The 236,143-nt window shown below is 39.2% G+C and overlaps 1 protein-coding gene and 1 pseudogene across 1 annotated transcript; both read right to left on the bottom strand.

Moving 5' to 3' along the window:
* Positions 1-64,772: 64,772 nt before the first annotated feature.
* LOC135329901 (tigger transposable element-derived protein 1-like) lies at positions 64,773-66,679 on the bottom strand (annotated as a pseudogene).
* Positions 66,680-117,625: 50,946 nt separating this feature from the next.
* On the bottom strand, positions 117,626-228,351 carry GABRB3 (gamma-aminobutyric acid type A receptor subunit beta3). The gene is made up of 9 exons (XM_064501840.1): positions 228,171-228,351; positions 227,905-227,996; positions 227,665-227,732; positions 150,728-150,948; positions 145,178-145,260; positions 143,900-144,037; positions 137,238-137,390; positions 132,472-132,716; positions 117,626-121,618 (listed from the first exon to the last, which is right to left on the bottom strand). Exons 1-9 carry the CDS (start codon positions 228,248-228,250, stop codon positions 121,268-121,270), a joined length of 1,431 nt encoding a protein of 476 aa, XP_064357910.1. The 5' UTR covers positions 228,251-228,351; the 3' UTR covers positions 117,626-121,267.
* Positions 228,352-236,143: the final 7,792 nt, after the last annotated feature.

Here is a 236,143-nt window from a genome sequence, read left to right as displayed (position 1 = left end):
TCTGAAATAAGCAGTAGTACTAACTCCTTAAAACCATCCTTGTACAAAATATGTCTTAAGTATACTCCATTCACTGGATTTTACAATGGACTCCTCCATAGTTATTACATTAGACTGAAGCAGCTTCATTATTTTTGTGAAAATTACACTTGCTGGGAGGGCATGTGAAAACAGAAGGCATTTAATGAAGGATCTCTAGCAACCTCAGAACAACAGACTTTTTGTCTGCTTTAGATCACATTGCACTATCTCCTTTATCCAGTTTCCGTTTGCATCAGGGATATACGCCAGCCTGAAGAGTGACCTACTTTCCCTGCAATATTTGCTTCACTTTTAATTATAGCAATTATACAGTCCTGATCACTGGCACAGTCCCCAGAATGTTGACTTTTTTCTTAATGTTATTGTTATATAGATTACACAGATTCTTTGCCAGCATGTTGCCCTCTAATTATCCAGCTTAGGATGTTGCCTATGCTACAGACAACTAGTAGAGCTTTGTGTTGGACATCTTTGAAGATTTCTCAGGAGGCTGCTATGAAGCAATCATTGTGCAGAGACTCTCTCGAGGGACCGGTATAGGGCTGTGTGTTGCTTCTAAACACCTTCTTCTTTCGTTCAGTGTTCTTCCCTCACTTTGAGCATGGCGTTTTTAATGAACTGTAGTGTATAACAAACATAGCACCATGGAAACCAGCAAGCGGTTGGCACGTCTCTCAGCCTACTTATCACAGAATGATTTCATTACTGGTTTTAGATGCAATAGGAAGTTTTTTCATGAAGTTATTTTCTCTCTTTTTATTAACTAGTTCAGTAACAGATTCCTGTCTTTTTATTAACTCATTTAACCTGAGAACTAATCTATACTACTTATATTAATAACCAACAACAGAACAGTTTGTATGTGGTTGAAGAGATTAGGAAAGTGAACTAAGCTGAGTGTGGTAAAGCATAGTATATAACAGCAGAGAAGAAAGGCATAATGTCCTTCTGCTGAGTAAATTGACCCAACATTTCCTGGTTTCAGATTAATGAATATTTGGGCTTTGAAAAGCAGATGGTAGTAAAGGTTATTTTTGCCAAAAACATACTAAAGAAGGAAAATATTCTTGCGTTACATAGCACAGATATTCTATCACAGGGGTCATATCATGACTTGATTCATGGGAAACTGTTTCAGGAAATTCTCTCTGGTAGAAACTGCCTTTGTTACTGCTTCAGAGCCCTTCCTTGTTCCCAGGTCTGAGTGCTCACCTCAGCTCTGTTGGTATTGGGGAGTCACATTGAAAAGAATGAACCAGGCCTTTTGCCCAGAGCACTGGATGAGAACTGTGCCATGTGCTGAACTGGACAACTGGAGACCAGCTGGCAAACCTGGACAGAAAGGGTACAGCTAGACAGAGTCTGATTTCTTGAGAGACCTTTTCTGATTGCCCTTGTCTAATGGAGACTCTAAATATTTGTGTGAAAATTCTCCGTCTCCTACTTCAACAATATTACTGGTCAAGAAAGAGTTAATTGAAGATCTTTTAATATCCCCAAATGTAATTGAAAGATGTAGTAAAAGTATTATTGAAGCCACATCAGAATCGCTGGTACATCTACACAAAAAATTTACTTCCCCAGTTCACCCCTGAGTGAACAGATCCCATAATCGTTCATTTTGCAGAAATGTTAATTTGCTTTTGGGAACTCTCTTTTGGAATGACTGGATGCATTCCTGTTAATAAAAACAATTAAAAACAAAACCCTGGGTTTCTTTCTGAGGAAAGTTCAGTCCAGGGACTACTCTCAATGGGCAGCATGAATGAGACAGGCCCAAGCTTGGTCCCTCTGCCCAGCACACTTCAACACTAGCATAGCAATTTTTGCACCTCCAAATACCCACCAGACCTCATACCTTGCCCCAGGACTTACCCACAGCTTCGTGCTATTAAAAAAATCATCCTGGAGGACTGAAACACAGCCCACATCGTTTCAGAAATTTCGATCTGAAATAAACTACACCAAAAAAATAACTGTCTGATCACTAAAAGGATACCACTTGCAGCCAAGGTGAGACTCAGGGTTATGTGCTTTATAATGAGACCTGGCTCGTGCTCTTTGCAGAGGACTCCAAGCTACTGTGCTCTAAGCCAGTTCATGCCACTTGGCCTGGGAGCTGAAGATAATTTCCTGGAGGAAATGAATTTTGTAGTGTAGATGTAGCCAGCAAGGAGCCCCAGTTGCAAGGCTGCCCCTGTGTCAGCTTTAATTCTTATGCAAGATGTGGAGTTGGTGTTTGTATAATGCTATTCTTGTACTGGTCAACCCCTGGGATACATCTCAGGTGCACCGAAATATCCTGCCTGGGGAAGGCAGTGGCCCACGACTGCCAGGTCATGTAGAGCTTGTTACTTCTGACAAAACCCTTCAGGTGCTTCCTTAAGGGACATCTGTTCCCTCCCTCACCCCGTGCCTACCAGTGTCCAGGCTTTTACATACAGATGAAAAGGGAAGTTTGGGTTAGTACCAGCTGTCTTATCAAACCATCTGGTCTTATGATTTGCCTGGACTCTGCTCACTCTCCGTTCCTTTGATCTTAATTTACTTCTAAAGCTACAAATGCATGCGTACCTCTCTCCATGTACATGCCATGCGGCATGTTTCAACTCATCATTGGAAGGGCACAGCCAGTCCCTTGGTTTTTAAGTAACAATGTTATATAATAAACATTCAAATCCTATGAACATGACAGGAGGCTCCTGACAGATATAATTATATTCCACAAGGCATGAAGTTCTCATTGTGTTCTGTTCATGAATTTTTTTAAGCTGAAAAGGCAGTTTTTTTGGTTGATTTCATGCATTTAAAAACCAAGAAGGTGTATTCCTTTGGGGTGCTGTGAAAGCTTGACCATCTATGCAGACATAAATTGGGCTTGGGGGTTAACAGGGGATTGAGAGGACATGGGTTGCTGTAAATAAGGCAAAGCAAACACCTGTGTAAAATAATACTTTTCTTCACAAGGTGATGTGCTTAGGTAGTGTCACAACACACATTTATAAAAAAGTGGGGATTAAACACTGTTTCTATGAAAATTTCTGTTTCTATTCCAAGCTTTCTTGCTAGAAAGGAAAACAGAGTCTTTATGGAATCAGGCCCCACTTTTACCACTACACATGAGCTAATTGTAAAAATACAGAGGAGAAGTGTATTGGCAGAGCAAAAGCTTTTCCCAATGTTAAATATTAAAATGTGTCATAAAACTAAATGATTAAATCTGTGGCTATATGCACAAATTTGGTCTTGTTTAATTAGTGTCTGTGTGTTGATCTTCCTTTCGATTTAATGCTGATTTCCTTTTCCTTACTTAACCTGTTTATGAGTTATTAAAGCACCACTGAAATAAATAACTCTCAAGACAGCGCAAATGTCTTATTTCAGTTTTATTAATCCAGTTTAAATTTAGTCCATATTTGAAATACTACAGTGCTCATTTTGGACTAGGCTTCTGTATCTAACTGAGATAGGCCAGTCTCTCCTTTATTTATAGATGTGATTTCATTCGCTACTGAAATAAAGTTATTTTAGACAAGTACTTGTAGCCAGACATACTTGACAACATTATTTCAGATGGGGACATTTCAAAGAGATCCTATTAAATAAAAGCCACAGGAAAGGTTGTGGTGCTCTCAATCTGAGCTATGGTTCAGACTCTTTCATTCCAAGAAAGCACTTTTGTGGCAGATTTTGTTATTTCTGCCCCTTGGTAGGGAGTTTAACTATTGCCAGAGTCCCTACTCACTGTCTGCTTTACTCTTATGATCTCAAGTGGGTTTGATGTGTCTTAAGTTCTCATCACTGGAAACAAAAGCAACTTTTTTCAAAACACAACATTATTTATTGAGAGGCCCAAGAGTTCTGGCAGAAGTGGGGAAACAAGAAAAGAATGAGAATGGCAATGGAGTCCAGAGCACAGCCTGCTTCTGCTGGGAGTGCTGGGCCAATACAACTGAGCATACGGTCAACTTGGGTCACAATCCCCTCCAAGAAAAAAACAGCTCTTGATTGACATGACACTATAGAACAGTATAGATTCTTAAGCTGGGGAGGGGGGGTCTCGGAGGAAAAATCGTATCAACTGAAAATTTTTTGAGTGAGCCAGCCCTAAGAGCTGCTCTCTATGCATCTGTCAAATTTAGTTTCAGCAAAAGAAAATGATAATTCAGAGAGGCTTGTAACATCTCTTTTCTTCCTCATGTCCTCTGAAGTTTTACTGGATTCCCCAAAAGGAAAGAAATTATGGTAAAGGAGAAAGAGAGGGTCATTTTCCAAATTTACATAGATAATGTGTTCCAGTCCACATATTTCTTAGCTCTGGCCTGATTTGTAACTGCTATACTATAGCAAGTGCTCTGTAGGCTATTGGGAGCTCTTGAGCCCTATTAGCTCCTCATTGAAAACTATCCTCAAGTGAGCTTTCAGACCTGTATCGAAGATGAACTTCCTCGCAAAAGATTTCCATTTCCAGGAAGTAGTAAGTCCCATTTGACATTTATTATCCTGCTATTCTTGCTGCATGGAAGAGCTGAAGAAAAGAGAAGTTAAGAGATTTGTCAGGGATGGTGGTGGCCAGGGCAAGTCTCCCAAGTCCTAGTGTTTCTAAGACAGCAAAGCACATGTCCAAAAGCAGAATGTATCCACGCTGCCTACCTACTGCATGTGGTGATTTCTTCCAGTCAATAACTATTGGCACAAGATTGCCGAATGGAACCCAGTTTTTATAAGCCCACTTTTCTTAAAGCTTCAGTGTTGGCAGATGGTTTGAAAATCTACAGATATATGAAACTAAAAAGAATATCTAATGGTGTGGGTTGCTGTAAAACTTTTATTACAAGTTTGAGATGGTAGCATTACTCATTAGTGACACTTCATAGGCCAGTAGAAGGAAAACTTCTACAGCCCTTCACAGCATTACATTATCTGTCTGCCCTAAGAGGCCTGATAAGGCCCAATTTTTATCATTCTTTTCTCTTGACCATTCTTTCAATATTCTAGAACTCTTACTTATCACAGGTTAGGGATGGCCACCACCTCACTGTGAAGTTACTTTTGAAAATGGTGAAAGCAAAGGCCATTGTTTGGGAAATAAAGGTGTTCCTGCTGCTTTAGATGGGAACATACACTGTGGTGCATGGAAATCTTGGCTAAAAACAATAGCTTCTCTCTTTTTGAACAGAATTTGAAATAACTCATAGAAAGTACCTTTTTATGTGTGGCTTTCTTCTCCTTATTCAAATTAATGGTAGGTTTATTGAGACTGGTCAGCTTTGACATTCTTCAGATGTCCCCATCACCTCTCATAGTACATAAGGGGACGATATAACTGTTCAGGGAAAATGTTACCAACTTAAAAGCTTTGCATTGCAGACATTGCAAATGGAGGGAACTTCTCTCCAGCACAGTGATAAATATTAAGATTAAATTAAAAAGGCAGACTTATAGTCTCAGTTCACATGTCCAGCAGCCCCACAACACTTTACTGAATTTGCTCTCATCACCAACTGAGTTTATAGATGAAGAAGCTACACAGCTCCATATTTATAGGTCAGAGCTGTAGGTTTATTTAGTGACATTATGAATACTATAAATCAAGTTGTGTCATAAACTATGAAGGAGACCTATGGTATAACTGTAAAAACAGAGAGAATTTATTGCCACATTGCTAAAAAAATCTTTTATATTAGTTTTTTCTCTCACCTAGAATGGATTCATTGACAGGACAGGAGAAATGCTGTTAACATCCTCAGATGAAGCAGTGCCTTCTGTAGCCCACCAAGAGTGACGAGATGAACCACGGGTATGATCCCTTATGACAGTTCCCATTTTTTCCTGTCCGTCTAGTATACTTGCCCTGGAAATAAACAGGAGAATTCCAACCATTTTTGTTAAAGGATATAGAAGGAAAACACAGTCAAAAGACCAGAAGCTTCAAGTACTCGCGTACTGTGGCCTAACCTTTTTGGAACAGTTCCTTGCAAGTTCCTTAGCAGCTGACTAAGAGCTCCTGTTTTAGAGAATTAAATTTTGCTCCTGCACTTTGCAAGTTCACCTATCAGCTGTGACAAAAGGGACAGTTTAATAAGGATCTTCCCCTGTCTGTGAAGTGTGTGTACTTGTACACTCTGAGCCACGGAATCACCAACAGTAACTTGTATTACTTGATCTGAAGGAAGCCTTAACAGGCCTAAATGCTCTGACTGATGTCTTCCTTTCCAGATATATGAGTTTCTGGAGAAAGGTGAAAAGCTGAATTCCAAGGTATCTCCTGCAAACTCCTTTTCTCCTTAGCAGAGAAGAACTCCCTGCAACAATGCAGTAAGTGCCTGAAGGAGAAAGACTGGCGTTTGCTGTAGCTTTTTCACTTGCAACAGCCTTTGGCAAGTTGACATAAGCAAGTATAAGGCATGCATCTGGCCAGGGTTTTTTTGTCAGTGGTAAAATGATACCATAATTACCTTGATTATAATTTGCACTGTCTAGACTTCTGGGCAGCTTGCATTGCTAGAGACCCTTTGAATTCAGTAAGGCCCTTAACCCTGTTTTCGTGCTTGGCTTCCTGTGTCAGCATTCCCTGTTGGTAACAGGCATGAAATGTTAACAGGAACAGCAGTATGGTACTTAACACATCATCATCCCCAAACCTTCCTATCACCTCATGAGCCTTCACAACCAGTTATGTAGTACCATAGTTGTGTTTTCCTGACAACTGTTTAAAAGTGAGCCCCTTGGGAATCCTATCATTATTTTGCAGCAGTGTTATTGTATGCTTTTTTTTTTTTTTTTTTTTTTTTAAATACTGAGCCTGGTTCTATTTTTTCAGTATTCCCTTTATAGCAGAGGGCTTAGTTGTCACAGGCAAGGTAGTGCTTACCTCACCCTAGAGAGTAATAGTTGTAGTTAGAAGTCTACCTTACCTAGAGAGGATAAAAAACTGGAACTTTGCTTCTGTGTTATTCATCCAAAAGCCAATTCTTTTTGGCGAGATTGAACACTATATTTTTGCATAGTAACTGCTGCAGCCATGATTAGTTTCAGAGTGCATCAAGGTTTGGGAACACTTAAACACTAGTTATTTTTATTGAATGGCAAAATCTAGTTGAAGGATTTCATGCTAACCAGTCACACTGGAATCATGAGACAGTGTTGTTTTCAAAAGAAAACTCAAAGTTAGTCAAGTTTAGCTAAATGTGTGCAAGCAGGATGTGTTTTATCTTTGTTTAAATAATCAATGTATTGAACATTAAATATGAGGTACAGAATACCCTCTAAGAAAGGGAGTCTTCTGTTTCAGAAGTGGAACACACATTTCAAAGCTAATTATGTGTTATTTACCAAAACGTATCTTGATTTTTAAGTCAGGTCTGGCTAAAGATGAAATTTGGTTAACATGAAATACAACTTTACAAAAGAGCTGCTGTACGGTTATAGCAGAGTTTTATTTAAGGTACTCAGCACTTTTGAAACGTCCTTGAACATTTTTGCAAGCCATGTCAGCACTGAACCAAAAATATACCAAAAGCTATTGTAATGCTTCATTCTTTATTCTTAATATATTCTTGCATTCCTTGGGCATAGAGCTGTAGGATGTTGAATATCTACGTAACTGAATGTGAACGTGAAGGTGCAAACAGAAAGGATAAAATACAATGTTCAGGATGACACAAGGAGAAACTCCAGAATATTAAGCAAAGTAGGAGGCAAGCTGGATCACAATTCTATCAGTTAATTCTCCTAAACCGTAGAATTTTCTCTGAAGTGGACTTGGGAGGAGAATGCATTACTGAAGGCATTTAAAGCTACACTGGACTGTGTATATCAATGCTATAGCTTCTCAAAGGCAGCTGACTAAGCAACCTAGATATTTCTGTTCTATGCAAACTATCAATTTACACTGAAGCAACCACCTGAGTATTAGACCTCTGAAATCAAAACTGGAAGATATTTCTGGCAGTAATTGAAAGCTATTACATGCCCTGTACTGCTCAGCTGATAGTGGGACCAATAGCACTGATGAGCTCCATAAACAATCTGAGCAATGGCAAGGAATGCGTAGTTACTGAGTTAGCAGATGATGCCAGACTGGGGGTGGGGGGGGGAGAGTTTGATGTGCTGGAGGGTAGAGCTGCCATTCACAGGAACCTTGATGTTCTGGAAGAATGGGCTGAAAGAAACTTTATGACATTTACAAATTAAAATACAAAGTCCTGCACCTGAGACAGAAAAAATCCATGCAATAGTGCAGGCTGAAGACAAGACACTGGGGAGCAGCTCTGCAGGAAAAACCCATCGGGTGCCTGAATACAGCAAGCTGAACAGGAATCTGCAAAGCTCCCTGGCGGCGATGAAGGCTATCACAAACTGGCCTGTTTCAGCAAGAGTATAGCCAGCAAGTCAAGGTAAGTGATTATTCCCTTCTATTTGGCATTTCTGAGGCTGTGTCTGGGATACTGTGTCCAGTCTTTGGCTCCCCAATACAGGAATGGTATCAGCAAACAGAAGAGAGTCTGTGGAGGGCTACCACCATGGCTAGGGGGCTGGAGCACCCGAGGTATGGGGGGAGGCTGAGGGACCTGGGATTGTTCAGCCTATAAAAGCGAAGGCTAAAGGAGGGTTCTAATTCCTTTCTTTTACTATGTAAAGGGAGCTTTTAAGCAGAGAGACAGATGCTTTCCAGAGGTGCACAGCAAAAGGAGAAGAGGCAGCAGCTGGGAGCTACAGAACCAAGAAACACATTGGATATAGAGGAAAAAAATCTTCCCCTGAGAGTGGTACTGAACCAGGTTGTCTCAGGGTGTCATGGAACAGCTTGGAGATTTTCAGCTCTTTATGGGCTGAAGGCCCTGAGCCCCCTCATCTTACTTTGAAGCCAGTCATGCTTTGAGAAAGGGGTTGGACTACGTGGTGTCCTGAAGTCTGTCCCAACCTAAATTGTTCTGATTCTAACAAAACCAAGGTGACAAATAGTGTTATTACTAGATGAATTGAGGATCCTCTCATAGTCATTAGCAGAAACTACAGAAGCTTTTGTGAAAGTTCTGGAAGACTTAGAAAGGAGACAAGAGGAGAAATTATAAATGTATATCAAATAATGATAGCCTAAGGAATATGAATATGGATATTTTGTCCTCTTGGTCTCATAACAAGAACAAGGACACTCAATGAAATCAGGATGTGGCAAACCCCAAACTGACAGAAGCAGAGTTTTTTATGCATTACAAATTATTAGATAGAACGGTGAAGTCACAGTTTTAAAAGACCAATACACGCATTTGGAGACTTATAAAGAAAAGCAGAATAAGTAGAATTTTAGTAGTTAATGGTGTGAGAAAGGGCAGATTAGAAGATAGACTAAAATCAACTTTTTGCTTTTAAAGAAATTCTAACCATTTGCAACTTTCACGAGGTCTGTAACAGGACAATATAGGCCCCATCTGTCTGCTGTGGAACTTTTTTGCAACAGTAAATCCCAGACAGAAATTCAGGTTTTAGGAAATCCAAAGCAATCCCATCCAAAGCAATGGAAAATTTAGCACAAGTTTTTATAATACAAGATCATGCTTTTCCTGCAAAAAGAGATGAAATTCAAATCTGTGGAAAGTACAGAACACTAAAAGTATTAAAAAAGACGTCGTCAAGTGACAAAGAAGTTTTATTTTCTCACTTGTTAACAGCCGTGTTTGGAAATTTTCATTTTTCCATTAAAGAATTGATTAATTTGTAAGGATTGAAACCTCTCTGTTTCTCTTAAGAGGTGTAGAGGCCATAAATCTTTGCTAGGAAATAGGAACACAGGTGTTGCCAAATTACATCAAAATGTAATTTGTACTACTTGCAGATGTGGCCAGCACTGACATTTGATGCCATTGTCAGCATGTACTTTGCCTTTCTCACAGTGAATAGAATAACTTATCCTCTGATAAGCAGTTTGGCTGACTGCCTCCAAGCTCCGGGTTTTGGGATTATCAGCGTCCCGGTCCTCGGTTGTGGTTTCCTGGCCATTGGCTGACAGGACATGGGGATAAGACCTGCATGTTCACTGCCTTCCAGGTTTCTTGAACTCCAGTTTTTGTTCGGCAGAAGCCTGGGTGTGTGGACATGCAAGAAGGTATGATACACTCCCCTCGCATGCCCCATCTGCATGACGACTCCCCACCAAGCGTGAGGCCCCATGGAACACGTTTGCCTTGGAGGTAAGACCAGCTAATTGCTCCTTCCTCCAATACAAAAATAGTGTAATTATTATTTCGCTTAGCTGAGAATTTAAACACAGCAAATTTAGGTATGTATTTACATCTGAAAATAAGATGTGTGGAATTTTAATTTATACTAAGGCCAGTCAGACAATTGACATACCATTACATACATGGATATTTCTTCATTTTTTGTGCAAAGAGCTGCCTGAAAGAAGTAGCAAAACATTAACAAGTAATTTAGTTAAAAATTACAGGCTTATAAAAGCTGACAGGCCAACGTGCTAGGTTCCTGGTATAACTGAACAAGAAGGCAGAGTGTTTTGTCCTGGTGATTTGCTGCTACTACAAATGGCAAACTAAAAAACCTGAAGTCAGGTAGGCATTAGACCAAAGCATTGCTGTTTGTAACTGACCTCATGATGACATACTACAAACACCTCACTGAAGATGATGATGCTTTCAAATACTCTATCATTATCTATTTAGTGTCATCAGTTAAATGAACGGCCTTGGTATCCTTAGCCTGCTTTTCCTTCAGATTATATAAAAAATGAACATCTAAGGAGCAGTGAATATCCAAGCTGGTATAAAAACTACGAGATTTAAAACTCATGAGGATCCTGCAATAAACTGCTTGCAAGATTTCTGATGCTTCTTGTGGCCTCAGATCTCTGAACTGCTATGCCTGAAATAGCTAAATTAAAAAATGATAACCTTCTATATGATTCTGCATAAAAAAAAAAAGAAAAGAAAAAAAGCTAGAATTCAAAACCCCTCAAGACTCTCACACTAAAACACATTCAAACCTTTTCCTCTGAGGTTTAAGACATACCGCACTGGTTTAATTAGCTATCTAACAGCAATTTCCACACTTTAGGAAACAGAGCATTTCACAAGAAACAGATATGAAGTTTGTGTATATATTTATGAAATATTGCAAACTTGTCTGGAAAATAATCTATGTGATCTCCCATCTCACCTACAAATGGTATCTGTTCCATTGTACTACAGCCTTGAAACCACTTCCTTTAAATTTGCCAGGTACTTCACCCAAATGAGTATGTCTTTTCATAACTGGTGATTCATTCAAGATATTTCCCATACATAGTGATTTAAAACTATCAATTTTAAGGAAAAATAAAGCATTAAATCAAGGACAACAAATTTTCTCTGACTTTTATAGTAGTTTTTCTCCTAGTTCTGAAGTCTTTGTTTAAGAAAATGACTCTGTAGTAGCTATGTTAGTTGTATTGAAAGACAATACAATATATCAGTTAATTCTATAGCAATTTCTTCAGCTTTGCTGCTTAATGATCATGCAGAATTCTTTCAATTTCTTTTGCCCACCAACTTTTACTATAGTCTACATTTGTTTTATTTCTGTCATGTCCTCATTTGACTCTTATCAATATGATTTTATCATTTACCTTTGATTCATATCAGCTTGTGAGCCTTTTGGTAATCTTTAAGATGCCAAAGTTCCCAGTTTTTGCTGAAGATTCCCTTACTTTTACAGTCCCTGTAAAAGGGATGAGCATTCCCTGGAGAGAGATGTTTCGGGCAATTGGAAGGCTCAACATTAGGACATGTAAATGTTTAAATTATGGCTTGCAGATCAATGACAAGAAATAGGACATCTATTTCTGGTAACATAGTAGATTTATAGTTATGAGTCAAGGCTAATGCAAGGTGAACTCTTCCCTTTATGATCACTGCCACAAATGCATTAGCTCATCTGTGAATTTAAAAATCGACCTCCAGACAGTTAGCTGGCAATTTGGCACCTTGCTTTGATTGTATACAATTTAACAAAAGAACATCCAGCACTAATTCAACAGTAATATTGTTTCTGCCTTTCAGGAATGATTTATTCATTTGGATATAATGTCCAAATTGCATTTTCTTAAGGAGAGAGGGGTCTACTTTGTTTGTTTGCAGTTTATTGTATTACCTCTCAAGGACATGACAAAAGGAAAATTGTTGCTGCTGCTTATTGTGTTGAATGTAAGTATGCCTTGAATGATAGTCCTGTATACAGAAAATCCAGGTGCATGGGCAGGTGAGTGGGCAGTAGTTGCACCGTGCTTCCCTCTTATACTTTACAGCCTACCTTATTTAGAAGTTACTCTCCTGCCTATAATCTGTAAAACAGATAGGCATTTTGATGACCAGCACTGCAAACCCTGGGAGAGTCACCATTTTGTGCTGCCTTGTCCTTGCAGTTGTAGCATGAGCACCTCAGCACTTCTCAGAGACCGCTGAGTGAGGGGCTTCACCTTGTCAAGGCTGACCTCCTTTTGGTCACTTACCCACGGTCCTCACTGAGTGGGCACAAAATGCAGGGGATGGGAGTACCGAGGCAGGAACAGCAGGGCTGGAAGATCACTGTGCCTCCTGCCCTGGTAAACCAGGTGCCAGTCCTTGCACCTGGGAAGGGTGAGCTTTTTTGCTTTGGATTTACTGAGCAGAGGGGCAGTGAACAATTTTGGCAGTGGGAGCTATGAGGAGCTTTCATTCCCAGAAAGCCAGTCTTCTGGGACAGCTTTGCACAGCATGCTCCCAGGGTAGGACTACTCTGCATTTCTGCACTGGTAGCAGCCCTCCTCCTTCTGCTCTGCCCAACCACTATATTGCTCCTGACATGGGTAAGATCACAGTGAAGGGGTGGCAAAAATTTCAATGTTGGCTGTGTCATCCGGTGAGCACCCACTTCTGAGGTGAGCTCAGCAAGCCCACCTTAGAGCTTGTGCTGTTGTAGCTTCACTGCTGTTGTTTACCAGCAAGGAAGGCTTGGGTTTGTCCAAACTCTTCTGTAATCGACTGTCCCAACTACACTCAGCCGATCCTGCAAGGATGGCTCAACATTTCTGTACAGCAGATCCTGTTCTTACTCTCACCTTACAGGAAAAGTCTTTCCGTTCCTCACTACTGCCCGCAAGTGTGATGTAACGTATGACTATTATTACTGTGTACAATGTTTTTATTGTCAGGGCATAACTAAGAATTTAGACTGTGGATCATTACATTTATCTTGCCACATTATCTGAAAATATGCTTATTGTTATTTTTAACTCATGTAGTGTAACCATTTAGTTGTTGGAGATCCCACATCACTGACATTTTAGATGAGTTTTCTCCTTAGTTATTAACTCTCTTCTTGGCTTGTTCTTTCTGGCTGGGATTTTCACTGGATTTAGCCTCTTGCTGCTTAGATCCTGCAGAAATCCCTGTCTATATGGTTAATGGCACTAGGACTGTCATGGATTCTTGTCATGTTTTTTAGTAATCTAGCATTTCTAAAGGGTATTCCCCCAAGAAGATTGTTACCTGCCCTATGAAGGAGGTCGTGCAGGTGAGGGTCTAAGACATAAGCATCGCAGTAGCTGTGGATCTCACATCTACTGACCGAGTGTTCAGTCCTCATAGCATTGCCTGTTGTGCCTGCATAACCATCCAGACCTGAAATGACCAGTTGTGCCTGCAGGTATTCTTCATGAGAAAGGATATCTTACTGGATTTAGTCCTGTACTTCTGTTGCCAGGTCAGAAAGATAAGTAGCCCTACCAGTGAAAAAAACAGGTTAGCATTTCTACCTGGCTCTAACAAATCAGCTGTCAGTGCTGGATGATATAAGGTGGTCAAGCAGGCATATTTTAGTTCATCCACAGGCAGTGTTAAGTTTTCCAGAATAATAGCAAATAGTGCTCCAGAGGTCTGCTAGGGCTATCACTGTGACACATGACTTTAGAGCCCAGGCTATTCATAAATATGTCAGCTAGATATTTTTATGCTCATTGGGTAAGCCTTGATCAGTCAAAGAGGGAAGTCCACAGACTTCAGCATGATATGGCTGATGTCTCCTGTTCTAGTGTCTCACGAAGCCAAGGTGTTCAAGCAATCCAGTATTTACCATGTGAGCAGTCTGAAGCTTTCCTTCCACTGACTTCCACAGACATCAGTGGCATGTCTGAGACCACTGGTGTTTCATCTGGGGTTGTGAAGCATTTGACAGGAGGCTATCTGGCTAGACAAAGTTTAGCTACCCACTCAGCTGGGCAACTCAACAAAGACCTGTAGACTGGTGGTGCAAAGTGTTTGGCTGGAAGAGTGATAAGATGTCACTGCTCATACACCTGCTTGAATGTTGTATGTTAAATGATGCTCTTATTACTATGAAAGCTAAACACTGTATGAATTTTAGTCTGGAGCAGACTGATATTTCTGCTGTTTTTGCAGGGCTGACACAGGTAAGTACATGTGAAAGGGAGCTGCACCCAGGACAGCAAGGAAAAAAAGGGACCTATCATCACTTTGCCAGGGTAAATATGATAACACAGAGTAATGTGATTCATTTACATTTACTCTTTGCCTGCTGTTATGCTTGTTATTATTAGTAGCTGCAGTCTGAATTTCTTATTGAGTATATCTTGTTCATTTATACACCAGTGGATTTTCAACTAATGCTGGCACCATACGAAGAATACAAAAGGAGCACAAGGTTCACTTCTAATGAGCAATAAAGCCTCTCAGTGTGATGCTGCCTGTCCTAGAATTGCACTGCTGTTGTGCATATTCTTTTTCTCCAGTGGCTACATGTGAATATAGAAAACAAGAATGTTTTGGCCCAGGAGCTTTTTTGCTCCAGTGGTGCATTGACAAGTTCCTTTCTCAGCCAATGCTATTTATGTGGTAATGTCGGGGAGAGTCCAATAATGATAGTGATAATGTTTCATATGAATCAGCTGTAAGACATATTCAAACCACAGATAATGATACCAACAAATACAATCATAGTCAAATTTTCAGAGAATGGCCATTGTAATTTTGTTTGATTAATGCAGGGCTTTCTCTTTCCCTCTCTTTCTCTCACTAAATTTCGGTCTTCATTTGCCTGGGCTGGAAATCCACGGGGAATTTCAGTTCTGATGATAAGTAGCACCTGGGATCCTTCTCTTTCCTCTCTCTTCTTCCTGCCCCTTCTCAGGATATCATCTCTTGCTCAATAACCTTCCAGTATTCAAAGCCTTCCCCTCCCCACAATGTGCATAATAAATCTGCACTGCTCAAAACTTGGCTGGGGGCATGTGAAAGAGCTGTCAGATAGGGGAGGAAAGAAAGTCTGTGGCTCACCTTGAACCTGCCCCTTCTCCGTTGCAGAGTCTCAGCTCCAGCTCTGAAGAGGAGGTCGTGTCAAGGCCTGGTGACACTGGACTACACGGAAAAACAGGGTGCAGAGTGGTAGACTTGGGACACTGTCACTGTTACAGTAAATCACATACTGTTATTGCAATATGACGAGCCACAATACTATCTGCTGCCTGCTGGCTGACATAGCTGATTGCCATTCGAGCAAGCCTTTTGATTTCTGTTATCTCTCCTCATTGACCGGTCAAATTCAGAGGCACTGATGCAACACTCATTTGACCAAGTGGTTATCTGAATTCCTACTACTGCCTGATCTGATGGAAGTGCATCTTTTAAGTCTTACCTGTAAATTTAAATCCATGAGGGAACAATTTTCTTGCATTTAATCTTCTTTTGCAGTCAAACTCAAGTAACCCAATGGTATCTTACTAGTATACCTTCTTTTCTATATCTTTTTATTTCCACCTAAGAAACAAGTGGTCCCCCAATCATAAAATTTAAGATCCACAGATGTATTTATTCCCTGACTTCAGCAGATGTGATGCTTCTAACGATTAAACAAGAACAGATCTTCAGTCTCCACCAACTTTAAATGTTTCAACCTTATAAGGATGTGTGAGGTAGGGAAATGCAACTGTCCACTGAGCAGAGATGGGGAACATAAGACCCAAAAGACCGAGTGATTTTCACAAGGTCAAACAGAAATTTCTGGTAGAGTTTAACCTCAGAAGGCCTCAAAATGGAGCTACTGCCATTTCCAAGGTTATCATTCTTTCCTTTCAGAAACAGATGCCTCCCAGACTCTCAAGATAATTATGAAATTGGTTTATTTTTCTTTGAAAATGACATAAATTGTTTTCGTTCAAAGTCTCTCAGAATGAAGAAAGTGAGAGATTTGGAATTGTTCTCTACAAAAGGGAAAACAATTTTTCCATGCTTTCAAGAAAAGAACATACGTCTACCATGGGCTTGTTAGGCTGTCTGGTGCTGGTCCAAATGGTAACAAAAAATAAATAGTCCTGCAGGCAAAGGCTGAGAAAAAAATTACTTTGTCTAAGAATCTTATAAACTATTTACATTCCTTCCTCCATAAAAAATCCTTCTAAATCATTACACAAGAGAAGATGGGGAACTGAGATGCAAAAGCTTTGCAGCAGAAGAGCATTTTTGACACCCTACTATTAGCAACAAGTGGATAATGGACAAATAGCATCAGAAGACTCTACAATTATTTTGGAATTAGTATTGTATGGGAAAGTGCGGAAGAATGTCAAGGAGATAGACGATGGAAGCTAGCCAGACCGTTCCATGGGAAAAGGAGCATCAACAGGGCATGTTGACCAAAAGTCATGTAGTTGAGCCTGTGCCAGGGTGGCGCTGCACCTGGGCTTTGAATCGAAAATAACAATGAGCTCAACATGCTTACTGCGCATGTGTATGGTACATAAAAACTTCAGCTAGTGCCCCCCCCCCCCCCGCAGCATTCCTTACCCTGGACTGACGCTCAGCGGTGCCAGGGATCCCCTGCTCCATTATTGCCTCGATCGGGAAAATGCCGGGGAACCCCCATTCAGACGCAGAGGTAATAAATGCTCCATATCGACCCTCATATGCCTTGTGTTTGTGTATCCGTCCCTGCTGGGAGTCCAGGCGGTGCCCCCGCCTCACCTTTACAAGTATCTTGTTTGCTTCTTCCAGTATTTGAAAGCTAAGAGCAGTATGAAAGAAAAAAAAAGCTACAATATTTCCATCTTTACTTTTGCTGCAGATGTCTTTTCATTCCCATCATTGCGAGGCTTGTATTAGCAATGCCACTTTTGTACATACAGCATGAATTGCACATTTAAGTATTTTTCCCTTCCTGGAATAACCTTGTATGACAAGAGGGTTAGAGAGGAGAGGATACAAAAAATCAAAATGGAAATTCATCTACCCTTAAAGGAAGCAAGGACCATTTGAAAGGACATTGAACCCTCCATAACAGAAATTAGATTAATCATAAAACAATAGCATTAAACTATTGTGAGAATAGCTCTTGTACCAGGGTCAAAGACAGCATCTCTATTCTGTCCACCTCCTGAAGTGAAGCTTTCCCCTGGTCTGTTTGGTCTCTTCCTTGAACAGGTCTTGGGACTTCTATCTGAAATTACACTGAGCTTCTTCCCAGCTTTTGACCTTCAGGATAACAACTATGGCCTTTTGGCCTCAAAACTCATCTCAAAAGCATGATAGGAGTAAGGGCAGTAGACAGAACTCTATTTTTCAGGTAAAGGGAAAATATGAGGGTGAAATTCCAGACCTGACTTTGGACTTGAATTTCAAGTATGTGTTCCTCAGGCTTATTATTCTTTATGTGCTCTGAAACCCAAATTAGTGAAAAATTCCCTTCTCTGGAGCTTGTTGGAGAAGACCCTGTGCTGATTTCAGGCATATCACTCTAAATTATGCTCCTGAATAGCGTCAAGGTCTACTAGTCCTCTAGGATAACTCCACTTTACAGACATCCACTGTATGCCAATGATAATCTGGATTTTGTAGAATACAGCTTTCGAGTTAAAAGCTGACTGTGATGTTGAAAGCATTTCTCCTTTGCAAATTCAGTTCAATTTTGCCTACTTGGCATGGATTTTAAATTTCCAGCATTCAAGCTTTTATCAGAACTGCAATCAAGTTTTTTTAACCAGAAAGGAATTTAGTATACTATAAAAGTTAGTTACTCTTTTCTTAAAGCAGGGCCAAAGATGGCACTGTCATTCCTACTCAGGTAAAACTCCTGCTGAAATCAAAGTTTTACTTATGTAAAGACTACTGTGTATGCTAAGGCTCTGGCAAAATGGCAGCATTACTAGGCTGCTGCTCTAAAAGGTGATCTGTGTGAAAGCGAATTAAAGATCAAGCCCCCATCTTGTGCGGGATGCAAGAAGGCTGAGTAGAATAATGCTCTTCTCCCCATGTTTCACTTTTTATTGTAAGGTAACTCATCAAAGAGCATTTTGTTATTAAATCATTTGACTCTCATTTCACTGGGGACTGCATTAATTTAGAAATTGTTGCTGCTGCGTTTTTGGATTTGCCCAGCTGCTACCAGGTCTTTGGTTTGAAAAACCTCTGGCAGGAATGACACCACTGTGTTGTTTTCATTAACAGCACTAGGTAGGCAAAGCTAAACTTTGTGTTTTGAGGACAATATCTGGAGAACACTCTTTTCACTCTCTCCCATGTATCTGAAGGTAAATGTTCCTTAATGTTCCTGCTATGAGTCTACTCTGAAAATAGCAAGTCTGAAAATCTTGGTGGTCTCTTCAGGCACAATACATTTGGTAAGCTCACCACTATTTGTAAGTAATGTTTTTGACAAAGAGCTGCACTGCAGTAATAGAAGCAGAATCTATTTCATGAAGCACAAGGCTGTCATAATGAGTGTTTTTTTTTTTTTTTAATGAGTGGTATCACTGTGCTGCTTGGATCAAGACTCTCACACTAGAAGTCTTGCTGTACAAACAGGACAAGAATGCAGTGTAGTTAAACCACTTGTTATACGGGGTAGAGAAATGCCATGTCGTATTTCCTAATTTTGGTAGGTAAATTCACCATCCTCCAATAGTTTCATTTTCTTGCCTTCCATCTATAGATGTGGTTACAATACATAGGTGAACATAACTGTTATCAGAAAATATATATAAGTATTATTGCCCTTTAATCTCAGCAGCTGCACTACTATAAAATCAAATGTCTGTCTAATCAAATGAAACTAATTAAATGGTAGCTCTTAAAATCATATTGATTCAGCACTAAAATCCCACCATTTTTACAACAATATAATGCTAAACTTAACTTTTTATATAACTATAGGAAAAAAGGTGCTTCCAAGAGCTATAATTAAGTCAAAATAGTAATACAACTAAAGCCTTTTTTTCTCTTTCAGGAGATGGCCAGATGTGCAAGGATAGATGGAGAAGAGCATTTTATTCTCTTTCAGGAAATTCCAGACCTAGAGTTTAGGTTCCCTCTATTATTTGGAAAAAGGTTCCTTTTAAAGCGTGTTTAGATGCAGACTGACACTTCCACATCATTCTAGGAAGTTTTAAGGCCTGTTTTTTCCGGTAATGAAACGCAGCTTCACTCAGATTGAATCAGTCCTTTCTTGGGAAGTAACTGGTGAGAGATACTACCAGCTAACAGGGCATGGGGCTTGATGTACCAATACTTCACTTTAGTCCCCTCACATTATAACAAACCCAAGACATGTTCTGGCTCCAGCACAAGTTTGCTGCTTTGACAGGTAAGCACTGCAGAAGTTAAATCAGCAGAAGGGTTTTTCAAGCTTCTTTGAAACCATGTATTGTTACTTTAAAAATTGAGTCAGTAGATAGGGAAACTTTTGGGTAGAGGACCAGTTTGCTAGCTTGTGTAAACAGGGAAGCTCTGCCAATGACAGTGCAATAAAGAATATGAAGATATCTCATCCAGGGTGTCAGTAGAGCACAAACAAGACACTGTATAGCCTGATGGATAGATTCTTCCTCATTCTAATAAAGTTTTCCTTCATTTTAAAGGAAAGCGACTCTATGGCTCTTTACCTTGACTGGCCTCATGACATGTTTCTGAAGAAGATACATTTTGAAATAGCAAAAAATGAAGGGAAACATCAAAGTACAAATCCCCAGAACTTTTAGCTTTATGAATATGAATATAATTAATATATAAATATGATGTATTTATGAGAACATGAGAACCCTACATGTTCAATGTTCAGGCTCCTTAATTGCTGAATATTAAATAAATAAGTGGCCAGTCTCAGGCTGTCTCTTGCAGCAATAGTGGGATCATAGTTCGGTTAGGAGCAGCCGAATCCGGTAGCCTGATAGAGATGAGGCTGCAGCAGCCCAGGTCCAGCCAGTCGTGAGGCTGTCCCCGTAGGCACAGCACACATATGCACAACACACATGTGCACACGACCAGCCACACTGACAAAAAATACAAAACAAAAACACAAGTAGGACTGATGGTCCTGTTCCCCTCTCTGGCTGATCAGTATGAAGGTCTGTCAGTGGGAAATATAAAAATACACATAAAAAATGGATTCCTCCCAGTAGCTGGCCTTAGACACCCAATCCACCCAGTACTGGCCCCTGGATCCTCTCGTCTCCAGTGGCCTCATGCCCAGGCACACATGCACCAATGGGTGTCTCAGTCAGCCCCGACCCCTTGGTCTCCCCCATCACCAGCTGGACCTCTGGGTCCCCCTGGTGCCACCTCACAGACCCTCTGCTCCCTCCAGCACCCGGAGCTGTGCCGACACCTGGCTCCAGCCTCTTGCCCCACACCCGGCCGGCCCAGCTCGAGGTCTGCTGGCGACTGCATGCCAATGGCAGCCGCACAGCACACACATGCTCCGGTTGCTCCTGGCTGTGATTGTGGTGCCCCCCAGGGCCGGCACGCAGACCCCCCACGCACATGGACGAGACCCCCTCACCCAGGAAAACTGTCAGAAATGGGGTTAATGAGCAGAAGGGACGGAGGCACCGATCAGGCGCAGGGCATGGCCGGGCCGGCGTGCTGCCAGGCCATCCCCCCCTCCCTCTGCTTCCGCACACTCGTTCCTCCCAGGCCCCCTCGTTCCCTCCTTTCCCGCCTGCGGTCTCCCCTGACACATCCCCTAATGCCCCCGGCACAGCCTCGACGTCCCCTCGGGGCCACGCACCTGCCAGTGGCGCCCCCCATCTGCACGGCACCCAGGGAGCCTCTGCCACGGCTGGCGCAGGGCAGGGGGGTCTCCCCCGGCCCTGGGCCTGGGGGCTCCTGGGATGCCCCAGGGGGCTGGGGCAGGGGCTCCGCTGGCTCTCGCGGGGGGATGGGGGCTCCCTACCTGCCCTCGGCCTCCCTGTGCCTTCATTTTTATGTAGATGAGCCTTTTATCACACAACCTGACAAGCCGTTTGAGCAGACCCCGTAGATGGTGGAGGCATGTCATGCCGAGGTCTGTTCTAGGAGGTCCTCAAGGGGTTGCATGTCTCATCAGGCTGCTCTGTCTGGAAGTGGGCAAGCAGTAACCTGAGGGCTGAGATACCTACGGGGACTGGGGAATGTTTTGTGCATGCCAGCCATGCATAGATATTTGAGTCAGACCCCTAGAAGGCATCTAAGGTTTCCATGGGGGATCTAGACTGCCTTGGGATCCATCTGGGCATGGAAATGGGGAGAGCTCCTCCAGACCCAGGCACTGCCTGGGAATAGGGTGGGCTGTCAAAGTGGGAGAATAATGCTCCAAATGAAGGCAGTAAAAACATTAAAAGTAAGCTTTTTTTTTTTTTTTTTTTTTTTTTTTTTTTTTTGTATAACCAAAAGAAAAGACAAGTCTTTGGCTTTGTGAAAGCCTGCAATCAGAAGGCAGGTTTTGATAACCTTTCAGTATTGATTAATCAGTTACCATGTTCATTTGCAATAAAGCCCACGGCTTGTTTAGGAAGTGGCAGCTCTGCAGCTTACAAGTGCCCAAAATACCATACCACTATCAGGGCTAATTTAACACTGATTAGATCAATAGGGTTCCTAGGGCTAGTAGTAAATGAGAAACATGCCTCATTACATGCTACTCTGGTGCTCTGCAGGAAAGGGGAAAATCATGAAGTAGGGTGAGAGAAAAGAGAGCTGGAAATTGTGGCATCCTCAAAATCAGGCAGACACTTTTCACTCGCTCCAGGGATTCACCTGAAGTGGCACTGTTCTGAAACAGTGAGACAAAACTGGGAGAGGTTCCTTCCTATCCCCAACTTATTTAGGTATGCCCCTAGACTAGAATTTTCTTTTTTAGGCTGTACAGGTCATGCTTGCTCACTCTCCCTCACTCCCTCTCTCTCCCTCTGTATTTATTTAAAATCTGCAAACATACAAAATCTGACTTTTCCCTACAAAGATAAGTCTTTAGGCCATAATCTTCAGTAGTTCCAACATAAGCAAAGCTGTTTTATATGTAACTGCTTCAGGATATAGTCCAGTAAATATTGCCTCCTGATATGAAGCTTTACAGTTAGATCCAAAAAAGCACCTTGGGCTGTGGCAGGGCTCATGAATTGTTGTGGACTCCAGCCGACTGAACTGCACACGAAAGGTGCCTGTGCCACGCAATGGGGGGAAGCTGAGGTGTCAAAAGAAATGCAGACAGCAAGCTTTCTGCAGCAGTCCTACTATCAGCATGCTCAGTGGGCAGTAGTCAGCAGAAAACACTACAGAAGAAAGTGAAATCCTATTCCTCTCTGGGGCTTAGGCATCTTTTCCAGCCCTACATGCAAAGCACAGACCTGCTGAAGGCAGTAACTGTGTGCTTTCTCTCAAAGAACCAAATGAGGTAAAGGGAGAGTATGTGGCTGATTCCCTCTGTTTTTTTACAGCGGAAAAAGGGCAGAACCTCCTTTCATATAACAGTTAAATAATTGAATGAGAAATCTATATAGCAAACTAATAGGGTGCTCAGCAAGAAAGTGGGAGCCATCGATTGCCTTTTCTCCCAGCAGAATGGCCTAACAGTGACCATGTCGCATTCCTGCACATTCCTTCCTCCTCTACAGTCCTGATTTTTTCCTTTCAAGTGGCACCGTTACTGTAAGACAGATGGGGAATGGTTCTTCCTTCTGTCTCCATCTCTAGTATCATCCAAGAATAGTCCATGTGGGTCTAACCCCTTGTCGCAGTCACTAGGCTCTATGACAGCACACTAGCATTGGCTCTTTCTCTGGAGTATGTTTTTCAGACCATGTAAGCTGCTATTGCAATACCTTTATTCTTGCACCCAAGTAGGATGGTGTTCGCTTTGTGATAAAAATAATAATAGTGATAATAAAAATAATAAATAGATTTGTATATGAAAGGAATACAGTGCAGAGTAACTTCTGTATCTTGATTGGACCCAAGTATGGACTAGGCATTAAGCTGTTCAGACTTGTCAATGCAAGGGCATCTCTGGGACAAACCAAATTAAAACGTAAGTGCTCAAATAACTTTGAAGGCTAAAAGTAGATTGAATTCCAGTACTCTCTAGGTTAGATGAGCAAAGATGACCAGAATCACAGTTTTGGTCCTTCTGGTCTTTAACAGAGGATGCGGGAACTTTCTGCACAGGTCCAAGTGTACCTGCGCAAGATGAGTTGACTGCAAACAGTGGAAGGGGTCCATATGGCTACAGTATTCCTTTCTGGGTTGCAGATCCATATCCAGCCTGTCATTGCAGTGACGAAGAGAAAACTTCAGATGGCTGCTGAGTGATTTATTTGGTAAATGCTTGTTTATACATTCCTATCGGGCCCATACATCATAGACAGCCATATTTCATGGCAGGATGAAAGACACTGTGTGTCATCATCTTAGCCAGGCACTCATTTTCTCCTTTTGGAGAAAGAATGAAAAGATCTGAAGTCAAAAGTATGGCTGACGGTCCTTCCCAGAAGCACTACTCCTTTCTATAGTAAAAATGTATGTAACTCTTGTAAGAACTTTTCTGCCTGAGAGAGCTAGCTGAAAATGCATTCGGATCGCAATTTGTTTTCTTTGTTAAACACTCATATGCAGTATGGCAATTACAGGCAATATAATAGCATATTTTTGTACCCTGTTAGAGATGCTCTGTTTTACAATTTTCTATCCATCGCATTTAACTTCCCAGCAATGAGGATGCTGGCCCCAAGATTGGACTTGGTGACCTCAGAGGCCCTTTCTAGCGAGACAGATCTACCAGGCTGTGAATAGACAGGACAAAAGGGCTTTGCCTCCCCCATTAACTCTTGTCTCACCATTCCTCCCAGAAGCTGTGGAGCTATACTGGAGGCTGTGATGGCTCTTCCCATAGCCACTTCATGCCAAGGCAGACCCATATTCTCCGTGACTCTGGTGCAGAGCCCCACACCAGCAACAGGGAAGTTGCACTAAGCTATATTATGCTTGGAGTGGTGGGCTGCTACATGACAGTGTGCACTCCCAGTGGTGCTGCCCTGGCCAGGGGTGAGCTTAAGGTATCATTCCTCACATATGACCCCTGCCTAAGAAGGGTCTCAGACTCCACATCCCCATCAGACTGTGTCTGTGCCTGTTTTTCAAGTCCTTCCTCCTAACAGCAGCTTTTAGGCCATAAACATGAATATGGCTTAGAAGAGCAGAGTCCTACAGAACTTTTGGGGCCTTCTGAACACTGCAGCCATTGCACAGTATCCTAAAAGAGAAAAGATGCCTTGCAGAAGTCAACATCAAATTGAATTCAGTGATGTATTTGAGAGGATGAGGCCTCATTTTCTTGGTAATTTCCATGGGAGTTGACTTTCAATCATATAACACAGTCTAAGTCCAATCCAAAGAAAATGAGCTCAAATAAAAAATGAACAGAGCTCAGCTAAAACTAGAATCAATAGAATAGAGAACTTAATGACCTGTTCAGATTAGTATCATGTAATTGAGCCCAAATGATATTTGAGCAGAAATAAAACTGGCCCTACCATTTGTTAATAATTATTCATATCCCAGTAACAAGGCTACAGAAGCGTTTCCTTAAATGCATCTCGCATGTTAGCATTAGTACCTTACTCTGAGCAACAGCAAAGATGGGTAGCTGCTGAGCTCCAGCCAAGAGAGAAAAATCAAACCCAGACTTTATTTAATAGCACATTCAATGGAAGTAGCTACATAAATAACAAAAAAACAGACAAACAAATCCCAAAAGTAAGGAGAACTTAATTCAGTAGCAACATGGTTTAGGGGTTTCCAATCTCTTTTCTTTTGGAGGGTTGCACAACAATGACATATCCAGTCCAGCAGCTTGTGGGCCCCCATTTTTGAGTCACAATATTCATACAGCATATGCATATGTAACATTAAATGAAGGTGCATTGCAGTTATATGGCAGAGTTTTCATGCTTTCAGTCTGAAAATAATTTAATATATAGGTTTTAAAGGACTCACTATAGCTTTATTGTAGCTAGCCAGTAATGCAAAATACTTTCAAGCATTCTATCAAGTCACAAGATGGTGTTTCCCCATTTAGTCAACTGATTTTTAATGAAACTAACAAAATAATAATACATGCAATACAAAATACCAGGTAGGAGTTTTTTGAAAAAGCTCATTTTTTCAAGAATACCTATACATCTGCCTGAGATGATGAAATCTTGCTCGTTTCTCTCTCTGGAGGTTAGGAAGATGACACTGGATCTGTAAGGGGAAGAATTACTTAAACTGCAGTAGAGTGGTGTTTGTTTGTTTGTTTTATCTTTTTTGAGCCCTGAACATGTTTGTTTATTTAGTTAGGATGAAACTGAAGCTCTCAGAGATTGATGAGCCTTTGGATTGATTTCAAGGGGAGATATAAAAGGTTTCCATTTTTCCTTTGCTTACATTGCCTCCTTCTTTTTTGCAGTTCTCAGCACTTGAGCCTAATCAGGCTGCACTACAGGCTGTGGCTATTTCCAAACCCTCTGTTTCCTTTGGCTGGGGGCCTTTGAGATCTTAGAGCTAGTAAATATGGAAACACAGACAGAGGGTTGGTGGAATTAAAGCTTTCAGTGTCTGGACAAAAAGTTTCTGAGTTTTTAATTCTGCAGTCTCTTTGTGCCACTGGTTGGGCTTTCTTTGCCCTTTGGAAGAATAATCAAAGTTTTAGTATGTGGGGTGATGCTAAAAAGTAATGAAGATATAACCCCATAGCTGGAAGTTCCTGTTCCTCTGCTGAGATGTAATGGCTGACCATGCTGACCTTCAATGTCCATTGCCAGATAAAGTAAAATGGAGTATTTAAATCAACAACAGTCTTAATGAGACAGTTAGTGGAATATCATTTTTCAGCCATCTGTGACATGCAAGTTTTTGCATTTTGAATCATATTAAAACTGCATGGTAAGTAAACTCAGTGTTGTGAGACTGGCTAAATCAGCAGTGGAGGAAGCAAATTATTTTACTTCACAGTGCTACAGACCAGAAACATAGTTAGTTACCACATCTCAACTGAAGAAAAAGAAGCGTCTTGCTAAGGAAGACAACTTTTTCAAAAGCAGCAACTGAATTGCTTGTGCTTATGCAAAGATACCTGCACCAGGTCATCAATATTTTCATTACCCTGTAGAGCTCAACAATCAATCATTACATGTCATTATGTGTGCAACACAGTATCTCTCTTTTAATCAGTATTTCAAGGCCTTCTTTTTTCTGTTTGTCATATAGATTAAATATAATTAAAAGTTAATGCTGCAGAAACTAGATGACTGGAGTTGCTTAAAACAGTTATGTCATTAACACTGGTATTCCTTTTCTTCAGCTGAGCTTTAAGAAATATAGTATACGAAGGATTGTTCAAAGGACATAAAGTTATTTAACAGAACTAGTTTTATCAAGTCAATTTTCTATTACTTTCAGTAGGCTAGAATTTTATACAATGTTCATTCCAAAAGTCTTCACATTTCTGTAAATATTCTGACTTGAACAATGAGGTTAAGAAATTTTTATTAATTATTTGAACTTTTCTCCATTTAGAAGAAACTTTATTTATCTGTGCTTCATTGTATTATCCAGGATTTACAATTTTATATCATATGGACATCCAACAAGAATGTTAGCCAGCATAATTCTCAAATACAGTCCTGTGTCTGTTATGAAACACTTCTTTGTTAATGGTACCAGCTGAAAAAATAATAATACAAAAGTACTGAAGAACCTCAATTTCCAAAGCTTAGAGGAAGCTACCAGGAGAATGTCTGCTTTGATTTTTCTCTGAGTGACAAGGTGGAAATGAATGAGAAACTATATGTGGCATGCAATTTGGCTAAGTGAGACTGTGAAATGAGGGGGGTCACTATTCCCAGGAAAGAAGGTGTGGGGTCAGCAAAAAGTGTTAGAGATTCAGAGAATTGACCAGTAGATAACGTACTTGAAAAGATTATCTGAGCTGTTTGGGAGTTCAGGTCCAGTTCCTTGGGACCAAAGACATCAAAATTTGGCAGAACAAAAAAAAATCTAAAATTTTCATTGTGGGTCACACCGCTGTATGTGACATGACTCATAGTACATGTGCTAGACAAATCTTCTTTTGATTTGAGTTGGTAGTAATATTTTTTGTTCTGTCTTTATTTTAAGCACAATCATGCTGAGTCCCTTTCTGGCATTTCCTGAGTATTTCCAGCTCCTCTCTTGACTGCTGTCTTTGAGGAAGGCTTTTCTTTTTCCCATCTTCTCCAAAGGCAGCTAAAATGGCTCATTGTTCCAAGCTAGCTAGCATCGGACTGGAGAAAAAGGTTCCGTTTTGCATTATACATCAAGAGTCTGTCATGGGTTTTTGTTCCAGGAGCTTCTGATGAGTAAACGCCAGGGTCAATCGTTTTGTGATTACGGTTGTCTCTAGGTTTTAGGTTAAATAACTACATTTAAATTTTTCTGTAGTATGAGGTTATAGGACAGTTCCTACACTGGACTTTTTTTTTTTTTTTTTTTTTTTTACAAAATCATTCAGTATTTATTTGTCATACTGGAGCTAACAATCCTCCTTGAAAACATTTTATTCACTATGTTACATTTCTGCAAATAATGTCTTTAAGTGAATCAATACTTGCTGTTGGAAAAAAAATCATTTTTGAAGATTTTCCAGCTACAGCTATTTCCACCTTTCTTTAGACACTTTAGACATCTGCAAAACCATCTGGAAACAAAAGAAACAGGTGTTTTGTGACTAGAGTTCTCCCAAATGACCACCATATAACTGAACCAACTTTTTATACCATGTAACCTACACCCTTTGCAAAAGCACTGTAGTGGTCCTAACTTGAAAACTATAGTACATCAAAGCGTTAGTGATCCGCACAGGCCTGTGCTTTGCTGCACATATTCCTTGGCTGCTGGATTAACTTGGCCAGCTAATGGTAATGGAGAAGCCTGTATACGGTTTCCACTAGGCACCTAGCGATTACACCACCTGCATGTCCTTGTCTGATCTTGAAGGGAAGCAGCATGCTTTCATATAAACATCCTCTTGCTTGACAGTAGAAATGATGAATAGAGTTGTTTACTTCTAAGAAAATCCTATAAAAGCTCTAAAGATGACAATGCTGGCAAACCTCAGCATGGACAAGATCTGCACAGTGTGCCATGCCCTGACTAGAGGTCTACTGCACAACTCAGAGTTCACAGCATCCGAAGGGATTTAAGATATCTATGCTATCTCCTTTTTCCTTCCTGTTTTATCTCCAATAAAAGGTATTTTAACCAATACCTTAAGGAGTTTGACTGCCTTTTGTACTAGAATCAATAATGAACACTTGCACTGGTGCATTACAAGCACACGCTGCTGTCAAGCAAAAAAGCCTTCCGGAGTAGTAGCTTATGTAAACTGGTATAATTTTCAACTTCAGGTTCTTTGTGGGAACCTTGAATGCATAGTGTCATTCACAAAATAAGCAACCACAATGGCTTTGCACATTCCAGACATCTGGAAAAGGTGTCTGGATTAACATTATTTGGGTTATAATGCTGCTGGTGATATTGTTTTGCTGTATTAAAGTTAATTTGTAGCAGAAAGAAAAGCACTGTACTGCTCCAAGTCTTCCTATTTTGCTAGGAAGAGTAAACATAAACCAATTGTCACATAGATTGAAAATCCCTGGCCACTAGGACATCAGTCTTTGGTTTCACCTGGTGAATTTGAGACAGACAGTCTGATCTCCGTAAATCTGGTTTACGAAACTTTTCTACGTTTTGTATGTTTCCTACGTAAGATCCCTTTTCCAGGTGCTGGATATAAATGCTGGACCTGATATCATGGTCCAACTTAAATCACTGGAAATGTTGTTAACCAGGATGGAGCTCATCTTAGGAGCCTAAAATATGTACCACTGATTACCAAGATTCATGGATCTTCTATCTAGCTTGGGGAGGTGTTTGCACCAATCATAGTATCTGTCAGGCTAATAATCCCCTGAAAACAGGGGAATAAATGGACACGCCGTGGACTGACAGAAGACCTGTGCCTCAGTATCCCACAAACCAGAGGCACCAGAAAGTTTGCCCTAAGTAGAAAAATCTCAGTGTATATGAAAAAATCTTGTAAAGAACCAGGAAAACATTAAAAAGGACATGGGGAAGTACTGAAGATGCTCGGGCTTTGATTCTGGAGTCCATTTCTTTGCGCAAATAGCTTAAATATGTGCTTAGACAGTGGGACTGCTGAATGCACTGATGTGCTCTGCTCCTTTGTGGCCTGAATGAGATTCCAGTTGCAACATGAAATGACAGCATTTTTGTTTGAGTGTTTGTCACTTGACACGAATTAATGTTTGAAAACACCAAGTGAGCTCTGCAGAACTGCATTTCTGCCCTCCAAGGGTCCATCCCCCAGATTCAGCCAAGAGGGAAGAGTCTCACTCTCGGTGCTTCTGTTTCTCCTGAAAAATGCGAGGATGTGCTTCTGCTTTCCTGATATATCAGGGCTTGATTGATTGTTGTTTTTGTGGCTTTCGCTTCCTGCAGCCTTCTCTCAGTGCCAGAGAGTAGCTATGAATCAAGACATCAGTCTATTGTGCTGAACAAAATGGAGGCATTTTTCCCCAGAATTTTCATTTTCCTCTGCCTAAACCATCAAGGAAGCAGTCTGCCTATTCAAACAGCAAAACATAAGGTTATGGATCAGAAACCCTCTTAACTTTGTCTGACAGCCCTCAGCATGGTGGGTTGTGGTCTATGGCTGGGACGCTTGGGCATTGTCACATTGCAAACAGTAAATGTGATGGAAAGTTGGCTTAACCAGGATGGATTTTAAAAAAGCCTCAGCAGTGGCTTGTATTTGTCTATAAGGCAGGAGGAAAGATTTTTATACAAATCATTTACCATAGGCATAAATTAATGTCTAGTGCTCTTGTCAGAGAGAGGAAACAAATTTGCATGAAGCACTTTGATGTATTTGTTAACTGACCCCTTTCCTACTTCCTTTAATTAGAATTTCAGATCTGGTAAAATGTAGCATTTGTTTCTGATTGCTACTTACCAAAAGAGGAGGGAGACAATCATTTTAGAACAAGCTTTCACACCTGGTCCACATATAGCTAAATACTCTACATTTATTTCATAGCCACTTTGCAGAATGGATTTAAAAAAAAAGATAAATTACTGCAGCATATTTTGACTTTTCAAAACAGCTAACACCGATTTCCATAGTGAGATGGAAATGGAATGAGAGAAATGTAGGTCTAATTTATTTCTCATTCTGTTTTTCTTCTCAAATTGTTTCTCTAAAGATTTCGTGTTACCTTTATACCATTAAGAAAATGAACAGGAAATTAAGATTCATATATATATTACCTTCTTCTCTAGACAAAGTAATATAGAGTGAAAAGCCATGAGAAGGGCATGGACTCAGCATTGTTGCTGTCTGTCTCAGTGAGAAAGTGGGCAGAACAAATATTAATGCTGATAGGTGTCCTCCCTTTGTGCTAAAGGGTCATGCTAACTTAAAACTGACTTAGGCCTACTGCACAAGATCTCCATGTGGGCCATCATGTCTTGAAAGAGCATCAGTGGCTGCGACTGAGGCACACCTACCACCCATCCGTCCTGCAGCCCCCTTGGACTTCCCCCCCTGCAATAAAACCATTCACTTTTGTGGACCATTTCATCTGATTATTGCTATTTGTAGCCACAGGCTACTTCCAAATGTAATTATTAGCCTGAGATCTGTTATTCTTAATAAATGACTGCTGCTTCAATCTCTCATTGTTTCCTTGTCCCCCTGGGCTCTGCTTAGTGACAGCTGAAACCCAGCCCTCTTGGAAGAGGCAGAGAGAGGCTCAGGATGCCTCAGCAGAGTGTATTCAAAACCACTACCCCCACACTACCTATCACGCACAAACACTTAGCACAGCAGGGTCTTTGAAGGCAGCAGACAACTCAATGCAAAAAGGACAGCTGTGAAATCTCTCTCCCACCCAGTGAAGAAGAGTCAGAGGCAAAGTCAGTATGGGTGGGACCAAACACTCAAGGAAAAACAGAGATGCAGGCTGTAATCAGCATCAGCCCAAACTATCTTACTGCCTCTTGTGGGTAAGTCAGCCAGGAAAGGGCTAAGGACCACCTGTCTTGCAGATGGCCCAGGAGGAGATATCAAGACATCAAAACAATGAGAGAAGTGAGGGGAGAGGCTGCTATCTCACAATGTTCAGAGGTTTTTCTTTATTTTCTGCAGTTTTTGAGCTCTGTGTTTGCATGAAGCACTTTGAGGCAACTTAAAATGAGCCTGAAATGGAGGAAGGTTGAGTTCTACCTCTTGGCTGGACTATCCAGAAATCCCACCAATGTACTCTCTCCCTTATCAATTCCCTAACTTATGATGGCAGTTTAACGTGGAGGAAGAAAAGAAGGAAAAGGGGTTTTGTGAATGTGTTTGGGTCACCTAATAGACAAAAGAGTGCTGTGAGACTTTTAGCTAATCAGAAGTACAAAATCCTCTTGACTACACACATTTGAGAAATCTGAGAAATCCAGCTTTCCAGCACCAGCTTTCTGTTGTACTGTGTCGTATCGGGGTAAATGGGTCTCACAGACTTCTGAGAACCTTTTCTTGAACTTTTCACCAATGTGGTTCCTCTCCACCTGAGGCATCTCCTGGACCTCCCGCTGGATGTTGCTTACATTACATCATCTTGCAACAAATATTATCAGAGTCTCATCAGAATACTTTTTTAGAATGAACAAATCTATACCAGGTATTGCAATATTTACCAGGAACAATGGCTCAGATCTCTGCAAGACTTCCTATCTGCTTTACTTCAAACTCTGAATGTCAGAAGATGCACAGTAACATAAGGACCTTTTCAGGGAATATGCAGCATCCTGTAAATTTTCTTCAGAGTCTTTTCCCTCTTATTTATGGGTATGCATTTGTGAGGAAACACACAGATACTCCAGATATCCTTCAGCATACAGAGGGAAAGAGCAGAGGGAAGGGAAAGAATTCATTTTACCTCCAAGTCAAGCTCCCCCAGCTTTTGGCAATTGACTGAGGAGCCAATATAAGAAGCATATTCACCCAGGCTTAGTGGAGGGGTGAGTTAGCTCACAAGCCCTGAATATCCTCTGAAGGAGCTAATTTCTTTTCATTGACTATACTAGGAGCCTGGGATCCTCACTGACAAGGCAGAATTAGATGCCTAAAGGTAAGTGGGATGTGCAATCTGAGCCAAGAGGCCTGAGGACAGAAGCTCTATTATAGGCTCAGGGAAGGAAAAATATTGTGTGAGGCTCTTGTAAAGATTTAAACTGCCCTTATAAATGGATTTGAAGATTAGGATATTAGACTCTAGAGATAGATGTTCTTCTGTCTGAACCAGCTGTCAGTCTGATATGGCTTTTATGCATCTCTGACCCCCTTATATCCCAGGCCCTGGAAACTGCAATGCCTAGGACTCAAGTGATGTGCATACACTGCAGTTTTGATTGTTTCAGGCTTGTGGAAAGAAGATTAGGTCCTGAAATTTGATCCACTATTATTTGAAGATAAAAGAATTTGGGGATCTTTTAGATTTTCTGGAAATCTCTCACTACCAAATGTTCCCAGGAAAATTTTGCCAGAATCATTAACAAATGATTGTTTTAGAGATGCTGATAAACTGAACCCATGGAAATGTAGATGGCTGTAATATCATAATATATGAATAACCTTTCCTGCATTTTAAGAGCATTAGGAATATTTTGAATAAAACACACCCCTATCATAGTGATGTTGTGATCCCTATCATCGTACACACATTCACAAATACAATCCTTTTTTTTCCCCTGTATTATGTACAGAGTTCTCTTTTCAAAGAGGTTTACAATGAGACTTTTTAATCCAAATTGCAGCTTTACCAAAATTTTCGTTACACTTTCATAACCATGTGTGACATGATGCCGACTGATGAATCAATTATTCAGTGAATATTTAGCACAACACTTAAATGAATGTGATGTACTGGCTTGAGACCCTATTTTAAGAACTCTTATTAATGACTGCTGGAAGTATCTCAAGGGATGTTGTAGTCCTGGCGAATATATACTACAACTAAAGGAGCTGGAGCAGCAAGGCATTATATTCCTTAATTTCCTTGTAAGATGTTGGAGAAATAAAATCAGTTCAAAGGGTCCTTCCTTTGCTAGCTTGTGATAAGAAGTTCTTAGCAAAAAGGCAAATAGCCCCACAGAAACATCTTTACAGAAAATCTAGAAAAATATTAGATGAGAGGTTCCACTTTTCTGCTGTGCCACCTTTCCTTTCTTTCCTTTCCTCATTCATTCTATGGGCTATTTCATAAAAGCATTGCAATTAGATATTGCAAAGGCTTATTCGGTCACCTCGTCCAAGGCCTTGCTAATGCTGTATCCCCTGCATTAAGACATTTCATAGAGCATGCAAGTTTTGTTCACTCCAGCTGTCCCAGAAAGCAGATCTTCCACCATTTCCCATAAGAAGCCATGCCACAATCTAATAGACATACAGCTTAGCTTTTCTGGCTCTAATTTCATCCCTTTGCTTCTAGCTATGACCGTCCACCACTTTACAGAATTCCTTTTTTCAGTTACTGTCTATATTCTGCCAGTTCAAAACACAAATAGTGTTGATTTCTACTTGTCTAAGGCTTCTTGTATTTAGGACAAGATTTTGTGAATGGGTCCTATTGAGGTAGGATTATTCTAATGTTAAGATAATGGATTATCTTAACAGTAAAATAATTAAAACAATGGGATCTGTTAAGATAGGATCTATCTTGGAGAATGGGAGCTCATATCTTCATAAATACTGAGTATGACTTTAGGCATTGCTTGGATTTCAGCACTTTAGTGAACTCAGCAGTCAGCCTTTGGATATTAATTACTTGTAGGCAGCCACATCACTTTCAGCTTTCCCTCAATCGTATCTCAAGGGACTATCACTACGAAAGTGGACATCAGAGGCAAATCTCCCACTAACTGGAATAGGATGGGATGAGGACTGCTTGTCTTTCTTTCAGGAAAGAGTTTCTTTATCCATCCCAAGCTTCTAGCTCTCTGTGGAAGGGAGTGCTCCAAATCAAAATTATTACATAAACACATTTGGGAAAGAGTTGATCATAATTTCTCTCCTGACTTACTTGCTTTTTTTCTCTTCATAACTGATACTAACCATCTGATAGATACCATTCACAATTTGAAGACTGGTATAAAAAGCCACTTTCCATTCATTTGTCTAGCTGCAACTAGCCAGCCCCTACTCTACATTTTTTAGTACACTTCTGATGAGTTTTATTTTCCTAGACTTCACAGGTATCTTCTGCCTGTGAGGGTGTTTCACCACAATCCACAAGGAAGAGTGCCTAAGGATGTGGCATATGAAGGCACTTAAGAATACTTCAGAAAGATACATTAAGATCAATATAATAGATTTTCCCATATTTTTATTACTTTGTGAAAAGAAAGAGTACAAATTTAGCAAACTATTTTCTTTGTAAAAATTGTGATATTTGAACACTCAGTATTAAAAATACAGAACTGTAAAATTAAGAGGGAACTTTTAATCCAAATACATTTTGACCGCTGTGAAAATCACTATCTGAACAAGCTCTTCTGGGGTGGAGGGCAGGCTGGATGAGGATGAGAGAGGAACTGAACAGCTGGCCAGAAGACAGCTGTGAAATTCTCAGCATTGAATATTTTCAAATAAACACATCAATTCCATAACTTGAATGCTATCAAAACATAATTTAAAGAAATGTTATTGAAGAATTCAACTTTTAAGGTGCCTCTCTCCTAGAAAGAGAGATGCAAGAAAGCTATTTAGAAACAATCTCAATAGTTCAGCTCGAAATCCCTCATCTGCAGACATCTGGAGTGCAAACAGATAATTTTTAGAAAGTCAGGAATTTCTAGTAAATATACTCTTCAGTTTGAAAGGTGATAACAGCAACTGTAAATGAAGATGTAGGGATGAAATCCCATCTGCAGCCCATAGCACTATTCTTTTAAAAGTCACTAGTATCTAAATGGAAAAAAGACTATTTTTCTCCATGACTGGAGGTAGTGTCCTCCAAGATTCCAAAGAATGACACCAATCAAGAAAGATAAAAAAGATTTCTTAAAAAAAAGTGGTCTGCCAATATTTGATCAAGCCCTGTAAAATTTTGTCTCTCTCCTTTTTGCTGTCTGGAAAAGGAAACAACCATTTGTTTTCTCTAGCACTGCACTACCCAACACATCTTTTACTGGCCATTGGCCTTCTGGTGAAATAGTGCATGAACCCCCCGCTATTAACTTAAAAGGTGTCCAGTATGATCATGGTCTTGTCTGTATCATGACGATAGCTTTTGTCTGCATAGCGTGAGGCACAATTTCCCATAGCTGTTTGGCTTTCAGCACTACATCTGGCCGGGGTCGGCAGTGCACCTGAGGACGAACGAGAACAAAGCAGCACTATGAAGCTTTCGGTAAAGAGCAGCCTCATCATCATCATTTCAGCTGCTTTGGTTCTGGCACTCTGATTTCCCTCCTGGTCACAGGCTGTGAACCTCGATGGAATATTTTTAATACAACCTGCACTTCTCAGCAATCCTCCTGCCACATCTGCTGGGCCTCTGCAGTTCTATGGCTTGTCAGAATGATGGATATATTAAATAGCTTGTTAACTACGTGCCTGATATTACACAAATAAAGAACTGGGAGAGCACAATTTCCCAGGAAGCTGCCTGGGATGACATTATTAGCTCCACATTATTATGTGCAAGCAACAAGTACTTGTTGCTTAATAAAGCAGGGCAAAATATTAACAACTGTTGCAAGAAGAGGGTATTGCTTGCAATAAGAAACAAGAAGCTGTTGATGGGCTGTGTAATAGAATTACAAATCAGTAGAGAAAAACTAGCACTGTCTCTGACAGGTTAGTGTTAGATGAGATAATTATGACCAAATAAATACCACAACAATAAAAATTCACAAGGGAGGGCAGTTTGAGACAGTGGCAGGCTGCAGTGCAGAACTAATGAGCAAATTGTTGCTAAAATTCAACTCTCTTTAGCTGCAAATTGGAGATTAGTTTGCTCTGTTATAAGGCAACAGCTATTAAAAATCTCACAGACTTACAGATATATTGCAATGCAGAGACTGTGAAATGAAATTTTGTTGTCAGATTTGTACTGTAACAGTTATGCATGAGACTTCTGCATAATAATTGAGAGTCTGAGACTATTACTGATTAAAAATCATTTATACTGCATTCAAAGTTATATCCTGATTTACAAAACCGATTAAGATGTGCTTGCTCATTTTGTTTCTCCCTCTCTTCTCCCCTTTCTCCTTCCAGACACATTCCAATCAATGGACAAATATTGCTTATTCCACTCACAAAAGTATCCAATTGCATTTTTAGGGAACTGTAAAGATCACATTAAAGCACTGACCTTTGAAATCCACTCATTATTGGACTGGAATGTTTATGTTCGTTTGTTATTAGCAGTTTAGAAGCTTTTCAGAAATATTGAACACGCATCACGGCGAGTGAGTCAGCTACATAGGATCTGCCAAATGAAGAAGGAATGTATCTCAACACCATATTGACTTGTCAAGTCTATGCCTTATGTACCAGACAGGCAGAATCTCAGCATAATTTAGACTGGGAGGGACCTCTGGAGGTCACCTGGTCCCGCTCCTGCTCAGAGCAGGGGTGGCCTCCACATTCCGGCAGGCATTGCAGTCAGTAGAGTTATTTGCAGGAGCTCCCTTTCTGCTCCAGTAGTATTAAGTCCACCTTGATGCCACCTCCTTATTTCAAACCTTTTTGGATATGATGCCCACAACTATTTTGAACCCATTTTCTACTCCATTCCTCTGCCTTTCTAAAGGTGTATTTCCTTTAGGCTCTGTTGAGATAGGAAATAATATCGGAAAGTGTTTATCACATCTTAAAACCTCTGTAAAGTGTCATAGGATATCATGGTGTCATCCAACAAACCAGTAATAATCAAGATAATGACTTCTTTTGTATCTGTCAAATTTACTTTGTCAAGAACTCAATTTTTAAAGACATAGCAAATGGAATGTTTGTCTTGACTTTCTGTCAAAAGCATAAGATTTCAAGTGGTTATGAATTTCTTTTATTATCATTATTTTCACTCATTTATGTAATCAATCTGCAAAAATGTTAGATATGCAAAAGCACTTTGTGACATGTTGTCAATTTATAACTAGATTCATATTGCTAAAATAGTGACTTACACTGTGTCTGCTGTAACTCTCACATTGCCATGTCTCGCTAATGCTTGCATTTAACAGCATTAGCTTAATAGCATTGCCTGCTGATTCAGGACTTGCCTTTTTTCTCTTTGAAATATTTTGTTTACACCAGTTTTTACCAAAATATTTGAAATATTGTGAAAAAATAATTTCCATTTTTTTTCCTCTTAAGAAAGACTTTAGTTTAAGTATCTAGCTTTTTCATAATCCATTGAGGGGGTGGCTGGGTATCCCTAAGCTAATGCAGTTTTCTGGAGCATTTAATTGGAGTAGTGTGTTTGCAGAAATAGCTCTTTGGCTTCTCGAGTGTAATTTCGCTGAACTCTGTGAGTTCGTTCCTATATAATTGAGAAAAGAATACGATCCGCAATATATACACATAGAAAATAAGATTGAAATGCGACTAAGATAGATTGTTCACTACTCATATATGCTGGCAGTCTTCACAGCATTATCTGAAAAGCTTGAAGAAAAATTTTACAAAAGAGGTAGTATAAACATTTTGTAGCCCAGAAAGATGATTTTGTACAAAAGCAGGATACAATAACATCCACCTAATAATTAAACTTTCATCATTGTAGAAAATACTGAGAAAAAACTTCAAACATATATAAGCAATGGCTTATTCTAGCAGATGAAAGCGGATTTTGCAGTTTTCATATATCTGATCAGCCATAAAGCATCTTACATAACAGGATGTAGGTGCATTTTATTCTTTCCTCTTCTGTGATTAGACACAGGATCATCTCATTATACAGCTGAATGAAACCAGAAGAGGCTCTTCACTTTGTTACACAACTCAGTTGGAACCTTTTTTTTCCCCCTCTTTCTTCCAAACGTACATGTAAACACTATAAGAGACTGGGATAACTTCTCTGCTAAACAGCAATAATCAGCAGTTCTCACACAAGAAATATTGTATATGGGTCAACTACGTACTCGGTGACTTTGCAAGTTTTTGCTCATGAGCACTGTTAGACTAGTACACGCTACCTATTCAAAGTCCTTCAGGAAATATGCTGTAGGCAAACACGTTCAGGATGACAAACTGAATGTTCTCCTGGTCTCTTCTGGCCTTAAAATGTTTATTTTGATTTCTGCATTACTCAGGAATTATGTTCGTCACACTCTTCAAGCTGCATTACTTTTGCTGTGTGGTTAGCCACATTAGTGACCTTGGCTCCCTTCTTCAAAGAAGTTTAGGTGTCGGCTTCTAGGCAGGCTTCAACCAATGGCTGACTGTGATAACAATGAGATACCTGCATAGAAGCTGGGTGATATGCTTGCTGGTACCTAATTTGGTGAGGCACTGAAATTGGAGGTTCATTGGTGGGAAATGGAGGAATGAATGGAGAGATTATCCCAAACAACGTATTTCTTTGCTTTCTTTAGTCAACAAGCTCTATCTATACTAGTAAATTAATCGGTGCCAGAGAACATTGCCAAGCACTGGAACTAGACTCTCTGTATTGACAGTTTTTTAACATGGTCCCTGACACAGTTTGTGCCCACAGCATTTACTGCCAAACAATTCCTGGGCACTGTTCAAGCTACAGCATAGCCAAGGGACCATTCCTGAAGGGCAGTTTGCATGCAACCACTATATTTGGGGAGGTAAGAGAGCTTAATAGTGTGCACTTGGGCTCTTTTGTGCCATTTGGTCTCAGTTCCTCAGGGTGGTCCCTAGCATATTTAATTTATTAGTATAGACACAGTCCAAATGAATTGTAATCAATGGTTTGGATAGCATGAGTCCTTTTCCTTAGCCCAGCTTCTTGATCAGCTAGCCAAAACTGAGTAAGAGCTTTTAGGTTATATTTACACCATTGCTTTTTAAACTACTTAACTAATGCTTTTCTTTAAAGCAAAAACAATTTTGTCTTATACCAAGAGAATGGTACAAGTCATGCAGTGCTTAGTTCATAAACAGATCCGAAGAATCCTAGTTTAACACTATTATTTAAAAATGAGGAATGACCAAAGCTAGACTGCTAATGCATCTTTCATAGTGTTGAGAAATTACTCACTGTAAGATCCCCCTGGATTTCAGTGAAGCTAATAAGGGAACAGTTATATGTGAATATGAGAATTTTTGACTCTTAATATTCTTATTAAATGCTCATACAGCCCTGCATATTATTTGAGTATGACCCAGTGCTAAACTATAAATTAAATGGGCATTTTAATTAATAAGATTTGATTCTTTTGAAATATATAAATGTAGCATTATATAACCTCTAAAAACAAACCAGTACTCTTTCCAAGAGACTAAGAATTAGCTCCATTCATTCATGATCATGATCAAAGGCAGCAATGTCCAATCTGCCAAGAAACTAAATGAAAACCGATAAAAACAGAGACAGGATTTGTCTTTAGAAGATCGGAATGTTGCTAGAGCATTATTAGATGCAAATTTAAAGCCCAGCACTCTATACATATAACCAGGTTTTCATTTAAATTTTTTTGTTTGCTGTATCTCTAGAAGAGCCTCCACCACTTACTTATTTGTTAAGCTAAGCTTTTTCTTTAGTATTCCACATTCTTTTGTAACTGAATGTGTTGAGCACCATCAGTCAATATTGACTCCTTTACCGTTTATTGTGTTTACGAAAGCTGCTCTGGAAGTTGTCTCATGCTGTAGCAAGAAAAGCAGCTTCAGCCTGTAAATAACTCACTAGTTCACGTTTAAGACTTACATACTAATACACTATCAATTATGGTTCAGGATTGCATCTTATACTGCTCTCCAGTACAAAAAATAATTTATCAGCTTGTATATCCACCTCTGGAATCTCAGCCCAGATAGGATCTGCAGTATATTCACTTGCCTTATAACTCACTTGTAAACCAGACAATGTCTTTGTCCAGCAGAAAGGGCTGAGTGTACACTAAAGGCACTGCAAAGATCCTCTGTGTAGTATTACATGCCAATTTTGTCATAGATGAGAAGGAACAAAAGATAGCACAAGATCTCTTTAGCTACTGACTGTACAATAGTAGCTTGTTGATCTCTCGTCTTTACAATGCCCCAAATACTTGGGTAGTATAAATTTACTCCCCCTTTCTCATAAGTTTCTGGACTGCTCTTTGCCTGTAGCTGGAACAGCTAAACTTTCCAAGAGCTGTTAATTAGTGTGTAGGGCCCCATATCATGTCCCACAAGCTGGTCTTTATGAGTGGCTAAAGCACTCCATTTAGTTGCTCGAGTCCTTGCCTGCTCCTGTACTCTCCCGTACCACTCCCCCAAGGCCTTCAGTCTGGATTTTTGTCTGGGTTTAGGTTTCTTTGGAAGCATTCTTCTGCATCACACAAACCAGGTATCTGTAGAAATTTGAAATTTTCAATCTAGAGTGTGTATGTAACATCAGTTGCTGTGACTGCATACTCCCAGTGAAGGAAAATCCCCTTCATCCATGGAATAGCTTCTTCAGTCCATTAAAGCTGCTTCCTTTTTTTCTTGCCACGGTTTGGGTTATGACTCCTCCCACTCCTCTTGTTTCTTGTTTCTTAAGGGTTTGGGGTGAGTGGTTATTGACTAATGAAGGATTAAGCATCTTCAGGAAGTACGCTGGTTCCTTTAAGGATTTCTTTTTATATACATATTGTAACATTCGGTTTTCTGACAAGGAGACATGCTGGAAAAGCAAGGCATATAGTATAAATTTTAACTGTTGTAGAGGTAGTGCCCCAGCCCTGAGTGGATGGTTGGACTAGTCCTGCTGTAGGGATTAACACGTGCTCACATCTTTGCAGGATCCTGGAGAAGCAATATTGTGCTTGCATTAAAAAATGTCTCTTGATATTATATTATAGATTTGACTCTTAGCTTTGTAACTCTGTGTTTTCCTACTTCAGTTATATCAATGTAAGTAAGAGCAGGGGCAGACTTAACGAGTGGAATTTTTTCAGTGTTTCTTAAACCTTAACCTTTCTCCTTCCTCTCCCCAGCACCCTTCTGTAAAGACTGCATAGCTTCTATCAGGAATGGGATCTTTTACATCCAGTCTCTCTACTGTCATTATCATCAAAAGCCTTTGCCATATTTCATAGGAAATGCCTGAAAATTATGGAAGAAGTTGTACCTGTTGGGCTTATAAGTCATTACTGTACACAATCTTATGTGGTACAATTGTGCCACCCCAAAATAATTTTGTTCAATTTAGAAAATGCCCTTGTAAGTAACAAATCAGGTAATCAGAAAGTCACTTTTATGCACAATTGTTAAAGCAGGTTGGGTTTAAAACTAATAATTCACCCATAAAATGTTTCCTGATACACCAGGAACGTTCTCAGGCCTCTTGGCAATACAGTGCAGTAGTTGGCTGAATAAAGCTCTGCTTCATTTCCTTCAACCAAGAGAACTGCAGCAGAACCTTATTTAAGTATCAGGATCAGTCAGAAACCAAGCGTGCTTGATGTTCTTTCCATTCCCATGAACAAAGGTTCATGCAGCAGCATTAAGATGCAATCAATGTCAGAAAAACCTTCTTCACCTCCATTCAAAATAAAATCTACACTCTGAATTTCAGCAGTTTCCATTGGATCAGTTTTCTTTCCTGGAGTTTAGTTGCAAGAGACAAAGAAAATGGGTTTTCTGATTTTAAACAAATTTAAATCTAAAACAAGAATCATACCTGACTGAATAGCTGTCTTCCAACATTAATGATAATGCTACAAAAATTTTCTCATATCTTAAAAGTAACAGAGCTGAATTCTTATGTACCATAGGATATTGTTACAAAGTAGTCCAGTATACATGGTATACATAGGTTGTAAGTGTCCAGAGACCCTTATAGTGTTCTCTACTACTAGAGAAATGTTAAATATCCAGTATTAAATTATTATTTTTAAATTTAAATTGAAATTTCCTTTTCTGCTGGTAAATAAGAGTCTCTTCCCTGAGTCAAGGAGCAATGATCCCTCTTTAGAATCAGCAAGACAGGAAAAGGGGATAATGGCATAAGGCCATTTTGCTTTAAAGATTCTGAGAGTTTTTTTAGTAACTGAGGGTTTTTTTAGTAACTGGCCTGTGTATCTAGAAAGAAGTTCAGCTTATTTGTACGCAGATGTCACATGTTTATCTCCCTTTTCTTGTGATGCCATATGGATTCCCTTATGAATATTGTGACTGCTGACACAGTCTGAGGGACTGAGATACAAAACAGATGACTACTGGAAAGCAGAAAATATTTGTAACTAATTTTGTGAATCTCTGGCAGAGTGTGCAAATGTAAAATCCCCTCTTCTCTCCTTCACTTTCTATAAACAATATAAATGAACAGCAACTATAAGGTTTATGGGAGGCAAGTTTATTCAGTTTACCACAGTATTGCTATATGGACAGCACCCTGTAGAAATAAATTACTGTAGACAGTGAATGCTGAATTTCAAAAGGCTAACAATACAATTTCATCAAATAGTGTACCTTGTATTTCTGGTGTTTGAACCTTTAGATTTTACTGATAAAACTGTCTTCCATGAAGGCCATGGGGTTCTGCCAAGTTTCTTTTCTTTCTTTCCTTTCTAAACAAGGAAAATGGTTGATTAATTCGATTGATAATTGTTATCTCAGACAAGCAAGGATAGCAGATACATATAAGAATGCAAGCAGATCCAACAGCTCAAACCAAACATCACAAGCAAGTAAGTAAAAAGCAAGCAAGCAGGTAAGTAAAAAAGGCTGTTCTCTTGATTAGGAAGAATGGTGTAAAGAAATGAAGATCAACTTGGCCTTTGAACTGTTGGTCTTGGAGACAGACAGGAAGAGACTAGAGGTCATCACAGAGAACGGGCCTTTGCCAATGCCAGCCTGCTCCTCCCTGGCAGAATGGGTAGTCTAGGCATTGCAGAAGTAAAGTTGATCGGTAAACCCTAAGCAAGGATATGTGCTTCAACCTTTTGGGCACATCAGAAAGAGGCTTTGCCCATAGCTGGTATGTGAATGATCAGAAAGTTGATATACAGAAATAAAAGACTTTCTTTTCACTCATCTGTGGCCAGCTACTTCTCCTCATTGATGATCTATAGGATATGAGATGTTACTTGTGAATTACTGCCTTTTTCTAAAACCAGACGATCACCGAATTAGTAAATTCGTGCAGGCAGTTCCAAAGGACAAGGATTCTGCCAGCTCCCCCAAAAGATGCTTGAAATGCAATGGTTTTCTCATGTCAGATCCTACTACACTCATGAACTTTGCCCCTGCTTTTGGCAGATGTGATCTCTTCCAGTGAGATGCATTGGAAAAGACAGCGTCAGGTAGATGTAGTAAAGCCTGAGGGCAGAAGAAAAGACAAATAGGAGAAGAGATGGTAGGCAGAACTCCACTGATGCACTGAAATCAATAGCACACTAAAGGGAAAACATGCATCCAGTGCAGTTTTTAATTGTAAGAAACTGCAACTATGCTTATTATCAAGATTAAAATGTTGTATAAGAATGATTGGTGCTGTAAAAACCCACAATAAGCTTGCTACAGTATTTTGGGCTACTAGTGAATAATGCTATAATAAATTTATCAGGCAAATTAGGAGACCCGAAGAAAACAGCTTTAAAAGATTAATGAGTTCAGTAACACAGAGAGTAAAAAAGTGTAAAAAATATTCACACTTGATATTGAGGCAGTATTAATTATGTAAGTGCTTTTCTTTCCACTGTGGGAGATTAGTATTCGAATGGATTTTATTCTAGATAGAATGTATTTACAGGGTTTTGAGTCTTTCACTGACTAGAACTGTGTGCTGACATGCTCCAAAAAAAGCAAGGTTTCAGTATAGTGCGCTTTGTCTTTTTTCTACAGTTACCTGGGAATAACTGAATTTTACAATCTGTTGCAAAGCTTATCATTTTGCTTTGTGTTTATAGAAAAAGAGAGGGTTTTTTTCTCCTGAGCATTTTAGAAGACAGTGTATTTGAATGATGTTCCTGCTTTTGTGTGTGCTGTGTCTTTGATCTGCCCAGAATAATAAATAATCTGCACCTTTTTAAACAAGGGTTCATACAGATACGGAATAAACGGTAAGTTGGTGTCTGAAGACAGGGAAGAAAACAGAACACAAGTTATGTTTTGGGATCAAGATGCGCTGGAAAAGCCCTCTGCTCAGCAGCCCTGGGAAGTGGCACGTGTGTCTTTCATAAACAACAGCTTTGTTCTGCAGCTGCCAAGAGTGCTGGTACAGAGGAAGGGGCCTGTGGGGCAGGGGAGCAGGGCCCCCTCCCATGGCAGTTGCTGCCTCCTTCTCATAGCTTCAGGGTGCCTGAGCCTCTTCTCAGGGGGAGTCTCTGTCTTCTTTTCTCTTCCATTCCACCCCTTGGGTCCAGCTGTCTCCATTCATTGTCCTGGGCAATGTAGCATCCCACCTCTGGGGCAGCAGCGCGCCGCTTTCCTTACACTGCCTAGAGATGGATCTGCAAGTGGGACATCAATTGCAGCTCATTCTCCATCTTGGTCAAAACCTGAAGGGCAACAGCTATGTGTCTGTCCTTACTACAGAGATGACTGTCCTTACTGCAAAGATCAGCTTATGAAGTTCCCATTGAAGAAGAGAATGAGATTTAAGCCAACAGTGATTTTACAGATTCAGAACACGCTCAGAGGTGATAGTGGAAGTCTGAACCGTTGCAGGAGAGAGGCCATGAAAGAGACGTAATGGAACAAAGATGCCCATTCTGCAGGAGGGTCAGATTGTGTGGAGATGACATTAGAAAGACAATTACTGGATCCAGCCTCTGAAGCAAGCTGTGTAATTTTAATCAGATGGGGCAAGAATGGAAAGGGAAAGATGTCATGCAGTTAACAAAAGAAAAAGAGAACTATTAAAAAAAGACCTTAGGAAAAAAATCTATGGTAGAACAGAATTATAATTGAACTGGGTCACAAAAGACTGAAAATGAAAAACTTGAAAAAGACATCTTTGCTGGCCTTTCCATGAGGGATGGCCACAAAGACGATAGGAATGAACCATACTTGAAAGAACTTCTGCTACCAGATGGAAAACTTTAAAAAATAATTTAGAGCTGTTTGATATGCTCTATCTTAGAATTTGAGGATTGTTGTTTATATAACGTGCAGTTTAACAGTAGGGTATTCTTGCAGAGTTCATCTCACGGATTATCACTTATCCTCACCTGAAATGGTACTGAAACAGCATAACAATGAACACAGTCTGAAGAACTTAATAGATGTGAAGCCTTCCTCTCAATTTCAGCACAATGCACTCACCTGTCTACCTATTTCCCCATTTATCCCACATATGCTTCCCACTTCCAGCAGCAGGTTTAGAAGCAGTCTTTGACCATAGCGTTGCTCGGTAACAGAGGTACCTAAGCTACTTCAGAGTGATCTGGTATGCCTACACCATCCATTCACCACAGTGCCAGCCAGATATATTAGGGTCGGTTCTGGAAGCAAAGTGTTTGTGCTTCCAGATAGTTTGATACTGCTGTGGACTTGGATCCTGAAGCTAGCTCACTTGGGGATTTGCAAGGTGCAATGCCTGTGCACAGCAGCAGGCATAGGGTCTGCTGCTCCTTTGAACACTGGTATCTTCACATCAGGCTGTAATCACTAGGGAGGAGTCTGTGGTCATCTAACCCAAAGAAACAAAATTATGACCTAACTAAAAAAAAATCTGGCCAAATTTGAAATGCCTAAACTCTAGATGTCTATAGTGCAAGTAACTTTATTATAAGTGGGAAAAAAAAGACTCCTGGAGAAAGTGAAATCAGCTCTACTTCATACAGTAAGGATGAGATGAATTGTCTTGTGGAGGAAGCATACTTCTCCATAGTGATCATAAAAGGAGAATAGGGAAAACAGGCTAGATGTAGATGAACTTTCATATGCTTGAGTCAGGACAGATGACTTATGAACAGGCTTGCTCCATGTTCAATGAGGAAAAAAGAGGCATCTCCAGAGGCAATTCTCCCCGCTTATCTTAGAAAGGCATTTCTCCTTTCTATAGAGCAAAACAGAGACCCAGTAACTGGTTTGGAATGAATGCACAAATTTAGTTAAAATTAGACAAGATGAATCCTGAAGAAGGTGCATACCTTCTTCTGTCAGATAGTGTATTCTTGTGTTTTTCTCAGGATTGTTTCATTTTTAAATTTGGTTCTTCAAACTAACGGTTTTGTACTCCATGGCCAATAAGCAAGCTTTAGTAAATAGGAAGTGATTGTTACTTATTGTGGATGCCTACATGGCTATAAGTATGATGACTTAGCTTTGCTTTTCATTCCCTACTTCATTTCTTCTTATTCATCCCTACTTCAGAATGTACTTCTGAAAAACAGTGAGCAGTATAACCATAACCTCCATCATAAATATTCTTCATGTGAGAAAAGACAGTGGAGTGCTCTAATGCTGCAAGATAGGTGGCGATAGTGGGCAGAGATTTACACCCTTGTCTCTAATGCAGTCTGACAGGATAAAAAGCCAGTATCATTTTGGAGATGTATATCCATGTGTTCCATGAAGCAGAAAAGAATAGACCTTTCATCTGCTGCACCTTGACTGCTTTGTAACCAAAGACCAAGTTGTCAGAACAAACTTCGTTTGTTCAAAATTGTCAAAAATTTTTGACAAGTTGGAGGGATTTCAGAGAACGAGGGCTAGAAAGGGCGCTAGAAAGGGCTAAAGAGTTAAGTGTAGTGTGATAGAGCAATGCAGAGAAGACAAAAGCAGAAATCTAAGAGGGAAAGGAGTTGTAAGCTGTGTTATAGATCCATCTGGTCCAGCATTGAGTGTCTTATCAAGCATGCATTTTCCTGGGGCACTCTTTTCCTAAAAATTAGCATGAACAGACTGTAAAAAGAAAGCAATAAATGCTTTTATAGATACAGACAATACAAATCCCCATTTGGGCTATAAGCTGCTACGCTATAAGCTACTTTCTGATATGATTTCTTCCGTCGTTGAGGTAGCTGGTTTTATGGCTTTCTTGTTTACTCCAGTGGAATGACTCTGCTTTCTGTCCACTATTTGCTTTGTTTCTCCAGTCTGTATACCTATATGACACACCTATCAGCTGCTAACCAACTTTTGCTTGCTTGCTCAGCAATAAGTAGAGCATCTCCTTCTTTTAATATCAGTATAGCTGTAAGGGTGAGGTAGGGGCACTGCCTGTACTCCCAGCAGGGACGGATACACAAACACAAGGCGTATGATGGTTGATATGGAGCATTTATTACCTCTGTGTCTGAACAGGGGTTCCCCGGCATTTTCCCGACCGAGGCAATAATGGAGCAGGGGATCCCTGGCACCGCTGAGCGTCAGTCCAGGGTAAGGAACACTGCGATGGGGACACTAGATGAAGTTTTTATGTACCATACACATGCGCAGTAAGCATGTCGAGCTCGTTGTTATTCTTGATTCAAAGCCCAGGTGCAGCGCCACCCTGGCACAGGCTCAGCTACATGACTTTTAGTTAATGTGCCCTGTTGATGCTCCTTTTCCCATGGAACGGTCTGACTAGCTTCCATCGTCTAGCTCCTCGACATTCTTCTGCACTTTCCCATACAATAGCTAAAACCATACTTTTCTCCCTAAGGCATAAATATGAATTATAAAGGGAAGGGTGAATCTTTTCGGGTGTTTCCTGCAGGCAGACTGAGGCAGCAGGTCTTCCTCCAATGAATGACAACTCTGGAAGAGAAATGAGAGTCAAGTTTCTAAGGGCAGTCTCTTGCATGTTCGTATAGAACATAAATATTTCCCGAACAGGACTGGTGCAAAATACTAGAAGGAAGCCAGAAACACGTACTTTGCATGATAGCAGTCTTAAGTCTTTGACCTTTTCTCCATACAGCAAATACAATGTCTATATAAGCATTTAAGACTTAAGTGTCTTGGAAGCGATGCATAGACATAAAAAATTATTATTGGTAGAAAAAATAAACCAAAATCATTATAATACATTTCTTTATATATATGTATATGTCACATGTCACATGGTTTATGGTAAGCTGTGAAATGAAGTCACATAAAACGTATGACCAGAAAGCCATTTTAAAAGAATGGCTAATGCAGAATTGACAAATTGCGCCAGTAAGAACAAGAAAAAAAAAATGTTACAGAAAGTGATATCATACCAACATGTACACATAGATGTTGGTGAATGTAATGTACCATAAGCATAGAAGACTGGGATAGAATTCATCTTGTTTAACTTAAGGGGGCTAATTTTGAGCTATTTTTGTTCCTATTACTGCTGTTGGAGATTGAGTAAATATGTTGGAGACTGAGTAAATATAAGCAATGGAATATAAAGGATGATTCATATGATCAAAAATTAGTGGCTATTTTAGGCTGCAATGAGTTGCTCTCTAAACTTCATTAACTGATATTGACTAGATCTCCACTGAATAAAGTGAAGCCAAGCCTACTTACTCACATGTAGGCATCTGTAGCCACCTAGGTTAAGGTGAAATGAATACAATTCCTGATTAATTTGAGGGATATTCTGCATTACTATTGTGGAATGAATCCAAAATAAATGAAAGAGAAACTAAAAGGCTGCCAATGTGAATTTATGAAGAGAGGATGAGAAAATAAAAATATGAAAAAAAATGCTTGAAATTAACTATACTAGTAGAAAGGAAGTATTCCCCTCAGCTTAACACCTCTGGAATGCCAACTCTGTTTTACCAGTCAAGGTTATTTCAATGGAGATATGATTATAAGACTAGCTTGGCCATCAATTTTTATATTTTTATGCATTTATATAATGTACACAATTTTATTTTTTATAATTATAATTACATAATTGTATATGTCTTCTTTGTCATTGGCTGTATTTTATTAAAATTGAAGCAATCCCACAGGTTCATAAATCTCAGGAATTATTCTTCTTTTTGAGTTTCTTATTCTGTATCCCAACACTTTAAGACCTTATGCATTTTTGTAGCTTTTCAGAGAGGAAATAGAATCTTTGATGGCTTGATAAAGTTAAATTAATCATAATTATGCCATTAGACTGCAGAGTAGACATGAATCATGAAGGTAACTTATCTTCTAAAGATACTGTTTGCTTGATATAGCTTGAAGTTTCAAAAACCAAATTCAAATCTCCTCAGATGACTGGCTGATGACCAATATTTTTCCTGTAAATTCTGAAGATGATAGAGGTTAAAAATGTGTGTCCTTTGTATCATGCCAAAAAAAAAAAGAAAAAATAAGGGAAAATGTAGTCAAGAATCTGGAGGGAATATCTATTCCTTTGAAAGGTGTTAAGAGGAAGAACACTGGCCATGATTCCATTTTGTGTGTTTTGTATACTAGGGATACTCACAGACACACACAGGCACACACAAACATACACAGAGCAGGAGGTTATTCTGCTGATGGAAAGTGTAACTGAATGGGTTCAAAACTGCATGTTTTATTCCCCAGAAAATTATGGCAACTAGAAGCCTTGCACAGGAGAAAGAGATGAGGAATATTCCCTCCAAAATGCAGTTCAAGCTTCATCTCTGTGCAGCAATATATTTAAGAACTGAAACTACCAAAAAACTAGCGTGATTCTACAATATGGTGGTGAGGACTATTGAGGGGGAGCTTGTCCAATATTCCACCTAAATCACTTCCACTTTAGTTTGATTTATCCACCTACATCACTTCCATATTTTACACTGAGGTCAAAAAAGAAAAAGAAAAAGAAAAAACAGCTCCTGACTGAAGGCTCAAAAATGTGGTGGTCCCAGTCAAATGTACAAACATGCTTTCATGTATAGTAGAGCATTTTTGACAGAAAGGCTGGGTACTGTTGGTAGCACAACTGCCACCTTTCAGCTCAGTCTACAGTAAGATCAGTAAGGGAGTTTTGCCTGGGAAATGGGGATTTGAATTCTGTGAGGCTCAAAGGTCTTTGAAGCCACATACCCCATATCCTTGGTCATTTCACCAATAGGTTCACTGTTAGATAAAGGATCACATAATTTTGAAAACAGTTTTACAGCTCTGTATTTCTGTTTTGTGCCATCCTCACTACTATTGGAGTGTATTACGTATGTATATCAGACTGAGTATCTTGGGATGCTTCAAAAAAGGTCAGAGTGTGGATCTGCCCTTGGAGACCTCAGCAGCCCTCAGTATTACAAGCTGTGTCTACATCAGGAAACAGTGTGAGCCAATATGAGCTGATCTGTACAGTGAAACAGGAGATGCAGAGGACTGGATATCCTGACTTTGTATGTGTTCTTCTTTAGAGTAGCTCTGCCCTGAACCCATGGACTGAATGCCCATTAGCAGCTGAAAAGCATTTGGTGCATTTTGGGAATACATGTCTCCGTTTAATTTCATTTGAAAGGAAACCACCCTGGGTGCTATGAGACTGCTCCATGAAGCATAGCAAGAGGGGACAGCCAGAAGATTAGCTTCAGAAGTGCATTCCTATCTGAACTAAAATGCTAATGTAGATACACCACAGAGGAGTGTTACACAGATAGCACTTAGGCATTTACAGATGCCTGAGAGTTTAGGTAGAAGTTTGTAGATCATGCTTTTAAATTTAGACAGCTAAATGTTGTCAGGGTTTGTTTTAGGTACCTCAGTACTTCTGCAGAGCAAGGACTTAGCCTTCCTGCGCCTTCCGTTCTCAATCGTAAGGTGTGAATGATGGCACAGCTCCCTGTTCAAGGGAGATCATAAAGATGAGGAGAAAGACTATGAAGTACTCTAGATCTTATAGTGATGAAAAACAAAGTTAGATGATCCTTTGTAACAGTACAGAAAACTCTTCATTAAATGATTTTAAAAGACTGTCCAATAAAACATGCCAGTACTAACAAATGAGAAAGACAGATCAAAGTGTAAATTACCAGGGAGAAGCAACACACAGGGAAGCAGAGGAAGATTCACAGTGCCGAAGAGCTCAAGAAATAACAGTAATTCCCATCAGTAGTATGAGCAACACGAAGGAAGAGCTTTGGGCAGTGCATGCAGGTGAGGCCATATTACAGCTCTTCTTTGCATGCTGAGGTGACTGTATTATTAGTAACTGTGACAGTGTTATATATGCATATTGAAAATTCCCCACAGAGAAAGATGTGAGGCCATAATGCATGACACTGTTTACTTAGACATTGAAAGAAGTGTGGTTTTTGTTGAAAAGACTAAAAAATTTAGCAAGGCCTAATTTGTGGAAAATCAATTTCAAATTCACCTTCTCCCAAATAGCAGATTAATTTTATCAGAATCAGAAGTTTACTGTCTGGCTTTAGATAACAATTCCAATAGACTGAACAGCTTATGTAGAAGTTAGTGACTGAGATTCATACCCAGAAATCACTTCGCAGATTCTGTGCATAATGAGACAGTGAAGAGAGTTCCCTTGCAGATAATAAATCAACAATAAGCAAGATGTAATTTCTTGATCTCAGGGTTGCATTCCCAGATCTTACAAGTCAAAAACTTAATTTGGTTGGAGTTATTTCTTTCACTGAAGTATTTTTAAAAGCAATGTGCCCTTCACCCAGAGAATAAAGTAGATAACCTCTCTGTTAATTTAAATTTACAATACTCATTTGCTAGGCTATGACTTGTTTTCATTTTTCTAGACAATCAGCTACTGTTCAGCAGCCCATGCACTTGAACTACAGATTGTATCTGCATGAAACTCATAATTCAAACCACAACAGCATACAAGAGTCCATTTGGAAAATGATGCACATCAGTAAGAGATTCATTTCTCTGCATGAATTTTTGGCAATCCTCTATTCTTCATAATTTGTACTGCAACCGCTCTCCTTTACTAGCACTACAGGTGTACCTGTATGTGTTCATTTTTAACTATAGGTGATTGAGGAATGAAGTATTTCCCTCAATGCTGTCACCTATTCCATCTCTGTCAGATTTCCTTGTGCTTGACTCACAGATTCTTCAGTTTGAGTCAATCTGACTATAGTATTAATGAGAAGACCAAGCATCATCAATCCTAGATTGTGAAAAGATCATCAGGCTGCCATTTGGATAAGAAATGAGTATTATGAGCTACAACCAAATGTGACCAAACCAAGTACCATATCTTCACAGCACATAACCTATGTGAAATAAATGCAAAACCACATAATTTTTTCAAGAGTGAGACTTCATTATCAGAAAACATGTCATCCCTGCCTGGTCTCCTTAAATAACCCTATTTCAAGTTTTTGAGCAGGCCAATTTAGTCACACTTCTTCAGAGCTTTTACTCAGAAATTCCATGTTTGAAAACAATTATCATGCCTGAGAAAGAACTTTGCCTACTGTTTTACTCCAGGGAAAAATAATTGAAATAAATAGGAAAGGAAGTAAATAATCTTTACAACTGACTCCTAGCAAATTACTCATGTGCTGTTATAGAGGCTAACAAAATAAAATTCAAAAGATACACCAGCATGCAAAGGGTTATTCAGTTATTCACAAACACTGAGCTTAGGATGCTCCACTGTTGTTCAGCATTTCCATATTTCTAGAGGCTCCAGCAGAGCTTCAGCTCCAGCTTCAGGATGGCGAGAGAAAAATGCAAGTCACTTCATTCTCTGAAAGTCTTCTAACCAAAATGTAGGCTGCTATTTAGACTTCTTTTGGTACAGTTATTGTGAGTACTTGCAGTAAGGCTGTAAATATCTCTTCATGTATCCTCATTGCAGAAATGTAGAACTATGCAGATCTACCAGTATAAAAGTTCGTTATAATTGGATATGCATTAGCTAATGTGAATTGGCACCTAAAGTAAATGCTCTCACAGTTAAACTGACTAGCTGTAGGCACCTGAAAATAAAAAACATCATAAGTTATGGATAGATTGTCTTCCTACCTATCCCCACTACTCCCTGTTTGAAGTTTTCATTCTTTTAATTCCCTTCTCTCTCGAAAGAACAGATGTTCCAGGTAACTGCATTGATATAAGTAGGAGCAGGAAACCAACAAGAAGAAAGCTGATCTTCAGAGAAATGCAGGATAGTTGCAGAGTAGGACAAGGGTAATTTAGACCTGCAGTCAAACCAAGCTTTTTTCAAAACTTATTTGGATATTTCATTCTAAAGCAGAAACACCATCAAATCATGTAAAATTTGCATGTTCTTTTTACATCTTATAAATCTAGCTTTTCTCATGGAGGAGAGGAAGTGGTAATCTTAGCAGTAAACAACTTTGACGGAAATAATGCACTGGAATGCACTTAAAAACAGTCACAGCTGTTTTGGTAGGGTAAAGAAACAACTACACTTAAATTGTTGAACCCAAATGTTTCTAATTCCTTAAAAGCATTTTAAGTAGCCACGCTTGAAGCTAAATTACAGATCACAGGAAAGAAGACTTGAGGGAAGCACCAGGGCATTCATCTGGCTACATGTAGCTTGAAGAAGCCCTGCTAATTAGCTTTGCAGCATGGTGGCACTCTGCTGCAGCCACATTGCTTTGGGGACCTGAGCTAGCATCTCTGCACAGCACTGCACCTTTTCTCAGAGTGGCTCAAGAACTTCTGATGTGTTGCAGCATAGATATTACTTTCCATAAGGCTGTAGCTATGATTCCTGATCGAGCTTAGAAGTGCTGACAGCCATGGAGGGTGGGATTTAGTTTGCTAAATGGAGGATGCCATTCTATCTGCCTTATCCTTTCTGGCCTCCAGAAGGCCACTTTAGACACCCTAATGTACCTGAGACAGCTGTGCCAGATTGCCAGACCTAACACAGGAGATCCTCTGCTTTTGGAAGTGGCAGCGGGAGGCCGGGTGGGTTATCCTGTGGCACCTAGGAGGCATTAAATACCTATGACTGGAATCCTTCCCAAAGTGTCAGTCTTTCAGAGTAGTGATTTGCTTTGAGATATATCTAAGAACTAGCAGGGGAATTGGAGAAATACAAGAACTGTTAGGGTGCACATTTTATCTTGCAACTTTGTATTTCTGCCATTATCATAATTCTGAGAAATGACAATTTTTAAGAACATGTTATTTTGTCCTTCTAAACTTGTCTTCTTAACAACAAGACAGGTTTTATTTTAAATTATTTGGGAACAGAAAAACAGCATTGATAAAGACAGACTTAAAATGATTTGTATTTTCTTTCCCCACCCCTCCTTCATTAATCTTGTACTATTTTCTTCATAGTTACAAATAACAGTGGAAGATATGAGAAATCTCATTGTGTATTTTGGCCTGTGGCCCAATGTACAAAACACGCTTGAATGAGGCACTGAACTTGGGTTTTCCACTTCATAATTATTGCTCTATTTACTTGGCTATGGTAAGAAAGGGGATCTGTAGCACCTGCCATAGACAGCAGTGTGTCTTGCCCAGTTCTTAGAAGACTGCTTGTAGCTGCCTGCTCTAAGGGAGAAATTGGGTCTCTGGACTTTGCATGAACAGAGCTTAGTAATTCTTGAGTAGGATCTGAACTGTGTGGTAGGGTAGATGTTTAAGCACACATTTGTGCTTGAAGACTTTCATTAGGTGTACCAGTTTGAGGTACTCAGCTCCTCCCATGTACTCAGGCAGGAAAATTAGCCCATAACGCAGCCTGATAGAAGGAGCCTGAGCAGTAAAGCTAATGTGCAGTTGTACCTTCCTTTCATATACGTTTGTTCTTTACTGGACTGGCTCCAATCCTCAACAAGGGTCGGCCTTGTTCCTGTTAAAGTGAGTGAAAGTTTTCCCACTGAAATCAATATAATGAGAATCAGAGTCATTCTCATTAAGTACAATTCCCATAGGTTTAAGAGTCCATCACTTTGTACCAACTGGTTATCAGTCAATAAAAGAAATGGACCTCATTATGGAAAAAATAACATTGTGCTTTGCATTTTTGAAGCGTGGTTTAAATATGAACCAATTAACTTCAAAGTTTTTACCTTGTGCATTAACAAATCTTGATGATGACATGCTAGTGCTAGTTATGAGTCTTGCTAACCTAGTCTCCGTGCCTTAGAGTTAAGTCCATAAAAAGGTTGTAAAAGAATCAAAATTCTAGAATCATGGTTTTTAAGTGAGCATGAATCATTTATACAAAGAAAAATAATGAAAGGATTTAACTTAGAAAGGTATTTGCTTTTATGTACCTTGATGTTGAAGCACCAGAAAGTTTATATGCTACTAAGAGAAATAAAGGGAATAGGACTGTTTCTGAGGACATAAAAGAAGCTTTTTCTTTTTCCTTTATGGCTACCAGAAATTTGGTGACCAATATTTTGTAATACAAGAAAGTTGTATCCAGATTGTACATTGTTCCTATTTGTTGTTTAAATTGTATTTTATGTTTAAAATGTCTTGCCTGCTGCTTTTAAGGTTGAATCTTAAGTATTCTTTCGTGCATGTCCCCAAAATGTCATAGACTTCTTTAATGTAGATTGAGCATCCATTGTCACTCCTTGCATTTCTCAACATTTTGGAAGATGGAATAGCAAGTAATAACTTCAGTGAATTGAGAACAGCAAAGTGTAAGAACTGAGCACAAACAGATGCTTTTGAAAAACTAACTTGAGCCAAGACTTCCGCTAGCTCTTTTCAATAATTAAGCCCTAATGCTATAGCTGATCACCAATGTGAGAAGGTTCCTGATGACTGGAAAAAGTCAAATGTCACACTGATCCTCAAGAAGAGCAAGGAGGATCTGGGAAACTGCAGGTCAGTAAGCTTCACCTCAGTCCCTGGGAAGGTGATGGAGCAAATCCTCCTGGAAACCATTTCCAAGTGCATGAAGGGCAAGAATGTGATCAGGAAGCACCAGCAAGGATTTACTAATGACAAACCATGCCTGAACAACCCATTTGCTCTCTGTAAGGTGGACAATGGGAGAACTTTGGTTAAAATGTACGTTGATTGTGGTAAGGCCTTTGACATAATTTCCTATAGTATTCTTATAGCCAAATTTATGAGTCTATGCTTTGGACTATAACATGTGAGATGTATTGTGAGATGTGGACTCAAACATGTGAGATTAGATAGACAAATATGTGTGAGATCAGTGGGCTTTATGGTAGGGGGAAAACTGGATCGCTGAGCTTGAAGGATTGTGATCACCCCTACAAAACCCAACTGGTCATTTGCTATCAGTGCTGTCTCTCAGGAATCAATACTGGTCCAGTGCTCTTTTAAGTGTTAGCAAGTCTGTGGATGGCACTGAACTGGAGGGATGATCAACACGTGCGAGGTCAGGGCTGCTATTCAGAGGGATGTTAACCTGCTGGAGAAATAAGCTGACAGGAACATCATGAAGTTTAGCAAAGGGGCGTGCAAAGTCCTGCACCTGGGGAGGAACAACCCTGCTAACTGGTACAGGCTGGGGCCAGCTGGCTAGAAGGCAGTTTTGCAGAAAAGTGCTTGAGGGTCCTGATGGGCAACAAGTTGACCATGAGCCAGTAGTGTGCAGAGACGAAGGCTAATCTCATACTGGAATGCATTAGCAAGATCATAGCCAGCAAGCTGGAACAAGTGGTTGGTCATCCCCCATTCAGCACTTGTGAGACTGCATCTGGAGTATTGTGTCCAGTTTTGGACTCCATGGTGTAAGAAAGACATTGGCACACTGGAGCAAGTCCAGCAGAGGCCACCAAGATGGTCAGGGGCTGAAACATAGGACCTTTGAGGAGAGGCTGAGGCAGCTGGGCCTGTTCAGCCTGGAGAAGAGATTGCTTCAGGGGGACCTTATTACTGTCTTCAGCTACCTACTCGGAAGGTGTAGAGAAGGCAGAGCCAGACTCTTCTTAGAGAAGTGCAGAGTTAGGGCAAGTGGCAATAGACACAAGTTGGAACACAGAAAATTCCAATTAGATATAGGGGAAATTTTTTTTAAATGAAAGAAGCCAAATTTTGAAATGGGTTGCCCTAAGTTTGTGGAATTTCAGTAGCTGGAAATATTCAAAATGCAGTTGGCCCTGAGCGACCTGGTCTGAATGGACCTGCTTTGAGTGGGATGTTGGATGGCATGACCTCCAGCGGTCCCTTTCAGCCTAAATTATTCTGTGACTCTGTGATGCCATGAAAAGAGGGCAGGAAAGAGAAGTGGGTTGGAACCTGCCCTTCCCTTTTAGTAGTGTTGGAAAGGATAAATTCTTGGATCTAGGAAACTCTCTGCTGAATTACTGAGTTACAGCCTAAAAACTCATTTCCCTTAATTTCAGTGCCTATCTTCTTGTGTTATCAATGGGGGTTCTTCGATGAACAAAGCAGTTTGTAATGAAAACAGGTTACAGTACTTCTGTGCTTCTAGCGTTAGTTTTTCCACTTTGCTTTTATCTCTGTGTACACTCATTTTTGCATCTCCGTAAGAACAAAGGAGTTTCCCAAGACAATTTTAAATTTTAGGTCTCTCACCCCACATCTTAAAGATCCAAATAAACTGCAAAGTGGCAAATGGACCTAACAAAGAAAGGCTTATATATGAAATGAAGCAAGTAAGAAGAAACACAGGTATTATTACAGTGACAAGTTCTGAACGGCACCCATGAAAACAGGCTGACAACCAGAGAGTGTTCTTATTTCCCAGAAGAGGAATGATAATTTTATACTAAAGAGCAGAACAATCTAAAAAGCTAGGACTCCTTTAATTTTACCTTTCAATATGGCTCAAAAAATGCTACACAGAAGACCTGGAGCCTTTTTTGATCCTTAAATTATAGCTTGTAAAGTAATTATCATGAATATCTTAATCTTTCTAAATAGTTGTCTTAATATTCTCTTGCATAATACACTATCGAAATCAAAATTCAAGAGTAAATTTTTATCCATGAACCTTTTGCCTGCTGAACATCATGATCTGCAGTCTATATACACACCATTTTCCTGCTTCTTTCTCTGTTGCAGATGTGTGGGTGAACTGCAGTAATCCTTACTTGGCAAATAGTGATGTTTTTCTACTTATAAAACCTTTTTTTTTCTACAGACTTCCCAAGAGAAACTGAAAACTGTTTGCAAATTTGGAAAATCTGGCTTTCTCTGTTCTCTAAGGAGCTTCAGACATTTTAAAGCCTGGAGGGGCCACTAGGATTGCTCTATCTTCTGGAAGAGTAGGCCATTACATTTCACCCAGTTGTCCCTACGTTAAACACTACAATTCATATTAAACTAAATTATTTCTTCCAAAAGGGGAGGTCTTCATCTGCAAATCTAAAAGGATCCACCATTTCTTTGAGGTAAATTACAAGAGGTAATTTCCTCTTGTATTTAAAAATTTGCATCTGACTTCGTATTTGAATGTGTCTGACATCAGCTTTCAGCTACTAGTATTTGTTACACTCTTGCCTATTAGATTAAAGAATCTTTCTATACCTAACATTTTTCTCCCCAGGAGATTCTTACACGTTGCAATCAAGTTACCTTTTGATTTCCTTATCATAAGTGAAATGCGCTTGGCTTTTTTTAAATCTCAGCCTAACAGACCTTGACCTAGGATATTTATTTTCCTGAACCTTTTCCACTTCTTTATTGTATTTGACACCACAATTGGAGACAATATTTTTCTTACTTATGGAGAGAAGACTGCTTCCATGCCTCCTCGATCCTCTTCTCCTGATGTATTGATACAAAGGTCACATTAACCCTTCAATCACAACACCACACAGTGATATTGCCTTTAATTTCCTCAAAGTCTTTTGGGAACAGTTACTCTCTAGAGTACCATCCCCCTTTCCTAGACTGATCTGCCTTCTTTCTTCCTAGATGCACACTCTCAGGTGGACTTCATCTCACCAAAGGTATTCTCCTAACCAAAGCCACATGTACAATGTGGGTGTCCACACCTGACCTACTACCTACAATACAAAGAAACAGGCATTTCTAAAGCTCTGCCTGTCTTACCCTGAAGTAGGTATTTAAAGAAAACTAGGTGAACAAAGTCCTAAATGACGTAGTCTCTTTGTTGATGATAAAGGGAGTCTGAGGTGACTAGCTCTGATGTAGACAACTAATAGATATCTAAGATTAGGTAAGTCTCACCCATCATGCTTGCTTGCCCAGCTAAGGAAGTACTTACGCTATATATAACTTCTCCTTCTCTCCCCCTTTCTCTTTCTCTCTCTTGCTTAAATATATATATGTCAATAACCATTTCATCAACAGTCTACAGAACCCACAAAGTACATCAGCAATAATGCTATACTTGTTTCCAGATGAAGAGGGAAAATTTTAAGTATGGAGTGTTTAGCAGTAATGCCTGAAAAATAACTAAGTAGCTGGGACTGCCCTCTGTTTCTACCGAATGCCATCAGGCCATGATCCTCGGTACTGGGTAACCACCAGTTCTTAGTGATTTTACTTCTGCCCTTCACAAGAAGGTCTAAAAGAGTTATTTTATGTTGTGTGCAATACTTTTTGTACGAGAAATGCAATCTGTGCTTTTTACAAACAGATATGAACTACTGGCTATATGCAATTGTCAGTATATGTCTCCAAACTGAAGCTTCCCATGAAGGCTGCGTTTTTCTTCCCACATATTACAAAGGAGTATTCAATCTCAGCTTTGATTTATATAATATCTTTGCTGTGCTCCAGCACACTCAGACTATGAAACAGGAAACTAGCAATTTACAATCTCACCATTCCTATTTAGGCACCAAGAATTTTATTTTATTTTAAAAGGTGATGACTCTTTAAACATTTAAGATACTGATTGGTGTAAGATTTTCAAAAGGACAGAGATTAAGAAATCTGCTGTAGTAAATTCAGTGCCAGGAGAACAGACTGCCTCCTTCCTGGTAAAGTCACTGAGTTCTGTGGCTTACATATTTATTTATGAGATATCAGGTGATAGCAGTGGATGGATTCGTCTGAATGTTGCTTACATTCCTGGTGTTCAGATCAGCCTTCCTCACCTCTGCAGTGCCACTGAGACTTTCTTTGTTTCTGCTAAGTCCTCCATTCCTTCCACCTTGGTGCTAATTTATGTGAGCTGCAGTGGATTGACTTTGTGGGTTAGAGTCTCCCACCTAACTTTTTAAAGCCTGCAGTATTGATGTCTACACAACTACATCTTCCCAGGCTCACTTTATAGCCACTACGGGGAAATAGGCTTGATTCCTCTGGCTTATTTTAGACATCCATACCAAGATGAACTAAATCACACACAGAAAAGCCTGTTTCTCTCTGTTGATAAGTCTAGAACATGAAAGTCTACAGTGTAAATCTGGACATCTGGTCAGGTGAGTCCCACAGTGCGTGTCTGACTGTAATTGGAGTTGGTTGAAAGGCTTCTGTCAATTCCCTGCCCCCAGTGATAACTGAGATGACAAGAAGAAAAATGCAGAAGAGTTTGCTTTGCTTTGAAATATTTGAAATAACTAAATACAACAGTGAGCAAAAACAAAGCAGTAGGAGCACACTCTCAGTGAAAAATAGAAACTGTTGCGAGTCATACCAAAAGTCCTTTCAGCTATTGAAACCAAAGGCTGTTCAGCCTTCAGATTCAATTTAAAGGCAGCATTTTCTGCTACAAGTTTTGATACAGATAAATGTCTGTGCTCATTTTTCTCTCTGGAAGAAAAAAAGTTTTCAGCTAATGTAACTAACTGTTAACATTTAGAATCCAAATACCCTAAATACACAAAATGACTTCTACATATTCTCAAAATGATTCTGAAAAATGAAACTGAAGAATTTAACAAGGAAGCAAAAGAGGTGAAATAGGATATTCAACAAGATTCTTTCAGTTCAGTTCTAAGGGAAAAATACTTGTAAAACAAAAGATATCATAGGAAAAAAACCCCACATTGTCAGCACTTACTTTTGCATAAGCATTGTGTCTTCAAACATTTGTATTGCTCAGAAGAAGAAGATAACTTAGGCCATGAGCCATGGGCCCCCCCACAGCCCCGTGGCAAACAGCCTGGGTAACAACAGCAGCTAAGATGAGACTGTGAGTGTAAACAGTGTGTGTGTGCACGTGTGCTTGAATATGTGGACCAAACACCCAAAACTGTCTGGAGGGCAATTGCCCGAAACTGGTCATGTGAAAGAGGAGGATGACCACCTGCTGGATTAAATAGTAAGTGGGGAATTACAAAGAGATATTTGAAACAAAGGAGTGAGCTTGGAAAAGAGCACAAAAGAGGCATGGAATTTTGTAGTGGGGGAGATCCTAGGGTGGGAGCAGAGCAGCGGTGACCCCGGGCTCGGCAGTGCTGGCGGTTGCCCCACAGCATCATGGCTGCCTCTCCGTGGCTGTGGGGCACTGCGTGCAGCTGGCACCAGCTGGGGGGTCATGGGGCAGTGTGCAGGCACCCACACCTCAGGGGTGCCCGCTGCCCACTGGGACTTTTCGCCATGTGGGGGTCCACAGGGTGTCAGAGTGGTGCAGGGTGACGCAAAGCCACAGCAGCCGTGTCTGCCATGGGAGCAGAGTAAATAGGGAACCCCCTGCCCAGGAAAGGGGTGCACGTTTGTAACTGTGTGTGGGATTAGAATATTTTGGGATTAGTTACAGCAGGGTGTTCGGAAATCTGAAGGTGGTTATTAACGTTTCGTAAGTGCCTAGTGTTGTGGTTTGTATGCCATATTACCAATATTGACTCTGCATGAATAGTTTACTGATTGCCAGTTAATGATGTGTCAATAATAAATAAATCAACTGTTTCAGTCCTGATTTAATTTAAACCAAGTGAGCTGAGCAGTGACATCAAGTCTGAAACTAAACATTTCAGTCTGTACTGCTATTCCTACAGTACCTTAGTGAGTTGTTCCAAAGAATCTCACTGCTGTAAATGAGGTTCTATTTTTAAAAAGCATGTTAGAAATGCAAACTCACCAGCTCTGCAGTAAACGCTGTACACAGAGGGAGACGGTGCACTACAGCTTCTGGAAGTGCAAGCAAGCCAAGCCATATATTTAAGAATAACGGGAGGAAGATGGCTGTAAACTACCTTTTTGCCCTGTGCTTCTCTAACAATTTTGCCAGGGAGCATCAAATACAACCCAGCGTTGCACAGATTCCCAAAGACTGTAGGAAGTATTTCTCCCCAAACACACTTAAAACTCCTTAAATGACTTCTTCCAAGCCTGAATGCTACCACAGAGCCTGTATGGCCATACAGACTGTGGCCTTGTCATCAATATGAGCTGCATCAGCAACTGAAAGGAGGTGACAGCAGCTTTATGTTGCATCAGAACTGCCTCTTTTGGAGGATACAGGCGTATCTGGGGTGGGGAGGCCCAGACATAGAGCACTTCTGGTACCTTCTGGAGGATGCTGCAGCATCCTCCAGGGCTGAACCAGTGACAGGCACAGCCTTTCTCACCTTCAGTAAAGCATCATTAACACTCGCTGATTTAATATCTTACTTCTTAATCTTCATATTGTTTTCTTTCTCTATTTGTTCTTTGTCTGCCATTGATTTTGAAATAAAAAATATAATGTCAGCAGAAGCGTTCACCTTGCCTGTCAGGAATCCCTACAATGGACAGAGGTGAGTGGCCAGCAGCCACTCCGGCATCTTGCAGCTACGTTAACAGTCATTGGCCTTTTCCCAGGAATAAGTATGCTATTATTAATTTTATTTAATATTATTATTAAATATCAATATGATAATTAACATATAATTATCATATAATTATAAGTATTAATATAATATTATTATTAAAGAAAAAACTAATCTGTGTAAATACAACAAAATTACAGCAGAAGCAGCAACCTGGTCCTTTATATTCCCTATTTTGCTGAGGGAAAGCCTCAGGTTTCATCTGCCCTTTCATGGCAGATCTGTCTTCCAAGACTATGCAAGGGCTGTGCAAGAAAGGAGATCTGCTTCAAGACAGCTGGTGCAACAGCCTCACGCTGGTCTTCTTTTCCAAGTGCAACCCTTAGCGAAAACTCCATTTTCATACTGGTGCAGCTGGTGCACTCTCTGTGTACGAAGTACCTACTAAACAAGTAGGGTAATTAGTAACAGGACCCTGCATTCTCTCAACCAAATGTAAGCAGTTTCTTGCTTCTCTGTTCTGAGGATAAAATTCTTCATCCTTCTCACAGGCATTTTCATGAAAGTAGCTGCAGGAATAAGGCTGCCCACCTCCTTTCATGCATATGAAACACGCTGTTCCCAGCTTCCCTGGTCCTGTGGATTCATGGGTTGATTTGAATCAGTATAGGTGTCTTTACAACATAAGGGAGCCTAGGTTTGATTACAGTGATCACTTACGGGTTTAACTTGAGTTCTTTCCAGTAGAACAAGTGCACTGACAGTAGAAGTTCTATGTTCAATGTGAAGAGGAGGGTGCAAGGCTTGGGCAGTATAGAGCCTACATGAACACAGCACACCAGCTTCTGCTCTCTTGTAAACCAGAAAACACTGCTGATATCTGATGCAAATTGACCTGACCAGAAATACATTGATTGATACTAGTGCAGAATTTGTACCAATGATATTTGCTTTTGGGGCAGTTTTAGGTGGATTTTGCAGATGGCGAAATTCTGATTTTCAAATCAGAGACTGTAAAGAGAATGACTGCAGAGAAGCTGATGGAGCTACATTTTTACATCACAGAGAGCAGGAGTGGGGCCAAGACACGTAAACTGGAGCACTAATGCAAACTGTGTCCCAGCTGCAGCTGATCTGTGCACAGCAGCTATCCAGGAGGTGCAGCACTTAGTATTCGGATGCTATGCTTCTAGGATGCCAAACTCATCAGGGAAGATTAAGATGTCAAAAACTGATGATCTAGACAGTTAAAAGCTTCTGGTACTGGAGCCTATGTAGTGAGAAAGAGGTGCAGATGAGGGAGAAAAAGGAGGAGGAAGATTTAAGGTTTTCTTCAGGGAAATTAATTTCAATCTTGTTGTATTTTTGCCAATTTCCGGTTGACAAATGCATGCACAGAAAGAAAGAATTTTAATAAGTGTTTATGATAACATTCTCGTGAATGAAGTTAATGACATTAACCTCTTGTGGGCCCTAATAAAGGCCCCAGATCTATAACCGTTTGTGAGAATCTAAGGTAAAATAGCAGTGTTTGGAATGGGAAAAGGAGCATAATGCCCGATGCATCACATCAGAGGAGTCACAGCATTGCCTAGATTATCACAGAGGCTGTTCTTGCAAAAGAAGGCTTCCCTTTGAGATACATTTGCAAGTTCATTAAAATGGGGCCTATACAGGTGTATCTCAGAGATATTGCAGGTTCAGTTCCAGACCATTGCAATAAAGCAAATACTGCAATAAAGCAAGTCACACAAATATTTTGGTTTCCCAGCACGTCTAAAAGTTATGCTTACACTATACTGTAGTCTATTAAGTGTGCAATAGCACCATGTCTAAAACCAGTGTACATACCTTAATTTAAAAATACTTTATTGCTAAAAGATGCTAGCCATCATCTGAGCCTTCGGCGAGTCGTAATCTTTTTGCTGATGGAGGGTCTTGCCTCAATGTTGATGGCTGCTGACTGATCAGGGTGGTGGTTGCTGAAGGCAGGGGTGGCTGTGGCAATTTCTTAAAATAAGACAGCAGTGAAGCTTGCTGCATTGATTGACTCTTCCTTTCATGAGGGATTTCTCTGTAGCATGCGATGCTGTTTGATAGCATTTTACCCACAGTAGAACTTCTTTCAAAATTGGAGTCAGTCCTCTCAAACCCTGCCGCTGCCTTATCAACTAAGTTTATGCAATATTCTAAACCCTTTGTTGTCATTTCAACAATGTTCACAGCATCTTCACCAGGAGCAGATTCCATCTCAAGAAACCACTTTCTTTGCTCATCCCTAAGCAGCAACTCCTCCTCCATTAAAAGTTTTATCACGAGATTGTGGCAATTCCATCACATCTCCAGGCGCCACTTCTAATTCTAGTTCTCTTGCTATTTCCACCACATCTGCAGTGACTTACTTCCTCCACTGAAGTCTCGAACCACTCAAAGTCCTCCAAGAGGGTTGGAATCAACTTCTTCCAAACTCCTGTTAATGTTGATATTTTGACCTCCTCCCATGAATCACAATGAATGTTCTTAATGGCATCTAGAATGGTGAATCCTTTCCAGAAAGTTTTCAATTTACTTTGCCCAGCTCCATCAGCGGAATCACTATCTCTGGCAGCTCTAGCCTTACGAAATGTATTTCTTAAATAATAAGACCTGGAAAGTCGAAATTACTCCTTGATCCATGGGCTGCAGAACGGAGGTTGTGTTAGCAGGCGTGAAAACAACATTAATTTCGTTGTACTGGTCCATCAGAGCTCTTGGGTGACCAGGTGCATTGTCAATGCGCAGTAATCTTTTGAAAGGAGTCTTTTTTTTTTGAGCAGTAGGTCTCAACAGTGGGCTTGGAATATTCAGTGAACCATGTTGTAAACAGATGTGCTGTCATCCAGGCTTTGTTCCATTTACAGAGTGCAGGCAGAGTAGATTTAGCATCATTCTTAAGGGCCCTAGGATTTTCAGAAGGGTAAATGAGCACTGGCTTCAACTTAAAGCCCCCACCCTAGCAAGGGAGTCAGCCTGTCCTTTGAAGCTTTGAAGCCAGGCATTGACTTCTCCTCTCTAGCTATGAAAGTCCTAGATGGCATCTTCTTCCAAGATAAGGCTGTTTCGTCTACATTGAAAATCTGTCATTTAGTGTAGCCACCTTCCTCAACTATCTTAGCTAGATCTTCTGGATAACTTGCTGCAGCTTCTACATCAGCACCTGCTGCTTCACCTTGCACTTTTATGTTATGGAGACAGCTTCTTTCCTTAAACCTCATGAAGCAACCTCTGCTAGCTTCAGATTTTCCTTCTGCAGCTTCCTCACCTCTCTCAGCCTTCATAGAACTGAAGAGAGTTCGGGCCTTGCTCTGGATTAGGCTTTGGCTTAAGGGAATGTGGTGGCTGCTTTGGTCTTCTATCCAGACCACTAAAACTTTCTCCATATCAGCAGTAAGGCTGTTTCGCTTTTTTCTCCTTCGTGTGTTCATTGGAGTAGCACTTTTAATTTCCTTCAAGAACTTTTCCTTTGCATCCACAACTTGGCTAACTGTTTGGCGCAAGGGGCCTAGCTTTCGGCCTGTCTGGACTTTCGACGTGCCTTCCTCACTAAGCTTAGTCATTTCTAGCTTTTGATTTCAAGTGAGAGACATGCGACTCTTCCTTTCACCTGAACACTTAGAGGCCATTGTAGGGTTATTAACTGGCCTAATTTCAATATTGTTGTGTCTCAGGGAACAGAGAGGCCTGAGGAGAGGGAGCGAGATGGAGGAGTGGCCGGTTGGTGGAGCAGTCAGAACACACACATTGATCGATTAAGTTCTCCGTCTTATATGGGCGCAGTTTGTGGCACTCCAAAACAATTACAATAGTAACATCAAAGACCACTGATCACAGATCACCGTAAGATATAATAATAATGAAAAAGTTTGAAATGTTGTGGTAATTACCAAAATGTGACACAGAGACATGAAGTGAGCACATGCTGTTGGAAAAAGGACACCAATAGGCTTGCTCAATGCAGGGTTGCCACAAACTTTCAATTTGTGAAGACTGCACCATCTGCAGAGCGCAATAAAGTGAAGCACAATAAAACGAGGTATACCTATATCTACTAAAAATCTTGCAAAATAAGTTGATGCTAAAGTTCCTTAGTTTCATGATCTAACAGGTGTTCCAGTGCTGACTTGAATGGAGGCAAGATATTACCAAAGTACTTCCCCACAGCTTTACGGTGAGAGGTTTCCAAAACATAAATGTGGTTTTGCTGTTCTAATATCAGGTATTTCATTTGCTGAGCAATTTCATCTGGGTTTCACAGTTTGATATGAGGTTGCTTTTTCAGTGTTCTCTGAGGCCTTCAGTTCCCCTGTGGATGGTTTAGATCCTTCTCACTGATGTCCTGGGAGAGTGGGCTCATCACTGTGATGCAGGGTTTTCCATGGTGGCTCCATTTCGGTCCCTGTTTGCAGCCTTTCCACTCTGTACAAAACACTCAAATATCCCCAGGGCCGGCCAGCTTGTACCACAGCAGCTCTCCAGCTGGCTGGTTAGGGCAGCACCTGGGAGACAGGCCACCTGGACTCCAGTCTCTGGGCACCTGAAGACTTATACCTGTTATAAATAGCTGAACAGCTTCAGCAGGAGTGGAGAGCAGGCTGCATATTCTATGTTAGGTTGTCTGAGGATAAGGCTTTTTTCCTGGGAGATGACTTCATACCCTCTCAGGAGAAAGCAAGATTTGTGTGGGTGAGGCTGAAGAGTTTCAGCTGGGCTGAAGCTGTTCTCTTTGTATCCCCTTCATCTTGGTGAATTATTTAACCCCTTGGGCTGATGAAAATTCATTGCTTCACTTTGATGTAACAGTAAGGCCTGACTCCTCTCTTACACTAACTTTCCAGATTCAAAAGTTTATGATTTCTGCATTTAATTTCAGCCCTGTCTTTCTCCACTGCCCATTATTAAGCCAACAGATGTAACAGAACAAGGTCAAAATGCTCATCAATAATTGTTACATTTTTCTGACAAATTTTGCTATGAAGTAGCTGTTGAAGTTATCTGCAAATGCAGTAATTTCCATAGCAAACATTATGAAGGAAAATAGATTCTTTATGTCTTTTTCATTTATGTACTTATTTTAACACCATTACCCCCCAAATGCCAAAGTCCATTTTTCTGACAAAGGGAATTATTCTCAAACAGAAGAGAAATATAGGTAAGGCTGAAGCATTCAGCCATGAAAATCAATAACTCCTTATTAACAGTGCCTACTGGACCCTCCAGGTTTCACATTCCTTTGACTGTGTGTTTATTATTAGACATAGTTTACCGGTCCAGCACCCAGCCAGCCAGCACCTGTGCACCCAGGCAGGTGACAGGGCAAGGTCAGATGCCTGTAGGCCCACTACCCTCATGATGCTGGGATGCCTTGGTTCCTACAGGGAGGAAAGCCCAGTTTGGGGGCTGAATGGATGTGATGGGGTGCCCCAAGAAACACCTGCATGGAGGTATCAGAGGGATGCAGTGTTATAATGAACATGAACAAATCTAGATACAGCTTTTGGTGCTACACACTACACATAGGAAATGAAAATTACTGCTAGAAAGAGCTCACAACCTGGAAGATAAGATGTACCAGGCAGTTGAAGGAATCTGAGGTAGCAGAAAAAAATATTTATTGGATGATATTTATGGAAGCATTCTACAGATGCGGTAAGCCAAATGGTGGCAGGACAAGCAGGGCTTTCATTTGAATTGCTGCAGCTGGGGGTAAATGATATTCTAAACGCAAATAATTTCAAAATAAAAAAGAAATGGGTGAAAAGAATGGCAGTAAATTCATAGTTCCCCTATACATGTGTAAACTCTGTTGAATGGAGCAAAATATTACTGCATACTGTCAACAGTTGAATCCTAACCCTTAAGAAGTAGGTTGCAGCATTTCCAAGTATGGACTCGTTCCCCAAAATATCAGCAGATTAAATAATTTAAAAACATGTATCACCCTTTCACTCAAATAAACAGTCCCTCAAGGGGTCTCTGTATACTTGATTTATGCAGTGTCACAGCCATGTAAGTTACATGCTGTGACTTTCATTGGCTCTACTGAGGTACAGATGGAAAATAAATGAGCCTGCAATGTGTCAGATAGTAAGGCAAAGGACATTAGAAGGGAAAACTGAAGTGCAAATGCTGGTGGGTGGCTTGCTAGGTCACTAGTAGGAAGGCCTCTGTCCTACAGGAATCTTCACAGCATCCAGGGAGAAAACAATGGAAGAAAAATTGCAAGTGGCACAAAAGCTCTATTCTAAAAAAAAACAAAACAAAAAAACCCAAAAAAACAAACATAAAAAAAAAATACGTGGGGGAAACCAAATTGATACAAAAACATAGAAAGCTTTTCTGTACCAGATGGTATTCTTCCAGCCAATCTCTGTGCACAGCACATATTACACTGCCTTGGCTGCCTCAGGCTCTAGAGAAGCAAGTACCGTGGGCAAAGCAATGCAAATGGCCTTGTTTACACACATTTTATTTGCTACAAGTTATGCTGGTGTTTGCACAGTTGTTCAAAGAAGTCACTTTATAAGCACTCATTCACTGGACATATTCATGCAAGAATGTATTTTGCTAGCATCTCCACCTTCCTAAAAATTCAGGGACCCAGTAGGGTATCAGAAGCTGTTCTGTGCACCTTGTGCAGTCACTGAACTTGAGTCAGGAAGCAGCTGAAGTAGCTGAGACTGAATAGTCTGCATGCTGAGAAAAGAACAAGCCAGGCCTCCTCTTATCAGCAGTGTCCTGCCATTATGCTGGAGAAAGACTTAGCTTGGCTCTTCCTATCCAGGTGAGTGCTGAATTCTTGCATTGCTGTGGTGCAACCTTAACAAATGAATCAATACAACTGAGGGATCTAGAAGCAGATCCTTCTAAAATGGACCTTTCTGTCCTGCCCTGTAGCCTGGATAAGCGTGAAAGTAGGACATATCCTTAGGGCGCTCCCTGTGCCTTACAGCCAATGGATGGCTGAGCTCTGTGTCTATGCACAGTGCAGGAGCCATTCTTCTTAATATTGTTTCCAACCTGAGGAGCCATGTACCTAAGTCATGTGTACATAATTATGTTAAAGCTCTTACTGGGGCATTTATGTCCCTTTTTTAGGCCTAGACTTTAGGAGTTCAAGTGTGATTGACTTTCAGAAGGACTTAAGATCTCAAAAGGCTATTGAACCTCTCAAACCAAGATTTAGAAGCCTAAACTGTTTAGGTGCCCTTGAAAATGTTATCTCCAAATGCCTCCGCCAAAGTCAACGGAAGTTGCCAACCTGACAAAAGTGGTCAAAAATGAGACCAGAAACGCAAGGATTCAGTGGATTTTAGTTTCACAATGTCTTCATTGTACTATCTTACATTTTAACTCCCTATGAAACAGAATATCAAATAAAACCTACTTGTAGCAGTTGTTAAAACATGTCTTTTTTTTTTTTTTTTTTTTTTTTTTTTTTTTTTTTTTTTACCCTGCGGTGGCACTCACAGGAGCTTTTTCCCCTTCTCACAGCTATACTTGAATGTTGTGGGGGTGTTCAGGCAGTTTAGATCTGCTGACTGATTTATCATAGACAAGATGACGTTGCCAGGCCCAGAAGAGGCTAAATTTTTCATTGTACACGAGTATTTTTAGTGAACATCACTTCATTATGTCAGTTCGGGTGCAGTTCCACTTAAGGTGACAGAGGTAATTTTCATGGACATGGGGAGTCCTTGAAAATCTCCCCCTGTATTTCCTTTAGGCAAGAAAAGCAGAGCAAAATTTCATAGTCAGCGAGCAGCCCTCAGAAAGAGCAAAGGAAATCCGCTGTGTGACAGAGGAAGCCTTCTTCTCACCCTCTCTTCAAACACACCACAACTGCACCCCTCTCTCTACACTGGAAATGTATGTGTGGAATTGCCCCTACCTCCACAGCCCCTGGAAAATTAGTTTTTTCATGACAAGGAACCAGCAGGTAGTAACAGAGAAGAATGCAAAGACCTTTATAAGAAGCTGAATTTCCTAAATCCCAAATTTCCGACCCTGGCACACAGCAAAGGCTATGTGGCCAGGACTGGCTCCACTGTCAGGTTAAAGCACACAGATTATGCTCAGTGTTTTGAATTAATGAATAGGGATTAATTTTATTGAAAAAAGTATTACTGGTGATCTCGTGGGAGCAGTCATGTACTGTTCTTGGCAGAATTCCTTCACTGTCTAGTTAATAGCTTTAGTTTCAGACACTGTTGACCCAGTGATATCTTTGAGGGGAGATAGATGATGAAATTAATTTTTCTTCTAATCTTTGATTAAATAGGACAATGACTTACTTGAATTGATACACATGCTGTCAGACCTGCTTGAAGAGAAGAGGCAAGAGGAAGGGACAGAGCATCTTTCAGTTACAGTGCTCTTTCTTGTGAAACAAATTTCTCATTTTGGTAAGTGGCTCAAGATCTCAGGCTCCTATTCTAACTGAATATTAGCTTTAGGACTGAGTTTAATCAATAAAATACCTCGTCCAAGAAGTAAATTAATCCTGGTAAGTAGATTTTAGTAGTTCTCTGCAGTTAATGTAACCTAGTGTAAGGGATTTCATGAATTTCCATGACAATATGCCCACTTCTGTGCACCATTCTCCATTCTGAGACTTCCAGGCACTGAGTTTGAAAGTCATGTAACATCTCCTCTGCATGAAGTAGAGACAAAAGCAATAGCCACCAGACACAATTCTCTGATGTGTTTTAAATCTGCAAAATGTTACTGATAAAATGCAGGTAGGTAAAAAGCATTAGCAACTAGGCTCATTTTATTTTTATTTACATAGAAAAATCCTACACATCTGAAATATTAAGCAGGGCATTGTGCACAAACTCAGTTGTAGCAGATACATCTGTTCCACACAGTTTACCCTGAAAATACCTGTTAACCAAAGGGACTGACTGAAGAGATCCAGGTGACCTTGACCTTCCCTTTGCTGCCTTGTAAGCAGTCGCCAAATGCAGAAACCTCTACTTTATATAGACCTTGCTGGTCAGTCAGACATATTCATGCAAGAATTTTTTCATAGGGAAGAGCTAGACAGGCTCTTCTTCTTGGGGAACTCTTTAGCAATGCTTATTTTTTATTTTCAGATGCTGAATTTTCTATGCTTGTTCCTTTTTTCTTTGCAATATGGATGAAAAATGAAAGGATGTTTTAAAATATGGATGTGTTTAGGACGATAAAATCTGGTTTTTTGGTTACATTTTGAAGGCCTAACTTAAAAATGTGTATTCTTAAGCATGGAACTTGTAATGCAGAAAAAAACCCCAACAGATCAGACATAACATAAATGAACAATAGGAATTTAATAAGCCCCCGACATCCTCTCAGCTTACCATTAAGGATCCATCACTCTCCATCCAATGCTGATTCAGTTTGCATAAATCAACATTTATGCAAAGTGTTGCATAACCTAACATTTAGGATGAATCCATTGCAAATACCAAAATTTTTCCAAAACAGAAATGAAACAAATCTTGACATTTTCCATGGCTTCTGAAAAAAAGTATGATTTAAAGTCTTTTACTAAGATTAGACTCATAAATTTATTAATCTCTGTAAATTTAAATAAATGTCTAAAAAAAGAAGTTCCCTTCCAAAAAGATCATGTTGCATCAAAATACTTTCTTATTTTTTTAAATGGATTCCATCAACATATCTAAGTTGTCCTATTCTCCTCAATAACATGATTTTTTCTGATTGAAAAGATTCAATAGAAATGTTTTGTGTTATGTTAAATGGACCTTTTCACTGCAGTTTCTTACAAATAAAATCAGATTAGAATAAACTATTAATTTCAATTATAACTAGTGATAAGAACATACAGAAAAAATAATGAGTTGCTGATAATTTCTTAAGACATGCCTCATTTTTGTTTACAAATCATTGGCCAGCATATCCTGAGATAGGCACACTGTATTCTTACAGCTGTCAGAACACTCTATGTGAGAAAACATCAGTCCAGATGTGTATATGATTTATGTCATATCTCATCTAAATCCCATTCTACTGTTTCTAGTTTGTATAACTGTTGTAGGTTTTTTGAAAAGCAAAACAATGAATAGTGATTAACAGCCCAATTTGTTGGGTGAACTCTGTATTAATTATCTAACAACTCACAACCTACGAACATTTTGAGAACCAAAAGGGCCTGGGGAATATTCAGCAAACAAAAAAAAAGTGAAAAAATGAAGTTACATAGCTGCACAACAAAAATGGAATGTAGGAGGCAGCTTATGAAAAGGAGAAGTATTTCAGGAATAGAGAAAATATGCGTGCAAATACAGATACCTTACACAGTCTCATACACACCGTCTAGCTGCTCCTGTCACTAGCAACCAGTGTGATTCCAGATATGGTCATTACCCTTCGACAGAGGCACCAGCGCAACAGCTGGAGCACCACCGAGCATAAGCTTATCCCCACTGCAGCTGGTCTTTTGAGGGGACATTTTTCATAGCTTTTTTGTTATATTTATAACTGGATGGATTGGAAGTGGATGTTTGAACAGTGGAAGAATATACACAACACCAAAGCAGAGTAAAGGTCTGCCTAATTGTCCTTTCTCCACTTTGGCCAGCATAAAACGCTTGAAAGAGAAACACAAAGTGATCCTTTTCCTGTTACATATATCCAGCTTTCAATAACAAGTGGTTCAGGGAGGGTACATGTTGCAAGAGCTGCCAAGGTACAATTCATTAATCGGCCTTTAAATGCAAGCTCTTCTACACACATGGCATTTCAGCAGAGAGAAACTCAGAAAGGGGCAAACTACATCACTACTCCATTTTCAGATGCTGTACTTTTTCCGTAAAACTCTTTTCCATGCATCATTTCCTGTGTAAAGAGTAAGCCTCTGAGAGTGCCTGGAAACACTGCTAACTACAGCAACATACCGTACTTTGTTTTTCAGTATGCTGCTGTTCCTTTTTCTCATTAACCTTCACCTTTTCTCACATCTTGCAGCCTTGTAATTTAGAGGACATATGGGGCCTCTGCCTACTGTTTTAAAAGCCAAAGTGAAAAACATTTGGATACCCATTGACATGACCATGGGAGTAGCATGTTTTATGTTTTATTTATTTCTGATGGAGTACATTTTATCATACATTTCTATGAAGAGGCTAATCATGACAACAAAGATATTTGAAATTTCTTCTGAAAATCTATTACATCAGAGACATGGCTGAAAACATTCTTAAAAATTAGCATTAGCCAGAGCATTTACTATGTACAGGACCATGCTCCAAGATAAATAGCTACAGGAGAGAGAGCAGCTTTTGTTCCTCAGACTGGTCAGGAAATAAAAGTGCACTGCAAAAAGTCAGACCACCTCATTGTGCTTGCTGATTTCTCACTTGCTTCTCTTCACTCATGCAGAGTTTTGCGAAGTCACCAAAACAACGTTGCCACCATCAAAGCAAACAAAGGTAATTTCCTTATCTGATAGTTGTGGGCTTTCTCATATCCTGCTGTGTGTTCTTCTTAAATAACCAGTGTCATTGTCATTGACATCAGCAGCTACCAGTACACGTTGTCTCATTTGCACACCACATGAAACAGAGCTTGTAAGAAATGTTCCCAATAACTAGGAGGCTATTCATTGTCAATTAACAACATACTTTAATGGGTATCTTAGCAACATCATTCACTTTAAGCATATACCCCTCAGGGATGTGCTCTGTGTCGTCAGACAAGAAGCAAATGAGGGCAGCTGCTGATCCCTACCCTGTTGGGTGCTGAATTACAACACACAAAAATAACTGTCAAAATGATATTTGGACTTACAGTGTTTATAATGCTAGATGTTTCCATTAAGAATAAAATTGCTCCTCAGTTTCCCCAGTGAGATTAGCATCAAACACTATGACATATAGAAGGGGTTTCAATCAGTAATTGCCAAAAAGTAAATCAGTTCTCCAATCTTGAAGTTATGAAAACATGATAAAACTCCAGTGAGTAATGGAGAAGAGAATGGAGACCCAAGTAGTCCCCAGAGCTAGGTGAAAGCATAGTCAGAGTATTTAGTCAGAGTATTTCTAGGCTAAATATAGGAACTAAGCCTTGAAGAACTTTCAAGAGGTCATTTAGTTCATCCTAATGACTCAAAGGTAGGGTTATATCATTAAATATTCTGTTGAGCTTGGAAAAAAAATGCTCGAAGAAATTTCTATTCTGGACTGTACACAGTTCCAGTAACTATCTGCATGATCAGAAAGTTTCTCCTAATGCTTCACTTAAAAATTAAGTGAAGCAATATGAACTTAAGTAATTAAGTTCACTGGAACTGTGACTCATCTATCTTTATTGTCATCCATTTTTTGGTAACCAGCTGGACAAGGAGGATTTTTCATTGACTTTTTTGTTTGAAAGTATTGTTTTACATGTTGAAGAACAACATTTTGCTGAAATAAACATGCCATTCTTGCAATCTTTTCTCATGCTGCAAGTTTTCTAGAGATCTGACTCATTCTTGTTTTGTGCATTTTCTCTCCCCTTCACTTTTCCTGAACATGCTGCCCCAAGCAGCTCTAATACCCTTACTGACGCATAACTAGAATGAAAGACTCTACCTGAGAGTCAAAAACTCCTCTTGGTGTTACTGTCAGGGCTCTGTGTGCAGCACCTGGCTCTGTCATCTCTCCCCAGCCCTCGTGGCGCTGGGCAGCAACCTGGTGTGCTACTGACCCACGGATCCCTCTGAAACAGAGCCAACATCTGGCTCGATGTTTCCTATTTTGTATTGATGTGGTTAACTGTTCTAGGTATAATGCTTTCCACACTATTTAAAACATAGCTAAATTCAAGATATGGTATCTGATGCTTCTTCCTGTCTTAAAGACAAGGAAGGAAATTAGATAGATTTTCAGTTTTTTTAAAGGAGAGTTGTTTGTTATCTATATCCCAGGCATTAAACAGTCTTGAGTTAAATAAAACATTAATTTTAGCTAGCTGATCTTATTTGCTATATGCTAAATCAGGGGAAAAGTATTAATCATCGCTAACCAAGGATGCTTGCTGCATCTACTGTATTTTCCAGGTTCACTCACAGGTGTCAATGATGTTGAGCCCCATTTCCAGTATTTCTGTAAAATAGCAGTGATTGTTTTGGCACTACTTTTGCTAAGTTTTAAATGCGCTTTTTCCACGAATGCTAAAAGGTGACAGCCAGATGGTATGGACAATAGGCCAAATGTGAGTTTTGTATCAAGAACAAGAATTGTGGATAGACAGCTTATCTTCTGACATGTGGACATTTTTTTTAAGATGCATTTCTTGAAAAAAACCCTACAATATAATTCATTTTAAAGCTCATTCCTGTTTTTATTCATTTCGGGTAGGTATTGTGATCAGAGTGGACAACTGAAGTTAAAAAACAAGTATCAAGAAGATTCTAGCCAGCGCCTACCTTGATTTCTTCTATCTTTGCATGGTCTGTGCCAGTCTCAAGGTCCCGGGGGCCCTGGCAGCCCTCACTATCCCTGCCACCCTGGCCTGCCCCCCACCCAGTCCCAGCTCCATCTCAGTCCAGCCCCGGGGCCCATCAGTCACCGGCCCATGATGCCACAGTGGTGCCACCTCCAGCCCTGCCTCAGTCCTGCCCCTGCCCAGCCACAGGCCCCCTAGCCCCCACCCCATCCCCAGTCTGTCCCTGCAGTGGTGCTCGACACTGTTCTGGGGCTGTGGCTGCCCCAGCTCCCCCAGAGCCCTGCTCCCTTGGAGCAGTGGGACGGGTCCTGGCAGCCAAACCTGTCCCTGCCCTGCCGGCAGCCCCCAGCCTCGCCATGCCCTGACATCTAGAGAAGACGTAGGACCTACCAGACTTCCTTCTGAAGAGGCAGCTGGAGGCCTGGTGAGATCTTGGGGCATCCCAAAAGGCAATTAGTGCCCACATTTAGGGAACTAAGTCAAGACCGACATGTGCCTTTGGTCTCTAAGACTCCATTGCAGTCTGCAGAAATGTAGGGTTGGATTCAGCAGCCCAGAAATGGCTGGGATAGGGAACTGAATTCTATCCTTGTGTTTCATTGGTTTTAAACTTGGTCCTTTCTTTAGTTAATATTTTTTTCCTCTGAACGGTGGACACCGCATAGACACTGCTGCTGCGCTAATTAGCTCTGCCAGCAGCCTTTGCAATCACAGAGAAGCTATTGATCAGCCTTTTGAAGCAGTGTTTCTAAAAAGACCTTCCTGTAGCTTTAGGCAACTTCTACCATTGCTACCATCCTGTTTTTATACATATATATATGTATATGCATATATACATGCGTGTGTGTGTGTTTGTGTGTATAACAGAAAGGTTATATATGTGTAGACTATATTTATATATACGTGTATATACACACACACACACACACATATATGACTCTTAGGGTAACATCAGCCCAGTGGTGGCTGCATTGTTGACGTGAAGGTGTGCAATTCTTTCATCTCTGCCATCTGATCTGGATGATAATGAGAAAGGCTCTATCTTTCTACAAGTTAAAACCAAGGCGATAAGCAAGTTGTGGATTTTGCTGTTCTTACTCTGGGTCTTTGCTCTTCAGACTCTGCATTGTGTTGATGCTGAAGGAATGGTTGTATCCGATTAAATCCAGTAAGGCATCTAGGACTTCTTTCAAATACAAGCCTATTTATAGAAGTGTTTCCTTGTTGATGACAGGGTTTGAAGCAGGTGTCTGGCACCTTGTGCAAAAGAATCTCCAGGGCAGGAAACTCTTTGAGGATATTCTAACTGCTGCAGGACTTCCTCCTAGCCATATGCCCAGTTTGGTGTAATTGAAGGGTTTTTTGGCACACTGCTTCAGTTAGCTCGGCTTTGTTCCCTAGACTTCAGACATCACTAGTTAGATGCATAACTTCTTAAATTCTTTTGGACTGTTTTAGCCCTTGCAACCCACTTTGTTCAAAGCATACCTATTTTCCAATAGTTTGTGTCATGGGAGAGTCATCAGTTTCCTGTTTTTATCTTACTTCTGAGATGCCTATCAGATCCTAGAACAAATGTTACGTGTCTGTCACATCTCTTCCTCCCCCCTACCACATCCAGATAAACAAAGATATCTCTGTAGATATCAGAGGCAAAGAAAAAGGTTCAAAGGACAGAACCCTTCAGGAAGCTGATCTCACTGAACATGCATGGATATCTACCCCATGGTTACATAGCCTGCAGGGAAGTTTATGGATGGACCAGTCTGTTCAGGAGCAAATGCAAAATGCGATCGGTCAGAAAACAAATCTTACATAGCACTTTCTTTATCAGGTCTCCTTCTGTCTGACGATCTGAAGAGTTTTTTATTTAGCTCAAACATAGTATAATGACTTGAAGGGGCAAACAGAATATAAGCTTCATTGTGCCAGCCTCACCTCCCTCATTGACTTGACACATTAATAAATCTTGAAAATACATATACTTTTCATAGCATTTATGCTAATTAGATAAATACTCATCAGTTATGCTCAGGCAAATCATTTTATTCCTTTGACAGCTGCTGCATCTTAGTTACCAATGAAAGGCTGTGACACCATCCCCCAGCTGGTGCTCTGTAATGGGCCAAGCTGTAAACTCAGTGATAGCGTGAGAACCGGGGGATGTTTTATGCAGTAATTGATATTCTCTCAGGTCTATTTATGCAAATCTGGCCTGTTTAGCGCTCATCCCAGTCACTTTTGTTTAGATTCTTGAGAACACTTGGAACAAAAACTTTAACTTCATCTCAGTAAGAGCACTTGGCAGGAGAGCTTTCAAACTATGGGGAAGCACATTATGTATTTATGTGCTTATTTTTTCATTTCCTTAAGGGTACACACATTTTTCTCACAAGACTTTTGTGAGAGTTAATAACTGTGTTATACTCTTTCAAGATGAACAACTCTGTGGAAGCATTAAATAGTAAGTGTTTCTGATTTTGCAAATGTAAGTAATCTTGCCAAGATTCAAATAGCCATTTGGGAAGGAAGAAAAAGGATTTGAATGTTACTATGGACTGCAAAAATGCTTGTCTGCATTTTAGTTAAGGCAAACCATTCCATCAAAACAAGTAGTTTAAAAGCTCAAGAATCTGATACAACACTGAGAAAAGTTACCAGATTATTCCTAAAATTGTCTTGTGTCTTAAAGTACAAAATTGCTCTTTATAACTTGGCAAAGACTTGGCACGGTGAAACTGACCCCTTTTTCTGGGCATAGATGCCAATGTTATTTCCTGTGACTAGCCATAGGTTAGCAAATCTCAGTGCGTACATTTTTCACTCTACAGCCTACTTGATAATCATTACCTCAGTCTCTTCCCAGTGACTCTCTCTTCTTGAAGCCAGTCCCCTTATTCCACTTACTCCTTCTCTGCCAATGGAGAACAACTCTGGAACTTGCCAAAAAGTTACTTTTTCTCTTTCCAGTTAGTGTGTAGCATTTTTTATTTACTCAGTTGAGTCACTTTCACTCAGCAATGGGAGGGAGAGGGAAAAGAGAAGGAAAAAATGCAGAATTCTTGCATTTTTTGCTCATGTTCTCTACCTATTCTTAAAACTTTACAAAGCATATTTTTGGCAAAAAAAAAAAAAAAAAATCTTTAAAATAAGCAAAGCTTCTTCCGAACAGTGTCTTCTAAATGCGGTCTTTTAAGAAACAGTTTAAAGTTATGAACAATATTTTCTTTTTATGAGGAGATGGAGTTATTCATCTCCATACAAGTTCAGTTTACAAAGTGGTACTACTTCCCAGGGAGAGAAGGGTAAAATGTCCAACATTGTCTGAAGAAAACTGATCGTGTTCTTTCAGTTATATATCATTTCAGAAAGCCATGAGCTTTTCAAATTCTGATTTCTGCCTCTCGTTTGGGGTTTCTGTTGTTTCAAAGGTGAATATTCCCATTAATTTAATAATCCAGAAGTCCCTGTATTCTATACATTTAAAGTTTTAGAGGCTGTAGGGCATATCGCCAAGGGATAGAAGTCAGAATAACTCCAAGAAAGTAATTCGAGCTGTATTGATTTATGACTGCTGAGGATATGCTGGTGAATGAGATGGAAATATGCTCTTTGAAAGACAGAGGCATCCTGTTGGTTAAGAAACCACTGAAATTGCTATTTGGGAACTAAGTCTTTTCTGTTGCATTCATAAACAATAAGTATTTACAAGACAAAGAAAATACCACTTGAGGGTATTAGAGCTCTTACGCTACCCTCAAACTCCTGTATGTATTTTCAAATAATTTTGAAGTGATTCTTTGTGCTGCATGCCTGATTAGTATGTTTGTGCCACTTAGAAATCTTTAAGGGACCTTTTTTCAGAAAGCTAATCTTATAGCTTGTGCCCACATCATCAAAAAAATCAAAAGATATTCTGAGGGCACCTCTAGATTCAAAATCTGCCTCAGAAAATCTTGGCCACTCAGCTTAAATTATGGATATAATCACCAAGAAATAGGAGTTTGTTGGCTCTGTCGTCTTGTCAGCTTCACTGGTCTCATGTCCCTGAGGTGAGGAATGACAAGGTCATGGAAACAGAAGCTGGCAGTCTTTCTCTTCTCCACAAAATTTAAAGGCATTTCCTAACTCCTTTAGAGCTTCAGCAGCAGTGGAGAATAATCACCCACCAGCTGGCTGGGGAAGCCAGTGTTCAGCATTGTTTTGCTCTGTGCACAAAAGCTGCTGTCTGATAAATAATTGTAAGGTAGGGGAATAGCAGGAGGATAGTCTGAAAAGAGGTAAGGGCTGCTCCTCAAAGCAGAGCTGCTGCTTCAGAAGCTTCATGGAGATAGAGAAGGAACGATTAATATGTCAGCGCAAAGGTATAGGGCATGTAAAGAGAAAGCATTAGGCAGAACTTTCACAGGTTAAAAATACATGACCGAAAGAGGCTGAATAAGCACCTAGCTTCCCTCTCAGATATATTTGTTTCATATTTATCCTCAAGACAGTGAGTATAAACCTGGAAATATCATATGTCAGAGCCTCCTGCTTCAGGAAAAAACTGCTCACCTCACATGTTGTAAATCAGGAATCAGGACTGAAGCTTTATTTACCACTTCTAATTAACTGATCATCAGTGAGCTATGCATTCAAGAGCAATATCAGCAATACAGCAGGTAAACCACAATAGTGGACACTTGCAAAGTGTTAATAAACACCTTGAAACTACTAAACACTCTTCTGTAGCTGATCACAAGTTCTGACCTCACACATATACACAGACCTACATGCACACACGCACCCACACAAATGCACCCTCACAGCTGTGCGGGTTACAAGTGCTAACCCCTTCTCCTGGGCAGGGGGTTCCCTATTTACCCCTTCCTGCGGGAGACATGGCTGCTGGAGCTTTACATGACCCTGCACCACCCCAACACCTTCTGGACCCCTGCACCAGGGAAAGCCCCCACAGGCCACAGGCACCCCCTAGAGTGCTGGTGCCCCCACACTGCCCACATCCCCTCAGTTGGTGCTGGCTGTGTCTGGTGCCCCACGGCCACAGGGAGGAGGCACCATTCGGCCAGGGCAAATGCCATGATGTCCTGGGCAACCACCGGCACTGCCGAGCCCTGAGCACTGCTGCTCTACTCCTACTTCTCAGAGACCTTTCCAAGGTCTCTTTCCCATCACACATTTCATGCTTCCTTGATACTTCTTTTCAAGCTGAACCCTTCTTCTCGCTATAGTCTCTTGATAATCTGCTGGTTACTGCTTAATCCAGCTGATGGTTTTCTCAAACTTGTCCCAGTTAATTTCCTCTTTAACTTTATCAGATTTTGGACAAAAACACTCTCAGACAGTATTGGTTATCATACTCACACACTCTTCACACTCACATTTGTATATGCATCTCCCTCGATAAGCCATGCCGTATGACACTTCATACAGTCTGTCACACACTAGGGCAGGTAGAAAGAGAGGCCAAGGCATGTGTACATCACTGTGATCATGCCCTGAAATGCAGCTTCTGGTTAAAAACATGGAAAATCTCAAGACGCCCTGCAGTGAGAGGTTGCTGCCCTGTGTTACAGACTCTATAGGCCGTTCTCCGCTGGGTTTTTCCTAGCTACCTTACATGGTTTCTTCACAAACAAGCACCTGAAAGCTGCTCAGCATACAGAAACAATGGAAAGGGCAGTGACAGACTGGTGAAGTACAGTTGCATAACTGTAGGTTTCTAATGGCTTTGAGATGTTCAGGGGTATCTGGCTGCTGCTGCAGAAGGCCATGGATCTCTTCCAAGGCCACCTACAAAGGTGTTGTGTCATATGTGCCAGCCCATGAGGATTTTTTTTCCCAAAAGGCAGTGGGTTCCTTATGGTTAGACTACTGCATCATGCCCCAGGTCAGTACAGGCAGTGGAGTAAGGAGCATCCCCTAAAGTCAATGCTTACACTTGGTCAGTGCAGGTGGACACCTGCAATAAGTAATACCAATGTGAAAAGAATGAGTTTACTCTGGTTGGAATAGCATAAGACCTAAAGTCAGAATCACATAAGACTGAAGACACAGTAAGTGCCTTATTGTTAGAAGCATAACAATATAATTTTCTTCGGGATTCAAATAACCCTGAGGGATAGATCTGTAAAACCTAATCAGTATTGCTGGAAGAACTGCAGATTCAAGTGTTCTTTCATTCTTCTCTGCACTTTAAAGTGTGGTTCCCATTTGCTGGTGTTCACAGCTTCTTGCCTCAGGAAGAAGTTGTATCTGATTACAACACACTTTCCTTACCCTGAATTGATATTCCTATTTCATGCCAAGATATTGACTTAATTCAGCCAAATCCTCAGTGATGTAGACTTGTTGAGTCATGGAGAAGATCTACCCAAACCTTACCACCCAAAAAGCTAAGCTGGACTTCTGTTCCCCCTTTAAAGTTGGTTCAAAGAAACAAGTACCTCCAAAAGTGACTCATCTCATCTTAAAATAGTTGTCCAGGACAGATCAAGTGTACTGTCTCTGGAGGTGTCCGTTTTTCTGTAATAACTGTAAAAGAAGCCTGCTGCGACTGGCCCAGGCTTAACCATCTAACTTTGACACCTCTAAGATAGATGGCATGCAGCCTGCCCTCACTGTTTGTAGCCTCTAATGGTGGCAACAAATATCAAAGAGGCAATACTAGACAGATCAGGAAATTGGAGGTGCCAGATTTGGATTCCTCATCCTGGGTTTTTAAAATCCTGAACAATAACACAGGTTCATGGCCATTGCTTTGTTGGAGGTAGTTTTGCTTTGAAAGTTGAATTTCTGGGAAATGTCACTTATTTTCATGTTTCTTTTTTCTTCCCCAAATCTTGAAGAGCCTCATACAAAAGTTCCCATCTAACAGTGCAGATTTACAGTAGTGTGAAAGAAGAGATAATCATTTCCCAGGTCTCAGTGCGGTTTGTGTCCCAGGTAACATGTGCATCTCATCCACCAGAGAGTGTTTATTATCAAACTCTTGCTTTTCCAGTTCATAAAGAAAAGGAGTTCTTACAGGTCTTTAGCTTTGGGGATTTAGCTCCGGACTTCTAGACTTTAAATAGTTATTAGCACAGATACTCGTATCTTGGGTCACTTGTTATAAGTACTATTTCTTAGCTTCCCATTTCCACAGGGTACAGAAGGCTTATTTGCCACTTTAAAGTCAGCAGAAAAACTGTAAAAGCAGTGAGGAGCTGACTCCACCCCACGAGCAGTAGATCAGGAAAGTGTAGCAAGACAGAGACAACTATGTAGAATGACAAATGTGGATTAACATCTTTGACTTTTCTCAGTTACAATCTATGCTGGTTTTATCTGTGCAAAGTATTCACGCTCCTAGAGTCTGCTTTGTTTATGAAAAGAAACAAGATCTCTTTTAAATAAAAAGGAAGTCATAACTTTTTCAGTGAAATGACTAAACCAGTGAAGCATATAAAAGGAAAAATGTCATTGAATTTTGGCACAGTTTCACAGTTCATTGCTTTGAAATGACATAATAACAGTGCCTATCACTTAAGTGACAAAGTCTCATTCAGTAAGAATACCATGCCAAATTACAGACACTCAGCAGAGAGACTGCTGCCACTAAACAGCTAAGAATGAATCCACATCTTGGTACCTAGATGAGCAGAGGGTTTCAGAACAAGCATTTGCAGCTTCAGATGCCAGAGTTTCATTATGCCTTCAACCCAGCAGTCCACCCATCGGAAGGAAATCCGTGTGGGACTGAAGAGGTAGATGGGTTGAAGAGGATGGTATTTCAGGATCTTCAAATCCAGCTTTTCTTTGCAGAGAGTTCTTCTGCTCTGGGAACTCTCAACAGCTGTGCAGAAGGGACCAAATCCTCTCTACAACATCTGCTCCCTTCAGAGGGTCTGCAGAGTGAGCCAGCACTGTCTTTGTTCATGTGGGGCACTCCCTCCATTGCAAGTGTGGACAAAAGCTGAACTTGTGTATCCCCCAGTGAAAGAGAGATACTCCCACTACAAGGGACAGAGTGTAGGAAAAACAAGGAAGAAGTGGCTATAGTATAGTGGCTTTCTGCAGCTTCAAGATGACCTGGCAATAAACAGACCCCAAATGACACTTCAACTTGTTTAAATTACAACTGCAAGAGCACCCTAGGAACTGCTCTTATGGATATCAATAGGCAGCTTAGACTTGAAGCAGGATATATTTGCACAAGGAAGCAATGCTTAGTTGTCTCAATGAGGGTATATGTATTTTATAATCAGTACTGAAATATGGCTTAAAATACCTGATCCTACAAATCTACAAAAGACTAAAAGAACTTGGAATCAAAGGTAGCTCTGTGAGTGACAACTTGGAAGCTAATTTTTACATTTCCATCTCTTGATTATTAGGAAGTTAATGTTAAATGATAATGTTTACAGTTTTCACAACTATAATTGTGTTAATGATGGGTTTGTGTGTATAAGTTCAGGCTTAATATGACTGATATTTTAAATAAATTTGTTTAACATTTGCTAAATTACAGGTTTTACTTGCCAAGTCTATCAAGAAAATAAAACAGAGATAAGTTATTTCCCTAAACTACAGTCTACAATCTGATGAAATAAAAAAATTGAGGTGTATAGTACCTACTTTGTGCCCTTTTCTTCTCCTTTTGCTTAATTCTTTATGTAAATACCTTAGAGATAAACAGCAAATAAAAGCCTGGTCATTGAATTTGGTGTCACTCCTCAGAAAAGACTTTGCAGGTTCAGTGCAACCTATTGGAAACACTACTCTATCAGAGGAATGCTAACATGGAATGAAAATAACCATTTTCACTTCTTTGGGATGACAGCAAAACAGATGGCCTGATAAATTTGGATTTTTTTCCCCCATCTGCTTATGTAATCTATCAATGTGAACTTCATCTCCCCAGCACTGCTTACCTGCTCAGACATGTTAGGAAAGTCTTAAGGCTGAAGGGCTCCAAGTCCTAAGGCCTTCTTGGTGTCAGGGACTGTCTCTGGTGATCCCATGGCCTCTTTAAATACATCACTGCTATTTAACAACAGATCCTCACTCTATTAAAATCTCCCTCCAGGAGCAAGCAGGAGACTGTGGCTATATCTCTGTGGTCTCTGTTAGTCACAGCTCAGTCTGGATTTGAGCTTGGTATGCTACGTAAATTTGTCTGAGTCAACAACGCCTGCAGGGCTGCGATCCGAGTTGAGGTCCAGCCCTGCCATGAGCTTGTGAAGCATTTGTGTTGCTTATGGCTCAAAATAAACTGAAAATCATTGTGTAGGCACTAAGGGTGATCAGGGAATTTAGGCCTGAATTTTAGCTCAACCCTAGGATAACAGACCACATACATTTACAGATGTCCCTTCCATGAATATTTCTAGCAAGCATGGAGTATATCAGGACTTTCAGCTCCCTGAGGATGAGACTAAATAAGCAATCCTCCTCCCCCTTGCTCCTCAGTCTTAATTATTGAGGAGAAGACTGCATCAAAAAGCCTCTGATTCTCAGGAACCCCTGTCCTTCAGGTAAAGGGACTTTTTCAACTAATCAGAGTACCCTAAGTGATATGGGCCACTAGCTGCAGGGGTGGTTTCCTCTCTCATCACAAATAACAGTGTGACAGAAAGAGGCTTTGTCATAGCTCTTTTGCTCCTTTCCACAAGTTCTCGAATTTTCCCAGCCATGTGCTTCAGGCTGCTCTTTAGGTCGTGTTCTGGAAGTTATGGCTATCTGCTATTCAGCTCTTTGTATCCCCAAGCTCCTCTAGTTTTCTTCTCTCCAATGTCTGTTGCACTCACTTTGCTGTCCCTCCACTCCTACTTACTGATGCATTCCCCAGTCCAGTGCCTGCTGGATAGTTTGCTCCCCACACCAGAATTTCCTTGGGTGAGCAACGCAGGATGGCCGCAGGTGCGGTGCAGGAATCCCAAGCAAGGCAGGTACTCTGGCCTCGCTCTACTTTATGCTGAACTACTGTTTGCTCTACTGTCTACTACTTCTAATCACCTGTCTCCATGCTAGTGTTATAGTGTTACTATGGAGCTTCATCTGAGGTAACTACCCTGCTTTCAGTTCTTTGATTTCTGTAGTTGGCCTGTTGGAGTTCTGCACAGTGAGGGTTATAACTAACTACCCTTAGATTCACCATACATTAGAATAATTAGGTGTCACAGGCTGCTTCTGGGTGAATCAAAACAAACAGACAATGTCCATGTCCTAGTGATGTCCCAGACAAAAGAACATTCAAAAGAATTTACATGTATTATAATAAAAACTGATCTTTCTTATGCTGTTGTTTATTCCACAATACTTGGAATAAAAGGTGCTTGGAATAAATGGCCCTTACAGCTTAATGACTAGTGAACAGCAGGCAGCTTCCTCTGTAGAAGATGCCACATGAATACATGTAGCCAACATGTTGTTCCAAGATTGAGGCTTTTATCTGGCAGCTCCAGTTGTCAGGTTAAGTTTATTAGGGTTAAAACAGCTGTGGATCCGTACTCCCTCCCTCCATGGCAAAGTTTCTCCACCTCATTACAGTCATCCCTACTATCTTGCTAGCAGTTAAGCTCATCACTCAGTCCTACTGTTTCTATTTCTTAGCTTTTCACATTCTGGTAATGGCTAAATATTGTTGATTCTTTCTGCAAAAGTCCCTTTGTACACTAAGACTCTCATCCGGGCTTTCACTGTCTTACATCTTTATTAGTATAAAATTATATTTATCTGCTTTGGCAAATCCCTCTCTTTGCATATTTATTCAGACTGCTGCTGCAAAGTGCTGTTTTATAACTCATTAATTTTGATCATATTACTCTTGTCTTGGAAGCCTTTCGCTAGCTTTTTCTTTTATATTGCATCAGACACAGGCCACTTGTCATTTCTTTCAAGGATCTTAACATCTTTGCTTTTTATTTCAACTCTGTTCACTATCAAAATGACTTCTTCCAACTCTTTTCAGCCTGTGGTGTCATCTGCATTCTCCACTGAGCCCTTCATGCTTAAGAAGGCCCCTGTAAACTTTTGCAAATGTACGTCAAAGTTCTCTTTCAGTCCCTTTTTCACACACTTTTTCTCTGTGATGATATCAAAGCCCTCATGACATCTAGCTTGCTGATGTACTGGAGCCAATGTCTCCTGTGCCTTAGCAGTGCCTTAGTTTTTTCGTTTTTCTGATAATGTTGGATGGTTTTCTGTGTGTAATGTGCAAACTATTTAGGGAAAGGATTAGCTTTTCATTCTGTGCTTGGTTTTGCCAGTCTTGGTACGTTTAGTCTTCTTCCATGACTGGGCTTCCTAAATACTATGGATTACTGTCAGCTGGCTGTGTGACTTTTTTAAAGCAACGTATACACATGCTGGTATAAGCCCAAATGAGAATACAGCTAAATTGGAATAAATTGATTTACACCAATGAGGAATATCTTACTTCCTGAAATGGTATAAGCAATGCTGGCATGAGAGCTTGGGACAGCTGAAACTGAAGCTTTGATTATTAGTTAAATAGTCAAAACTTCAAAACTTCCTTATTTAGACAATAGTCTCTGACTCATTTTACCATCAGACACTGCAATACCATAGGAAAAGAGATGAAAATATAGTGCTGTGAGGTGCATCAATATTATGACAATGAGAGATAGAAAATACATAGGTAGATATTTATTATAGCAAATTATATAGGTAATATGGATGTCAAACCACTTGACAGGGCTGAGAATGTTTTTGGGGGGATCCCAAGCTCCTCAGTGACCACATGGCCATTCACCTTTGTTAGCTGCCATATCTATGAAGTCTTCCTCCTCATTTGCCCAGCACACACATGGATTGGTGTCATCTAATAACTGTATTTATTGCAAAGAAAGCCAATATTTAGAGACATGACCTTGTCTTCTTTTATGTTTTCATAATTATTAGGACTTCAAATAGTATTTCATCAACTCCTTGCATCATGCGATTTATTCCCAAAGAAGCATTCCCAACATGAATTCCTTAAAGCAACATTACAGGCGTTCATGGCTTCTTTGTTGTAACCATAAAATGCTAAGGTATTTTTCCTTACAATTGCAGTGGGCTTAGACTGCCAGTAGCTAATTAAGCCTGTTTGATCATATTCCCATCCCTTAAGTTTAATAAAATGAAATAACTAATCAGTCAGACCTGTTTAAAGGGCTGGATTAAAAGTTGTGGCTGGCATGTCAGTACTGGATGTAACATTTTGATCTCCTCTAAGTGTTATACTTGAAAATAGGGAAGACTAGATATATTCAAAGAGAAATCCCTTCACCAGATGTCAGCTTGTCAAGATGAACTGATAGAGCAACCAGATTTAGGAAGAGCTCAGGTGAGGCTAGATCACACTGCTCTATGTGAGTCTGTTTTCAGAGGGAGAGGTTCCTACCACACGTCCTAGCATAGACATCAGGTTGGGACTGTACTCCCTCTGTATTATATAATGTAATCAAGAAGTTAGAGCCCTAATTGAGCAATTTCTCTCTGTTCCGCTAAGCACATGTTCAAGTTATAGGCCTCTGTCTTTCTCATGTCTTGTCCTAATTAGTTACACGACAAGAAATGATATACAGCAGTGGTTAAGGAAGTTGAGAATTAGAGACTGTCATAGGAAATGATTGATAAAACCTTCTGCGGGGATAATGGCTGCCAGTGTAATGGGGAAAAATGATTGGAGTAAAATTCTATTTACAGCAGCAACTGCAAGCCCTCTAATCACTCCAGCTCTGACAGTGACACTTTTGCTCTGAAACTTGGCCAAATCACTGGAGAAGGAACTAAGCCTACAGAAGTGCATCCAGAACTTGGTTAGACACTAGCTAGAATACCAAGACTTCTGCCGTAAGCTTATGGGCTTAGGCATACAAGTCCTGGATCCCAAGCCTTTAGATCAGCATCTGTTTGGAGCATGGCATCGTTTCTGTTCAGCCTGCACATCTGGATTTCCTTTCAATGGATATTTAAGAGAAAGGTGGGCAGAAGAGTTGATACAGGTCAAGTCATACTTGTGGTGAATCCAGGACACTGCTAAAAGTCACACCTATAAGAATCCAGAAGTGCTCCTGGTCCAGTAACGTAGCTGTCCCTCTGCAGGGTGAACTGCAGGCAGATCTGTGTTTGCTTGATCTATGATCTGAGCCTAAAGAACCCATCTCAGTCTGTTCCTGACCACAGGCAATGTGTGCGTGTTGCCTTATACATATAGACTGGGCTTAATCTTGAGCCCACCTCGGAGTAATATACTTAATTCATTCTTCTTGACTATAAAATACAAAAATTATTTCTGTAGTTCTCAGGAGGGGGATGATGAGGTGAAAAAAACACATAACTTTCAACATCAGCTTCCCACATCATTTAATCGGATAGAGCTAAGTAGATTGCAAAAACAACCAGTATAAAGGCAGCAGATATTTCTACTCTAAATAGAAATATTATGATAGTCAAATAGTGAATGGCAAATGTCCATCCTTCTTTAAAGCAGGAAAAATGATTGTTTGACAGCACTAAATCATTTGTTGTCTTTTCAAAAGGCTGTAGTGTAAATGCCACTTGCTTTACGATCATTCACAGCAAATGTCACTTCAGCAAAGCAAACTTATGGCTGAGGCTCTGTCATTTTCCATCCAGTTTGCGCAGTGAATCAAGCACTGTGATAAAGGGGAGCAGAAAGCAGACAAGCGAGGTAAGTGGGGAGATGGCATGCTGAGAAAGCTTGGCAAGACAGTTTCCCCTCTGCTTTAACCAAACTGACAAATGCTAAGAGACTGCCATTTACATGAAAACTGTGATCAGCTTGCAAATAAAGTTTAGTGATTCACAAGCTGCCTCTGTCCTGAAACGATATTTGTAAGGCTGTGAAGTATTGCATTTTCAATATAGCAACTTCTAGGACACAATAAAACAGAGAGCTGCTTGTGGTAAAAAAGCCTGTATTTGCACGAGCAGAAGGACACCCTAAAACAGTTTTGTCACCATAGTTACACCCCTATTTGATGCTGTGGTCCCCATTCATCTCCTCCAACATTGCCTACTGCAGTTCCAATGGAACTGGAGCTCCCAGAAACTACTGCACCATTTTCTGTGAGCCAGAAGTTCTGGTGCATGGGACAGGGAGGTATGGACATCAGTGAGATAACTTCAGCTCTGCCTTCACAGCTACTAATACCTACTTCGAGTCTAGTTTCTGACCTCTCTGATGAGCTCAGTACATCATCTGTTTGCAGTTATCCAAAGCAAGTGAAAACTGATGAAATAAAATGCTGGCTCAAGTCTTTCCCAGCCCCTAATAGCTCAGCTAGAGTCTGTGCAAGCGATCTGGGAGAAGTGCATGTAGACAAGCTCAGCTGCAAGGCTCTTACCAAGATAGCAGATTGGTTAATTGCTTAGGCTTGCTTCAGTGTCAGAAATTTACTACTCACTTGGGTTTAGTAGACTTTTTGAGGTCATGTCAAGCACATGGTACCCAATCAAGCTTAAAGAGTCCCTCTGATTATGTAGGACATTACTACATTTGTCCCTGCAGTATTTTAATGCTCTAAATAAACTCTGGCTAGTGAGTTTGTTTTTGAGGGCAAATAAAGATCTTCTCATCACTTTTCTCTCTCATCCCACCCCTGCCTACTGGCAGTCATAAATGGATTGGTGTGTACAGGCAGATGGCTGAACCAGCCCATAGCACCACGTCAAATGGCACAGTGATGCTGGAGAGAAGGTATAAAAAGCCAGGATAACAGTAGTCTTATTCTGTTTGAATCATCTCTTACATGAATAATCCAGGGGGCAGCATCTGCCCTCCAAAAAGACCCCCAAATAACAGTTAAAACTAGCAAGTTAATGGTGACTTTTCTTCTAACTAGCAAAAACTACAAGCCACTGTGAGTTTAGAGTGGTGAATTAGATGCTGGCTTTGCCATGAGCATTCTCCAGGGAACCAGTAATGTAGCAGCTTTATAAATTTTATTCATTATCTGAGCAGAATTTATCCCAGGTGTGAGGATGATGGTATTTCAGCGAATGCATCCAGCTTCACTGATCAGAAAATGAGAGCCCACAGTGCTTAGGAAATAGCCTATAAGAATTTGCATTATGATATAAGGATAATAAGGACCATTTAGATATTGTAAGGACTACATATTCCATTTACCACTGTGACTTTTAGCTTTCTCTGTTACAGGCAAAGAGTTGTTTCACAAGTGACTTTTATTCCAGAAAGTTTGTTTTATATTTCTGTAATAACTTTTCCTAATCTACATTTAGAACCTAACAGTATCTACAAGCTTAATCGTACTCAGTGAACTCTCCTGATCACAACATTGACAAGATGGATTCAGCCTATTTGAGAAACAACAATACAGTATGATCTTCAAGACATATATATTATTACAGAACATTTGAACAAATTAGCAGTTCATCCAGTATCATATTTCCTAATAAAATCATGCCATTTTATCAAATACCATTCTCTTAAATCAGCCAACTCTAGTATAGCATTTATTATCATGGGGAATATTTGAATTCTACCAAAAATATTTTAAGAGTGAGCAAGACATCCTTTTTTATTTTCCCCAAAGAAAAGGGTAATTTCATCTGTGTTTGCATTCTATTTAAATTAGTCTTTGTTTATAGCAAAGCATGTATGCCTTTAAGCCAGGATGCAGCAAAGCTGTTCAGTAAACACGTTTTAAAAGTTTTGCTGGCTGCAGGTTGCAAAAGCACTTCATTCAAGGGCAAAGTAAGTTATCTTAGGAGCATCACATACTGAATTTACTTGCAGTCTTCAGTATGAACAGCAAAATTCATCAAGTCCTTGTACTTGCATGATTGTAAAGAAATAGACCACTTAACATCATATATCTGTAATGCTGCATCTTCATGGCAACTGCAGCTTTCAGATAGCTTTGAGACATTTTTAAAACCCTGGAAACTTCCTCTATCCATTCATTTCTAAAGAAAAATGTTACTTTTGTAAGTTGTAAGTCCAGCCTTACATAAAGACTTCCACAAATGACTTGAAATGGCTTTTCTAACCAGAGACATTGGGTAGCTTCAGATCTTTCAGAATGAGAGTCAAGCTGCATTATAACAGGAAACTGGGGTTCTTCATTCTAATCTGAGAGAGGAACACAATAAATGGAACGGCGCTAGCTTGATTAGAATATCAGTTATTGAACCTCTGTTCTTTCCTCACACGGGCAGTTCCTTCTACATATCTGGTTCATGCGTGTGACCCAAATGACAATAATAGCATATCACATATCACATTTGTTTCAGTCTTAAGTCCATGGTGATTAAGAATAAACTGGCTCACAACCAAACAGAAGGATTCCCTTCTTTAGTTGTCCCCATCAAACCAGAAGGGACATATAAAAAGCTGAGCCTAACACAAAAGTAGTAGCAATGCATTTTGCTGTTCAGACTTTCCTTAACAAAGAGAAATGGTGTCATCACTGCAGGAAGAGACAAGAGTTTAACAGATTAACTACATTAATCTGAATTTGCCAAAGTGTAGTGTCTGAACTCCATTTATCACTGCATATCTCAATTTCATTACAAAGCGCGTTGATTGACAAATCTCACTGAGAAAGAGGGAATGAGTCTGGGCTGTCCTGTCAACATAGTGATACAGTTTTTGCTCCAGACAAGGTGAGGATGATTGTCCTTGAGTAAATTGTTAAGTAAATCCCTGTTAATTTTGTAGCTGACTCTGAAACAGTCATGTGAGGAAAACAATAGGTCAAAAATAGCTAAAAGCACATTTTATAATCCACTAACCATGATTTTGTGTGATCATTTCATTTGAATTTGCTCCATTCAACAATGTAGTTATTAGTGTGCATGCTTTTGTATAGCATGTTAGTCTCAAAAAAAAAATCTAGTGAAAACCAACCTCATCAGTAGAAAGATGGATCAAAAAACTCCACATTTTTTAAAAAACACAACTTAGAAAATCCAAATGATTTAGAGTTTGGCAGTTTAGGAACGTTGGACTGGACCTCTAGAGAGAGTTAGCAAGAGTAAGCCATATACCATGAAACTTCATTTCTCTTACCACATTTCAGCCCGAACAGTGTTGGAATAAGACAGTTTTAGAAACAAGATATAGACAAATACATAGAGAAGAGATTGTACGTAAGTGTGATCCAGTCTCTACAGAATCGAGAGGAGAACAAAAAAAAAAAGCAGCTGCCCAAATGTTTCAATGTAAATACAGCTTTGGAACCCCATTGCCGTCACAGGTAGCACAAATTTTGCTCTCATGAAGGGCTGTTTCACAGAAAGGGTGATTAAAAAGAAGAGGTCTCTATCATTATCTGTGTAGATCTGAAGAAGGACTTGTTTACAGGAATAAGAAACTCTGGGTACTTGGCAAAAGCCCACAGACTCTTTCCTTGTGGGGAGTCCTTTCATACTGTATATAGGAAAGGTTTCATTCTGGTCTTGACTTGAAGAGCAATAATGCAAGTTATCAACCAAAGCAGCTGTTCAATGTTGGCTCAGGTGTATTTCCACACTGTCTGTTTCCACGGCACCTCTGAGCCCTGCTGTCAAGGAAAACAGTTAAAGATATCACTTAATGCTTGGGGAAACCTTACAGCAGATCATTGCAAAGTCAGGAAAACCTAGCTTCCAGCTCCTAATAAGAGACAGAAAAAGGATAGAGGGAAGCAGGAAATGACTGGGACACAGAATCAATTATATAGCACAAACTGGCCTCCCCTCAGGTCCCTGAGACATACAAATAGAGCTGGTCTGACCAGGGAGGGCATAAGGTGGCCCAATATCACAAAAGCAGCAGGCTTATTTTGTGACCACAAATATTGCACAGACAGGAAACTCATGAGAAGGACTTGCAGTTATTCTAGGCAAATAACGTGACAATGCGGTGCATCTCACTGGTCTGGGAAGATAGCATTTGTCAATGTAACAAAGACACGTTTGACTCACAAATTAGCCTTCTTGTGCTCAACATGATTGAGGCAGAACACGTTCCCATTTACACTGTAAAATAAAGTGGCTGCTTCTGTGCTCTGTAAAGCCATAAATATCGTGCTTTATTTACTCCTGTTTTGCTGTTCTCCGAAACTGTTCAAACACACTTATTTTTATTAAAGGTTCAGATTTATATTCCCCACCAAGTAAGCCACAGAAAACCTAGGCTTGTAGAGCTTCAGATAAGTTGTATAGCACTTTCTATAGCAGTGTATGTATGTTTTGAGGTAGAATTAAATGGATGAATAATAACCCCACAGTTCTTCAGATATAGGTCTTCAATAAGAGCTCAGGCAACAACAATTAATCATGTACAAAGAGGTATGCAAGGCTTTCTTTCAGAGACAGATACAGAAAACACCTCTGCCTACCTCAGCTCTTTCCTGCAATCATACATTTATCATACCACCAATTTTCTCGAAGTTATAAATAAATCCAAACGTGGAGCGCTTCAGGATGTTCTGATCCACAAAGCCCAACCTCTTCATATGTGGCAACAGTTCTAACACTGCTTGAAATAGTCACAAGGACGGTACAGTACACCATGATATTTCAGTTAGTTCTGCATCTGCGCTGTGAACAGGGTAAGCATAAGCATCCTGGAGATGACAGGAAAAATAAATACTGGGAAGACTGAGCACATTCCTAAGTCCCTGAAGTTTACTTAGATTCCAAAAGCAGCTGGACAGATTTCTGATAAAAATCATAAGGTCTCAAGGTCTGTCATACCTACAGGTACAACTTTTTGCTCAAGATGCCCCTGCGTCTCAGGTTGTTGAGGCTGAGAGACTCTTCTGGGGAAATATCACATATACATGTCCTGTTCTGCTTTTGGCCATCTATGGAGACAAAACCTTGGGCTTGTTGGACTTTTCTCTAGGCCGTGATGGTTGCTTATCCTTATATACTTATGCTATCTCTTGGCTGACAAAGTCTTTGCTGATATTTCTAGCAAACTAGTTTCAGTTCCTGTGCTGTCTCCTCTTCAGGACAACATATGCTGCTATACCTGGACATCCATTCTGCACTCTTGTTCAGTGATTTTCTAAGGGCAAAATTTTGTCTTCTCCTCCAGTGTCGGCCTGAGCTCCCCCAGCACAAACACTACACCAGAACTGCCAATTACATTTGCTTTGTTTAGGCAATGCAGTGAGCAGCAAGACAGCACAACATTTGGCAGATGGCTGGCTGGGCAATTACCATTATGGCCTAACTAGCCAGCTGCTAGATTCCCAAGTCTCCCAGTTCTGTGTCCTTTGCATAAAATACACATTCTGTCCCACTGCCTTACATGCTTACTAAGTGGCTTCGAAGCACAGTTATGTATTTGGCACACATACACATTCACCAGTTTGTCTCCTGACCATGTACTTCACATGAACATCCTTGCCACATAAGGAGTTGCTTTGGCTTGTAGTGGTGCACTGATTGAAACTGGGGGATCTGAGCATCTTCAGTGATGACATGTACATCCAAACTACTCCATATTTCAGTCTCTTTCTGCATTTTAGTTCCTTTTCTCCATCTGTCCCTCTAAGCCTTTCTTAAGTAGAGCCACCTTCATCCTTATCACACAGTCAGCACAACAAAGTTATTTAAACAGGAAGCTAAGGAAAAGTAATTTAAGACAAAATATAGAAGCATGAGATCATTTGACCCTTCCATTTTTCCTCAATGTTTGCCAATCATTTATGTGAAATTCATTCTTCACAAAAAATTCTAGCAACAAAAGCCTCAAGTATTTTGATACTAATTCATCCTACTAAGGCTACATTTCTTAAGGGAAATGTTCTTTGCCATTGCTCTTGTTAGTAGGTGGGAACTGGGTTAGGCTCTCTTTCTGCCTCTGATTTTTATTTTATGCCTTCCTGGTTCTTTGGTTTTCCTACAGACAGAATCTGAATCCATTAAAACCAATGGCAGAAAGTCCACTGTCTGCAGCTGAACTAAAATGTCATCTGTCATCTCCTTACCTGTTGCGGCTCTCCACTTGCCAGTGCTCCCAGGCATGCACAGCAGCTATGAATTAAACAATTAATGTTCCAGGTTTCAAAAACAATTATGAATAAATAGTGAATAAATTCTTTATTCTCAACCCAGCTTATAAGCTGCCAGCAACACCTCTCCTGAGAGCTCAGTTGAGACTTGAAGTTATCTTAGTATATGAGTATTTCTGGCAGGAAGCCGACACCTATGAAGATATCAAATGTTCAAGGTGTTTCTGCTTCATGATTACTGATTAAACAATATGTATCCCCAGTGCTCTCACAATTGCAAGCAGCATTTTTGGCAGTTGTCCTAGCATTGTCCAATTGCCACATATCACACCAACATATCAGGTACTATGCCCTGTGTTTTGAGAAAGGCTCTTTCAGTGAATTAGAATGGCTATCCCAAGTGACATGTTTTCAGATGGTTCACAAGAGGCTTTATTAACGTGGCTTTTGATGATTTTTTTCTGTGGGAGCAGAGTCTTGTATTACCCAAAAGAACTAGGTATTCTTCCAACAGAAGGAGAATAAAGCTAGGAAAACTTGTTCTCTTAATGCCAAAACAACACAGAATTCTTTTGGTCATGGGTATGCGAGCATGCACACACAAGTATACATGGAGGAGGAAGTCGATTTAAAAATATATTTTCTGAAGCTTTTTGCTTAATTGTTATCTCATTCCCTATTTCGAATGGCTCAGACTAGCTCTCTCCAAAACAAATCTTCTATAAGGGGACTATAACCTTCCCGCACTTGGCTATGGTACCAGGAATCGGTCTTTGTCCACCTTTTATTTAGCTCTTCAGACATAACCAGACTGAGCTGGGCTTTTATGTTGTTACTTGCTTAGCCACTCCTGCCAGTAATAAGATTGGTGAGCTCACAGATGCTTGTGGAGAGGGCAGGGAAGAGATGGAGAAAGTTGGAGAAATGAAAAACGCTGAGGAACAGCACATCATATTCAGTTATGAGAGTGGTTATCCTTTGTACACTATAGTGCTACTAGTAAATTGGAACAGGTCACAGATCAATCTTGCCAGCTGCAGTAAGCAATGTCAAAAAAGTGTGTTTCAGGCTGGTGTGGGGAATGGAGAAGCCAGGAGACTCACGGTCTTTCTCAGAAGTCAGCAAGGATGAGAACAAACGCCGGTTCACGACGGGAAGGGAAATTCTCAATGGATTTGGGAGAAAAGGTGAAGTCTAACAGTTTCCAAACATTTCTAAACCTCACAGGAAACCATGGCTGAATCTGGGACGTGACTTAGGGAGGAGAGCTTAGGATCACAGTTACCCGAAGAACAACACACAGGAGGCAAAAACTTGCCAGAAAGGAGGGCAGTGCAAAGCTGCTGCATTTAGCATGTCAGTGGTCTCGTTAGTCCTCAGAAAGGCACATCGCAGCTTCTCTGTTGCAGCTCAGGTGGCTTGTGAAGCTTCCTGTTAACACTGACAACTGGAAGAATTTGTCTTAGACAGACAGTTTCTCCCAAATCAGCCCCTCCGGGGCTCCCCATGTGCTCCAGAAAACACACAGATTTCTGAAAGAGTTTGTTCAGTTCTGACATGCTGCAAGGAAACCAGGAGTTAGTATAGATCTATAAACATGCTCGGAGGGAGCAATTACTTCTGGAGTGTGAATGATAGAATCAATACGTACACATTCTGAATAGCCTTTGCCTGGGCCTGCTCAGCAGGTGGGGGAGATTATTTTAAGCAATGCTAGTTGTCTGCCAAAGCAGATTTTTCCAACTTTGCTACAGTTGTGAGGACTGGGGAAGGCCAGGGGAGAGACATCTGGTGGAAGAATATGGGTGGAGAGCAAGCTTGCTTCTAAAAAAACCCAAAAAGGTTTGGACTAAGCTTGCAAGTCGAAAGCTAGGTTAATTAAAATATTTCATCCTGTCATTCTGATGTTCACAGAAGCAAACCAAAATATTTAATAGTGCCCTTCAGGGTCAGACTATGCTTTGCTTCACTTCACTTCTAGCTGCCTCTCCCAGTCATTGTTAAGCGCAAGCCTCCAGCTCATGGCAACATCAAGATTATTAATCAGAATTCAGATGAGACCATATTATAATGGTCTCACTCCTAGGATCACCAAGTTCTTTTTGCTGAGGTGTGACTCTGGTACTTCAGATTGATCATCCATTTCAGGGCATTTAGTGGAAATCCATAAATGCTGATGAGTAGTATGCTTTCAAGTGAGGTACATCACAAGTCTTAAAACATTAGCTGGATTTTATATTAGCAAAAAGCATTTGGGGCTAGTGTAAGAGTGCACTGAACAGTGTAGCATGGAAGAGGAATGTCTTGGAACAAACCCTTCCGATGTCCACAAATGACTGGCAGGGAGGCTGCAATATGGAGTTGTGCTGGGCTCCTGCTGAATCTGTAGAATTTGAGCATTAATTTCTTCAAAGTCCTTAGAAAATCTCTGACTGAAGAAATCTTAGATTGAATCTCACTGAAGAGCCATGCATCAAAATGACAGAAGTTGAAGAATACATGTTTGCTGTGACTCGAGGCTGAAATCAGTACCACAGTCTCAGTGACATGAAGAAAAGGTAGAGAATACACAACAGAGAGAAGATTGACTCCAAAAAAGAAAAATGAAGATCCATCACGTTAGAGAAAAAGGCACAAACAATTCCCAAACCATTACACATCACAGCTACAGTGGCACACTGGTGCCCAACTTGCTTTTCTATATCTTCCTCCTCGGGTTCTCCAAACCACTCTGCCTTCACCCTGTCACTGTGGGACTGCTCCTCCTCAGGCCAGACAGTGGTAGCAGCAAGTGCCAGCCCCCGGTATATTTGCTTACATTTAATCTGACCCCTGAGCCACTCTTGCTTTGAACTTGTTGCTCACCGAAAGAGTAGGTAGCTGGACACTCTCGAGTGCTGGCGAGTAGGACAGCCACTTTGGCTAGCTCAAGTAGACATAAAAGCCACTGTTTCACCATTACCAAGAATCAGCTCTGAGGCAAAATCCTGGGAAATGGATGTATGTGAGTCAAGGTTTATTTCTATAGGTTAAGGTGGAGATTACTTTTTTCTGAGGGAGTACACAGGAAAAAGAAGTAGAGCAATGTCAGAAACTTTATTCCATTTGTTCCACATCAACTTCTGAAATCATACAACCTTATTTCCTCTTGTTTTCCTCCTCATTTTTTCTTTAATCACCACTTGCCATGAATTAAACTGGAAGGTTATTTCATTCTCAGAGTAATGAGGAAACAAGCAACAGAAGGATGAGTTATAGCTCTGTTTCTTTAAGGCTTCATGTTGCTTCAAAGGAACAAGAGCCAGTCCTTCCCCAGCTCTGCGTCACCAGAAGAAGTAACTGGCACAGGCACAACAGGCTCCTCTCAGCCCTTGCAAATACCACTAGAAACAAGAAATTGAGTGAGAGCTTCCTCAGGTTGGAGGGAGTCCTCTAGAATTACTGTAGCTCTTCTCCTTGAAGCATTTCCTTCCTTCTTCTGTATCTCTGCTGAGATATCCTCTCATTCGGAGGCCTCCAACACTCAGGCTGAGGAGCAAGCGAGGTTGTGGGAAGGCCCTGTTGTCCTTATTTCCTCTGACGGAGAAGTGGTGTATTTGACAGCTCACAAAGCCCTTCAGCATGGTCTGTTTTACTGAATATTAGCGTAAAGCCCACAGTGGTACTAGCTGAGGTTTTAGGCTTTGTCAGGAAAATAAAGGCACTGACACGGTTCTGCTGCCAAAGAGAGCAATGTTGACTTTCAGAGGCAATGTATAGGATTCAGCATTGCCAGCTGTCGTGTGTTTGCCATGTCACTTGGGACTTGTTTTTTGAGGAAGAGTGATAGACTGTGTTTCAGTTACATGCCAACAGCTTCAGGTTTATGGCTGAGATATGGGAGGACATGCGGAATTGCACCCCAAAACTCCAAGCATCGTTCTTCTCCTGCTATCAACAAATAGCTGTAAAATGCAATGGTAGAGTCTATGCTTTACTCAGATCTGGTGGCTGGTTCTTGCAGATGGGGACACTGCGGAGCTGCTGCAAGGACCTCTGCTAACCCTAGGCAATATAGCCAAGAATTCCAGCCCATAGCTGAGTCAACAGGATGCTTCCTAAAGGAGCTTTGGATTTCTTTTCTATTTGCAGTTTTTTAAAAGCTGTGAAAACTTAATGTACAACTATACTCAAAAGACAAAGTCAAAGAATGCTAAGTTTGCAGACTTAATGATCTCAAAGATAAGCAGTGTCAGAATCAGGTGCAAATTAGTCCTTGATGAAATATATGTTAAATGTTGCCAGGGTCTTATGGAAAAAATGGGCTCTGAAAATGTGAAGACTTTCTTATCAGGCATACGCAATGAAGGAGGGGAATTAAAATTCATATTGCATAGACTATTTACATTCTGAGTTTTTCCAGTTCATGAGTGCTTTTTTTGGCAACAGTAGTGGCATTATTTAAACTTCGTGTTTTCCATGTAAGCCAGTGCTGAAGTTAATGAGAGGCAGTATACACTGACCTGCAAAATGACATCATTTTTTACTGTAAGACTTTGGAGCATTAATGCCCTTTGAACAGTTTATAGATTTTGCTTAAGCTGGTGCTTTTTATTGCTCAGCCTTTCATTTCTTTGAATTTAACCTCCACAAAGTCTATATATATGGTGTGTATATGTATGTAAGTGTATGCACACAGACATACATATGTGTTTGTCCATGCATGTATTTGTGAACATGTATGCATACATGTTCTTATGTATATTTCTGTGTGTGTGTATGTTCATTCTGCTAATACTTTTTCTCAGTAAGATCGAAGTTGACTTAGTGTTCACGAGAAAAATGGGCAGAGTGTATTGCTGTCAGGAATAAATGATAGCAGTTAACTGTGTAAGCATTCTTACTATATTTTCTAGTTAATACAGGGGTTTTTTGTTACACTCACAAAAATGTTTACACTATGGCAGGAAAATTTCTCATAGCTTAATACAGTAATGTTCCATCAGCTTCTTCAAGTGAATTACAAATGGAGCCCTATTTACTGTTTTGTGTGTGGTACTTGTGAGTGGCAGATGTGGACCTATGCTACACACACGCATATGCAGAGGGCATTGAAGATTTTCTCAGAAAATGTTTTCTCATTCTGCTGTTTGTGTTGCTGTACACTTAGAACGCATGAATGTGCTAATGTTTTTTGTAACTAGGTGACTCATCTATTTCCACAGCATTTTGACTTCTAGGAAACCTAATTGGTGTGCCATTAGGCACAGTGCTAGTTCCACTTTGAACAAGTATAGCAAACTCTTCCAGTATGCATCATTAATGTCTGCATAGCACACAAAATCATTCTCCATGAAGAAAGACAGATGGCTCCTTTACGTTTTTAATATTGCACACAGTTAAATCTTGCACTTGCTCTTTAATTCAATAAAATCTTTTGTCTCTGATGCGGTAAGATGTATTCCAGCCTTTATGGCCTCACAACTTATTAGATAAATAATTACTGAATTTCCATCTATCACCAAAGGCACAGATATGCTATAGATACAGATGGGACTGGAATGTGTTTATGAAACTGATAAAACATGCTTAATCAGTAGGTTTCCGAAATGACCTTCAGAGATATAAAGAGCTACCTTCAGGTGTCTCATCCAGAAGCCTAGCTTCCCCATGAAGAAAATAGGGTACTTCCAGAGGGCAAATAAGAGGAGGAAAGTCAGTAAGGTGATCTAAATGGTTTTTGAGAAGAAGCCTACCTCTGCAGATTAGATAGGGTCATTAGGAAAACGGCTTCACCACTGTGAGCACCAAAAGTCTGAGGCCTAACAAACACAGGCTGAGCCCTGCCCCATTCCCTCTTCTCCTGCAATAGAATGTATCAGAGGACAGACTATCTTGGCAAGAGATTTAGTAATAAAAAGTCTTCAGTCACAAAGGGATCCTGAGCACCCTGTGGAGGACTGGCCTCTCTGCAGCTGGGGCAGCTCAGGGTCACCCAGGCACTTGCACAGCCTCTGTCTCAAGGGCCTTCCTGCCCCTCACTGGTGGCAGGAGCTGAGTAGGGTCCATGGCAGCAGCGAGCAGGACTGGCATCCACTCTTGTGTAGTGTGTAGTGTGTAACAGGGCTGATGTAAAGGCCCCCACTACAAATTAGAGCGAAATTGTGCTGTGTATCCCTGCTCTCCCTTGGGAATTGGAGGGTCTCCAGCCACACTCTGAGGTGCTTTTAGGGCCTGGGAGAAAGCCTAGATAGACAAAATGTTCTCACATTTGTTTGGGACAGTCAGGCTAGGCACGGGGCTTGATCTTAGGGTCTATTTTCACCTGCTGATTCTGTGATATAACTGGAAATCAGACTTTTTAAGGGGCTGTGTGGAAATGGATCCACAGGAAGGTTCTTCTGTCTTAAGTTGAGGCAAAGCCCAGTTGTTTTCTGGGTCATTTCGCATTGTGTGTCAAGAGCTGGAGCAACGTGAGAAAGGCAAGGTGAAACTCCTCAAAGGCCAGAAGTTCATGATCTGGTCTGAGCTGGTTCCTTAAGCTCCTCAGAGAGTCAATGGAGGCAGAGAAGTGATTCCTCCCCATGGTCTCAGGCTCTGATCTCAGGAGGGATGGTCCCTCCTGGAGCTGCCTGTCTCTCCCCTGTGACTTTTTAGGGTCACAGGTGACTGGCTCCACAAGACAGCTGCATTTTCAATAGCAAAAGTCAGCTGAGATAGCTCCCCCCCTGCACCTCCTGGTACCTGATTCCCTTCTGTTTGCGCCTGCCACCCACTGTAGCTATCGTACAGGGCAGTGTCTGCTTTCTCACAGTGGTGCCAGTTTGTGATGACAGATGATGTGTGTGTGCTTGAACACATGAGAGGGGCAAGCTTTTTTTTTTCAAATCTTAGGTGACCTATTGCAGCCAAGTAGCCATTCTTCAGGCTGCTGGAGGTAGGGCACAAAAAAAGATGAGTAAATCACTTTCCCTGCCATCAATAGAAGCAAAAGAGTGAAAATAAAGAATGGAGCTCATTGGTACCGTAAGTGAGCAAAGAGAAAGTGAAGTTAGTTGCCATTATGAAGCTCCACTCCACAGAGAACAGAAGAGTCTCATTAAGAAAGTCTTGTGCAGTCCCTCATTTGGGCACAGGTTTTGCTGTGGGACCAAGGTGTTTATTCCAGAGGGACAAATGACTAAAAGCACAAGTACTCTGCCATTGATACTTCTATCATGAGCAGCCCAAGTTCAGCACTAACCAGGATCTAGAGTTTCCTTGGATGTCAGTGAAAGGTGTCATTGAGAATGAGGGCATCAAATGCTCAGGCCAACTGCTAATGTGGATCCAAAGTGCATTATCCTTGGAGGCAAAAAACCTCTGATCCAAAATCAAAGTCGTTGTTTTCTTTTGCAACTATGTAACAAAGGCATAACACAGTTGGGCAATTTTTAAAATGTGGGAAAAGGGCACAATGAGTTCACACTGCTATTTTTGCAGTGGATTCATTTTTTTCTGTCATTTTCCAAATCCAGATGAAGAGGAAGCCCAGGCCATCTGTACTTTCAGAATAACCTGGGCAACAGCTGTTTGTTTTACATCAGTGATGAGCATTTTGTTTTCCTTTGTGATTTGTCATCTGTTTTTTGTTTGTTCATTTTGTTTTGTACTATCATATTCTTGCCCCACTAGGTCTTATTTTTCTCTCAGTTATAGGGGTGTAAATCAACAGTGAGTGCAGTGAAGTCAGTGGTGTGCTGGCATAGAGACAGCATTTCCTCAGTGCAGAAGCTGTCTTTGGTCATTGCTCCCTAACACTGTCACACAGTCTTCTGTAACTGTGCAAGAGTTATGGAAAGTAGTGTTTTTCTGGACCAGTAATTTTAATACTTACTTATGAAACATAGTCATATGGTCATACAGCTCTTGGTCATGAGAGTCCATACAGCCTTGCTTGCTTCCTCTCTAGGGCTGCCACAAAAGAGGAGCAACTTTGGGAATGAAATCAAAAATAGCAACAGCATCACTCACTTCAGCTGTGCAGGAGCAGATTTGCACCATTCCCAAGGTCTTGTTGGGGTGTTCCATTGGGAGTTTTTCTATTTTCAAGTTATGTAAGGAAACTAGCATATGTGTGAAAGAGAAAGAGATATACAGAGAGGGCAAATTCTGGCAATGCCTTTGTAAAAAAATGCATTGTCTGGAAATGGTGAAAATACTATTTTGCCTAAGATGGTATAAAAAATCTTCACCATCAGTTCTGAATTCTTATTTCTAGTTTCGTTTTTGTTTTCCTCTTTATCTACAAGTAGGCACCCAGGAATCAACAGTCTATCTTAATGTGGAGCTGTGACCACCATTTTAAGCAGCACCTATCTTCTTGGGAAAAAAAAACTGTTTCTCGTCATCCCTTCAGTCACACTACTACAGGTTCTGTTTCATTAATATGACCTCTACTTGGATTGGAAGGCTACTCCAAAATCATTCTTCAGGTCATTACAGCCAGGCAGAGACACAGTATCTCCTGATGCTACGTGCTTAGGTGTAATGACTGTGTGTGACCAAGAGGACTATTTAAATCCACCAGTCTCATGTCATGTCGCATCTTCCTCCTTTCCCTTCTTTTACGCTTGGTTTCTCTCTTCCCTTGAATTAACTTATTACAGTTTGGAATATCTGTTGATGACAACAGGTTAAGGCAGGGTGGTTTTGACTCCACTGCTTGAATCCAAACAGTTGGGCTGTGCATCTAATTGCAGATGAAGGGTCCTAAAGATCTTAAAATTCAAAGAAGATTAAAGGTAGGTGGCTTTTTTTGATCATGTTTCAAAAGTACTACTGTATGCACCTATGCTCTTTATTTGCCTTTCAGTCACAAATAAAAACTCACTACTGAGCTGTATCTATTCCTCACATCTGCTAACAAAAATCTCCCTGGCCATGCTTGATGGCTCTTCTCAGATACATAATTGAAGAAAGGGAACCTCTGAGGGAAAAAAAGCACTTAACCATGTTTAACTTTTTGAATTAGATGAACAAAAGTCTTTGACCCTAATGATGATCTCACATAGATCCCAAACAAAATAAATATTCAGGAATGCTCTTCAAAGTGTCGTTCTTCTGTGCTCCAGCCTTCTTGAATTCCTCCCCCCCCCCCCCCCCTCAGCTCAGACTCATGTGTGTCACATTTCATGCAAGCTGTAAACTCCAAGGGGAAAAAAGCACTTAACCATGCTGTCAGGGTCTTACTTCAGACTCTCAAAAATATTATGCTTGCTCTGAACACTAGAGTGTATGTATGAGACTTATAGATATTGTCTGACTAAACAAATCAAACCACCAGCTATCTCATGGGAACTCCTGAGGTAGCTTTACTCCCCTACTCTTTGAAATGCCAGCACATCTTTTAATATGTTGGAAAGTCTACTAGAAATGCCATCTGAGGTATAGCAGCTTGAACATAATCAAATGAATTTAGGTAAACAAGTTTGATAACATTGCCTTAATTAGATAGATTTGGGTAACAAATAGTCAGAAAGGTCTATACATTTATGTATAAATAATACATATATTCATGAGATAAAAGATATACACTTTTTATTATGTAGATAGTAGTATATGTAGATAATATTAATATAATATTAATATAATATGTAGATAATAATAATATAATAATATAACAACATACATAATCTTTTTATACTGCTATGTTACTTTAATTTGATAACACGTATGTTCTGTGGAGAATCCATCAATGTATACTTTTTCAGAAAGCCTGTTCCTCTGTCAACTGTGTATTTTCTGCGATAACCTACTCTTCTGCGGAACATCCACCAAGGTATATTTTTCTTCAGATGCAGATTATTAATATTTTAAGGCATTGTATCTTACTAATGTTTTTCCAAGTGTGATTCAGGATAGCTTTAATACACTCTTGGTCACACATACATCCTTCCTTTAGGGTTCCCAGATTTCTCAGGGTCTCTAGAAGTTAAAGAAAGCAGGATCTTCTGTGGGAAAACTAACTAATCTTGTATAGGGATCACATAAATTAATCGCATAAAGAATCATCAAAGTTGACCATAACTAATAGCATAGGTTGTGTATGTAAGACTCTAACACACATGACTGAGTTGTGCAGACACTGCATTTCTTCAGAGCTGGGTATGAAGAATTGTTCACTCTAATATCCCGTATGTCAGTATTAGTTTCATAACATTAAAGGGCAGTGAACTTTTATTGCTGGTGTTTGGTCTGTCACCCCACCCCTTGAGATTTGGTTGTAATTTGGATGCAACAGAGGGATTGCTTCTGTATTATTTCTGCACTTCTTGCAACCCTGTGGCACACCAACAGAGCCCAACAGGAATATAAAGAACTAGCTTGGATCTATTTTTCATCCTTTCTTTTTTCACTTTCTTTGCTTCTGTGCTGAGTTGTCTGGCCATCACTGAGACCCAGTCCCCCGTTCCTGAAGGCACCTGACAGAGCCCAATGAATGGCATTACAAAAAGCTCCTGATGCAGATTCTTGTACTCAACATCGCTCCACGGGCGAGCAGTCATAATTCCCCTTGGGCATCTCCAATTATAATGTATGGTTCATTAAAAATGACAACAGAGTTCATCAAGCCTGCATTCTTGTGATTAATTGCAGTGTTCTCCTAATCAGTTGTTGTTATTTATACCTCTGCCTTTATGCAACTGATTATACTGTACATTTGCACCATTCAGAGAATAACAGAAGGGACATGAAGGGCATGTTTACATGGTGCAATGGAGCATGGCGTAGTTATGTCTGAACTAGCCATGACCCAAGTTGTATGCTGGCATCACACAGTGCTGTGCATTCCTAGAGACGCCAGTCTGGGTCTCAATCTCAGAGCTACAAGGAAGCTACACCAGGCTCATAAGCTCTGCCTCTCAGAAGGATTTATTAGACTGTATGATGAGCTGTGGAGACAGGTTTTTCCTGCTTTCAGTTCCAGAGCTAGTGCTGTCTCCAGTTGGCGAGCAATCAAACACAGCTCAGTGCAGACATTTCTCAAGAAATCCGTCTGAGTTGCTACATGTATACTCTGCTATGCAAAATATATATGCATATATACATACATATTTACATATTTTAGATATCAGATTTCAGCAACCAGAAGCTAAAGTCTTCATTTAAGCCTCCCCAAAATATCTTTAAAATATCTTAGGTCCATTGACTAAGCAAAGCTGTGTATTGAAGAACCCACTAGATATAACTTTAAAAAAATCTCTGAAAATCAGCTCCTGTTCTTCAGAAGGAGCAGAAATTTTGAGGGTGCAAAGCTCAGTGTTCAGTTGCCAATAACAAGGCTGTAGTTTGATCCACTTCTCTGAGTTTACATTTGTGTGTAAAAGATTTCTGGTTGTTCTTTTATGATCTCACCTAAAGGGGTAAGCAATTTGGGGGGGTGGGGGGGGCATGATGGGGACTCCCAGCTTGAGATCAGGAGCTGTAATTGGATTTCTGGAGAAATTGCAGAGCAGCTATCTCTGAAAATAAGTTAGTCCCTATTGAGTACATTGGATGTGAGTACAAAAATCATGGCACTGAAATGACAGCTCAGTTTTTCTGAGCCTTTGTGTGGGGAAACCACAAGCTTCCTAAGTTGTTATAGACCTTTCTTATGTCTTCCTCCTCTTTTGCTTCTCTGTTTGCTACACATCTGCTCTGCAATTCTCTTTTTCCTCAGTTTCAGGATTTTAGTTGCAAACTAATGGTATTTGCACAGCATTATCGCCTAGAGGCCTAACCCAACTTTGGCAAGTCTCCTACTGGCATATTAGATTAATAAGTGATTGGCTTTGTTCGCAGCAAGAGCAATTTGTTCCAACAACTGGTATCCATCCCACTTTTTTAGTGAGTACACAGATACACTCTAGCACCAACAATAGCAGCCAAGATCTTTAAAAATAGAAAGGGAGGGACCACCAGCATCACTGCATCCAATCCAACAGCTGCAGGCAACCATGGACAAGCTGCCTAGCCCAAACTGCACACCCATACCCAGTCCCACAGCCACAGAGCCTTTCCTAGCTCCTGCTGACAAATTTACATTTTTAGACATCTGGCTGATCGCCTGAAATTTTTGAGCATCCAACTGCCACACTAGACTTTTTAGCCAAATAGTTTTTAAAACTTTGGCCCAAGCTTTTATGTAGATGCTGCACAAAGGGAAAAATCACGCAGATCAAGATCTGCAACTAATTGCATTTATGGGAATGAAGGTGGCAGAGAGTGTACTTAGTCTGTAGTATATTTTTTCTTCAATATGTTTAAAGTATGTTCCTAGTTTTTATAAGCATTTATATTTGTCAATACAAGGATATATCTCCATAGCTTAAGTGAGGCATTTTAACTGCCAGATTTCTAAACTGGGAAGTTTCCAAAAAGCCCCCAGACAAACAAAAAATTCTACTCTTGAGCAACAAAAAATAGTATGGGAAAATTACATTGTCATCACATACAATTTGCATTTTTAAAATGTGTCTGTGAAATTTTACAGTCATTTGCATTTCGAGTCAGCAATTAGATTTAAAAAGCCCACAACTGCAGCTGCGACAAGTACTCTGTTATGTGAAAAAACATAAACAATCCTCTTGTCCCCCAGTAACAGCCCTGATGTGGATGCATTTTTGCGTAGCTCTCAACTTTTGCCTCTTCAAGGCTGCTCCTGTCCTTGATAATGGATAACTGGAACACCTGAAAGAATCAAGATCTGAACAAGATTTGTATCTAATAATAAAAATTGCTCTTGGTAATGCACTTGACCCCTTACAGATCATCTTTTCAGGCACCATTTGGATCAGCTGTATATCCACCTTGGAGCCACAGGAAGGCTGCTTCTGGCATGCAAGGTGGGATGGGGTCCTTTGCTGCCCTTGCGCTCCCCTCGCTGCTGCTGCTCCCCGGAGTCCTGGTCTGCCCTAGACCACAGCACAGGGGAGGGATGGTGTCTTGGCCAGCATCGCTCCCTGCCCAGAGCGTCTGCCCTGCGCCCAGGGCACCGCTCTGCAGGGAGGCACCAGGCATTTGGCGTAGAGAGGACTGACATCAGCAATGTAGTCGTTCAACAGTTGCTCACGAATCACGTTTCTATACTGCGCGACCTTTCTCCTTTGCTCTTCAGCTTGCTTCTGTCCCATTAAATGAAATAGCTCCCCATTTCACATGAGAATTGTGCAGGCATGATGAGCTGTGGGATCACAGCTTGCCTTGGTGTGTTAATGGGATCTGATTTTGGGAAGGGACATTTGGGAAATCAGGTCCCCGTACAGCGTTGCAAGTGGAGTACCAAAAAAAGAAAAGGAAAGGGCAGGCAGTTTTAGTCATTTTAGAAAATGTCAGCTAGTATTCAGTGGTGGGTTTTAAAACATGTCTCTGCCTGAGGAGGAAATCTCCTTTGGCTTTCTGAAATACGCCTACTCTGGTGGGCTTTGCCTGTGCCCGCAGGGCACTATGCGCTCAGGGCAGCTGGAGGTGACAATGATTTGTTAAAACTGAAGCGTGCTGCTCTGCTTCATGTTTTGTTGTTGTCGTGGTTGTTTTTCCCATGGTTGTTATTAAGCAGAACATTTGTGAGCAATTTTTATGCTTAGCTGAGCTGGTGAGAATAGGTGCTTTGGTCTGCTGTGGCACTGTCCTGTGCTTCCCGAACACCATTTACACGGGCATCTTGCTTCACGCACATATGATGGCTTCAGCTGCAAATCCCAAGACACTTCAGTGTTTAAAGTCTCCCCTGCAGACAATGTCATGCCAGCGTGTTAGTGTTCACATTGTAATAGAGTGTGTTAAACCTGAGCCCCAGGACTTTACAGAAGAAATGTGGCACCTTGAAAAATACCCATCACCTGTAGTCTGGATTTCTCTGCACTTCAAAACCTATTATTGTCTTATTTGCCAGTGGGGCTTCATGAAAGATATAGAAGACTTAGTCTCTATTATTCATTACTGAGATGAAATGCAGGCTTTTACTACACCTTTAATTCAGAAGTTCTCCTCCCCTATAGGTGCTGTTAATATGAATTCCTGTGCTAACATCAGAAGGCAAGTGGATAGCATAGAGAGAAGAGACTTAAAGGCACAAAAGGAGAATGAAAATAAATGATCAGATAAGAAAAGAGGTATCAGGGTAAGCAGAGGGAAAGACTGACAATGGTTTTTAGGAGAATGTGTTCAAACAGCAACAAGAGAGGAACTGATCAGACGAAACAAAAAGAATAGCAATACTATATAAGGTTTTGGTCATTTATGATCCAGAAAGAGTTTTTTTTTTTTTTTTTTAATTCTGCAACATAGGCAGCGAAAGACTAACATGGTGGTCAGAAGAGAGAAGAGCATGATATGACTAGAAATAGCTGAACTTGTTTGAGCTCAGCAAAGTGAAGGTTGAGAAAGATGTGATTTCTCTCTAGAAATATATCAAAAGAGTAAATGCCAGATAGAGAAGTGCTATTTGAGCTAAAGGGCAATTTTGGCACAAGAACAAAGGGGGAAAAAATCAGCCATAAATACATTCAGCCTGGAAAGCTTTCTAACCATCTGAGCAGCAAGAATCTGCAACATCCTCTCAGCTGGAGTTGCCAGGGCGATCTCGCTGCCTCAGAGGTAGAGCTTGATCACCTCATGAGAAGGAGTGAATGACATGGCTGATCTGACAAGGGAGGATGACTCTATTCCTAATGTTCAGGTCTTGTTCTTTAAAAAAGCCAATGAAATTGGAAATTAGTGCAGGATTTGATGGCAGCCTTTTTTTTTATAAACTGCTAGCTGCAAGGAATAGGACTGACAGCACTAAAAATTTCCATAGCAAGTTATTAGACCATTCATCCAGCCAGTCCCCTGAAATTCTTACTGTCATTTTTCACACTAACTTTACAATGGAAGAAGGTGTGTATCGGTAAAGAGAAATCCTTCTGTATTTAGCAACCATTTTTACTATTATACCTGAAGATGCTAAATATGCTTTTCAAGATCATTTGACATGTCAGCTAGAGCTGAATTCCAAACTGGTCACTTAAATTTTAAACAGAAATTCTTCCCAAAATGCTACCTTCACTGCACCATGATGGTAGCTCCCCTTATCTGCCTGCATTTGAGGTGCTCATCCTTTCCAGTTGTCATGATTTCTCAGTCCTCGTCACCATCAGCCTGCCAGGCAAGTGTCAGTGGGCAGCAAATACAATAAGAATCAGGCCTTATTTTTACTTTTGTACATCCAAAAGCAGTTTCTGGCCAAAAATTCCCCACTTCCCAGATGAGAGTTGCCTCATAGACCTGGGCTACTGTAGCCTGGTTCAACATAGTAAGCACTTGGATAAGATTTCCTTGTCCACAAAGCATGTAATATATTTACATTTATTACTAAATAACAGTAATGTTGTTAATATTGAGCTCCAGAGGTCACTTCCACAAGAGCCCTAAAAGACAGGATGCTAAAAGCTGCAGTCTGCTTCTGGAAGTGGGTAGATCTGTCTGACCTGCCAGAGATGACCCACACTCATTTTTTTGGAGTCTAGGTTTTTTTGGTTTATTAGTTTCACTTTTTGCTGCTAAGGAATGAGCCTACATTTTGTGGACGTTTGTGGGCAAATGAAAATGCAGCATGGTTATTTGCCACCTTGGCAGTAGCAATGTACTCCATCAAACTAAACTTGCACAAATTTCTGTCCCTTGTGTCTATTGCAATTTCAGGTTTTCAGTCCTCTGGTGTATTTTGCTCTTTTCCATAGATGCCTTAAGTTCTGGCTTTTTTATATCTTGAATTTTATGTAATCAAGTAAGATGTAAATTTTCCATCAGTCTGGCTAATATTAACTTCAGGTCTTAGGCAAAGCCTGTTGAAACCTCTGAGAGCTTTTCTGTTGACTTTAATGGGTTTTGGATCAGGACTCTTAATAGCAGTCATTTGTTTGAATCTATTCTAGTTTAATGAGTGATTAGCAGATGTTTTTTGTACTCTTTACCTAACAGTTGATAAACCAGAATCCATGAGGAGCTGTGTACTAAATAATGGTATGATTTTGCAACCCTCAAATTGCTTTAGAAAATGGATTTATAAATCAAGTACATAAAAGCAAAGGATATTGACAAATTCTCTGCTATAAAAGAGGAAGCTTGCTGTGTTTTATGTGAGTCTCTCAACAATAAAGTGTTACCTACCATGGGACACTGGGAAAATCTACAGTTCTTTATATATCTTAGGCACCTTGTGTATCTCTCTTTTTTCCATTCTCTGTTATTAGAGGTAAATTACATGTCTTCAGTACTCCAGCTTGAATTCCTGCATCTTTAGGACCAGATTCTTGTTTAAACAAAATCTTTTTGCAATAAGAGAGGTGTGTAAAGAAAAAAAGCCCTTGATTTTCCAATTACTTGCTGCTGTCTTTAAGTCACTTTCCAATTCAAGCAATGTTTCTAATACCAAAAGATACCAACTACCAGGATTTGTTCTACTCGACCTTTCATGATATTTAGGCATCTGGCTTTCCAGCTCAAGTAATCAAGATGATAATTAAACCTACATCTACATCTCTGTGAATGTCAAAACTGTCATCTGCATTCAGAACGTTACAGGTCTGCAAGAAATGATGATCAAGAGAAATTTAGCATCAGTGAGGTCATTAGGAAACTGTTCCAGCACTAGCTTAACCAAAAGCTGCCTTGTCAAAGTAAAGGATATACACAGATGTATGCTATATTAAATGCCTATATAGAATACCTAATCAGTGTCATTATAAAATAAGAATACTTTGCAAATGTAATTGCTGACAGAATAATGCTCAAATAGTAATAGCAGGTTATGGGTATCCCTTAGGTTGTTTCGCTACAATCCGTTAGGTTGTTTCACAATACTTTGCATTATGTTCAGTTGTATACACAGTTATTGCACAGATTAATTACTTTCCTACTGAAAATGGGTATTACATTTTTAGTAAATCAAGACAACACACACTCCAACTGCTTCTCATTAAATGACAAAAAACTTCATGGTAATTCCAAAAAAAAATTGTTAACAATGCAGTAGTTTCTAGCTTGGAATAAGCAGTCAAAAGTGTTGAGTTCATGGGAAAATGTTTCTTGGAATTGTTCCCTTTTGCACATGAAGTCATGTCAGAGTATTCTGATCTCAGTAAGCAATCAGAAGCGATTTCACAGCAGCCAACGTGGTCCTGAGTTGCAAGCCAAAGTTGTAAGCCTGCACTTAGTGCTCACCAATCCCCGCTTAGACTAGCACAGATACTAAAGGACAGGTGAGTGGAACAGTGTTGATCATGATACAGGATCATTTGCATCACAGGCTGTCTCCATGAGAGACTTGTCAGCTGCTGATGAAATAGTTTAGTCCCAAGCATTATAAATGTAGACAATTGTAGGAATTATTTCCATTCCTCTGGGAAAAACCGAGCCCGGCTATGCCATGCCAGGAGGACCTGCAGCAATGCTGATTCTCGAGAAACTCCTTACGCAGCTGATCCAGGGGCTTCTCAGCCTGCTGTGAGAACAGCTCTGCTTATTTATCTCTTGCACTCCCTGCCACAGGCAAACTTCACATGCTGCAACTCCAGCTACTGAGCACCGTGCAGCAGCGCCGCTGTGCACACAGTTCCCTCTGTATCTCACACAAGTTCCTCTGGAAGCTGGTTTTGCATCCGTTAAAAGAATCAACACCAAAAATGTTGGCTTGGAACTCCAAAGTGTGGGCTTTAAATAGCCATAGGGACAATCATTTTTATTTCCGTTGGTTTTAAATAGTCTACAATGTCTGAGGGACTAACTGGGATGCCTCAGTTAAATGCACAATATGAGATGAAGCAAATTTGGGCCCTTGTGTCCCTCTGCAGTGGATGGGAGAATTTAACAGCTCTGAATGGCAAACCAAACCAGGCAGCATATTCAGTCTGCAGTTGTCCAGAAATAAATACAAAGAGGAAAAACTGGAAATACAAAGCTTAGGGAGAATCTGGTGCCTTCCAGGTGCCTTCCTTGCAGCTACTTGGGACCCCAAACATTTCCATGACAGGTGGCTTCAGTTTTTAAAATGCAGTTTTCTGTAGTGCTTTTGCCCACTCTTTACATTGTAGGCTAATGCCTAGAGCGCTTGTGAGATGGGTGGTCTAGGTCATGTCCTGGGAGAGTTCTTGGCTGGTGAAGTCGAACTGGGAATTTCTGTCAAAATTGTCTAGCTGCTACCAGGAAACCATCTTTGAAACCACAGGGAGCAAAAGTGCCTGACTCCAGTCTAGACCTCTGGCTGGGTGTACTGGGAGAGTCCTGAGTGCTAGTTCCTGCTCCCACAATAATTTGTGCATTTCACATTATACATCCCTGGGACAAAAAAGGAAAAAAAAAGGAGAGAAAGACCTCATTGCTAATAATTTTAAATACCTTCACATAAGCCTACATTACTGGTTTCTGGCACTGCAAACACTTAAGAGAAGCCCTAGGCAGGAAGAATTTTGTACTAAATTACTTCTGTCCCTGTGGACTGAATGCATTACCTGGAGCAAAATTTAAGCCTGGGTATATGGAGGGACTCTTAATTGCCTGACAGCCTGCAAATTCCCCATTTTTCTAGTAATTTTCAAAAGATGGGAAAATGGGGTCTTTAGTGGCAGTACTGGCATTTTAGATGGAGGAAGTGTGAAGCAGCAGTTAGTTGTTTGACTAATACAGCCTCTAATCTGTGAAACACTTTCTAACAAGCAGAGTATTTAATGTCTCCTGGGGCAGCTGAGAGAAATAAACATTTGGCAGCACATCTGCAGGCTTGAGCTTGTGGTAACCTGTAGATGGGTGGTCAACCTCATACAATGGTCACGTAAACTCTGACCTGTGATATGGATGTAGCACAGAGGCGAAGGCCAGAGGTGTCCTACAGAACTGAGTTAAAGCCATCAGAAAACTCCCCATGCTCAGCCCTGGACTCCCAAGCGTGTACATATAAAAGCCATCAGCACCTGGAGACAACTGTGCTAACACTCGAAAGCTACAGCATAAAGGGAAATATATTTAAATACAGTATTAGAATGAATAACCTGGAGCTTACTGTGATGTATCATAGCCCCAAGTACGCATGCTGTTTGCCTATGTGCCTCCTGCTGGCCAGGATAATAGCTACTTTATCTCCAGGTTTTTGCAGCAGGAGCGATAACATCTGAAAGACCATATCTGCTGGTGGTAAGCTGAGGGACAATTTGCACAGTTTAGCCTAAGGCTCCCTCTGTAGTCAACAGAGAGAGATCGGCATCTCAGCAGAGTGATTCGGAGCAGGCACCTGAATGTCTTTTGGGAGATCTGGTTAGGTCTGACCCTGCCTAGGCTGGAGAGAAAACCCAGGGAGGTGCTCACCCTGCACCTCTCTGAACGCACCACAGGGTGGCAAATTTGACCTGAGCAGTCATTTTCTATGTTTTCCCAGGATTCCAAAGGAGAAAAAAACCCAAAATCTAAATTAGGCTGCAATGCTGGGCAAAGGCATACTGCAGAAGCGCATTGCAAAGGTAAGGCACATTGTCCAAACCAATACCCCCTTTATAAACACTGTACTTAAGCCTTATCTAAAATTCTGCTAATATATGCAAGAAGAACTTAAACTCTGGGTGATTTTAAGGGCAGTAGTTGTTCTTTTTGTACTGTTATATATTCCACCCCCTATGTCGTTAGCTTTCAAGTACAACTGATGCTGTATGTTTTGTAAGCTGCCAAAAGGCTGGATTTTCAGAAGATATCTATGGCTCCACAAATTCGGCCCTCATAAGCCATATGAACTACAGTAATGAAACATCCAGAAACTGAAATCATTTTAGAAAAATTCAGATCCTGTATTTGGAGGAGAGTTTGAATGTGCTTGTGAGGGATTCTGTCTTTGTTTAAAAAAACTCAAAAAAATTTTAGGATTCCCACTGCTTTTAGTTCCGTTTTCAGCTGTAGGCCTTCCTTCTTCTACTAGCATTTTTCACTGGGATTTTTTGCAGGCAATGTTTGCTGTTGTGACAGTTATGACAGTTGTGACAGTTGTGACTGTAAAACCAACATTTATGGAAATAGTCTTCATACCAGGAATCATATTTATGTTGGGAAAATATCCAATCATTTCTAATAGGATTGAAGTCTTTTAATAGAATGAGTGGTGTCTAAACGATTAATTAATAACATTTATCAGCTCCAAAGTACACAACAAAATATATCTCTGACCAGATATTCCCAATCACAAAACTAAGCTTAGTCTATCAGTAATTCTTTCCAGGTGATGATACGGGCTGGGCTGAAATAAATAGATAATTGATATAGCCTATGATCTGTGAAAAGTTGACAGAACTAAGCAGAAACTTACTAAAGTCAGATGGAGTCCTCTTTTGACTTCAAAGGCCTTGCCATCAAATCTACTGTGCTGAATATTTTATCTACTATTTAAAGTTGTGTCATGTATCATTAGATACTTTGAGGTTTAACCAAGTGCGTGATAGCTTGTTTTAATGCAAAACAAGGCAGTTGAGTTTACAGACTCTGCTTTCTGAATATCCTTTTGTTTTTAGTGGGTTTTTCAGGGTATTTTTTGTTTTTGAGGAGGAGTGTTGCTATACTATTATGAAGATGACCTTAAAAACCCCTACTGGAATCTATCAGTATCCTGACTCCTCTAAAATAACTTAGTAATAGCTAGTAATAAAAAGTGTAATGAACAGAATTTGCATTCCTGACATGATTAGCATAGTTGAAGAAGGGGTGGGGTTTCATTTGTTAATGAAAGAAATAAACAGCACATCACTGTCTTATTTGGATATCAAAAGCTCTTTTGTCTCCTGGACTGGTAGAGATTATGTAAAGTAGAAGACAAACTTTCTGCTCTTAACAGGTAATGCCCCATCTTGAAGAGAGGTTGGTTTGCCATTAAGAATCTGGCCAAGGCACTGGATGTAATTTTTCCCTCTGCCTTCCCCCGCAACAGAAAACACTAGGATATATAGTAGATTCAGGTTTAAGAAACCCTATTTCTCTTGTGAATCAAATTGAAAATATTCTCATCTGATTTTTTAAAAATTGTGTATGACATCACATGACATTTAAAAGCTAAATAAACATTAAGGTTTAGCCAAATATACAGTCATCATCCCCCCCGCATCCCCAGAAAACAAACTGAAAAGTAAGCAATTAATCTTTAAATCCTTTTTAATAAATGAATATTAATCATCAATATTTTCTTAAAGCTTCTCTTCATCATTCCATTTTACTATCCTTTTTTTTTTTTCCACTGCTGAAGAATAGCAAAAATGCAGAAATGTGCCTTAAGCAAAAAAGACTGGGTTTTAGTTTATCTTTACAATGGGATGAAATCAACTTGGAGTTAAACCACCATCATATTTCTACTGTTTATTGACCCTTTGGGCTATAACACAAGATAATTCCAGTTTTCTTTAATGCCTTTTACAAACAAATGATGTGTAATTGTTATTTATAGTAGTGTGAGTTAGAAATGAGTTAATTAGCTATGAAATACATTACTCTAGTGCAATTTGGTTGGAATTACCATTTTTAGGCTTAAAGCCACCTATAGTTAAAATCATACACTGCAGTTAGTGTAAAGTGACAATAGCCAGAAAATGAGAGATCAAGGCAAACACTATTCTTAACACATGGTTGTGTGTCCGTCTGTGTGTAAGAAGTGGTGCGGGGACCAGAGGAAGGGAATTGGCAAAAAAGGCACAAAAATGTGTGTTAAGGATGGAGTGTCAACCTTAAGTGAGAATTTCCCGGCTTTTTTCAAGTCAAACCCATACTTGAATCTGTTCAAGGTTCAAACTGTTTGTGCTCCATGGAGCTTGGCTAGACTCATGAACATGAAATCCTGTGAAAAAGTTGAAATGTCCAACTGCCTATTTTTGGCAAGGAGAGGAGAGAGTGGTGGTGTAAAGTACTACTTCACGAAAGGGGATGCAGTAACATGCCTCCCTCCAGCTGTGCAAAGGGGAAGAAAGGAGGGCATCCTCAGAGACCCTGTTTGTTTTCCTGCCCACTCCCAGGTCATGAAAATGCATGGTGCTTCTTTACTCAGGCAAGACTATAATTTTCCCACCTGCTTGAAAATCCTGACTGAAGTCACTGATGATTTCAAGAGGATTCAGAATACACATTTCTATCACAACTGAAATAATCTCTTCTTCTTGTTAAAGATCTGTGCCTGATCACAGGATTCCAGGAGCTGGGACTTCAGGAAAAGCAAGAACTGTGATTAAATCATGAGCATGAGACCACTGTCTTCTTGAATCCCATTTTTCAGCATAGTTCTTCAGAGCACTTACTGAAAGACTTGCTTGCAGATCATTTTATGAAGGTAATTTCTCTCAAAAAAAGCTACAGGTTGTAAAAGTTTTTTAAAATCAGATTTTTTAATTATATTTTGATATTAGGAGAAAAGCTTGGGAAGGCTTTTTAACAATTCTGCTAAATATGTACTCTGGGAGGGGGTTAATTGTTTAATTACTTTGGTTATAATGATGACAATGTGCTCTTTAATGCCTTCACAGCTTGAATAGGTACTAGCAAGCTTGTAATATGTTATGGTTTGCCAATGGGAGCTAATGCTGAGGAACTTTCAAATACTGTTTTTTCCTGCTCCAGCTATATGGATTTCTTTGAAGCTCTTCAGACAGCATAGCTGTTTGCAGATGCAGTGCTTGAAAACTGCAGTCGCAGATGCTTTGCACCACCGCAGCAATGCCACAGGACTGCGGTGCAGATCCTGCACGCATTGACATCTGGGGTTACTGAGAATGCTCCCGGCTGGGGATCACATTGCAGTTTTGCTGCAAAGCAAAATAGTGTGGACTATGCTGCTGTTCAAGGAGCAGCCTCAAGGCTGGGATTACAACGCAGACTTTGCAACTCAAGATTTTCTATGCTGAGTTTCAGCCTAGAGTAAAGTTTCACAGTTCAGTTGTAAATAGTTGGGGATGGAAACAACAACAGACTGTACGCTGCAGCAGCACAAGTATCACTGCTTTATCACTGACAAATCAGGTACTACTGAGAACACAGGTCATTACAGGGCCAAGGCAGCCTTTTCAGTTTCATCCCATTTGGGGTTTTTTGGTAGATGCATACCCACACATTTTTCTCCCATAGATGTCTCTAACTAGCATTCAAAGCTCTCTATCTGCCAAAAATTCCCATTGATTTCCACAGGAATTCTATATGCAGAGACTTGGCAGGGCCACACCCAAATTATTATTTTTTTACACCTATTTATGCTACTCTATCTGTTGTTATTTGTGAATGTACATGGTAGAAACACTGTTTACAAAAAATATATCTTCTTCTCTTTAGAAAGGTTTAGTTCTGATAAGTAACAAATTCAGTTTTACAGATTTGAAATTGGCATACCTTGACAACTACAATCTACTAGGCTGAAAAAGTTAGAATCCTGATGAAGGAATGAACTGGAATGAAAACAAAACTGGCCACATTCGCATGAAGAAAATGTTTGAACATAGTTAATGCTGAAACAAGACATACTGTTTGCTATCTTTTGTGATCTGTGACTGCAGCACACTAGTTTTATAAGTGTATGTGTATACACTGTAAGTATATAAATAAAATATGAAAATGCTCCATTACTGAATTGAAGTTCTAGAAGTGCTCTATTTGCTCAATTCTAGAGAATAAAAAGTTGTAACACCACAGAAACAAAAATATGACATAGCATGCGGTCACGATAGCAAGCACGGAAAAGAAAAATATTGAGAAAATATACTTATATATGCATATTATGCAAACATATTTTACATTAACATACAATGTTATAAGAATGTTAAATAATGTGGATGCATGTTTAAAAAAGACTACATCTAGGTGGTTTCACATTGAAGTAGCAAATAACCTGAGACATCTTCTATGCTTTCACTGGAATAACAATCTTTAAATCTATAGCAGATGTAGAACACATTGACAGTAGTTGAATTCTCAGCTAAATTACACTAAAAATGTGCTGTTCTCTTTCAAAATGACATGGCAGCTGGAATCAGTCCAAGGGAAGGAAAATGTGCTGCACATTTACAGTACTTACAAAAGATTCTTTTCACTGGACACTTAAAATGCTTCTTTGAAATATTATGAACATGTCTATGTCTCCAAAGACCTAGAACAACACTCCTATGATCAGCTTACTTACTGCAGAAGAGAAAGCAAGAGATCACTAAAAACTGATGCCCATTCATGACTTGGAAAAAATCTATTATAACATATATAAAACCAAGAAATTTTAGCAAAGAAAAACAAATTTGGCTTGATGAAATTACAGTCGATGGATCTGCAATATAAATGACTTATTTTAAACTCACCAGTGTATCTCTATCATTTTATGATTAGTGTGTATGGCAGCATTTACAAACAATGTTACTAAATACTGACTATATACACCATTACAGCTGTTTGAAAATTTCTATGACAATCAAAGTTTTGTAGTGATACTATACAACACTTACTTTCTCAAGGCTTCTTCTTGGGACGACACCTGCCTTTCAATGTAAAAAGTTCTTTTGAAGTGCATTCTATGATAAATTGTCCGTAATCTCAGAGTGAACGCGTACATGTATGTGTGCATATATATACTTTTCCTTTCCAGTGTGTGCTTACATATACACACGTTTCTGTGATATATGTATTCACACATACATGAGTATTCTCTACATAGTAAAAGTTCATATATATATATATATTTATATATAAATATATATAAACTCTGCAGGCAAGTAGTACTTCACTTGTAATTGAAGTCCTTTAAAAAAGTTGAGTCACTCAGTTAACATAGTATAGCCAGTAAATTAAGTTGAAAAGAGAAAATGTGAATGGAAACACCATTCTTGACCATCTGTCGATGGCATTCACATCTGTCAGATCAGGGATTTTTATTTTCAGTTGTGAAGACCTTCTTCGTAAATGGGTCCTCTTGCTGTGGGGGCCTGTTCTTTCTGATGAACGCCTTCCAAGGCTTTCACGATGTGAGCTTTGTTTTCTGTATTGGATTCCTGAGCTGTCAAAGGATATTGTTGAATTTCTGGCATCAGTAACACTAGTTGTGACCTCATTGCTTGCCACCTCATTGTGGATTTCAAGCGATGTTAGCAAAATGTTTCCATGGGTGTCCACCTAAGGGGCAAAAATAGAAAGAGACATTGTTTTAGAAGATTTCACATGTATCAGCAAAATTTGAGCTTATTTAAAATTTCATAAAAACATATATTTTAAGAAACCATGTATTCACTTTAAGCACGTGATAATGTTATAAAAGTGGGACTACTCAGCTTCTTGAAAACAAGCCAGTATTTGAAAACTTTTATGGATAGGATTGTAATTATATTACCAGCATACAGTACAAAAACACATTAGGCATAACCAAGCATTTTCCTTTCCCTCTAAACCAGCTCTGTTTTAAAGGGTGGTGTAGATCAGTGAAGTCTCTACATGGCTGGTGGGGAAGAGTGAGGGTAAAGGATGGTATGTCATTGACAGCTCTTCTACAGTAGGAAATTAAATTAAACCAGAATCTTTTTTTTCCCATCCAGGATTTAAAACCAGATGAACAAAGTGCATATGAAGTTTCATAAAATCACAAGAATCGTTCTGGCCTGCTGAACATTTTGAATTTGGGAATCCACTGAGCTTGTTTGTAACTTTTCTGTTAAACTTTTCATTCCAGAGTCATTTGCTCAGTTTTGTAACCAAGATAATGCATAACGGCAGGGCGTTTCCACTTGAATGAGTGACCATAAAGAACAATGAACTAAGTCGAGGAAAAAAGCTGCTGAACTGAATAGGTGGCACTCTTCACTTCCAACTTTGTATCCAACAGGAGGTGAGCACAGTGTTGGAGGGCAACGTGCTGATGTTTTGAGCAAACACAGGGAAGGTCCTGATCACTTGGAGTCCTTAAGAAATTCGGGGCAGACTCTCTGGTTCCCTTATGCACCAGTAGAGGAGGAGCAGCCAAGAGCCAGGCAAAGCTCCTTCAATCTAGAAGTTCCAGTTCCAGTGAGTGGCACTGACAGAACATCCCAAATGAGGCCATGCCAATCAATATTGGCTAACTTCAGTGGTGGGGACCCACATGCCTTTGTACCCCCTCTCCTCCCCACTGGAGGAGAGGCAGAGGACAAAGCTGGTGCAGCAAGCAGCTCCAACCTTCCTGCCAGCATTTAGGAAATGAAAATGACTGCTAAATTTATTTTATTTTATGTTTATTTTATGCTTATTTTACAATAAATGTTTGGCTGGGTATTTTCAACCAGTTAATGAACATCTGACTCTGTTCAAATGAAATCAGTCCCCCATGTCAGAAATAGATTGTGAACCATGGCACACAGGATAATTTCCAGTTCTACTTATAAAATTTATTCATTTATAATTCATTCTGCACTTTTGTTCTTTAACACTTTTTTCTAACCTGCTATGTGATCTAGTTGTGTGCAGTTAAACATCTAATCCTAGAAGCATCTGTATAAAAGTGGCTGAGAAAACAGACTTTTACCATGGCCTTAAGTTGGAATAGTCATCCGATAGCAGTTCCTTTGCAAGCTTTGTGTGATGCATTGGCAGTAGACAAACCTATGTGTCTCCATACATAGGCATTCAGCTTTTTTCAGTCCTGCTAAAATTCTGTAAAATTGATATTTCTTTCATCAAATATAGATACTATAGTTTATTTTTTTCTCAGTGAAAACAATTATGATAGTATATCACTAATGCTTTGCCAAGATGCATATAAATGGCATAAGTATATATAAGGCTATGAATGAGAAAGAAGCAAGTAGAGAAAAAGAAAATAAGGTTTTATAGGCAGCCGTATGTTATGCTGATGAGTGCCTATCAATAAAAATAAACAATGTGAACCAAAATAACGGGGTGAAGAAACCTCAGAAGTCATTAAGAAGAATTTATTTTCCCCATGGTAGAAACCCACTTGGTACAGAAGTATGGGCCTGAGCTTTGTAAAAATGAGTTCATGCTTTTGAGCAGGATCTGTAACCAGGGAATACCTACAGCTGTAAAATACAACCTTGGGTACCATCATTGCCTACAGGGGTCTCTGAAAATAATTGATTTAGTCTGTTCTGTTGTGGGTTTGCTTGTTTGCTTTGCAATTGGTACAAATTATGATCAGGGTTTGTAACATGATTGTGTAAAACATCTGTAAGATCTGTATTTTTCCTCATGAAGCTTAAAACTACATCTCTCATCCAGGCCTCCACAGCGTCACGTGTCATATCCTTTCCTTTCTCCTCTTAAGCTTTGAGAACTGTTACATCATTTTCTTTCAACTTCTTTAAAATGCTGGCAAAGACCATTTTACTGTGTTACTGCTCTGACAGCTGCTCTTTTGGTTTTGCTGATTGGCTGCTCTTTTCAGGTCTCTACTCCCTTTCCTTCCATCCCTACAGATGTCATCTGTTTATTTCCTCAGGACTTCCTGATCTCTCCTGATTCTGTCTGCCACCAATATATATATATAAAGACTTTAGCCTGTCCATGGGTACTTTGTCCTTCTATACTGAGCACTGGATTTTTGTGGGTGTCAGCTGAAAGCCTGCACTGGGAGCGGGGGGCGGGGGGTAAATGACACCTATGTAGTCAGGGTTCTCCTGTTCCATTAAAGTATTACTTTGATTTTGCTTATTTAATCATGCTCCATAGCCTGCCTCACCTTATCTGCCAACATTACATGCTACCCCACTGTAACTTCTGCCTCTGATCTTCCATTCCACAAGCAATACTGCTGGTTTTCATTGTTAGTCACTGCCTCTATAAATCAAGCCTGAAAGGTGGCCAAGAAAGGTACAGTGTTTGTGTAAATGCTCTGTTTGAACAAAACATTATGTCCTATAGGTTGCATGACAGCACATATTTTCTCAAAATGACAAATGAAACATATTTGGAAATATACATTTGAAAATGTATCTCCTGGTTAGTAGACTGAGAGACTAGCATGCCAAATACAAGGAAGAAGCAGATGGAGAGATGTCTGCAGAAATTGAAATAAGGCTTCTGGTCCACAGATATTCTTCAGACCTGTTTCTGCAAATTATACTAATTCCTTCTGAGGTTTTGGACACACCACCTAAACTCCTGACAAAATGAGAGCAATATACAGTAACGCTGTGTGGCAGTCTTAAGGTGATGTTGTGAAGTATGAATAGTTAATGTATGCAACATGTTAAAAAGTATTTGTACATAAGCATGACTTCTGGATGATTTAAGTGATTCTGAAAAATAGACACCGACTCTCTCGATGAATAAAAGAAGCAAACTGATAATGGCAGGGCGTCCTGTGCAAGTGGATTCATGTTTGCCTGAAGGTACAGGCAAAACCCTACATGAGTGAGCATGAATTCAGCTCAGTGGCTTCAGGCAAGCTGTGCAGTTACTCCAGGTACACACCGAGATTAAGAAAACTCTCTGAGGTGATTACAGATGGTCATGGTGGCAGAGGTACACAACCCATCCTATGATTCAGAACACGACCAGTATCTATGATAAAACTTAGTTTTATTCCTTATGAGCCTTAGAATACAGTCTTATTATCTGGCTCACAAATATCATTGTGCACTGGAAATTCTCCCAAAAATGTTAATACTAAGCTTTGTTCTTGAACCCTGTTAAAAATTGGAGGTGACAGTCTGCATTTAGCTGCCTTCCCCTCATTCCCTGTGATCCTACTTTAAGCTAAAGATTTCCCTATCTTGCCTTCTCTGCTGTCCCTGGGCCTCCATGTGATCTCCTTTCAACCTCTTTGAGTATGGCTCCACCTGAACCCATTCATTGCCCTTTTCCCTGCGGCTGGGCTCCACTGCCCGTACTCCCATCGTTTTCCTGACACAACCCAGAGCTGGTTGTTTCCATGGAGTGCTTCCCAGCAAACAGCTGAGCACCAAATCATTAATTAATTCCCTGTTGAATCAGCACAGACCTAAATATGCAAACCTGGTGCTCTTATTTCAGAATCAATTTTAATCAAACCCCATTCCTTCCACCTCTGCACAATTACAGTTCCTGCACCAGGGTGAAACAATTGGTTCTCACATAATTCCAGTTAGAAGCTGAGAAGCATGAAACACTGTGAGACATTTTACACATGTAAAAACAGGTTCCTTTTTGAAGATTCGCCATTTCTAAACCAGACATGCTACATTAAAAAAAAAAAAAAATCCAAAGACTCTAGCCACCTAATATCATCACAGAAAAATGGTCATAACTTATCTATCTGAAGCTAAAAAAAGGAGGATTAACAGGATGCTCATAAAGAAACTCTGGCCCTTACTCTTGGAGGAACATGACTTCACCAATATGCTCAACTCCACACAGAACAAGAAGTTCTGCTCTGTTTGGAGTTTATATTATAGATCTGGAACTTCAACAGCCTTTTTACCCCTGGAAAGCTTCAAATCTACTCCTTAATTATAGACAAAAAGATACTGTCTTGTTTAGATGTTAAGTATTGTATTTTTATAGAAATGAAAGAAAAGAGCTGCTATTGAATATCATTCTCTAATCAAGATTCTTGGAAAACTTCAGTTTTAATGCCAGTTTGAAAACACTTTATTATGGTCAGAAAACTACCATGAGGCTTTATTTACTACTAGATAGTGTCTGGATTATTTCATGTTCATTTAGTTCTCTGTTTAATACTTCATACATTTTAAGGAGTACTTTACAATTAAGTTTCTTTTACGTGGTAAGTCCTTCACTCTTCCACAAGAAAGATAGGAAGTATTTTGCCCAAACTCCATAGGTTTGTTTAGGAGTTCATCAATCCCCAATTTTTAAATACTATGTGAACACTTTCCGTCATACAAAATAATATAAATGCAAATAGCAGCTTTCAAGACCAGCATGAAAGGCTGTCTGTGTAGTTGGTCTTGCATTATTTTACATCAGAATTACTATCCAAGCACATTATCCTGCAAAACAGATATTTCCTTAAAATCATTATAAAATGGAAATTATTTTGGGTGGAAATTGTAAACTAGACTCCAGCTACCTGATTCTTAGCTGATCTGCCCTGAGGCATCCGTAGTTGTGCAAGGGGTAAACTACTTGGCAGCAGTTTTGATCTTCTTATGTGTAAATGGCTTTCCAACATACAGAATAGTAAGCAATCAGGCCCTAACTATTATCTGTGCCTAAAGCAAAATTCACTGACCATATTATCCCGCTGATATTTTTAAATAATCTAGAACTGCAGGTACAACAAACATGATATTGTTGAGTGTTCTCACTACTGAGTCTAAAAGTTGATACTTCTCTCACTACCACTTTAATCTAATTGTTTATATTAATTAATAAACACAAAGGAATGAAAGAGAAAATTATGTTACTATTAGCCCAGTAGAACCTAGGGCAGCCAGCAGAACCGGAAGGATGGAAAGATATTGAAAATAAAGGAAAGCATGAAGAATAAAAAAGCATAGGAAGCTGCATATTAATATCACTGATACTAACTTTGATGAATTTGAACTGATGAAGAAAAGGAAATAAATGTATGGTCCTCCTTCATCTTACATTTCATATCATCTGTGGATTCATACAATCTGTGGATTGTACTATGGATGGTATGTACAATCTTTCTTACAGTGTGTGGATTGGCACCACTCATACTTGTGCAAAGTTGTTGTAGAACAAAATAAGTACATGTGTGACTCTCCCAGAGCACACTGAATGCCCTCATCATAAATGCTACAGCACTAGACTTCTTCCCGCAGGAATTGTGTTTGTTGTCTTGGGAGATATTTTTCAAAATTTGGCACCTACTCATCACACTCATGTTTCAAAAATATCCCACTATTCAAAATAGCACCAAGAAAAGTATCTAGAAAAGATGAAGATGCACAGGAGAACACTGCGAGCTTTGCTATTCTCATATTTCTCAACTTAAATTGAATGATAATTCTACCACAGCAGCCAAGATATTCATTCTCAGAATAAAATCCCACTTGTGAGAATCATCGCTATAATTAACAATTCTTTAAACACGCTAAGTAGATGTAAGTGGCCTGGGCCTCTGATCTAAGTAACGCCTGATGGGAAGCTGCTGCCTTGGCCAACTGTGGAAGTTTGAACTACGGATCTCCAGAGCGAAAAAAGTATGCAGTACTGCTGAACTAGAAGGGCCTTTTTACAAAGGGTTATGTATTATTTCTGTTCTAAGGAAGCTCTTCCCACATGTCTGGCAGCCACAGGGGTTTGAAGCTTGAATGAGCCTGTGTGATAGTTACCCTCCTGATTGATACCCTGGGGCTGAACTCTTGGTCCCACCAAATGGAAAACGTAAATTGCCACAGCTTGAACTAAGAAGCAATATTTTTAGCAGGGGACTGTAACAAATCATAACCTCTGCGGACTGGCCCAGAAGGAGCAATGCCCAAAACACATGCTCACCAGCTGGGTTGCCAGAAGCCTCTACCACAAGAGTGAACAACAAGTGAGAACCGGATTGCCTTAGAGCTCTCCCATGCTGATTTAGTTGTAAATTAGGCTGTATCTGAGCCTTATTTAAAAGCAACAATTTATGTAACAAAACTGAAAGTGCTGAGAGTTACAAATGAAACCTGAAACTAACAGCACAAACAGGAGAAACAGAACTGATCTGAGAAACAGGTGATCAGTTTTCAAGGGAAACATTTTCACAGGCCATCCATTCTTTTGTGTGAAATTTTTCCATAAACACAGGACTTTAATTTAGGCACCAATACCACAGGCAGAAGATTTTATGAAAAATCAAGATCCAGTTCTTCCTAGAGCTTGTCCTCATACAGAAGTCAGTGTATCAAGGTTTTCAATCCAAAACTGGTACCAGTACAAAGTTCATGCAAAGAAAGAGTATCCTATGCTTCTCTCCAGTAACCAGGGTTTACTGGGAGAGGCTGGAAAAGCTCAGAGAGGAATACTATTTAAAGTGTATTATCCAAAATAAAATAGGATGAAAAAGGAGTCAAAAGAAGAATTGGCTATGCATGAAATTTTCCTTGTAGTCAACTGCTGATCCATATATGAGTCACTTGCAAAGGTTCTCTTGGGTTTCATCTCATCATCAGCTTTGAATCTTCTGAAACCATTTGCTGAAATTCGAGTTACTCAGACATGCCTCTGTCACCGTTCTACCTTCAAATAGTGCTACATGGAAGAAAATAGGGCACAGTTTTCCTTTCCCTCTTGCTTTTCTTTGCCACCTCTGCAATGCAAGAACACCGGCTGTGCCGTTCGCATGCTACAAGGGCTCTTACGCCCGGAGCTATTGTGCTTATTGACTTCAACACAGAGGCAGAGCTGGACACGAAGCTGTACGGGACAGCGGGGACACCGCCAGGCAGCTTCGCAGCAGCTGGCAGAGCCCTCCACGGCACAGCAGGTCTCAGCAACAGCCTGTCAGCAGCGCGGCAGAGAAGCATGCCTAAAAGCTTGACGTGTCTGTAGCAGCACCACCAACATGATGAGAACCACAGTTTCTCATATGACAGCGTCATTTTTTCAAATCCAGGCCCATTAGGAAACAGTGCTTCTGGGCATCAACAGTGGGTGCTTTACAAAGCAATTATCAGATAGAACAGAATCATACTTAAATCTATGGATTTTGTGGCCTTGAACATTTTTGTTATTAAAAGTCTCCTGCTCTGTAATCAAATAAGACTAGGAAAGCATGCAAAGCCCTTTTGCTACACATACAATAGGAGTGTTTACAACCAAACCTGGTAGCTTGCATGCCAGACTTCAGTCCTCTGATATATAAAAAATAAACTGCAGTATCAGTTTCCATGCTGGTTTTACAGGTTTCCATGGGTGAGAATGCTCCTGAGTGAAAATATGACGTTTTCCCTTTTCCTTCTCCTGTTCCCTTTGCCTGAGAGAGAAATGTGCTGCCTCAGTAGCACTCCCAGCCTCAGTTACCTCCAGAGCAATGGTCAAACTCAGGACCTGAACTCCAAGCAATACATTGTGCTGTCTCTGCTCTGTAAGTTCTGCCTTCAAAAATAAACAAGTGATTTCCACAGTGCCATAGCCCCTCCTGTCTGAGCACTGACTCAGGCTGAATTTCTAGGCCTGATGTAGCACAGAGCTGTTCTGTCACTACATCCACACATTACAGCCCCTGATGTGGACAATAAATGGAATGTTGTTTATTTATTTACTTGGTCTGGGTTTTTTTCTAGTGCTCTGGGTTTTTTTCTGGTGCTCTGAGCTAGGATTCTAGATCAATGACAGGGAGTTAATGCACATGGTTCATATACAAGCAAATTCAATTACTAAAACAAAACAGCAACAAACATCAGCCAAAAATAATGCCTTTTCCGGTTTTATATTTGAACCCTTTCTAGCCTTCTTCACATCACAGTGTACATTTCGACAGTCACCAAATAGTGGAGATAATTGCAAATGTGCTTCCACTTTTTAGGCACTTTTTTTTTTAAATTTGGCTCAGGCCCAAATCATGTGCGATATGAAATATTTCCCAGGATTAGACACCTTGCCCTTCTGAACTGAAATAGACTCCATGGAAGCCCGAAGCCTCAGTGAAATGACAAAAACTATAATTTCATTTTGCTCATGCAAAACAGTCTAAATCTATGGCTCTGAGACTCCCTTACCATGCATTATGCCTTCCAGTTTGTGACCCTCTCCCAGGACATCCAGCTCCTTAGTCATAACTCTACAGTAAGAAGCCAGCAAGGGCCAAGAAGCCATTATTTCCATCAGATCCAACGATCTTCAAGACCCACTGAAGAAAAGGTTGGAATCTGATGCCTCTTTACTCCTCCTGAAGAGGTCAGAGCCAATGCTGTAGATCTTTCAGGTACTTTCCTTCAGGGCAGATATGTTAAAACTCTGTCCTGCTACATCCATGCCTGTATTGCATGGTACATGGTGGGCATGGCCCAGAACTGTGGAAACGGTTTTCCTGCTTCAGAGCTGAGGTCTCTGGAAGGCCTGGTAACTGAGAGCACTTTGTCCAAAGTGGCTTTGCTAGATGGATTTTCCTTGACCTGCTAGTACTGAAAATCATGGCACTGATCTGCTCTGAGCAATCTCCCCCGCCTTGTATTTGGTTAGTGTTTCTCAAATAAGAAATTCAGATTAGACATCCTGCACCCACTGAATCTGCACCGTCTGCCTATCTTTTGTTCCAACAGAAGATTTATAATACCAGCTCTATCTAATGTCCCTGTCTTTGCCTATTGTATGCTGGCAGCACTCTTCTGAAGGCATTGACTCCAGTGACTGCAATGAAGCTCTGTTGACTTCACCATCTGGAGACAAAATGTTTAACACACAGAATGGGAACATATCATGTGATTTATCCTAAATGTATTTGAACAGCAAATATTCACATTCATTATTAATATATGTGTTTCAATCAAGTATACACAGTTCCCTTTCACAGCTAGGATCCCTAAGGAACAAAGGAGCACATTCTTACTTCACCTCTGGTGTGCTGAATCTGTATCTTAAGTTCAGTCCACACACGGTTGATATTAAACCAGAAGAAAATTCAGAACAACCTACAATATTTGCTTAGGATGGTCCAGAAAGAAAAGAAAAGGTTGTAAGTCAAAAGTGAGATAAAATGTTGATATATGGTATGATCAGATCTGGGATATACTCATGACACGATCTGGGTATGAAAACCCCTCGTTTTCATTAGTTAAAGTATTCATGCTTCCTTTAACAATATAGACCCATTGATCTCAATGTAGAAGAAAATTCAGACATGGGGAGATATTGGTCCCATTAACAAGACTTATACTGAATTATGTAAATCATTTAAATGGATGAGATTTGCCAGATGGTTCTCATTGGGAGAACTCAACCTTAGTGTGTACATCTGCATTACCTGCTTGCAGCAAAAATCTCTATTGCTTTCAGTTGTGATACTCTCTTTCCATCTGCTTTTTTATTATTATAATTATCTATTTTTCAAAGAAAGAGAATTCATTCTTCTTGCTAGCTTATTCCTAAGCAGTGCTGCCAGCTGTGATGAGATTCTGGTTTCATAATATAGTGGACAAAAATGGGTTTATTGGTTCAAAATATATTTCACAGAGATGAGCTCTTGACAATCAGGTGTAGTTCTGTATTCCATTTGCTATATAGCAGCCAGTACCATTAGAATCATAAAATACAGTTTGCAATTACTTCTGTGATATTTCTATCTAATAAACAGGCAGTAGTTTTGTAAGTGTGCACTCTTTTAATTTACAGATGATAGAAAAAAGAGTCTTGCACCACAGAACTGAATGGAAAGGCCTCATTGGAACCATTTTAGCCAAAAAAAGACCTTCAATTGAAATTGACACGGCTTGCTAATCTCATTTTGTGTTGATTACCCTGTCGGGTTTTTTTTTCCCAAAAGAGAAAAAATGCATTACATTAACTAATACTCAAGGCAAGAAAGTATGTTGGAGTGTAATCAGCACTGACATCAACACTTTGCTTCAGAAATCAACCTGAAGTTTCTCTAGGAATTGTAATTTTCTGCTGGCCTTCAACAGCAGCAGAAGACAATGCTATATACAGTGGTTCAGCTACGCAGGCCAATTAATTAGCATGCTAGAACTAATCCTTTATCTGTTTTCTCCCATTCTAAATACATCTGCTCTAAGAGAAGGGAGAAAAAGTATGCTCAGACCCAGGATTCCCTCACGTAAATACTTAGACCAAATCACAATGTTTAGTCAAATAAATTACTTTGTAGATCTAGGCTTTTATTTTCAAGCTAGCTGGATTCCCTTCATTTTCTTCTTATTAGTTTCTTGTCATGCAAATCATACTCATTTAGTTTTATGCATGCCTAAATAAATTCTTCTATTAAGGTTCTTGGATATAAAAATGCCAAAGTTTGCCCACAAAAAGGAGATGTAGTTTGCATTGTTTTTAATGCATGATTTTTCTGTTTATTTCATACAGTTAGTTTTTGTAATAGGAAGAAAGACCATATATAGGTTAAAGAATCCTACCCGGTTGCCTTCAAATTTTGAGCGATCGTTGTTTGCCTTTGCTGTTTTTTCTGCGAGTTTCTTCTGCCTTTGAGGGCCTTTTCCGAAGAAAATATAGTTGACAAAGGCATATTCAAGTAAGGCCAAGAAGACAAATACAAAGCAGCCCATTAGATACATGTCAATGGCTTTAACGTATGGAATTTTAGGCAAAGTCTCTCTCAGGTGAGTGTTGATTGTTGTCATAGTCAGCACAGTTGTAATTCCTAGACAAAGAAATAAAAGAATGGGTATCTTACAAACCTAAACAGAACATGCTTCAGTTTTGTTTTTCTTTTTGGCAAATTTCCCTTGTTAGTGTGCAGAAGCTTAAAAATTTGTGAAAGAAGTCTCTCAAGTAAGTCTCATGACAAATGAAGGCAAAATTAAAGCTTGATGCATTATTATTCTGTTGTAATATTTTCTCCATGTGATCTGGGAGATTAGCAAACATGGGGGCATAGCATCACTTCAGTGGGTTAACATAGCTTCATTGAAGCCAGTGTAGCTGTACTGAGCATCTGCTCCATTAAGACCAAACTGATCTGAGATAGGAAGGCAACCAGTCTGTAAAGCACTAAAAGGTGTGCTCTTTCAGCACGATGCTAGCATCACACAATGCAGAGAAATTTTTAGGAAGTAACAAAACTAATTAGTGGTCTGGATAGATAAAGTCATGTGAACATATTAATGGAGAACATTTGCATAGCCCACTACCTTGGCAAGAGAGTCCTCTCATCCCATTTTAAATTTCTAACAGTTTAACAACTGGTTAAGTCAGTCCCTCTATAGTAGATAGAGAAAGATAGGCACTTCTCTCGAGCAGTTCATGTCATCTATTTTAAACACCTGTTTCAGGATAAGACAACATACTGTCTTCATGAAAGGGAACTTGAGATGACTAGTTTACATCAGTAGTCTAATTTTTAGATAGCTAGAAAGAGGTGAGATGAGCAGTGAGAAGCAGACCAGTATGCATACTTGAGGAAAGAAAAAGCCAAGGAGGCAGAGCAGTATTTTTAGAGTGACCCACTGGACACTAATAAAGTACCCAGGAGATCTATTAGGTATGTGAAACCCTCATTTATTTATCTAAGGATGGACATAGCACTTGAAAATATATTACAGAGCCCTGTTTTTGAAAAGTCAGTAAAAAAGCAAATTTATTGTCAGTCTGCTTGAACTCACAATAAACTGCAGAGTCTGTATCTCTGCTGGAAACTTTATGGGAATCACAAATCACAGAAGGCTGAAAACACTGATGTGTAGAATAATTCTGCATTGGTAAAAGAGGCAAGCCATTTTAATAGATCCCCTTCCACTACTATTTTCTTTGATTCCATGATTATACCATCAGTTTGTAAGTAGACACTAAAATGCAGGCAGAACAAAAATTAAGAACAAAAGAAAAATTCTGGCGTATTAGAAAGCACAGCTTCTTTTACCTGAAGACAGAAATAAAGACAATATAACTCAAAATCAAGCTGTTTGTGTAAACAGCATCACTCCAGGGAATTGTTGTAGTAGCCTATGACTGTCTATAGGAGATATTTTGTATAGTTAGTAGGTCAGTGTCATGTGGTTTTCAATGTTTTTCCTCTAAACTCTGAAACAAGTGTGTGCCGGTGCCCAACGTTTCATAGCTTGAAATACAGTGGAGTCACATACAGCACAAGGTTATTTAAAAAACTGAATTGTGTATAATCCACCCAACTCTGCAGTAAAACGAGGAGTATAACTGACATGTTAGAGTCAGGTTAGAGTCATTTTTACCTAAAGAAACTTTGACAAGCTCTCTGGAAAACCTCACTGCCAGCACAGGAAAAAGGGGTGAGAAGGTTGCAGGACTGTAGCAAATATTACCACACATTTGCATCCCATGCAATTTCTCTAGCCTGAATTATTTTCTTTCCCTGTAGGATTTCCTGCTGTTGCTTCCTGTAAGGGATTCCAAGAAAGATAAAATTGACTCCTCTATCAGAAATCCACAAATTCATCTTTTAACACACCTTTGGCATCTCATTATCATCCCACAGGTCCTTATCAAAGCCTAGATCCACCAAGGGATTTAGCATCCCACCCAGCAGGTGTTGCAATGGCCACATTTTTGGTGCTGGTTCCCAAGGTGGAATCTGGATTCTACAGTAATTCCCTGCACACCACCTTGGGAGAGTCAAGTGGCTCTTTTGGTGATCCAGAACAGTAAGCACACAGAGGTGTCTACCACTAACTAAAAGGAAAGACATTCCCTGGGAGATCCTGAGTTACACACTGCAGGCACACGCCACACCCGTGCGGGATCAATATCTCCCTTCTGAAGACCACGAATTTGTTTTAAAGCACAGCTGGTGAGAAGCAGCTGTTATTTACCCATCATATAAAAACAGGATAATCTGGTGACTACAGCCCTTCCCAAGGACTGAGAACCCCAAGATTATTTTTCTTCTCAGTCAAAGGATTGAATTTAGGAACCTCAAGGGCTAAGTAGCAAAAACTCACAATTCTGAGCACTGGTGCCCCACAATTGAAGGGATGGAATATTTCTCTTGACATCAGCCTCCATTTGTAGTGTCTATAGCACAAAGCACTGGAATGAACTGTCCTTTGTTCTATGCCTGGGTTTCTTTGTTGAGGGAACTACTTGGTTCACTCCAGGCTGAAGCACAGATAATGTGCGCATCAAGGGACCACAGGCTGGAGCAAAACATGGAATTGAATGAATTAGAATCAGGCTTTCAGAGAATACAGGCTTCCTGCAGGGGTTGAGTAAAAGCTTGTCTCCATGTCTGTAATGATTGCACCAGGAATCCTGCCTCTAACAAATACTTAGGCCAGCAGGCCTTACTATGCTCTGTACTAAGCTTTCCAGAGCCAGGTATCTCCTAAGATGCAACACCGTCTTTACGCTTTGATACAATTTTCTACCAGCTACAGACTCATAAAACTGGCCATACAAAGGAACACAGGATTAGACCTATGGTACAGAACTTTATTATACAAATATGAAACAATACAAGCCATAATCATCAAGGCGCTAACTGTTTTCTCAGAAGAACCTATCATATGGATTTTCATCCTCTCCGAAAGACTTTCTATCAACTGAAAATAGAACATCAGGGATCTTGAGATTCCTCTGAATGTACTGACAGACTTTTGTTCTAGTATTTGTGGTATCCACATTATCACAGTACAGCACCTGATGAACCATGACCCCTTGTGCAACACAGAAATAGGTCACATGAGATAGTCCTGTTCCTTAAACAAGGAAAAAAAACTGAAAAATAAGCCTGTTGTACGAGCGTGTGGTGTCACCGGGTTTGGTAATTTCTGCCTAACCACATCTGTTTCCTGCAGTACTGGCCAGCATTTAAAATCTAGATGCTAGCAGATGATTCTGAAGTGTTCCTCTTACCCCTTCCATCCTGTAAGAGGCCGTAATGTTTCTGGGGTGGATCTTTGGTATCAGTCATTCGTTTATGAATATAACAGAGTTGCTTGGACTCTGTGTCCCACCTTCCATTAAGGTACTACATATCTGCAACCTGCTGAACATGCATTAGCTGTTGTATGCTAATGCCACATTGTATGATGACCTGTACTGTGCACACATGTACCAGCTAATCCACAGTATCTGCAGAATTACTGTAAAAAACCTGCAGTTAATCTGCAATATTTTCAGTTACTCCAGTTCAGTTACTAGGATGTAATATGATATTGCACACAGGTATAGTTGTAGCTGCCCAGCCTGCTTTGGTATGTGGGATCTATGGAGATAAGGGATACAGAGATAGATAAACGTATGGGTATGGCTTGGAGTCTTTGTTTGCTGTGGTACATGTCAGAAAAATAAGGGAACTAGAAAACATGCTTCTCTCTAAAAAAAGAGAGTAAAATCAGAAGCTATATGGTATGGGTTTAGTGTCAAGTTTCAGGTGGGAAGGAAGGTATGTCCTACCAGGAAGCACCAGCTGGAGATGGGATTCGGGATTAGATGAGAGGCATCAATAATCATCAGGATTATTTATGGATCCATTTAGTCTTCCTTGTCTATAGCTATTCCTGAGTATGTTTCTGTAACAGATGAAATATTTCCTCTGGGATATTTTGAAGTTACTTTCCCTTACCTAAAGGACACTTTGACCTGAAAAAGTCTGGGATTGGTCACCAACTTGTGTTAAATCCACATTTTTCTGCCATAGGGTAAAAGGCACTTAAAGCTGTCATAAAAATGGACTCAGCATATTGGGCATTCTGCAAGTGAGATGAGATGTCACGGTCTATAGCTGACGTGCCCCTGTGTTCTGATATTCTCAACTAGCACAGAGGACCTTGAGGTCTGTTCCTGCCACTGTAAGTTACAGCAGCCTCAATAACTTGAGCCAGGACCCCAGGTGCAGGCTTGGAGCCACATTTTTCTTCCCACACTGAGCTGGACTAAAAGCCCATGCTCAAACCCTTGGATTATGATTCTGGAACTGGTGCTCTCACTGAAGTTACTGATAACAACATTAACTTTGAGGAGAACAAGGCTGGGACCTGTATGAGCAGCTCATGTCAGAGATTTAGTAGTAGCTACGTTCCTGTATGTAGGGACACCTCATCACTTCGGAGGCAATACTGAATGACATGATTTTGATGTAAACGATTTTGGAATATCAAAACACTGACATCACGTTGCAGTGTTTAACAACCTCCAAAGGCTACATTCAGTCTGACATTTTAATATCCCACTCATCCTTATCACATACCAAGGGCAACTCTTGCTGCTGATGCATCATAATTGATCCAGAATGACACCCATGATAAAATGGTAATCAGTATGGAGGGCATGTAGGTTTGAAGAATAAAGTATCCAATGTTTCTCTTCAATCTGAAACTCAGTGAGAGTCTTGGATAGGCACCTAAGAAAAGGGAAGGAAAACTAATGTTATTTATACTAAAGAAAAGACACTTGAAGATATTTGTCTTCAGTTTCCGTAGAAACTGAAGCATGCATATTTTATTGGGTATTATGACATCTGCAGAACGGTAGGTAAAACGCCTTCACTGTGTTACTGGATGATATTAAAAGAAACCTTGCAGAAAATATAGTGATAGCCAAGCAATTTGAATTTGGGAAGAATAGAGAGAGTAAGTAAGTCTTTCTAAATTATTGAACAGATGGGTGAGCACCGGTTAATTTTTAAAAACAGATGCCTAGGTCTCCATGTAAAATGCTTATCCAAATACACAATTTTTATGTATAGTATTTTTATTTAGAGGATTAGTAGAGTTCCAAATATTAAATGTGCGCTGTCTGGTATTTACATAGAACAGTTGTTTTGACACAGTGCTTTTTAATTACATCTGAACTATGAGAAACATGCTACCTGAAGTGTCAAAAGTAAATTGTATTGAATCACGGTGAGAAAAAGCCTTCAGTCCTGATCCAAAGTCCATAACATCAATTAGAACTGGACAGAATTTTTCTTCCAGAACTGTTTTAGCAAAAAATGAAGACACAGGTACATGAAATATTTCCAGCTATATATAATTCATGAATTGTTTCAACTGGAGCAAATAAATAATGAAAAAATGAATAACCTCAATGTCATTTTTTTCAAACAAAACATTTTATTATTTTAACTTCAAACTGGTATTTTTCAAAATTAGTATCTAGATTACTGAATATATTTTAAACAGTAAGAATGCTCAAATATAAAAAAGCATGTCTTCCTTAAAAATGCAAAAAGAATAAAATCTGATTATGCTTGGTTTTACAGCTGTACCAGAAAAAGTTAGTCTTTCACATAACATTAGCTCCTTGCTTTCAGTGTTTGCATTCCTAGTCTTAAATATGATACTTCTAACAGCTCTTCAAAATCTCTATTTATAGTCAATATTCTAAAATACATTTCTGAATGTAATGAGGCTCCCATTCTAGACAGCAGATCATTTCCTATCCATTCTAATACAAACATGTATAAAGTGTGAAAGATTAGATCTATAAACAATTAAAAAATTACAAAATTCACTTAAAATTATTACATTTATATTTTTACATATAAGCACAAGAGATTACATATGCCTGTAGATACAAGAAAGATGGATGTCCTTAAAGAGAAAGAAGGAATAGAAAAGCGCAGATTTCTCTTCATTGTGTTCCTGATACTTAGGTATACCTTGGTCATGTGACAGGAAAAATGCTATACAGCTTTCAGGCAGCAGCAGCATCCAGGGAGTATCAAACCTCATACAAGACTTGACTGTTTTATCAAACACATCTCAGAAGAACTTTCGCTAAAAAAGGAAATATCTGGTAGATGCATTTGGTTGTTATTATTTCAATCGATAATATTTTTTCCAGAATGAAATGGAATTGTCTTCTAGTTTCACAAATAGATAAATACTGGTAGAGCAAGAGCGATTTATTTCATTATGGAAACCAGACCAAAGTTTTCTATTGTCTAAAGCAGTCTACATAATTCTCAGCAAAGAATCATTCAGACTTTAGTTTGCTTAACACCTTCATTTTCCAATTGTATCATTGTTTCATTTTCAATGACAAACTCTCTCCTTGAAATCATATTAGCTTTTTTGCTAACAGAACTTAACTTTTTCATTGAGTTTTCTCACAAAAGAGTTTCTACCACCTTGTGCCTGCAGACTGTGTAAATGAAACAGGAACATCTCCTGCCATGAAATACACTAAAAATTTAGCAGGCATGATCACCTCTTTGCAGTAAGAGGAGTAGTGCATCAGGCAGAAATCTTTATAAAGCTCTGTTGAGGAAAATTGCTTCATAAAATATACTACCCATGTAAAGGATTCTGTACAGATCGCTTCCACTGAAAAGCCCTATCCAGGTCTGGGTGTGTGGGGAATACCATTGACAGAGGTGATAATTGTAAAGTCTCCCATAAAATACTGCTTCTTCAGTAGTCTGAAGGATTCATTCAAGATTGTGTCAGGTTCAATGGACTGATCACAGAATCAATGCCTCTTCTTGGGCTGTTCCAGTACCAAGGACCCTAGAAGCACTGGGGAATCTCAGGGAGTGAAGAAAGAGATCATTTTGCTACCAGCAAATTGGGAAGTCTGGTTTTCAGAAGATTTCAGAGTAATTTGGTCTTTGTATAGTTCAGCCTGAAACTAAAACATGAACTGGTAGTCTTGTTTTTTCAGGCAGTTCTACCTCCTGCAACTTCCACACAGCACAAATACCATGCTGCCATGGTTTTCCGTTATGTAGCTGTCCCTGAGACTATAGAAGTTTGTATTACTTTCATCTGTATTACTTTTATGCCTTCACAGATGGTTTATGGGTCCTGCCTCCAGCCTGCCTTCTCTGCTGTCCTTTCTCATTTCCAGCAAACACAGGGCTCTGTAGAAAAAAGACCTAAAAGAAAGAACACTCCTGTGAAGGCAGCTTATTTCCTCTCTTTATCTGGATGACTAAAGCTAAGTGAACAGGGTGGGCTTTCACCTGCGTGGATCAAAGATTTATAAGCCCAGATCTTTATTTACCTAAGAAGGAGTCATCATGTGTAATTTCTTTAATAAAAATGGATTTCTTGGTGAGCGCAACAATTACACTGTTACTTGCCTTATTATGCTTGGATAATGATTTGTCAATTAAAGCTCTGTATATTTAGAAATTAATTACCAGAAAATTCTAGCTGTTAACATTCCATCAAAATATGCTTTTTGCCTAAAGAGCAGTGGTGCTGCCAAAGACCAGATTTGTTACCTTTCCTCTCACATCATATAACATGTGGATGTCTCTGGGATAATTTAAATAGTACAGGAATAGCAGAATTTTAAATCTAACCACAGGATTGAGAATGCAGACACAAAAACAAATACTTAATCAATAACTGAGCTGAAAATATCCCCCCTTCATATATTCAAGCACGTGGTAAAAAAGTAATTACTTGTTTCTGTTTCAATTTCATTAAAAGCTAGCAAGCTGAAATATCTAGCTCCAAGGCTAAATTAGTCTCTTGCTGTTTTATCCAAGTATGAACCAAGATAAGAGAGTTGGTCAGTTACAGAATTCTTATATTAATCTGTTCTTCTGGGAAAGTTCTTCAGCTAATTGGAAATGTACTTTACAGATTGATCTTTCAGAATATGCTAAATAATTAATTTTCAAACCTTTTAGGACTACCTTCCTCTTACAGACAGGTTGCTAATCTGGCTCTAACTGCTATGAATCGTGACGTTTTTAGGCTGTGTGTTTTATTTCCCCATTCCTGCTCAGTTTCTTAGGATTCCTGTTTAACTGTCATTTAGGGGGGGATTCAGCTCACAGACTTAGGCATTTAATTTCAGGTGTCTGCATAGAGATATTTTCATATGGAAGGTGTTTATGCTCTCAGAATAAACAATGGAGACCTAGCTTTACAGCCAGCTGATTCTAAGGGTGTGATTCAATTACCTACACACAGGTGTCTAATGCCATTTGAGATGCTTTAGGATACTGAAGACTAGGACTTAATATTAATTAAGCAATTAATACTGATGCAATGGACTGGCACACAAGACAGGACTCTAAAACTCTTTGGAATAGCTGCCTAACTGCTAAGCAGGATGCTCCACAGAATCTCAAGTGATACCAGATACCTATGTAAAGGCAACTGAATAGTGTCCTAGGAGATACTCAGCTGATAAAATAGAGGTGTTCAAGAGCTGAATAGCTCTTTAGACTTCACTGACAGCACTGATTTGACTAGGGGCTTGATTGACACATAGGCATCTAGTGCCATTTGAGATGTCTTATGGTAGCCTGTATGGCCTTCAACTGTCATGAGAAGGATAGTCAAACCAGATTTTTTTTCACAGCAGTTTCTCAGCAATTACTTTCTGTTCTATTCATCAAGGATAAATAGAACAGGTTTTCCTGTTATCCTCCACACAACCATACATGGTTCTCTCTTTTTCCCCATGGATTACATTTGCTAGACTTCCATTCATTCTTGCTACTTTTTCCTAGACTGTCTTCTGTTGGTCCACAACTTTCTTGAAGAATGCTACTCAGCTGAGACCCTAACAGTGCAAGTCAGACTCCTTGTAGGATGTTTGTTTCTTCCCAAACAAGATGTTATTAGCTCATGTTCAGTCTGTGACCAACAATAACTCCCACATCTCTACACACAAATATCCTGCCTAACCAGTTTTTCCCCCTCCTGAATTTGGGTAGGTATAATTAGCTGTATAGTTGTACCTTTACTTGTACACATTGACTTATATAGGTTTTTCTCAGATCCATTTTGCCCATTTGGCAAGATCATTTTTAATTCCAATGCTAGGCTTCAATATGCTTACAGTTCCTCCAATATTCTTACCATCCCTCCCAGCTTCATGTCATTAGCTATATTTTTTTTCATGCTTACCGTTGCTTCCAAGTAGTAACTATGGGAACAGATTTTTCCATTTGCATGAGTTACACAAGATTATACAGTACTGCTCCTTCATGGAAGATAGGAGAAATAACTATTCCAAAAGCTGTTTATGGCATGGCTCTGAAGTCTTCTTTTAGTTTTATACAATCAAAGTGCAACTGCATTGAAATCTCTGAAATGTTCAGTAGGATATTGCACTCAAAGAACTAATATCTTCCCTTGAGACTCTATTAACCTCAAAGCCAAAAAAAAAGCATGCCAGGCTTATTTGCCACAAAAATACAGAAACTGGCCCTAATTATCAGGAACATAAGAAAGGAGGGTCTTGAGAAGAAATGTGAAGGGACTCTGCTGGCTTTATCCATCAAATTGACTAGCATGTTTCAGACTTAGCATTAGATGTGTTGTTTTGAGAAACAAATGTGATGATTCCCTTGCATAGAAATATTTGTCATAAAAATTCATATTTTTTATATCCTGTACCAAAACAACAGTAGATGCAGTATCCTGTCTTGAACAGTGACAAAAAATATATGCTTCAGAAAGCAGTACAAGAAACACACAGCAGTCTGTTCTCCATGACAGTCTCATCCTAGTCCCTAGTGTCAAGCTGTCTTAAACCCTGAAGCATGAGATTTTATATTCCTTCCAAAAATGTATTGGAAAGAACTGTTATGATTCTGAGTATTTTGTTAGTCATATAAATGTCTACCCCTAGTTTTTATTTGCTCTTCATTCTCCTTCGTATTTGTCACATAGCTCTTTGGATTTCTTTTCTCCCTGAATTTAACAGATCTCTCTCATCTCTAAATTACTAAATCATTTCTTTACTGAAATATTTCATACTGAACTAAAAAGTGGCTTTGAACTGTCATAAAAACTTCACAAACATGAAGTTCTCTGTATTGTCATTGTTGTCCAAAAAGCTGCTCTACAAAAGTACCTCCAGTCCTGTGGAGGGCTCTGACTGCCAAAAGTGGCACCAGCTGCAGAAGGAAGAGATATAGGATTAAAGTATCTGTTTTTCTTTCTGCTAAAAACAATTAAAAAAACCCTTCCATTCGCAATGATAACCAAAGATGGCAGCAGCTGGCAGTAACCTTTATATTAATTTCACTCCCAGCAATATTTATATTTTGTCCTGAAATAAAAGCTAGTCTTTCTGTGTACTTTGAAACAGATGCTGTGTCCAAAGAGTGGGTGGAGTGATGCTTATAAACATAACAGAGCTGTGCTTCATTTGTTCTAATGCTCTGGGATAGATGGAACAGCACACTTCCATTGTCTGTTCTGGACTGAAAATCTGGAGGTCCCAAACAGTGGCCCCCACTTGCTGATGACTTTCTGTGTTGCTTTGGTCTTGTCACACATAGCAACATTTTAATATGCTGGTGTCTAATATGAAGCATGTAAATCTATGCTGTACTTTGTCATCTGAAGAAGTCCAGTGCTGTGAGGTACCGGAATTTCTTATCACTTTTTCAAGAGAACAAGAAGGAGGCAACCGAGGGATTTAATTTTTAGCATCTTAACAATGAGGACAAAAAGCACTGGCTATGCAAACACTACTATTAAGTAACATCCGTACAAATCAAGATATAAAAGGCATTACATTCATTGTACAACAACAAAACAAACATGCCCTGAAAAGCTGTAGGGAGGTGTTCAAAAATATGTAGCTTTTTGACCTAGAATGCCATAGCATACTCTGTATGATCAGCAACCCTGTAGGCTACAGTTAAACTGATGATTCAGAGGTGAATAACTTCGTATTTATTTAAATCATAGATATTTAGGCGCCTGGTTAAATATGACATACACACACACTCACAGACACATAGAAAGGAACAGAAAAATGCAGCAAGAAAAGCTACTTCATGGATTTCTGCATAAAGGCTTTATGAAGTGAGTCATTTCTTTAGCCAAACACTGAACACAGTGCTAAGACTTTATGCGATAATGATTAATAAAGTAGTAATTGTACACAAGGAAATTAAACACTGAATAGGCAAATGATAATACTTGCCTGTGGCAAAGACAACATTCTTTGACACCAGTCTGTATTCCACAATGGAGAACTGAGGAAGTTCAATCCTTTCTACACCAGTGACTGCATTATCTCCACCTCTCCAATAGAACTCTATGTCATCGGTTGTATAGCCATCTGCAGACAAAGCATGAGAACAACGTGGAAAAAACAGCAGAATCTAATGGAGCTTCAGACACAGTATAGGTGGCTTGTCATTTGAGACAATTAAAGAATTAGAACAGCTGAAATGGGGTATGGTATTTTGGTATGTATGTCTGTAGTATGCTAGCATTCTGAGAAGCTCTCCTGAAGAGCTGTTCCATTACAATCTACACAGAAATCTGAGGCAAACTACTCTGTTTTCTTCTTTTTCAGTATCACTCTCATGAAACCCACAAAGGATGAATGGCCCCTATGAGCCAGAAAATGCCACACATTACCAGTTCCAGGGATTGCTGATTGCAATCTGCAAGATCACAGAATAGTGTGAATTAAGACATCATATGCATCTAGAACCAAAACCAAGTGCGCTCTCATGCCAGTAATGATCAGAAAAAGATGGATTACTCTGTGAATGCAGACAAACATTGTTGGGCAGATATTTTCCTCTCATACTAAAGAGTGTGAGTGGCACCATTTCCATTAGCTTCTGCAGTGGAGGACTCCAGCTGAATATAATTTTCACAAGAGCATAATAATACGTAGTGTTATTTTCTGTATAAGGCACACAACCTTCAGCCAGTAGCAGAAATGGAGCAGGAGCTCTTGAAGCACAAACATACATCTGAATATGATATGACTGATATGACTAGGTTGAAGAGAGAATCTATTTCTGCACAGAACAGAGTTCCGAGCCATAAATGGAGCCTATCTGCAGGCCCAAGGGGTCCTGCAGCAAGACCATCCATGCATAATAAAGCACACTGAAAGAAAATTGTACCACAGTGTTTGCTCTCTTTAAAGTGAATCTGATTAAAATATGAACATTCATTCTCCTGTGTTGAAGATAAGCATCCAGTCACTGCCTCTGGAGCAATAAATTGCTTCATTCTGTCCTAAACCCATTTTTCTATATCACATTTGCAAACCCGAAATGGATGACCCCTTATATATTAAAAACTGCCAAATAAGCAAAAAGTAAAAAAATACAAAGCGTGCTAATAACATGATTTACTTAATGGTTGAAGACAGCAGTGTAAGTATTCTAAAGCTGTATGAAAGGAAAACTGCCCCACATCTGAACTATGTTTTACATGCATCTTCTTATGTACATACAGCTTTCTATTTCCAGAGTACAGTTCTGTTCATCTAATGGGTATCTTCTCAAGTCCATCATGCAAGCTGCAGTGGTTGTGATTCTGAAATATAAACATCAAACAAAATTACCACACATCCAGTAATCCAGGTTTTCTTTCAAAGTGAGGACTGTTTGAAGAATGGCTTACAAAAATTAAGAATCTGGTCCACAGTTTTACATTGAGTAGTAGCTTACTACAAGAGTGGTTACATTGATTTAAATGGAACAACTCGCTGTAACTTACATTTATGTGACCAGTCCCTTTGGGGTTCAATAGACCTATCTGCATGTGTAAATATATACAAACATTTGCTGAGATTACACAATATGATTTTATATAAGAAAATGTAAAGCGATAAAAGTCTGCTACAAATGTCAAAATGATTCGAGCTGTGTGAATAACTGTTTTTTTGGTTCTGCGGCATCTGTAGAAAAAAATAGGTAAACTGCAATCTTGAAAAGATGTTAAGTCCATCAAAATGCTTTGTTTCAAAGACAAGTATATTTCTCTTCTTTTCAAAATTTAATTGAATTTAATTTAATTGAAGAGGATTTTATAATGAAGAGTCATACTGAATTTTAAAATTTCCCCCAAAGTCAGAATATAATTTTGCTTTTTTATTTCCAGTGTAGGCAATTTAGCAAAATCAAGATGAATTTGCAAAACATTTCAATATTGATGAATCTACATTTTTCATCCAGCTCTTGTGTGTCAAAAGTAAAAGCCAAGAATACACATACACAACGAAAACAATTATATTAACAGCTGCACACATTTGCACTTTTTTTTAATTAATGGCTTTACATATTTGTACTAACTTTTAGACAGACATAACCACGCATACTAGCTCATGATTCATCTTCAGTATATTTCAGTGTTTTGCTGAATTGTAGCCTTCATCAAGAGTAGGTACATTATTATGGATCATTTTCTTTATAATAAATTATCTTCTGTGTTTGAGTAGGCCCAATCCTCACTGATCTTTTTCAGATATAAACAACACATGGACCCTGTACACAGTTAATTCTGAAACAAATTCCATTCTGCTAAAAATTTATGCTAACAACACAAGAGGAGAAATCCTTTAAATATACCTCTAAAAGCTGGAACCCTCAGTGTTAAGGTTTTGTCCATGTGCTTTCTCAGTTTTGAAACTTTCTATTTAATCCCTTTAACTTCCTAACTGACAGGCTCCTAATTTGGTAGACTAGTTTGAAATTTAGGAAGAGAAAGTTGTTTAGGTTCCTTTCTTCAATTCTTTCACACTAAAAAACCCTGCTGTTATTATGAATTCCTTATCTAATTCTCCCAGAATAGAAATGAAAGTATGCTTATCCTTAGCATGTAAGTTATTTCAGGTGGATATCTTCGCATAATACTCAAAGGAAGGGAGTGAGATCATTTGAACTATTTCGTAGGACAACAGAAGATAGAATAGGACTGTAGAAGGTGCTTTTGCAAGAAAATATTATAATTTCTTTGCACAGGGAGAGACAGTTGTATGACCACAAAGGCAATGGATGGGCCAGGAGAAGGAAAATCTCAAGAATCTGTTACTCAGCATATCTTCTCATTTGCCTTCCTACTGGTATTCAGTGAGAAAGTCATACACCTGGTCTTTGTCCTTCCCAGCCATGCTTATGGTACGGTCACACCTCTATCACTGCTGCCCAATCTCAGCTATCCTCTGAACACCCTCTATGTTAGCCCCCAAGTTTTTTAGGTACCAAGTATTGTATCATAGGAGAATACTTCAAGTCAGCCCTCCTACCTGGTCTTCCAGCTCTTGGCAGATGCTCTGGTTCCTCTGTTGACACATATCCCAGTGGGCTGGAATAGTTTGCAAACAGCAATTTCTCAGCTGCTCTGTGGTTTAGCAGGTGGTTTTCTCTACACTGAATGATTGCAAGTGCCCTTCTGAACCCTCAAGCCAGGTGCTAGACACAGGGCTATTAGTTATGGAGATGAACGTCTCTCCAGTATTAGCAGCTCTAGCTAAGCCTAGGATCTTAGAGGAGAAAACTTAATCTTAAATCTGTGATCACTGATGAACATATTAAATGACAAAGTTAGCAGCTATCATCTTTACAAAGCCATACTGATTATGCAATCAAATGATCTTGCTTCTGAGTCAACTGATAATTGTGCTCCAAGTAAAGCAATCAGGCACACTTGGACATTGTTACTATGAGGTTTCTATCCCATGTTTTAGTACATTCAGCTACATTGAACTAGGGCTCATTTAAGATCCAGCAATAGAATACAAATGAGCTAAATTGATACAAGCGTGATGGGTGGTACGAGGAATTCCAACTGTTATGCTGTATAATTAGTTTTAAATGCCACCTATACATAAATATGCATTTATAAATGATTAATATGTCAGATTTATTAAAAATTATGCAGCTTGCAAACTTGCATTCAACATATTAATTGCCTTGTGACTTTTTAAGGAACCTGTTTTGACTTTAGCCTGTCCCTGTACCACAGTGGTTCTGTTCGACAAGTTCCAGTACCATAAGCATGTTCTTTCCAAGGACCGGCATACACAACTGCAAAATGTGTATTTTTAATTTCATAGAGATCTACTAAAAAAAGATGATATAGATAGATATGGGTAGAAATAATTTACCATATTTACTCAAAGTAAGTTATTGCAGTTCGCTTCTGAGTAAAATTTCAAGCAGACAAATGTAACTTGCACAAATGCTCACTGAAAACAAACACTAATTGCTCAGGCTTGTGCATGCTCCTGAAAAGAATAGGTTTATTTTTTATGGGATGGGATGCTGCCTGGCACAGCAGGACGACAAGGTTTCAAGAACTCATCATCACAGCAGTGACAGAGGAACAATTACATGAGCCAAAGATAAAGCTGTACACGGATACACATGCATTTTGGGTGAAAGCAATACACAAAAGAAACATTTTTGATTGTTTAAAATTCCACAGTCCAGATATCTGTTCTCTGTATATAGTTTCTCTTATCTTTTTCTGTTACTTTATTGCTGGACTGATAGACTTAATTTATATTGATATATTGCATAGGGACCCCCTTGCTGAAATGCTAGGTGATGCTGCATAAACAATGACAGAAAGATGTTTACAATTTAAATCAGTTTAAGAAACATAAATACTCTTTTGTGACAGGGTCACAGTTCTGATGGCTAATTTGATCCTCTTTTTATCTTGATGCAGAAATGCACTCTTCCAATAATAAACAGAACCAAGTCCAGTTGCATTGTCTGACCAATCACAACTAACCTCCTCACCTTGCAAACATCCATCATGGTTTATATATAGGTGAAAACTACATGAATAATCCTTTCAGATAAAAAAATACATTCCTCCACTCTCTTTATTTATAACATTCAACATTGTAGTGCCTGAGAACAATAGGTCTATATACAGCAAGCAGGCAGGCAGGCAGAAAGACTCTAATTTTGATCCCTAGCATATAGATGTCATTATCTCTGTTTTGTTCTATTACGAACAAATCTGTTGCATAGTCATATGCCTTGTATATTGCTACGAACAGGGTGGGACAAAGTCAGTATAACGGTCAAAGCAAAAAATTCCCCAGCAATGGGTTGAACTTTAAAAAGCTACAGACCCATTGCCCCATTTTCATAGACTTCTGCTGTTGCGGCAAACTGCTTTCTCTGAAGTAGAGAGAAACCTGAGATAACTGAACGTCAAGTCTTTCAAAACTACGAAAAATTCTACATTGTTCAGAAGAAAACATAGAGCCAGTGTAGCCTAGCAATCACTTTTATTATATATTTTTGAGGATCTGCTTTACTCAGTGGATATGCTATATCTATACTATCTATACTATGGATATCTGTAGTACCCCCTAAAATTTGCCTTTTTATTGTCAGTGACCCTGTGTTTTGTGGCACATATGAAAAACTCCAGGTTCTGGTTCTCAACCCATAGTACGAATCATTGTCTCCAGACAGCAGCTGGAAGCCAATGTCATTTGGATATTCAGAAGCCACAAGAAGTTAGTACAGGAGTACAGCAATGCAAAGTTAAAGTCTATAGATCAAGGGAGCTAACGTTCAGATATTTTCTTCCTTCTTACAGTAGTGTCCTGTATTTTGCCAAGATTTAATTTCAGACAGTTATCCTTCATTAAGCAGCCACTCTCCCTCATATGCAGCAAAATCTGAATATTGCTTGTGTCCAGAAGAAAGGAAATAGGAAAAAGATTGCCACATCAAGTAGAGTGCAATCTGCTTGTGAACATTCACATTTTGCAGAAGAGGAAGCTAACTTATTCAAATAAACTATTTTATGACAAATAATCTTCACCTGAAAAACTTTAAATGTTTTTAGAGTGTGACAGAAAGATTTTTGTACAATGTTATGATCACAAGAGCTCTAATCTCCATAAGTTTTTTATTTTATTGCTTGTGGGGATGGCTAGCGAGACTGAGTAAAGGGATCTTTAAAAAAAGATCTAACATCACTTTTTGATATTTAAGTACCTGCAGCATTCAATATTGGGTACAAAGTATACAAGATGAAAGCCTCATTTTGCTAAAAACAGTTAGTTCTGAAGACATCATGTCCTGAACATACTGGGCTTCTTCAAGGCTTCATAATAGGCTGAGTCTGTTTTAATTTTGTCTAGAAAGACTGATCTAACTACAGTTCATATATAGTATGTAATAGGAGTTAAAGAGGTGAGAGGTCAAGACCCCAGTCAGGTAAAAAATTGAACTGCTGATAAAAAACAAAAGCAGGTAAAATACTGATACAAGAAATATAATTCATCTACACCACTTTTCAGATCTGATTCACTTTTATACTAGGCCTTCTTTGTCCTGCACTGCCTTCTGCAGCAGTCTTGAGTATTATCTGTGCTTAAAAACACAAGAAACTTACTATGATGGAAACGGAGCTTACACTGGCAAAGACTTGTTTTGCTGGTATAGTTTGAACCACTGAAGCAAATGGAAAAACCTATCCAAACTGAAGGACGTTTTGATACTACTGAGTCTCCATTAAGATTCTTGCTAGTGTAATAATGTTTATTAAGTGAAGGAGCATAAAAGCTATGAGAGATTAAAAAAAAAAAAAGGATGCACAAGTCAAGGCTAAAATAGGTAGAGAGTAGGATAGTGTAAGGTCACTTTTTTACCTTACTATTTGTGATTTTCTTTTTCTTCATAGACTACACACACATCAAAAGATGACATAAGCACCCATGTTCAGTCTTACCGCCTGTGTTTTGAATGAAATTTTCAGGTTTGCAATTAATGCTTGCCTTTCTGCTTTCTACTGTCACTGGGCTTTCCAGATGTGGTGACTCTACATAAACAGATAGAACCTGACTGAAGACGCTCCTGGCAAAATTAAGAAACATTGAGTGTGTCATTTATTTTCTACGGGCGTCTTTCAGAGTTACAGGGAAGGTTACATAATATGCTACACAATGTTTGTAATAACCTTGTACCAGGAAACAAATATCAACAATACATAACAATGGGTATGAAATCTTCATCATAAAAGTACAGACCTGAGGCCATAAAGCACCGTTCCATCTGGGTGAAGGCGAATCATTCGATTCTTCACAGTAACACCATGCACAAATGATTTCTTGTCATTCAAGAAATAAGTGTCAGGCACCCAGAGTTGATCTGCCACTCGATTATCAAGCGTGAGGTTGAGAGGTATGCCAGCGTAAGCCAGTCTCTTATCTCTCCAGTACTGTTGAAAATACATAGTCAAAGTATAATCCTGGTGAGAGAAAAAAAAAGAATCACAACAGTCAATCATATTTTGCATAACTGGAAAAATAATCTTTTTTTTTCTGTTGCTAGCTAATTTTGCTGGTTTGGTTTAATGTATTTTTAACATTTTCTTGCAAAAACAATGATTAATCAAGATACTCAATATTTCTAAGAGTTTTAAAATAATTTTAATAATTCAAGAGCCATCCTGGTCTAAGCAGTATTTCAAAATCTTAAGAAATTCAGCTATTATTGGTATCTTTTGTCCTGCTCCTCCTTTTCTTCCATTTACCTAACCCCCTGAATATTACCTGAAATTATATTTTTGTGGAATGGCAAACTAGATAATCGGTAAATGTTGTCATCCTTCCCATTTCTAAAACTGATAGATGAACTGAAAAACACTCCAAATAATTTAAAGTAGCATTCAAAATCACACCTGGAAAGTAAGCTGGAAAGATGCTGTTTATACGTGTGCCTTTGTATGAAACTGCATCTTGCAGTGCCATAAGGATTTTCTCATCAACAAGCTACACCCAGAGTTAGACAAACAGTAAATTGTGGCGCAAGTCCTACAAGTCTTAAGGTTTGTTTTTCATAATTTTGTAAATAAAGGTCTATGTTGTCTGCTAAGAGCTCTGATAACTAACTTAAGAGCCTGAAGATGGATATAGAAGCTTAACTTTAAACATCTATTTTAAAAATCTTTCCTTCATTTCAGAATTTGCTAAATTTGACTTGGTCACTTCTTAATAAAGCTACATTGAAACACTCTGAAAAGTCTTAGACAATTCGTTAGCATTATGATATTATAAAAGAGCATAAAAATATATGGGAACATTTATTCTAGCTAAGCATCAGCAAAACTGAAAAAAAATCACGTGAATTTGATAGCAAAATTTCCTGTTAGAAAAGAGAAATCTTCATGCTTTCTTTCCCTCATAACTTTCAAAGTGTGGAAGGACATTTTCATCTTTGAAAAGATGAAAGCTTATTTTTTAATGCATGAGATAAAATAGGTTAACATCTGAAAATAATACTTTCTTACATATGGAAATGAGTGTTTAAAATTAAAGAAAATATTGCTTTTAGGCCTGATAATACCATGTTTTACAGTGAAAAAAAATGAGGCTGTTAAGTACAGGTCATTAAAACCCTGATTTTCAAATTATAGCAGTGCTTTAAACAATAAAACCCTTCATGAAACACTGAGAAATTTATGTGATCTCCAAACACATTTAAATATTTAGCAGCAGGTGTGCAAGCCACAGGATACCTGCATTTGCATCTGCTTCTACAAGCTGGTGTTACAAAACCCCTCAGGCTTGCTGCTTGTTTGGGAAAAGGATGCTCAGTGATTCTAAGTGACTGTTGGGAATGGTCCATTCCTGTAATGGGTTTCATGTGGAGACAACCCAATTTCAGGCATTGATCCTGCCTGTGCTTCTCTCAACCCCGAAAGCCTTTCCTTGAAATCAAATGAAACTTCAGAATGCCTTTCACATTCAGAGCCTCTGTAAGTTTTTATTTAGTGATTCATTCTTTTTAATGAGGTAGCTGCTGTAGCTTTAAGAAATCAATTTTAATTGCTTCGAAAATAAATCATTATAGATATCAAGGACAAGCTGTTCCCTTTTTAGGAAAGTAGTAAGAGACCTTTGAAAACAAAAGGACCCACTAATGGGAGAAAAGGAGCTCTTGTGGAACTGGCTGAGTGTAAGCTCATTCTTTAAACCCCAAATCTAACATGACTGCTCAGAAGAACTTGCTCCAATCTTTTTATTGAAAGCTTTCATTGGAAGGACTAATCATCACTGCTCATCAGTGAACAAGGTATGTGCTACATTCAGTGCACATTCCTTGCTCCTGTTAGCACATCAGGAAGACCACATCTCTCCGCAGGCTCCGTGCAACCAATTTTCTGACATTGATGCATTAGAATGAATATCCTCCACCAGTCCAGTTTTGTCTTAATTAAAGCTTGTTTCTATTAACATTTAAAATTTGCTATGTGCTTGGCTTTTATAATGCTTGGCTTTTATAATGCTTTGCACATCGATGTCAAGAAATTGGGGATTACAAAAGCAGAGGACACATATGCAATAGACCAAAAGTTCACTATGGAGAAATGCACAATGCATATTAAAATAATCGAAATTGAAATAAAGAAGTAGGGTGTCCCTGTATTGCACTGAAGTAAGTGGATACTGCTAGCACTAAAATACAATGGAAGCAGTACATTGGAACAGAAAAGAGCTTTAGGCTAGGTTCCTTTTTCCTTTGGTATGAAATAAAATACATGTTAACAGCTAACGAATGGAGTAATTAACTAGCTAAGTAAAACATATGTAACAATATAAGCAGTAATATTCTGTCATTATATTTGTTTATTCAACTAAAACTTACTGTGTCAGAGAACAACAGAGAAAGGAGTTTAAAAATTGCATGCAGAAACAGCAAAATCCAACAAACATCAGGAATTTTCAGCATCTTGACTGAAAACCAAACTTCCAAAGTACTTTTTTAAGGTACAGATTTCATCTGTAGTTTCTCAACTATCCTTCACTTCTTATTTCATCTTAAATAAAAATACCTCTCTAAATGCATACTAACGTATATGACTATATTTTCGTGTACTGTAAGTAGTGATACTCCATCTAGTCACTTGCTAATAGTACAGTTCCACATGTGAAATATTAGCTCCTTCCCAGTTTTTCACTCAGTATCTACTGAGCAAAATGCTTAAGCAGCATCTCTTGCAATGCCTACATACTATCCAGATGCACTGAAACGTCCGCCTAACCCCGTTTCCTGGACTATGAACAACAGACAAAGCATAGGCGGAATATCTCCCAGAGCTCTCTTACACCCCAGAAAGCACGCATGCTCCCGTACACCTTGAAGGATCACTGCATATTTGTGCTCTGCCAGTCTGACCTGCTCTGAAAATGATGCGATAGAAAGAACGAACACGAACCATACTTGCTCACCATCACACTATTTATGATCAGCTCAAAGCAAAAGAAGTGACAAACTCTCCTAATAGACCCATGCTGAAACTGCTTGGTTGTGCAAGGAGTGATAAAGGAATGAACAGCAAAGGCCAGCTCCTAAGGGTAATTCTAGCAAAGTCACCGCTGGCAACAAAGCTTATTAAAAGCCATAACAACATCAGCATTCATTATTTGATTAGCTTATTTGCTAGGCTCTGTACCTACAAAGGAAGTCTTCTTTTCTATATGTCAGAGGAAATGCTAAAATGGCTTTGAGTGTGGACTGGAAAAAAAATCATATGGTATTTGGTAGGTAAGATGAGAAAATGCACTTTTACTCCTAGGAGTAGCCTAGGAAGTTTATCAAGAGCCACCTTCCTCCAGGTGAGCTTAAGATGACTAGCTCAGATATAGAGGTCAAGAGGGTAGATATCTAAAGCTGAGAGAGATTAATCCCACTGCAGCTACTGTATCAGGGTGCTATTATCTGTTGAAGAGGACACAGAGCTGCCAGCTTTAGGAAATTCTAACTAGTGCACAGAGCAGCAGACAATTTCCTCAGCAGCAAAGACCTCCATAAATCATGATATTTATTTTTAATCCAATACCATACCACACTCAAGGTCCTGCTTCCCTTACCCCTCCTCCCCAGTTCCTCACAGTATTAGGTGCTTCCAGGCCACAATGCTAACAAAATCCCTCAAAGCTCTGACAGAAGGATGAACACAGTGCTCCTGGAGTACAGAAGAAATATCCTCGAAATGGGAAAAGCTTGACTGCACAGACAACAAGAGCTTTTTTCCATGGACTGTTCAAAGACCATGGAACTTCATCCTACAAGGATAAAGAACCATGACAAACATCATTGACTTTTTCTATCACTGCAAGAGACGTATCTCTGAATGTGCTGCTACTAATTTAAGGAAAGGCACACATGCAGTTTTGTTGTTTTTTAAACATCGTTTTCCTCGGGAAAAAAGGAACGAAAGAAAACAAAAGACAAATAGCAAACAATATTTGGGAAATCATCAAGATACAATGAGCACAGTATGACTGTTCTCTTCATGTGTATTACTTGTGATTTCAGTACATACTAAGGAAGAATGATACAGGCTCAAAAGTATCATCACGTGCCACCTGTGTATGAAGAAATTAGTAAGTATTTTCTACATGGTATTCTCTCTTCATGGACTGAATATACCGTGTAGGAAATCCAACTATAATCTAAATACAGTGCCATTTCAGACAATCAAAATGTATTATATTATACTATTCCACAGTACCTAATGCACTAACTATAGGACTAATGATCTATAAATACTGATATGCTGTAATATTAAAAGCAAACAATAATTTTTTTTCTTTTACAGAGTTAGCTATTTTTACCTTTTCTCTCCTGCACTCAATAAAGGGAAAGAAAATTTAAAAAATAGTGTTTGCTCATCAAAATAAAATTAACAGCATTACAGCAGCAATAATCCTCTAAAATGGACTATCAATGTTTACAGTCTTAGTGTATTATGTATCAAGGATGTTAAAGTTATCCACTAACTGTAAAATACATTGTGTTTCTTCAAAATGACAGATAAACAGAATATTATAATTAATAATTATGATGGAATGACGTTAATATGACAGTTATAAGCAATTATTAATGCAAAATAAATAAATATATTGGAAATTATTGGAAATACTGGAAATAAGTTATGCGAAAAATAGCTATTCCAGTGTGTTAGAGGCCAGACTTATATCTGCTTGGAATGCAGATTACTGTCTTAGATTTGTATTTGGATGTAAATTCATACCCTTGTTTTCTTGACCTGTAGACAAATGTAATTATTTCCATCAGCTTTTGGATGATTTATTTTTGATGAACTAGTAAAGATCATCAAATCACTATTTCAAAGGATAAAAAGATATATTGAAAATCCAACCCCTAGTCTCCATATAACTTCAAGGTTTCTTCCCTTGCCTTCCACACAACTTCAAAATTAGATAAGGCTGCTGTAGAATAAGGAGCTATTCCTGAAGCACTGATATGACTGAGTTACATTCTTCCCCATCAGCCCAAAGTGAGTTGCACAGCCAAACTCATGAATCCTGTGCTTTGACAACACACCTGGAAGTCTTTCCTCCTACTATTTGCAGAAGAGACCTGAAAAATAAGATTCATACACACATATGCCATATTCAGAGAAGCCAACCTTAAGAAGTCAGAATTTACCAGCAGCACTATTCTATTGTCTGAGATGAGCAATTACATATTTTTCTGAGCATTCAAAATGTTCTGAAAGGTTTGATGCCTTTCTTATTAAAGACAAACATTATCCATTACATTTATTTGTTGGCATTTCGATTTGCCCAGTATGTCTAAAATATACATCACTTAGTTAATAGTCAGTGCATGGAAAAAAATCAGCAAAGCCTATTGTTCAGCAAAGCCTTTTGCAAGAAAATTGCTTGATCAGAATCTCTCACTGTGAGACCACTGTGAGATGTAGTTCACGAGCAGCCTGAGTGCAGGAGACACTTGCACACAGATCCCCCCTGCCCCACCAAAGCCTCTAACGTTTCTTGATCTACTTGTTTTTATATTAAAGATTCCTTCTACCTTTAAGATCTTGCCTCAGGTGTCTCCTCAACACCACTCAAGAACCCTCCCGCAGTGACAGGCTGCAAGCATGGCACACATCCTCCCTAGCAGGAGTACTTTTTTGGCTGTGGCTAAAATACTGTTCTGTTAAGAAAATGCAATGCTAAAGCATCTCAATTACACTGATTTCACTGGGACCCTTCATACATCTATGTTGTCTTGGTATCTTTTCTACCAAATTACCATGATTTTTTTTCATCTTCCACTGAAGCACACAGGGGTGGAGTTCTAAATAGCTATAAAGAAATACTCCGCCTCCAAGAACCCATTGGATGCTACAAAAGAAAAGTTTTCCAAATAAACGTATGATTGATTCCCTGAGGGGTTTCTGCCCTTTTGTACCCTTTGGCAGGAAAGTTTCCATCTCCAGCACAACCGAAGTGCCTTCTCCAAAGTGCTGGTCCCCTGCCGGCATCCTGAGCAGAGGGAGGGTTGCCATACCAACCAGCGCTCGGCTTTCTGCATGCACAGGGAGCGCGGTTGCCATAGCAACAGGCCAAAGCAGCCTTCCCTCCCTTCAGCTTGACGGGGAAGGATGGTGGTGGCTGTGCAAGGAAAGGAGCTGCTGCCCCGGAAGGATGAGAGCAGCAGGGCCAGCCACAGTGGGCACTGCACCGCGGCAGGTTCCTGCCACAGGAACCCACGCAAGAGCATTCACCCTTCGAAAGCGGGATAGCGGCTTTTCTCTGTGTGTGCTCCTCTGCCTACAGTAAAGTCATGGGAATGCCTTCCCCATCTTGGGGTATGCTCTCATCCAACCAGCACAGGACATCCACTGGCAAGAGACAAGCACTTGGGCTATACTTCGGTAGGTGGAGGCATAAAGAGGCAGAAGAAAGTCCCTGTAAATGCTGTAGTTCTGGGGCATAACTCAGGACAAAATAAGTCAATCTGGGCTATTTAATTCCTGACAGATGGGAGTGAGGGCAGAATACTAGATTTTCCTTCTCTAATTCAGAGTACCATTGGTATTACAACACCACAGACATCTCAGTAATCAGGAGTTTCTAAACCCGATGGACTGATCAAAGAAAATCTAATATATACCTTTACATATCAGGCTTATCATACCCTCATTGATCTGGTGGCAGAAAGTTAGCTAGAGGACAGAAGTATGGTCTTGCGCTACACCCCTAAAGATCTATCCAAAGGTTGTGTGATAGGTTGCAATGAAAATCCACTTGATGATGGACAGATATAACAAAAAAATTCACATCTAATGGAGCCCCTCCTAAAAAAACAAATTAGGAAAGAGGAAAATAGAAATGTCAACTGTTTAGATGTTATACTCAAAATAAAACTCCAAAAGAAATCAAGGTAAAAAAAAAACACCAAATATCCCCCAAAACTACTCATCAGAAAGAAAAATAACCCTGCGCTCAGTGAGGCACTGAATTTGCTTCATGCAACACAAATATATTTATTTTAGAGCTGACAGAACTTCAAGGAAACAGGTACATTTAATGGCACTAATTGAAATGCTGCTTAGAATGTACAGGGGAAAAAAATCAACCTTTATCAGCTGTCAGCTAGTTCTCACGACTGAAACAGCTGACCTTAGTGAAATGGGAACTGACAGCTAATGGCTTCTGCGCCTCCTACACAGCAGGGAGATGTGCCACCAGCTAGTCACAGAACTGAGCTGGTGCCCTAAAATCTTGAAGCTAAGGGATTTTTTGCCAGCTACGAGATAGGTATCTACTATGTATGTTTAAGAAAAGGAAGGATTTCTCATATTTTTACTTAGTTCTTTTCATAAATGTATCATGCTACAAAAATCGGGAAGGAAAAACAAAACTCAGAGCTCTGTAAGTTGATATTATTTGGCATATTTGTTCAGTACTTTGCTATTTCATAGACTATTGTACGTTTAATTTCTTTAGTGTCTGCAAGATGTTCCAGGACAGCAGGGCTGGAGGTACTAAGGGCCTACACAGCTGTGCACATACAGATGTGTTTTAAATACTGTGACCATACCCCTATTATTTGCTAACATTGCACATGAAAACCATCCGGAACAGTTTTCAGTAAAACCGGTATTTTAGACTGATAAGAAGAAAAGTCCACAAAGCTTTTTGTCACTATGTAATTTCCAAAGACCTTTTAACAGGCATCTCAGAACTCATATGATATTTTTTTTCTTACTCAAGAGTTAACAGATAAAACAAAACTATATTTAAGCACAAAGAACTAAGGAAAACATGCCCTTAAAAAAATCTGAAGTATGTATCTGTTCATGGCCATACTTTTGGTTGAAAAAAAGGAATATTTTCTCAACTGTGGAGAGAACTTAAATTTCATACCCAAACTTGTCCATTGTGCTCACTTTGGGAACCATCAACTCTCGCTGGCATTAGAGCATCAAGGTTGAGGCCCAAATTTTTACTTGTTGTCTGTGATTATTTGAACCCTCAAATATTCTTAAACTAAGTTCTGTGCAAAAGAAGCCAGTATGAACAAAATTCTATTTGAAGGAGGGAGTAAGAACATTTTGGGTATCAAACGGTTTTGAGAGGCATAACTTAAAACATTACCTATGTATGTGTCAGGGTTGCAGCACACACTGTTTGGGTGTTCCAGGTCCCCAGGAGCCCCAGCAGCCCTCATTGTCCCTGCCCCTCCCTGGCCTCCCCCTCAGTCCCTAGCCCCAGCTCCATCTCAGCCCAGCCCAGGCCATCAGTCGCTGGCCGCAGCAGTGCCAGCTCCAGCCCCACCATGGCCCTGGCCCTGGCCGTGGCCCTGCCCCTGCCCAGCAGGCTCCGTGTATGTAAATAGCAGTTTGCTGCTGACTTCATTAGGTCCAGGATATTGTGTGTTCATTTCTGAGTAAGGAAATAAACTACAGAAAATTTCTCTATAAGAGGAGAGAGTTGCAAAGCTGATTAGGTAACTCTTTAGCCTATTTCCTTTCCACTGAACAAGTTACTTACGTTTCTAGCTTCCTTTACTTCATTCTTTCACTCTGCCTATCAGTAGTGTTAAATCCAATTTTCTATCTTGCAGTAACGAAACTGGAACGCGTGGTAAGTCAAAAGGAAAACAATGTATTTGGTAAAAGGTCATTACTGCAGGTAGGATAAACTGATCACGTGACAGTTATGCTCATAAAACTCGGTAAAAAGCAGAATAAATAAATGGGTAAAAAAGCCAAACACTGAATCCAAAAGGAAGTATTACAAATACACAAAATACTGAACCCTCACATACATAGACTTTTGCTTGCACAGAGGCTTGCAAAAAAGTGGAATCTTACCCTGCCAGTGCTCTTTAATAAATTTGGCTATGAGTGAGTTTAAAGGAATATGGCTTGCTAAGGGAATGTCTTCTGTTCTGCACATGATTTGAACACTGCGAAGACCTGCTATTAGCTTTAGTAATTAGGGAATCGGAGTGTATCACTGTATAAATAAAGACGGGGAGGGTTTCAAACTGTAACGTCTTCTGACTTCTGAAGCAGCAAACAGGACGGTCTAAACGATCAACATGAAATACATATTTAATTACAAATTTTCATAACTTACAATTTTAATAGCTGAATTTTCTTTAAACAGAATTCTCTGATGGCAGCTGACACTCACATGGACTTGCATCTATGCTGCATATTTAGAACAACTGATTCTGTAGTGCATAATGTGTTGGTTTCCCCTTCTTTTCTCTATGTGCAATAAAAACAGTTTTATCAATGCTATTGTAGGCTATTTTGCAACATCAGCACACATGCAATACAGGACATACGTAACAAGGAAAAAATGTTGTGAATGTATTCCACAGTATGTTCACTTCAAACAACTGAATGTAGAAAGGGCTAATTGTGTATTGTGACATTCCTCCTAATTTAGTACTGATTAAAAGGACAGAGGAAAATTCTTCTATTTCCTTGGTAAGCTGGTTAAAACAGTGAGAGCTTAACACTAGGTGTATCCATCTCCCTTATACAAACTGTTTTCTTTGTGGTCTTAGGCTTCTTGTGGAAGATGGGCTTTGTCTGGCTGCCATAGTCACTTTGCTTCCTATCGTAGCGTCTTCTCCCTTGGGCGTAGCACAAGTCCTTGCCCTTCTTGTACAGGGTACCTTGTGAGGCTGGTGCTTGCCGCACTTCTTGCAGTAGGTCCGGCGCGTTTTCAGGACTTTCACCATCTTGCTAGCAGCAGCCCCTTCTACTCAGCCCTGGTGAGGCCACATCTGGAGTACTGTGTCCAGGTCTGGGCTCCCCAATACAAGAGAGACATGGAGCTACTGAAGCAAGTCCAGCAAAGGCCTACTAAGATGATTAAGGGTCTGCAGCAGCTCTCATATGAGGAAAGGCTGAAAGAGCTGGGACTGTTCAGCCTGGAGAAGAGAAGACTGAGGGGGGATCTCATCAATGTGTATAAGTATCTGAAGGGAGGGTGTAAAGACGATGGGGCCAGACTCTTCTCAGTGGTGCCCAGTGACAGGACGAGAGGCAACAGGCACAAACTGAAACACAGGCAGTTCCATCTGAACATGAGGAAAAACTTTACTGTGAGGGTGACTGAGCACTGGAACAGGTTGCCCAGAGAGGTTGTGGAGTCTCCTTCTCTGGAGACATTCAAAAGCCATCTGGACAGGGTCCTGGGCAACCTGCTTTAGGTGACCCTGCATGAGGAGGTGGGTTGGACTAGATGATCTCCAGAGGTCCCTTCCAACCTCAACCATTCTGTGATACTGTGAACTGTTTTCCCTTTATTTAATGCTTACTCTGTTGTATCTGAATGCTTCTTATACAGCAAAATTACTCATATACATCCATGTTAGCTGGACACACTGACTTCAGTTGGGCTACTCAAGTTCAAAAGACACAGACTATGTGTTTGGGGACAGGACTCTTCCCTAACACACACAGAGTCTTAAAACCACTGTTAAAATACTCACCAATTCAACTACGATTGTCATATACCTCAGATGCAGCAAAGCCCATTTAGGAGGCAAGAAATCATTTTTCCTTGTTCTCTACTAAGCCTTTGGGTGAACAAAATGTGGCTGAGTAAAGGAGTGTTAAAAAGGTACATTATATAACATTGCTTTCAGTCAGAGATTAGTATTCTACAGATCATTTTAATTATGATAATCAGATGGCCTCCTCAAATACAAAAATTTTATCCTCCATCACCTATCTCAGCACTTGTTTCAGCAGTGCTTTGTCATGCTATCTGTAGAATGGATATTTTAAAAAATGATGTAGGGATGGAGGTTTGGATTCATCATGAACTGGACAAACTTGTGGATCAAAGTCTGTACAGCAAAAATAGGATTCAGCTAAAGCTGCTGGGACTCAAACATACAAAAGTTACCAGAGAAAGGAGTTAAATTAGAGAATACAGGAAAGCCAATAGGTGTAGAAGAAAATCTGAGTTGGGGTGATGAATCATAGAGGAGTGAAATCATAAAAGCTCTGTATCCTTGAGAAAAAGGTAAGTGAGAAGCTGGTGAAACTCATTTAGGACACAAGTTAAGCTCATTCTTCACTCAAAAATACCATTTAAACAGCATAGAAAAATAAGCAACCAGATCAAATGCATACATGCTACTACTCAAACCTAGAAGTCTAAAAATAAGATGGAAGAACTAGAATATCTAGTTTTAAGTGAGAATATTGACCTAATAAGAACATCAGAGACTTGATGGAAGAAAGCAGTCAGTGGGAAACCATCATATACAAAACAAACTACGTAGACAAGAAAGAGAAGGCTGTACTGTATGTTAAAGAAAGCTTTGCACCAAAGAATGAACTGTATTGAATGTACGACAAAATCTCTACGGATTAAAACTCCAGGCCTACAAAAGCACTCAGAATAGATTATCACTGCCTAATCAGGATGACAATGGTGCCAGGGAGGTGCCAACAAAGATCTAAGAGACAGCAGAAAAAAACATATTCGTAATCAGAAACTTCAGTTACCCTCACATAGACTGGATAAATGTCAGGTTGGGGTGTGATGCAGAGACTAAATGACACCACAAATGACTGACTCATGGAGGAGCTTGTGGTGAAATCTGAAACAACAAGACATTCTTGACTCGCTTCTGAGCAACGCATAAGCCATGGTTCAAAATGCTGCTGTAGCTGTGACCCTGATGGAATTAGAAAAGCACCCTTTAAAACCAAAAAAGCCTAAAATTCCATTACAATAGTGTTTAATTTCAAAAAGTAAACTATACAAATGAGGAAGCTTGTTTCCAAGTGGTAAAAAGATTATTTATAGCCATCATATTATGAGTCTCTATACCAAAGATAACTCTAGAGTTAGAAACAAACAGAAAACTTTGAATGCTTTATGAAGAGATCAGTTCAATATTCTGTAAAGGTCAAAATAAACAAACAGAATGTTAAGATTATTAGGAAAAGGAATAGAGAGAAAAAGAGAAAAAATCATTATACCACACCATTTTAGAGTGCTGCCATCTTGAATACTGTATGCAGTTAGGGTCCCCATCTCCAACAGGGCCAAGTATAACTAGAAAAGGTACCGAGAACTGCAGAAAGAGTTATGGAAGACACAGAACATCTCCAATATAAAGAGAGACTAAACAAACAAGGACTTCTCTGCATGGAAAAGAAGCAAGTAAGAAGTATATTTTAGATATCTGTAAAAACAATGTTGTGGAGGAGGCCAACAATTATTCACTGTTTGTCATTTGTAAGAAACAGCAGCCAAAGAAATCATCAGATGTCAGGCTTGAAACAAATGAAATGATACTCTTATTTTCATCCATATGCATATGGATGTGCATGTTTAAACTGTGAAATTCTTACCCACAGAATATGTTTAACACCAAAAACTTGCAGAGTTGCAAAACAAAATAGGAAAATCAGACAATTCCTCTATCTCAGAAAGCCCCTGAGTTGTCTCACGATTTAACGCTGGGAGAATACCAGGGAAATACTAGTCCTATTTTTATTACTCCTCTCGAGCTTTCACCATTGGCCACATTTGAAAACAGGCTGCTGAGAAAGATGGGCTTTTGGTTTAACTTAATAAGGTCATTCTTATGTCCTTATCTTCTTGGAGTGTGCTGTTAAATCACTTATAACTCTGCTGCGCTGCTCATGAGCTGATGGGATTGTCCTGTGGCATTAATAAGCATTGCTGCCATGGCTGACAACTTATTGTTCCAGAGGGAAAGGAAGTAGAAGTTGTGACCTGGAACACTTTACAATTAATTTTTGATTCGACTGCATACAAAGATAATTTTGTATATGAGATTTTTGCAAATAGCCTAAATATGCCAATGTAGAATATTTAACTGCCTGTCAAAGTTCAGAAATTATTATAGAGTCACTTCTTTAATGATGCTGAGTGATAGTTATGTTCATTTTAATTGGTCTAACATCTGCTTCTGGCAAATGTAAGCAGATGTGTCTAATTATTACCTTTTGATACTTGTATATGCATAGCATGAATAAGAACATGAAAAAATTAGATTTCTAGGAAGGAGAGGTAAAATGCCTTTGAATCAAATGACATGGCAATGAATCAGGTAACTAAAATATCTACTTTAAGTTAGCAAATAAACACAGGAGCTATATTATTCAAAGCAAAAATATTATTTAAAGATGATGGATATATTTATTCTATGTGGAATTTAAATTAGTTTGGAACTTGAAGTCAGAACAGTGTTCTTCTCGATTTATGTGGACTGATAAGGGAAATGGTCTTGAACTTATTTTCCTACTACACCACCATTCACATTTTATTTGAGTGTTTTGAACGTGTTCTTTTATATTGCTTTTTATATTTTTAAATTAGTAAAAATCACAGTTAATGGTACATCTACCCTTTTTTCACACAACACAACAAAGAAATAGATTTCTGGTCTTACTTCAGGAGAAAAAAGGCAGACACCGTTGTTGGCCTGACCTGCAGGGTCTTGCTTCAGGGCAAGGGAGAAGCTCCTGGCTCTAGATCCATCTTTCTGGCAGATCACTGCCTGCCCTGTTCCAGGCAGTGCTGCTGCTCTGGACTGCAGCAGTGTGGAGAGTCTCTAGATTCCTCATGGTTATAAAATGCATTACAGGAAGAAGGTGGGAGAAGTTTTCGGGGCAATTTTATCAGGAAAAGCTGAACTCTGTAGACTGTTTCACTAGCAAGAATAACATCATATCAGACAAATCAAGAAGCTGCATTACATCAAGAGCAAAGTTGGTTAGGGTATCAACTCTCATACAAAGACAGGTTATGGCAATAAGAAGGAAACATTTCACTTTAAAGTATATATTTCAATCTGAAGATACACTCTATTACCTATTTAAATTTTAAGAACATTTGTTTCACCATTAAATCATCTGATGTTATACACCGTGTGTGGACCAAATGGCTCTCTGTTCTTTACCAAATTAAATATCAAATATCAAATCTGCTACACGGTATGATACTCATAAACAGTTTGAATTCTGCTAGATGAGGAAGATGTACCAGAAACCAGATTACATGCCAGTATAAATCAGTAGACAAGCTAGAAATAATTATTCATGCAGTTTACTGTGTTACAGTGAACTTTAACTGTTCTGTTTTTGCGATTAAATAGTTTCTGAACCTAATTAACTAGTTTATGTGATGATCAGGATTAGTTTGTAGTTTTTGCTAAACAGAATTACAATTTTCAACTACTAGCTGAAATAGAATTAACAAATCACTTGATTATATAAAACAACAAAAAGCAGGACATATTTTACACCCTGAAACTAAATGTATGTGTGATTTGTAATACAGGGTATAAACTAGTTTTACATTATCTCTCTCATATTTGTCCAAGTTCATCTTACAAAGAATGTCTTCATATATATGGCCAACTTTTCTGCATTGTCCCAAATCCCACAGCTCACCTTCAGAATAGAGGCTGCTAGATGTAAAGCACATTAAAGCATCTGATGCTATACTGGGAGAGAAGCTCTTGGACATCTGGTCCTACTGATGGAAATCAGATGATACTTTTCAAAAACTTGGTTTATTGGTTATCTTTTACAACTAACTGTAATGAATGTGTTTACACTTTTAAAAGAATTGACTTTCTTTGGAATCAGACCCTGTTCTCCAATGGAGTGATTTATTTTATGCTTAGAAAAGGCCTTTGCTAGGATTATTGATGTATGTGTTATTATTAGAATAACTTGACAGGGTATAACTATTCCAAATGGTATAAATATTCTAAATGGATTGATAAAGTGGATGCCTGATAGCATAATAATCAAACACAAATACAAAGGATTTATCTTTCTTACCAGAAATACTGATTATACATGCATTATATATGCAGATAAGCAGGCTTTAAATCCTGGTTCTGTGTTAGTATACAAGAGCAAAACATCCAATGGCTTTGAGTTAGACCAGCTTGCATTTCCAGTAATATGGCTAACCTACCTAAGCATTACAAAGCTACTGTTTTAGTCAATCTTACCATTTAAAAAAAGTAACTTCTGGTCATTCATAAGCCATCTGAAATACATGAAGTGTGACTGTTTGAAGCTACTATTTCAAAATATTACCTAGGGCTATGAATTCTAGAAGGCTAACTTGAATTGATTTAAAAATATCAATAAGTAATATTACTTTTTTGGAGTACAAGAATGAATTTATTACTATGTGTTTGCAGAATTGGTTGACCTTCATTTGCAGGAATATTCTTCAAATGACTATGGAATGTAATGCCACTTACATGTTTCCAGTAATAACAAATAATTATTCTATTGAAAACAGTAGGAAATTAACCACTGTCCTTCATAAGGCTAGCTTTTCATAAGGTGTCTTATGTTCAGGGCATATTCCACTTACTTCTATTTAGTTAAACTCTGTTTTCAACAAATATAAACTTTCTGAGGATGATGAGTGCATTGAAATTAAGTAACACAGAAGTGGAAAGCCATGCACCGATGGACTAAAAACGAGAGCATTAGCTAATCAGTTGAAAAGAAGTGTGGAAGATGGAGCTGGATATTTTGGTTGGTTGCAAGAGAACTACAGGTTATCAATGATGTACTTATGTGAAAGATACTATTGCAGTCCTAGCATGCATCAGGTAATGAAAGTATCAGTGCCTCTGCACAAGATACTAGTTAAGATTTAATTGAAAATACACTGTGAAGTTCTGACCACCTTTGCTCAGAAACTTAAACTGGAAAACATGTAGCGAAGACCTAGTAAAAAGACCAGGGGAAGAGAGAACCTGGCTTATGAAACACTGGCTTGTTTAGCTCAATGAAATGAGAAATAAATATATCCTAACTCCCCCCCTGCACACACACTTTTTCTTTCAAACTGAATAGTAGGAGTCGGAGGGAACGTGCACACCTATGTCTTATCACAACATGCAGTCAGGATATGTGTGAATTGTTTACTCAGATCCTAGGGAAGGAAATATTCCTGAGACCCTCCGTTTAGATGTAACCTAAGACAGTTTAGAAGTGATTGCCTCAGGAACCACCCTACCACACTGCTCTATCATTTAGCAATAGTCTTTCCCAGGCAGACCTAAAATAAACTCCAATTTATATAAAAAATAGGTAACAGGTCTTTTTTTCAAAGATGCATTTAGGATGTGGGCTCCTAAACAACTTAGGATCTTGAAGTCCTTACCCAAGATCTCGTCAAATACATTTTTCAAGTTTCAGTGGGAATTACTCAGAATAAATTATTCAGAATTCTTCTAAATTTTTAGGAAATAAAATGTATCAATTATATTTAGAAGCAAGAGTTGCCTACTTAATGTTGATTTGATTCATTGGTTACTGTCATTGATTATTATTAATGTAAGGTTCAAGGTGTTTATTTTAAATGATTTAGTGCTGAAAGAGAAAATCTGAATGAAGCACAACGGATTTGTCCTGTGAGGTTATCTGAGTGCACTTTGGGCTAAAGCCACAAAGCTATTTATATGTCTCACTCCTATTTAGGTGCACACTTCACATCGCACATATGCATCAGTATGAATGTGGAAAGTGAAACACAGACCTCTGGTGTGTGTGAAACCATGTGCACCGGGTCAAAAGATATCGGAGGGGTGACAGTGCCAAGCTGCAACTGTGGAGTGTGTCTTCTAGGGATGCTCCGATGATACCATCTGCTGATCGGAGGCCTCTACAAAAAGTGACATAAAGGCACAGCAGTGCAGGAGAGTGAGACAAGAGCCCCCTACGAAAGTGCAGCCCGAATGGCTTGATGGGTCCATAAACAGGAGTTTGAGACTTCCGCGCTTTTGTGGACCTGGAGCTCAGAGCTTTACTGTGCCTTACAGTATCAAGATCCAAGTCTGATGCACGGGAAAAACTCATGAGAAAGGCTGGTGAAGAAAGAAGACACAAAGCAGAGGTAAAGCGCTGCTTGAGAAGTTTGTTTTGGCACTTCTGACACTTGGCAAAACTGGAGTATAAGTTACAGCCCAGGTATAAGCAGTTGCTGCTTTCAGACTGCTTCCACATCATCATGTTAGCATAATTGCAATTTTATTTTTGACAGAAAGGAAGCACTAAAAGGAGAAGATATTGTTGATGAACATCTTCAAAAATGATAGCATGCCATTTAGATGTAACTACTGTAGTTAGATAGGATGACAATATATTCATGGTTTTAATACACCAGATCTGTGATATATCCATGCCTGAATAAGCATTTTCTACAACGGTCACACGTTTTAAAATATTTCTATTATGTGTTTCAGATTCTGGACTAAGCTCATAGATACAATTTACAATAATTTGTCAGACTCAGCTTACTTTTAGAATTCTACTGATTTTTATGAGGTTGCACTCATGTAAAGTGATGTATTTTTCTCCCAGTAAACCGTAAAATAACATGTAGAATACTATGATGCAGCACTGAATACAACCCCAAATTAAACATGTAAACTCCTCCGCTTTCACAGCAAACACTGTCCTTTTATTGGTTTCTGCCTGCTAGATGTTACTCTCTGCTTCTATAAACTGAGTTAGTGCTCAAACAAAATCTACTGAGTGTGTACTGAGTGCGTTTTTGCTTTTTTAGTATTCCATCTACAGTCAGCCATTATGTGGTTTATCCCATTGGAGTTTTATCCCCTTTTCTGTACTTTTGTTCCTTTATATCTTATTTGATCTGTGTTTTTAAACTCATTCTGTCTTCAGAAATCATACTTCTCCTCTAAATGGATTCTCCCATACTTATTTCTGGCTCTACCCACTTTCTAGATTATGCTTATGGTTATAGTATTATCAGTCCAGAGCAATGGATTCCTCATTATTTCTCTGCTGAGGAGTTTAAATTTGCACAGATATAACAGTGCAGAAACTGAATCAGAACATTTTAAGGTGTTGGAATCAGTATTTTTATGCAAGTTAGCATTTTTATTTACGTGAATATGTTTTAATAAGCATTTCTCTTCCTTATCAAAGTGTGATGAACAACAAAGAGCCATGCAGTTCTACACAGCTGGTCTGGGGAACTTTGCTGATTGCTATATATTGGCTTTTGCCCTACTTCTGTGTATATCATCTTTGTTAAGTCACTGTTATAAATCTTTCCCAACCACATAGCTAGTAAAGGTACCTTAATACCCTGGTAAAAAATAGAGTAGATCATTGAAGCTACCTAATCACTAACTATTTTATCAATATCAACAGATTTTTAAATATAATTTGAACCAGCCAAGTTCCATGAATTCAATACACAGCAATAAAAGAGTAAAGTTAAAAGGTTTCCACGGTTCAGGTAAAAGCATTCACTATATTATCCTAAGATTTACATGCAGGTAAAAAGTAGGCGACTATAAGCTGCAGATCCCTCTCCTTCAGACAAATTCCACTGGTAAGTTTTAATGTTGACTTACAGAAAAGAAGATATTCATAGCAGAGTGAGGCAGTTCATTCAGGTATAACTATCTGAATAGTTATTTACATACCATTAAAGAAATGGCATTTAGTCATTCAGAGACTTTCCTTCAAATTAAACAGGTTTCAAATTGGTTCCTCGAAAACATCTCAGAATAACTGCTGGGAGTAACCGAAATATTCATTAGCAAGGGGCAAATCACAGTAGATTTCAGCCAAACTAGTCTGATACAATCCTTATACTTTCTTATTTATTTCTCTCATATACAACACAAATCATGACTATCTCAGAACGCTCAAACTCCATTACAGATGGGTTAGCCAAATTATATCTTTCTAAATAATTTCAAATATTTATTTCTAAAAATCATTTTTGGAAATTCCTATTCTGAATATTGCATCTTTACTGAACATTTTATTCTACATACACAGCAAAAAAATAAAAAAAAGTTCATACTCTTAACGCAACACACAGTCTTTAGACACAATACTTAAGAATATTTTGAGTTGTATATACTTTTCCTTTACTGGACACTTGAATCATCACCAGTTACCAGAAAATCCTTAGCAATGCTGGTCCTGAATAGCTAAAATACTGGTCTTATTTTTTAATTTTTTACACTTTACTGAGTAACTTCCAAAATCCCATGCTGTTTTCCATCTTGGAAGCAAACTAGAACAACACTATCATAGTCCCATACAACTTCAGTCTTAATGTTTAAACCTTTATAAATTACAGTGCAGTTGTTACTAAGGTCTCTAATCAACAATGAAACCACATTCATTTCGTCTAGCTATCTCTTCACAAGAGGAAACTGCTTCTCACAAAACACTACAAATGAGTTTTAACCTTTTGTGAGTATGTGCCTGATTTAGTTAACCTGTGGAAATAATCCCTACAGCAGAGATGAAAATGATTTAGGCAAATGCTCTGTTGTGATGAAGTCAGACAGAGTGGCCGTAGGGGTTGTGCTGTCCTGTGTTTGGTATTTAAAGAAAGAAATATTTTGTTTTGATTATCTATCACCATCACATGATACAGTGTCTGTAGCTGACAAGTTTTAAACCAGTATAAATAAAAGGAACACAGAGTGACACATATATGAAATAGAGATTGACACTAAAAATATTTATCTGTCATTTGCCTTCACTAATGCCAGAGATTTAAAAAAACAAAACAAAACAAAACAAAACAAACTAAAGCACTATCCTTAAGAAGCTTGGCAAGTATTTCAATAAAAAGGAGATACGGTATTTGGGCAAATATGCTTTCACCAAAGAACTCAGAGTTCCAATGAAAGAATGGAAATCTTTCCAAAGCTTTTTTAGATGTACAAGTGGAATGGTCTGATTTTGATAACCCAGGAGAATCTTTTTACTAACACACAGACCTATAGCTAGAAATTTTGCTGAAATATACCTCTTTGTCCACATCTTCCTGAAGTAGACAACCAAACCTCACCCTAAAAGTGTCATCATCTTTCCTCTGTCTACAAAGGGAGTTTAGGTTTCCTAGCTTGGTGGCAGGCACCAGTGCTGCAGACTTCTCATGTCAGGTGGGATAACCTAGATGCCGACGGGTGGCAGCTACTGCTGGACTAGAAAGCACAGTGTTAATGAACAAAAACAGCAGTGGGAGGACATGTTTGTTTTTTAGTGATATGTACATACATTAACTAAACATTCAGGAAGGTATATAGGGAAAAGTTTATTATTGGTCTACCTATTATATTAGAAGACATTTATAGCGAGAATTCGTCATAGTCCTGACAAAGTCAATGGGTAAATTAAGCATGCTACATTTGGACCAAAAAAGGAGGAATTAAAATGCTCTTTTGTTTAGTAGTAGCGGAAATACTAGAAGGACAGCACCTTATGCATGATTCATGTGTAATGAATTAATGCATGAATCATGACAGCACCTTACACAGGAGGAAAAGGTATGTAACATGCCAGGGTCTGAGAACAGTTTGCAAATGAAGATCCTGGAGTTTTAATTTAGCTATAAAGATACATATGAAAGGAACAGAGTAGCAGAGTAAAAATGCACTAACAATGAGGACAACTCTGTGTGCACAGCCCTGGAAGAAAGCCAAGACCCACAGATTTTTTTGCATAGAGTGCTTGTGGCAAAGACTGACTTATTTCTGAACACATGGGGGATTCCTGTTGTTTACGGACAGTGTGACCAGGAAAACCAGATTTTATATATATATTCTTAGCTTTGTGTATTGCTTTTGTAAATAAATAGGATTAGACCAAAAAGCTCCAAGTTCATTCATTGTCCTTGCTCACCAGAAAGGTAACAAGACCATAACTGCATGAACCATGGCACCATGGCACAATACTATCCACACATGTGCTTTTACAGTTTTAATGATTAAGTAATTAATATTTACAACATAGCTTTCACTAATCAGCATTTAAAATTTGATTCAGTCTGGAATATACATTATTAAGTACTACATACATGGAAAGGACAAGAATAAAGGGTGCTCAAAGCCTGCTTATATACTGACGTGTTTGCATTACACATGTCATATTTTTTAGCAAAACCTTTAGTTTTCACTTCAACTTTAGAGATTTAAGCTACTGTTAAAATAAAAGTAATTGATACCCTGTGAATGTCTAAGAAAGATAATGTTATTTTATACTTACTTGCAATATAAAAAAGAGTAAACAAATGTGTTCATAACTGCTTGTGCACTGAACTCAAGGGCTGAATCAGCTCCTTCCTAGAACAAGGCTATCATTTCAGCATTTCCAATTCAGGAAAACATCAGTGCATAACTAACTAAATAAAGTGTGTGGTTAAAATCCACGTTTTTCTCATTTCTTGCTCATACAATGTAGAGGCTAACAATAGGACAATTTAAAGATTTTTTTTACTATTATTTTTAGAAATGAAATGAATTAAAAAAAGAAGTTGCCTGCTTAGAAATAGGAAACCTCTTCAGCTTAATGCATTTGATGGGGGTAGCAGGTGAAAACACCTCTTTCTTTCAGAATCAGTGACTGCCATTTCAGACTGCAAAAAATAGAAAGCAGTAAAATGTCAGCTGACACAATGAATTTCTGTATAGAAGCAATGATACAACTTGGCTAAAGCTAGGGAGATATATGTGATAGCTGAGGGCAGTAGAGCTGTCAGCCTGCTATGCAGATTTTATTGTATTTCTCCTAAAAAAATAGTAACACTGTTTATATTGTGCACTATAGATGCAATATCTTTGCCTTTGTCAGTGCTCACCTTCCTATCAGCACTTTTGTCACTGACATAAATCGGCAATATTAGCAGCAGCAGAATGAAATCATATGCAACAGGATGTAATGACTTTGTTAACTGGTATTGGCATATTCAATTAAATCAACTCAATTAAAATATTAAAGCAAACTTGATTAAAAAGTGACTTTATTTAGTTAAAAAAATATAATATCAAACTGCAGTGTCTGCCAAATTTCTGTCATGTCAGTTTTAGTGAAAAAGCAACCACAAAATTCCAAGGGCGGACACACTAATGTTTCAGAGGATATTTAACGTAGACAAGTGCACATCATTTGCATCTTCATAAACACAGGATAAACAGATTTCTTCTTTGCATCTGGCCTCTTTTGGTAGCTTTTGACTATTATGTGATCTCTGCCTACCAATATAATCTGGCTGGAACTAATTCAAAGACTGTGTTCCTGCCAAACAGTTTTCTCTATGACAAAAATGCTTCATATTTTTCCCTTCTGTACTCCCACACATATTTGTACCTAACCTTGATAGCCTGTGGGCTCTTGTTCCTTAAAAAGCACTCAGAAAGTTTGTAGGAAAAAAAAGCTATTTTAGTAGCCGAAAAACTATTTCAGAAGATTTTTATTGTCTTAGGAAATATTCTAACAATCAAACTGTCCTTGGCAGTTGGTTCGCCAACGTTACTCTCATTGAGAGTACAGAAAGTCCAAAGGGACCAAGCACCACAAGGACAATGGGTATAAAAAAAGTACCCAAATGTTAAATAATAACTTTTGTAAATTGGGGTCACGAATAGACACTATGGTGAAGTCAGGATACATTTGGCTAGTATACAGTGCTGATCTGACATTATACATGAAGAGTGTGACTACGAGTGAATTATGTTAATCTCTTAAAACTGATGCCAATACAAGCTCTCTCCCTCTGACTTTTATAAAACAAATGACAGCATATATATACAGGATAGAAAAACAGTGGCAATGACTACTAGGTATTTTTTTTTTCCTTCTTGACTTTTAATGAAAAGACAATACAACAAATTACAAATGAAAATAAAACCAAAATTCTATCTAAGAGGCACTGTTTATTTATAGTCTGTAAAAATTCAACGTAATTGTAAACTAAGACTTATAATCTCTGCATTGTTCCTTTGATATGTATGTGTACATATCATTGCAAAGAGTATATTCATAAAAATAAAGTTTTTTACTGAAATCTGTGTTAAAGAAGTCATGGAAGCCTATTTGTTCTGAAATATAAATATTACAAATGTAAGAAAGCCTGTTCAAATCTAGAAATACAAATACTGATTATGAGACAGATTGACTTAGAAAGCAGGTAAATAATTTTTTTTTATTGAGTGAATGAAATAAATAGTACTTATTGTACAAGGATTTCTTGGGATTTCGTTCAGTGGCTCTTTACAAAACAATTCCAGTTCAGGATATACTGTCTTTCTGTATGTTACTTCTAGCTCTTTTAGTGCTCAAGGTTTTGTTTTTTCAGAGCGCTCAGAATCTGGCACCCAAACACTAGCTTGCGACCTTGCAATACAGTAACCAATCTCACATTTTTCAAGAAAAAGAACATTTTCACTCTACTGGATACTTGACACAAGATGACTCACGAGCTGAACGCTTTGTAACTTTAGGCAATCAGATTAAAACACCATTTCTGAACCTTCTGTTAGTTTGCTGATTACCTAATATGAATCCAAATTTTCCCACTCCCAGTCATTCCACCTTTTTCCTTTCTCCTTCTGCATGCCTTTTCTCTTTTCTTCTCTTTTCAAAAACAGCAAAGGCTGTTTCACCGAATATGTAGTGAAGGCACAATCTAACTTTCCAGGAATGGTACACCACACAAAGCTTGCCCAGGATACACCACTGTATTTTACTCCTGGCATGTTGCTTTCTTACTACAGTACTCAAGTCCTGGACCTCTGCTGAGTGCAGATTTGTGATCATTTCTAAGCAGAAAGATCTGATTGCATACTACACCCTATAATAAACACCTGAAACCTAGCCAGTCTTCTGATTTGTTGTAAGGATAATGATTCTGAATATATACTATATGACTACCACATTTTCTTTTTCATGAAAGACATGAAATAGAAAAAGAAAACATCTATTATCTGTTCAGAGAATATAGGTCCTTAGGCCCAAATTCATCCTACTAAATTTTAGGCACTTGAATGAATGAGAGGTGAAATTGCCCTAGATCAATGGAAGAAGGTAGGCAACACCAGAGAGCAATCTGGATCTTAGGCAAACTGAATCCTCTGGAGATGCATTTTTCTTTTTCCATTGACTGTATACACAGCCTAGGACAAATGCACTTGTAACTTTGGCACCTTATTCAGTTTCCACAGGCATGCTACTCAACTTGGGCTAATTTAGGGCTGAAACAAAGACATGTCTCAAATAAATAGCTCACAATGTGAACCAAATGTTTATTGCAAACATAGTTTTATTCTTGTTATTCTTATTTCCACCACATAATTGTAGAAATTATAACTCATCCAGTTTCCTCTCTTCCAAATTTTCTTCATGCTTTTTCCTTTCCTTCCATTACACTGGCTCTTTATTTCATTCATGTAGAAAGTTATAAAAGTACAGAAATTCTTTACCATTTTAGCCCCTCATTGTATTTCTGAACGTGAAAAGTTGATATTTGCTTTTAATAGGTTTAGGGAAAAAAAGCTTTCTATTTTACTATTCTGCTGACTGTAAGTGTTCTGTGAATAGGAAGTATCAACTATTATATACTTGCCACTCAAGAGAGTAACTTGGAAGATAGCTAACCTCTTCTAGAACAATGCATGTCTCTACGCTGGTAGAAATAAAGGAAGGAATAACACACCTACCATGAACTTAAATTGTTTCTGGCAGTTTTACTTGCTAAAGAGACTCCATGATTCCTGGCCAAACATTTGTGTGCTGCTGTCATATTGCAAATACGCTCTATATTTTCATTGCAATGCAGTACATGAATTGCTTGTACACACAATCATTAGCTTAATTTTTGTAGACAGCCTAAAGCTTTAATTTCCTATTTATTAGAAACCCTTTTCATATTCACTGCAGTAAAAAAAAAAAAAAAAAAAAAAAAAAAAAAAAAAGATAAATGAACAAACAGTTCAACCATAAACTATTTACCATTATGGAACAAATTCAGACATACAACCAGACCCTAAACCTAACTCAAGTTTCCTTCTGTTTCCAGAATATTAACCTTTGGCCTGCAGGACTTATAAATCATAAGGCCAAACAAGTATTTCTATATTTGAATCATAATGTGGGAGAATACTACAACAGGTGTTAATATATAGAGGTGAATGGATCTGTGACATAAAAATTCATTCTTCTGGAGCTGGTGCATTTCTTCATTCTGGTGGCTCTTGCACACCTCAGCGATCTGCTACCATGCTTTACAGCACTTTGTAATAGTGCCTCTGCACTGGCCTAGAAGCTGATTCACATGTCCATTTGGTAACTGTGGGAACAATTAAGGTGCCAGAAGACGGGAACATAGTCTTCTGAGATATCTAAGACTTCTTCACAGGACTGCCAGATAGGACATGTGACCTTCAGAAGACCTGCTCCCTTTCTGGGACTGTACCCAGAGGCCAGGTGAAATACCTGCAGGATCTAAAGGAATACAAGATGCCTATAATTCACCGAAGGACTCCAACCCTGTCTGTCTATTACAAAATTAATACAGATTAAAAAAGAAAAAAAAAATAGAAAGATGAGCAGAAGTATTTTAAAGCTACAGATACACTAGACTGAAATAGCTGAGTGAGTCACAAGTAGCAGGCAAAAGGATGGGCCACAAATTTTGATGTCAAACAAATTTCATGCCTCCTGTGTAACTTCTTCTACTTTCTGTTCTATTTTGCTAACTCAGTCATATAAAAAGCCCCTGCTGTTCAGGGTTTCCTTTTTTTTTATAAATGAGTCAAAGGAAAAATTAGATAAAATATGACAAAAAATACTTAACTGATTCAACTCCTTTTTAGTCCATTTCTGTGATGCTCACTTGCAACTCTTCCACACAGATGTGCCCCAAAAAAGCTACCAGCATGGGAATTTCAACTCCCGTAGGTGTGAGATCTCCAAATGAGCAATTCTTGACAATATAAGCACTGATAGGATGAACACTTTCTTTCCTGAATGGCGTATTGCCAATGCCTTGAAAGAGGGCAGGATTTTATCTTGAACAGGTAGATAGAGCAGTTCCTGATATCTCTGTGATGTACAGGAAGTGATCATATATACATATCTTCAGGAGGAATTAATCTTGCTGGTGCAGAATTTTTCTGTCAGAGTTACATGCATGGCATCTGTGCTTGTGCAAAAGTTGTCTTCTGGTTCAAGCATTCCAGCTTTTTCCAAGTAGGAAGAGGAATCAAAGTATAACTTAATTAAATTGGTATTACACTTGCTATCTATTTTTTTACCTAAAAAGAAATGAGTTTAAGTATTCATGCAAATGTGCATCTCCAGAATTCAGGAGTGTTTACATCTTATTCATCTCCTCTTCTAGTGTGCAAACGTGACCTTTGGAAGCTCACAAAAAAGAGCCGACAAGAACAGCAGGAAAAGATTCAGCCATTCTAGTTAATTCTACATTGAATTAATTAAGCTAATTAGTATCAGAAACATACTGTATCTGTCAGACATCACTCACTTTACACAGTCGTTAAAACCTTATGTGAAAAACTGCCTCACTCTTTACTGCTAAGACCAGCCCTCATGAATCTCAAGCCCTGGAGACCAGGAAGAAAGTCTGGAAAAGGAAGACTTTCTCTTGGTGGAGAAGGATCAGGTTAGGGATCACCTAAACAAACTGGACATACATAAGTCCATGGGTCCTGATGGGACACACCCACAAGTGCTGAGGCCAGGCAGCCTCACCTCAATCCCTGGAAAGGTGATGGAGAAGCTAATCCTGGATACCATCTCCAAGCACATGAAGGACAAGAAGGTGATCAGGAGTAGTCAGCATGGATTCACCAAGGGGAAATCATGCTTATCCAATCTGATAGCCTTCTATGATGGAATGACTGCCTGGGTAGATGAGGAGAGAGCACTGGATGTTGTCTACCTTGACTTCAGTAAGGCTTTTGACACTGTCTCCCATAACATCCTCATAGGCAAGCTCAGCAAGCACGGGATAGATGAGCAGACACGTGGATTGAGAACTGGCTGAATGGCAGAGCTCAGAGGGTTGTGATTAGTGGTGCAAAGTCTAGCTGGAGGCCTGTAGTTAGCAGTGTCCCCCAAGGGTCAATACTGGGTCCAGTCTTGTTCAACGTTTTCATCAATGACCTGGATGATGGGACAGAGTGCACCCTCAGCACGTGCTGATGATACAAAACTCGGAGCAGTGGCGGATACACCAGAGGGCTGTGCTGTCATTCAGAGGGACCTGGACAGGCTGGAGAGTTGGGCAGAAGGGAACCTCATGAAGTTCAACATAGGCAAGTGCAGGGTCCTGCACCTAGGGAGCAATAACTCCATGCACCAGTGCAGGCTGGGGGCTGACCTGCTGGAAAGCAGCTCTGTGGAGAAGGACCTGGGAGTCCTGGTGGACAAGTTGGCCATGAGCCAGCAATGCGCCCTTGTGGTCAAGGCAGCCAATGGTATCCTGGGGTGCATTAGAAGAGTGGTGATTCTTCCCCTCTCTTCAGCCCTGGTGAGGCCACATCTGGAGTACTGTGTCCAGGTCTGGGCTCCCCAATACAAGAGAGACATGGAGCTACTGAAGCAAGTCCAGCAAAGGCCTACTAAGATGATTAAGGGTCTGCAGCAGCTCTCATATGAGGAAAGGCTGAAAGAGCTGGGACTGTTCAGCCTGGAGAAGAGAAGACTGAGGGGGGATCTCATCAATGTGTATAAGTATCTGAAGGGAGGGTGTAAAGACGATGGGGCCAGACTCTTCTCAGTGGTGCCCAGTGACAGGACGAGAGGCAACAGGCACAAACTGAAACACAGGCAGTTCCATCTGAACATGAGGAAAAACTTTACTGTGAGGGTGACTGAGCACTGGAACAGGTTGCCCAGAGAGGTTGTGGAGTCTCCTTCTCTGGAGACATTCAAAAGCCATCTGGACAGGGTCCTGGGCAACCTGCTTTAGGTGACCCTGCATGAGCAGGGGGCACCCCTGAAGTTGCCTGAAGTGTGCACCCCCATGAAGAAATCTATTGAGGATAAATAAAAAGAAGCAATCCTATGTGACCTTTAGAAACTTGGAAAAGACATTCAAGCCATTTCTGACTATGTTAGCTTATGGGAATTTGTTCAGGATAGATATACTGGAAGGATATGTCTATGTTATAAACAAGCATGACAGTAGGTTCCCTGTAGGCAAAACTGCGGTATCAAATTTGCAAAAGATTCTTGCAACGGATTCAGCACTGAGTTTACCTCTACTGGTGGCTGCCGCGAGAGAGGGAAGAAAGGAGAGAAGGAGGGAGGGAAGGAAGGAAAGACATAAGGAAGGATGGAAGAAACAGAGGGAGGACAGGAGTGAGGAGCTTCAGGTTAGGTATTTCTTATGACATGGTGAAACATAGGAAAGCTAAATTTAAGCAATGACAAAGCATTAATTTGGGGTGTACTCCAGTAAGATTCAGGCTATTATAGTGATAGCACGAGTATGTACATACGCCCAGGTACAGATAGTTCTGGAAGAGCATCAGTCATACATCTCCCTAGTCACTCCTGTGCTTCTTCACCCTTGCACAGGGTTTCCATGCTGTCTGTAAGTGCACGGAGCAGGCTGACAGAGAACTACTTAAGTTAGAACATAACTGTAGAACATCCTTTGCATCAGAGCACTTATGGACAGGAGGTAGCCACCGGCAAGACTCAATCTGAATTGTACCTTTGCTTTAGAACACAAAGAAAACCCAGACCAGCCTAAATACTAGTAGGTGAGGTCAGCTGCTGCAGTGCAGTTTTGCCTTCCCATGAAACAAGTCAATGTAAGAAGACTTGCTGTACTGATGTCATGTGTGTGGCGGGGGGGGGGGGGGGGGGGGGAGGGTTTCAAGCATCTGTAGATCAAATTGAAGGCTTCAGGCAAACCACAGACACAATTGCATGGCAGTGCACATCATCCACTCATGAACTGTACCAGGGAAAACCAAAACAAACAAAAAAGCAAATGCAAACAAACCTGGAGGCAGGATTTCTTATGTTTTATGCATTAGCCATGCAGTGTGCTGCTATGATTTCTTCGTGGTCAGGTATCCCAGCAGTGAAACAAGGCAAAATTAATACAGCTAAGCACATCAGTTTTGACTGAAGTATGCAAAGTATGGGATCAGAAACAGTTTGCTTTTAAGTAATAAATACATTTATTTACATAGCAGACATTTAGAAAACTGGCTGTAAAACTTTAAGTGGGCATTTTTCCGCTCAGATTAGCCATGCTAAATGTGTGATGGTTTTGCCTTCTTTCTGCCTTCTTCCTCCTTCCTCAGAATTCAGAAGTTAACACAGTACCTCTTAACTGATCACGTGTGTTGAGGGACAAAAAAGACAACAACAAATTAACAGTCTTTTTATTAACAATTCAGCAAAAGAACCAATACCAACACTTCGGAAATCTCAAGATGGTACTTCAGGGCTTGACTGTGCCTTTTTCAACGGTGTATGTATAGAGTAATTAGTTCAGACTGATGATGCATTCCCTACTTATCACCTCCAAATGAGAAGGACAGTGATTTTCACCAGCACTTGCTCTGCTGCAGACAGCTTATTCCTGCTGCTCTTACTGTTCTCTGTGAGCCAGATGCACAGAAAGGTTGGAATAGAAATTCCATCCATTTCCTTCTTTCCTACCCAAACTTGCGTGGGAGAGTGAGAGCCACATAGGTCTTCCTCTGCCTCTTTCTCTGGTACAGTGCCAAAATATATGTGAGACTGCCCACGCTAGCATATGTAATGACAAGTTACATCTCTTTAATCTCCAATCTAGATTAATCAAAACTAACCATAAACTAACAATTAGAAAGGATGCCAATGAGACATCATTTAACTGGGTAGCCATTTCAAACATTTTAAATACAATCAGAATAACAGAAGCAGAGGGCTAGGCTTTGAACTATTCACAATACATGAAAGATGGAAAACAAAAAAAAGGTGCAACTTTTTTATTCAGTAGGACACTTCAGAGGGATGATACCTACCTTAAGCTGTAGAGATCTGAATTTAGATTTCTTGGGGATGTGTCCGTTCCCATGGGTACTTTAAAGGGTATTCTGAAATGCCTTTAAGCTACTCCCATCTCTAAGGCTTCTTGTTCTGACACTCAGTTTAAAACACTCAAATACTCATGGATCCATAATGGAGTAGATGGGAAGTTAACTCTATCACTAGATGATTAAGACATTCACCTACAAAATGGGCTCCTTCTTCTGCTCCACTGAACACTGTAGTGTTACATGCAAGGTATGCCACCTTCAAATAGGAGAGATGTATTGAAGGAACCTACCTATGAGTAATCTATGTTCATGGTTCAGTCTTCCAAATGGTAAATGAGTCAAATCCCATTTCAGCAAAGAAAGGAACTGATCCTGGGACATTAACGCATGGGAGGAATGCCACTGAAGGACTATGAAGTAAAATGAAACCTCTTCTATTTCAGTATTCTGACTTAAATTTTTTTTTTCTGAATCAATCTCACTTTTCTGTCAATAAAGGCAAATCTCATTTTAATCTATTTAGAGAAGAAAAATTCACCATGCTTCATGCTTCAGTCTCTATAGAGACTGAACAGAAAATTAGAAAGCTAACCCAACCCATTTACAAGTCAAAGGATATACTGGAAAAGACCATGATCTTTACTGGCCTTTCTTTCAAATCCCATAAAGAGCAATGTTCCAAGTTTATGGAAAAACAATAATACTAAAGAAAGGAAATAGCTGAAAAAGACTCTCTGTGGCATCTTCATCTTTAACTGGAAAGTCCTTTGAGTTTATTTATATATTTCCGCATATGAGCTAGTGCTAATTCTTGGTCTGCATGTGTTTCTCCCTGCTACTGAGGGAAGGAAGACAATTACTACCTAAGCAAGCTATGATCCTCTGAGAAAAGCAAAGTAATAGACCAACTGTTTTACTTGGGGCTGCTACATCATTCTCTGGAATTATCCAAAGCTAAGTCCTCTCCATCTCCCAGACACAGTATTAAAATAAAATACTTCTGAGATATGAAATAGATTCTCCAAGGAAAAGGATATACAAGTCATGTCAGTAATGGAAATGCTACTTTGCTGATTGTTTTCCAATGACACATAGTAAATCCCAAGCATGAGTCTTACATAATCCTGCAGCTCACTCTCCTTCGTTTGTGCATGTAATTACAGCTGGATAAGCTATTGCCAAGATAATATACAATACAGGAGAAAAAAATCATCCAATTTACACAGTAAAATAATTGAATTTCACAGTGCAAATGTATGCTGTTTGTTTCATTTGTTTAGAATCATACGCCAAACACCAACCTGTTCTATAATACCATCAACTAGCAAAATGGAAAAGTTGAGAAGGATGTACAGTTATGCTGAGTACTATCTGACTGCAACTTTTATTTGTGTGGAGGGCCATGTGAATTCTCTGTGCACATTGTATAAAACTATTGCTGAAAGGAAACACAGAGCAGAGCAGAGTAAAAGCAGGTGAACTGAGGTTCCACAGTCTAGGTTAGCTGTTTGTTTTTGTTACTCTGATGAAGCTACAAAGTTGTTACAGCAACAGACCAGAATCTTCTTGAGGAGAGAAAAAAAAAGAAGAAGAAGAAGAAGAAAGCGTTTCCATAACATGTGGGTCACAGAGAATTTGTTTTCACTAAAGAGAGATGGGACATGGTCACTGCCCCATTTTTATACTTCCATAAGGGTTGAATTTCTTAGTTTGTTCAGCCTGGGACTTTATCATCTATTGGACTCCACAATCAAATGTGCATGCCCTTCTTGCACCTAAATAACATCCTTGCTGGTCCAGCTAAGTAGAGGAAAACAGATGCGGATATTATCTTTCGCCCAACTGAAATTCCTTATCTTTTCCTCTCAACCAGCTAGTCATACCTTTACCGTATCTTCCTGCTGTTTTGACTAATACCATCAGCAACCTGTAACATAGGTGGTTTGAAAGGATTAGTGCAGTAAGGGAGTTGATCTGACTTGTATTGAGCTTGGAAACAAGGAAACTATTGACCTTCAAACAGGAATGTCAGAATCTTCATTGCTGTTTATTGCTATGCTGCCTCCTTCTGACTTACATTTGCAGGTTTTTGAAACTCACTGAAAAGCCACCATGTATACCAATCTTATCTTTCCCAATAAGAATTAGTGCTTGGAAATTTCAAGCAAAAGTTTTTCTTTTTAACACTTGATATGAAAGACAGAGAGACACTGACAAGGAAGATTTGCTGATTACAGACTTATTGTTAATATTTAAATAGTCTACATTTGTTTTACTTATTCTTTTTATTAATTTGATAAGTCGATTTTTTTTATTTAGCGATGTGCCACAGAAAACAAGCATCAAAATTCTGAATTTTAATAGGTTTAAAGTCTTGAAAATAATGACGAGAGAATTTAAAGGATAATTTAGAAATGCACTAATCCTAATCACTCATAGCAGCATTGGCATGGGGAAAGTCATACACCACCTTGATGTTGTATATGGTCCTAACATGTTATACATGATTGGCTTATAAAGAAGAGCCAAAGCAACCTGGATAAATGTTAACCTCTTGGTGTGTGGCAGGCAGCATATGGCAATCTTTGGTTTATATTATCAAATCTGTACATATAGATACAGAAAGGGTAACATCAATTTATGACAACTACATTATTCAGATACAGCAAATCTAAATTTCTAAAGCCTTCAGGGCTCTACGATATGTCAAACACTCCTATATTCTTGTGCTTAGCGGCCCTTAAATGTTTATCCTAATTATGTAAATACCTGTAGTTTACATAAAAATCCTCAAGGACTACTGGCAGGAAAGCGGACACACCTTTTGTATGCACAAATATATACCAGAAAGTGGGATCTCAAATCTTTCAGGACTTTTTAATCCAGGACCAGCAAAGGGCTACAGGAGGAGATAAAATGCCTGAGCTGCCATGAGTAGAGCAATGATTATCCACTGATGCTTTTCACCCACTTACCAAATTCGAATGGGACATGACTGTAACTTCTTGCATCACCAGGGAAACTAACATATTGTTGAAAATGCATTCAGTTCAGCCCAGAAATAAATTAGCCACTGTACATTCAGCTACATGTGAATGTGCTGAGGATGACTAGCCAGCTGAGTATTATTCATAGCTGCGAAACCTGCTCTCAGCATTCACAGCTGATAAGCATGGCCTTTTGGCTGTCTGTATTTATATCACTCTGCTTAGAGGGCTTTGCATTCACTTAGCATTGGTCATATCACTACATCAGGCACCAGTGCTTCTCCTTAAAACAGAACGATTGCCTGAAGCAGTTTTAATCAGTTTGTAACTGGAAATGTTCCATACAGGTCAATGGCTATCAGTTGTTGGAGTGCATATAATGTAATTAGCATGGGTTACAATTGCTATTTTTGACTTTAATAAGGCCTTTTTTGCTAAAATCCACAGATTTCTCTGGAAAGTTACTAAACTGTCTCTGGAATTCAGGCTGTATAGTGGAATAGTCTACGGAGGCTTCATTCTATGAACCATGAAATCTGGACTGTTTAAAGAAATTCATTATGCATATATACAACTGGAGAGGGAGGGAGAAAAGAGGGCTATTTGCTTTTCTTCAAGTCAATACTATCCTTCCTCTGCAGAATTTAGGAGTTTACTTTCTCTTATCAATCAATGCAAAACATGTAGCTAATAATTGACACCTGGAAGGCATAAGAGATGTTATTACTGTTAGTACACACCTTGTGAAGCCCTTCACAGGCTTTTTCCCATTATGCCATAAGGAAGGAGAACTGAAAAGACTCAAAAGACAAATTGCCATCTTACGTATATGGACTTTTGGACTCTTCTTCTTTCAGCATAATATTGGAACAATAGTTCCCAGTCTCCTAGGCATCTACAGCCCTCAAAGCATTTATTTCATGAACTTCAAGGACACTATCTTTCATTCAAGTCCCTTCCAAGCTTCAGGAGTTCCTGCAAGATGTCACCTGAAGATCCTCCTCAGCTAAACCACTGGCTGGTTTCTATAATGCTCTCTTCTCTTTCTAGCTAGCTTGGTAACTGAACAGCACTGGCTCTAAGGGGCAGGTCACCCAATTATTCTGAGGCAAACAAGACAACTTCTCCAGGCTACTGACAGAGGCTGTTGCTCTCTCATTGCATTTTACATATTTAAAGCCTAACTTCCATGACAAGGTAAAATTAGCACTGGAGCAGATAATTTTTAAAGCATCAGTTCATAATGTTAAACATAGCAAATGACTTTTCTTCTTTTCCTTTGAATTTGTATGTTAACATTCCCACAGTCTGAATGTTCCTTGTTTTAAATGGCAATAGGTGCAAAAAAAAAGACCAGTGAGCAGCAGCAAGCAATAATGTTGAATTGAAATAGTATTTAGTGCTATCAGTTACAAAAAAGACTTCTTTTATTATTATTAAAAAGTCATATTAAACCAACATCTGAAGGTCTTAGTTTAAATTATGCTGTATTTGGTAGCTATTGTACAGAGTAGACACGAATACACAGTTTTCACCCCGTACTGTTTATGCTCTAAGACATATACTGACATGCAAAAGGATGTTTGGGAAGAAATACAAACACAAATAATTTTACTGATACACTGACCTCTTTTACTATTAAAATAATAGTCAATTATTCTTATGCCATTATCCTCTCAATGCATTCAGAGCACTAAAACTTGAAGGTCTCTCACTGGCATTCCAGTAGAAGTGTGTCAGGAGCAGACTGAAAAGTTACTGATGATAAAGAGCTGCATCAGAAAAGGTGTGGACTTTTTTGTGTGAGAAACAGATAGGTGAAGCAGACAAAGACAGCTCCCCTGTGAAGAACTAGAGGGCAACGTGATAAAATTCAAAAGCAAACCAGCCAGGAAAGATGGAGCTATATGCAGAGGATGAAAAGCATAAAGCTGCTGTGATGACACAGGGAGAAGGACTAATGGAGGGATTCCCAGTGTGAGGGTGCTGAGTTCAAAGTGCCAAAAAAAAAATTGCTTGAGTACCTATACTTAAAAAAATGACTTGAAGGGAAAATGAGAAAGATGTGAAGAAAGCCAGAGAAGGAAAGGCAATGTCACTGAAGGACACTGAAGTAAGCTTGAATAGCACAAGAACATGCCTTGGAAACTTGCTCTGGACATACATTAGCAGTTACAAGTAGAAAGAGAAGAAATAAAATAAGTTGTAACCTTAAATAAACACAAAATATGAATGCAGTGCCAAGTATGGGCCTCCTTATTTATCTATTTCTCAGTATTGATCAATGTGAACCAAACTTCTAGATCCAAATGACACCAAAGATCAGATAAAAGTGTACTGACAATAAATAGCTAGTGCTGGTTCAGACCCAGACAAGACAACTCATGACTGAATGTAACTATCTGATACACACAAACAATTGGAATTATTTGTTACTAGTTATGAAAAGAAAGACATTCAAGCATAGTATCTTGTCTTAATAACAGTCAATGCTGAATAAACCTTTCCTGAAAGATACTCAATAAGACTGTGTGCACTTAAAGCTCAGCTCTTTGTTTTACTGCTGGGTTTCTGAAATAATTCCTGAACTACTCAACACAGGATCCTACTGCAGAAAGCCCAGTCTGCTTTAGATGACCAGCTGTTGGAATTACAGACAGTTGCTTATCATTTGTATCTTACTTCTTTACAGCCTCCGTCTAGTCCCTCTCTGTGAACTTTTCCCACTCTTCTTGCTATTCCCCTCCTCCTGTTCTTGGCACACTTTGAAGGCCAAACATGAAAAGAAGCTTGAGAAGACTACTTTAAAGTCCCTCTTCATCCCCAGGCTAAGTTCAGCAGACAGTTTTATGGCTCCTAATCTGGTTTCTCTACTTGCAACTTAAGGTATCCTCTCCTGCTTCTGGAAGGAAAAGAAGAGGAGAGGAATTTGGACTGGCATCTTGTGCCAACTCTCTTTGTCTGTGGGTAGACAAGGCTATTTGTACTAGCACAGAAAACTTCTGAAATGTTTGCTGTTCATTAGCTCTAATGTCTTGAGGAGAAGAAGAAAGGCATCTGAACAGCATTTCTACCCAAATATGTCTACAAATATTTTGTGTAGGCTTAGATCTAATTGCAAACTTTCAAAAACCTAAACAAACAAAACTTCACTACATTTGCACAGTAGGGAGGCTTCACAGGACTAATGTGTGTACTCCCAGTTATCCTTGTTTATAAACAAGATGAAAATGCTAAGCTTCATAGCTAAGGTCTATTATATAAATTAACTTAAATAGTTGAAGTTGGCTTAATTTGTATTGAAAAGATCCCATTAGTAAGTACATTCTTCAAACAAAAGTAATTCTGTATACAAGTGCAGGGTATATTTATTTGTATAATGAGTATAATTGTAACAGCTGCAAAATGAAAACCTGTAGAAACATTCAGGCAAACATGGAACAACCAATAACAATTATCACTCCTATTGACATCACGTGTTAACCGGTAGAAGAGCTCCTTTCTAGAGATTTTTAAATGCATTTATTTTTAGAAACAGCATGAAAAATGGACAGCCCAGAACCTTCGCATCGCATGTCACTTCTCTAAATCTAGTGCAGATTACAAGAGCCAGATTCACCACTGTATCAAGTGTGGCTCACTTACATGAAATACTTTGATCTCCTTAATGAAGTCTTAAAGGGCACATCATAAACAGGGTTAAGGTCCCAATTCTGAAAGAAGAGCATTTTTTTTCTATATATACACCTGTCTAATTAAATTCACACTTTCCAAAACATTTTAGCACATTCTTAACTTTAATCCTGGACAGAGGTCATACTGAAGTCAAGAGGACAACTTACATGCTCCATGTTGAACATATACCTAAGTGATCTGCTGAATAAGGCCTAAATTACACCCTTATGAGGAAGCTCAGCTGGGAGGCCAAATTCATAGAGAATAAACTACCACTCTGCCTCTAGACATGGTTTTCTACAGACACAAGCAAAATTATATCAGCAGGGGGTTTGGAGAATTCTGCATTTGTGACTAGATAGGTGCTGTTTTCTATACAGTCTACAGAGAGCGATTATATAGCAGCTCCCCTCTAAAACTTCCCCTGGCACTCCAAGAGCCCTGGGCTTCTGAAATTAGCTCCAGAGCAGATCTCAGGCTGACTCCTCATGTTCTGTGTAATTATACTGGTTTTCAGGATGTTAACACCATGGTCTTTAATCAAATTAAAATGTGAAAAAACACAGAAAAAATGCTGAATGTGGATTTTATTCAGTATTTGAAGGGTTGTTTGCAGAAATGGGAGTAATGTAGGAAGATAAAAACTCTCTTGGAAGAGTGGGATAACCTCTGCTAATAACACCTTTGGAAAACACATGACATTCAACAAAGTATTTGAGAGCTAAGAATAAAAATCTTCAGCAGAAATGATTTAATTGTATCTTGAGATGGGAGTTCCTCTTGCTGAATACTGTTTTCAATCTACAGACACTGCTGTTTGTTATGGTGTATTTTATTAAATGATATGGTGATTAATAAACTAGCAGAGATCTTGTTTAAATACACTGGTTTTGACCATAATGTCTTTTCAACTAACAACATTTTATGATATCATCAGCTGCAAAAAAATACACCAAAGTATTTCCTCAGGGGCACATCAGGAGAAACACGAAGAAATATTCCAGTAGAGTTTGCTTATCATACATGTGCCTGTTTCCTAACAGAGTATTTTCGAACATCAAAGTCATTGTGAATTCCCTGTTCCCTTGGCACTCCAGTGTCTTTCCCTTCCTTTCTCTCTCCTATGCTAGTTCATGCATGTCCTATGCTAGACATGCATACAGTTTTCTCTCTTCCCTTACTTTTATCTTTATTCCCTCAGCTAGTTTCCGACCCTTCTTCTTCACATGTTGTCAGAGGTTTACAAGGCCGGAGAAGCTCTATTCACCCAGAGCATTGCCTTGTATCTTTATTTCTAGAACTCCCTTGACACTCGCTCGTCTGTTTTGGCAGGGAATGAAAGATGCCTCTTGCTGAAGTTCCAAGTCCAGCTGAGAAACAGTTGATTACAAGAAAGACAGCGTCCTGCAGTCATGCCTTTCACTGCCAGAGGGGCACTAGGTTTGGTTTCCAAGAGTATCTTGCTATTCTTAGGAAACAAGCCCCTTAGGCTGTCTCCCATCCTATTTACCCTTAATATTGGCATGGCACTGACTGCTGGTACCTGTCCTGTGCATTAACAGGAGAATATATCCCTCAAGGCTATCAGTCTGGTTCTGCACCTTTCACAAGCAATAAAAATTGTATTTTAAAACTGTATACACAGATACAGACATATATATCTCCAAGAAAAATATGACTTTTTATACTACTGATGAGTAGACATAGGTCAGCCTACATCTTTTAGATATCTAAGATGACAATATTAATATTTCTATTATCTTTGTGAACGAGGGTACAGAGCTACCCCAAGGAGTTTTGAATTATTTTCTGCACATTGTATTACTGGGGTTATAGTCTATGAGAAAACAAAAGTCATTCTTTTTCTGGCACATTCTAGCATGTAAGAAGAGATCAAGCACAGTGTGAATAAGAATTTGGAGAAAAATAGAAGTCTAGCTGTTTGATATGATAATTAATTTACCATAACAAATAGAAAGAAAAAACATTTGGGAGATGGAGATGACTTCAGAGTTGCTGCTAGCAAATTTTAGTTTACTTTCCATAAGAGCAAGTTGACTGCATAGTAACCTTGAGCTCACTCTGCCATAATCAGGGGAGGAAATAGTTTGTCAACTACAATAGACGTAGTTGGCTACAGGTAGGTGGTTGAAGTACTGACTTTCGAAGGGGTGAGCTGACAAGGCTCGCCTTCCATTTCGTGACACAGGTCAGGATGGAGACAGGATACCATAGTTCTTATCTGTCTTTGCTTGTGAGTTGTCCTCTATTCTTTACCTAGGGCATGTAAAATGCTAAACAGTAATCATCTAATTTCATCTGAGCATTTATGTTTAATGAGGTCCGCGTTGTTCCTTTCTGTACGTAGAAGTGTATCTCTTGCCAAAATAACTGCTTAAATGAAAAGAAAAGCAAGGTATCTTTTGCCAAAATAACTGCTTAAATGAAAAGAAAAGCAAGGCAGGGCTGAAGAGGGGAGGGACTACAGAGTAAAAAGAATTTTTAAAGCCACAAATACGGTATGACCATCTAGAACAATCCCGCAACTGAGAATTCTTAAGTTCCCTACAATAGAGTTTTTCCCTTGTGAATATTTTTGTAAATCACTATTCTGCTGGCAAACAGTCAGTAACCTGTTAAGCTCCTAAAGATGTTATATCTACATCAGAAAAGAAAGCTCTATTTTTAGCCACAAACATGTTCTGGTTAAAGAAAAGCAAAGTAAAGCAATAGCAATTAAATCTAATAGCTGTGCACAGCAGTCCTGTCAGGCTGCTTCTCTATAGGTGAATGGTAAATGCAGGGGCACTAAAAGCCCTGTAGCTGAAGGAAATTGCACAACTGAGATTCTTTTACTGATTTGGCATTTTTGATCAGCTTTTTAGGGGAGAGAAGCTATGCATTTGAGATTTTCCTTATAATATTAGAGGAAACATGTCAGTGAGATCTTTGCCTTTGATCCTATACCATCTTTCTTTCAGGAATTAGAAATTCAGTGAGTTTAAATTTCTTAGAGCACAATCTGGTGTAGAACAAAGGAACAACACGAAGTCGTAGCCATTCACCATTCAGCTCTTTGCTTTCCTTGCATTTCAAACACGCCATTGTCCTCAACTTTACCTCTATGCTTTAGATCCTTCAGAAGAACCCAAGCAAACAAACAGAAAAACCCTAAGAGAACAAAATGCTCTTGTTTCTTTTTCAGCTATCACAGATATTTTCTCATTAGCAGACCTTCTTTTGGCCTAAATTTGAGAGAGGTTGGTAAAACCACTTGTAAGATATGAGACTCAGGATAAATAGGTGTTAATTACGTTTCGAAGAGTCTCTTCACACTTTCTGCCATGTTGCATCTCCAAAAACTGTCTGTTCTAGAAACTTCAAATAAATCTCATCTGAAGTGAGATGTAGCTGAAAAGGGCCATTAGAAGAAGCAGAAAGGCATTTTGGGAAGTTATTTATTGGTAATTAGGTAAGTAAGAAGAATCTTATAAGCTCTGAAAGATTTTTAAAGGATGTGAAATGACTAAATAAGATTTAGAGTCCTAATCCTTATGCTTAACTATAAGCTAACGCAGCTTCAGAGAAAACAATTCCGTAACGAGATCGTTAAAGTGATGGAGCTGAGCTCAGTTCCACCTGGTTTAGAGATACACGTTTTCAAAGCAAATAGCAAGGAGGTTTTTACAGTCAGCAGTACCATAAAAACACATTTTCAGGACAACTATAGTGCCTGAACCAGCTAATTTCAAGTTTGCAATGGAAAAATGGAGTCCCGCTGAAGGTTTCCTGAAGAGTGTTACTATATGCAAGCATACAACTTTTGATGTACTGATGTGCATAGGATTATATGACACCTAGCCCTTAGCAACTTATGTCTAAATGGACCCAAGAGTTCTCTGCCAGGTGCTGATATGAAGGCCAGAAAGGAATCGTGGAGCATGCCAGCCAGGCCCCTGAACCGCACTGCTGGGGACCAGGAAGCAAGGCATGCTGTGGAGCCTTTCCTCCAAGGAAGGAATTTTACAGAACTTCTGCTCACAGGCTGTGATAAGGATGAGCTATATATGAAAAAAACTGGCTGACAGCTGACAGACTGAACATAGCTTTTGAGGAATGTGACCAGTAACACAAGGCTTCCTAATGTATGTATATGGAGATGCTGGAACCAGATATTTAAAAAGAAGGGGGAAAAAGATTTCAAACAGCAGCTAACACAAACATACAATCTCATCGCAAGATCAGATATTAGAGTTCCCTCTTAGAATAAGGGGTAGAACCCATTTATGATCTCCTAACAAGCCCAGACTCTCTTAAGGTCTTTGAGAGTCTTGATACAGTCTTTTTTGCATATGACCATCCTGTTTAACACTCCAGCAATGGTGCTCTTCACAAAGAGAAGAACCATTTAATATGACATCCTGCCTTGTCAATGGGTTTGCTTAAAAAGCACTATCATGCAGATTTCATTTCTCTTTCTTTCAGTGGCCATACTCTCCTACCCAGTCAAACCCTGACAGTGAAGTATCCCTTTATCTATAATAAAGACATGCTACAGCAGTGACAGATGTAGATGCTGTGTTAATAGACACTGAGGACCACTGCCTTATTTGTTGCAGCTTTGTATATCTGAAGATCTGTAAGGAGTAAAGCAGAAATTACTAAATGCAGACTGTGGGAAGACTGAGAAACTGCAGAGGTAGGCACATGCGACTCTCCAAAACTTCGGGGAGAGGCAGGGAAAATGGAAAATTGTGAAGCAATATAGACAATCCAGTGACCCATGGAAACATCACCGTGTATCACATAGGAAAGTAAAGATTCAGAAAATAAATTCCTAGAAAAAAGTCTTTATTAAGCTAAAGAAGAAGAAATTACATGTTAAATACAACTGAAACCCAAAGATTCAAAGCACTGTGATCCAAACAGCTCTAGGTTTGTCCAAAAGCTATTCATGTGGAACACGAGCCATAAAATATAACCTAATTCAGTACCTCTGGGATGTCCCTTTTCAGACAGAACAGAACAGGTCATCTTCATCAGTTAAAAAAAAGCAGAATTACTTAAATTCAACTTCTCAATTTTTATCCTAATACCATTCCTCTGGGATCCACAGAGAGCTCACCACAAAAGCTGTAATTTACAACAACTTGACTAAGGATAGAAGATGGAAGGCAAACTTCCATACTTATTGAGATCACTTACATTATGTTACAGGAGCTAAGCATATACTATAAAGGCACAGAGGTTATGTAAAATAAGACTTGCATGTGTCTATAAAGTAATAAAAGTACAAACAACCTGACCTTAAAATGTTAATTTAGCAAAAATACAATTGTGCTCTTCAGCCTGAAGCCAGTGTCTGGGAGAAAGCACGGTTACATAAGTAACAATAATAGAGAAAAATGGTTTCTCTGCAACATAGCTAGATAATCTATCTGAATAAGAAGCTATTTTTAGTTTTCCAGAAAAATGAATTGTTCAGATGAAAGCATCACTCTTTCACTATATTCCAAAATTACTTCTAGTCAAACAGTCATAATTACAATGCATATGGTCTATTTGCATGTTTTGCATAGGTCTCATATTTTATTTGGTACATTTAGATGCTAACTATTATTAAAATATGTATCATTCTTCCTTGATAGTACTTTATTCCAGTTAGGCTTTATTTATTAAGATGAATAAATAGGAGTCTTTTATTGAAGAAAATTGTATTGTTATGCAGAGTGAACACAAATCAGTGATGTTTCTGTAATATTAAAAGTAATTTTTAAAGGCACAGACTGATGTAATTTCCTTGTAAACCACTCACAATATATAAAACATCATCTAAAATATCATAATAAAGATTTTTTTCAGCTCATCCTCTCTTCACCCATATAAGAATTATTTTGATATGCTGGATGCATGACACTTAAACACAATTCTCATCACAAGAGAATTTAGAAGACATTGTTAACTATTGTCACTGATTTGCACTAAGACAGCACTTTGGGATTAATTGAAAACAGGACCCCACACCAAAGTCTCCTAACCAAAGAACTGAGAATATCAAGAAAAGTTAAACAAGAAAACAAGCAGAGTGAATACCATGACAGTGACAGAAGTCATATTAGTGTCATACTTTTAACAGAGAGAGTGCCATACGCTTTATATATCGATATAGAAGGCAGGGTGACAAAAGGAAATAGAGATGGGAAGACAGAAAGAGGCAGAAGAGAAGGAGGACAACAGGAGAGAAATGGTAAAAGAGAATAGCGCATTAAAAGCTACTGGCTTATGCAGACAGTTACTGGATGGACAGACAATCAGAAGTAACTAAATTCCTGTGATTTCAGCTATTATTCAGCAACTCAGCAATGATTCCTCTCAGCCCAGCCCCATAGTGAAGCAGAACAATCCAGCATATCAGGCAGGTGGCTAAAACAAATGCATTTTACTTCACTCACAGGCATGCAGGATTGTGAGTATGGTCACTCACGTTAAGCGTACGTGCAGATTCTCACTAAATAAGAGTAGCTCAGTGTTCTCAGCAAGCGGTATTTGTTGGTTGTTTAAACTAAACACACAATTACCCCCAGTTAGTTTGTATACACTTGTGTCTAGCCTTTAAAGTTTATACATTTCTATGATGATCTGTTCTGCACGTATATGTTAGAAAAATCATGCACTTAATTCAAATATATTCAGAGATAATGCAACTCAGCACTACCAACATCTTTTACTGGTAAAAGGAACAGTTATTTAGTGTAAACATGTTTGTTTACAGACAAAATAAGAATTCCGACTAGTTGGTTAACATATGCCAAAAGCATCTTTTTGTGACAAAGCAAAGCTCCCTTAAGAAAGGATAAGAACAGGATAAGAAGCAAAACCAAGAAATGAGCTATTGCCCTAATAACATTATAATTGGGATGGGATTTGCAAATGGAAATCCTTTTAAGAGACATTCTGGGGGAAACTTAAACCTAAAGTAGTGACTACTCTAGCAAAGCAAGCCTGAAAAGAAAACTCCTCAAGAAACTGGATCCCAGTTCTGGGAAACTAAAACCTTCTGGAATTTAGCAGCTTGTTCTCTTACATTATCTAAAAAACACCTAATAACAAAACTGAAATCATACTTCTATATAGCCATAAAAACTTGTTTCAGCTTTTGGTATCTGTATTGCTCTATCATCGCATGCTGTCTCTCAGTTGTGCTGATGCAATTATCGCAGAGCTTTTTTGTGAAGCAGGTAAATTGAAGATATTAGCAGCATGGCTTTACAAACTGCTGCATTGACACAGTCATAGTCCCTGCACAGCTGAGACACGGGAGACAGAAGTGGCTGGGGGAACAGCAAAGCCAGCTTTGCCAGTGGAGAAAACACTGATGATGCTACATCTTCAGTTCCTACAGGAGTTAGTCTGCTTTCCCTTGAAACAAAATGTCAATGCGCTTTCCTTAATTTTTAAATCTTTTTGTGAATGCTGGTATTGCTTCACCAACACTAAATTCAGAAGGGCTGTATATGTTAAGTGACCAGGCACTGGCCTTTACTGAAGATCTATTACAGTGGATTATTAAGATAAATTACTAGTTTCGATACACAAGGGAGTATTTTTGATCTTCATTTTGCTTCATGTATGTTTTCATAATAAAAATTTCTACCAAAGAAAATATCATTCATGCACCAAAGCATCACATCTGCAACAGCAACATACTAAAATATCCTAGATATATAAAACCTGAAGAAAAAAATAAGAATCAAAATGAACAAAAATACAACTCTGTTCATGAAATTGTAGAGAAGAATAAAGCCCAAGGCTCTGGTTTTTTTAATTCTGCAAAACAGTATTTAGAGGAATATGTAAGATATAGGTGCAATATGTAGAATGCATGCATTATTTCATCCAAAAATTACTGCCTCCAAAAACCTATTTTTCGTCTTCAGTCCAGGATTAAGGATGGGCTCAACAAAGAATATATAGCTCTGCAACACAGAAGAGTCTGACAATCACTTAAAAGAACTAAAGCCACAAAACTCTGAACAACCATTTTGTGCATGTGTGGGGAATTTTTTTTTATGAGTAATGGGGCATTCAGGCAGAACTGTTTAATGCCTTAACTCCCCTGAATGTGTAATAAGGGAACTATTAGATGGGTATTCTGCTGGTCTCCTGGAAAGCTTGAAAACATAAAAAAAAAAAAAAGACATCCCTGTGGATCTTTTCCTGTAAGTCTTTGGTAGAATGCATGGCAAGACACTCTATCAAGAAATGTGTTTATGATACACATACACGAAATTTGAATTAGTAGCTGTAAATTCTTACTTGATTCTAATGTTATTCACCAGATCTTTACATAAAAGGGGTTTGTTTTCTTTAGTTCTCTTTTGCTTTTTTTCCCCAAGTTCAAACACTACACTTTAGCCTGACCATTGCTTTGGAGATTGCTGGCATAGATTTGACCAAATGTGTTTGGACAGAGACAACTTAGTCCTTTAATTTAATTAAATTTCTCTACTCTTTTCTCCTTTCAATCAAGTATAATTTAAACTGTGTATAGAATCTTAGTTTCATGCAGCAGCGAGAAAGCAAATCTCTTCACTAGCAATTTGTTTAAACAAATCTGATACTGCAGTATTAATAAAACAAGTTGGGGACAGTATGAGAACAGTTTTATGTTTAATATTTTTTGAAAACATGTTGTACATTTAAGGGATATTAAACATTCTTAAAGATAGTTTGTCAGCTGTGTTACTTTATACTACATACTCTTCAAATGGCACAACCCCAAGTGTATTGCTGATAAAGCACAATAGCTGAAATCATTATGCCACTAACACACTTATGATGTTGGACTAAGCAGGCTGATTTCTATTATTAGCATTTGCCTTTTGATGCAAAATAATAACTCAGAATATAATTTAGTGCTATAGAAAAAAATGAACCAATCTTATCTGTGGCATAATTCCAGTGAATATACATGAGGAAGATTTTCAACCAATGCAATTCAACTGGATCTGCTGTATTATGTATGTTCACTTAAGTGACAATGACTTTATTTTGAAAAGTGCTGAAGCAGCACCAAATAAGCAAAAAAATCTGTATGCAGCAAAAAGCGCAATTACCTGAGGTACTTCCTGAAGCTTCGAGTCAGTCTGTTGAGGTGTAGTAGAGATTACAATGCAGAATTTTCTGATATTTTGCTCTTAGTAAAACAAAACTGCTTTTCGTGGGGGTGTTGGGGTTGGAGACTTACTTATATGCTTTAATACATTATCATTCTGCTGTACTGCAACAATCTTACCTGTTGCCATTCTGCTAAGCTTTGAGGTGCCTGTTACAGCCTTAGTGTAAATTAGTCTTCCTGCTCCTACCTTTAAGCTGGACTATACCTTTTTGTTCGATGCTGAGAAAAGATAAGTGCGTGCATACATACTTCTGCATCCCAATATCTATGACAGCAGTCATTTTGTCTCCAACAAATCATCTAGGGTCACAGTAACCTCCTTGCCTCCCATTTTTAAAGGAGCAGGATTGATTTCTCAGCAGCATTCTCCATGCTGGCACAATTCGATTGCAAAGCGATTGGCTTTCCCTACAACCTAGGAATCATCAACAAGATAAGCAAGTAGCATAACCAGGACTGAAAGGCTGTTCTTACAACCCACTTAATTCCCTTATGCACACATGTAGCCAATCCCAATCTACCCTTTACAACTAAAAAAGAAGAAAAGGATTAGTCAAATACACAAATATTCTTGTATTAGAAAATAGGACATGAATATTATAGCTAGTAGAAACAACTTCCATGAATATCACTGAATGTTTCTTAAAGTGTAGAATATTTAATATTCTATATGTTAAACAACCAAAAGGAAGTTTAAAAAGATAAGGAAAATTAGGAGTTATGCATTTATAGCATTAAACAGCATCAAATGTACTGCAGACATTCTAATTCTGAATGAGAGGGGGACTCAAAAAAAGGAAAATCTGAACTCTTATGGTTTGTCATGCCCAGAAAATTTCTTAATAAATACATGAAATTTTGTTGCTTTTGACACTGATTTAGAACAAAAGGTCTATCCACCAGAGTGAATAAACAGTAATTAAATTTACTATTGGGTGAGAAGTTTTCTACTTTTCGTGCTATTGATTAACTGCTGGCAAAAATTAGTTTACATGTCTTGCATTTTTAGCAGTGATCTGTGTCTACTGCCCTCTGGATAGTCTGGATCTCTTAAATTACATTTACTGACTAAGATTTTTATTAACTATTAAAGTGATTGATATTTTTTGTATCATTAGGGGTTGAATACAAAGAAAGTGGTACTTCAGTGTTTAGTATCAAAAACTGCCTATAAGCACACATCAAAAAAGAAAGAAGTCTTCTTCAGGATTGAAACTATGTGGGCAAAAATTACCCCCCCCTTTTTTTTTTTTTTTTTTTTTTTTTTTTTTTTACAAAACAGGCTTCCTAGTGGGATTTGTAAAAATTCTTCATACATTCTGAATGGGAAGGCAACCCAATGTATGTGTGTGAGTGGGAAAAGTGGTGAGGAGGATAAATAAAATAATACAGATTATGTCACATATAAGGTTATATTATATTACACAAACTTGCTAGAGTTGCATAAGAAAATTGTATTGAAGGCTGGAGTCTTACTATCTTTATTCTGCTACAGCAAGCCAAGTAATATGCCAGTTGAACCCTGAATATAGAAAGGACTAAGAAGTAAGGGTAGGAATACTGGAATCAGATTTTACACTCTGTCTTTCCAAAGTGAAATGTCATCCTGTTTTTCAGTAAAACACAGGTTTGCCTTGAATAAATTTGGAAGAAAATTTAAGAAAAAATTGGTTTTGAAACACACATCCCAAGCTATTTGCCTTTATTTAGGTGTGAAATAACAATTCTTTTCCATTTTTTTTTCTTTGGGGTAAATTATTTCTGTGTAAATTTTTGAGTAATCTCCTGGTAAAGTATCAGAGATAGAAGCACTGTATTATAATTTACTGACTATTGATCTGATTTCATAACCCATAGTAGTTCAGTGTGTGGCTGTGGAGAAAGCCACAGTAGACAGTGATGACAGAATAGAAATTAGACCATTTTAAGCACAGTAAGCAGAGTCAGGGAAAGGGAAGTAAGAAAACATGACAAAGCTGAAAAAGAGTCTCCAGTCAATGCAGAGAAGATGTGATGGCAAGGGCCATGTCTGATTACAGTCTTGACTAATTAAATATACAAAGGATGACACAGAGAACTGGGATTTCCACAATGAAACTTCAGAGAAGCAAAAGCTCTGATACAATAGTTTTGCTACCTAATGTGTATTTCAGAAGGTCGCTATAGATTTTGAATGATCATAAATATTAAAATCACAAGGAAATAATATGCTGAGGCAACAGAAACAACAGAAGGATAGATTACAGTGATCCTTCAATGCCACGAGTACTGGTAAGCAACATATCCAACACAAATTCCAGAGCTTCAGAAGAAATGGATCCATGTCAATACTCTCATTTCTAATGTAAAAATCTGTCTTAACTTGTGGAACTGCTGAACAAGCATTACAACTCACCATTCCATCTGTAACAAGATGACTGAATTGCAGAGGAGTATGATTTATAGATTTTACCTCTTTTCTGGGTAACCAAGAAAGCCTCCCCATTACAAGCCTGTTCTTGAGCAGGATGCAGCAGCACGGATCAGCTCATGTACAGAGTAGCATCATGAAATGCTCTGTAAAAACTGTTTATTACACATAAACCTGTACAGGTGTCTGTGCATCTGCGCATCTCATCAGCTTTACTCATTTACTGTCAGTTGGGCACCCTCAACAGCAAGCAGTCATTAAACGAACATCATTGCTTACAGTTCACCCAGTATTTTTCCATCTGTGGACTGGCTGAGAATAGCTAACAGAAGCATTTGCTATTGAAGATTTGTTACCCAGGTTGTACAGATCAGACTGATTAGCCAAATAAGCTTAGGAAAATTGTTTATAATTCATATCAGAATGCTTAAAAAACCATGGGGTTTCTCTATATGGCACAATATAATGTTTGAGGACAAACAATGCACAAACTAACTCTAAAAAGAATAGCCTGGTTATCTGAAGACTTCTTCAATACTATAGCTGCAGTAATAGGACTGTCTGCCTAGGCTAATTTAGCCTGCTGAGATTTTGCCATGAGGATATTTTCAACATTTTAGAGTTCGCATGGGGAAAGGAACACTTTTCATAAGATACAGCAATTAAGAAAGATTAGGAAATATTCAAATAATTTAAGCCTAAATGTCAGATTATGCAGCCCTGGCCCCGAAGGTTAAAATTACTATCTAACTTCTTACTGACCACATCTGCCTAACTCTACTCATGTAGCACCCAGGGCATGCTGGAGTTCTTTTTACTCTGTAAATGAGTCCTTTGGATAAAATACTGGCTGCATTTAAATAAATGCACTATGAGTTTACGAGCACAGTAACACAGAATAGGAATGTACCATAGAAGTTACTAAATCCTATCCCTTGCAATGACGTGTTTAGATAAGAGTCACAATTCCATCCACTAAGAGAACTAACAGAATCAGGCTCTTAAACTAAGGTTCCTCAGTCAAAGACTGTGAGAACCACTGTTTTTCTTACTGTACTAAAAATCATTATGTAAAAGGCATGACTTCCAGTTTTCAACTGTAACGTTCATATGCCTAGAGCATTCCTCTGGCATAAATTGCTTCTATGCTTGTAGAAGGCACACACAGTAGTATAAATATAGGCAATGCCCACTCAGGTAAACAGTGCAGTGCAGTAAACAGTGCCTTCTCCAAGATATCAAGAACTTCAGTTCTGGTTTACTTACGATGGAATGGAACCACCGGCTTTCAAGAGTTAATTTTAGATACTAACTAAAATGCATCTGATACGGACATGCAAGTGGACAAAGAAAAAAAAAACGTCATTTCCAGAATCTAAGGCCTTATATACAATTCAAACTGTTTGATATATTTTGGGTAAGCACCTCCCAATTAACTTCAGCACTAAAATGATCCCAAATTCATCTCCTTGCTGAATGCAAGACACATCCAGGTGAGCAGTCAGTGAAAGCTGGCAGATCAAATCTGGCAAATCAAGACCTGCTTGATTAGGTCACTTTAGTGTTTATATGCATATTGCATTCTTAAGTAGCCAAGTTGTTGGCAATATTTGACCAGGTCTACCTCCAAAAGTAAACTAATGGAGTGCAAAAGAATTCTTTTTAGACATGACAGGTTCATTGCAACAGAAATAAAGGAAATTTCTCTTGAAATCCACCTCCCTTATCTATACTCCTACTGAGTCCCTCATTTGGAATGTCCTCTAAACTAAAAGCTATTACAAGTGCAATAAAAAAAGTACATCTCGTATAGAGCTCAGTAGCCATATTTCAGGTGTGGAGGAAGTTATATTACTGGACTTTTTTGTAATTATTTGAAGTTAAAAAAAGGGTTTTGAGATGCCTAATACTGTGAGATAGTGGTTTGAACAAGAGATTGAGAGCCAAGAAGAACTTCCAAATTTTACCACAGTTTTTCTGATGATTCATTTTGTTTCACCAGGCAAATCACTTAAGCCAACATCTTCCTAAATTGAATATTTAGAGCTGGGCATTTAAATATATCTTTAAGAACATTTCTAAGTGGTTTCGTGCCTATCATTTGCAGTATGCAGTGAAGTAAATAAGACCTGTTAACTAAACATTAAAACATTACTAAACATTTTGTGAGGAAAACTCTGAGATGCTATACTGCAGAAATACTAAAGGTATCTGTTGCATTCTGTGGTCCACTATTAGTACTCTAGAAAAAATGCAGCTTGAGCTGAACATTTATGAAGGCAATCATTCAAACCCTAACTACATTTTATGAGTATACAAATGATGAGACCATATCCCAGCATTAATAAAAGGATCACAAACATTATTGAATCATTTGAACAATTTAAAGCACTCAATCCTTATTTTATATACTCATCTACAAACGCAAGGTAGGAAGAGAAAACATTTTCATCTTAACCCATCCAAATTCCAGCCTGATACAAGGAGGGTAAGTCAAAAGTTATTTCCATGTATACATTCAATACAAGCCTATTATAAATCACAGTAGATGAAGGGCAGAAGAAGGAGGAGTTCTGTAGTTAAGACCCAAGTGAAATCTTTGCCACATTTTCTCCAACAGCAAAATTATTAAAATCCTAAGTTCTGAAAGGTGCTATCACTAGGGAAATCTGAATGATAAAAATGATATTTTTATCAGTATTGACTGCTCTTGAACTCTGTAAGCAATAATACTATTTTTGTTACTTTAACTACTAAAATAGTAACCATTCCTAAAGTAAACAATTTACATTTACAGCATATTTCTATGCCAAATATATCCCTTTTGCATGGACAATGAAGTACCAAATGTTGACCTACATGTGTTTGTTCACTAGCATCCCCCCCAAAAAAAACACTATGCAGACAGTGCAACTCCCCATAAAAATATAAAACAATGGGACAATTATCTACTGTGCTTTTTCATTAATACGTGGGTCAAGAGATTTCAATACATCCCACTGCAGATGCAAGATGCAGGGTGGATACCTGCACTGTTGCCACTCTCTACAAAGTGACAGAAGATTTAAGCAATATGACTGAGCTTTAGCTAGCCAGTGAGGTCTCACTGGGAGGAGGAGGAATGATGAACCATGACATCTTTCAGATAACTCTGACCTCTTCTTTTTCCAACATTTTTAGATATACTTATTATTGAAATACTGCTAGAAATATCTACTAGAGCTTTGGCAATATAGCTGATAAGTAAAACAGCTACAAAATTAAGGACTGCCCACTTCTATAATCATCTCCTTCTATCCTCTCCTCAACCAGAAGAGAAAAATGAGTTTTATATTATATCCAGAGGCCTGATAGCGGACTGAAGAAATTTAGCTGCTACTTATTTCACAGAGCCTGTATAACTTGTTACTTTCAGTCACTTATGGCTAAATCAAGTTATTCCAAATTCATGTCAAGAAGGACTTCATAGTGCACATTTGCTGGACTAGAGAAGTTCTGTTCAGAGAGACATTTAGACCAGAGCTCAGCATAAAAAGGAAAGGTACAGGAAACAAAGTCTGGTTCTGCAGTCCTATAAATTACACAAGAATTTCAATTTTTTTTTAGAAGTTTCTAGTCCTTACAGTTGCAGAAATAAACTTGAAAATATGAGCTCTCACTGCTCAAAATCCATAAAACAATAAAACACCTCACAAATTGTTTTTAAAATCTGACAAGCTCTAATACAATCCAGCTTTGTAATCAGTTGCAACATGCAATAGCCATCATTAGAAATCTCACCTGGCAAACGGTCTTAAAACAAAGCACTGCCACTCTTTGACTCAACATTGTGCCTTCTGACAGATGATTCTCATCTAGCCCAACTCTCAGCTCCAATACTGACTCTGTAATTTATCAGTGAATATGGACTACATATTGCCCCAATTCTGTGCTGTGTTCCTGAAGATTAAGATCATGTTATCAATATGATTTAGAGCCTGATTCAAAAGGTTACTGAAGACAAAAAGTGCTTATCCAGTTCTCAAAGGCAAATATTAAAATTCTAGCATTTGTACATTCTCAACTATTCTGCAGTGCTAAGGTTCACAACGGCATTGATAAAATACATTTTACCAATTAAGATATGTAAACCCAAAACTGCATTATTAAAACTCAAAAAATAAGTTTAAAAAGCTAAAAAATCTGAATGTTATAATGAAAGATTTCCTATACATTAGTACTGACAAGCATCTACAAAAATATTATGCAAACTATTTTTCTCAGAGCTTCTGTTGACCTGGGTTCTCCAGTCTTGACATTTGGAGACAGCTCAGGACTGATGAGCTTAGAGCTTCAGATCCCTCCTGATGCTTCTTTTAAAGGACCTGCTGCTGTTCATTTGATTTCATTCTATATTTTAATACACAGGTGAAATTTACCACTGTCTCAAGGCTGGAGGCAAAGGCTGTCAGTAGTGCAGAATGCAGTTGCTTTGCTTTCAACCCGCACACAGAAATCAGTCAGAGGAAAGAATAAAATTGAATGAACGCACACAGAGAAAAAGCATGACGCAGACTACATCATAAGGGCTGAAAGAACAACAAAAAACCTGCCGAATAAAGTCAGGGTTTTTTTGGTAGAAATACAGATCCTCGAGATGCCAAAAGACACTGACTAAACCAGCTAATCTAGTCACTTAATGACTTGAAATTGCTTCTTCCTAAATATATGTGTTGGTACACAGTTTACAAATTGAGATTACCACTACTTTTCTGTCAATCTGCTCCGCAGTCTAACATATCCCACCGACAAGATTTGTCTCACATTTATTCTAAACCGCTGCCATATAGATTATTTGTATAATACATATGTATTATCTGCCTGAGTGACTCTGAATTGCTCTTTTACTTTTCAATATTTGTACACTACAAGCATAGATTACTGCATGATTAAAGTGTTAAATTATAGTGTACCAGCTGATCACAGTGACTATTCTTGTGATTAATCTGATGCCACAGAAAACATAAGTCAATTTGCTATTTTTTCATTGAGAAATACACCATTTCTAATCAATTATTAGCAATTACTTTAACTTTCTTTTCTGACCTTCCTACAGAATATTCACTTCTGTTTTTAAAATTTACAATAAAAAAAGTTTATGTGACATAATACAAAATGACAGTTAATACTGCGTGGAAGAATGATGCTGCACTAGAATTAACAAAGTATAAAAACAGTGTAAGGAAGAAATAAGGCTATACTCTTGAAGTACTTGACATTTACTGAATTATATTTTTAAATTGACCAAGAATCCTGAAAACGTCATCCACCAAACTTTTTCACGAATAAACAGCTTACAAAGCATTTCCTCCCCAACTGTAATACCAAGTCAGAAAAGGACGTTCTACTTTATCTACTTCTATTTAGTAAATCATTTAACGTTAGGAGCGAATTTAACTCTGTTGACCATGCTATGCCTCACAGCAAGGCAGAATCAATGCCTTAAAATATCACTGCCAATTTTAACAGTTCTGGAGAATCTGTTCCACTGTTTCCCATCCTTTCTGTACTGCTGTACTGTAAACTAGGCAGAAATGACTCCCATAAAAGTATGACTGGCGTTGACTAGACTTGGCCAGAATGCTGTCATTATCTAGATGTTTTTCAATGGATAAACCAAAAGAAGATACCTGCAGCCACAATAGAAATTCTGGGCCTTACGGCTGCACTGTAACAGAGGCTAAGCACATTTCAATAGTGCAAAGAATACTGACAACGCTGACCCAGAGAACACACATTTCTAATATTTTATGCCCCCCCCCCCCTTGTAGTTGGCAATTTCTTTTTGAAGAGGGTACAGCAGGCAGTGCTGTTAGGAAAAGGGGAAAAGTGTTAAAGACCAAAATAGTTATAATATCACACAGCCTGCAATAAGTGGCATTGATTCCCCTCCGGTGAGTCTTCAGGGAATCCTCACTGTTGGGAAAAGTCCTTCACCTCCTCACCCATGCAGCTCACACCAAAGGAAGTGATCAGCTCCTTCAGTAATTTATCAAAAGCATTAATTGCAAGACTGAAATAATTTCACTTTGATTTAACGTAGTGGCTCCAGGGGACAGTAAGTATTTCAAGCTCTAATTTCTGGGGGAAGCAGTAGATTTAGGATGGAAAGAAGAGTAATTTTTTTTCCTGACTGTACAGTTCTCTGCTTCTCCATGATATAGAAAATAATAAAAATAGCAAGATAACTTTATCTTTCAAAATAGCTTCTATTCCCAAATGGTGAAGCTGCATTTGCTTATACTTCCAATCAAGAACATGAAAAAAACATTTAAGGCAAAGTGAAGAATGCTAGTCAGAAATCAGCCAAACTTCTAAAATATGACAAAGAAGGGATTAGGAATCTATGACTGTAAGCAAGGTAGTGACTACCATGTTCTTTACAATGAAGAAATTATTTTTAATTAACAGATCAGAAAAGTCACAGTATGTTTATAGGGTTTTTCCTCTGGTGGCTGCTCTGCTGCCTTATGATATGCACTAATATAACTACAGTACAAGAATTGATAACAAAATTTCATTGATATTAGCATTATAAATTTATTATTAACTCTCCAAGTATAAAAGACTACTCAAAATAACTGAGACAAGGGAGATGGTTAGAATTGCTATTACTTTTATCAGATTCTTCAGTAAAAATAATGAAAAAGTATACATTAGGGTTTTAGCCACAGCATGTTAATAGGTAAAAGTCTACAGATGATTTTAAAATCTTCAAATGTAACAGTGAAACTGTATGAAAGAAAGAAAGAAGCAAATGAGGTAGAGAAGTATCACTGCTCTACAATTTGCTTATACTTATCTAATTAATTATTAAAAATATTCAGCAACTTCAGTAAAAGGAAATCTACATCAAAAAACACATCTTTAATCCTATAATCTCATCCAAGTGAGTACTTGGAAAAAAATGCTCACAGTGGGAATGCAACTGGGAGTTAGTTCCATTAGTACTAAAGGCCTGAAGCAAGGATACTCTTTAAAGAGTATTTTTTAATGTAAATGAACAAAATATTGTTGAGTGAAATAATACAAAATTTAGTGTTCCTTTCTTTGTATTACTTATTCCACTCTGAGAACACAGAATTGTCCATGATTTTACCTTTCTAAAATGTTAATTGGATTTGTAGAAGACTGAGTGCAATATGGGACTGTACCTTGGAGGCAAATGCCTACCTTATGAGAAGGAGTTCAGACATTACAAAAATGCCTAAAAATGGTTCAAGCACAAACACTATCTGAAGAAAAAAGCAAAATGTCATTTTGAAGAATTCAGTGACAACAGTATTTACACGAGGCAATGAAACAATTTAAGTAAAATGTTTAAAGTCTTGTTTATTTCTAAAAATTATGAGATATCTTAAAGGAAAATCAGATGAAAAGTAAGGTGACTAATGCTCTATTAAGTAATCAAGTCACAGATAATTATGAGCTTGTCTAAGCACTATTATGAGAATAATTTTAGATTTATTTACCACTAATAGGCACAAAATACTGGTACTGTAATATATTGGTTAAGAGACAGTCAAAATTAAAACAAATAATTTTTACATCAATATATTTTAGTAGCTGCTATAGAAACATGTCTATAGTCGGGATTTCTGCCCGCCTATTTTATTATATTCTTCTGTGAACTGATTCCAAAATCAACATACTTGTAAAATAGTGATCCTAAGATATGTTTTGCAGCTGTGATTCCAGGCAATTTAAATAGATTATTTCCCCCACATAAATAACTAATACAGGTTAAGTGATGCTACTCTGACATTCAATTATTTCACATACAAAGGAAGAATATGCAAGAGCTGACAAATAAAATCACCTGAACAAAGCCTGGACGTTCTAGAGAGGAGTGACTGATTAGATACATAACCAAATTATCTTATTTTTTAAATCCTTAACTCTCCAATTTTGCTTTGGTCTACTGTATTGAATCTAAGCAAAACTAGTAAAATGTAGCATAGCAGAATATGATCTTATTTCCATACAAGAAACAAGATACAGCATCTTCAAAAAATGTTCTTCCTGAAGGTGAAATTACTTCTAAGAACTTAGCATCTAAACACTGAACCAATTCCCAACTGATAAAAACTCCATAGTATCTCTAGCTTCAGAACTGAGGCATGCCGGATAGTGGTGTGCATATTGGGTCAGAGGATGATTTCAGCTAAGAAGTTACTTTGCCAGCTATGCCAGATGGATGAAGGAGAAGGAGTAGGCTAGGCTCTGGGATGCATCTCGTATGTCAACACCAAAAAGAGAAAAAATCTTCTGGGGCAGTTCATGATGTTCTTGCAAGAAGGCATCTCGTTGCTGGGCTCCTCACTGCTTGCTGTAAGCAATCTCACTGCAAGTCAGCACTGGGAGGTCTGTGACTTCAAGAAAGGCTTTCAGTTTTGATTAGGATATTTATTTTCCGCCTCACTATAATTCACAGAGAAGCTATATATGTTACTGAGAATAGAAAATATATACTATCTGTGGTGGTTTAAGAGTGTAACAGAACTGATTTAAATAAAGCTGTGGCAAAAGTAAATGGACAAATTATGACTCAAACAGAAGACAGTCTATATTTTAGAGTAATCTCTGAAGTCGAGGTGCTGCTCCAGTAGTTAAGCATTCTAATGCAATGATACGTTCTTTACAAATTTGGTATCACTGCATGCACCCGGAGCTACTTTCATGAGCTTGGACTGTAAGCATGACAGCAGGATCTTGAGGAGTATGAAATTATCACAGTATGGTTCCAGTAATACATCTGTCATGAGAGTCTGGGGCATTCTGTGATTTCTTTGATAACCATGGTCTTACCTAGAAATTAATAGCCCAGTATAAGCACGCATCAGTTAACAACTTTTAAAATCCCGGTGTAGACAAAACACACTTAGGCTCCCCTCCAGATCAACCAGCTTACCGTATGTTTAAGCATGTATTGCTTTATCTATACACACACTGCTAGCTAGTATAACCAGTCATAATACTACACCTCCTATCTTAGAATTCATCAGGCAAAAGATAGTAACACTCCTCTGCCCCGTCCACAATTCCTGTTCTGTGCATATCCGACTGTAGGCGGAATCTATGCTAAAGTCTGACAACTCCAAGATTCTTCATGAATACATTGAAGGAGGGGTGGAGAACAGATAGGCACTTGTGCCTTCTCTTGCACCATCTGATCAACAACTTCTGCTATAATAAAGTCTTACAATGCCTTGAAATAACCCAGCAGAGAAGATTCTCAGCAGTTCATCACATTACAACAGAATGAGAAAATTCTTGTCAGGATTAGCTTCTGTCTTTGTCTGCCTGCTCCTTGTTCTCCTCTTGTTCTTCACCTTATCTTAAGCTACACTAAATGACCCATATGCAAAAAATCTGTACTGGTTCTAAGGTAGATAACAGTGAAGAAGTTACTGGAGTGAAGGATGTGAGGAAGCACATACTTACAAGTTAAGACTGTGTGTCAGTGGAAGGTCTGTGAGTGCAGTGAGAACCACAGGCTATGTCTAGTCTGAGAGACCTGGGAGCTCTTTCCGGCTCCAGAATAAGGGCACATGTCTCTGGGTGCATGTCTCAAGAATACCCTGACCCTAGGCCAGAACAAGGCGGAACGTGTGCTACTTTTCCTTCCCCAGCCTCAGCCTCTGCACTTGCTCCCCACACAGGCACCATGGTTTCTCCCGGAAGGAAACACAAATGCCCAGCCAGAGAAGAAAGCATAGAGCTCTCTTGCTTAGTTTGGACAATCAGTGACCAGGACTCTGGGAGACACCAGAGGGCATAAGGACAAGGCTACGGATATAGATGTCTTAGTTCTGAAATGTCATCTTATTGGAAAGCGAGGAAACACAAGTTCCTGAAAAAAATACTACATCTGCTCTGATTTCCTACTCTGCATGAAAAATACAGATTTTAACAGGTTTCAAAATGTATTACAGTTTCTCTTTCTAAAGTTCACTGAAGTCATCAAAAACTCTCATCTCAGGGGACATACAATCCTATACCCTATATTGCAGAACTCAATATTGTAGGCAAAAGGAGTCTGAATAAAGTAATCTCAGACATAAATTACTCCACGACTGAATATTCAAAGATGTTTGGATTTCCTCTTCCTGAATTAGTAATAATTTAATTCAAACATTAATACAGAAGGATTTTTGAGAACTAGTGCAATTTAAAGCACACAAACTGCTGCTTTGAGATCTCTGAACTGAAACAGTTTAGATGACAGTTTAGTGTTTTCCTCTTTACACTAGCAGACAGACATGCAATGCTTTCAGTGTTTGTAAATTAAAGTTTTCCAGCATGCACAGGAAATGCTGGTGAAAGCAAGGAACTTCTAGAAATCTGAATGAGTGCAAGGAGGTAGATTTCACTGTAGTGTCAGTGATTAACACTGGACAGCTTTAGGAAATGAATTTAGTGACTGTAACTAATGACTGTGACGATGTGTGTTATAACAATATGTTATAAAAGGTATGATTTGCATGGACAAATGTGACCAACAACTATATATACAGATATCCTTCATCTAGGAGCATTTTGGCTAAATAGGCACAATCATTTGTTAGTATCCCTTAGTTTAAACATTCAGAACCAACTGTAACTACAGATATTCCTGAACTGAAAATCAGGAAGGCTGGGAGAGTTTACCAGGGAAGTATCATTGTTTTATGCTATTCTTTAATCATCTGATACTGGCCACAGTCAGAGATACAATAGTAAGCTAAGAGATATTTGGTCTGAGCTGATACAGCAATTGTTCTATCTATCACTGTTTCTCTTAAGCAGAAAAATGAGAATAAAGATGAACATGTCACTTTGGAACTAGTCACTAATTAAGTGATGACTTAATAATCCATCAGATGGAGATGTGATGCAGTGTCCCAAAATGAAATGACAATTCATACTAAAAATGGGAGTCAGCCTGACCTTGGGTTATCTACACTGCAGTTTAGATAAGGAATGTGCTTTTTAAGTGAATCTCCCAATCATCCTCCCTGTTTTGGAGCATGTAAACTTCACTCCTTTTGGACAGACCCAAACCAGAGATGCTATCCAGATGCACATCTAAAGTTCCAACTATAAATCATTATGCAGTCCACAGAACCAAACTATAACCACTACTACAAAGTAAACTCCCACCAAAAGCATTTAATATGGCATTATTTCGACAGCTACTTCAAATGTGTGCTAATACTATATTTTAGTAATCAATTCACTTACAAACTTCTAGCACGACATCTTAGTTTTGTAAACTGTATTCTGTGCCCACATACCACCTGTCAAAGAGACTTCACTCCAAAGGAGAAGCATTTGTGCTGAACTCAAATTGCATTAGACCTTCTATACCACATTAGCGGTTCAAAGGTCAATCTATAGAGAACGCAAGAAGATCTGATTAGCTTAGTACGAGGAAGGCATTCTTTTAATGGAAATCTTAGATTGCTGCTGTAAATGGTAATCTTAGACTGCTCTATTCTCCATTGCCATGTTTCCAAAATAGACAGTTTCCCACATCTGTTAACATAAAACCTGCAAAGTAATTCTACATAGCATTAAAAATAATTACCTGGTCTGATTAGTATGCGTTAAACAAATTTTTATCTGTGTTAACTTTATCATCATTTTCTCTTTTCCCTCTCACGCACACTTATTAAGTAGTATTAAGTATTCCTTTGAAGCATTGTAAAGAAAATGGAAGAAAAGCTCACACCACAATAAGGCTCTAACACTGCCAAGGATAAAAAGCATACGGATGATGGAATCTACCCAGAGGCCCAGCAAAACCAACTGGACACCACACCACACAGGGGCAATTTGCCAGTGTACCAGCAGATATATATCTGAGGCCTATGAGTCCCGAGTCATGTATTTGCTTCAGTAAAAAAATCTTTCTGGAAAAGCTAAAATGCTAACATCACTAGAGCCACAGCCTTTTCCACAGAAAACTATGGAAAGTTTTATTAACTCCAGATTTAATTCCAGCTGAGAATTCACCTTAATTCAAAAGTTTGACTGGTATGACTTGGTGGGGACTTTTCAACACGCCTCAGTACAGTACAGCCAGTAACATCTGGTACAAAAAAAACCTAAGTTTATTCGGGCTATAGGTCATGATATATATTTCTCAAAGAGACTATGTCTATGTCTGTACTAGTGAATTAAACATGACTAGAATATTAAACATACTCTCTGGTACTGAGGCCATCTGGCAAGAACATCTTGAGCCCATACTATTAAACTTTCTCACCCTCCAGAAAAGGCTTGCTGTAGGCTAACAGCGTATCAGAAATGGTCTCTGGCCTGCGCTAACTCCTGAGCAGTGTCTGGGAAGTGTTTGAGAGAGTGGTAGTTGGCAGAGGCCAAAACCATGCCAGGAAGTATTCTAAGAATTTATCAGTGCAGCTGATCGAGCTTCAGTACTCGGGAATGTTTTTTGGAATGGTTTAATTTACCAGCATACACACAGCCTATTTGCACATGTACCTACACGTATATGTCCTCTGCCTTTCTTGTGTAGGAATAGTTGAGAGTGGTGGTGGGAATACATACACATGAAGGCAGCTATGGGAAATTCAGTTCCTTGGGATATTTTTCATGCTCTGGCAATAACTGTTGAACTGTGAAGTGTTTAATAATTTCTTTGGGATGTACACTAACTCAAAATGACACTGAGACTCTGGAGATTATTGAATAATTAATAAAAACAGTTTTTCTCCCCTTTTCTCAGTGTCTAATGTCCTAGTTTGTTTATTCCCACAAAATAAGAAAAAAATGTGTTGGACCTGCTGGTAGACAACACACAGTGAGCCATCCAACATTATTTATTTGGTCTCTATATTTTTCATCTGGGGATTTTGCTTTAAAAGAATTAATAAAACAATTTTTCAAAAACGCACTGATCAGATTTCCATCAGGTAGAGCTTACAGTCAAAACAGCTGAAGGGAAGAATGGGAAAAGTTGTTTTAAACCACCTTCCTGTTCTTCTGAACCCAAACCGGACTGAGATAGCTCCCAGCATGAATTGCAGCAGCGTAAGAACTATTCCAAAATGACACTGCCAAGTCATCTGAGTGTCAAAGGGACCATATGGCACAAAAATTCCATCCTCCGCTTTTCTTGACAAGCTCCTCTCCATATCTTACCTGGATAGAAAGGTGGCACAAGCACGAGGGAGGTGTTTCTAAAGGTGTTCTTACTCCCTTCTGCCCAAAGGGAATCCTCAGCTTTTTATTTAGTCTGCTGCACTGAGACAACAAACAACAGCCAGACTCCAGAAAAGGATCTGGCTACTTTCTGGACTTCTTGATTAAAGGAGCCCTTTTTCACATATAAAAAAATTATGGAGCAGTGTTAGACAATATATCAGCATGATTCACGACTGGAATTACAGTTGCTGGCCACTAAAAAGAATACTTAATAAACAACAAGGATAAGCCAGAGACTAATTAATACAAAAGGCCAAATTTTAGAAGCACATTAGCATTTCAGAATTCCAACTAATATTCTTGTAAAGTTAAGGAGTACATGAAACAGTTTTTAACTGCATGAAGATGAACTGAATACCAGCTGCAACTCTACTAAGTGTTTTGCTGCTTTTAGAAACAGTGAGAAGGCAGAATTGGACCTAAAACTCACACAGATTGTGAAACAACACAGGCAACATCTGAAAACAATCTATTTTTTCTAAAAAATAAAGATGCAAAGTGTTTTCAGAATTTAGCCTTGTAATTGCATATAATTCCTCTTCTGTTTTAAACATGCTCCATGCGATACTCACAGTACTGCGGCCCCAGTTTTTCCAGGGATATACTTAAGATAGAATGCATGACCACTTTTTCCCCCTCAAAGCACCTATGAAATCAGTTTATGATACCAGACTACTTAAAAATTCTAGTCATGGTGTGAAGATCTGTATATCGGTAGCTTTTGTGCCATCACACACAGACACAACGGGATAAGTTTGCGGTCATGGCATCAGGATTAGTGCTGGACTGCTTTGCTTCTGTTAGTTTATATGACAGCTGCCAGACTATGGACTGAAATCTGTTCTCTTTGACACCATTGGAAATGCACTGTATGTATTACTGTATGTAATAGTCAAATTTGACACTGTATCTTCCCTGGAAAGGAATGGAAAACGTGTTCCTCAAAGGTCTGATATGATATAATATGCTAAAATAGTCTCCTTTGGAGTTGTTTCAGTCAATCAGTAAAGCAAGTGTTTTTGGAGGAATATTTAAATATATGTTCTGGATCAGGTGACAACTACAACTCCTTCCGAGTAACTACCTATCTACCTACCAATGATTTCTGTGAAAAACAATAAACATACCCTGCCCCTGCTAAGTGATGATAACCAAACAAAATTAAACTTCCACTCAATTGCCATCTTACATTAATCTAAAAATTGAACAAACCCTCCTTCCCCTTTCTCTGTGTTTTCTAACTCCGTATTAGAAATATTCAATTTACAGCATGGCAAAATATAGCAAAAGCACAGGCACAAATAAACTGGACCATTTTTTCCACACAGCTGTGGTCACTAAACTCTTTTAAAGATATTTGTATCTTTTTGTATTTATTTATACAATCATACAAATGCCTGTTGTTCCAAGTCAAAATAAATAAACAAATAAGCCGTAGCATAACAGTATCATTAAAAATAAGCACTGTTTTCAAAAAAATAAATAAGCCTGCACTGACAGTCATGGCACACTAACAGAAAACCAGACACGGAAAATGATTTGAAACCAAAGGCTGGGCTGAGCAATGTGGCATGGAGGCCAACCATAGGGATGGGCATCCTGAAGAATAGGAAAAAGCCACAGCAGAAATGGGTTAGTTGTGCTGCAAGAAGTAATGAAAAAAAAAAAATCACCCTTCTGACAAAAGGATGACTAGAGAGTGATAAGCATGAAGATTCAGCAAAGGGACAACAGGGAGGAAAATATGGAAGCACACTGCTAGTCTGAGTAGAAGCTAAGGAAAAATACAGTAGCAATGATAGATGACCACAATTCAATGCTGGATTGAAAAGTAACACTGACACTTTCATCCTTTGATTGCCTTCATCAACACCACATCTAGTCAATTGTTTACACTCATTATTTCTATATATCTAAAGATTTATCATTCATCTTTGAAAGACAGTATTTCACTGTTGTCCTCTAGAAGCAATTAACTACATCGATATTCTAAATCTTCAGCATTGTTACTGCATTACTGCTGTGTTTTAACTGAATTCCTCAGAGGTGATCTGCCATTAATGATACATTTATCATAATATTTTATTTCAGGTCTACTTTGGTTTTATCTTCATGAAGGAGGTCACAATAACATATCAGTGTATAAATAGACATATGGAATTCAGTAACAACACAGACAGTAGGGTGCAGATGATGTTCAATATTGCTCTGTAAATTTTCTAATCAAACAGTATATAGTGTTGCAAAGAATTTCAGAATTCATTTATTACCATGCTATACAGTGGCAAGCACCAGCAATTGTCAAGATCAAAACAACTAGCTAATTGGGTGCCAGTAAACAGCAAGCCGCATTTCTATTTAGCTTAATTCAGCAGTGTTTGATCATTTTTCCCACAGCAGAAAATAATATTTCTTTTCTTTTTTAGAGTACACACCTTAGGAAAAGGACTAGACAAACGGTGATCAGAAAAATGCAGCCTCTTGCTTTAAAGTACAATAGATGTAGGTAATCGAGAGAGAAGAGAAGGCAAAATTCCAAAAGATTCATACAGAAGTCACATGAGGTTTGAACACTTTCTTGAGCTATTAAAAAAAAATCATTCAGAAACTTTTAGAGGAAGGTAGTAATAAATGATTATGACTTTTGTCTTAAAGACAGCTGTTCAGTGAGCAACAGCAGCCAAATTATAAGGAATATTTATCTGAGTGGAATAATTCTTTTTTTCAGCCAAATCATTTTGCACATTTAGGAACCTTTGTGCCAGAAGGTTACTAAATGACATTATACATTTGTCCCTGTGGGTAAATTAGAGGAAAAAAAGGCAAGATTATAAATGAGATCCTTTTAGATATGACTAATGAAGGAAAGGTGTAACATCATAAGTGTTTGTGCTACTTTATTTCTTTAGGAAGGCTAGGCAAAAGGTATCTTCTCACCAGAGGCTGGAAATATATATATATTTTTTTAATGTAAAGAAACTTTATGAACAGATAACAAGATTACTTTATGCAAACTTCTGGTTTCCCTTTCCAAATTTAAGCATCAGCATGCAATTCAAAAGGCAACTCCTAACCCCACATAAATGGGGATGCCAGGAAATATATACAATTTCAACCTCGATGCAGTGCTTCACAGTCAGGTTAATAATATATGAGCATGCAACTAAAGTGGATCTGCTGGAAAGATAAGCTGATCAACTATCTTAAATGCATTTTCTAATTCACTGCCCGTCCTTTACTTTGTCTCTTTTTTTCCTGTCTGTTGAAGGAGGAGGGCTTATAAAAAGAATCGCAGACAGATAATCAACATTTTTAAAATAGCTAATCTATTCCCAGGCTAACTCAACCAATTTTACAGGGAAAAAAAAGGAAAAAAATGCCAAAGGAGATACCGTTTTTTGATTAAAAGGAAATGAAGTATTTCCTCCTTAAAATTGATTTCCCTTAATCACCTCTCCTTCATCACACAAACACAAAGGTACTGCTAACACCACCTCTCCTCTCATTTCACAGGCAAAACCCCTTAATGCTCAAGGTCTTTCCCTATCACAAAAACTAAATGTAAAGTCCAGTCTACCTCATCTAGGCAATTAACTTGCACTTCAGTTCTAGGTGCCTAATGTAGACTACTTAGGGGATGCAGGCACTTTCTCTAGGTTGTTGATGAGGGGAGGTAAGTACTTTGGAAACCCTCTATAGAAAGACTCTAGCTGCCTAAACTGCGATGAAATTTCCACCTGGATTTAAATGTGCATTGACTGCCTAACATAGCTAGGATCCCACCTCAAGCTCCTTCTCTCCTCTACATTGCTAGCTATTGCTCATCTACCTGCTTTCTGCTGTGATTCAGCTTGACATGTAGCTTTCTAAATGTGAAAAAACCACCATGAATGGGTATGAAGCCAGGCAAGACCAAGAGACAGAGCCTGTCCCTGAGAAACAAGGTCATGACAGCAGTTTCCCAATGTACAGAGAATATTTGTCCATGTATTTCCTTCAGAAAATATATTCTCAGGGAGAAGACTCTCTCTCAGAGACCCCAGGTAGCAGGGCAGAGACAAGAAGACATGCAGGTGGCATTCACCTCACTTACTTTCAGCAGCCTAACAGTCAGGCATTTGGCCTAAGCCATGCTCCCTGTAAAAAGAGTAGAAAGAGGCAAACTCTCTATAATAAGGTTCCTTCTAATATAGGTATTGTAAGATAGGTAGGATGTATCATGCTCTGGAGTCACATCTCTCCACTAGAAAGGGTGACTAGAAAACTTTTACATGGATGCAATGAAATGCACTTTTTGGAATATCTATCCTAGTGCACCAGAGACATTTTTCTATTCTGAAGGACAAGTGGCATGGCACAGCACAGCTTGCATCTATCCAGCTGAACTCACTTATTTCATAGAACGGGGGGCTGCATCCAAACTATCTACTGTGAATGGATCTGGCCTGTGCTAACCTCTAGAGAGCACTCCAGCATCATCTACGGGAATGCTGGGCCAAAACCATGCTAACAATTTAACATATGCTGAATGTGTGCCTGAGCTCAGGTATTGAGCTCAGATATTGAAATACTGACATTCTTCAGATCATCAGGATAGTCGCAGCTCTTAAATCTACCAGATCCATAGCTTGCGGGGGTTCATTTGAAAGCAGGACTGAGGGTCATATCTATGCTGCAAGTCCTGCAACCATTTTGCTATGCAAAATTTTGACTCATTTGGGAGTTTTGTTGTCCAAATAGAAAGCCTGCTTAACATGATTGGAAAATGCTGGGAAAGGCTAAGTGTCATTATAATAGCCCAGGAGGTCAGAAGCTAAGGTAAACCATTGCTGGTGCAGAGAAACACAGATGTATCACTGTATCGTGGTTCAAAAAAAGGCGGAAGTTCATCTTCTGCATCTTGAATGAACCAAGAGTTTCTGCTTTACTTGGTACTCTCATCTTGAGTTGGTAGATTTTAAAATTAAAAAATTAAATGCATTTTTGTACTATTATTTTCAACACTAAAACTTCAGTGCATTTTAAAAGTTATAGGAGCATCAGAGACCACTGCTTGTCCAACTCCCTCAGCAATCTCACCAAGAAAAGTAGCTATCTGCTTACAAAATAGCTTTTGATTATGTTTCCATTAGTTTACATTTTAGCATTCCAAATCTGGCAGATTCAATCTCTTACTCTTCCAGACTTATTTCCCCACTGAAAGATGTGAGAGGGACTCACCTTCCCTGCATAGCTGCAATTAGCTCCTCAAAGTGGAAGCCCTCAGCTCTGCAGCAGCCCAGCTGTAAACCCAGTGGAGGGCCCTGCCCAGCAAAGCTCACACAGCAAGGTAATTGCACTGCACCTACAACATTTGCTTTACACCTAAGCAATGAAATCCCGTGCTAAGCGCTTCTATGATGGATAAGTACGCATCTGAAAGGGAGAGGTTAAAATATCCTTGATGTGATCAAGAAATGGTTGTATGTGACTAAAGAAAATAAAGCTCGCTCTTTCCACTAACTGGAGGGTTAACAAACCATCAGAGTATAATAGTGAGTCCATTTTACATTTCAATTAAAAGATCAAGAGATGAGCTGTATGTAGTCACATGGATTTAGGCTTGTTTTTAAGGGTAATCCTCTCTGTCCTATCCGTATTTCAACTTGGGAAGCACACAAAGTCTACCTGAAGTACCCTCTATAGTTTGAAGCAGATACAGAATTTTATGTAAGTCTTAACCTGACAGGTAGTATCACTAAGTGCTGCTAAAGATCAGCTGTGTATCATTTCAGTATATTCTTCTACTTAACTTCAGAAAGGCAGGTTAAGGAGTAGTTAAGAATAGGTGGGCTTCATCTCAGTATTAACTACCTAAAAGCTGAATATCTACCCTAAGACACTAAACTCCTGTCCCCCTCCCAATTTCCCTGTTAGTCCATACTTTTAGACAGGCATGTCTGGAGGGTCATTCAACCTACCTGTCTTAAATACTTGTCTCAGACCATAAAGAATTGCCTTATGGAAGTGTTTATCTCTCCGTCAGAGAGAGCCTTGATGATCAGCTCTGACTGGATGCTGGTCATATGTTATACACCCAGTTTAAAGATTTGTGAAACAAATGGTGTTCAAGGACCTAACTCCCACCGATTTAACTATCTCGGATAGAGCTCTGTATTGACATAACTTCACAGCTTCCAGTAACTCTACTGACTGCACCAGAGCTACCTCTAGCTTCTCTGCATAGTGCTGCATTGTGCCATGTAGACATACCCATGAACTAATGAAAATTCAACATTCATATTAGTATAAAGAAAAAAGTCATTAACTGCTATGGAACTGCCAATTATCCAGTGTAAGTGCAGACCTCCCAGCACAGCTGTTTTACCTTCCGTCTCTGCTGTATGCAATATTACATTCATATTGCAGGTTACATTATCACAGCAACCTGCAACCAGTTCCTAACTGCTGAGAGAACAAATTATTTTGCCAAAATTATTGGTTCAAACCCATAATAGTGAATAATGAATTAGACATGCCTAGACTTAGGGATTTTTTCCTTGCAATCCATGTAGTTATAAGAAGTGTGAAATTCAATTACAAATATTAAATGAACTCTCCTTTTGAAATGATTCTTCTTCCAGCTATTTTTTATGACTCTCTGTCATAGGGAAGGAAAAATAAAGTTTGTCCTGGATAAGCTAAAATCCCTAATGGTAACTAAATACTAACTCAATCTCTTCCCCTGAAAGTTTTATTATCCTTCAGTATTGATGGACTGCACTTGACACTACCCAAGTTAAAATTCTTTATATAATCAAAACCTGATTAAAATGAAAATTGTGGGGGAAAAGTAGTTTGTTACTAAATGATCCCATTCTCTGGTGGCACTTAAAAAGAAAGTACTACCTCTGACTCAGGAAGCCTCAAGTCACAAATCACTGGAGGCCACAAGAGTATACTAGAGATGTATTAACACACGTTTATTCTATTCTTCCCTAAGCATCCACTACCAGCCAGTATCAGTGAGGATAATGGGCTGAATGGATCTTTAGTCTGATGTGTCATGGATGTTCTTATGTTTGTATGCTCTTTTCTACCAAACAGCATCTTTTCTGCAGTGCCTTTATCAAATTGCTAAGCTTTCTGTATGACTACAAAGTTATCTGAATAAGCACTACTGCATCAATAAAAATCTTCTCCATATAAATATCACTGTTTCCTTCCTCCCTCTTCTTCTGTCTTCAGAGGAATGGGAAAAATTGCTAGTCATAAGGCGGATATAAATCCATAAAGTTTCTGTGATTTTTCAACACCTGTAAAACTCAAGTCAGTATTCTTCATCAGTTTAGCATTCTGAAAGGCTGTCAACAAAAGTAAAAATTTACTTATGGTTAAATGCACATAAGTCCTGATGATGTATTTTACGACTTTTTTTTTTTTAATGACTGCTGTATTTTAAATGACTTGCATTCAATGCCTGTGGAGCTCAGTACAAAGACACCAAGAACTCAACTCAGCTGCACACGTCGTGGTACCTAACAACATCTCAGACACCCTGGCATATCCACATGAAGCTGACCAATACCACAAAGGACCTACGGCAGACCCATCATTTACTGGAGAATCAGCAGGAGACCAGCTGGGGCATCTGAAACCACACTGGACACATTTTTGTGTGCAACTCAGTGGACCCCACACTATCTGAAATAGTAACTGAATTATAGCACAGATTCACAGAAATACAGTGCGAGAAAAGATTTCAAAGTATCAGCTAACCCAGCCTTTCCAGAGGCGAAAGTAACACCATTGGAAGAGGTATTTTTCTAGTCTCTTCTTGAAAACCTGCAACAAAGGAGATACTACAACAAATTTAGCTAGCTGAAAATTAATCTGTAATGAATTCATTAATTTCTTCAGGTCTTTCTCCTACTCGTTCTAAAGAGCAACTGATCATCATCCTCTCACCACGAATTTCCTGCATTTTTGAAAATTTATGTTCTTCTCTCTCCATCTATTTTTCAATGCTAAACAAACCCAATTATTTCAACATTGCCTCATACACGCTGTTCTCTAATTATTTTAATTAGAAACATTTGTTTCCCTCTTCTATAGCTTTTTCTTATTTACACCTCCCCTGAAAGTTAGTGCAAAAACACTGGACACAGCATTCCTGCTAAGACCTCACTAACGGTGGATAGAGAAGCCCTGGTGTCTTGTGAATCACACTTCTGTTTATGCACCTGAGAATAAGATGTGCCTTTTTTCAACTGCATCACACTGGTGACTTGGATTAACTTTTTGACTTGCCTTTAGACTCAGGTCCAGTAAAACCTCCACAACCTTTTTTGCTGTCCTGCTGCCTAGCCAGTTCTCCCTCATTTCAAGTACTGAATTTCTCCTTCCTTACAAAGCGTAGCAATTTGTGCTTGCCCTTACTAATACCCTCTTCCTTTTGAGCCATTCTTCTGATTTGTAAAGATCATTCTGAATTTTCATTTTGTCCCCTAAAATGTTTGAAATCATCCCAGTCTGATATCATCAGAGATCACAGCTATTTCATCATCCAGGTCAGGATGACTCCACTTTGGCAGCTGGATCTGTTTAATAGGCCCACTGCCACTTCCAGCAACAGCAACTACCTTGTCTCTCCATAAGCAGGTATTTCTTCCCTTTCAGAGCCACAGCCCTCTATACCACAGTAGCCACTTTCCTCTGCATGAGCAGAAGCTTACCATCCACTCGCTTGGCCAAACAGGAATTGTTCTTTTATGACACCCTCCACCACAAGCACTTCTGTCTCTCCGTCAGCAGGAACCATCAAAAGCACTATAACATCATGGCAGTAGAGAGACAAAGAATGAGGAGAGCAGGAGGTGGGGAGGGGAGGGGGACATGGTTACTGTCCTGAAGGAGAAAAATGGATGGGGCCAAGACAGAGAATCACAAGGAAGGATGTTCTTCTTGTCACTGGCAACTAGAAGGTAGGTAACCTGCTAAAAGAAATTGTCTTCCAGGAGCAGTACCATTACTTCCCTCTCCTAGCTGTTTCTTGGCGGCAGCATCAGCACATTAGTGACAATTTTTGTAGGGCTATGATGGCCTGAAGAGATGTTTCCCTGCTCTGACAAGAGACTCCTGACTAGGGAGTATGTTATCAGAGAAAAAGTAGTCTGAAGTGGATGGTTGTGTGCTGTAGACCTAGGAATCACTTGTTGGGTCTCACGTGAAAAATCCTTAAATACCATTTTCACTTCAGTCTTTCTGACTTTATCTCTACGTGCTTGGGCTGTTACTTCATGCTCATTAATTTGGCTCACATTGACAAACTATTCATCACCGTAAGAGAGTCCCAGGAGCACAGGTTCCACAGCAGCAGAGTTACTTGAGAATGAAAACTTAATTCCTTTTGTCCAGACTGCGGTATATTTCATTTCTGATTGCAATAGTTGGATGACAATGGCCCGAACATACTTTTTAAGATTTGGAGCTAACACACTTCAAAAGAAGTAGTCCATACCAAAGTAGAGACTACTGGGTCATACTATACAAATGATCTATCAACTATATATATGTTTATAACATGATATATATGATCTATCTACAGTATCTATTCAGTATGGTCTAGTAGTCTCTATCTAGATAAAATTATAAAATATATAAAAATAAAAATATTTAAGGATATAAAAGTAGATATCTTATTTTATACTCTTGTAATTTGTGATCAAGTTACAAGCACTGCAAACAGATTCTGTTTGTAATAAAAATGATTATGTAATCACTTTAGTATTACAACTCAACTAATTTCTCCATCTGAATCTTTAAAGCAAAATATGCCACACCTCAGTTATAATTTTCTGCATGAGGTAACTTAGAGATTTGGTTTGTGAAGTATTTAGAAAGTAGCTGTTTATGATAGGAAATATAGGTTAAGCCTCACCTCTCCTAACTGTAACCAGCTGAAGACTACTCAAGTCATCTAGGCTCTCTCCATAGCCATTCAGGAAAGATGAATACCTCCCAAAAGATGAATCCTTCTACCTTGAAAAGTAGCGGTCTAAGATATCTGTGACGAATCAGTGCCTCTCTCCTTCTACTGATTCTAGGGGGAGCCTTGATGAAGTGTTTAGGCTAGATATCTAGGGAACAACTCACTTATCTAAACATGAGTATCAGGTGCCATTTTAGATGCCTTGGATCTGTAAGACATCTGCCTGGGGCTAGCAGGTATGGCACAGGACCCATGGCAGATCCACACACTTCTGGAGAGTCAGCTGGAGAGTCAGCTGGAGAATCCCAGTCCAGCTGGGATACCTTGGGGTATCTATAATATCTGAGAAACACTATTTGTGTGATTATAAAGGTGTCTTCTTTATCCTCAGATAAATACTTCTCTAAACTCCATCAGCCTTATTGACTAGGATAAGATTCAGTTGTTTAAAATTTAGCACCTAGAGTCACGTCTAACATATCTGCACAGAGCACACAGATACAGCACAGGATTTATGAAAGATATGCACCAATTTGGACTGGAAATTGTAGGGCAAGTATGATGCCAAGAGAACCAAAAATGACACTAGGCACCTTTACCTAAGCAACCAACACCTGTCGTCGATCTCCATTGACTGTAACTGCAGAGTTTAGGAATCTAGCTCACATTTAGACAGCTGACTGTACGTATCTCAGTTTAGATGCATAAGCCCATTTTTGAGACACTTAATGTAAGACAAGGTGAACATCATCAACAGAAATATGGGTAATTCACCTAAAAACAATTATTTATGCATCACTATCTAAGCAATGTATATAGTATTTGTCCTCAGTAACAACTTCAGTTGACCTTACAGCAGCAACTAAACAGAGTTTGTTAAAAAGATGTCAAAATTGCTTTGAAAATCAGCAGGGACCCAATGAAGCCCATATGCCTACCTCCAGTTTTATAATGAAGCACATGTAAAAATAAAAAATCACAGTGTTAGCACAGAACAGATTAAATCTTTTTCAGAAACAACAACTCGTAAGTTTTATGGTCTGACTTTATGTCAAATTAATTTTCTGAGTACAGTATTCTCAAAAACAGCAGGATGACTATATAGCCAATGATGCCTCCTGGGTTTTGTTGGTTTAATTTTATCGAAATTAGAGCCTTTGAAAAACCCTGGATCAACAGCTCTCAAGTCCCCTCTGTACATGAAGAGAATACAGACAGTAGTTTAGGGAGCAGTAGCACCAGATTTCTTTCTTACAGAAGATCATATTACCCTCTGCAAAACATTATCTCTAAGGAGAAAAGTTCATTTTTGCCCTGATCCCTTGTTTTCCTTATTAGTTTTACCTCCCATAAACTATAAACCACCTCCTAAAATGGTGAGAAAATGAAAGCACAGCACCTTAGTCTTCCAGCTACAATAAGGACTTTGAAAAGACAGTTGTTTGGGGAATCAATGTATTGATTCTTTAACTTCTGAAGGATAAAAAGCTATGGAAGTATTTCGGTGTTTGAAAATTACATGCCTGGAACTAATATATTTGATTCATAGACTAAATGTTGAGTAAGAATCATAGTATACAATTTCACAAATTGTGGATACTATCAGATCAGAAAGAGGCTGATAGGCTTTTTCAATTCACCTAATCTAAGCAAAACATACCTCCGAAACACAGAAGTTACAGAACACAGTCAACCAAATTCATGTGAAATGATAAACTGTAAAGATGAACTTCTATAATCTGACAACAGTAATCTTCTATATTCCTTTTCTAGAAGAATTTATGTTATTTTTTCAGTATGATGTCTGATATTATTAGCCAGCATTTTGTCTGGAGACATACATTAGTGTATATTTTACATGCATTTACAGCAGTTTTAAAAACAATTATTGGAAGTATGCTCAAAAATAGGTAGGTGGTTAAATACCCAACTGCAAGCAAAAATTTGTAAAATGGGCATATAATAATGGGAAGGCATGCACAAGGATAGGAGGGCAAGAAAGCACATATAGACATATATACATATATGTGTGTATATATACATATATAATATATATATACACGCAAACATACATATATGTGCAGGTCATCAACCACCTGCAAGCCCTTCCTTGAAAAGTGCACTTCTTACATTCAGCTTTATTAATCCATTGTTGTTACCATATATACCATTCAAAGTACAAATATGAAAGAATATTAATTATTTCATAATTATTATATACTTTCAGTATTATGCAAACAGTATAGCAGAGTAACAAACTGTTTCAATAATGTTACTCAATAGTTTCAAAATGTTATGAGATCAAATAGAAACTGCTGATTATTTAAAACTTTTTAGTAAGATGATTTGATGCTGTGCAGTCCTAATAGTTGCATCAGTCCTCCTGATCCAGCTTAGCATTTTGGCATCAATAGTAAAAAAAGTTAACTTTTTCATGTAATCTGCAAGAGATGCATTTTAACATTCAATAAGTCTATTCCAAAAAAATAGCTACAGGTTGTACATATGCCAAAGGATTTTTAATACTGTTCAACAGAAACACTAAAAATACACAAAGAAATTCAAAAAAATCCTGGAAAGTTACATGAATTAATAGCTAGTAACTGGAAAGAGATATTACATATGCGCCTACAGTTTGATTAAGATTAGAAAAGAATATGATACAAACAATAATTCTTGTTAAAAAGAATTGTCATCATATCATTGAAAACTACATTACAAGCTGCCCACAAGGCAGAATAATAAAACTTATTGTAATATTTTTATTTATATTCATAAAATTGAAGAATGCTAATCCTCTCATTATTTTATTTTTAATATAGAGAAGAATTTTAACAAGCTAATTTATAAAAGGTTACATCAATGTCTAGATTTAAATCTAAGGAATTAATGCCCATACTTTCACATTTTACAAACAGAAATTCTTGTAATACTTTTCAATAGTTAATGAGCCTAAAGGTCAAAGCTAACAGTATCTGCCTGGAATTAAATGAAAGAATATGTCAAAGATTAAAGTTTAGTTGGTAACCAGCATGAATGATATGATATGGCTCAGGTCTTTGAACTAATTGTGAGTTTCTTTATCTACAGTACTGTCTCCCTGAATGTATACTTCAGTAATCTTGAAATGCTTTCTTCTCATCCTTATCCAATGTTCCTTGATATTTCCTCAAGAATCTATTAAACTAAGTGAAAGAAAACAACCTTGGCAGTATTTGAATATAGTTGTGTTTAGTGAAAGACTTCTTTCAAGGGGAGGAAAGACAAGATCTACTGAAAGTCTACTTGTAGCAAGTTCTTCACCAACCAGCAGCACTTTCTCCTCATTTTCTGTCTGAAGCAAAATAACACTGTTTTTGTAACAACAGGATTGTGGCAATTCCCTTCAGAAACACATATTTGTTTCTGTTGTAAGAACTGCACTGATTATTTTTCAGATTTTGCATTGCCCTATGAAAATGACCACTTCTTTAGAGCTCTGCTAACTGATGGGAAACAGCCGGTACTAACATGTGGCCAAGCTAGAAAATAGCAATAATTGTTACCCCTGTTCAGGAAGAATGGAGGGCACCTTTTGTCTTGAGGAGGTCCTGCTGCATATGAGATCTAATTACCCAGTCTAGTAACATAACACCGACCAGTGTAATTACTTACTTTCTCCTATGCCCCTGCTATGTCGGTTGGCAAAGTTATTATTTAGATCTAAGAGGCCTTCCCAAAGCTAAAAAAAAATACACCATACACTCTCTCATTTCCTTTCCCAGTCTTGATCTCTCTGTTTCCCTCCGATATTTATGGCCTATGTGGCACTTTACATATAGAAAGTGTTATATAAATATTACTTCAATCTGTAATGCAGTGCTTCCCTGAAGTATGGAGTATAGCCAAAGCTAGGGAGGTGACTGTGGAGATAGTGAAGTCAGACTTCTGAATTACTCTCCAAAACCTCAGCTTTCATTTTATTGAGAAGCAATCCTGCAGATACAAAAAAGACTGATCAGTGGAATACAAGATGTCTCTGCAGCTGCCTGAATTTGCAGGAAGCCTAAAATGAGCTCTCTTAAGTATTAACTTCTCTTCTAAATGACTAAAAAGGCAGATGTCAGTGATACTTCAATTGCAAACAGGTAACTATACCTCCGTTAAAAACATTTTTAAACGACTGTAAGTATAACAAGAAGTTTGCACCTCATAATTTTGGGTAGAGCAGGTGGAGGAAGGGTCAAGATTAATGAAAATGTGCAGATCACATATAAAGCCACACTATTCAAGCTTATAAAACTGCAGCAGTGCATTGGAGGAGGGCTAGATCTGGTGTTAGTGTCATTTTTACTAACGGAGGGCTCAGCTTTCAAATGTGCAGAAATTTTTTTTAACACCATAAATGTAACTAACAATTTGCAGAGTAGCTTGGTCTTTTTACCTTAGGCTTGCAGAGGAAGAATCTGAGATCCAGGGGAAATGAGTAATTTGGTCAAAAACCTATGGAAAATCCACCTCAGATTCAGGATTAGGACAAGAAATAATAATTCTTGCTCACAGCCCCAAGTATTAAACTATGCTGACTCGAGGACCGAACTGTAGAAATGCACTAAACACATGCCCTTCTCTTAGCGAATCTGACAGCCTCGAAATAATCACTTTGAGAAGCAAAAATATAATTCCTCTGCATATATACATAACCACGCCGGCTCCAGACACTCACGAATAATGCCTATACTTGCGTATGTCAGAGCTGATCCCCCAGCAAGCCGATTTCTCCCCTCCCGCAGCAGAAGAGCGGCGGCTGCTGCCAGCCTCAACGGCCGAGCCCGTGCCATGAGCCCATGCCATGTCCCCGCTCCGGCCCCGCGGGCGGCGCCCGCCACGGCCACGGCCACGGCCACGGCTACGGCCGCGAGGTGAGGCGCGGCCGGGCCGCCCGCAGGTGCTTCTCGCTCGGCGGCGCCGGGGAGCCGGGGCTGCCCGCCCGCCAGGCGAGGCGACCCCCGCCTGGCTGGGAGGCGGCCGCCGGCGGCAGGAGCGAGAAAGGAACAGGAGAGAAAAAGAAAAAAGGGGGGAAAAAAAGGAAAAGAAAGAAAAAAGCAAATAAAGAAGAAAAAAAAAAAGGAAAGCGCGTCTCCCGGGAAATAAAGTTTGCAGCCAGACGGGGCTGCGCTTAGTATTCAGCTCAGCTCTACCTCCTCCCGCACAAGCAGGCAGAAATCGGCGTGGCGGGAGGCCCGGGCGGCGCAGCGGGCGGCGCAGCGGGCGCCCCCGCCGTGCCCCGCCGCGCGGGCAGCCCCTGGCCGCCGCCGCCCGCCGCCCCCCGAAGGGGCCCCGCCGCCGCCGCTTACCATGTTGACTTCGGACACCATGTCGATGCTGGCGATGTCGATGTTCATCCCCACGCACACGGGCGGACCTGGAGCGGGTGGGAGCGGAGGAAGGAAGAAGAGACCGTTACCCGTTAGCGACCGTTACCCAGCGGCGCGGGGAAAACCGCAACGGCAGCGGCGAAGGCAGCAGCCTCCGCGACCCCGGCCCGCGCAGGCAGAAAGGGGGCAGCGGCGCTCGGCGCGGCTGGGGCAACTCACCTCCGAAATCTGGGCGGAGGCGGATGTCGTAGCCCTTCAGCAATTTATCCACAGTTTCTTTCACGAAGGACATGTTGCCGGGATCGTTCACGCTGTGGGGGCGAGAGAGACGCGGAGGGGTGGGGGTGGGGGGGCGGGGAGGCAGGGGGCGACGGAGGGGACCGGGGCAGAGAGGGGAGGGCAGGGCAGAGCCCGTCAGCTCGTCTCCGCGGCCAGGCGCAGCCCGCGTCGCCCTGCCGCCGCCGCCGGGGCACTTGGGCTCCTACCTCTGGGCGCAGCAGACCACAGCCACCAGGACGGGAGCGGAGAAGAGCCCGAAGATCCTGCCTCCCCCAAAGCCCCACATCCCTCCGCTCCGGGCTCCCTCCCCGCAGCAGCAGCAGCCGCCCGCCGCCGCGATCCGGCTGCCCCGGCTGCCGCTGAGGAAGAGGCGGAGGCGACAGTCCCCGGTTCCCCCCCTCCCCTCCCCGCCCTCCCCCCTCCCCAAAATCCCCCACCCCCCTACCCCAGCACCGCGGCCGCGGGCCCCGGGAGCCGCCGCCCGCGCACCGCCCCGCTGCCGGACGCCGCCGAGCCCCGGAGGAAGCCGCCCTCCGCCGGAGCCCGGCCGCCTGCCTCCCCTCCGCCCGCCGTGCCCACGCGCCCGCCCCGCCGCCTTCCCGCCAGCCGGGGAGGGAGCGCATGGTGGGAGGGGAGGGCGCCGCCGTCCCTCCCGGCGGCCGCCGGAGTCGCAGGGGCGGGCGGCCGCCGGCTGCGGGCAGCGCTGGGCCGCGGGCTGCCGGCGCCCGGCGGCGGCGGCGGCGCCTCAGCGGGCGCTGCCTCAGGGGCAGCCGGTACCTCCTCGCAGCCCCCGCCGCCTCCTTCCCGCCTCGGGGCTGGGAGGCCCCCGGGGCTGAGGGGCCGGAGCAGCCCGCGGGCCCCGTCCGCCGCCCCCGGGAGCAGGGCCCCGGAGGGGGTTGCCCGCCACCCGGCCGGACTGAGGGGGCCCGAGCCTGACCGCAGGCCGCCCTCACCGCCCCTCTGGCTCCCTGGGGCAGCCGGCCAAGCTGGGGGGCTGCACCCCACCTTCCCCTTAGTGCGTCCCCAGGGAGCAGGGCAGCCAGCGGGGAGGGATGCGGTCACGGTGCCAAGGGGAGCCGGGGCTGGGAGGTGGGCGCTGGGTACAGCGCGCCGGGCTGGAGGGCATCGCCCGCGGTGGCTGGGGGTGCAGGTACTGGGCCCGAGGCTTCCTTCAGCGACGCCTTGTAGGGTCCCATCAGCATGGACCTCGATCATGGAGCTTCCACTCCAGCGCCCGCTGAAAGCAAAAATCTCCGCTGGCCTCAAAGCGTGCATAGCCTTACGTGTAACTCAGGGTGGTAATGAAGGGAAATTGAGCTGGTGCCAAACATACACAGTGTGAGAACTGCGGATTCTCGGCTGTGTTACCTGTGAGTTTTCGGGTAGTCTTAACTTTGCATAAAATATGCGTCAGGCTGGAGACAGCACGGTTGCTGTTATTATTAACCTCCTTCCAGGTTAATTAGTCCTTTCCGCAGGACTAATTGGCATGGAAGCAGAGGCATGCTGACTTGGCTATATTGCCTTTGGTTCCAGAGCCAGCTCCTTGTCAGTGCTGGTTCAGAGACCTCTTCACTGTGCTCTGCTGACAATATAAACATGCCCTCAGCCGGTTCCTAATTCTGGTTACATTGCAATTGCTGGTCACTGGTCCATGCCAGAGCACAGATTTTCACTAATCAAGGGGAAAAAAGCAAGGTCCTTTTCTTGCACTTCTTCTCTTACCACCTGTTTTTTCCCCTTCCCATAGGAAAACTGCTAGGAAAAGGGCAGACACTTGAGGAATGCTTTGGTTTTGTGTCAGGGTGAGAAAGCATGGATGGCTTTTTGTGTCTCCTCAGCAAATTCCTGAAAAGAAAGACTAGCGTAATCCACCCTGACCTTGTTGCCATTGCAGTTAATAATAAAACTCCAATAAAAGCGGAAACAGGCCCAATTTTCAATACAATGTGAAAAACCCATAGGTCATGAGGAAAATCATGGAGAAACTCAGCGTTACCAAATTTTGTGATTTCATTATAGGTCTTCCAATATTTCATTTGTTTAATAGTGCCATAATTACTGTGATTATGAAGTAGGTGAAAATCTTAGCTTTCATTTAAAAACTAATAAGGCACAAGATGAAAGCTTGAGAACTGTGTCATCAAGCATAAATGACTCAAGGGCTCAAAAATGAAAAGACAAATAATAAGAAAAAAGTAAATAGAAGTGATCTGAGGGACCTGGATCCTGATTTTTTTTTTAATACTGTGGATGGGCAGTACTGAACATTAATTATTTAAAATACTTCAGAGAAAGTGAAGCTAGGGAAGGATACCAACTCATTCCTCTCCCCCTAAGTGTTGAAAGAAAGTATTAATACTAAAGAATATAATTCTTATGAAGAATTAAATATATAAAAACACATTTAAACACTAATAACTTGAATAGGTGGTCTATAACAGAAATAAAATATTTTAGAGAACACTACTTCTGATTAATGTGCTATTCTAGTACTTTGGAAACACACCTGAGGTATGAATGAATCAACAGTGCTGAGGGGTCTATCATATTTTATCACTTCATTTTAGGTATTTGTCTGAGCTTTCAGAGAAACCATTTCCATTTATCTGTGGGTAGTTTAAAGATAATCCAGGTTGGAGCTGATGGGATAAGGAAGCAGTTAGGGGTTATGGAGCATTTGTTCTTTGGGACTTTGAATTCAATTAGGCTTAGTAGTAACTGAAAGACATTAAGAAATGAAAAATGTTCATTGAATTTCATGAAAGGTAAAAATCATCTTGCTATCTCAGTGATGTGGCATTTACAGTGAAAATGGCACTTTGGGTTTTGTTCACAGAAAAGACTTTGAACACAGCTTCTGTGGCACAAGTCTTGAGCTAAGATTCAAAAATTCTCTGCACGGTGCAGAGTATTTAAGGAAATGACAGATGCAAAGACACTGAATAAGGAGCTGCTTAATGTGGCCAGTAGGAAAAAACAGGTCGCAGAAACAGAATCCTTGCCCTGTCCCCAAATTCACCACCCTTAATCTTCTCCTGGAATTAGGCCCCTAAAATTTTCCTTTCAAAAAGCAAACAGGTTATTTCAAAACATGTCAGGAGGGAGTCTGGGCTTTTTATTTACTGAAACAGAGCACCCAGTTACAACATGGAGGTTCTAGATCCAAGGAAATCCAAGGACATATCTCCTGAGATCAGCCCAGACTATGGGATCTAAGGTTTTCATCTCTGTAGTTTGAAATATTCCATTTTTCAGTGAAGAGTTAAATATTGCTGGGTGAGAGAAAGAAAGAGTTCACATGACTGTGTGGCCCAATAGTTATGCCCTTATCTATGAAGTACTGTTAGTTCATAGACAGTCAAGTAATTCAGGAATTAATTGCTGGATAAAATAAATAAACGTTCAGTGGCCTAAGGAATGGAACCTAGTTCTCTGCTTCCCTAAAATGCCTTAATCATTAGTCATTCTCACTCTTACTTTTTTTTTTAAATATAGCCTTTCTGTCCCAGTTAAAATTATTCCTGTAAAAGGTGTGACTTTTAATGTCACAGTTCAGAGACTAAAATTCATTATAGCATATAATATACTATATCATATACAGTATTACAGTATACAAAATTCACAAAGTACTTTGATGAGTGTTCCAGCCTCTGGGCCACTAGACAATTAAGATCTATGCTCCCAATCAAATTTTGATCAAGAAGGTAAAGGCAGAGAGAGTGATATTCTTTTCTTTCTTCGGATTGCCAATATCGATAAGGCCACTGCAGATATGGATAAGTCAAATCTGGGAAGGCAAGCATTGCATGTGAAGGGAGCAAAAGGACTGTCCCTGGGCTGATGCCTATACATGTGAGAGAATACACCTGCCAAGCTTACCCATGAAAGAAGTCTTTAGGGTAAGTGGCGTTAAAATGGATTCACTGCCCACGTCTGCCTTAACAAGTAGGGGCGCTAATCTGCAAAGCAGAGTAGCTGTTGCTGAGGACCTGACATCCACACCATACACATTTTGGTGTTTTCACTCAAGGCAAGTTCTAATCTGGTCCCAAGAACTGAATGCTCATTAACAGCTGGACCACATTCAGTGAGCTGTTGTAGTGCCTTTTCCTCCTTAGTTTCATATGAAAGCAATCCAGTTCAGATGCTCTGAGATGGCTCTATGTAAGCAGGAATGATCAATTGCTTCACTTCACAAGCACAGTTCCAGTCTGCACTAAAATGCTATGCAGATGCACCAGTCCTCTCAGAAAATGGACCTGGAACCAAACATGCTTTGCCCTTTTCAAAGGGTAGAAATTATTGAAAGCAATGGGAGTGGAAGGAGGAGCCACTTAACATTTTGGAGCAAATTCCAGTTTTTTTCATCATTGTCAGTACTAGTGGAGATACAGAAGAGGAGGCAATGTTGGGAAGGCCTAGAAAAGAAGGGAGGTCTACTTACAACTGAAACATTTGCAGTACGACCACTATCAATCCCTGAACTGTAGGAGAAAGTGGCTTGACAATCAGGGAAGAAATGTTTGATCACACTATGCAATATATCACTAAGCTCTTACACTGGAAAGTGGTGTTGAGGGCTTACCTGACAAAATGAACATAACCCAACTTACACACTGAGGTCAGAACCACTTATCAGAACATTTTCGTTTTGATTTTGCTCTCTGGCTTCTCTGTCATTTAGCTGATTTTGACAAAGATCCAGTCTTACCCTGGAGCAAACTGCAATCCCAGAGGGTTCAGAGATACAAAACAGAGATAGACAGAAACTAAGAAATTTTAGGAAGAATTGCTGCTAAAGCTGAAGTAGTATCTTCGAAGGAACACAGGACATTAATCTTGCTAGGCTGAGACTCATGCTGCTGCTTACCTATTCTGCCTTGCAGCAATTTTACTAGCCTGCTGGTTTAACCTGCTGAGAAGGTGTAATTAATAAAACTGTCTGGAAAAAAAAACCTACATGGAAATTCTCGATTCTCTTCTTCCAAAGCTGACTTCTTTTCTCTTTATTTTATTAAATCAAAAGTTCAGGTCCATTTTTGCCAAAACACTTTTCAACAGAAACTTAATATTTCTTGCAGAAAGCTCAACTTTCTTACTTTCCTTCCTACAGTATCTCAGTAGAAGCAGAGCTTTAGAGTGACAGCAGGATGCTAGGGAATAGATATGTGGTATCAGGGTTTAGGGAATACTCTCCACTTTGATGGTTTTGTATGCTGCAATCTGCCTGTTCAAATAATAAGCAATAATTGTTGGACATACTGTGTTAGGAAAACAGTATTATATTTATCTATTATGTATATTTTTCAGAAAGCATATGCTATATTTGCTGATGTTGAGTAATATTTTAGTTTATATTCATTGTCCCCATTTCTATCAGGCAGATTGAAAACAAAGTATTGCATGAATCCATTTGCTTTGGTTGCATAATTTGCTGATTTTCATTTAATTATACTGAAATATTTATGTTATGTCAAAAGTTCTGAAGTAGTAAAGCTTTTAATATTTTAGTGGGCCACATAAAGGGTAAGGTATTAATCAATATGAGTAATGGGGACAAAATCTGCCTGTAATGAGAGGCTTGACCCAAAATGTTTTGAACTATTGTTTAATTTTCAGCTGTTTTTGTTTTTCTTATTCAAGGAATTCAAGAAATGAGCATTTGCATTATCTAAATGAATTTAGAACAGTATTCCTGCAATATTCCATTTCTTACGAGGCAAAAAGCTCTGGATTATGCACATAATGAGTCAGACACATCAAAATAAAAATCCATTGACACTTTGGTAGAGGAAGAAATAATCACAGCTCTTTATAACTCACATTTTTTCATCATAAAGATTAATGATTTTTCACCGAAATAACATAAATACATTAGAGAAGCCTGTGGTGCCTTAGAAATACTATTCTTTAAGTCTCTGTCCTGATGAAAACACTGTCTGTGTTTAGAAAAACAAACAAGTGATTTATGATTTTTTTTACTGTAATCGCATTTGAGGAAGAGTTATTTTACATAGGACTTTCTTGCTAAGAGTTTCTACTTGAGAGGTTTCATCTAACTCCCTTTGTCAAGAGCACTATTATCTTCAACAAACAGTATGCGGCAGGTTTTTATTTCAGGTTAGATAAAAATAGAAGGATATAGCACACTTCTTTCTGTTTTCATATTTATTCAATAATTTTATGAATATCATTCATAATTATTGTTTATGCAATTTTTACTACAACAGCCAGCATTCCAAGTCAAAACCAAAGCCTTATGGTGCAGGACATTATACAGAGTAAAGAAGACAAGTGTAAGTTATTTAAATTGCTTATATTTAGTATTATGTAGATTTAAAGGATGAGTAAGTCAGAATTCTAACTAACTGGTGCATCTGTATAAGGACTAACTGAAACACTAAGAAATGTTACTTCCTGACATCTGCATCCAAATCTGCCTCTGAATATTAACACTGAAAAAATTGAAAGATAAAGAATAAACATTGGAAAAAAGTCATTTATATATGCAAATACTCCTACATAAAACAGGACAACCAATAAGAAGGAAATGCAGTGAAAAGATTTGGCATCAATCCTGATCTGCTAAGAAAGTGATAACACAGAGTAGCAAGGGAAAAAGCTATGAGTAGAATAAAGTGAAAGTCTAATGTATGTCTTACTCTTGTCCTTTAGATAGTTTTTTACTTATTCTGAGGGGTGGCTTTAGCAGACAATAGCACATGAAGAATGAGGAAATAGGAAATGCTTCACACTGTGGTATATAGAGGCAGTATCCACAGTCATGCACTGCCAAAATATGCCACTGCACTTGTGGAAATGCTGCTTAGTCTTATTAAACGCATCGCCCCTTCCCAAGGCTGTGCCAGCTAGCCCTTTTCTTTCATTCCTGAAATACTGACTTCAGAAAGAGCTCATAGCACAGGGCTCAGGATCACGGGCCATATTCCATCAGTGGAATAACATGTAAGCTAAGCTGACTGTGCAAGGGAATTTCTTTGTCATATTCACTATATATAAAGGGAAATCATTGTTAGGTAGATACAGAATTTTGTGTATGATGGTCTAAATATTTGTCATTTTGCTTTAAATATTATTTTGTAGGTCAGGACAAATTGTCAATATTTTAAAATATTTGTCGACAGTAATTTTTAATATTTCTAAAGGGTTAAAATTCCATTTACAGACAATAATCACATTTTAAAAGTAGTTTTTGTTACTCACCTTGTGTCATAAATTGCATACAATTTTTTGTTTTCTTCAACTGCATTCCTAGAAAGAGAGAGAGAGAGAATATGGTTTACATGCCCTGTGTCCATTGCCAAAACAAAATATAGTTTAGGACCTAGAATGTTTTCAGACCATTATTGTAGAATCTGGGGATGGGGGAAAAAAAATCTATAAATTGACTTGTTCAACTTCCAACATGGTAAGATTGTAATAATCTTTTGAAAATTGTCTAAGTAAGTGGGGTTTTAATTGTAAATCCATGACTATTGACAAGAAATGAAAAAGGAAAAATTGGTCACTTCTTTTGTGAAAGGCACAATAAAAATAATATGCTTTCTTGTTAAAGCTATGTGAATAACTTCCAGGAAAGGTTTATAGCTGATCCAGATGAACACTTTCCAATTCATTTATTTTACTATTTTTTGTAAGATGGACTAAAAAAAAAGTCGAAGTCAAATGAATCATTGTGTTCAATCTGAAATGAAACACTATCTCTGAGGTTTTGAATACTTTAATGTGTGGTTAAACACTGAGGTGCATTCAAAAAGGAATATTGAAAAATTGCTGTTTAAATCTGTATTTTTGAGCTTTTTCAACTGAAATCCGTGTGACTTTGCAGAATACATTTTGTATTTTTTAAGAAGAAAAAATAGAATTTTGTCTGATAATTTTTGTCTGACTGTTTCATGTGATGTGGTGACAAAGGGCTGTCCTGCCACTGGTTTAATGGGGAGCAAAAGGAGATGTTGTCTGAAATGTGTTGGCTTTGCTGGAATCAGCAATAAAATATAAATTTTAGCTAAGTAGTTTCTGAGAAGGCGCGATGAATGTAAGGGGCACTCCATAATAAGTATTGATTTGTATCTTACAATCTGATTTATGCCTCTGTGCATTACTCTACCTGTCTGCTTAGAAAGTTAAAGAGAGGCAACTAAAAGCATGGGGT

The sequence above is a fragment of the Dromaius novaehollandiae genome, chromosome 1, assembly GCF_036370855.1.
Source record: "Dromaius novaehollandiae isolate bDroNov1 chromosome 1, bDroNov1.hap1, whole genome shotgun sequence".
In the NCBI taxonomy this organism is placed as follows: Eukaryota; Metazoa; Chordata; class Aves; order Casuariiformes; family Dromaiidae; genus Dromaius; species Dromaius novaehollandiae.
Note: the sequence above shows the minus strand (reverse complement) of the source record. Positions and strands in the feature narration are given on the sequence as shown.

Bases quoted from the DNA above. Each gene is read 5' to 3' on its own strand.
- GABRB3 (XM_064501840.1), bottom strand. From the start codon at position 228,250: ATGTGGGGCTTTGGGGGAGGCAGGATCTTCGGGCTCTTCTCCGCTCCC. The intron at 150,949-227,664 runs GTAAGCGGCGGC...TTCTCTCACCAG, and splicing joins TGGTGTCCGAAGTCAACATG to GATTATACTTTGACTATGTA. The intron at 145,261-150,727 runs GTCTGTACTTTT...TTTATATTTCAG, and splicing joins ACGGTGCTTTATGGCCTCAG to AATCACAACCACTGCAGCTT.